Consider the following 288,358-nt stretch of genomic DNA (forward strand, 5'->3'; position numbering starts at 1 on the left):
CTTGGCAGAAATATACATACATATGCTACTGAAACAAGGTTTTGATGCTGTTTTTACAAATATATTTAATTCTAAATGAAATAAAGATTAGGTAATAAGGTTGAGAAAAAGAGGTGAAATTCTGAAGGGAGGGTTAAGTACTAAAATGCTGCCAATTTGATTTTAATCTATTTTCTTTTTGTATGAGATGAAAATTCACACTTACCTTTCTAGCAAAGATCACAAAGGGAAGAAATTTTGCCAATTATATGGTACAAAATGTCTGAAAAACTAAAATGCCAAAAATAAACTTAAATGAAGTAAATTGAGCTGTGGCTTAAGACTGGTGGCCATCTCTGCTCTCAGGCATCAAGAGAAAGCTGCTTCCCTTTGGCACTTATTGTTACCAACTATTTAGTGTCAGGAACGTTCTCAAAATATATGCATGAGACCCAAAATGAACATATGGTGGAATATTTCTCTTATTATGTATAATAATTTATTGGGAAAATCACATAGACTATATTTTCAGTAGTTTTCATGGCATGGGCAAGAAGTAGAGTTTAGAAATGACAGGTTTTGGCAGGCGCCACAGCTCAATAGGCTAATCCTCCACCTAGCGGCGCCGGCACACCGGGTTCTAGTTCCGGTTGGGCCGCCGATTCTTTCCCGGTTGCCCCTCTTTCAGGCCAGCTCTCTGCTGTGTCCCGGGAAGGCAGTGGAGGATGGCCCATGTCCTTGGGCCCTGCAACCCATGGGAGACCAGGAGAAGCACCTGGCTCCTGCCATCGGATCAGCGCGGTGCACCGGCCGCAGCGCACCGGCCATGGTGGCCATTGGAGGGTGAACCAACGGCAAAAGGAAGACCTTTCTCTCTGTCTCTCTCTCACTATCCACTCTGCCTTTCAAAAAAAAAAAATAGAAATGACAGGTTTTGTTTTCTGCTGCTTTCAATCATTGAAGTAAGGATGAGAAAATGGTTTACTTATTAGAGTTGTTCCTAGCATTACATGAAATAAACAACTTAAAATTTATCATATTATACAACAGATAAACATCAGTTAGCATTATAAATGAAAGGATTAATTTCTTCCTAAGAAATCATCAAAAATATTATTTGTTTCAGATTCTCTCATTATATCTTATATACCAGTTCTGTCTGATCACAAAGCCACAGGCCTTACCAAGTAGGCAGTTTAGTTGAGATAGGATTCAAACTTAATTATAAAAAATGGAAAGGCTGCTATGCCATGAGCTGCAGTAGAAAACCACATGTGTCTTTTCTTTTTTTTTTTTATTTTTTTAAAACTTTTATTTAGTAAATATAATTTTCCAAAGTACAATTTATGGATTACAATGGCTTTTTCTCCCCCATAATTTCCCTCTCACCCACACCCCTCCCATCTCCAACTCCCTCTCCCATTCCATTCACATCAAGATTCATTTTCAATTATCTTATATACAGAAGTATATATTAAGAAAGAGTTCATCAGTTTGCACCCACACAGAACACAAAGTGTAAAATACTGTTTCAGTACTAGTTATAGCATTAATTCACATTGGACAACATATTAAGGTCAGAGATCCCACATAAGGAGTAAGTACACAGTGACTCCTGTTGTTGACTTAACAATTTGACACTCTTGCTTATGGCATCAGAAATCTCCCTAGGCTCTTGTCATGAGTTTCTAACGCTATGGAAGCCTCTTGAATTCACTGACGTTGATCTTATTTAGACAAGGTCATAGTCAAAATCTAAATTGGAATTTCTCTCCTCCCTTCAGAAAATGGTACCTCCTTCTTTGATGGCCCCATTTTTTCCACTGGGATCTCACTTTCAGAGACCTTTCATTTAGGTCCTCTTTTTTTTTTTTTTTTTTTTTTTTGTTTTTGTTTTTGTTTTTGTTTTTGTTTTTGTTTTTGTTTTCCCCCAGAGTGTCTTGGCTTTCCATGCCTAAAATACTCTCATGGGCTCTTCAGCCAGATCCGAGTGCCTTAAGGGCTGATTCTGAGGCCAGAGTGCTGTTTAGGACATCTGCCATTCTATGAGTCTACTGTGTATCCCACTTCCCATGTTGGATCGTTCTCTCCCTTTTTGATTCTATCAGTTAGTATTCGCAGACACTAGTCTTGTTTGTGTGATCCCTTTGACTCTTAGACCTATCAGTGTGATCAGTTGTGAACTGAAATTGATCACTTGGACTAGTGAGATGGCATTGGTACATGCCATCTTTTTTTTTTATTTTTTTTTTATCTTTTATTTAATGAATATAAATTTCCAAAGTACGACTCATGTGTTACAATGGCTTCCCCCCCCATACCGTCCCTCCCACCCACAACCCTCCCCTTTCCCACTCCCTCTCCCCTTCCATTCACATCAAGATTCATTTTCGATTATCTTAATATACAGAAGATCAGCTTAGTATACATTAAGTAAGGATTTCAACAGTTTGCTCCCACACAGAAACATAAAGTGAAAAATAATAGATGATTTTTTTTAAATGATGATGAAATCAGATCAGACCTATTGTCATGTTTAATCCCAGTGAGAGTCAAGTTGGGAATTGATAATTTCTTTTTTTTTTTTTTTTACAGAAGATCAGTTTAGTGTACATTAAGTAAAGATTTCAACAGTTTGCACCCCCATAGAAACACAAAGTGAAATATACTGTTTGAGTACTCGTTATAGCATTAAGCCTCAGTGTACAGCACGTTAAGGACAGAGATCCTACATGAGGAGTAAGTGCACAGTGACTCCTGTTGTTGACTTTACCAATTGACACTCCTGTTTATGGCATCAGTAATCTCCCTATGCTCCAGTCATGAGTTTCCAAGGCTATGGAAGCCCCTTGAGTTCTCCGACTCTTATCTTGTTTAGACAAGGTCATAGTCAAAGTGGAGGTTCTCTCCTCCCTTCAGAGAAAGGCACCTCCCTCTTTGAAGACCTGTTCTTTCCACTGGGATCTCACTCACAGAGATCTTTTGCCAGAGTGTCTTGGCTTTCCATGCCTGAAATACTCTCATGGGCTTTTCAGCCAGATCCGAATGCCTTTAGGGCTGATTCTGAGGCCAGAGTGCTATTTAGGACATCCGCCATTCTATGAGTCTGCTGAGTATCTCACTTCCCATGTTGGATCACTCTCCCCTTTATTTATTCTATCGGTTGGTGTTAGCAGATACTAGACTTGTTTATGTGCTCCCTTTGACTCTTAGTCCTTTCATTATGATCAATGGTGAACTGAAATTGATCACTTGGAGTAGTGAGATGGCATTGGCACATGCCACCTTGATGGGATTGAATTGGAATCCCCTGGTATGTTTCCAACTCTACCAATTGGGGCAAGTCAGCCCGAGCATGCCCCAAATTATACATCTCTTCCCTCTCTTATTCCCACTCTTATGTTTAACCGGGATCACATTTCAGTTAATTTTCAACACTTAAGAATAACTGTGTGATAATTACAGAATTAAACCAGTCATATTAAGTAGAACAGACAAAAAAAATACTATGAGGGATAATGTATTAAGTTGTCCATTAGCAGTCAGGGCTATGCTGATCAAGTCACCATTTCTCATAGTGTCCATTTCACTTCAGGAGGTTTCCTTTTTGGTGTTGAGTCAGTTGTCACCGATCAGGGAGAACATATGGTATTTGTCCCTTTGGGACTGGCTTACTTCACTCAGCATGATGTGTTCCAGATTCCTCCATTTTGTTGCAAATGACTGGATTTCGTTGTTTCTTACTGCAGTATAGTATTCTAAAGAGTACATATCCCATAATTTCTTTATCCAGTCTACCGTTGATGGGCATTTAGGTTGGTTCCAGGTCTTGGCTATTGTGAATTGTGCTGCAATAAACATTAGGGTGCAGACCGCTTTTTTGTTTATCAATTTAAACTCCTTTGGGTAAATTCCAAGGAGTGGGATGGCTGGGTCGAATGGTAGGGTTATTTTCAGGTTTCTGAGGAATCTCCAGACTGATTTCCATAGTGGCTTGACCAGTTTGCATTCCCACCAACAGTGGGTTAGTGTCCCTTTTTCCCCACATCCTCGCCAGCATCTGTTGTTGGTAGATTTCTGTATGTGAGCCATTCTAACCGGGGTGAGGTGAAACCTCATTGTGCTTTTGATTTGCATTTCCCTGATTGCTAGTGACCTTGAACATTTTTTCATGTGCCTGTTGGCCATTTGGATTTCCTCTTTTGAAAAATGTCTATTGAAGTCCTTGGCCCATCTCTTAAGTGGGTTGTTGGTTTTGTTTTTGTGGAGTTTCTTGATCTCTTTGTAGATTCTGGTTATTAACCCTTTATCTGTTGCATAGTTTGCAAATATTTTTTCCCATTCTGTCGGTTGTCTCTTCACTCTCCTGACTGTTTCTTTTGCAGTACAGAAACTTCTCAATTTGATGCAATCCCAATAGTTGATTTTGGCTTTGACTGCCTGTGCCTCCCGGGTCTTTTCCAGAAATTCTTTGCCTGTGCCAATATCTTGAAGGGTTTCTCCAATGTTCTCTAATAACTTAATGGTGTCAGGACATAGATTTAGGTCTTTAATCCACGTTGAGTGGATTTTTGTGTAAGGTGAAAGGTAGGGGTCTTGCTTCATGATTCTGCACGTGGAAATCCAGTTTTCCCAGCACCATTTATTGAATAGACTGTCCTTGCTCCAGGAATTAGTTTTAGATCCTTGATCAAATATAAGTTGGCTGTAGATGTTTGGGTTGATTTCTGGTGTTTCAATTCTGTTCCATTGGTCTATCCATCTGTTTCTGTACCAGTACCATGCTGTTTTGATTACAACTGCCCTGTAGTATGTCCTGAAGTCTGGTATTGTGATGCCTCCGGCTTTGTTTTTGTTGTACAAGATTGCTTTAGCTATTCGAGGTCTCTTGTGCCTCCATATGAATTTCAGCATCATTTTTTCTAGATCTGTGAAGAATGTCTTTGGTATCTTGATTGGGATTGCATTGAATCTATAAATTGCTTTTGGGAGAATGGACATTTTGATGATGTTGATTCTTCCAATCCATGAGCATGGAAGATTTCTCCATTTTTTGGTATCCTCTTCTATTTCTTTCTTTAAGGTTTTGTAATTTTCATCGTAGAGATCTTTAACGTCCTTGGTTAAGTTTATTCCAAGGTATTTGATTGTTTTTGTAGCTATTGTGAATGAGATTGATCTTAGCAGCTCTTTCTCAGTCATGGCATTGCTTGTGTATACAAAGGCTGTTGATTTTTGTGCATTGATTTTATATCCTGCCACTTTGCCAAACTCCTCTATGAGTTCCAATAGTCTCTTAGTAGAGTTCTTTGGATCCTCTAAGTACAGAATCATATCGTCTGCAAAGAGGGATAGTTTGACTTCTTCCTTCTTGATTTGTATTCCTTTGATTTCTTTTTCTTGTCTGATGGCTCTGGCTAAAACTTCCAGAACTATGTTAAATAGCAGTGGTGAGAGTGGGCATCCCTGCCTGGTGCCAGATTTCAATGGAAATGCTTCCAACTTTTCCCCATTCAATAGGATGCTGACTGTGGGTTTTTTATAAATTGCTTTGATTATATTGAGGAATGTTCCTTCTATACCCAATTTGCTTAGAGTTTTCATCATGAAAGGGTGTTGAATTTTATCAAATGCTTTCTCTGCATCAATTGAGATAATCATATGGTTTTTCTTCTGCAGTCTGTTAATGTGGTGAATCACATTGATTGATTTGCGAATGTTGAACCATCCCTGCATACCAGGGATGAATCCCACTTGGTCTGGGTGGATGATTTTCCTGATGTGTTGTTGTATTCTATTGGCCAGAATTTTATTGAGGATTTTTGCGTCTATGTTCATCAGGGATATTGGTCTGTAATTTTCTTTCAGTGCTGCATCTTTCTCTGGCTTAGGGATTAAGGTGATGCTGGCTTCATAGAAAGAATTTGGGAGGATTCCCTCTTTTTCGATTGTTCTGAATAGTTTGAGAAGAAAGGGGATTAGTTCTTCTTTAAATGTCTGGTAGAATTCAGCAGTGAATCCATCTGGTCCTGGGCTTTTCTTTGTTGGGAGGGCCTTTATTACTGTTTCAATTTCTGTTTCAGTTATGGGTCTATTTAGGTTTTCGATGTCTTCATGGTTCAATTTTGGTAGATTGCATGTGTCCAGGAATCTATCCATTTCTGATAGGTTTCCCTGTTTGCTGGCATACAGGTCCTTGTAGTAATTTCTGATGATTCTTTTTATTTCTGTGGTGTCTGTTGTTACGTTTCCTTTTTCATCTCTGATTTTATTGATTTGGGTCTTTTCTCTTCTTTTTTTAGTTAGTTCGGCCAATGGGGTGTCAATTTTGTTTATTTTTTCAAAAAACCAACTTCTCGCTTGGCTGATTTTTTGTAATGTTTTTTTGGATTCAATCCTGTTAATTTCTTCTCTGGTTTTAATTATTTCTCTTCTCCTACTAGATTTGGGTTTGGTTTGCTGCAGTTTTTCTAGGTCCTTGAGGTGCGCTGAAAGCTCATTTATTTGGTACCTTTCCAATTTCTTGGTATAGGCACCTATTGCTATAAATTTGCCTCTCAATACTGCTTTTGCTGTATCCCATAAGTTTTGATATGTTGTGTTGTTGTCTTCATTTACTTCCAGAAAGTTTTTGATTTCTCTTTTGATTTCTTGAATGACCCAGTGTTCATTCAGGAGCATGTTGTTCAGTCTCCATGTGTTTGCATACTTTCTGGGGTTTCCTGAGTTGCTAATTTCCAGCTTCATCCCGCTGTGGTCTGAGAAGCTGCATGGTATGATTCTAATTCTTTTAAATTTGCTGAGACTTGCTTTATGGCCTAGTATGTGGTCAATCCTAGAGAAGGTTCCATGCGCTGCTGAGAAGAATGTGAAGTCTGTAGATGTAGGGTTGAAAGTTCTGTAGATATCTGTTAGATCCATTTGGGCAATAGTGTCAATTAAATCTGCTGTTTCCTTGTTGATCTTCTGTCCGGATGATCTGTCTATTTCTGAGAGTGGAGTATTGAAGTCCCCCAGTACTATTGTATTGGAATCTAAATCTCCCTTTAAGTCCCTTAACATATCTTTTAAATAGACCGGTGCCCTGTAATTAGGTGCATATACATTTATAATAGTTACATCTTCCTGTTGAATTGAACCCTTAATCATTATATAGTGTCCCTCTTTGTCTCTCTTGACAGTTTTTGTATTAAAGTTTATTTTGTCCGATATTAATATGGCTACACCTGCTTTTTTTTTGGTTTCTGTTGGCATGGAATATCTTTTTCCAACCTTTCACTTTCAGTCTGCATGCCTCTTTGTTAGAGAGATGTGTTTCTTGTAGGCAACAAATAGTTGGGTTGTGTTCTGTGAGCCAGTCAGCTAAACGGTGTCTTTTAACTGAAGAATTCAGACCATTAATGTTCAATGTGACTATTGATACGTAGTGACTTTGCCCTGCCATTTTCCCGGAAATATTTTCTAGTATATGCTTTGAGCTTCCCATGCTCTTTTACTGGTAGGTGTTCTTCCTTTCCCTTCTTTCATATTGATGGCCGTGTTTCTGTGTTTCTGAGTGTAGCACATCTTTAAGTATCTTTTGCAGGGCCGGAAGAGTGGCCACAAAGTCTTTCAATTTCTGTTTGCTATTAAAGGTCTTTATTTCACCTTCATTCACAAATGAGAGCTTGGCAGTATATAATATTCTGGGCTGGCAATTTTTCTCTCTTAGCACCTGTGCTATGTCTCGCCATTCCCTCCTAGCTTGTAGGGTTTCTGATGAGAAGTCAGCTGTGAGTCTGATTGGAGATCCTCTGAGAGTAATCTGACGTTTCTCTCTTGCACATTTTAGGATCTTTTCTTTATGTTTCACTGTGGTAAGTTTAATTACCACGTGTCGTGGTGAGGATCTCTTTTGGTCATGTTTATTGGGGGTTCTATGAACTTCCTGTACTAGGATATCTCTGTCCTTCTCCAAACCTGGAAAGTTCTCTGCTAGTATCTCACTAAAAAGGCCTTCCAATCCTTTCTCTCTCTCCATGCCTTCAGGAACTCCTAGAACTCAAATGTTGGTTTTTTTAATAGTATCCTGTAGATTCCCAACAATATTTTTTAGGTTTCTAATTTCCTCTTCTTTTCTTTGGTTTGACTGTATGTTTTCCTGTGCTCTATCTTCTAATCCGATATTCTCTCTTCTGCTTCACCCATTCTGTTTTTAAGGCTTTCTAATGTGTTTGTCATTTGATCTATTGAGCTCTTCATTTCATTTTGATTTCTCTTCACTATAACACTTTCCTGTTCTACTAGTTTCTGAGTTTCATTTTGACTCTTCCTTAAAATTTCATTTTCACGAGAGAGATTTTCAATCTTGTCCATTAAGGATTTCTGTAGTTCAAGGATTTGCTTTTGAAAACTTCTAAATGTTCTTATCATAAATTTTTTGAAATCCGTATCTTGCATTTCTTCTATCTCATCATCTTCATACTCTTGGCTTGGGGTGTTTTGCTTATTTGGAGGCATCATAGTGTCATCGTTGATCTTGCTCCCTCTATTTCTGTGTTTGTTACTCAGCATAGTTAATTCTTCTTGCGTCACTGTGCGTTTTTTTTTCTTTTTTTTTTTTTTATACTGTGTCCGTGTTAAGTGGACTGCCTGCTGTTGGAGGAGCCTTGGAGGCTTGAGATGGGTGCGGCCTGAGAGCTCTGCCTGGTTCTTCCAGGTTAAGGGTGTGCAAAGGTGACACCCTCAGGTTATGCGTGGTAAATCTCTCTCTTTTTATTTATTTATTTATTTTATTTATTCAGGGGGTAAGTAACACCGCAGGGCATGGCTGTGCAGAATTGATGGTATTTAGCTTCCAGTCTTTGGCTCCTCTGGACTCCCACTGGGTTGCCTAGGCTACTGAATTGTAGTGACTCAGTTCCTTAGCTCTCCCCCATTGATATGTAAATCCAGAGAGCAGGCCTGCTCTTTGTCTCTTGGGAATTCTTCTAGCCTTCCAGCCTTGTAACCTTTGCAAGGTTAGGGGGAAGAGAAACCCCGAAGCTTTTTTTTTTTTTTTCCTTCTTTCCGGTAGTGAGTTTGCTGCACTTTCCGGCCCCCCTCTAGATTCTGACCCCCGTTTCCCCACCAATGTCTCGGGTTATTGAGCTCACCTCCCCTTCCAGCGCCGATGTGTGGACTCGGAGCCCTGAGCGTCCCAAGTCTCCCCGCTGTTGTCTGTGTGGCATGCACTCCCCTTGGAGCACTGGGGCTTCTGCGGCTCGGTCCCGTGACTTGGCTTCCGCGTGGTGGGCGACCTTGTTCTCCCAGTAGGTCCTCCGATTCACGATTCCCGTGCAATTTTTTCCTGGTTCTTTTTTCTGCGGCTACCGTAACTCCCCTTTTATTAAACTAAATTTTCCCGGACTATCGGTGCGCGCCCTCACTATTCCGCCATCTTGGCTCCGCCCCCCCACATGTGTCTTCATAAGGAAGGTCTATGGAGCTTAGCTTAAGGTCCACAGTCCTTACCTAATGTGAAAAGAATTCTCTAAGAGCACACTCACAATATCATATAATAACATATATTATGGCATTTCAAAAATCTCATGGGAAATGAGATTAAAAAGCTAACTTATTTTAATGCAAAAAAATTTGAATCTGTTTAGATTTTCAACATATGCATTTTCCATACCTTTGTGAAAACCCATGTATGCATGGATTTCAAAAAAATTGCACCAAAATAAATTTCTTTTCCATTTCCATGTTCCATGATCATTTTGAAGTACCCTCATGGAAATAATAACCTATTCTCTAGGTTGTCCTGTGCCAGAAAACATGGTCAAATTACTTAAACATAGAAAAATTGAAACAAGCAAACTGAAACACTCAAATTTTTATGTATGAGATACTTTATCATGTCCATTTGGTCTAAGAAACTTTCGATGCTTCCTCCAACAGCCAAGAACTCTGAAAACAATCATTATGAATTATATGTTCTTCAAATTCTCAAATTCTCTTGAAGAAAATAAATAAAAATAAAGAGATGTGTATGATTGTAGGACCTAATGAAGAGTAGGCTGCAAAATGTTTTCTCATAGTGTTTCAGGTACAAAAATGGATTTTGGTAGCATGTTAAAATGCATTTTTAATAGGAAATTAGGCTTTAATTAAACTGTAAATTTTAACCAATCATGTGAGAGGTACCATTTGTGAATTAACATAAGGGAAAGCAAATAAGAATCCTCTGTTTTTCGCTTACTTTTATATACTCAAGTGCATGGATCTTTCTATTTTTAAGTAAGTAAACACTTGAACCACAGAAAAAAAGACATGAATAATATTACAAAGATATTTTGGATGAAGGATAATTCTAGTTGTAAATGTACAAGTGAACAAATAGGGTAAAAATTATCATATAGCTGATAGCAGCCTACAATCTGGTAAATATCCAATTAAATAAAAATCTGGGTTGATAATATAGGAATGGCCGCATTTTGTAAATTATTAAGAATTCCTTAGAAAAAGGATCTACTTTTAATAGTATCAAAAAAGTACTTGGTGTAAATATATATTTTTTCTGATAATTAACTAAATTTACTATTGAGTTCTTTGAAGTATTTTCATAAATATTTAGAAATTTTGCTAGTATGCTTTATAATTCACTTAATAGATGAGGTAAATATTTTTATATAAATAAATATGCATTTATGGGAGATGGTAATTTGCCAAGCAGCTAAAATGCATGTGTCTCACATTAGAGTCCTTGGATTTAATACTCAGCTCCTGCTCCTTACTCTTTCAACTGCTAACAAAAACCTGTAGGGCAGTAATGATGACTTCAGTAACCAGGCTCCTATCACCCACATGAAAGACCTGGATTGCAACACTAGCTCCTGGCTTAAAACCTAGCACAGCAACAGCCATTGTGTGTGTTTGTGAACAGATTCAGACTATAGGAGTTCTCTTTCTCTCTCTCGTTCTCCCTCCTTGATCAAACACATAATTTTTTTATTTTACAAAAGTATATTTTTAATTGAGGGAAAATAAAAATATTTTTAAATTTACATTTGTAATCACATAATTGTGAAAGCATCAATATATGCATCAAGAGTGAGCAATCAGGCCAGCTCTGTGGCACAGTAGGTTAATACTCTGCTTACCAAGCCAGCATTTCATATGGGCGCCAATTCTAGTCTCAGATGCTTCTCTTCTGATCCAGCTCTCTGCTGATAGCCTGGGAAAGCAGTAGAAGATTTCACAAATGCTTGGGCCCGTGCACCCGCATGGGAGACCCAGAGCAGGCTCCTGGCTTCAGATCGGCGCAGCTCCGGTCACTACAGCCATTTAGGGAGTGAACCAGTGGATGGAAGACCTTTCTCTCTGTCTCTCCCTCTCACTGTCTGTAACTCTACCTGTCAAATAAATAAATAAAATCTTATAAAAATGACTGAGCAATGAGCTTGCATAGTGGTCAGAGTTACAGAGAAAGATAATTCACAAACTGAGTCATTACGGATGGAGAAAGATGAGCTGGTTCAAGGTGGATGATCTGAGAACACAATGGGGAACAGCAAAGAATTTCACTTTCTAGATAGGGACATGATCTGTTTAGTCCAGCATATTATAACAGTTTGCATAAAAACATTTTTATCTAATATATTTACCTAAATATTTTATCTAAATATTTATATATTGCTGCTATTGTCACATATCAGTCATCTCACCAAGAACTGCACAACTATAGCAAAGAAATTCTTTTACAAAGACTGACAACTATAGGCATAATCGGAACAAATGCAAAGACTCACCAAGATGTGAGGGTATTTGCTGCTTTGTGTGGTCACCACATAATTTTTGGGTGTTGGTGTCATGAAAAAATATTAATGCACAAAAATAACAAGTTCAGAATTTTTACATGAAATATACAAATTATTCATTCTAATATAGAATTGTAACTGTTGTAGATGAGTATTAGTTGTTCAAATAACATTTGATTATTTTGATGAAAATAATCAAAACACAGCAATATCTTGTAGCACACCTGAAATGCATTTGCCACAGAAATATAAGTTTGCTGTTGAAACTATTGGACTCTAAAATATTAACTTCCTTATTTATTGCCCTTTGTTAAGGAATTAAAAAGCCCAAACACACTGAAACATTTTAAACATATTAAGTATATCTAAAATCTATTTTGTACTAAGCACAATTTTGTTTGTTGTTTATATATGATCCCAGTTTGATTATCACAATATGGGATAATGATTGACAAAATGCTCCCCAGGGCCAAATATAGCTTTCTGTCTTTCATTTATTTTAAACAGTTTAGACTACTACTTTGCCCATTAATTTGTATTTCTATGGCTGGTACCAGGTTATGAAGGCAGAATTGAATAGGTGCAATTGACCATATTGCTAGCAAATCTGAAAATATTTATTATTTAACACTCAATAAACATTTTGACAGTAACTAATGTAGGTAATATTTAATAAGATTTCAATATTCAAAGTAGTTTAATATCAGATTGAAGATGCAAATTGTCAATCCTGGAGTGGGAAAGGAAATCCCTTTTGGTTGACTCCAGTTTAAAAATTGTCTCTTATACTGGGCAATACAAAAGTTCAGAAAATCAGCTACCCAGGGGCTGGCACTGTGGCACAGCGGGTTAAAGCCTCCACAGGCAGTGCAGGCATCCCATATGCGTGCCAGTTCAAGTCCCGACTGCCTCACTTCCAATCCAGCTCTTTGCTATGGCCAGGGAAAGCAGTAGAAGATGGCCCAAGTCCTTGGGCCCCTGCACTTGCATGGGAGACGCTGAAGAAGCTCCTGGCTCCTGGCTTCGGATCGGCACAGCTCTGGCCATTGCGACCATCTGGGGAGTGAACCAGTAGATGGAAGAACTCTCTCTCTCTCTCTCTCTCTCTCTCTTTATCTGCCTCTGCCTCTCTAACTCTGCCTTTCAAATAAATAAATAAATCTTTAAGCAAATCAGCTACTCAAGTATAGGATAATGTATAATAATTTTTGGTATTTTTGTTTATTTTCTTTGTATTTTTGAGGTGTTCATGCAAAAACATGTTGGGGTTGTATCTGATTAAAGGTTAAGGACAAAGTTTATAGAATTATATGCTGAATTTATGCATTGATATAATCTATCCTATTGGCTTTACAACATATTCTACTTTTCAGGCATTGTTATCTTTAAATCTCAGTGCCTCATTCATTTGTTCTTTCTTCCTTCCTCTTAGAATAGAAGGAGTGCACTTTTTAACATCTAAAGCCATTTCAGCCACTGGACTTTGTGTTACATTTCCTCTTGCATTCCCAGCTCTTCCTATGTTAGTCACTCTCTTTGTAGTCAACTTTTTGAAATATTGCCTTTAATCACTGTGTCTATTTTTTTCACCTCCAATTTGCTAGAGTACTCATTATGGTCTGGCATTTGTCTTATCCAATCCACTGAAAAGGTTGTGGTCAAGGTCAGAGAGGCTATCCCTGCAGCTGAAATCATAGACACTTTTCAATCTTCATTTCAGATACCCTGTGGATATTAAGATTTTCCATTCTCTGTTCTGGTGAATTCACACTCTCATTGCTCTGCTATTTTTTCAGGGTATTATTCCTGTTCTCCTTTGAGATAATCTATCTATCTGCTCATGTCATAAATGTTAGTGTTCTTACTATTCCATGATAGAACTTGTTTTGTTCTTGTTCTGTGTACTCCCCTAGGTAATTTTCTTAATTATCATGTCTTAATACCTACACAATTAGTGGTGGCATATTCCAGTCCATGTCCTCTCCTAAACTCCAGAATTAGATATCTAAGTACATATTCTATATATTCACTTTCTACCCTGTAGGCATCTCAAAATTAACAAATTGCAGTCTAATGCCATTACAGCCCCTGTCAAATGTATCTTCTACTCTCATATTCCTCATTTTCTCTATCATAGTAAATGACATTTTTTTTCTTTGACCCAGGCTCAGGCTAGACAAAAATCTGAACAATGCACTCAAGGCTGCATAAAAATTTAATACCAAAGTATTACTCGAAATGATAAATATAACATTCAAGTAGGTTGGCATGTTCATGTTTGTTGATTGATTCTTGTATTCTAAAGCAAATTGAATTGGGAAAAAATACAAAAATTCAAACATTTTTCAGGAACATAAATGCAAAGCCAAGTTTATTTATGTGAGGTCTTCCTGTCATTGTATGAAACAAAACCATGGTTGAATATTTGTGAAAATAAACAACTTAAATATCAAAAATGATTGTAACAACTTACATATAAAAAATAAGCAACTTAAACATAAAAATTAAATTACACACATATTAGTAAATATTCTATAGCACTTTTCTTCACACATTTAACATCATCATCATCATCATCATCATCATCATATAAGAACACTCAATAAATTAAGGTTCCCAGACAGTATTTCTATAATAATGTAAAACAACATGTGAGAACCAGTGCTGAGGTGTGGCAAGCGGAGCCACCACCATCGGCACTTACATACCACATTGAAGACAGTTTAAGGCCTGGCTGCTCTACTTCCATTCCAGTTACCTGATAATGTGCCTGGGAACACAGTAGAAGATCGCCGAAGAGCTTGAGTCCCACATGGAGACCAACATGAAGCTCCTGGCTCCTGGCTTTGGTCTGACATAGCTGTTGCCATTGCAGTCATGTGCGGAGTAAACCGGCAGATGGAGGACTTCTCTCTCTCTGCCGCTTCTTCTCCCTCTCGGTACTCCATCTTTCAAATATATAATTTTTTAAAAAAAAATCACATGTAATTGTATTACTGTATTAATTACATTATGTCAAATGCCCATCAACAGCAGACTGGATAAAGAAATTATGGGACATGTCCTCTATAGAATACTATACAGCAGTCAAAAACAATGAAATCCAGTCATTCCCAACAAAATGGAGGAATCTGGAAAACATCATGCTGAGTGAATTAAGCCAGTCCCAAAGGGACAAATATCATGTTCTCCCTGATTGGTGACAACTAACCAAGCACCAAAAAGGAAACCTGTTGAAGTGAAATGGACACTATGAGAAACAGTGATTTGATCAGCCCTTGTCCTGACTGTTGATGTACAATTTAATACTTTATCCCTGTTAGCATTTTTTTTTTGTTCTGGTTAATACTGTTGGTTGAGCTCTATGGTTGACACACAATTATTCTTGGGTGTTTGGATTTGGCTGAGGAGTGGTCCCTGTTGGATATAGGGGTGGGAATAAGAGAGGAAGGAGATGTACAATTTGGGACATCCTCAATCGGAATTGCCCCAAATGGTGGAGTTAGAAATGTGCCAGGGGATTCCAATACAATCCCATCAAGGATGCATGTACCAATGTCATCTCACTAGTCCAAGTGATCAATTTCAGTTCACAATTGATCACACTGATAGGTCTAAGAGTCAAAGGGATCACACAAACAAAACTAGTGTCTGCGAATACTGATAGAATCAAAAAAGGAGAGAACGATCCAACATGGGAAGTGGGATACACAGCCGACTCAGAATGGCAGATGTCCTAAAGAGCACTCTGGCCTCAGAATCTGCCCTTAAGGCACTCGGAACTGGCTGAAGAGCCCATGAGAGTATTTTAGGCATGGAAAGCCAAGACACTGTGCCAAAAACAAACTATGACCTGTCTAAATAAGATCGAAGTCGGTGAACTCAAAAGGCTTCCATAGCCTTGGCAACTCATGACTAGAGCCTAGGGAGATTACTGATGCCATAAACAAGAGTGTCAAATTGTTAAGTCAACAACAGGAGTCACTGTGTACTTCCTCCTCATGTGGGATCTCTGTCCTTAATGTGTTGTCCAATGTGAATTAATGCTATGAACTAGTACTGAAACAGTATTTTACACTTTATGTTTTGTGTGGGTGCAAACTGATGAAATATTTACTTAATATATACTAAATTGATCTTCTGTATATAAAGATAATTGAAAATGAATATTGATGTGAATGGAATGGGAGAGGGAGCAGGAGTTGGGAGGGGTGCAAGTGGGAGGGAAGTTATTGGGTGGGGGAAACGCCATTGTAATCCATAAACGATACTTTGGAAATTTATATTTACTAAATAAATGTTAAAAAATAATTACATTATAATGTATATAATTATATTTTCACATATGCTATGGATATGTGTAGATATAGCACATATGTCTGTTTATATATTACAATGTAACAATAATATAGAGATATGTAGATGTGAGTATATTTTTAGATATACAAAAATGTTCATATAAGAGAACAAAATAACTAATATTCTTATGCTAAACATTCTAAACATTTTGCATGAGGGAGTTAATTTAGGCTTCATTTTCTTGATTATGTAAAGTGGTACCACTGCTGATTCATAGTGTTGTAATAACAATTGGTGTAAAAATAAGGTATACAAGCCCCAGTGTACTGCCCAACATTTGATAAACACTGAAATTGAAGCTGATTATTCCATTAGTTAATATTTCTATACAATAAAAATGTGTGTGTGTGTAAAATTCTTTCACCATAGAACTTACACTGTTTATGCAGGCAAAAATAAACAAAAACCTGCAATAGTTTCATGTTGAGATCAAATATAGCAATATTGGAAACAAGGTCTCTGAGAGGGCTTTGTTACACAGGCTGATGACTTCTCTGAAGGGTAGTCTTTGAGGTGGGTTATAAACTGGGGAGGGAGGCACTCAGAGGTCCCAGGGAGAGAACTTTTAAGCAACAGGGCAACAGTGGCAAATGCCCTCTCATTATAGGGATGGCGGAGCAGTTGTGGCTGCTGCATCACAAATAAAAAGAAACAATAAGAAATATAGTCAAAGGTGTGGGCAGGAAACAAAGCATCATGAACATTTTCCCGTTTATGTGTGGTCAGGGCTTTCTGAGCAAAGGACACTGACATCAGGTTTAAGGGTGAGTGAACAGCAACCTCAAAGACAAAGACATCCAAAAGCATATTAAATGTTCTCTGTTCTCAGAGGCAAGTGTTTCCTTTTCAGAAAGGAGACCACAGACCTTCCCTCCTCTCCCCGAGGAGGACTTGTTTACACGGCTGGCCAAGCAAAGTATCTCTTCTGGTCCCTGGGGGCAGGGGATGGAGGAGAGAGACTGCTGTGCTTCCGGTATCATTACTTTGGGATTCTTGTCCTGTGGAAACTCCAAGTGTATGTGGTATGTGGTATCACACCTTTCGGTAATTAGTGCCTAGGCAACTGCAGCGAAGATACTCTGCAAGAGAATAATTGATCTGTTTTTGATCCAGAAACCTCATGGTTTTTGCTAAATCAATTAATAAATAAAAAGAGACTTAACAGAGAAAGCATGTCCTCTTGAGTTTGCTAAGATATTTAATAAGAGATTAATGGTCATATTGACAAAGTTAGTGGGTATAGAGAGTTTGAGAAGAATAAGGGATGAACTTTGATATAAAGCTGATGAAGACATGTCTTTTGCACCACATGCCTAAACTAAACTCTCTACCTCCATCCTTGCTCATGTAATCTGTTTGGCATTTAGTAGAAAATATTCTTGAAAACCATAATTAAGTTCATAATACCTTTCTGCTCAAAACAATTCCTCATCTTTGTTTCAAACCCATATTAAAATCCAAAATTTGTTTTTTATTCAATTTATACAAGTTTCATATATACAGATTTAGGAGCAAAGTGATATTTCTCACTCTACTCTCCTTTCTGCTCACATTCCAACCCTTGTTCCTTCTCTCTCCCATTCCCACTCTTAATTTTTACAAAATCTATTTTCAGTTTACTTAATCATCATAAAATTAACCCTGTACTAATTAAAAGAGTTCAACAAATAGTGTGGAAAAAAAAAAAAACAACATTCCTCAACAGAGAAAACAAGGGCTGTAAACAATCATTAAATCTCAAGATGTCCAAAGTTTTTATATCTTATGGTAGCATAAAAAATTTTATGTGAATTAACTTCTTCACCTCACCTGACAATACCTTTCTCATTCCATTTCCTACTATGTTACCCTCCAACCACAAACTCTTCTGTTTTGGTAAGCGCCTCTGCACATTCTACCTCTGGAAAGTTCTTAACTCAGATATCTGAATGGCTTACTCCCTCACTGCATATAGGTCACAGTGGAAGTATTGTATCAGTGGACATGCCTGTTCTTATGACTAACAAAATCACATCTCAAGAATCTCCTTATATTCCAGTTTAACATATATTTACCATAGTGTTTATTAACACCAACTATTTTTTTGTATTCATATGTCTGTTTTCACCAAATATAAACCCAAAAACTATGTCATTTATTTTTACTTTTGTTGAACTCTGAAGATCCAGAAGAGTGCCTCGTACAAATGTATTTAATAAGTAATACATGAATACGTAAATGAATACATGAAGCTATTGGACTTCGGTTGTAGAAGAGATAAAATGAAGACACAGCTAAGTCATGCAGTAATCTATTTGGTGTATATATAATGCCACTTATTGAGTTGTAGAAGATGATGGCAGGAACAATTTTGGGGAAGCACATTGTCTGATAGACTATATAAACAAGTGCCATTATTTTTTGTTAAAATACAGGAATAATACCGCCCGGCACCAAGGCTCACTTGGCTAATCCTCCACCTGCGGCGCTAGCACCCCGGGGTTCTAGTCCCATTTGGGGCGCCAGATTCTATCCTGGGTGCTCCTCTTCCAGTCCAGCTCTCTGCTGTGGCCCGGGAAGGCAGTGGAGGATGGCCCAAGTGCTTGAGCCCTGCACTCCTATGGGAGACCGGGAGGAAGCACCTGGCTCCTGGCTTCAGATCGGCGCAGCGAGCCAGCCGCAGCGTGCCAGCCGTGGCTGCCATTTGGGGGATGAACCAACGGAAAAAGGAAGACCTTCCTCTCTCTCTCTCTCTCTCTCTCTCTCTCTTTCTCTCACTGTCTAACTTTGCCTGTCAAAAAAAAAAAAAAAAAAACACAAGAAGAAGAAGAAGAGAAGAAGAAGAAAAAAGAAAACACAGAAATAATACCATGATATTTTTATACACAATTCAGATAACAAATTTGTATGTGAGAACACGAATATCTGTGTATATAATTTCACCAATTCCCATGGCAATTTTCTAACCTTTCTTATCTGGATGTCCTCGTTTCCATACTTTTGGCTTTTACTCAAATTATTCCATTTTGCATAAGTTTATCAGGTAATGCTTATACTGTTTGGATCATTTATTTTGATCCCTTTCTGATAAAGTCTTTTGAGTATTCCTTTGGCTTCTTCAGAAGCAAACTCCCAGAACACAGCAACCATTCTCACAAAATGCTTCTGCTGTAATCTTTATAAGCACCATTGTTCTCTTGTTGTTTACTAAATGAGAACAGCTTTTGGAAAACTTATTTTCTGGATACATAATAATATTTAAAATAAAAAAGCTCAATATTGTAATTTCAGATCAAATGTTCTATGAAAACCATCTAATTGGAATAAATTTAAACAGTCAATCACCACTGTTGATGCCTCCAACAAGGGCTCAAATTAGTGCTAACATTGATTATGGTTCTTTTCTGACAACTGTTTTATGAGTATTAAATGAGTGCTTAATAATAATGAACTTGAGGGAATCCTGCTGCCTGTCCTTCAAACATAACTTACCACCATTTACTGTAACCCTCTGTAGCCACTCATCTTCTTTTGTAGCTTGTTACAGCATTGATTCAAAACTCCTGGATTTTTCTTTAGTTGCATCTCCCTTAACAATCTATCAAATGTCTCACTGAGATCTAGGTAAAGGACTCCCACTGTCTTTGCCTCATTTACTTCCTTATTTGCTGTGAACACTTGCTCAGATTTCTCAGCATTCTGTCTCTCTCTCTCTCTCCCCCTCTCTCTCACACACTCTCTCATCATACAATGTTAAACAGTATACTTGATGCTGTCCTTTTAAAGACATGTATTCTTGTTTATTATAATTGGAACATTTCCCAGTTATATCAGTTCCCGGGAGGTGTTTGTTACTTTTTTGCAGTTGTCATCATTGGTGTCTTTTTTGTTTTGTTTTATTTTGTTTCCAGTTAACACTGAAGTCATGTGTTTTAGTCACCCCTCAGAGGGATGCCTGCAGTAGTTAGAAGGCTTCAGGATGTTATACTCTTTTTGTCTCTTTTCCTCTCATGTTACTGACCTTTCTGTCTTTATGAAATGCTTTACTGGATCATTTTTTTACAACATTTGTTAGTGACCCTCTTCCAATTTCTGTTTGCTCTTTTCCGTCCTCACCTGTCTCTTCCTCCAACAGCCATCTGAGCATTGGTGTTCATCAGAGTCTCCATATTCAACCCATTTGTCTCCTCCTACATATATTTTCTGGATAATACCATTTATTCCTGTTATGCACCCTGTTCTTTCCCTTGAAATTGATATCGACATGTTTGTAGGACATTGCTAACTTGTTTTTCCACAGAAAGGTTAAATTCAACATTTGTATGATTGACCCCATTTTTCACTCCACAGAAAACTGGATCCCTCTCCAGTATTCCCTTTGCATTTAATATCTCCTGCTTTGTGGCCCAATCCAGATAATCAAGAATCATATTAAAACCTTTCCTTCCACTCACTCCAGATGAAATTAATCATATCCTCTGGATTTTTCTCTTTGTAAAGGTGTGTAAATTTGCCTTCTTCCTTTTCAAGGTACTCATATTACTGTGTCAGTGTTGTATTGAGAACTTCCCTGGCTTTCTAACTGATGGTGAGCCTTCTCAAAGGCATCTGTACACTGCCACTGTACATATAATTGTACAGTAACTGTACCTGTCAATTAACCTACATCATTAAAGGCTGATTTTTAAGTTCTTTAGCTTTGAGAATACATTTCCACAATGTTGCTCGCTGTTCACTTTGAAATCTAGCATCTGTCAATTTTTATCCAGCTATAGTTCCTTCAAGTGTTTGCCAACACTAGTCCATTTTTCTGGAGAATATTTTTTCTTCGTCTGAGTTACACTTTATCCTACCTCAGAGGTCATGACGGGCTTTTTCTTTGGTCTGGACCACATATCTCCTGCACTACCCTGGCACCCTATGAGTATACCCTTACTTCACTGGTCACCTATGCTAGAATTAAACATTTAGATGGAATTACTCCAATGAATTTATGAGGTAAGATTTCAATGTTTTTTATGTGTTTTTAAAAATATTTATTTATTTATTTCAAAAGTGAGATTTACACAGAAAGAGGAAGAGACAGAGAGAGCTCTTCCATCTGCTGGTGTATGCCCTCTCTGGCTGCGTAGGCAAGCGCTGAGCAAGGCTGAAGCCAGGAGACAGGAGCTTCATCCAGATCTCCCACATGCGCAGCAGGGGCACAAACACTCGTACCATCCTCCACTACTTTCCTCAGGCCATTGGCAGGCAGCTGGATCAGAAGTGGAACAACCAGGACTTGAACCAGTCAGCATTGCAGGTAGCAGTTTAACTGACTATGCCACAATGCCTGCCTCTCGTTTTATCTTGACTTTGCTCATGGCCTGTGGAACAGCAGCATTATCTTTCATGTACAACAGCAGCAGCCTCATGAGTAGTTATTCCATATCCATGTGCACACTGTCTTTCCTTCAATCCATTTAGACTGCAATCAGAAAGATGCCCACATCTGTATCAGTGGAACCCATTGATATATTAAATTTGTAAGTAGCTAACTTTAAAATATATGAATTATTCTGGCTTGTGTATCTAATCTCATGAGTCTTAAAGCGGAAGAGGTAATCAGAAAGGAGCACCAAAGAGATGGCAGAATGAGGAAGTCTAGGCATGTTTCTTGGTTTGAAGGTGAAGCAATGGGGTTATTTGTAGAAGGCAAAGAATTACCTGCAAGAGCTGAAAAAGACAAGGAATGGATTCTCTCCTAGAGCCTCCTGAAAGTAATGCAATCATGCCAACCTTGTTTTTAGTTCAATGAGTTCTGTGTCAGAATTATGATTTCCAAGACTATAAGATAATAAATCCGAACTGTTTTAAGCCAGTAAATTTGTGATCATTTTCACAGTGGCGATAGAAAACTAGCAAGCCACATAAGAGACCAGCATGTCCTGTAACATTTCTTTCCATAACCACATTTAATGTTCCCTAACTCCATATTTCCTATACTTCTGATAATGGATTCACTTTCATTTGCTGAACAAAGCCTTCTCTTATCCATATCTTTATTCTGTAGTTTTCTGATCTCCTAATCTAAGTTGTTTGACATCTAAACTAATGACTGGTATTGTTGGCCAAAAATTTATCATGTAATCAGATGTTGAGCCTTTTCTTCCTTAATTTGACTGTACGTGTAAGACAGTGACATACACTCTACTTATTTTTATGTCCAGAGACAGCATGGTTTCTAGTCTGTACTCAGTACTTAAGGGAGAGTCATTAAATGTGAATAAGGTATTGCATAAATCCACATTTAATATTATTTGTGTAGCATAAATGAAAAAAAAATCTACATTATTTCCTTTGAAGGGCCGGAGTAACTATGTCTCGAAAAAGTGCCTCCATTCGGAGAGGCAGTCCCTACTCCCTGTAAAAGCAGCCTTACTCTGGGGAAACCGAGGGTTGCAACGGAACAGCTTGCCTGCGTTCAGCATATAAGGAAATCCCCGGGGTCTGACCCAATCAGGAACAAGCACGTTCGATCAGGAAGTACCAGAGGTGACCTCAGCCAATCCACTGTTACCCCACAGCCCTCGATGACGTAACCCGGCTTTAAAAGAGCGTCCCAAGCACAGCTCAGGGCCTTCCTCTGCCCTCCGCTGCGCGGTTGAGTAGACGGGGTCCCTGCTGCTGCTTGTACTTCTGAAATAAAGCTTGCTCTTGCATTTCGGTGTGTTCAAGTCTCTGGCGGCGTTTGGGGATCCAACGATCTGGGCACAACACCTTGACTTTTCCAAACACCTCAGTGGTGAACCTGTTAGTTTATTTCGCAGAAATAAAGCCCATTAGAGCCCATTGTAACTAGAATTTTCTCTTAGGTCCATATGGCTGGTAAAGATACATCTAAAAGTCAAAACTGTGTGTACTTACTAACTCTTCATTTACTACAAGTCAGTCTCTTGAGAGATTTATAATGTTGATTAGCAAATATCAGGTCAACCACCCTTCTTGAATCTTGATGAAAAATGAAAGCATCTAGAAATATTAATATTCAGATGTAAAAACCTTTTTTGTCTCCTTTTTTAGAAAACTTTTATTTAATAAATATAAATTTTGAAAGTACAACTTTCGGTTATAGCAGTTTTTCCCCCAATAACCACCCTCTCATCTACAAACCATCCCATCTCCTACTCCCTCTCCCATCCCATTCTTCATTAAGGTTCATTTTTAATGATCTTTATATACAGAAGATCAACTTAGTATGTTCTAAGTAAAGAGTTCAACAGTTTGCACCCACATAGACACACAAAGTATAAAGTACTGTTTGAAGATTATTTTTACCATTAATTCTCATAGTCCAACATAATAAAGACAGAGATCCTACATGGGGAGTAAGTGCACACTGACTCCTGTTGTTGACTTAACAATTGACACTCTTGTTTATGGCATCAGTAATCACCAGAGACTCTTGTCATGAGTTTCCAAGGCTATGGAAGCCTTTTGAGTTCACAAACTCCAACCTTATTTTATAACCATCACCAGAGACAATGCAAAGTAGAGGAAACCACTTAAGAAGTATGCTTTCAATTAAAAAATGAAAGAGTAGAAGTGTTGATGAATGAGTGTAGAAATATTTGAGGTGCCTACTGGATTTTAATTGTAAAACCAATGCCTGGTTAGAGAAATCTTGAAATAAAAGAAAATCTTAGCAGATAGAGTGTTTGGTCAGTTTTCTTCTGCAACTAGCTCTGTAGTCTCTCCTTTTTCCTTGTAACTTTGGATATTTAAGGTCAGTAAAGAAAAAAAGATGTTTCTGTGTGAGGATACCGTATTTTCAACATTGTCCTAGACAATACGAGACAGGATACTAAGCAATCCAATAAAGTCCATCTAAATTAAGGTGACGCTACTTATATGTAACAGTGTGGAAAACAGAAGAGAGAAAGATGCAAATTTTATATGCAATATTTATATGTAATATAAAGAAATATTTATATGTAATCATTAATTAATATGAAAAAGAATAATGAGGAATGGGCATTTAGTCTGGAGGTTAGTATATTACACTGGTTAGGGCACTCACCAACCATATTGCAGAGCCTATGTTTGATACCCAGTTCTACTCCTGACAATAGCTTCCTGTCAGTGTAGACCCAGGGAGGCATTTATGATGGTTCAAGTAATCTGGTTCCTGCCACTCATGTGAGAGACTTGGATTGAATTCCTAACTCCTAGCTTCTGCCTAGCTCAGTTGTAGCTATTTTGGGTATTTAGAGAATACACCAGCAGATGGTAGGGCTTGGTTTCTCTTCTTCTTTCTCTCTCTCTCTTTCTCTCTATCTATCCCCTCCCCTGTGAGTCTCAAATAAAAATATTCTTAAAAATGAATTAAAATACATAAGCATAAGAAAAGGTGACAACAAAAGTATATACACCCAATCCAAAACAAATAAACTTGACATTAAATTAACATGTTCATTTTTCTTGAAATTCTCAAGAAATATAATGCACAATTCCATTATGATTGTTCTAGCAGTTTTACATTTGTGATAATACAACAAGTCTTATCATATCTGCCTGATTCAGCTAATTATTTTTGTAATGTACATAGCAGCTGAAGTCATTTAAAAGTTACAGGAAGAATATACTATCATATGATTTTTAAAAGTTAATCCAAATGTACCATTTATATAAGTCCACATATACCTCTTGGTTTATTTATGTTAATTTCCCCTAATTTCTTAAAAGAAAATGTCAATGCAGTATAGAACAGAAGGTAAAACCATGGGCTCCTTGTCAGAAAGAAGTCAAACACAATCCCAATTCTTTTTTTTTTTTTTTTTTTTTGTAGTCTGGATGTTGTATTCATTTTTTTTAACTTTTATTTAATGAATATAAATTTCCAAAGTACGATTTATGGATTACAATGGCTTCCCCCCCATACCGTCCCTCCCACCCACTACCCTCCCCTTTCCCACTCCCTCTCCCCTTCCATTCACATCAAGATTCATTTTCGATTATCTTAATATACAGAAGATCAGCTTAGTATACATTAAGTAAGGATTTCAACAGTTTGCTCTCACACAGAAACATAAAGTGAAAAATAATAGATGATTTTTTTTAAGTGATGATGAAATCAGATCAGACCTATTGTCATGTTTAATCCCAGTGAGAGTCAAGTTGGGAGTTGATAAATTTTTTTTTTTTTTTTTTACAGAGGATCAGTTTAGTATACATTAAGTAAAGATTTCAACAGTTTGCACCCCCATGAAAACACAAAGTGAAATATATTGTTTGAGTACTCGTTATAGCATTAAATCTCAATACACAGCACATTAAGGACAGAGATCCTACATGAGGAGTAAGTGCACAGTGACTCCTGTTGTTGACTTTACCAATTGACACTCCTGTCTATGGCATCAGTAGTCTCCCTATGCTCTGGTCATGAGTTTCCAAGGCTATGGAAGCCCTCTGAGTTCTACGATTCTTATCTTGTTTAGACAAGGTCATAGTCAAAGTGGAGGTTCTCTCCTCCCTTCAGAGAAAGGTACCTCCTTCTTTGAAGACCTGTTCTTTCCGCTGGGATCTCACTCGCAGAGATCTTTTGCCAGAGTGTCTTGGCTTTCCATGCCTGAAATACTCTCATGGGCTTTTCAGCCAGATTGGAATGCCTTTAGGGCTGATTCTGAGGCCAGAGTGCTATTTAGGACATCTGCCATTCTATGAGTCTGCTGAGTATCTCACTTCCCATGTTGGATCACTCTCCCCTTTATTTATTCCATCGGTTAGTGTTAGCAGGTACTAGACTTGTTTATGTGCTCCCTTTGACTCTTAGTCCTTTCATTATGATCAATTGTGAACTGAAATTGATCACTTGGACTAGTGAGATGGCATTGGTACATGCCACCTTGATGGGATTGAATTGGAATCCCCTGGTATGTTTTTAACTCTACCATTTGGGGCAAGTCAACTTGAGCATGTCCCAAATTATACATCTCTTCCCTCTCTTATTCCCACTCTTATGTTTAACAGGGATCACATTTCAGTTAATTTTTAACACTTAAGAATAACTGTGTATTAATTACAGAATTAAACCAGTCATATTAAGTAGAACAGACAAAAAAACTACTAAGAGGGATAAAATCCCAATTCTAACTCCTGGAAGCTCAGTCTAGGCTGTTGTGTGTGGATAATAGAAGAATCTGTTGTATAGAGTTTTTTGGGGGTGATGGATCATGACAATTGTAGAGCTCTGTGTAAAGCCTTGTATCTTAAGATCTCAATGCATTTCATATGAATTGCCACTATAATGTCATAATTAAAATTGCAATGATTTTATTTTTAACTTTACATATTTGTTATTTATTGGAACTCCTTATTAGGTCTTCAATATTTACTGTCCTGGACAGACTACAACTTTTGTATTAATCCTCAGTGATGTAGCAGATGTATAGCTATAACATTTTTTGAACATGTAAGTATTTCATGAGATATCCATTTTATTTTTTCCTATTTGTGATATAAAGGTTTGTTTTCTCATACTCTAAAGAATTCCAGTTTGTTTCAATTTCTCTATCTGAGAATTTTGAGGTGCCTGTGCTTCTTCTGATATTGGTCAAAAAAAAAAAATAAACCATGGAAGGTATTCTGCATTCAAATGGTAAAATAAATCAAATGAATTTTACTTGGCAAGTAGAGGATGAAATGGTCTCTATTGACTACATTCCTCCCCTACTATACAACAGTGCTTACACATAGAAAAACTTCTATTTCCTTTACTTGTGCTCTTTCGTCCTCCACAACTGAATTATCATTTTATTAGTGATTGTAAAATGTGAAATAACGAGAAATTAAGTCATAAAACCAATCCCTAACAAGAGGGATTGATATTTCAAAGATTCCAATTTTAGAGCCATTCAATCTTAATTATTTGGTCATTAATTCATTTATCAACAAAGGACTTAACTATCATGTTTGCTGTAGAGAAGTTGTTAAACTTGACAGACATAACACCTATGACTTGGATCTTGATTTCTGATTATTGTTAAATACAACAACTTTTTTTTTTTTTTTCAAACAAAAAAGACAACTATATCCATGATACAGCAGTTATAGCAAAATAAGTAAATAATATTGCTGAAATTAGGTTAAGTATGATGTTTCAAGTAATCAGTCCTTAATATTGTCTTAATATATTCTTAAGACATCTTGTCTAAATTCCACTGCTGTTTAATAACAAACATTCCGAATACGAGCACACATACATTCTACTTGTCATCAACTGTTATAAATTTTAACTTAATTTTGAGATTTTTAAACTACATACTTACAATAGTATATTCAAATAAGTTTTATTTATTTACTGTAAGGATGTCAGATATTGAAAAAGCAGAATTTAAAAAAATGGCTTGACCACAAAAACCTATTTCTAATATCTTTGTTTCCTTTCCACAAATTGTAGCTCAGAACAGTGAGTCAATTTACTATTAGTTTCATTGATCCTTGCCACTGATCTTACCTGACTGTAAAGAATTTTGTCAAAGGCTTTCCAAACATCTAAGTTTAAAACCCTCTTAAACTCCCTACCCGCATTTGTCTACCTGGAGTGAAATCCCTGAAGAATTTCACAAAAATAGTGAGTGATTCCTTTTATTCTCTAAATGCGTGTTGTCTGTTCTAATCAAGCTGAGCTTTTCAAAGTAGTCCTCATTTGATCTCTAAAATAGCTTCAGAAAGTTTTCAACATACCAGAAGTAAGGAAACTCTCTGAAATATCTAAGTGTGCTCCCACAACTGGCCTTCAGGTAGTAGTATTTTGTTTTGGTTATATATCTAACTGGATGTTTTCTCCATTGGAAAAACGTAAAATATTGTCATGCCTAAAGCTACATCCTTTTTTATTTAACACTTAAATTTGCTGAAAAAGATGTTGGGTATTTTCAATATCCTATTATTTGGTTATCATATTTTGCTACATTTTTGTAAGCTGTCAGAAAATAATAATTTTTCTGTCCTGTCACAATGATAAGCCTACTGGAGTATTCTGAACACTGACAGACATAACTAGAGGGTGAAGTACATCAATATCTGTCAGATTTATCTTAAGACTATTAAAATGCTACTATTGTTTCCTTGTAAATCATTGAATCTCTATTCAGTATTAAGTACACATCCCCAGAAATCCTATGTGTTATATAAGTAAGACTCTGATTGTTCAGGACAAAAATGCAACCACCAATGAAAAATTCAAATTATCTAAGCCTCAATTTCCTCCCCAGAAGTGGAGAGGCATCCAAGGAAACTTCAGAAAATAATAAGGGATAGAGATTTTAATAACATCTGAAATACATTCATGAAAACCACAGAGTGTTTTCCTTGTCCCATGTGCTCTACAACACTTAGAAGTCCTTTGCAGATTCGTAGTCTAACAGTACTTTGAGTTTTTACCTATCAGGAATTACTCTCATTCCACATAGATGTCACCAATTCCTAATCCTATCTACAACTGTCCAAACATTTTCTCCATATTTTTGGTGGGAAGGTGCTTCCAACAGATCTGCGTGTGCAAATTTTGTCATTAAAGTGACCCTCTGAGTCTCATACCATTCTAATGTTTACTTTTTGTTTACTAAAAACTTCCCTGCTAAGAAAGAATAGCAACCTTTGTTTTGTTGAATAATTTCTACCTCATTTTGTTGTCTTTTGGAAAAAAATAGGGCATAGAGTCTTAGGTTCATACCTTGACAGGAGAGTCAAGGTTTAAGCAGCCGTCTTTGACAAGGCAATGTATATTCTTAGAAAATAAAATGCTAAAATTTGTTTTCTAAGAAATAAATTGTTCTGTTCCACCAACACCATATAATTGTTCAAAAGTGGGATAAATAAAATAATTTTCTGGGACACAGATTACAGTTTTTGTGAGATTTATTAAGGTTCATGGGCCCACTGAAGTTCCACATGGTCCACAATGTTATTAAAATTGTACATAAAATCATGTGTACATGTATTACATGTTGCTCACCATGTATTACATCACAATACACACATCAACTATTAATTTATCTATAATGAAAATGATTTGTCTTTTTTTTAACTTTTATTTAATGAATATAAATTTCCAAAGTACAGCTTATAGATTACAATGCCTTCCCCCCCATAACGTCCCTCCCACCCGCAACCCTCCGCTTTCCCACTCCCTCTCCCCTTCCATTCACATCAAGATTCATTTTCAATTTTCTTCATATACAGAAGATCAGTTTAGCATACATTAAGTAAAGATTTCAACAGTTTGCTCCCACACAGAAACACAAAGTGAAAAATACTGTTTGAGTACTAGTTATAGTATTAAATCTCAATGTACAGCACACCAAGGACAAAGATCCTACATGAGGAGTAAGTGCACAGTGACTCCTGTTGTTGACTTAACAAATTGACACTCTTGTTTATGGCCTCAGTAATCACCCTAGGCTCTTGTCATGAGCTGCCAAGGCTATGGAAGCCCCCTGAGTTCACCGACTCTGATCATATTTAGACAAGGCCATGGTCAACGTGGAAGTTCTCTCCTCCCTTCAGAGAAAGGTACCTCCTTCTTTGATGACCCATTCTTTCCACTGGAATCTCACTCGTGGAGATCTTTCATTTAGTTTTTTTTTTTTTTTCCCAGAGTCTCTTGGCTTTCCATGCCTGAAATACTCTCATGGGCATTTCAGCCAGATCCACATGCCTTAAGGGCTGATTCTGAGGCCAGAGTGCTCTTTAGGACATCTGTCATTCTATGGGTCTGCTGTGTATCTCGCTTCCCATGTTGGATCATTCTCTCCCTTTTTGATTCTATCAGCTAGTATTTGCAGACACTATTCTTGTTTATGTGATTGCTTTGGTTTTTAGTCCTATCATTATGATCAATTGTGAACAGAAATTGATCACTGGGACTAGTGAGATGGCATTGGTACATGCCACCTTGATGGGATTGAATTGGAATCCCCTGGTATGTTTCTCACTCTACCATTTGAGGCAAGTCAGTTTGAGCATGTCCCGAATTGTACATCTCTTCCCTCTCTTATTCCCACTCTTATATTTAACAGTGTTCACTTTTCAGTTAAGTTTCAGCACTTAAGAAGAATTGTGTATTGATTACAGTATTCAACCAAAAGTATTAAGTAGAACAAACAAAAAAAAATACTAAGAGGGATAACATATTAAGTTGCTCATCAACAGTCAGGGTGAGGGCTGATCAAGTCACCGTTTCTCATAATATTCATTTCACTTTAACAGGTTTCCTTTTTGGTGCTCAGTTAGTTGTCACCTATCAGGGAGAACAAGTGGTATTTGTCCCTTTGGGATTGGCTTATTTCACTCAACATAATGTTTTCCAAATTCCTAACAGGGATCACTTTTCAGTTAAAATTTAAACACCTAAGAATAATTGTGTGTTAATTACAGAGTTCAATTTTTGTCTTTCATTTTTATAACAACCTGAGAGAAAAGTACAACGAACATGATTCTACATGCTTCATAGGTTTGAAAACTAACAAGGGTAAATTTCCTAAAATTTTTGAATAATGAATTTAAAAAATGTTGATTTTGATTAAAAAAAAATTGAAATCCATAAGTATACTTTGTATTAATAGAAATTTTCCAGGAAATTTTTAAGGAACCCCAAACTCATTTGCACACACACACAGTCACTCACATACACACACACACAAGTGCTGCTACTTCTTTCATTCGTCTAATCTAATCTATTATTTTTTTAGGTTATTGACATTTATTTAGACAGTTTTCAATCTGTTCTCAGCCATTGAATTTTCCCAGTTTTCAAATTCGAATTTTCTCCACCTATTCATTTCATTGTATTGTAGTTTCTTATGTATTGCCTTAGAATTCTGGGTAGCCAAGCAACGGAGACTAGACCAGCTATCAAATATACCCTCTCAAAGTTCAACTAGTGAGGTTGTCTCCCAAATTATAAGCCTATTTAACTATTTTTTCTCACTTTCTACTGCTGATATGTCACTGGATAAAAGTTATAGACAGAACAGATTTGCCATATAACTCAACAGAGTGAAATGCGCTCTTATTGATTAGAATACTTCCTATTATATTCTGAATAAATCATGATATGAAATGATAAGGGAAAATACAGCAAAAATTGCAAAAATGTCTCATACTATCTATTAAAGTTGGGAATGAGGAATTCATATGCATGAGTAGTTGTATGAATTCTAATTCTAATACTGAGGGCAGAGAGTTCAATATGCGAGAGACCTGCATTTGCTTGCTAACTATCTCACCCTTTTAATACATGTGCTACAAGGAACTGTTGTTCCTGTTTGAGAAAATTAACTTTGCTGAATTAGCAAATTCATGCATGAACATATGGGATAAGACCACAGTAATGCATCCTTTTTTTGACTACTGTGTGACTAGAAGCACAATGTTAATTGGCACAGTCATCACTGATAACACAAATTGTGAGAAAAATTTGCTTCACTTTGAATCTCAACCTCAATCACTGTGGTCTCTACTTTTTGGCTGTAGAATGTATATAACTTATGTCAAATTATGTGAGTTTAAACAGGCTCGATGCTTTTAGCTGATGAACAGCTGACATCATGTTCTGACAATTTTGGTCATTCTACCTGGTAGGCATTCTAATTTGTATATTTCTTTAAAATATATTTAATGACTAAATTTGAATATAGTACATGACATGTGATATATTTACATATATATAACATACATATATAAAACATCATTGTAATTCCAAATTAAATATTATTTTAAAATAGTTCAATATTTAATTATGTAAATAACCAAAATAAAACTGATTTGTTTTCAGCAGTTAAATGGAACTTTATTTCTTTTAACATTTCTAAACAAAAACATTTATTGCTTTCAAATGTTATCTACATATTTTATCTACTGTCTGTTACTGTTCATAAGATTTTAATCTATGACATAAACTGATTAATTAGAAAGCAATAAATGAATCCCTCTAATGAAAAATACTTTTAAATAGCAACAAAAGTTAACATTTGTTATGGACTCATCTGTATATATAAATAAGTTTCACAACAATCATTTATTGTTATTTAAAATATTGGGAAGGAGAAAAATTAAAAGAAACTGTTACCAAAAATTACATGACAATAAGTTGACAAACCTGGAGGTATTAGAAAATTCCTAGAAATCCATCAATGCTGAATCAATTAGATATAGAAAACCTAAATAGGACAATAAGGAACAGATATTGAAATAATAATAGTAGTAATCAAAATTCAAAAGAGAAGCACAGGACCAGATGGCTTCACATATAAAGTCTACAAAATATTCCAAAAAATTACCAATACTTTTCAACCATCTCCAAACACTAGAAATAGATGGAATATTTCCAAGCTCAGTTAATGAGGCCACCATCAAGGGGATACCCAGCAAGTCAAAGGAGCCACATAAAAAGAAAACTGCAGGCTGTGAAATCTGTGATGGACATAGATGTAAAATCTTCCCTAGAAACCCAGCAAACAAAAGTCAATATGACATCAAAAAGATTATGCACCATAACCACACAGGACCTACCCCTAAAATATAACATGTTTAATATATACATTCAATGTGATATCTCACATCTACTGAATGATTTCTTTTTTTTTTTTTTTTTTTTTTAGTTTTGTGAAACATTATCTGGAGCAGGCATTTTGCCCAGAGGTTAAGACACTGGTTAGGATGCCTGCATCTTACATTGCAGTACCTGTATTTGACCCCTGGCTCTGGCTTCTGACTCTGATCTCTTAGCTGGAGTAATTGGATTCCTGCTACTCATCTGGAGAGAACTGAATTGAGTTCCCAGTTTCTCCTTCCAGCCCCTGCCCAGTGTCAATCACTGGAGTATTTGAGAGTAAACCATTAGATTGGAGTCACCCTCCCTGTTTCCCCCCAAAACAAACAAATAAACAAAACTTAAATAAAATCATATAATCTTTTTTAAGGATTTATTTTATTTATTTGAAAGCCAGAGTTACACAGAGAGAGGAGAGGCAGAGAGAGAGAGAGAGAGAGAGAGAGAGGGAGAGAGAGAGAGAGAGAGAGAGAGAGAGAGATTTCCATCTGCTGGCTAACTCCCCAATTGGCTGCAATGGCAGGAGCTGTGTCTATCCGAAGCCAGGAGACAGGAGCTTCTTCCAGGTCTCCGCTGTGAGTGCAGGGGCCAAAGGGCTTGGGCCATCTTGTACTGCTTTCCCAGGCCATAGCTGAGAGCTGTATTGGATGTGGAGCAGGCAGGACTCAAACCGGTGCCCATGTGGGATGCCAGCACTGCAGGTGGCAGCTTTACCTGCTATGCCACAGGGTTAGCCCCATATAATAATTTTTAAACCATTCTGCACTTATTTAACCAGGCACTGAGTGACTTAACAAAAGCCTGCAACAGCTGGTAATGGGCAGGCCAATGTCAGGGGACCGAAATTTAATCTGAGTATTCCACATGGAATCAGCAGCCCAACTACTTGAGTCATCCTCTGATCATCCCAGGTTGCACATTAGCTGGAATCAGGAGCAGAACCAGAACTTGAACTTAGACACTCTGAAACAAAATCTTAATATGCAGGCATTTTAAGAAGTATCCTAAGTGCTCTGCGAAACACACATCCCTTCATGATCATATAAATGGATGCAGAAAAATCATATGTGAATGTTCATTTTATAATAAAAACTCTAAACAAAATAGCTGTGGAAAGAAATGTCCTCAACAAATGAAGCCACTTTGAAAACGCCACAGCTAACATAATGATCAATAGAGAAAATATGAAAACTTTTCCTTTAAGATTTTGTTCATGGCACGATGCTTATTCTATTACATTCAACAAATCTCTAGGAAGAGTAATCAGACAATGAAAGAATTCATCCAAATTAGAAAAGGAGAAGAAATATTATCCCTGGATGCAAAGACATGATCTGATATGTAGAAAACCCTAGAGACTCCACAACCAACTTTTACACAAATGACTTAATGATGTAGAATGGTGGACTACAGAATTAACATACAAAAATGATTCTATTTCTCATACTTGTAATAATACATCCAAAAAAGTCAAGTATATAATTCAATGTTCAAGAAAACAATCAAAAATTATAAGCAACTAAGGGATAATGCAACCAGAAATTGAGCATGATCTGTACATTGAAAATAATCAAGCATTGAAAGCAATTGAAGGCTGGCGCCGTGGCTCACTTGGCTAATCCTCCACCTGCGGCACCGGCACCCCAGGTTCTAGTCCCAGTTGGGGCACTGGATTCTGTCCTGGTTGCTCCTCTTCCAGTCCAGCTCCCTGCTGTGGCCCGAGAGGGCAGTGGAGGATGGCCAGGTGCCTGGGCCCTGCACCTGCATGGGAAACCAGGAGAAAGCACCTGGCTCCTGGCTTCAGATCTGCGCAGCGTGCCGGCCATGCAGCCATTTGGGGGGGTGAACCAAAGGAAAGGAAGACCTTTCTCTCATCTCTCTCTCTCTCTCTATCACTGTCTAACTCTGCCTGTCAAAAAAAAGAAAGAAAGAAAGAAAAAAAGCAATTGAAGAAGAAACAAATAAATCAAAAGATACGAAATGTTCACAGATTAGAGGAATGAGGAGCTGGTATTGTGGCACAGTGAGTTAAGCCAGAGGTAGAGATGCTGGCAGCCCATATTGGAATCCAGTTTAAATCCTAGTTTCTCCACTTCAGATCACATTTCCTGTTAATACACTTGGGTAGGCAAGATTTATGTGATCCCTTTGACTCTTAGACCCATAAGTATGATCAATTCTGAACTGAAATTGATCATTTGGACTAGTGAGATGGCATGCGACCTTGATGCCACCTTGATGGGATTGAATTGGAATCCCCTGGCACATTGCTAACCATTTGGGGCAAGTCAGCTTGAGCATGTCCCATTACTTTTAAAGAAATATTAAGTGCTTGAAAATAAATATATTTAATGTGATTGGATATTGCCAGGTCAATCTACGTGTGACCTTCAGCAGGTCACTTAACCTAAGTGTAATTTTTTATCTCTTTGATGGGGTGGATATTGATGATATCTACTTTATAAATCTGTCATTAAGTTTAACGAGGTAATATCTATATAGCATGTGCTCAATAAATGGCAGTTGTGCCTACTGAAAAAAAAAAAAAAAACAACCTTGAGAGGTTTATTAGTACTTGCTAGGACCACTTATACAAATATTTATGCTTTGCTTCACAGACTATTCTGAGTTTCTACGTGGTTTTATAATCCTGAAAATTTACCTTTCTGGCTCAATAGTATTATAACAAAGAACATTGCAATCTAAATTGTAAATTAGACAACACTAATATAATTGTTAGAATAAAGTTTACAGGCAAGGAGAAAAGATAAAGTTAACTAATTTGAAACTCATTAACATTAAACTGATCCAATTACAATTCTATTTTTGATAATTCTTGTTTCTTTCTATGTCCAGGGACACTCTCATAGGTCCATAGCAATTAACAAGTGTTCAGTCTAGGGAGAATCAAAATCACTCATACATACAAGTAAGATAACTCAATTTTACAATTTCACAAATAACTTGCTTTTGGAGGTCAACATTCAACAGTTTTATCATTTTCCATAGTCCTATTTTAGGTCCTAATTATCAAAGGAAAGCTAATTATTTAAGAGGTGGTCCTTCTGAAACAACACGTAAGTCATTATGTAGGTTTCAATACACACCAAAATTGTCTTTTGACTGTTACTTGGGAAATCATTCAAAATATCCTCCCCTTCCAAAATCGCTAGATACAGCAATGTCACATGTATAGATAATTACAGATAAAATTAATAGAATTTAGAATGGGCCTGGCGTTATGGCATAGTGTTGCTTGCAATGTTGGCATCCCAGGTGGGCACTGGTTCGTGATCTGGCTGCTCCCCGGGTCTCCCTGGGTCTTGAAAATTCAGCAAAAGATCAACAAGGGTTGGGCCTCAGCTACCCACCTGTGAGACCTGAGGAAGCTGCTGGCTCCTGGCTTTGGTTTGACTCTGCCATGGAGTGAACAGCAAGAGAACAGCAAATGGAAGATCTCTGTCTCTCCCTCTATCTCTGTAACTCTGACTTTCAAATAAATAACATTGTTTTGAACTACTTCACAAAAGTTAACAAATCATGTGAATTTTTCTCACATACTTATTGGCATGTGTAATTTCCACTTTTAAGTATACAAACTGTAATTTTACATATAATTTTATAAGATATACTCACATATAAAATATTTTAAAGATTTATTTTATTTATTTGAAAGACAGAGTTACAGAGAGAGGTAGAGACAGAAAGAGTGGTTTTCCATCCGCTGGTTCACTCCTCAGATGGCTGCAACACCTGGGGCTGCACCCATCCAAAGCCAGGAGCCAGGAGCTTCTTCTGGGTATCCCACGTGGGTGCAGGGGCCCAAGGACTTGGGCTATCTTCCACTGTTTTCCTAGCCAATGCAGACAGTTCTATTGGAAGAGGAGCAGCTGTGACTAGAACTGGCACCCATATCAGATGCTGGCACTTCAGGCCAGGGTTTAACCTTCTGTGCCATAGCGCCGGCCCCACATATAAAAATTATAAACCCATTATTAATATTTCTATACTCATTCATAATTTGCTGTATTAGAATATTGTGATGGAGTGGTTTTATAGTGAAGCAATTTCATTCTTGCTTACAACTAAATATGAAAATACCTATTATGTATATATAATTGTGAAATGATTATGTATCACGAGATCCAATGTATACATTGCTTATGCAGTTGGTTGGAGGCTACTGTAACTTGATGTGTTTGTGTTCATAGTAACCTTCATCTAACATTTAGCATAGGATCAATGCATACCAAACCTTCAGAGGACGTGGTGACAATTGATGATTTTAAAGGGACATTTCTAGAGGTTCAGCTTTAGCAAATCACACAAGAGGAAACATCTTTACAATGTGTCAATAGAGGCCGGTGCAGCGGCTCACTAGGCTAATCCTCTGCCTGTGGCACTGGCACCCTGGGTTCTAGTTCTGGTTGGGGCACCGGATTCTGTCCCAGTGGCCCAGGAAGGCAGTGGAGGATGGCTCAAGTGCTTGGGCCCTGCACCCACATGGGAGACCAGGAAGAAGCACCTGGTTCCTGGCTTCGGAATAGCGCAGCACATGGGCCGTAGCGGCCACTTGGTGGTGAACCAACAGAAAAAAAAGGAAGACCTTTCTCTCTGTCTCTCTCTCTCTCTCACTGTTTAACTCTGCATGTCAAAAAAAAATGTGTCAATAGAATAAAGCCATAAAGAACACTTTCCATTGTGAATCACATTTATTCTGGTTTCTGTGGCACTGTGTGTTTTTTTTTTTTTTTTTTTTTTTAGATTTATTTATTTGAAAGTCAGAGTTACACAGAGAGGCAGAGAGAGAGAAAAAGAGACAGGTCTTTCTTTCGTTGGTTCACTCCCTAGATGGCCTCAACAGCCGGAACTGTGCAGATCCAAAGCCAGGAGCCAGGAGCTTCTTCCAAGTCTCCCATGTGGGTATGTGGGTGCAGGGGCCCAAGGACTTGGGCCATCTTGTAATGCTTTCTCAAGCCATAGCAGAGAGCTGGATTGGACATGGAGAAGCCAGACCTCGAACTGGTGCCCATGTGGGATGCTGCCACTGCAGGCAGCGGCTTTACCCAGTAAGCCACAGCGCTGGCCCCAAGTGCAACCGTTTTCAAAGTGGGCTTTAACAGATGTTTCTTTCAAGCTGTCAGTCTGAAGTATTTGTTTCAGATTATTCATCTGTGCTTCTAGTCTGCTATCAATTTGCCTAATCACTAAATAAGCTATCATTTTCTTTGGCCTCTTCATTTGGGGAATTAATCACTCGTATTATTTATATGCCTACAGTATTGGTTCTACTCAACATGAACCGGAATCGTAAAAACTCCAAAGTAGTGTGAATAATCTTTCTCTATTTTATATTTTGTATAGTTTGATTTCACCCTACTGAATAATAAGCAATAATGATAGTTTTATATCTTTCTTATATATTCAATTTATTATTTTCTTATTATATTTCATTATTTTGGCAATTTGGATTAATGCTGAAGTAAACAATCTATGTTACAATTATTAAACAAATCATTATTAGCATTATTAAATGAGTTGAATATTTAAAAGAATATTATTGGGGAGGGTGCTGTGGTACAGTAGGTGATGTCACTGTCCGTAGTGTCTGCATCCTACATGGAAGTCATTTCACATCCTGGATGTTCTACTTCCAATTCAGCTCCCTGCTAATGGCTTGGAAAAAAACAGTGGAAGATGTTTCAACCCTGAACCCACGTGGAGACCTGGATGTCGTTACTGGCTCCAGGCTTGGGCCTGACCCAGACCTGGTCATTGTGGCCAATTGTGGAGTGAACAAGCAGATGGAAGATCTCTCTCTCTCTCTCTCTCCATCTCCTTATGTCCATCCCTCACTTTCTCTGTGGCCCTGACTTAAAAAATATTTTTATATAAAGATATATAATGGTAAACCAATGAGGCCAGCACCGCAGCTCACTAGGCTAATCCTTCACCTGTGGTGCAGGCACCTCGAGTTCTAGTCCCGGTTGAGGCGCCGGATTCTGTCCTGGTTGCTCCTCTTCAAGGCCAGCTCTCTGCTGTGGCCCGGGAGGGCAGTGGAGGATGGCCCAAGTGCTTGGGCCCTGCACTCGCATGGGAAACCAGGAGGAAGCATCTGGCTCCTGGCTTCGGATCAGCGCAGCGCACCGGCCGTGGCAGCCATTTGGGGGGTAAACCAACAGAAAGGAAGACCTTTCTCTCTGTCTCTCTCTCTCTCACTCTCTAACTCTGCCTGTCAAAAAAAAGTGTTTAAGACATATATATTGTTTAAAATGGATTAAAATTTTAAATTGCAGCATTTAATCATTAAAACTCTTAAGAGATAACAGGGGAAAAGATCATTTTCAAATAATATATTTATTTGGGAGGGAGTGAAACAACACAGAGAGAGATTGAAATTCATATAAACATTCAGAGAGAAAGAGACAAATTCCACAGCACTCCCAAAATGCCCTTAATGATGTGATTAAGAGTTGGAGACTGGAAGAAATTGGAAATCACCCATGTCTCCCACTTGGGTATCAGGGACCCAAATACTTGAGCCATCATCTTTTGCCACTCTTTAGCAGGAAGCTGGCAAAAGCCATATCCAGGATTGAAATCGAGGAACTCTACTCTTTGATGCTGGTGTCCAAACCACCATATTAATTTCCACGTCAAATGCTCATCACACTGAAAATGTAAGTCTGTGCCATAAATTTTGTTATGACATCAACAGCATAGGAAATATCAAAAACAGACAATTAGAATTGCATCAAACTAAAAAGCTTGGGTACTACAAAAATCAAAAATATAAACAAAAATACAAGTTACTAAATGAAAGAAAATATTTATAAGCCACATAAGAGGTCAATATTCAATTTATATGAGGCCCTTACACAACTGAAAGGAAAAAAAAAATAACCAATTAAAAGATGGGCAAAGGGGGCCCAATGGCAGTGGCAGCTGCTATACTTCTGATCCAGCCTCTGCTGACATGCCTGGGGAAGCAGCAGAAGATAGCCCAAGCACTTGGACCCCTGCACCCACATGGGAGCCCCAGAAGAAGCTCCTAGCTCCTGGCTTTGGATTGGTCCAGCTCAGGCTGTTGCAGCTGTTTGGGGAATGAACCAATGGATTGAAGAGTCTCTCTCTCTTCTCTCTCTCTCGCTCTCTCACTCTCACGCACGCTCTCTCTCTTTCTTCCTCTCCTCTGTAACTCTGTCTTTCAAATGAGCAAATACATCTTAAAAAAATTGACAAAGGGACAGAATAGACTTTTCTCAAAGAAGACACAAGTGGTCAACCAATATATAAAATAGGACTCACCATGAATCATCAGATAAGTTAAAATGGAAACCGTAGTGCAATTTTACCTCATACCTGTGAGAATGGTTAATACGGAAAAAGTCAAATGATAGCAAGTATTGCCAAGGATGTAGAGAACACAAAGCCCTGTCCATCATTGACTGGGGAATTTATTGTCTGCTGTGACAGCACGAAAAGGGAAACAGCCCAGATTCAGCAAGACAAATACTGGGTAATCTCATTTATATGCAGAATCCAAAATAACCAAATTCTAGAAACAGAGAGAATCTCTTGGGAGAGAAGAGTGAAATGGGAAGATGTTGAAAAAGTGGTACAAAGTGTCAGAGATGCAGGATGGATAGTTTCAGGAGATCTAACACACAACAGAGGAACCATAATTGTACTTAACAGTATCGTGCTCTATACTTAAAATCTGTTATTAGAATAGATCTTAAGTGTTCTCACAACAAAAAAAAAAAAGAAGAAAAATAAAAATAAAGGAATAATAATGTGGTGGGCTTTTACATGAGTTTGATCACAGTGATTGCTTTACAACATACAATGTAAGTATAGGAAATTATCATTGTTTTGCCAATTATGCCTCAGTAATGATGGAGAAAAATGGTGTGCCTTTTTTCTAGTGGTGGGTGTCGCTACTTGGGGTGTCCACATCCCTTGTTTAAGTGCTAGGATTTGAGTTTTGACTCCTGTTCGATTTTAGGTTCCTGATCATATACATCCTTGAAGACAGCAGATGATGGATCAAGAAGGCTGGTTTGAGGACCAGTGTTGTGGCACAGTGGATTAATCTGTCATTTGTGACATCCATACCCCATATCAGAGTGCTTGTTCAAGTACCAGCTGCCGTGCTTTTGATCTAGCTTCCTGATTTTTTGCCTGGGGACAGAGCAGCTGATGGCCCATTTGTTTGGGATTCTGCTGTCATGTGGCATACCCAGATGAAATAACTGGCCTCTGGCTTTGACCTGTCCCAGACGTAGCTGTTGCAGCCTTGTGGTGAGTGAACCAAGGGATCACAGATAACTCTTTCTGTCTCTCTCCCACATTGTTTGCCCCCCTCTGTTTGCCTTTCAAACAAATATTTTTTTCTAAAGAAGTTGCATCCTTCCCACACACATGGGAGACTAGATTCAGTGCCCAGATTCTGGCTTAAGAGTAACCCAACTTTAGCCATTGTGAGCCTCTGGATAGTGAAACAACTGATGTAAAATCTCTCTCTCTCTCTCTCTCTCTCTCTCTCTCTCTCTTTCTCTCTCTCTCTCTCTCTCTTTCTCTTCTCTCTCTCTCGACTGCTCTCTCCTCTCCCTCACCCTCTCCCTCTCTCCCTCCCTCCCTTGCTTCCTCCATCCCTCCTTCTCACCCTCTTTTTCTCACCCTACCTTTCCCACCTTCCCTCTATCTCTTTCTTCCTCTCCTTCTCTACCTTTGACCTAAATGAATGCACACACATATTTTTCTAATATAGAAGGAAAATAAATCCATAGTACCAAGTTAAAAATGGATGCATTACTGCAAATATGGCTGAAGCTACTAAGGGACAAGTTTGTAGAAAATAAAAACAATATTGTATCCTAGATAGTTACAAGATGGAATATCCCAGAGAAGCTATAGATGTATGTTGTAATTTATAACAGTAGGAGCTGCACATAAGGATTTGCAGTGGAACTTACAGAGAATAAATCTTTTACAAGACTTTTATCTCCTATGGAGATCAAGGGAGTTCAGAAACTTTTATTTACTTTCATCATCAATATTATTTTTAAGTGCTTGTTACCAATTCATCATTTTGGTAAGCACTTGCCTTAGATTATCACAGTTAATTTTCTAAGGACACTTAGGAAGCAAATGCTGACATTTTGGTTATTTCAGAGAGAAACAGGCAAGTTTCTTAGTGAAGGACACACGACTAGTAATTTCAGAGAGTATATATATTAAGTATGGACTCTTATTTCTGTCTCTTGAGTAATAATTCAAAAGACACATTTTGGTGATTTTAGCCAGATCATTCACAAACTTCAACAGGGTCCATCCTGTGTATATAGTGGTAAGAAACATAGTTATAACTTTACACTTACTAATCATTTTATATCAGTGTATTTTAGTACTGTATTTAGAATTGCTGATTTAAACTGATGATGAATTTTATTTTAATCATTCAAAAAGAGTAACTTTAAAGAATAGCTGTTTAGCCTAGCAGTTAGCATACTCAAATCCCTTATCAGAGTACCTGAAAAAAAAAATTGCAGTTCTATATCTCCTGACTCTAGATTTCGGCTAATGCAGATGCAATGAGGCAGAGGTGATGGCTCAAGTTAATAGGTTCCTGACACCCATATAGGAGACCCATACTGAATATCCATCTCTAGGATTAAGCCACTGCAGGCATGTGGGGAGTGAACAGTGGATGGGAACTTTCTGGCTATCTCTCTCTGCTTCTCAAATGAAAAAAAATGAAAAATAGATATTTACAATAACTACTACTATCAAAAGCATATGGATTATTGGGCTTTGAATGTGGCACATTTTTAAAATATGTCTAATATTCTAGTGATAGAAAGTTTTATGGTATTGGTGGTGATAATGCTTCTATAGATTTACATGTATCCACACATTCATTCAGGTATATTCAGTTACTGTATATTCAGTAAGTATGTGCAGCTTTTCATATGCTGCTTGTACCTCAGTAAAATGGTTATAAATTATCAAGACAATAAAACCCCTTACAAATGAAAAAACTTTCCCATCTAAACCTTTAGCAGAATATACAGGTGTATGGATCAGTAACTTGGAGATAGGAAGACAACCAGTATAAGAGACACATGTGTGATTATCATATTGAATGTAATTAACATCATGATGCATAATTTTATATATCAACTTGACTGGGTTACCAGATGTCCAGATAGGTGATAAGGCATTATTTTTGCTTGTTTCTGTGAAGATGTTTTAATAAGAACTGCTTTCAGTAGACTGAGAAAGACCTGCCTAACTAATGTGAAAGGGCATCATTCAATTCACCGAGAGTTTGGATAGAACCACAAGTCAGAGTAATGGAAAAATTCTATTTGAGCTGGTTAATTCATCTTTGTCTGCTCTCAGATATGAAGATTCAGCCTTCAAATGAGAGGTGTACCTTTGACTCCCTCGGTTCTCAGACCCTGAGACTCATTGCATTACACCAAAAGCTTCCCTGATTCTCCTTCTTGCAGATGGTATAGCATGGGAATTCTTAGGCTTCATATAACTGCATGAGACAATTTGCATAATACATTTCCATTTATCTATCATCTATATATGTAATTACCTGACTATATAATGAATCTATTCTATTCATTCCAGTTCTCCATAGAATCCTAATATAAATACACATATTCTCTCTTTTTAAAGATATATTCACTTATTTGAAAGGTAGAATTACAGAGAGTAAGAGGCAGAGTGGGAGAGAGAGAGAGAGAGAGAGGAGGTCTTCCATCCGCTAGTTCACTCCCCAGGTGGCCGCAGTTGCCGGAGTTGTGCTGATCTGAAGACAGGAGATTCTTCCTGGTCTTCCATGAAGGTTCAGGGGCACAAGGACTTGGACCATCTTCCACTGCTTTCCTAGGCCATAACAGAGAGCTAGATCAGAAGTGGAGTAGCCAGGACTCAAACCGGTGCCCATATGGGATGCTGGCACTGTAGATTGTGGCTTTACCTGCTACACCACTGTACCAGCCCCTACGTATTCTCTTGTTATCCCACAACCTGCTAGAAAATTTCTCTAAAGATTAAGAATAATATTGTGCAGTGTCTACATTTACATTCACTCATTAGAGAGCATTTTTATCAAATTGAAGCTCTTTAAACTAGATGAAGAAGCCCTAATTTCTGAATTATATACTCTGGTTTATGCACACAGAGTCTCCCTTCTCTCTCTACTATTTGTTTCCACGTCCCCTCAATGTTTTGTTCCAACAGAACCATACTGTTTCTGAACAACTTCATCCAGTTCAGGTTAGCATTTTTCTCTTTATGTTTCATCTATGAGCTTCTTCCGGGAAAAGGAATTGCAATTTGGGTGTTCTTTTTCACCCCTGGGAATTTAGGTTGATTGATCTGTTATTTTTCAATTTACTAATATCTTATCTTTTTATTTCAGCATTTGAATGAATACTTTGTATACAATACATTTTCTTCATGCTGAATTTTTTGTAATTTCCCTGAAATTTGTAGTCTTTTAACTTAAATTCAATGTGATTCATTTTATTATTTTTCACAAAGATTTACACTGCCACTGTCTTGCTCTGTTGAAAATATAAAAATGTCTCTTTCTTTTTCATCAATGAAATATGTATGTGACATTCCTAATTCAAGCAGCAATATAGATATTCTTGGGGTTGTCTTGAATACTTAATAGTCTATGATTCACCATAAAAACAATCTGCTTCCCCAAAAGCACTGTAACTGACTCAAAGCTCTCTAAGCAAGAAATAAACGTTTGTTGCTGGAAGACATTCAGATTTTGAAGCTGTTTTTAAACAGCATCATAATGGCTGAATATAAATAGTATGTCCTAGAGAATAAAAGATCTAGGTATCCCAGGATTGAGTCCCAAGAGCTACTATTACAGTTGTGAGAACATAAGATAAGTTACTAGGAAGTTCTTTGAACAAGAAACTTTTTGGTGAGAAGTAACTCATGGATCTAATACTGTAATTTATACTTTTCGTCAAATGATGCTTAATGGAATGTTTTATGGTCTATGATTTTATGCCAGAGGTTATCAACTATATAACATGTAAATTAAGGTTTCCAATCTAAAATGTCATTTTTATCTTCTGTTAGTATAATATTTAGACTTTACTTCTATATAGACAGACTACTAACTATAAAAATACTTTTCTCTTTGCAAGTATATCTTTCCTCCACAAGCTACTTTAGGTAAAAATTGACACAGAGATATAAAAAGTATGAAAAGAAAATAATAAAACATTCCAAAAGGAACCCAATAATACTTTAATATATGATTCCACAGAAATGAGATATACCAAGTATCTGATACAAAATTCAGAATGTAATTATAAGAACATTCAAGGAGGGCTATGGATACATTTAAATAAATTTAGGAAATTAATGCATGAGTTGAAGGAAAGTTCAATTAATAGATAGAAATCTTGAAAAAGATTAAATATGAAATCACATAGATGAAGACCTCAAAAAGGCAAATAAAAATATAGTTTAAAACTTTAATGACATAGTAGATCAAGTAGAAGAAAAAACATCCAAGCTTTAATACCAGTCTTTTTTTACCTTTTAGGTTATACAAGTTTCATGTATTTCATATGTACAGATGTAGGAACATAGTGATACTTTCCACCCTACCCTCCCTCTTGCCCAAAATCCAACTCTTCTTCCTCCGCCCTCTCTTATTCCCATTCTTAATTTTTACAAAGTCCTATTTTCAACTTATTTTAAACTCATAAGTTTAACCCTACACTAAGTAAAGAGTTCAACAAATAGTATGAATAAAAAAACACCATTCATCAATGGAAGAGACAAAAGCTGTAAACAATCATCAAGTCTCAAAATTTCCATTTCTCTTCAATACATTAAATTTTAAGTACTCTGTTAGTTACTTCAGATCAGAGAAAACATATGGTATCTTTCTTTTTGTGACTGGTTTGTTTCACTTAGTAAAATGCTTTCCAGTTGACTCCATTTTGTTGCAAAAGACAAGATTTCTTTCTTTCTATTTTTTTTTTTTTAACAGGCAGAGTGGACAGTGAGAGAGAGAGACAGAGAGAAAGGTCTTCCTTTTTCCGTTGGTTCACTCGCCAATGGCTGCTGCGACCGGTGCACTGCAGCCGGCCCACCGTGCTGATCTGAAGCCAGGAGCCAGGTGCTTCTCCTGATCTCCCATGCAGGTGCAGGGCCCAAGCACTTGGTCCATCCTCCACTGCCTTCCTGTGACACAGCAGAGAGCTGGACAGGAAGAAGAGCCACCGGGACAGAATCCGGCGCCCCAACCAGGACTAGAACATGGGGTGCTGGCACCGTAGGCAGAGGATTAGCCTATTGAGCTGAGGCGTGGCCGAGATTTCATTTTTTTACAGTTATGTAGTATTCTTCTCTTGAAAAATTATTTTTCAAGTCCTTTGCTCATTGTTTGTATTGTTGAGCTGTTTATATATTCTGGATGTTAACCCTTTATCAGTTGCTTAGTTTGCAAATATTTTCTCTCATTCTGTTAGTTTCCTCTTCAGTTTGCCGAGTGTTTTTTTGCAGTGCAGAAGCTTCTCTGTGCCTGATCACTTACTTGATAACTCATTCATTCACTGAAAAACAAATTTGTTATGCAAGAAAAAATTGAGCAAAAAACTTAAACTCCATGTGAATTCTGGATAAAGCCTACATGTGGATATGGAAGACTCTCCAGCAATAGTAGCAACTAGATTGTGAAATTAACATGCATAAGTCAAGTAATAAATATAATAATAATATATTTTATTTAAAATAACATTTATTTACTATTTATATTCTATGCATAAAAATTATATATTTGTAAGCCTGTGTTTAATATTTATTTAATTAATAATGTTAATAATATAACAATATTAATAACATTTATTTAAAATATGTTATAATAAAATGTACTATTGGAATTTGAGAAGCATAGAATACATTTACTTCCATAAATACATGGAATTCCAGTTATATAGCTATGTGTCCTGTCTCCCTTCAAAGATTAAGACAATAACAATTACATTTTAAGATGTGATCCTAACAACAGATGGAAAGATCTATAGGACATACAGGAAACTCTGCTGAAAGGACTATTGCAGACTTTTTTAAAAATGTTGGTAGGCCAGAATTAATAGCTGTCCTTATGCCTGTCTTCCCTCTTAAATAATATCAGAAAGCATTTATGGGGAGAGATTGAAAGAATAAGTTGATGCAATGATAACAAGAAAATAATAAAATTAAACAAATCCAAACAAGATCCCAAACCAATTTTTAATGAACATTAAAAACCAATAATAATTCTGATGGAGTAAATAAAGGGGACAGTGATCCAACATGGGAAGTGAGATACTCAGCAGACTCATAGAATGGCAGATGTCCTAAATAGCACTCTGGCCTCAGAATCAGCCCTAAAGGCATTCGGAGCTGGCTGAAAAGCTCATGAGAGTATTTCAGGCATGGAAAGCCAAGACACTCTGGCAAAAGATCTCTGCGAGTGAGATCCCAGTGGAAAGAACAGGTCTTCAAAGAAGGAGGTACCTTTCTCTGAAGGGAGGAGAGAACCTCCACTTTGACTATGACCTTGTCTAAACAAGATAAGAGTCGGAGAACTCAGAGGGCTTCCATAGCCTTGGAAACTCATGACTGGAGCATAGGGAGATTACTGATGCCATAGACAGGAGTGTCAATTGGTAAAGTCAACAACAGGAGTCACTGTGCACTTACTCCTCATGTAGGATCTCTATCCTTAATGTGCTGTACATTGAGATTTAATGCTATAACGAGTACTCAAACAATATATTTCACTTTGTGTTTCTATGGGGGTGCAAACTGTTGAAATCCTTACTTAATGCATACTAAACTGATCCTCTGTAAAAAAAAAAAAAAAGAAATTATCAATTCCCAACTTGACTCTCACTGGGATTAAACATGACAATAGGTCTGCTCTGATTTCATCATCATTTAAAAAAATCATCTATTATTTTTCACTTTATGTTTCTGTGTGGGAGCAAACTGTTGAAATCCATACTTAATGTATACTAAGCTGATCTTCTGTATATTAAGATAATCGAAAATGAATCTTGATGTGAATGGAAGGGGAGAGGGAGTGGGAAAGGGGAGGGTTGTGGGTGGGAGGGACGGTATGGGGGGGAAGCCATTGTAATCCATAAGTCGTACTTTGGAAATTTATATGCATTAAATAAAAGTTTTTAAAAAAAAATCAAAAAAAAAAACAATAATAATTCTGAATTTAATAGACCTTTCAAAATACCTAAAAGTAGGATTTTAAGATATTTATCATAAACAATAATTTAAACAAGATTTTGAAAATTAAATTATTAAAACAAGTTAAATAAAGCTTCTAGATATACTGTTAAAACATTCAAGGTTTATTCGAGCAAAAACTGATAGCGTGGTCTTGTGCAGAGCCCTAAATGCAAGATCTCCATTCTGTGAAGTGAGAATTAAGAGCCAATATAATGAAACCATTCAGCTTGCACCTCTGGGCACTTTTTAACTTTGTGGGGAAATGAGCACCAATCTGTTTCCAGGCATGCACAGCTGTTCACTTCTGTGAAGTCCAAAGCATTTCCATTAAACAAAACTCCACTTTATTTCTTTTCCAAAGCAGAACTGTAATGAACACTTCAGAGTTACTAAGAATTGGTGAAATAAGGTAATCATTATCAGCAGTGATAAGTTAATAATTTTTTTTAACTTTTATTTAATGAATATAAATTTCCAAAGTACAGCTTATGGATTACAATGGCTTCACCCCCAATAACATCCCTCCAATCCGAAACCCTCCCCTAATCCACTCCCTCTCCCCTTCCATTCACATCAAGATTCATTTTTGATTCTCATTATATACAGAAGATCAGTTTAGCATACATTAAGTAAAGATTTCAACAGTTTGCTCCCACACAGAAACATACAGTGAAAAATACTGTTTGAGTACTAGTTATAGCATTAAATCTCAATGTACAGCACACTAAGGACATGAGGAGTAAGTGCACAGTGACTCCTGTTGTTGACTTAACAAATTGACACTCTTGTTTATGGCCTCAGTAATCACCCTAGGCTCTTGTCATGAGCTGCCAGGGCTATGGAAGCCCCCTGAGTTAACTGACTCTGATCATATTTAGACAAGGACATGGTCAAAGTGGAAGTTCTCTCCTCCCTTCAGAGAAAGGTACCTCCTTCTTTGATGACCCATTCTTTCCACTGGGATCTCACTCATAGAGATCTTTCATTTAGGTTTTTATTCTTTTTTTTTTCCCCAGAGTGTCTTGGCTTTCCATGCCTGAAATAGTCTCATGGGCTTTTCAGCCGGATCCACATGCCTTAAGGGCTGATTCTGAGGCCAGAGTGCTATTAGGACATTTGCCATTCTATGGTTCTGCTGTGTATCTCACTTCCCACGTTGGATCATTCTCTCCCTTTTTGATTCTATCAGCTAGTATTTGCAGACACTATTCTTGTTTCTGTGATCCCTTTGGTTCTTAGTCATTACGATCAATTGTGAACAGAAATTGATCACTGGGACTAGTGAGATGGCATTGGTACATGCCACCTTGATGGGATTGAATTGGAATCCCCTGGTATGTTTCTAACTCTACCATTTGAGGTAAGTCAGCTTGAGCATGTCCCGAATTGCACATCTCTTCCTTCTCTTATTCCCACTCTTATATTTAACAGCAATCACTTTTCAGTTAAGTTTCAGCACTTAAGAAGAATTGTGTATTGATTACAGTATTCAACCAAAAGTATTAAGTAGACAAACAAAAAAAATACTAAGAGGGATAACATATTAAGCTGCTCATCAACAGTCAGGGTGAGGGCTGATCAAGTCACCGTTTCTCATAGTGTTCATTTCACTTTAACAGGTTTCCTTTTTGGTGCTCAGTTAGTTGTCACCTATCAAGGAGAACAAGTGGTGTTTGTCCCTTTGGGATTGGCTTATTTCACTCAACATAATGTTTTCCAAATTCCTAACAGGGATCACTTTTCAGTTAAAATTTGAACACCTAAGAATAATTGTGTGTTAATTACAGAGTTCAACCAACGGTACTAGAACAAAAAAAAAATACTAAAATGGATAAAGTATTACAATGTACAATAGCTAAGACCTGGAACCAACCCAAATGCCCATCAACAGTAGACTGGATAAAGAAATTATGGGACATGTACTCTATAGAATACCATACAGCAGTCAAAAACAACAAAACCCAGTCATTTGCAACAAGATGGAGGAATTTGGAAAACATCATGCTGAGTGAATTAAGCCAGTCCCAAAGGGACAAATATCATATGTTCTCCCTGACTGGCGACAACTAACTGAACACCAAAGGGGAAACTTGTTGAAGTGAAATGGACACTATGAGAAACAATGACTTGCTCAGCTCCTGTCCTGACGGTTGATGTACAATGTAATACTTTATCCATTTTAGTTAATAAATTATTTTACATTATTTACAATCATTCTATATCTTGTGATTCACTAAATGTAATATTCTTTTTAAAAAGATATTTATTTACTTATTTGAAAAGAACATTCACAAAGAGAAAGAGATAGGAATATGGAGATTGAGAGAGTGAAAGATTTCTTCCATCTGCATATTCACTTCCCAATGGTCAACAACAGCTGGGGCTGGGCCAGGTCAAAGCCAAAAGCCAGGAACTCTATCCAGGTCTCCCACAACAGTTGCAGGTGCTCATGTATTCAGGCCAGCCTCCACTACCTTCCCAGGCACATTAGTAAGGCGCTAAATCAGAAGTGGAACAGCTACGACTTCAACAGGGGCTAATATAGAATTTCTGTGTCACAAATTTCAATCAGAATTTATTTTTAGTACACACATCATGCATAGAGTTGAAGGGACAACTTTAGATAAATTAACTTTAGCAGATAAGTGAGAAGAGAATTATTTGTGAATTGAGCTATACCCACAAATGACAGATTCAAAGCACTTAGAGGATGGAAAGTTGTTAGACAGTATTTATAGAGGACAAAGTGGAAATGACATATACGGAGACGGACGTGAGGTATAGGGGCAGCACAATTGTTTACAACTCAGAATTTGCCCTATTGAACAAAGTTTAAACATTTGGTAATCAGGGTTTGACTTAATTTTTGCTTTCTGAATGGCTAAGACTTAGCTATTGTTACAAAGCATACTCCTAAGTTATCCTTTCAGAAAGTTTTCATGAAGTAATAATTCATTGTGTAAGAGCTCAGAGTGGGGCCTCTTCAGGTTAAATTTGGCTTGATTCAATAATTGAAATGTTATCTTCTTTCTATTTGTATGAAAGTATATATAAAAGAAAGTGAACACTAAAGAGATCTTTATCTAATATCTACTCTGGCAGAGCTCAAGTGGATAAAATTGTTTTGTCTTGATAGTTACTTTGTGGGACTTAGCACTGATAACTGAACATCTAAAACAGTAGTAGTGTCAATATTGATTTTTTTTTTAATTTTTGATAGGCAGAGTGGACAGTGAGAGAGAGAGACAGAGAGAGAAAGGTCTTCCTTTGCCGTTGGTTCACCCTCCAATGGCTGCCGCTGCAGCCGGCGCACCGCGCTGATCCGATGGCAGGAGCCAGGATCCAGGTGCTTTTCCTGGTCTCCCATGGGGTGCAGGGCCCAAGCACCTGGGCCATCCTCCACTGCACTCCCTGGCCATAGCAGAGAGCTGGCCTGGAAGAGGGGCAACCGGGACAGAATCCGGCGCCCCGACCGGGACTAGAACCCGGTGTGCCGGCGCCGCAAGGTGGAGGATTAGCCTATTGAGCCACGGCGCCGGCTTCAATATTGATTTTAAAAGAATATACCCACATACCATTGGAGATGGATCAAAAACTCTCTTTTCCTTTTTCTGTGAATGAAATAAAGTGGGTACAATGAGTAGTACAGGTTATCATTTGATTTTATGCTTACTTGGCCTTTAATATTAAACTTGTACTAAACTTATGAGTAAGTAAATAAATCATTTCTCTTCTAATGTAAAGATAATTTAGAATGCTCATCTGCAGTCAACTTATTAAGACTCAACAACAAAAAATCACTACCACTGAGAACTTCAGAAGTCTGCTCACTGAGAATCAGTCTAATTTGATGGGAACATACTCTAACGGCACCACTCTACTCTGTAAGAAGCTAATGAGAAAACAGCCTAATTGTGCTAAGTTCAAATATTTGCATGGCATAGCTTCACATCATTTACCAAAGTTATGCCTTTCCTGGACTATTTGATCATTAATAGTTGTCAGAATTAAAAGAGATGGTTTTACAAAAGTTACATTATTTTTACTGTGACTATATTTCTAGATTCAAAAGATAAAATTGAAATTGAATAAAAAGCTATAATTCGGACAGAGTAGAAAAGGTCAAGATAAGTTAAACAATTTGAGCTTAAAATGCAGATGTCTTCAGTTAAAACTGAAAGACTTTGAAAATATGAGACATTATCGTAGGGCTTAAAATTTGGTTCCTTTCATCTCTAATTCGCAACAAATTTAATTTAAATGTCATAATGACTAAATCAAATTAGATACAATTGTGGATTTATTATCACAAACAGGGACGAACGAAAGTGAGTCATATATACTTGCACTTGACTCTGTGGGTGACTAGCTCTGAAGCCATATTGATAAATTAAATGAGAAATTATTGGAGAGCTTGAAGAATTTATAGAGATTGTCCATGCAGAAAAGTCCTATGCAAACTATCATCATTTTGGTAGCTAGAAAGAGTAATTATTTTCTCTGTATTGTCTTAAATTGCCTTTTTTAAAGATGTTATTTATTTATTTGAGAGGTAGAGTTACAGAGAGAGAGGGAGAGATAGAGAGAAAGTTCTTCCATTTGCTTCCGTCCCCAAATGGCCTTAACAATTGGAACTGAGCTGAACCAATCCGAAGCCAGGAGCCAGGATCTTCTTCTGGGTCTCCCACATGGGTGCAGGGGGCCAAGCACTTGGGCAATACTCAACTGCTTTCCCAGGACCCAGCAGAGAGCTGCATTGGAATAGAAGCAGCTGGGATTATAATTGGCACCCCTATGGGATGCTGGTGCCACAGGCACTGGCACCTTAAATTGCCTTTTAACCTTAAATATCAGCATATTGCATATTTCTGTAAACTTTACTAACCTTGATATTTTTGGATGAGGCTATGTATATAGTGAACATTCTTGACATTGGCTATACAATGGATAAACGTTTCTTTTTGAATGTCACATTTATATATACATACATTATATATATATACATATATATATATAATTTTTATTTTTGAAAGAGTTGGGGGAGGAAAAGAAAGAAAGAATGAGAGAAAGAGAGATCTTCCAACCTCTGGTTAATGCAGATGGCTGCAATGGCCAAGGCAGGACCAGGCAGAAGCTAGGAGCCAGGAGATTCTTCCAGATCTTCCAGGTGGGTAGCAATGGCCCAAACACTTGGGCTATTTTTCACTGCTTTTCCCAGACAATTAGCAGGAAGCTTGATGGGAAGTGCAGCAGCCAATACATGGATTAACAACCACACAGCATGTTGGTATTACTGGCTGCAACGTTACCTGCTACACCACAACAATGACCTCTCACATAATACTTGAGCCCTAACTCTCGCCCACACAGCTCCCATCCTCATAAAAGTTATATAACAGTGTATTGAAGTTAGGGCAGGTATTACTATAGTCCTTTCCTGGGGACTTCTGTTATTATGTTTTCCCAATTTTGCTAAATCTTTTCTTTGTCCTGCTTCATCTTATCTCATACAGTTATGCCCTGGGGTTTTTGCCTTCTCATTTCAATACTTTCATTATTCTTTGAAATTATCCTGAAAATGTATGCTATCAAATTCTAACATTCCATTATAAATATAGTATTATTTAGGGTTTACTATCATTTCATACACTCTGAAATATTATGTATGACTGCTTCACTAGTTAAAAGGAATATTTATATGCTACTTTAGCTCTCTAACTCCAAATTGGATATGAGTTCTCTCTCCAAAAAATTTAAAAATAACTCAATAGTTTGCACATTCCACTTGACACAAATTTGTTCATAGCAGAGCAAAAGGATTCACGATAGGAGTAGAAAGCACTGCGAAAATAAAGAGGGCTCAAGGAATTAGAGAATAGAATTGATGATAATTGCTAATGATTCAGTGTTCACCATGTGCTTATTATAAAATTATGAACCTCTCTGGTATTACTTGTTATATTCCCATAAAACTAATGAGATCATCATCAATGATATTCCCACCCACATCTAAAGCAAATGAGGATAAATATCTTTACAAAGACTATGTATCTGGATATGTTGGGATTTAAATTTAGAAATGTCTCAAAAACCCTACAAATGCACTAATAGTATATTTACTCCTGAACACTTTGCATTATCTGCTTATGAATATTTCTGTCCAAAATAAAGGAAATAAAAAAGGCTAACATTTACATTCTTCTAATACACCTTGGAACCTCTGCTAAGAACTCTAACTCCAGTTCATCAAATCCAGTATAGAATGAGCTATTTTAAATAAATAAGTAGAATATTTTCTGTGGGTGGCCAGCCTGTGAGTCTGAGGTTAAAAGGCAAATAAAAACCACCAAGGAAGGGACCAATGTGTGATTTCATCTTGTTGAAAACACAAAACACACACCAAGCTCCGTTACTATGAGGCTTACATGCAAGGAGAGGGCGTACATGTGCTGAGTTAGCCCATCTATGCCGAGGAGATTCACGGGCAGGTAATGTAGGCCCCACCCACTTCCTGTTTCAGTGCATGGATTCTGACACCTCCCATATGGAGCCTGAGATACAGAAACTTAAGGGCATGCCTGAGAGCCTTAGATACAGGAACCCAGGAGGAGGAGTACAGCAAGCCAGACTGGAAGGAGAAATGCCTCAACAAAAAGAGAAAAAGGAAGGTCCAAGGTTAGTGTGATAGTGAGGAAGTGGCTGCTTTTCCATTGTGTAATTCCTAATTACACATTGATTGAGCATTCCTAATCTGAAAATCCAAAACTAGAAATGCTCACAAACCAGAAAGTTTTTTTTGATATTTTTTATTTTATTTTATTTTTTATTTTATTTATTTTTTATTTAGTAAATATAAATTTTCAAAGTACAGTTAATGGATTACAATGGCTTCCCCCCCATAATTTCCCTCCCACTCACATCCCTCGCAGCTCCCGCTCCCTCTCCCATTCCATTCACATCAACATTCATTTTCATTTATCTTTATATGCAGAAGATCAATTCAGTATATATTAAGTAAAGATTTCATCAGTTCACACCCACACAGAAAGACAAAGTGTAAAATACTGTTTCAGTACTAGTTATAGCATTACTTCACATTGGACAACACATTAAGGACAGATCTGACATGAGGAGTAGGTACACAGTGACTCCTGTTGTTGACTTAACAATTTGACACTCTTGTTTATGGCATCAGTAATCTCCCTAGGCTCTAGTCATGAGTTGCCAAGGCTATGGAAGCCTTTTGAGTTCTCCGACTTCGATCTTATTCTAACAGGGTCATAGTCAAAGTGGAAGTTCTCTCCTCTCTTCAGAGAAAGGTACCTCCTTCTTTGATGGCCCCTTCTATCCACTGGGATCTCACTCACAGAGATCTTCCATTTAGGTCTTCTTTTTATTTTTTTTTCCTGGGTGTCTTGGCTTTTGATGCCTAAAATATTCTCGTGGGCTCTTCAGCCAGATCCGAATGCCTTAAGGGCTGATTCTGAGGCCAGAGTGCTATTTAGGACATCTGCCATTCTATGAATCTGCTGTGTATCCCGCTTCTCATGATGGATCATTCACTCCCTTTTTGATTCTATCAGCTAGTATTAGCAGACACTAGTCTTGTTTATGTGATCCCTTTGATTCTTAGACCTATCAGTGTGATCAATTGTGAACTGAAATTGATCACATGGACCAGTGAGATGGCATTGGTACATGCCACCTAATGGGGTTGTATTGGGATCCCCTGACTTGATTCTAACTCACCATTTGGGGCAAGTCCGATTGAGCATGTCCCAAAATAGACATCCCCTCCCTCTCTTATTCCCACTCTTATATTTAACAGGGATCACTTTTCAGTTAAAATTTAAACACCTAAGAATAATTGTGTGTTAATCACAGAGTGCAACCAATAGTACTAGAACAAAAGAAAGAGAAAATACTGAAATGGATAAAGTATTACATTGTACATCAACAGTCAGGACAAGAGCTGATCAAGTCACTGTTTCTCATAGTGTCCATTTCACTTCAACAGGTTTCCCCTTTGGTGCTCAGTTAGTTGTTGCCAATCAGGGAAAATATATGATATTTGTCCCTTTGGGACTGGCTTAATTCACTCAGCATAATGTTTTCCAGATTCCTCCATTTTGTTGGAAATGACCATATTTCGTTGTTTTTGACTGCTGTATAGTATTCTATAGAGTACATGTCCCATAATTTCTTTATCCAGTCTACTGTTGGTGGGCATTTGGGTTGGTTCCAGGTCTTAGCTATTGTGAATTGAGCTGCAATAAACATTAAGGTGCAGACAGCTTTTTTGTTTGCCAATTTAATTTGCTTTGGGTAAATTCCAAGGAGTGGGATGGCTGGGTTTAATGGTATGGTTAAATTCAGGATTCTGAGGAATCTCCAGACAGACTTCCATAGTGGCTTAACCAGTTTGCATTCCCACCAACAGTGGGTTAGTGTCCCTTTTTCCCCACATCCTCGCCAGCATCTGCTGTTTGTACATTTCTGAATGTGAGCCATTCTAACTGGGGTGAGGTGAAACCTCATTGTGGAAATGCTTCCAACTTTTCCCCATTCAATAGGATGTTGGCCGTGGGTTTTTCATAAATTGCTTTGATTGTATTGAGGAATGTTCCTTCCACACCCACTTTGCTTACAGTTTTCATCATGAAAGGGTGTTGTATTTTATCTAATGCTTTCTCTGAATCTATTGAAATAATCATATGGTTTTTCTTCTGCAGTCTGTTAATATGGTGTATCATGTTGATTGTTTTGCGGACATTGAACCATCCCTGCATGCCAGGGATAAATCCCACTTGGTCTGGATGGATGATCTTTCTGATGTGTTGTTGCATTCTATTGGCCAGAATTTTATTGAGGATTTTTGCATCTATGTGCATTAGGGAGATTGGTCTGTAATTCTCTTTCAATGCTGCATCTTTTTCCACCGTAGGAATTAAGGTGATGCTGGCTTCATATAAAGAATTTGGGAGGATTCCCTCTTTTTCGATTGTTCTGAATAGTTTGAGAAGAATTGGAGTTAGTTCTTCTTTAATGTCTGGTAGAATTCTGCAGTGTTTCCATCTGGTCCTGGGCTTTTCTTTGTTGGGAGGGCCTTTATTACTGTTTCAATTTCTGTCTCAGTTATGGATCTGTTTAAGTTTTCTATGTCTTCCTGGTTCAATTTAAGTAGGTTTCATGTGTCCAGGAATCTATCCATTTCTGATAGGTTTCCCTGTTTGCTGGCATACAAGTCCTTGTAGTAATTTCTGATGAATCTTTTTATTTCTGTGGTGTCTGTTGTTAATGTTTCCTTTTTCATCTCTGATTTTATTGATTTGGGTCTTTTCTCTTCTTTTTTAGTTAGTTGGGCCAATGGGGTGTCAATTTTGTTTATTTTAACTTTTTATTTGAGGGTAGTTTTAAATATTAATAAATAAATACACACACAAAATGTAGGTTCACTAAAAATGTTGTATAAATCACCTTCAGGTATGTGCATAAGGTATATAGAAACAGAGTTCATGTTTAGAATTAGATACCATGCCCAAGATATCTCAAAATGTGTATGAAAATATTTGGAAAACTCCGAAACTGTTCTAGTACCAAAACTTTGGATACAGGCTACTCAATCTGTGTAATAGTATATTATTTCTATTTCTTCATTTTGTATTATGTTATATAATATCACATGATAGCATATTTTATTAGCTACTAGCTTTCTTGGGAGAATAGTTAGAATACATACTCAAAGATCTTTTTGTGCAATGCTTTACTTATTTGAAAAAATGTGACAATCAAAAAATACCATAATGGTAGATACATCCTATTATATATTTGTTTAAATTCATAGACTAAACATCAAGAGTGAATTTTAATGTACACTGTGAACTTTGGGAAACAATGATGTGTCAACATGGGTGCATCAGTTGTCACAAATGGACTACTATGAATAGTGTTGGGGCTGGGACATATTGTGTATCTCCAAACCTTTCTTTTGTTTTACTATGAACCACAAACCTGCCCCAAAAAGGAATCTCAAAAAATCACTACAACTGGAACTGGCATTGTAGCCTGGTGCCTAAAGCCACCACCTGGGAAATTGGCATCCCATATAGGTGCCAGTTTAAGTCCTGACTACTCCACTTTCCATCCAAGTCACTGGTAATGTGCCCATAAAAAGTAGTGGAAGGTGGTCCAAGTGGTCCTGTCATCTACTTAGGAGACCTGAAAGAAGATCCAGGCTCCTGGCTTTGGTCTGGCCGAGCCCTGGCCATTGCATCCATCTGGGAAGTGAATCAACAGATTGAAAATCTCTATCTTTTCCTCTCTCTCTGTAACTCTGACTTTAAAATAAATAAGTAAGTCATCTTAAAAAAGACTACCACCTTAAAAGAAAAGAAAAAAAATTAAATGTGCACTCACATGCTAGGTATAACCTTTTTGATGACATTTCTATTTCACATCAAATGGTTGTGTTCATCATCTATGGACCTTTAAAAAAAGCTGAAATCTGGGTATACAGAGTCATATTTCCTTGACACTAATCATCTTATAGAGTTAGCTATTTTAAACATAAATAACTGAAACAGAAGACTAAAATTAATGTTTCTGCATCTGTAATAATAGAGTAAAAACCTCTTAAAGTCTGACCCTCCATGAAAACAAGATAACTGGCAAAAACTGTCTAATTCAAAATTTTTCAAATTTACTCTAGAGTACCACCAAAACAAGCAAAGTATTTTTAATATTGTTATTTTAAGAAAAAATTACTGCATTTCGAGTGTTCTCCACTAAGTATAGTTACCTGAAGACACTATCAAATTGTATTTGCTTTTGTATTTCCACCATCCAACACTTACGTGCAACACAGTTCATGTTTTGCAAAGATTTCTGGATTGATGATGGCCCATGCAAGCCTCTTGCAGAGTCTTCTTCCATTCATGCAAATTAGTGATAGTTGGCTCCAGCATTTGTAGCATTCACCAACCCTTTGTGGAATGTTCACAGGAAAATCTCTGTTGGCACATACCTGTGGTCCTCCTCCTGTGCCTTTTTCACTTTGTCCCATAACTGATCTACTTCCCTACCCACCAATGCCATCATCAATCTAGCTATAAAATAAATGTGGCCATGGGGCTGGCGCTGTGGCACAGAGGATTAACGCCCTGACCTGAAGTGCCGGCACCCTATATAGGCACCGGTTCTACCACCAGCTGCTCCACTGCCAATCCAACACTCTGCTATGGCCTGGGAAAGCAGTGGAGGATGGATCAAGTCCTTGGGCCCCTGTACCCACATGGGAGACTCAAAAGAAGCTCCTGGCTCCTGGCTTCAGATCGGATGGAAGACTTCTCTCTCTCTCTCTCTCTCTCTCTCTCTCTCTGTAACTCTTTTCAAAAAATAAATAAATCTTTAAAAATAAATAAAAATAAATGAATAAATAAATAAATGTGGTCACGTCATAGCTTGTTGTTAAAGAACAAAAGAAACATACAAACATACATACACACACACCCAGAACATCTTGGTTAATGCATATCTTAGTAAGCTATGGTTGCTACAGCAGAACAGGGTAGCTTCTGCAATTGATTTATTTCTTGCAATTCTGAAGATAAGAAAGCCCAGAATCAGGGTGTTGGCATATATAATGTTTACTGAGGGCCCCTCTTCTTGGGTCACAAATGACAGACTTTTCAATATATTCGCATACTTCTCTCTGGTCTTTTCTTATCCAGTTACTAATTCTATTCAAGAGCCTGTATCCTTATTATGTAATTAGGGCCTCAATGCCTTGCCTACAAGTACCATCACATCAAGGAGAAGGATATCAACATAGCAAATATTGAGTCCATGATAGTACTTAATTTTTCTTGCTTTTTTTTGCACTAGCTTCTAAAAATGGCAAGACCACAGTGAAATGAGGATAATACTCTTCTCCTTGGCAATATCAGGTTGAGTTGGTCATGCAACTCACAGTAATCTAACATAAAATGTAAACAGCTATATGAAATAAAAATAATAACAACAAAAGAATAAGCAAGTAATATGTGTGTAACAACTGAATTTTATTCTGAGATTGTAGCAGCCTCATCTGGAGTTTTGAAGGTGATATATATAGATATATAGATGTATATCTATATAGTTATAGATATAGATATAGATATTTCATGTGACAGGTAGAGTTGTAGACAGTTAGAGAGAGAGACAGAAAGGTCTTCCTTCAGCTGGTTCACTCCCCAAATGGCCGCCACGGCCAGCGCGCTACGCCGATCTGAAGCCAGGAGCCAGGTGCTTCCTCCTGATCTCCCATGCAGGAACAAGGCCCAGGCACTTGGGCCATCCTCCACTGCCCTCCCGGGCCACAGCAGAGAGCTGGACTGGAAGAGGAGCAACCGGGACTAGAACCTGGTGCCCATATGGGATGCTGGCGCCACAGGCAGAGAATCAACCAAGTGAGCCATGGTGCCGGCCCCGAATGTGATAAATTATATACTACAGAGGTTGGGAAAAGGACACATATTCTCTAAGTTTTCTCCCTTATTCTAGTAGGATCTTATAATAAGACAAATATGGAAGTTTTGATAATAGTAACTCAGGATCTTTAAAGAAAAAATGCAAGCCAGAATAAATAGAATTATCAAGTTTGTAGTGGATCTAACAGCTAATGGTATTTTGCTTTACTGAATTCCTGAAATTAGATGCAGTAGACATTTCCTTTGGAAATATCACTTTCTTTCTTTCTTATTTGCTGAGGGGGGAAATCTCCTTGCTTCCTTTTGACTGACCTTGTTTGTGATATTTACTGCTATAAACTGAATTTTATATTTGGCTTCTAAGCAAACTATTCCTGAGATTTTCTGTCTTCCTGTTAATTATGTTTAGAGTCTTTCTTTATAAATCTCCACTTTAAACCATACATATTCTGTTCAATTTGACTTTTTTATCCATCTTCCTTTAACAACATTATTCCTTTAATTACGTTTTATGTCATTTTTAGGATTGGTTTACAATGAAAAATTCTTACTGGTATTATATTTTAATATCATTCTACATGCGTACTATCTACAAAAATGATCAAGTGCTATACACAATAATATGCTCACGTTTATATGTGATAATTCTAAAATCAGGTTAAAAAACACATACTAAAATTTCTATGGCTTTGTCCTGTGAGATATATTGAAGTACTAAGCTAAGCAGCATCACTACATACAATGTCTCACTGATACTCTTTCTTGTATTTAAATCTTCTTCAATTTCTACACAGATTGTCCATTAAAAATGCTAAAAATGAACACTCAGGAAAACCCTTGAAATGTTTTAATTATTGAAAACTACTTCAAATGTTCACATGCCTTGTTGTTTCACCTATAGGTCTTTGAAGAGACTAATTAGTCACACAGTGCTCTCTCTTTTCTGTTTAGATGGCAAAAATTCTTATATGCTCTAGGCTACACCAAATTGTCTTCCTGATCAGAGACTTTCCCCAATCCACATTCCAATGAATTTCTTCTCTCTGTCATGGTTGCTACATAGTGATTTTGATTCAGTATTTTTTTTCTAAAAACATGTCACTCATTTTATTGTACTATTTATTATATAATGACTTATACTGGCCTTATGATAGTACTTCACTTCGGTGGCTACCATAGTTCATTCTATTTACACTTAACCATACCTAATTAATTATAATCTGTCTCTCCCACTCTCTCAGTCTTACTATCTCTCTCTCTCTCTCTCTCTCTCTCATTTTTTTTAAGTTTGAGCAGAAGCAATTACCACATTGTCTCTTGTGCTGTCAAGATATTTAACCATCTTCTCTTTTCTGAGTGATGACTCATAGAACATTGTGGTTAGCAATAGAAGAGAGACTGATTAGCATACAGAGAAAGATGGATATCTGGAAAAGAATAAATAAAAAAACTCAGAGACATCAAAGAAATTGTTTGAGGTATAGCTAGACTGTACTCTAATCTGTTCTCCATGATTATGTAAACCATTAATCCTCACTTAGGCTAATGCTAATTTCAAATGGGTTAAGGTTACCTGCAACTATAACATTACTGACGAACATAAATATTTATGCCAAGATTTAATATTTAGGGGCCGGCGCTGTGGTGCAGTAGGTTAATCCTCCACATGTGGTGCCGGCATCCCATATGGGTGCCAGTTCTTGTCCTGGCTGCTCTTCGATTTAGCTCCCTGCTATGGCCTGGGAAAGCAGTACAAGATGGTACAATCACCTGGACCCTTGCACCTGCCTGGAAGACCCAGAAGAAGCTCCTGGCTCCTGGCTTCAGGTAGGCTTACCTCCGGCCATCGTGGTCATTTGAGGAGTGAACCAGCAGATGGAAGACCTCTCTCTGTCTCTCCCTTTCACTGTCTGTAGCTCTACCTCTTAAATAATGTATAAAATCTTTATTTAAAAAAGATTTAATATTTAGCTTCACTAGCACAAAATTCTGTTCCTCAAGTTAACAGTTAATTAAAAACATGCTAATCACATTTTTGTATGATAATGTTCCTTTTTTTAAAGATGTATTTATTTATTTGAAAGTCAAGCTACACAGGGAGAGAAGGAGAGGCAGAGAGAGAGAGAGGTCTGCTGATTCACTCCCCAGATGGCTGCAATGCCTGGAGCTGCGCTGATCCGAAGCCAGGAGCCAGAATCTTCTTTTGGTTTTCCCACATGCTTGCAGGGGCCCAGGTGCTTGTACCATCTTCTACTACTTGCCCAGGTCATAACAGAGAGCTGGATTGGAAGAGGAGCAGCTGGGACTTGAACTGGCACCCATATGGAATGCCGGCACTGCAGGCTGTGGCACTGCAGGTGGTGGCTTTTCCCGCTATGCCACAGCCCTGGCCCATTTATGATTATGTTCTAAGGCGCTAAAGCAGAGGATGTTCTCTTTTGGATGTCTTTGAATGTTGAATAGAACAATAAATGCATTCAACTATCTGTGAAATAAAGAGGCTAGACAGAAATATATAGTACAAAACTTAACAATTAGGAGTTCAAATTTTGGAGACTAAAAATCCAAAAGAAAAACATTAAGAAGAAGGAAAAGAGAGAAATCTTCATGGTCCTTTGGTGCACTCCACTTCCCTCTGTAATTTTGTACATAATTGGAAAGTCACATTAAAAGCCAAAATGCCAACAAAGAATATATTGAAGTTGTTGGTGTTTTTAAAATGTTAATTAAAATATCCCAATTATTGTTGTAGTGAGAAAGGCATTTTCAATTTCTTATTTAATAATAGTAGGTAGGGAGTCACACATGGTGAAAATCAATTACACTTGGTTTTACCATATGGAGAGCTAAGTGTTTCAGATTCATTTTTTCTGGCAAATGCACCTTTTATTTTATTTATTTATTTTATTTATTTTAATTTATTTTATTTATATTTATTTTATTTATTTATAGGAGACACTGCTTAACAAAGAAACGAGGGCAAGAGAGGTGCTTTGTCATCTCATCCCCTAATGTCTACACAGTGTGAATTTGTTTAGAATTTTCCTTTAGAATAGTTAACTGTAAATGCATTTTTAGAAAATAGGGTGATATCACTAAAGAGCTAATTTCAGTGTTAATTTTCAATTAATTTTTGGGTTGAACCTTTTACTTTTTTGTAAAGCTTAATTTGCATTTTCCAGTGATTGTACTGTAAGCATTATTCCTGACACCCAAAGGAGACAGCAAAGCAGATACTTCGTATATTAATGTTTGGAAGAAGGAAACCAAGGAGATATAGACCCTTAGAAACGCAATCACATTGTTGCACACACAAGCTAAGACATTCTGTAACAGATTTGGCACACTGTTGATGTCTGGAAAACAGAAGACAACAGAATTTCCAAATTCATAGTAGCAGATGAACTGTGAATTACAATAAATCTGCTGAGTAAATCTGCAATAGCATGAATTTGACATCTACATAAGAATGTCTTTCTCTTTCACTTGACACTTCTAATTGGTCAGCCTAGTTCTAAATATATTGCTCTGTGATCTGCCTCTCAGACCCTCTGAGAATGTCTTCATTTGTAAAGAGATTGGGTACAGGGAGTTCAGATGAAAAATTTATAAGATTACCTTGATATCTTCTGCCTGCTGTATGTAGTGTGTGTGTGGCAGTTTCCAATGATCCTCAAACAGTACCTTCTATTATCTATTATCTGTTAGGATCATATGAAGCCAATCTTTTGTATGTAATGGAGAAAGCATGTGTGCTTGTCCAGTTTGCACTTCTATAATGAAATAACTAGATGGATTTTGTAAAGGAAACAGTTTTATTCAGTGTATAGTCTTGGAGCTAAAATTCCAAGCAGCATGATCCAGGCTCTTGCATCTGCCCCATAACAGGTGGCAGACAGCATACAGAAGAAAGGATCAAGCTTTGAAATAGGAACTTAGAAAAATGCTAGGATCAGGTTTTTTTTTTTTTTTAAGATTTATTTGTTTATTTGGAAGGGAGAATGGCACAGAGGGGAGAGACAGAGACAGAGAAAGGAACCATCTTCTGGTCCATGCCTCAAATGCCCACAATGGCCAGGGTTGGGGCATGCTGAAACCAGAATCTGGGAACTCTATCTTGAACTTCCTTGTGAGTGACATGAGCCCAAATACCTGGGCCATTCACCACTGCCTTCACAGGTGAATTAACAGGGAGCTGCAATAAAACAAGGTAGTCAGGATTCAGACTAGTGTTCCAACATGGGATGCAGGCACAGCAGGCAGTGGCCTAACCATTGGTCACATAAGCTGCCACCCAGACTCAAGCTTTTCTAACAACCCTCTGGTGAGGCCTAACAAGGGTCCCATGGAACATCCCTTAATTCCATCCAAGGCCAGTGACCACAATAACCTCAGGCCCTCCTATCCGGTCTCACTTTATAAAGATCCACACTATCTCTCTGCGCTGACACCTTGAGGGCCAGCCTTCCAACACATGAGCTCATTGGCACAAAGCAGCATCAGAACCACAGCAGCATTTAAGTAGTTTCTGTAGTTCACATTTATCCAAGAACACTGTTTAGAGGAAAATCCATTGTTGTCATTCTCAGTATCATTAATGTTTTGATAAACTATACCACAGCATTAGGATTGGGATATTTGCAACACTTGTTGACCTCAGGTTGCTGAAATCCACTGTAATTTTAAAAAGAAAAGAAATCTGATAATTTATAATTGAATATATTCAGACATTTTCTAGCATTTTTTTTATTCACAAGAGAAAAGATGGCTGTTTTAAGAGCCAGAGTTAGTTTGTAACAGTTAAAAACTTTACAGTTCAGGTTCTGTGACTGAGATGTAATGATTATAACATCTGAATCAGCCATTACATTTTCAAGAGGTTCAAGTTTGAGGTCCTGATACCTTTTCAGTGTTGACAGAATTTTTCCTGTAGAACAACTTGAAGCTGCATAAGACAGGATGAAATATCGATGCAGGATTCTGTAGTTTACTTTGTGTATATTTGCCAAGATTGCTAAAAGTTAAGTTCTTAAACAATAGCAAACTTTTGCCTTGTGTTTTTCTTTTGATAAGTGTTAACACAAACACCCCATTTTCATCCACAGCTTCTATGAACCTTCATACAAAAGTACCTATTATAAATTACTCCTCTGACACTTTTGTATAGAATATGATAAAGAAAACTAGCTCTGAGAATTTTTACAATCTGCACCATATTGTGCATGCATTCATAGTGAAATTCAAAAAGGAAGCATCCTCCAAGGAAGTGAATTTTCTACTTCAAATAATCTCTTATAAGCATAGTTTTGGTTGGAATAATTTTGGTTTGCTACTCATGATGCAATTGTATCCATATGAGTAGCTAGTTAATGGAATACTAGATTAATTGACATGAATAACATGACATTAATTCAAAATTTCATGGAAAATGGAATTCAAACATGAAGATGTATATGTTTGGTATACAAATTTAAATCCATCTATTGCTTTTTCATAATATGCATTGTCCGTGAACTTTTGGGACTCCGTGCCTGTTCAACTTTAACATGCCCGTTTTTTTCCTAAGAGGGTTTGATGGTTGGCTAGGTTCTTTCTGCCCTTTGTTCTGCTGCTGTAAGTGAATTGGATTGTGTGACATGAGCTGGGGGCAGTATGTGGAGACAGCATTTTATTGGCTTGTAAACGGAATCATAAAATGTACTGGAATTCTACCCTTGTCCTCCTCATATTATACTGTCTGAAGCAAGTCTAAACACTGAAATTTTCCAGGACAATCTAACATACACATTCCTCTCATTTTATCTAGTCCATTGCAAACTCCGTTTCTTAGGGTTGGCACTGAGGCCTAGTGGGTTAAATTGCTGCCTGCATCCCCTATGGGTTCCAGTTGGTGTCCTGGTTGCTCCTCATCTGGTTCAGTTCTCTAATAATGGGAAAAGTTGGAGAAGGTGGCCCAAGTGCTTGGGCCCCTGCACCCACAATGGAGATTCAGAAGCAACTCCAGGCTCTTAGCCTCAGGCTGGCCCAGGCTGACTGTCACAGCCTTTGGAGAGTGAACCAGCAAATAGAAGATCTCTTTCTCTCCCTATCTGTAATTCTGACCTTCAGATAAAATAAATAATTGTTAAAAAATCAAGAAAACAAGAAATAAATATTGCTACTATCCCATTTATTTATGCATTTGATTACTTATTTATATCAATATGAACTTATGGTGTACATTTCATTATGTTGATTAAATCCAATCTTTTTCTTTTTCCTCATATTCTTTTAATTGTTTTGAAAAAGTTACACTCATAGAGCTTCTGTTTCTTATATGATTATAACTTGAAGTATATTTCTAAAACATGAAAATGAAAAATATTATTATTAGAGAGTGGCATTATTCTGCTTTCAGTCACAGAAAAAAAAAATAACTGAAGACTGGGTAATTTATAATGGAAAAAGATTTATTTGACCCACAGTTCTGGCACCTGAAAGTTCAAATGCCTGGTGCCAGTAAGTGCTTATTCTACTTCTTGGCAGAAGCAGACGAGCAAGCAAACTCAAGGTAGAGAACATGCAAGAGGCAGCTTTAAGAACTACTCTGCTGAGAAGTCCACTCCTTGAGAAAGCTTTAATCCCTTTTCAGACCCAATCACCTCTTTAAAGCCCCTTCTGACAAAGCTGTCAGAATGATATTCAAATTTCAGTGGAAGTGTGATAGGTTACAAACCACAGCAAACTATAATAGTAGGACAACAGAGTATGGTCATTATCTGGGATTCCATAAATAGTATACTATAATATTTGGGTACAATTTATTTGAACAATTTGAGTGATAATGATAAACTCATAATGGCAAACACAATAATTACCATTCAAGGGACATTTGAGACCACATATAGGAGGGAACAGAGGGCACAAAGACACAGAGATGAAAATTAACCATTTCAGTATCAGTGATAGTGAAAGCCATGGGTTTGATTGGGGTGGAGACACCTAGATTCATTTATCAAATAGAAAATACAAAGTGCCTATTATATTGTAGACACTTTAATAGATTGTCAGATAAGAAATATAATGCCTACCTAAATTTGAAATAAATCACAAACATGATTTTTAGATTATGTACAGCCCATGCAATATTTGATATGTGCTTATGTAAGAACTTATATTTTGTTTAATGGAAAATCAAATTTAAATAGATGTTATGTATTTTATATTTTCTAAATCTGGTAACACTAACTATATATGGAGAAAGAGTGATAAAATACAATATTTGATATCCCAGAAGTTAGAATAATAGAGATGTAAGAAAACAATGTATTAAATGCCAAAGAGTATACACCTAAAATTTTAACAGAATAAGGCATGAATATTTTAGATAACTAAGTGGATTAACTCATTACCCCAAATTTTATTTAAGCCTTTAAAAAAACTTATTTCTCATTTTTGCAATCACAGTCCCCTTTTGTCACCTGGAAGAAGCTGTCTGTCTCAGATATAATCCATTCAGCAAATCCACAAAAATAGCTCTTTAATGAACATTTTGGTATTTACTGTGAGAAACATATTAATGATGAATATCCTAACTGCCTCCCTTGACATCTGCATTCAATATTCTGCATATATATGTCTATTTTAATATGAATAATGATTTAAATTTGTGTTAGTAAGCAGATACATTTTCTAGGTAATTAAAAATGTTGTCATGATACTTATTACATAAATTTACAATGCCTTTATTAATATATTACATTATTACATTTGGTTGTCAATAACAGAATAATTCTTAAGTGTTTTACATACTAAATTTGGTTTCTTGTTCTATCTCCCATTCTCTATTTCTTAATATAGCTTATATGTACTAGATATACAATATATATCTTAGAATATATACATATGTATATATGTGTATTTAACATAAGCACAATAAAACAAAGAGATTCTCTCTGCCCTCATTTCTTCAGTGTTTGCTTTGGTCTCAAAACAATTACTTCATCTCCTGGCATTGCATATGGATTCTGGGAGGAGTTAATCACTTCTTCTTAAGACACTAATGTTATTCTTATTTAAAGTTGTTACTTTTTAACTGCAGAAAATTCATAGGACAAAAAACTGGCATTTTAGTATACTATTCAGTACAATTCAGTGCATTCATAGTCATGTGGTCATCTCTAGGTAGTTCCTAGTCATTTTTATCACCAGAAATGAAGCCCTAAATCCACTAATCAGCTATTCCCCACCTCTTGGTAATCTATAGTCTGTTTTCTATCTCTATGGATTTCTTGTTCTGGATATTCCATACTTACGCAATCATATGATTTGTGGCATCTTTCATATCTGACATAGATTTATCATATTTTCAAGGTAAATCCACATTGCAGTATGTATCAGTATGTCATTCTTTTCTTATGACTAAAATTCATTTGTACAGATATACTGCATTGTTTCTTAAATCAATTGGTAGACATTGGAGTTGTTTACATTTGTTGAATAATGAATATATATTGCAATGTACATTGTCATGCAAATTTTTATTATGTTTTGTATTTGTTTCCTCTTTTTTTTACTTTTGACTTTTTGTTTTAAAGATAATAGCTTTTTAAATTTACATTATAGTCAAAGGCTTAATGCTCTATTAAATAAAGAGTGCACAAATAAAAAGTAAGAAGACTATAGGTTAGAAGGCATATAGCAGGGGCTATAAACAATAATAAAAAAAAGATGTCAGTTCCTCTCATAGATAGTAACCTTACAGTCACGGATCATATATTTAGGTTGGGGGTGGTAGATACTTACTTAGTACATAGTACTAGGAATTCTGCCTTACGTGAGAATTCCATGTTTAAATTCTGGAATAATTTTCAAACTATTTCAACAGAAACTCATATTTTACTTGCCAATCAGCACTTAACATAGATTTCAGTTTCCCCAAATGTTTGCCAATAATTATTTTTCTTTTATTTATAGCCACTCTAATAGATCTGAAATCATATTTCATAGTGGCTTCAATAATCAAATTCAATTGACTAATGATGTTGACCATCTTTTCACTCACATGTATTGGCATAGTTTCTTTTTTTAACTTTTATTTAATAAACGTAAATTTCCAAAGTACAGCTTTTGTATTACAGTGGCTTCCCCTCCCATAACTTCCCTTCCACCCGCAACCCTCCCATCTCCCTCTCCCTCTCCCATTCCATTCACATCAAGATTCATTTTCAATTATCTTTATATACAGAAGATCAACTTAGTATATATTAAGAAAAGATTTCAACAGTTTGTAACCACAAAGAAACACAAAGTGAAAGTACTGTCTGAGTACTAGTTATAGCATTAATTCACATTGTACAACACATTAAGGACAGAGATCCTACATGAGGAGTAAGTGCACAGTGACTCCTGTTGTTGACTTAACAATTGACATTCTCAGCCGGCTCAATAGGGTAATCCTCCACCTGCGGCGTTGGCACCCTGGGTTCTAGTCCAGGTTGGGGTGCCGGATTCTGTCCCGGTTGCTCCTCTTCCATTCCAGCTCTCTGCTATGGCCCAAGTGCTTTGGCCATGCACCTGCAAGGGAGACCAGGGGAAACACCTGGCTCCTGGCTACGGATCAGCGCGGTGTGCTGGCCGCAGTGCGCCAGCTGCAGTGGCCATTGGGGGGTGAACCAACGGAAAAAGGAAGTCTCTCACTGTTCACTCTGCCTGTCAAAAAAAATTAAAAAAAAAAAAAATGACATTCTTTTGTTTATGGCGTCAGTAATCACCCTAGGCTCTTGTCATGAGTTGCCAAGGCTATGGAAGACTTTTGAGTTCACCAACTCCGATCTTATTTAGACAAGGTCATAGTCAAAGTGGAAGTTCTCTCCTCCCATCAGAGAAAGGTACCACGCTCTTTGATGGCCCCTTCTATCCACTGGGATCTTACTCACAGAGATCTTTCATTTAGGTTTTGTTTTTTTTTTTTTTTTTTTTTGCCAAAGTGTCTTGGCTTTCCATGCCTAAAATACTCTCTTGGGCTCTTCAGCCAGATCCGAATGCCCTAAGGGCTGATTCTGAGGAAAAGTGATCCCTGTTAAATATAAGATTGGGAATAAGAGAGGGAGGAGATGTACAATGGGACATGTTCAATCGGACTTGTCCCAAATGGTGGAGTTAGAAAAGTGCCAGGGGATTCCAATTCAATCCCATCAAGGTGGCACGTGCCAATGCCATCTCACTAGTCAAAGTGATCAGTTTCAGTTCACAATTCAGCATACTGATAGGTCTAAGAGTCAAAGGGGTCACATAAACAGGGCTAGTGTCTGCTAATACCAACTGATAGAATTAAAAAGGAGAGAATGATCCAACATAGGAAGCGGGATACACAGCAGACTCATAGAATGGCAGATGTCCTAAACTGCATAGTTTCTTTAAAAAAAAAAACCTTTTATTTAATAAATATAAATTTTGAAAGTACAACTTTTGGATTATAGCAGTTTTTCCCCCCATAATTATCCTCCCACCCATAAACCATTCCATCTCCTATTACCTTTCCCATATCATTCTTCATCAAGATTCAATTTAATTTTCTTTACATACAGAAGATCAACTCAGTATACACTAAGTAGATTTCAACAGTTTGCACCCAGGCAGAAACACAAAGTGTAAAGTACTATTTGAATACTGGTTTTACCGTTAATTCACATAGTACAACACATTAAGGACAGAGATCCTACATGAGGAGTAAGTGCACAGTGACTCCTGTTGTTGATTTAACAATTGACACTCTTATTTATTATGTCAGTAATTACGCGAGGCTCTTGTCATGAGTTGCCAAGGCTATGGAAGCCTCTTGATTTCACAAACTCCGATCTTATTTAGACAAGGCCATAATCAAAGTGGAAGTTCTCTCCTCCCTTCAGAGAAAGATACCTCCTTTTTGATGGCCCATTCTTTCCACTGGGATCTCACTCACAGAGATCTTTCATTTAGGTCAATTTTGTGCCACAGTGTCTTGGCTTTCCATGCCTGATAAACTCTCATGGGCTTTTTAGCCAGATCTGAATGCCTTAAGGGCTGACTCTGAGGTCAGAGTGCTGTTTAGGGCAACTTGCATAGTTTCTTTGGAGAAATGATTTTTTTTTTTTTTTGACAGATGGTGAGAGAGACAGAGAGAAAGATCTTCCTTCCATTGGTTCACCCCCCAAGTGGCCGCTACAGCCAGAACTACACCGATCCAAAGCCCGAAGCCAGGTGTCTCCTCCTGGTCTCCCATGCAGGTGCAGGAACCCAATCACTTGGCATCCTCCACTGCACTGCCGGGCCACAGCAGAGAGCTGGACTGGAAGAGGAGCATCCAGGACTAGAACCGGCACCCATATGGGATGCTGGCTCCGCAGGCGGAGGATTAACCAAGTGAGGCACAGCGCCGGCCCCATGGAGAAATGATTTAAATCATTTACACACTTTGAGATCACTTTGCCTGCTTATTTATTTATTTATTTATTTATTTTTAAGAGTCCTTTACGTACTCCATATACTAGATAATTGTCAGTTACATGATTCGTAAAATTTTCTTCCATGATTTTGAATAATCATCATCTGACTTATATCTTTAATATAACACCCCTTTATTAGGCTGGTAAAATTGAACTCCTGTCATGAAATTAATCTTCCATAGTCTCTTACACTGGAGAAGACAATGAAGAGTACACAACAATTTTTGTTTTTTATTTACAGAGAAAGACTTTTCTCAAATTCTAGCTCCTGACAGTTTATATTCTGAAATGTGAAAAAGGGAGTCCTTAAAGAAAAATGATTCATCACAACCCACTGTTGCTGCCCCCTTTTAGAAGGCCTGCAAGCTCAAATTTGAGACCAGTATTCTGTTTTCTTGATGAATGAGTTGAAACTGAGTTGTAAATTGTTCCAATAATTTAATTGATACATTTATTTTAGTTAATCATATAATAACACAATGCTCTGTATTTTAATGATAAGGGTTGTTATTTAAAGAAATTAAAAACATAAGGAGACTGTCATAGAGCACTATGTGAAAACAAAAAATGTGGCTATCTGAGAATTGTCTGTATGCTAATATCTCTGCTTTGAGCACAGAGGGAATATTTTCTTTTTTATCTTTTTCTGTAGTGTTTGTGAAGCTTTAGCATTGGCCACAGGGGCTGATCCACAAATAAAGCTAGATGCATTTTTGATCTAATGTGAATGCCATTGGCTTCAATAATCAGCACAACAATGAATTTATTAGCTCTTGTTGAGATTATAGCTATGTTTCTTCCCGGCCTTGGGGTATGTGCTTAGTTTGATTTTAGATTAATTTTCTTTTTAATATTACAATTAGTCAGAGAGCCAAGCTATTTTGAGTAATTTGCTAGGGAGCTGAGGTGATATTGAGAAGATCTGTGTACAGGTGAATGTTGAGGAAATTATCCAGTTCACTCTCAGACTGATAATGCATCATATCAAGACATGATGATGGCTACTTGAGCATATCACAGATGATTTAAATTCAAATGCCAGTGATCTATCTTACATATACCATCTTTTTAAACTCCCCTATAAAACTATATTAGAACAGGTTTAGTCAGGAAAGCAGAATAAAAGGCTATAACATAGCAATGAAGACTTTCATGATGGAAATGAGACAGAGAGAAAACAAAGATCGGCTGTCTCCAACAGAGGCCAAGATAGCTTCAGGCAGAAGTCAAGTTGAGACTAAGTACTTTAATGTGAACTACTGGTGCCAGTAATTCTAAAGGAACCTGCTGTCATCTCCATGCATCTCCCGCTTGTCTCTGCTACCAGCATCAAGGCAGGTGGCAGTGGTTGACCAATTCTGGTTGTTGTGGATCACATTTGTCTATAATTCTGAATGCCACTGCCTCTCAGGAATCATGTAATTTATTCATATTCCTCTCACTGAATTTTAACCTGACTTCATCTCACTGGCATTCTAATTAGGTATTACACATGGAAGTAGATTCTGATAAATATTATTCTTTATTTATTCTTTGCATTGTTGAGGGTAGCTTTGAGAGTAATGTAAATCTGACCAAAATCTAGAACAACTTCTTTTTTTTTTAAACTTTTATTTAATGCATATAAATTTCCAAAGTACGACTTATGGATTACAATGGCTTCCCCCCCATACCGTCCCTCCCACCCACAACCCTCCCCTTTCCCACTCCCTCTCCCCTTCCATTCACATCAAGATTCATTTTCGATTATCTTAATATACAGAAGATCAGCTTAGTATACATTAAGTATGGATTTCAACAGTTTGCTCCCACACAGAAACATAAAGTGAAAAATAATAGATGATTTTTTTTAAATGATGATGAAATCAGAGCAGACCTATTGTCATGTTTAATCCCAGTGAGAGTCAAGTTGGGAATTGATAATTTCTTTTTTTTTTTTTTTTTTTTTTACAGAGGATCAGTTTAGTATGCATTAAGTAAGGATTTCAACAGTTTGCACCCCCATAGAAACACAAAGTGAAATATATTGTTTGAGTACTCGTTATAGCATTAAATCTCAATGTACAGCACATTAAGGACAGAGATCCTACATGAGGAGTAAGTGCACAGTGACTCCTGTTGTTGACTTTACCAATTGACACTCCTGTCTATGGCATCAAAGAAGGAGGTACCTTTCTATGAAGGGAGGAGAGAACCTCCACTTTGACTATGACCTTGTCTAAACAAGATAAGAGTCGGAGAACTCAAGGGGCTTCCATAGCCTTGGAAACTCATGACTGGAGCATAGGGAGATTACTGATGCCATAGAACAACTTCTGAAGGGTAGAAATTGCCATTATGTATTTAATAGAGAAAAATTAAAGTTAATGGAGTTTAGATGACTTGTCCAGAAATGCAGGATAACAATGCAAGAGAAAATATTCAAATTCAGGGTGGTTTTACAAAAGGATGGTGCTATTTTGTTGTTACTGGTGGTTGATTTCTTTTGCCTCTGTATCATCAGTAATGAAAGTAATGAAAGAAGAAAGGAAAAAGTAACTAATAGTAACAAAAATTCATCTAAATGAAAAATATGACTAAAGGATATACCATGGCTCTGATTAGGTAACCTTACACATAAAGATAAATTTCAAGGGAAAATATTGAAAGAATTAAAATGATTATCCCTTGGAAATAATTCTAGAATGAGAAGGAGTAGTTGAGAAACCCAATCTTCATTTTAAATCCATCATTAGCAGTAGATACTTATTCTAAACATGGATCACTTAACCAGTATTCAAACACTTGTGAAAAACTTTTCACACCATATCTCTATATTTGTATAAGGATATTAGTGACGTAGTGATACTTGTCAAGTGTCTGATACTCCACTGTGTAGTAAGGAGTACAATCTTGTTTATTGACCCTACCCACACCAAAGGTGGAAATCAAAAGTCCAGGTTATTGAAGAAAACTATTTGTTTATACAGGATATTTTAGAGATTATTTCAGGATTCTTGGTTGTGTTTTCTTCTTTTAAGGGAGAAGTCAGCAAATTATGGTTGCAGATCAAGTCTGACATTATGTATATTTTTTGGAAATAATATTTTTATTTGAGAAAAGATTCACATTCAGTTAATTATTGAGTACTGTAATGGCACAGTTAACTGACTGTGATATAATTTTGTGGCCCCCAAGTGTAAGATATTTATTCTTTTATTTTTTTAAAAAAAGATTTATTTATTTATTTATTTTAACGGGCCAGTGAGAAAGAAAGAGAGAGAGACAGAGAGAGAGAGAGAGAGTCTTCTATCTGCTGGTTCACTCCCCAAATGGTTACAATGGCCAGAGATGAGCCAGTCTGAAGCCAGGAGCTTCTTCTGGGTCTTCCACACGGGACTTGGGTCATCTTCTACTGCTTTCTCAGGTCATGGCACAGAGCTTGATTGGAAGTGGAGCAGCCTGGTCTTGAACCAGCGTCCATATGGGATGCCAGCACTGCAGGCAGTGGCCTTACCTGCTACACCACAGTGCCGGCCTCAAGCTATTTATTCTTTGGCTCTTTACAGAAGTTTGTCAATCTCTGCTTTCATGAATTGTCCTGGAATGTTATTAAATTATCATCCTATGAAGGTAAGTTTTATATTTGTTATATTTCAGTCTTATGCTTAGTCTCAGATCCTTGGCCTTGAGATATTGTTCTTATCTCCTAATTAGCTTTAATTGAATTTTCACTGAATATTTGAAAATATATGATGATATTTCTTTATCCTAAGCAGGCTGTCACGGAATCACCTTTCTGAAAATACAGTACCTACTGGAAACTTGCCTACTAGGATGAGTCCCATCCTCAATCAAGCTCCCATGCAGACTTTTGGGACTGCCCTCTGTGTGGTCATTTTCTTTTAAACCCCTGCCCACAAATTCCAGCCACTGTAGGAGCCTAAAATCCGATATGTGCCATCGTAGCCCACCAAAACTTACTGCACCATGATTAGTTTCCAACTTCCTTTACCGTAACCAAAAAATGACCACAAAAGGAAGCTGTTGCAACAGTAGACATGTGTGTTTCTTTCTTTGAATGATCACTGTTCTTGTGGTCTGAAGTCCTTCTATCACATACTGAGCCCAGGGTCATAGTTATGTAGACAGAGGAATTCATCTAGTATCAGCATCTCTGTCATGACTGGAATGGAAGAATTCAGACAACAAAAATTTCTGCCTAAATTTAATTGTGGTTATTGGCGATGATACAATTCCAGTCTTTTGTACAAATGAAAGCTTAGGAAATTTAATAATCATTAACTCATGTACTGTCTTAATTCTGTAGAATCTGTTGTCAAACCTATATACCAGAACATGTGCTACTCATAATCTTATAGGAATACAACTCTGAACCTCAGATAAGGCTGCACGACAGCCCTAAGACACAGGTTCAAAAGGAAGAAAGCCTTTGATATTTCCTTGATGTTTCTTGCCCCATAGTGTATGGGCTAACCAGCTCAGACTCCTACTCCCTGACTTCTGGCTATGCAGATTAGCTACTGACTTCAGTTCTCTCTGATGCCTTTTGCATTTTATTAAAGTCTTCTCTATCTTTCTCTGACTTCCAGTTTACTTTGGCCTTATCCAAAGTAGATGACTAACATAATTAATTCTTAAATCTGGGTCAATATTAAATAATGCTAATATTAATGTAATAAAATGATGATGAAGATAACAACCTTACTGATACAAGATAACATCTCTGACTATAGGAAACATATCTTTGTTAACAAAAGATAATGGGTACATTTGTAAAACAACAAGAGTTACCTCTAAATGTTAAATCTGTATGGAGAGTGGAAAATTACACTTGATCTTAGCCGAAAGGCCAAGAAGCAAGGAAAGTGGAAAATTCATCCATGAATCTGGAATGTATTGTGAAGTTGTCATCAAACATGTAGAATTTCTTTGAAATTCCCTAATTTAATTAAAAAATCAATGCTTCTTTCTACTCTACAACAAGATTTAAGATAATATAAAATGGTTTAAATTACATGTTAAATCAACTTTCCCAGGGTACCAATCAGGAGTATTTCAATTACAGGTAACTAATGTTAATAATGATATAACTGAATAAGTGTACAAACATGTTTTCCTCTTACAAAAGGAAATTTAAAGAAAAGTGATCCATGAATAGGGTAGAGTCTCATTGATTTCATAAAGAAAATGATTATCCTTATTTTGTAGGTTTCATATCTTATACTAGCAAAGCAGCTTATTAAAGTTCTGTGTATGCTTCTGCCCAAGGCAAGAAAAAGGTAAAATGTTGACACTGACCAGTTTGTCCCCAGGAAGTCCCTTAAGATGTCATTTTGCATTCTCTTGATCTGAGGTATTTCACAGAGCTGCTCACCTGTGCTCTCTAATATATGTCTGCAAATGGGAATGGAATTGGGATTAGGTGTTTTGCTCCTTAGTCACCACCAATGTCAGGAAAAACTGATTTTCCTGAATGACGTACAGTTTTTTTGTGTCATCTTGAATCCCCTGGCTTATCTCTGAGTCATATTTCAGTATGAAATTGGGAACATCACACATGAAAATGTATTACTTTTTGTCTACTAGCACATATTCTGCCTATGCCACAAACCAGGGTCACATTTTCATAGCATCTATCCTGATAATTCCTGTTTCTCTTCCCCTGTCAGCTCCTCTACTCTTACACACACACACACGCGCGTGCGCGCGCACCATGCATACAAGTTCACACTAATTGTCTATAGAAAAAGACATTTAGATAACTAGAGATAGTATTCAATCTTGTAACTTAATTGGTACTTTAAACTGATTGTTGATAATTTCTTTTTTTCCCCTATAGTGATTAAAATGGCTGATAATCTTCAGTTTACATATCTACAGCATCCCAGCTTGCTTGGATTAAAAATATATGTAGACAAAATGAATTGATATAATTATCAGCACATCTTTTCCTTCTCATGGAAATATATATGCATATAATTAACTTCTATTTATATTTTAAGTCGGAGACACACACAGAAAGAGATAGAGAAGCAGAGAGGCAGAAGGAGATCTGTCTGCTGATTTATACCACAAATACCTGCAACAGCCATGAGTTAGTCAGATGGATGCCAGGACACTGCTACGATATCTGGGTCTCCCATGTGGGTGACAGAGACCCAAGTATTTGTATCATCACCTATTTGCCTCTGAGGATACATATTACTAGGAAGCTAGAATTAGAAGTGGAAGTATTGGGAGTCAAACCAGGTACTCCTGTTTGGGATGCAGATGTACCATGTGAAGACTTAACCACTGTGCCACACACTGGTCAGTCTATTGATATTGAAGTGAGTATGAATGTTTTTGGTACTGTGTATGTTTTAACCTGATTTTTTTATTTTTAACTAAGTCAATTCACTTAATGACTAGAACTTGTTTAAAAATAAAGCAAACAGAATTATTACTAGAAATATTCACTCACAAATCTTATATCAATTATTGTAACACAACCATGAGAAGTTGTCCTGTTCTATATTATAAGTTTTATGGAACACTTTTTTTCTTTTGTTATATATTTGTTGGAATAATCATTCCACTTATTTGTTTCTGTCTTTGGTTATCAGTTCATAATGTAAGAAAATCATTATAGGAGTAATTGCAGCATATGTCAATTATGTCTTCATAAGTTAATATGAAGAGTGAATTCTTAGAAAATTAACTTTAGTATTAGCAATATGATAGCATTAAATCTTGCTATATGTTCTGATAATGAGTAGCTTAGCATATGAACTTTACATAGCAATCCATTATGAAGTGATAGTGCAAAACAAGTAACATACTGAAATATGATTTCTAAAGCCATTAAATTTTTAAAATCATTACATTAAATTTACTTCCATTCCCTTCTCAAATTTGCAATTCTGTTACTAAGGGAAGGTTCTCCATGTTAATGACCACTATTCCTTGATATTGGGTAATAAAATCCCTATGGGAAGCAACACATTTACTTAATGCCAACACACTCTTGGCACCTAAAGCTTTGGCATGATAAATGTTGCAACTAAAAGTATTGAGTGGTACATAAAATAACCTTATTTAATCTTTCTTCAAGTTTATTTGAAAACTATTAAAATAATAGAAAGATATGAAGTAGCTTTGAGGAAAAGAAAGTTTATGTTTTATATAATTCATAGTTTATTAATATTAATAACAGCCATAATATTTTAAATGAATATAAAACACTTTTTACAAACAGTAGAAGGCTTCTTAGTGAAATTTTAAAACTAGAGGAAATAAAAGATTCTCTAGAATAATTTCATTTTGTTATTGATGAAGCTATTACATTTTTAAATGCATAATTTTTACAGAATGGCATTTATTTCAGCTATTTTATATTAGTGTAGACTACATCTTGCTGTTCTGGAAGGAGATAAAATGTCACCAAAACATTACTTAAAATTAAATAAAATTATTTCAATTATAATTAAATAAATAAACAAAATTTTCATCTTACATGTATACGTACACATAATCTAATCATATACATTCTTTAAGTGCTTTCAATATTTTCATTCATATTTAGGTTTGCTTTGCTGTTTCTGTGTTCTCCTTTATTAATCCCAATCAACTCCCATCCATAATATTATTCATTTATCACCTTAGGGTTATTTTCAACTTTTACTGGTATCTAGATAATATTGTACAAATGTGTATGTACCTGTACACATACACATTTACGTTGAGAAGAAGGATGTATTAGTGTACCCTTTACAGAAAGTTTAATCCTATTATACTAATTATTTTTCAATTCCATTTAATAATGTTTTTGGAAATGCCTACTTTTCACTGTCATTTTTCAATTCTTTTAAAAGATGGACACAATATTCCATAGTCCAAATTCACTATAATAAATGACACTATTCCACTAAAAATAATACATGAGATTCTGTATGTGGATATGCCATAATATATTCATTCATCATGTGATATTTTATTCCTTTTTTAAAAGGTTTATTTAGTTATTTGAAAGCCAGAATTACACACAGAGAAAAGGAGAGGCAGAGAAAGAGAGAGGTCTTCCATTAGCTGGTTCACTCCCCAACTTGCCGCAATGGACAGAGCTGCGCTGATCATAAGCCAGGAGCCAGGAACCAGGAGCCAGGAGCTTCTTCCCAGTCTCCCATGTGAGTGCAGGAGCCCAAGCACTTGGGCCATCTTATAGTGCTTTCCCAGGTTATAGCAGAGAGCTGGATCAGAAGTGGAGCAGCCAGACCTCAAACTGGCACCCATATGGAATGCCAGCACTGCAGGCGGTGGCTTTAGCAACTATGCCACAGCACCTCCCCTTTGCTCTATCTTAACTACTACAGACAATGCTGTAATCAGTATCCTTGTGCGTTCAGTAAGAACATTTTGAAGCAGATATTTGGCTTCTGCTAAATGCATTTCTAAGAATAGCACGAATGCATTTAACTGTCTTAACTTAATGGTATTGCTACATTTTGCAAAAGTTTTACAATGCATTTTATTACTCTGTAATATTAATGTATTTTTATCAGCTATACAGAACACATCGTTCACCTTCTTCTCTCTTTAAAGTTTGCCTACTTGATAAATGTGAAATAGTATTTTATTATCTTGAAAGTTCGTTTTGCATTTGCTAGCCATTTTGAAGAGTATGTTTGTGAACATATCTCCTAGACTAAGATCTTTGTTTATTTTTCCCATTTAAAAATATTTAAAAACCAATTAAGGCCGGCTCTGCAGCTCAATAGGCTAATCCTCTGCCTGCAGCGCCGGCATACAGGGTTCTAGTCCCTGTCAGGGTGCCGGATTCTGTCCTGGTTGCCCCTCTTCCAGGCCAGCTCTCTGCTGTGGCCAGGGAGTGCAGAGGAGGATGGCCCAAGTCCCTGGGCCCTGCACCCACATGGGAGACCAGGAGAAGAACCTGGTTCCTGCCTTCGGATCAGTGTCGTGTGCCGGCTGCACTGCGCCGGCCACGGTGGCCATTGGAGGGTGAACCAACGGCAAAAAGGAAGACCTTTCTCTCTGACTCTCTCTCTCTCTCACTGTCTACTCTGCCTGTCAAAAATAAAATAAAATAAAATAAAATAAAATAAAATAAAATAAACAAGTAAGATATTTGTCTAATAAGTCTGTGCCAATATCTTGAAGGGTTTCTCCAACGTTCTCTAGTAACTTGATGGTGTCAGGTCGTAGATTTAGGTCTTTAATCCATGTTGAGTGGATTTTTGTGTAAGGTGAAAGGTAGGGGTCTTGCTTCATGATTCTGCACGTGGAAATCCAGTTTTCCCAGCACCATTTATTGAATAGACTGTCCTTGCTCCAGGAATTAGTTTTAGATCCTTGATCAAATATAAGTTGGCTGCAGATGTTTGGGTTGATTTCTGGTGTTTCTATTCTGTTCCATTGGTCTATCCATCTGTTTCTGTACCAGTACCATGCTGTTTTGATTACAACTGCCCTGTAGTATGTCCTGAAATCTGCTATTGTGATGTCTCCGGCTTTGTTTTTGTTGTACAAGATTGCTTTAGCTATTCGAGGTCTCTTGCGCCTCCATATAAATTTCAGCACCATTTTTTCCAGATCTGAGAACAAGGTCTTCGGTATCTTGATTGGTATTGCATTGAATCTATAAATTGCTTTTGTGAGAATGGACATTTTGATGATATTGATTCTTCCAATCCATGAGCATGGAAGATTTTTCCATTTCTTGGTATCCTCTTCTATTTCTTTCTTTAAGGTTTTGTAATTTTCATTGTAGAGATCTTTAACGTCCTTGGTTAAGTTTATTCCAAGGTATTTGATTGTTTTTGTAGCTATTGTGAATGGGATTGATCTTAGAAGTTCTTCCTCAGCCATGGCATTGTCTGTGTATACAAAGGCTGTTGATTTTTTTGCATTGATTTTATACCCTGCTACTTTGCCAAACTCTTCTATGAGTTCCAATAGTCTCTTAGTAGAGTTCTTTGGGTCCCCTAAGTAAAGAATCATATCATCTGCAAAGAGGGATAGTTTGAGTTTTTCCTTCCCAATTTGTATCCCTTTAATTTCTTTTTCTTGCCTAATAGCTCTGGCTAGAACCTCCAGAACTATATTGAATAGCAGTGGTGAGAGTGGACATCCCTGTCTGGTACCAGATCTCAGTGGAAATGCTTCCAACTTTTCCCCATTCAATAGGATGTTGGCTGTGGGTTTTTCATAGATTGCTTTGATTGTATTGAGGAATGTTCCTTCCATACCCAGTTTGCTTACAGTTTTCATCATGAACGGGTGTTGTATTTTATCAAATGCTTTCTCTATGTCTATTGAGATAATCATATGGTTTTTCTTCTGCAGTCTGTTAATGTGGTATATCACATTGATTGTTTTGCGCACATTAAACCATCCCTGCATACCAGGGATAAATCCCACTTGGTCTGGGTGGATGATCTTTCTAATGTGTTGTTGCATTCTATTGGTGAGAATTTTATTGAGGATTTTTGCATCTACGTTCATTAGGGAGATTGGTCTGTAATTCTCTTTCAGTGCTGCATCTTTTTCCGGCTTAGGAATTAAGGTGATGCTGGCTTCATAGAAAGAATTTGGGAGGATTCCCTCTTCTTCGATTGTTCTGAATAGTTTGAGAAGAATTGGAGTTAGTTCTTCTTTAATGTCTGGTAGAATTCAGCAGTGGGCTTTTCTTTGTTGGGAGGGCCTTTATTACTGTTTCAATTTCTGTCTCAGTTATGGGTCTGTTTAGGTTTTCCATGTCTTCCTGGTTCAATTTAGGTAGGTTGCATGTGTCCAGGAATCTATCCATTTCTGATAGGTTTCCCTGTTTGCTGGCATACAAGTCCTTGTAGTAATTTCTGATGATTCTTTTTATTTCTGTGGTTTCCGTTGTTACATTTCCTTTTTCATCTCTGATTTTATTGATTTGGGTCTTTTCTCTTCTTTTTTTAGTTAGTTCGGCCAATGGGGTGTCAATGTTGTTTATTTTTTCAAAAAACCAGCTCCTCGTTTGGCTGATTTTTTGTAATTTTTTTTGATTCAATCCTGTTGGTTTCTTCTCTGATTTTAATTATTTCTCTTCTACTAGATTTGGGTCTGGAGAACATTGGATAAACCCTTCAAGATATTGGCACAGGCAAAGAATTTCTGGAAAAGACCCGGGAGGCACAGGCAGTCAAAGCCAAAATCAACTATTGGGATTGCATCAAATTGAGAAGTTTCTGTACTGCAAAAGAAACAGTCAGGAGAGTGCAGAGACAACCGAAAGAATGGGAAAAAATATTTGCAAACTATGCAACAGATAAAGGGTTAATAACCAGAATCTACAAAGAGATCAAGAAACTCCACAAAAACAAAACCAACAACCCAATTAAGAGATGGGCCAAGGACCTCAATAGACATTTTTCAAAAGAGGAAATCCAAATGGCCAACAGGCACATGAAAAAATGTTCAAGGTCATTAGCAATCAGGGAAATGCAAATCAAAACCACAATGAGGTTTCACCTCACCCCGGTTAGAATGGCTCACATGCAGAAATCTACCAACAACAGATGCTGGCGAGGATGTGGGGAAAAAGGGACACTAACCCACTGTTGGTGGGAATGCAAACTGGTCAAGCCACTATGGAAGTCAGTCTGGAGATCCCTCAGAAACCTGAAGATAACCCTACCGTTCGACCCAGCCATCCCACTCCTTGGAATTTACCCAAAGGAGTTTAAATTGGCAAACAAAAAAGAGGTCTGCACCCTAATGTTTATTGCAGCTCAATTCACAATAGCTAAGACCTGGAACCAACCTAAATGCCCATCAACGGTAGACTGGATAAAGAAATTATGGGATATGTACTCTTTAGAATACTATACCACAGTAAGAAACAACGAAATCCAGTCATTTGCAACAAAATGGAGGAATCTGGAACACATCATGCTGAGTGAAATAAGCCAGTCCCAAAGGGACAAATACCATATGTTCTCCCTGATCGGTGACAACTGACTGAACACCAAGAAGGAAACCTGTTGAAGTAAAATGGACACTATGGGAAACGGTGACTTGATCAGCATAGCCCTGACTGTTAATGAACAACTTAATACATTATCCCTCTTAGTAGTTTTTTTGTCTGTTCTACTTAATATGACTGGTTTAATTCTGTAATTAATACAGAGTTATTCTTAAGTGTTGAAATTTAACTGAAATGTGATCCCTGTTAAACATAAGAGTGGGAATAAGAGAGGGAAGAGATGTACAATTTGGGACATGCTCAAGCTGACTTGCCCCAAATGGTAGAGTTAGAAACATACCAGGGGACTCCAATTTAATCCCATCAAGGTGGCATGTACCAATGCCATCTCACCAGTCCAAGTGATCAATTTCAGTTCACAATTGATCATAATGAAAGGACTAAGAGTCAAAGGGAGCACATAAACAAGTCTACTACCTGCTAATACTAACTGATAGAATAAATAAAGGGGAGAGTGATCCAACATGGGAAGCGAGATACTAAGCAGACTCATAGAATGGTGGATGTCCTAAACAGCACTCTGGCCTCAGAATCAGCCCTAAAGGCATTCCGATCTGGCTGACAAGCCCATGAGAGTATTTCAGGCATGGAAAGCCAAGACACTCTGGCAAAAAAAAAAAAAAAAAAGAAAAAACAACAAAAAAAAAACCCTAAATGAAAGATCTCTGTGAGTGAGATCCCAGTGGAAAGAACAGGTCTTCAATGAAGGAGGTAACTTTCTCGGAAGGGAGGAGAGAACCTCCACTTTGAATATGACCTTGTCTAAACAAGATAAGAGTCGGTGAACTTAAAAGGCTTCCATAGCCTTGGAAACTCATGACTGGTGCATAGGGAGATTACTAATGCCATAAACAGGAGTGTCAATTTGTAAAGTCAACAACAGGAGTCACTGTGCACTTACTCCTCATGTAGGATCTCTGTCCTTAATGTGCTGTACATTGAGACTTAATGCTATAATGAGTACTCAAACAGTATATTTCACTTTGTGTTTCTATGGGCGTGCAAACTGTTGAAATCTTTACTTAATATATACTAAACTGATCTTCTTAAAAAAAAAAAAAAAAAAAGAAGGAATTATCAATTCCCAACTTGACTTTCACTGGGATTAAACATGACAATAGACTGATCTGATTTCATCATCATTTAAAAAATCATCTATTATTTTTCACTTTATGTTTTTGTGGGAACAAACTGTTGAAATCTTTACTTAATATATACTAAACTGATCTTCTGTAAAAAAAAAAAAAAAGAAGAAATTATCAATTCCCAACTTGACTCTCACTGGGATTAAACATGACAATAGGTCTGATCTGATTTCATCATCATTTAAAAAATCATCTATTATTTTTCACTTTATGTTTGTGTGGGAGCAAACTGTTGAAATCTTTACTTAATGTATGCTAAACTGATCTTCTGTATATAAAGAGAATCGAAAATGAATCCTCATGTGAATGGAAGGGGAGAGGGAGTGGGAAAGGGGAGGGATACGGGTGGGAGAGACGATATGGGGGGGAAGCCATTGTAATCCATAAGCCGTACTTTGGAAATTTATATTCATTAAATAAAAGTTTAAAAAAAAGATATTTGTCTAATAAGTCTACTTTGGGCAATCAAATAAGTTAATGTGTAAAAGAGCATGGTAAACTTTGAAGCACACTCACACACTCACACACACACATATCTCAGCCACACAAGTAATATAAAGACTCGGTTTCAAATTGGAATTTGTACCATTTTCTCTTTTTGTTTTCTAGCCTTTGTGCATGGACTGCAACAGCCCTACTGTTCTCTGAGTCTACAGCTTCTCAAACAAAGATCTTGATTTTTCTCAACCTCCATCATCATGTGAGCTAAATTCTTAATAAAATAAATATCTCAACACACACACAGTCATACTAGTGGTTCTGTTTCTCTGAAGAAGTAGAATATTTGATAATGAGATTTTGAATATTTGATATTCAGATTCAGTTTCCCTGGAGAACCTTTGATACTGAAGAGTAAAGTGCTGTTATAAAAAGTATGTTACCAGGCTCAATCACTTTGGCAACTAGGTTGTGAGAAGAGGCTTGGGAGAGTTTTGAAGTGCATGTTAGACATCTGGGGGCACATTGTAATGCAAAGGGTTGAGTTGATGGCTGTTATCCTAGCATCACATATGAGCGCCAGTTCAAGTATCAGCTGTTCTGCTTCTGATCCAGTTGCCTGTTGATTTACCTAGAAGTTCGAGGGAGGCTGACCCAATACTTGGGTCCTTGCCAATCACATGGGAGGTCCCGATGGAGTTCTGGGATCCTGGCTTCAGCCTGGCCCAGCCTCAGTCATTGCAACCATTTGGGAAGTGAACCAGCAAATGGAAGCGCTCTTGGTTTCTCTCTTTCTCTTTATCCCCCTCCCCTCCACCCTCTCCATCTGTGGCTTTGCCTTTTAAATAATTAATTAATTAATTAATTAAAATGAAATTTGTAAAAGGTGGTTTTTATTAAGGCTCAAAAAAAAAAAGAACTAGATATGAAACTTCCTTCTTAATTAATAATGAACAGGATATTAGTAGATACATGGACATTAAAGATCATTCTGGTGAGGTCTCAGATAGAAATGAAGAATGCACCATTGGAAACTGGAAGAAAGTTCAGCCTTGTTTAAAGTGGCAAAAAAAAAAAAAAAAAGCCTGGCTAAATAATGCCTTATTATTTTGTAGAAGGCAGAACTTGTGAGAGATAAAAATTAATAATTTAAACATCTCTAAGCAAAATATTGAAGGTGTGGGTTGGTTCTCCTGCCTGTGAATAATAACATGCAAAAGGAGATAGCCGAATTTAAGAAGGAAATGTTGAGAAAATGCACTCAGAACTTAGAGATTCAAAAAATTCTCAGCTGGTCTCATATGGTAAGAAATGAGGGAAATTGTTCGGCAGAAAACACAAGGCTAGGTGGACTATCACTGGGCAAAATGATTATGGGATTTTATGAGCAGGCACACTGCCAATTTGAGCTAAATGGAACAGGACAGAACGAAGGAAGGCTGTCAGAGATATTAGATTCCACAGGACAAAACACAGAAATGTGGCTGCAAATGTGTGCCATCTTTCAGGAAAAAAGAAAGCTCCAAAGGTCATTCAGAGGACCTCAGGGCTGCTGTTTCCACCACAAGCTCAGAGGACAAGGTTAGTGTACTGCATTGACACACAGATGAGGACCTCATAGAGACTGCTGTGCTGTGGGATGGGGCTATCGCACTGAGCATGGAGTTGATTCTGCCACACTAACTGACCTGGAAGGTGGCATATAAATCCAAATTCTCAAACCTTAAAGACTAATTTTATTTGAATTGCTGTGCCTTAGACTTGCTTGGGATCTTTCACTGCTTTTTATCCAATTTTTCCCTTTTGAAGTGGGACTGTGCCTATTTCAACATTTTATCTTGGAAACACACAGTCTGATTTCACAGATTCACAATTAGAAAGGAATTATCCCTTGGGGTGAATCAGACCTTGAATCTCACCCATTTCTGATTTAGATAATGTTCAGACAAGACTTGAGATTTTAAACTTCAAAGCTGATGTTGGAAGGAGTTCAGACTTTGGAGTTCTGGAGTTGGAATTAATGTCTCTAAATGTGAGAAGTACATACATTTGGGGCAGGAGACCAAGGGTAGCATACAGTGGATTGAATTGTTTCCTGCCAAAGTTAATATGTTGAAACCCTAACTTCTAATATGTACATGGAGAATTTGAAAAATGTTTAGATAAAGTTATGAGGTTAGGGTCCATATGACGGGATTAGCACCTTAATAAGAGATACAATAGTGGATCTATCTATCTATCATTATTGTCTACGTATCTTTGTATCATCTGTCATCTATCATCTTTCATTCTATCTACCCGTCATGTGAGGGCACAGTGAGAGGGCAGTAGTAGTCTCTAGCCAAGATGAGGACTGTTATCAGAGCTGTCGCTCTACTCAGATTTCCAGCCTTCAGAATAGTGAGAAAATGAAGTTCTGGTTTTCTAAGATCCTCAGTGTATGTCATTATTTAAGGCTAAGCTGATTCATATACCTCAGTAGCAATTTCTCAGCAATGACAGAACTGCTGGAACACAGCCCCTGCCCAGCAGTCACTGAGGCTATCAGCATTGACACATACACCCTACGTGTTCTTCAAGATCCAGCTATGGAAGACAAATGTCCTTTAGGAAGCTGTGGTGCAGGAATTACGGGCAAACAAGGAGTTTCCTACTCTTGCTCTTACAGTTAGTTTTACCATTCTGTTGCTATCTTCTTCCAGCCCACTTCCATCTTTAGGTCTTAACTTTCTGAGGAACTCAAATGCCTTTGCCAAAATAAGCAATGTGATACATGTCTTCAGGATAAAATGTGACAAATCTTTCCCAAAGTACATTTTCCCACTAAGTCTCTGGGGGAGATGCCATACATATCTAAATTCCTTGTCTTTGCTGTTAATTCTCTGACTCTGTGTAATGAGTACTGAGACCTCTTAAGTTGCCAGAAATGGGATTTTTCTTTTCACCTTAGATCTCAATCAATGTAAGTACAAAACAAAGGTAACAAATGGCCCAAATTATTAATAAATTCAAGTTAGAAAAAGAAGCATGCATTTTTCCCAATGCTGAACCCACAGACATACCTGGATTTTTTCACACACAGTGAAGTGTGTGTGGTATCCACTTTTTAAGACTTATAATATAAGCAAACAAGATAGAAAGTCCATGGGAAAGAATAGACTGGACTATGCTAAATTTCATTTTTAAAACTTGCTGCTTGTTAAAGGAACAATTTCCCTCAACATGACATAGGTAAAGAAAAAGGATATTAAGAGTGTGACAAAAAACAGTCCTTAACCATGTGAGGAAATGACAGGGAGATAAACAACATCAAAGAGGACAAAGAGGAAATATTATCAACTCCCAACTTGACTCTCACTGGGATTAAACATGACAATAGGTCTGATCTGATTTCATCATCATTTAAAAAAAATCATCTATTATTTTTCACTTTATGTTTCTGTGTGGGAGCAAACTGTTGAAATCCTTACTTAATGTATACTAAGCTGATCTTCTGTATATTAAGATAATCGAAAATGAATCTTGATGTGAATGGAAGGGGAGAGGGAGTGGGAAAGGGGAGGGTTGTGGGTGGGAGGGACGGTATGGGGGGGAAGCCATTGTAATCCATAAATCGTACTTTGGAAATTTATATTCATTAAATAAAAGATAAAAAAAAGAGGAAATGTTAATTTTCATTTATAAACACAAGTATATAGAATAAATAAAAATGAAAAAATATACTTTTTTCAGAAAGTTGATATTCCAAAGTATGTATACATACATATATGTTTTTATTCTTACTTATATTTTACATATATAATATGTGTATATATACATGTTTGTGTATGTGTAGTGTATGTGTATGTGTGCATGTGTGTATATATTATATAGTTATATACACTTCTCAATTTTCAGGCAGGGAGTAGTAACATTAACCTATGGTTCCATGCTGTCCTTATGACATATTAAGTCATAAGATTTTAAAATGATGCCACTAGCTCAATCTGGCCAATCTTGTATTTCATAAATAACTTTTTTTGGAAGACAACCAGGTGCACTTATTTGAACTGTCATAGAAGAGTAAAGCAGTTACTACATATATAATTTGACCCACAAGGGTTAAAATATTTACTATGTGGTCCATTTTACAAAATGTGAGCCAATCCCTTTCAAAATAACAATTTTATTATTAATCTTGTTTTTGAAATATCAGCTTTTCATTAAAAAAGCACAAATATTCTTCACTTAAGTTGCTTGTATAAAAGTGTGAGGATTTTTGACTCAGAGATTTATTAAAATGCCCTTCAATGTTTCTAACTTGGCTTTTTTTTTTTCATGTGAGGAGCCAGTGTTGTGGCACACTGGGTTGGGACAGCACCTGTGATGCTGGCTTGCAATATGGGTGCTGTTTTGAGTTCAGGATGCTTCACTTTGGATCCTGCTCCCTACTAATGCTCCTGTACCCACAAAGTAGACCCAGGTGAATTGTCTGGCCCTTGGCTTGGGTCTGGCCCAGATCTGGCTGTTGCTGGTAGTGAACCAGTGGATTGAAGATTCTCTCTCTGTCTCTCTCTTTCTTTCCCTCTCTTTCTCTGTAACTCTGCCTTTCAAATAAATAAATAGATCTTTAAAACATTTAATAATGAAAAGATAAGACATACATAAATTAGAATACAATGTATTTCCACTACCTGCACTTTTACATTATTATAGAAAAACTGGATTCATCATACTATAAAGTATGTTATTTCAGTATGCATCTGTAAAAGATAAGGGCTTTTTTTCTAAAAAGGAACCTTAATACTGTTACCAGTCTTAAAAATATTGATAATAGTTTCATGGCTTACAAAATCCAGCCTGTGTTCATTTCCCTATATATCTTTGAATTAGAATAAAAACTGGCATTTATCATTTTTATTTGATTCTTACATATATTTTAATTTATTGATTCTTCGGCTATCATTTCATTTTTCTAAATTTTTGTTGTTGCATATGAACTTTCATCTTTGCTGAATTTTACTGTTTTCCAACAATGCTATTAGTGTCTCTTTTCATTGTATTCCATGAAACTCATTAATTGGATTTAGAGGTTTGATTAAATATATCTATATGTATAACAATAACTTCACAAATGGAGTTGTGTACTCATGTCATGGACTTCCAATGCCTACTTATCTACTGTCGGGCAATGTTAGAAGCCAGTGATATTTTATTCAGGTAGAAAAATAGAAATATTACAATTCAGTTTTTCCTTTATTATCTATAAATTTCATTTTATTAATTTTATTTTTAAATTTGTGGCCATAATCTGTGTACTAAAAGCAGGATAATTCCCAATATTTTTTTCTTTATTTACCTTTTTAAATCATAGATTTAAAGTTTTGCTACATGTTTCAGTACATATAAGTTACTGTTTAGAGGATTTTCTAGTCATCCATGATTTGTTTCAAGGAAGACTTTCAAGTATGCTTTTCAGTTCTTTTGATTTAAGCCAAGCAGCTTTTGTTATTGCGCTGCCCCACACATGAAGCAGCTCTTGCTCTCAGTAGCAATGTATTTTTAGAGACAAAATGGTGCTCAAGAGGTGTGTTTGGAGGTACCTATTGAGTCATTATTTCTTGGTGTTTTTAGCCAACCGAGCTAGGACACAAGTACTTTTCAAAGTTAAACACATAGGACTGGCATTATGGTACAGGGGGTTAAGCTGCCAGTTGGGAAACTGGCATCCCTTATCATAGTACTGGTTTAAGTTCCTGCTTCTGATCCAGCTTGGGTATGGCTAAAGCGCTTAGACTCCTGCCACGCTTTTGGGAGACAAGGATGGAGTTCCTGGATCTTGGCTTTGTTTTGGAACAGATCTGATTGTTGTAGACATTTTGCAAGTGAATCAAGGATCCCTCTCTGTCTCTCCCTTCTTGCTTTGTTGCTCTGCTTTTCAAATAAATAAATATATCTTAAAAAGTAGATTAAACTTTACATAATTTTTAATTAAATATTTTTTATATTTCTTTCTTCCTCCATTAGTCATTTAATTGTTTTAATACAAACACAGTTAATTAGCTTCTTTTATGTGATACTCTGTACAGTCTCACAACAATGACATGGAAGACAATATAACTAGTCAAAAACAAATTGGATTAATGTGAACATGGTTTTGAATGCCATTTTAAGCTTAGAGTATATTGTAGTATTATGTACCATACAGATTCCAAGATGGCAGATTAGGGAGTGACATGCTGCATTGGGCTAAGGATAAATAGTGAAGTGAAAAGTATGGGACATGCACTCTTACTGAGGAGAAAACCACACTGGAGGTCTTATGGGAGGAGGAGGTGTACTTGTGCAATGTGTACTTGTGTGGAGAGTGTGCACACACAGCCCAAGCACCGGCAAAGCTTTAGCGGCAGACAGCCAGAGTGGGTGGCCATTTGGAGATGGAGGTGAGACCAGACTGCAGCAACCCACGGTGATCTAGCTGGGGAAAAGCGTGGTGTGGTCTGGACTGCAGTCCTGGGGGCCGGTGGTTGCTGGTGCTTGTCTAGTGGTAATAGAGTCCCAACTTCCCCACAACAGTACCCGCTGCCTGGCTGAAAAAGGACGGGTGTCATTCTGACTTAAGGTGGCAGCTATGGAAGCCTTTGTGTATGCACACAGCAGCTGACTGAGATGGGACACCTAATCGACAGAGCTGGCAGCAGTAGTGAGCAGGAGGCAATACTCAGCCAGTGGCTTTTGTGTGTGAGTGTGTCAATTAGAGATTCTAGTGGAGGGAATGGTCTCCAATCCCCTCACTGACTTTGAGCCTGGATAGAGGTGGCTGGGCAACCATGTGGAACGGTGGGATGCCCTCAGTCTACCAGGGTCAAGATGTGTAGGTGGAGCTGTCTCGGGGAACATCTGCTTCTCTGTTGAGTGGACAGGCTGGCAGGGTGGACAGAAACTTCTGGTCACAATGACTGCTGGATCCTTGCGTGCTGAGATCCTGAGGACTCAGTGGTTACATGAGTTGGTGCAAGGTGTAGCTGGGTATTGAGACCTAATATGCCCAACTTGGGTGTTACCCTGGATTCTCAAGCCAACCCAGAGCACTGACCAGAACTCCCTGGCCATATCCACCACACACCTCTTGGTATTTGCTGATGGTGCAGATATTCTGCTAAGACACAGAGGCATAGCTCAAAGAAAACAGCAATAAGAGAAAACAAAATCAACTCCACAAGTGCCTGAAAACAAACTCAGAAATTCAAGAAATAATAATATGAAAGTCACTCTGACCCCTATCAAAGGAATGCAACAATATTATTAGAATTTAAATATGAAGATATTGAAGAAATGTTGGAAACAGAATTAAAAAATCAATAATAGGATTACTCAAAAGCAAATCCATGAACTAAAGAAAACCGTACATGACCATGAGTTAAAAATTTTCCCATGTAATTGAGATTTTAAAGAGAAATCAAAATCAATTATTAGAAATGAAGAATTTAATAGATCAAATAAAAAGGGCAATGTAAGGCCCTTAACAGCAGACTTGGTGAGACAGAAGAAAGAATATCAGAAATAGAAGAAAATCTGTGGAAATTTTATAGTCGAACAAAAAATCAAGAAGAAAATAGAAAACTTAAAAACAGTGTTGAAGATTTATAGGATACTAACACATGATCCAACAAACGGATCTTAGGAGTTCCCAAAGATGTGGAAACAGAGAATGGACTAGAAGGTTTATTGAGTGAAATAATTACAGAAAATTTCCCCAATTGAGAAAGAAAGGGACATCCAAGTAGAAGCAACACACAGAACTCCTAACAGTCATGACCAAAAAAGATCTAAACCAGGACATATTGTAGTCAAACTCTGCACAGTAAAACATAAAGAAAAGTCTTTAAAATTTGGCCGGCGCCGTGGCTCAATAGGCTAATCCTCCACTTTGCGGCGCCGGCACACCGGGTTCTAGTCCCGGTTGGGGCGCCGGATTCTATCCCGGTTGCCCCTCTTCCAGGCCAGCTCTCTGCTATGGCCAGGGAGTGCAGTGGAGGATGGCCCAGGTGCTTGGGCCCTGCACCCCATGGGAGACCAGGAAAAGCACCTGGATCCTGGCTCCTGCCATCGGATCAGCGCGGTGCGCCGGCTGCAGCGGCGGCCATTGGAGGGTGAACCAACGGCAAAGGAAGACCTTTCTCTCTGTCTCTCTCTCACTGTCCACTCTGCCTGTCCAAAAAAAAAAAAAAAAAAAAGTCTTTAAAATGTACAGGAGAGAAATACCAGATTACTTTCAGAGGATCTCCAATTACACAACAGCTGACTTCTTACCAGAAGCCCTTTAATGAGAAGGGAATGGCAATATATAGTCCAAGTCTTCAAAGAAAAAAACCGACAACCCAGAATACTGTACCCTACAAAGCTTACATTTATGGATGAAGGTGAAATAAAGACCTTCCATAGCAAACAGAAATTGAAATAAGTTGTCTCTACTCCTCCAGTCTCACAAAAGAAGTTTAAGGATGTGCTACACACAGAAACAAAGAAATATATCCATCATGAAAGAGTGAGAATGCAGAAAATCCCCCAGTAGAATACAAAGAAATCGAAAGTATATAATAGGAATATTTATGGGAAAATGGCAGGGACAACTTGTTACTTATCTATCAATAGTCACCTTAAATGCAAAAGATACAGACTAGCTCAATGAATTAAAAAACAAGACCCATCTAGTTGCTGCCTGCAAGAAACACATCTCTCCAACAAATATATATGTGGACTGAAAGCAAAAGGATGGAAAAAGATATTCCATGTTACCAGAAACCAAATAAGATCTGGTGTTGGCATCCTAGTATCAGACAAAATAGACTTTAACATAAAAATTGTTAGAAATGATGAAGAAGGGCACTATGTAATGATTAAGGAGTAAATTTAACAGGAAGATATGACTATAATAAGTGTATATGCACCCAATAACAGGATGCCTGCTATTTAAAAGAAATGTTAATGCACCTAAAGGGAGACATATAGTCCAATAAAATAGTAATGGGAGACTTCAATTCTCCACTTTCAGCAATGGACAGATCAACCAGACAGGAAATCATCAAGAAAACAAGAGTTAATTGACACTGTAGACCAAATGGACCTAACAGATGTCTACAGAACTTTTCACCCCAGAGTGGTAGAGTACACATTCTTCTCATCGGTGCAGTAATGTGTGCCATAAAATTGCTGTGCTTTAATGTCACTTATAATACTTTCACTTCAAGCAGTCATGTAGGAAAATGAAATTAAAAGATAAGCTAATTTTGATGCAAAAATTTTTGAAATGCATGCACAGTTCTTTCATAACTCACATGTTTCATGAACCTTTTGAAGACTTCTTGCATAGGAAAAAATTCATTACAGGAATTTACTTTCTTAACAGCGGAGGCCATGAAGTCTCATGATATGCCATTTGCAAGCTGAGTAGGAAAATGAGTAGTATAATTCAGCTTCATTTGTATGACTGAGAATCAGGGGGTTGGTAGGGTAACTCTCAGTGAAGAATGAATGGCTGAGAAATTGCACTGCAGGGGAGGATGGAGCCTGAGACCTGAAAACCTGTAGCACCAATGCAGAATGGCAACAGAAACAGTCCCAAATTAAGGTGAAAGGGGATATATATATATATATATATGCATATATATGCACATACAGATATATATGCATATACAGATATACACATATATGCATATACAGATACATATCTATATATACACACAGAGAGAGAATTCAACATTTCTGTACCTTTTTTTTAATTTTACAGGTAGAGTTACAGACAGTGAGAGAGAGACAGAGAAAGGTCTTCCTTTCGTTGGTGCACTCCCCAAATGGCCACCACGACTGGTGCTGCGCCAATCTGAAGCCAGGAGCCATGCAAGATTTGTAAAACTGTCAATTAATGGGATATTTTAAGTGAAAGTGAAGACCAAGTCATAGATTCAGAGTTTCTGATTTCAGATCAAATAGCTGGTGTTGGTGTTGAGATTCTCCAATATAGGGGAAAATATAGGAAGGATCTATGAGAAGGGGAAGAAGGAAGAATGTAAGTAGTTTTAAAGGGATAGGTAATCCGTTAGTATTTGCAGACACTAGTCTTGTTTATTTGATCCCTTTGGCTCTTGTCCTATCATTATGATCAATTGTGAACAGAAATTGATCACTTGGACTAGTGAGATGGCATTGGTACATGCAACCTTTATGGGATTGTATTGGAATCCCCTGGCACATTTCTAATTATCCATAGTATTTTAATTTATATATTCCCATTGTATCTTTTTTTAAAGATTTATTTTATTTAGATGAAAGACAGAGTTACAGAGAGAGGTAGAGACACAGAGAGAGAGGTCTTCCATCCACTGGTTCACTCACCAGATGGCCTAAATGGCCAGAGCTGCGTCAGGAGCCAGGAGCTCCTTACAGGTCTCCCACATGAGTACAGGGGCCCAAGGACTTGGGCCATCTTCTACTGCTATCCCAGGCCATAGCAGAGAGCTGCATGGGAAGAGGAGCAGTCGGGACTAGAACCAGCGCCCATATGGGATGCAGTTGCTTCAGGCCAGGGCTTTAACCTGCTGTGTCACAGCACCGGCCCTATTCCCTCTGTATCTTATCTACACCTAACTTCACATATCTCTCCGTCTTCCTCTTTATGAGTGCAACCTTCATGGAATACTTTGTTACAGCAGCAGTTCTATCTTTTAAAAAATACTCTTATCCTTTGATTTCTGTGCAATGTAAACCCAGAATTTTTTACTGTTTCTGTCTTACTGTTTCATCTGGGCTCCAATAAAAAAGGGAGAGAACAATCCAACATGGGAAGCGAGATACACAGCAGACTCATAGAATGGCGGATATCCTAAACAGTACTCTGGTCTCAGAATCAGCCCTTAAGGTATGCGGATCCAGCTGAAAAGCCCATGAGAGTATTACAGGCATGGAAAGCCAAGACACTCTGGAAAAAGAAAAAAAAAAAAAAAACCTACATGAAAGATCTCTGCGAGTGAGATCCCAGTGGAAAAAACAGGTCATCAAAGAAGGAGGTACCTTTCTCTGAAGGGAGGAGAGAACTTCCACTCTGGCTACGACCTTGTCTAAATATGATCAGAGTCAGTGAAATCAAAAGGCTTCCATAGCCTTGACAACTCATGACAAGAGCCTAGGGTGATTACTGATGCCATAAACAAGAGTGTCAGTTGTTAAGTCAACAACAGGAGTCACTGTGCACTTACTCCTCATGTAGGATCTCTGTCCTTAATGTGCTGTACATTGTGATTTAATGCTATAACTAGTACTCAAACAGTATTTTTCACTTTGTGTTTCTATATGGGTGCAAACTGTTGAAATATTTACTTAATATATGCTAAACTGATCTTCTGTATATAAAGAGAATTGAAAATGAATCTTGATGTGAATGGAAGGGGAGAGGGAGCAGGAAAGGGGAGGGTTGTGGGTGGGAGGGAAGTTATGGGGGGGAAGCCATTGTAATCCATAAGCTGTATTTTGGAAATTTATATTCATTAAATAAAGGTTAAAAAAAGGGATAGGTAATCCATATTTGAATGCACTGATTTTAAGATACATTGCATCATCTTGGGCCAGACAGAGTGGCGCAGTGTCCTCAGTACTTAGTGATAAATTTAATATCAAAAAGTGGCAAATTCTTTAGCTTTTAATCAACCAACTTTAGCTTTTAATCAATAAACCAAGTGAACACAGACAGTTCCTGAATTAATGGTTTTATTGCAAGGTATTTAAAAGTAGAATAGGCATAAAAAAAGATGGAATTTATAAAAGGACAGGAAAAACAGGCAAAAGAAAATTAGTCAAGTACAGAGCACTAGTAATGAGTAAAGCATTGCACTCACAGAGGGAATATTCCAAATGGCCCGTGGAGACCTTGCCCATTCCAGTGACACTGCCCAGCAAGCAGAGAGCAATGGAGTAAAGAGCATTTCACTCCAGCAGAACCTCTGGTGACTCCTCCATGTGAGTTCTTACACGGAAAATGGAGCCACCATAAGCTGTGTCTCAAATGGCAATCTGAAATCGCTAGAATTTATTGCTCTGAAATGTGCATTATCTTAGCTTGCAGATTTCCAATTTGAGAGGGAAGTCTGTGATCCAATTTATCTCATTTGCATATGGGTGCACAGTTGTCAATGTGACTCTCAGGCAGTTAATGTGAAGATGCCTTGTTGCTCTCAGCCAACAGTTGTCAATGTGGCTATCAGTCAACCAGTGTGAATTGCCAGTTTCTTTTCTATCAGTCAGCCACTTGGCTCAAATACAGCTTGCGTTATAAGAGAAAATTCAAAATGGAGTTAGTACTATCAAAATATATTCATATAAATCACAATTAAAATTTACTTAGATTCACAAGAATCACAATATAATAAAACACATAACATAACCCAATTGAAACATTCAAGAACTTATTAGATAATTGAATGCTGGGAATTGGAGCCCAGACGAAACAGTAAGACAGAGAAAGTAAAAAATTCTGGGTTTACATTGCACAGAAATCAAAGGATAAGAGTATTTTTTAAAAGATAGAACTGCTGCTGTAACAAAGTATTCCATGAAGGTTGCACTCATAAAGAGGAAGACGGAGAGATATGTGAAGTTAGGTGTAGATAAGATACAGAGGGAATAGGGCCGGTGCTGTGGCACAGCAGGTTAAAGCCCTGGCCTGAAGCAACTGCATCCCATATGGGCGCTGGTTCTAGTCCCGACTGCTCCTCTTCCCATGCAGCTCTCTGCTATGGCCTGGGATAGCAGTAGAAGATGGCCCAAGTCCTTGGGTCCCTGTACCCACATGGGAGACCTGTAAGGAGCTCCTGGCTCCTGACGCAGCTCTGGCCATTTAGGCCATCTGGTGAGTGAACCAGTGGATGGAAGACCTCTCTCTCTGTGTCTCTACCTCTCTCTGTAACTCTGTCTTTCATCTAAATAAAATAAATCTTTAAAAAAAAGATACACTGGGAATATATAAATTAAAATACTATGGAGAATTATGATGTTTAAATGTTGGTTAGTGATTTTTTTTCATTGCATTTCTGGGAAGTTGGCTTGAAAACAAAGGGGAAACTAAAATGTAAATGAAAGTTTTTCTATCTTAACCCCTTATAACTTTATAACACAGAGAGTAAGTCAAGGAAAATGAAAAAAATGTAAAATGTTTTGGAGAACTTTAGCCATGATATGAAGAAATTACATTACACAGGTTCTTAATTGTATACACCTGAAAGGAATTAGATAGTAAACTTACTAATGATATTTCATTCCTTGTGTATCCTCCAAGAATGCTTTAGAGTACAGATGAATAAACTGTCCAGGCACAAAAAGCACATAGAACAGTATAAGGATTGCCTCAAGAGAAAAAAACCAAAAACCTGCTGCCATTCTGCACTGAGTAGCTCATAAACTGCATTGTGGATATTAAAGGTGAGTCATGGAACTGAATAGCAGAAGCTGAGAAACTGCTGTATCCCTGAAGTTTAATTCCCAATGCCTCGGGAAATTCTGTTTCTCTACATTCTCACTTCTGGATCACTGACCTGTATATCTCTAATTATAAGTGTAAAAATGAAACTTTTGGCTTCTACACTAATAGGTGTGAACCATAACAGGAGAAATGTCCTAAGCCAAAGAAAGGAGTTCAAAAACACTCTTGATGAGAACTGTAGAACAAATTTCTATTCTACATGTTTATTACTACATAATTCTCTGAATTTGCTTTCTTTTCTTCCCAGCAATCAATAGCAAACGTTACATTCAGAGTAATGAATTCAGACTTTTCACCATTCACCAGGACTTGTCACACTAATCTTTGCTAGCACGAGTGTCTGGGAGACACACTTTGAATCCTTTGTTAGTAGAAAGATGCACAGAAGCTGTTATGTTGACTCAGCTGTTTAAATACACATTTTTGAACAAAATATTTGCAGCACCGGTGCCATGTTCTTACTGACATTCAAAATAAAATTGAATTTGACTCAACCAAACAAGTGTAACAATATCTGGAATAAGAGTTTCATCTGGGTTTTATCTGGTTTATTGCTCTCCTAAAGTTTTTAAGTCTCTTTTGGTTTTCAGTTTGAAAAATTATTCAAGCAAGTATTGGTGATTGAAGTTGTACAGTCATTAAATTCAAAAGGCATGCTACTACTATTTAAAGCATATTTTAGCTTAATGCTAAATTGTCCTTAAAATAGTTCTAGTTTAATCCTACAAAAAGCTTTACAATGTGTTCAGTCTCTGTAGAACATTTTTCTTGAAGGTTGAAACTAAATTACTATGACAATGTCTTCAATATTATTTAAATAAAAATCTTGAATCTCATAGAATTTCTATGTGTACATGTAATTCTTGTATCTCTGCTACAAAATTACATTTAAATAAAAGTGGGCTTTTTAAAAAAATTATAGACTTGGTTCAAAGTAATTATTTTAAGTAAACATGCAAAACATATTCTAAAAAGTAGATTCTAATGAAACCTAATTTCATCCTACTGGTAGATAAATATTAATGTTTTTAGAGAATAATGTATCACAGTTTGTTTCATGATGGTGTCTTTCCAACTGATAGTCTGAGTCCCTTGATTATGTCTGTCTTTGTACTTGTGTTTCCTATTACCTAGTAATGTATCTCATATTCATACTTAGTAGAGATTTCTGAATGTGAAGGAAGAGAAACAAAGAGGAGAATTCAATGAAAAGAAAGCAAAAAGGAAGAACTCAAGCAAGCAATCTGAGGACAAATGCATGTTTTAAGATTTTACCCCTAGTACCATTTATATAGTTAAGCATGTTAGTCATCCATGACAAGCACCAGTTCCACAGTGTTACTATGCTACTGGGAATGAGCAAGTGTCTACAAAAGATATAAACCTATGACACATATTACCATATTTGTACATTCAAATTAAAACTTAGATGTGATACATGAATGTACTTTAATTTGGGGGACAGTCTGCAATTATGAACTCTACTTGTAGTCTAAAGAACGTGATTAGAGTGAGGAGAAAGTAGAAAACATATGAGGAATCAGGACATTTAGAACAGAGATAAGAAATAAAATGTAAAACATGATATTGATTCCTTGTCTGAAATTCAAGGAATAAAGTTTGATATACTTCATCTCAACCAGTAGTTACACTGCTTCTGATTGTATGACCTTGCTACTTAATTTTTCAAAAAGTACACAAACACAATCTCCAAATTAGTATAAGGTCTAAATTTTAAAAAGAGAGTAACTGCTAAACTGCTAATTAATATTTGATGTAAAAACTGACAATTTTAAGATATTTTTCTTTCTATTTCTGATCTCACTCAGTTTAGATCTGATGATTTTTGTGACACTAGAATAGGATGAAACGGAAAAAAATAATATGTTTAAATTTCAAACAAATATGCCCCTAGGAAATTTATGCCAATGTAATTGAATTTATTCATAAATCCTTTAACTTAGTAAATACTTAATTTTCACTTACTATTTCCAGATTCTATTCTTGTTATTTAGAATATATCACTGAACAAAGTAGCACAATTTTCTTCCATACATAGAGCTATCAACACATAGATAAAAGAAAAAATTTACCAAGATTTAAAGGAGGTGATGGGGGAAAGGGCAGAGATAATGATCTAATCAGAGAAAATGCACAAAAATCAGACTATTGCTTGCATATTTTAGTTACAGGAAGACAGTGTATCCAGAAGTAAGCAATGGATGAAAAGTGCGTGGTGAATTCTGAGAAAATGGACAATTGATCTTTTGCCTTCCTAGTTAATGAGAGGATTGTAGAAAGTCTTGTCAATCATTTCCATAACTTTGTAATTTGTAATTTGTGAACCAAGGAGTCATTGTGAGATATTGTGCAGAAGAGTGAATGATTCACCTAACTCTGGATAAATAGTCAAGAATGGATGACAGAGGGTAATGTATGGAAATGGGGAATGCTGTGAGAAGACCACTGTACTAATCTAAGGAAGCAACAGTGGTGCTTAGGCCAGAATTTTTAAAACACTGATAATTTAATAGTGAGGATTTAATAGTGATATAGTGAGTAATATATAGTGATATAGCAAAAAGAAATGTTTTGGATGTATTTTGAATGTTGAGAAAATAATTTTCCTGTTATTTTCAACATATTAGAAAAAGAGATAAATCAGAAAAATTTCAAAATATTTATTTCTAGGAACTGACTTTCAATCAATTGCAGAAAAAATATCAGTAGTGCAAGTTTTGGGAGAAACAGCAAAATTTCTCTCCTGGCTATATCGAGTTGTGTGATGCACACACACACACACACACAGATATCCATGTAGAAATGTCTTGACTGGTGGAATATCAGTGATAGAAGTATTTGAAAGTTGTCAGTATAGAGATGGTATGAAAAACATGAAACTGCATTGCATTTCTAAAGAAGTAATATCTATTTTATTGTTAAGTTGTTGGAGATGTGCAAAAATAGATTCTACATGGTGTCCAGGTATGGAATATGATGTGGAAATAAAGGGATGGTTTGTATATATAATTATAGACATCTAGGTACAAAGTGTATGTTTACAGGGGCAGGCTTTTGCTATAGCCCTTATGTCTCCAATTGGGGGGTTCACATTCCATATAACATAGTTGCTTTTGAGTAATAGCTCTGCTCCCAATTCCAACTTATCCTTATAAGTATTACATATTTATGTCAAACATATAAATAAAATAAACAATAATATATGTTTACATATATATTACATTCCACATGTTGTTAAAATATGAATATTAAAGTTAATAATAATTAAATATTTTAGTACATAATTATGCTTATAATGACTATTTTATTATTCTCCAAAATTCAAACTTATAAAATGTTGTTACTCTTGGTGAACATACTAAAATTTACTTAAAATTCAGTAGTTAGGAAGTCACAAATTAATGTCATGTTTAAACCTTCTTTCTAATTCAAATGTCCTATCCAATCAATCGCTTTTCACTGGTTTCTTCCTTATGGCTTTTAAAACATTCCAATTCTCTGTAATATTCTAATCTTTAAGTAACTCAAGAAAACTATCATTTTCAAAGGCAATTGCTGCAGCATTTAAATTGGTTTCTCTTCCTTCAATTTAATACAATATTCTTTTCAATTTTTTCTCAACACCAAAACAGGAATGGCATTTTAAAATTAATATTTGATCATGTCTTTTCATTTCAAAAGTCAATGAAATCCTATCATTCAGGAAAATATTCTAGATCCCATTGGTTTTATAACAAGAACCCTCTTTGTTAATCCTATGGCTTTGTATTTTGTTAGGTTCTCCCTGGTCCTCAAACTTTTAGCTAAATCGAATTATTGACTAATTCCGAAATAAGACGTCTGTTCTCTTTGCTCTAAGATACAGCAGGGAATGTTCCTCTGTCAAGACCAGGTACCTGACACCAGGTCTTCTCAGACATACTCTAGTTAGATAAATTCTGTGAAGTGCTGAAAGCCTAGCTATATCTTGTGTTAATAATTTTTCTGACCTTTGTGTTTGTTCACCATCAGCCTGATTTATTATTTGTTCAGAGACAGAAAAATAATTCTTTGCAAGAAAAATCACTGATTTTAGGGAAGAAAATATTAACTAGTATTAACAATATTAATCAGAAGCATCTGTCATAAGGTTGTATTAAAGATATTTTGCCCTTATGGTTTTTGGACAGATGTGTCTACTTATGCAAAGAAAAATAAATGGGCTCAGGGGCCGGCTCTGTAGAGTAGCAAGTAAAGTCACTGCCTGCAGTGCTGGCATCCCATATGGATGCCAGTTTGAGTTCTGCTGCTCCACTTCTGATCCAGCTCTCTGCTATGGCCTGGGAAAGCAGTAGAAGATGTCCCAAGTCCCTGGGCCCCTGTAGTCGTATGGGAGACCTAGAAGAAGCTCCTGGCTCCTGGCTTCAGATCCGCACAGCTCTGGCCATTGTGGCCAATTGGGGATGAACCAGTGGATGCAAAACCTCTCTTTTTCTCTCTCTCTGACTCTCCTTTTCTCTCTGTGTAACACTGACTTTCAAATAAATAAATGAAGATTAAAAAAAATTAAAAAATTGGGCTCAAAGACAATCCCCAGTTAGGAAATCATTGGACAAACATAAGATTATCTTGCCATAAGCTATACAATGAAGTGTGAAAATTATTAGGAAGAAAATATTGAAAGTGAAGTGGTCTTTTTGAAACTTGATTTCAATGACAATATTTTCAGTGCTTTTGAATTTAAAAAAATATATTCATCAATTTTGATTGCTCTTATTTTAATTGTCTGACTTTGTTTTCCTGTAACAGAATCAAATGGGTAATTTCAAACTAAAAATGACACACAGTACTGATCTGAGGCTAGAAATGTAGCTCAATCAATTTCTCCCTATGCTTTCCGAAGCTCAGTGAGCCATCTTAATATTGTTCTTTCTAAATCAGATAAGAAGAATGGATTGTTTTCCTAATGTGTGAACCAAATGAAGAACTAACGATTTAGTCATAGATTTTTTTCTGTATTGATACAAATTTATGAATAAATGGACAACACTTCAAAATGAGTTCCTTGCCCATAGCAGTTTCAACAAATTGTTCCATTGTGAATAATACAATTGTAGATATTTTGTGGCCATCTTATTTTATTTAATAAGATATATTTGAGATAGGTATCCTGGAATAGCTATTATCTAAGAATGCATGCCAGTAATTTGCCAGTTTCTGCTTAAGTATATTTTTCCTTTCACTTTACATAGGGTTGTGAGAACAACCTTACATAAACCCTTTGCTCTCTGGTCAATGAGAGAAACTGGAAGAATAGAGGTCAAGAATTTAAAAGAAGCAAGATTATTTTCATGATCTCTTTTCTGTTTGTTTCAAGTGGACTCTCTGACATCAGCGAGTTCTTCTCCTTGCTTCTTCCTCCTATAAAATATCCTTTTCTTCCGCACTTCCAGATCCTGCTGAGATCTAGCCTCTGCTACAGCATAGCTTCAGGGATCTCACAATAACACTTCTTTCAAGCATCTCTCTAGTCCTAGGAGAGGCAGTGCTTCCTGCTGCTCCTAATCTCTTGCTTACTTTTTCATACATTGTGGCCTTTTAGTCTTCAGTCACCAATGTAACCAATTCTTTGTGTTAATTTTTCTCTGAAACACTTAGAAGATTTTCAGTTTCCCTGCATATGGATAGATTGTTGTTTATTTTTCAAGAATAAGAAAATAAAGGCTAGAGAAATTTTAAAATGATTATTTATGTTCATGAGAGTAAATTTCTTGGATAAAGCAGTATTCCTAATTCAACTCAAAAAAGAAAATTCCCAGATTCAGGGGATAAAAAACATTGCTGCTTCATGTTAAGTATTAATAAATCTACAAAGAAAATCTCATTAGGATGCTCCTGAATAGCACTTGTGTATTTTTTTTTTCCTGTAGATGCTTAAAACTTAATGTCATACAATTATTAGTAGTCTCAACCAGCATTGTGCCAGTGCCTTTTCTGTACTCCATGCCCATCATGCCAAGTACCCAGAATCCAAAGATTTATAAGACACAGTCTCTGCCCTTAAACACATAGAAATTTGGGAAAAAAAGACTAATGTGTAGGATGGATAAATCCGTTTGTAGCATAAGATATGAAAACCTGCCAGAAGAGGTTTATGGAAAATTTTGCAAAAGTTTTGTATTATTTTAAATACAATTTTGTACTAACTATAATCTAAACACTCACACTTGTGATTACCCAGAATACATTAAAATATGTTCATTTCATTGGAGTCTCATAGTCATTCATTCATTTACTTTAATCTCAACCAATGGCCCAGCCCGCACCCTCAATGACAAATATACTGCAGATTCAATATTTTGACATAAATTTCCATAATATCCCTTAGTTTGATATTCTCTTCCCATCAGCAAAATTTGTCCATGTGTTCAAGATGATTTCTATGTTCCTTCCAATTTCACCTGACTATAACATCACAGTTGCTTCCCTCTCACAAACGTTTTCCATGAAGCCCTTTCACATAAAGATTGGATTTTCTCCCCCAAGAAGAATTCCTCCATCTGATGGTTCACTCCCCATATGGCTGCAACAGCTGGAACTGAGCCAATCTAAAGCCAGGATCCAGGACCTTCTTTTGGGTCTCCCATATGGGTGCATGGGCCCAAGCACTTGGGCCATGCTCCACTGCTTTTCAGGCCATAGCAGAGAGCTGGATTGGAAGTGGAACAGCTGCAATTGAACCGGTGGCCAAATGGGATGCTGCTCCATTATTTTTAAATCGAGAAATATTCTCTTTATGTATTTACTCATGTTTACCACTCCATACTGCCAATCCACTTCATAGCAGTATGAATTATCAATTACGTGAGAGCAAACATTTTTTTCCTATATACACACATATTTGTTAAAAATAAATGTAGGTTTACTACACAAACAATTTAATGAGAAATTAGGATGGTATTTTTGCCCAGAATTATAAAATGAAGCTACAAATAAAAGTTGATGATATTATAATAGATATGTAGGTGTTGCCAGTATATTTAAGAAGAAAATATAGTTAATGATTTTGCAGTGGTATAAAGTGAGAACTGTGCACATGAAGACTTAATTATATGATGGACTTGGGTTTACTATGAAGCCACTGACTTTCTTATTTTGTTTTATTATTTAAATATTCTGAATCATTGAGTCAATAATTGAGAATTATGGATTACTTACTGAATCAGTATAAAATTGAAGCCAGTTTGATGGTCAATATTGTCCTAATATATTTCAGATTGTTTGGTATAAATTGGGGGGTGACATTTAGTCTTTCCTAGATGAGACATAGAGAGACACTGTAATTGAAGTCACAACAAAGTCAATGGTGTCAGTGAGCTTCTGAATTCAGGCTTAGATTTCAATCATTGCATCAGGGTTTCCAAGATAGAAAATAAATATGCCCTATTTTCAACTCAGATTGGGAGTGCAACTTTTGCATTTATCCCCTGATGTTGTCAATTAGTAGCTGGATACCTAGATTAGAAATTTGCCTGAGGGCTTCCAAGCCTTTCTAAAGATTCATTCATATCTGCAACCCTACCTACTGCAGCAGCAAACAGCTTCAGCAAGAAGAAATACAGAATCACACTATAGGAAATTGAAAAATTTCAAAAATAAGTCTCTTATTTGGGCTGTCTATTCAGTAAGATGTTGAGCAGGCAATTGAAGAAAGTGACAACCAAAACTCACTACTAAAAACAGTGTTCACATTAAATAATCGGAAAGAAATCACTGCTTTGTAGAAGTCCTGAGGTGGAAGGGATGTTGAATGGAGAGTTATTTTTCCATATACAACTGTGCAAAGGCATTGATTAGCATTAAAATAACTCAAATTCTACAAATAGTATACAAAATTTGTGGGACATCCAGTATGTTGTAAATCAAGACTTTGTAGCACTCCTTTTTGTTTTTTCATTCTGTAATAATAAAATGCCCAAATTGGGCAATTTGTGAATAATAGAAATTTTTGCACAATGTCGTGTAGCCTGGGAAGTCCAAGATTAAGAAACTGACTGATCCAGTGTTCTGAGGGCCAATCTGTGCAAGGTTGTGCCCTTTTACTGTGTCCTCAAGAGAGGATCAACACTGTCCTTCCATGGCAGAAATGGAAGGCAACTGAGGACTACCTGATTCCTGCTACCCTTTAATAATACACTAATTCCATCGGTGAAAGTGGGCCTTTCACAACCGAATCATGTACTAAATTTCCCATACTTAATACTGCTGCAATGGGGTCTGAGTTTCAACATTACTTTCAAAGAGGACACAGACATCTAAAACAAACAGCCCTAAATACCAATATAAGAAAAGGATCAAGGTCTCAAATAGTGACCTCAACTTTCACCTTAAGAAACATTGAAGTAGGTCAAATTATTATTATTAAGGTATATTGAAAGAAAAAGGAAATAATAACATTCAAATTAAAACTCTATGGACATCAGTTTTCAGTCCAGAAATGATACATATAGATATTTTACTCAAGTCTTTTCTCCAATAAGTAAAATTATAAACCCTGAGTGCCAGCACTGTGGTGTAGTGAGTAAAGCTGCTGCCTGCAGTCTGGCATCCCATATGGGTGGCAGTTCGAGTCCTGGCTGCTTCACTTCCCATCCAGCTCTCTGCTATGGCCTGGGAAGCAATAGAAGGTGGCCCAACCAGCCCTCTGCTGTGTCCTGGGAGTGCAGTGGAGGATGGCCCAAGTGCTTGGGCCCTGCACCCCATGGGAGACCAGGAGAAGCACCTGGCTCCTGCCTTTGGATCAGCACGGTGCGCCAGCTGCAGCGCGCCAGCCGCGGCGGCCATTGGAGGGTGAACCAACGGCAAAAGGAAGACCTTTCTCTCTGTCTCTCTCTCTCTCTCACTGTCCACTGTCTGCCAAAAAAAAAAAAAAAAAAAAAAAGGTGGCCCAAGTGCTTGAGCCAGTGGATGGAAGACCTCTCTCTCTCTCTCATTCTCTCTCTCTCTCTGCCTCTCCCTCTCCCTCTTTCTCTGTGTAACTCTGACTCTCAAATAAATAAATAAAACTTTAAAAAAATTATAAGCCCTGGAAATAAAGTGGCAGTCAATATAGAACGCTAAAGATAATTGGAAGAAAATGAACAGGCTTGAGACTCTGTAAACAGAAGAACAACACAGCTCCAGGAAATTTTGTGTCTTCTCAGTAAGTAGAAATGGATCTCAGGCTGATGTTTCTCAACTCCAAACCTATCAAGAAAAGGGCAGTAGTCTCATGGGTAGTGACTATCAATGAGTAGTACTGGTACTGCGTATCTCCAATAGACTTTTCCCCTACAACAATGTCTCACCCAGAAAATGTCCTCCATAATCCAGAGAGAAGATTCTGCAACAAATGACTTTGCCCTCGAAGCCTCTCTGTCTCGATAGGCATGATACACACTCTATATATTACAAAAGCTTGACAGTAGTTGGGAATTCTAGTAGTGGGCAGTCTAGCTACAGCAAACACCCAAAGAAGAGCTATTCTCAGCCTTGGGATTCTACAAAAACAAGCACTGAGTCAGAGAGCTCTCTTTCTCCCTCTGAGACTAAGAACCCCCTTCCCTACTGACAGACTTTGAATGACCTGGCCTAGGGGAAAGCTGTCTGCTCCATCAGCCTGCAACAGTAAAAAGCAGCGCAATAACAGCACCATCACATACAACAAAGTGACTGAAGTAACGTTGTAAAAACCTCGAAAACTGAATGTTTTGGAGCCAAAGCCGGCAAAAGTTGCATAGGACGTGTATTCTAAATATAAGCAGAGTGGTTTATAGCTAAAATAAAATACCCAGAATCTTCTAACGTTAAAGGTATATTGTTCACAATACAATTGGAAATCACTTTTCACGACAAGCAGCAAGAAAAATCAAAATATGAAGCAGAGGGAAATTATGGGGGGAAGCCATTGTAATCCATAAATTGTACTTTGGAAATTTATATTTACTAAATAAAAGTTTTAAAAAAATAAAAAAATTAAAAGTTAAAAAAAAAAACAAAATATGAAGCAGAGAAAAGCAGTGAGTCACAAGAAGAAATGGTGAGTGGTGCTACTGATCATCAGCTCCCGAATTCTGGCTATGGTAATAATAAGTGCCAGATTTATATACTGGATGCCGATTCTGAGAATACACAGCCTTCTGCATAACCCTGGCCCATTCCTACAAGGCATTTCCTAGGTGCTTCATATGGGGACGCTTAGTGAGATCAGCATATTTCATGAGTATACACCAACTTCAGTACCTCTATTCATGTATAGTGAATTCCTTTCATAGAATCAATACAGTGTAGACTATCACAATGGTGCATAAGGCACTGTGTAATTTCACAAATGATAGTTTAGGCAGAAGCAACATATGTAGAGAGACAAGAGTTCCATGTCTACTCCACTAAGGACAAAATACTGTCCCTTTCATGTCATGGATGCCGTCCAACCAGGGAACTAAATACACCAGGTGTCATCCTGAGGGCTCAGGGTTGGTCTCTGTTGCTAACAAATTGAATGCATGGTGAATGGAAGTTCATATGATTTAGGCTATGCATAACTGCTGTTCTGCCACCATAGCCATGTGGTTCATGAACCCATTGGAAAATGACAGATATGGCTGGTGAACAAAATTTAATCCATGAAATCAGGCATCAGTTGTATCTACCTGAATATTTTTAAAAAATATTTTATTAACAATAATTGTACATATTTATGGGATTTGCTGTGCTATTTCAACACATGTTTAAAATGCATATTGAGGGGCCGGCACCATGGCTCACTTGGTTAATCCTCCACCTGCAGAACTGGCATCCCTTATGGGCACTGGTTCCATTCCCGGTTGCTCCTCTTCCAGTCCAGCTCTCTACTGTGGCCTGGGAAGGCAATGGAGGATGGCCCAAGTGTTTGGGCTCCTGCTCCCGCATGGGAGACCAGGAGGAAGCCTCTGGCTCCAGGCTTCAGATCGGCGCAGCACCGGCCTTTGCGGCCATTTGGGGAGTGAACCAACAGAAGGAAGACTTTTTCTCTGTCTCTCTCTATCACTGTAACTCTACCTGTCATATAAATCAATAAAATCTTTTTAAAAAGTTAAATAAATAAAATAAAATGAATATCGATGAAAATGGGGCAATAAATATTTGCCCTACTTTGATATTACTTTATGCTTACAGAGTTTTGGATTCCCTCTTAGATTTATATATACAATTCATACCAGGTTATCCTCAACTAAATTCTTCCAAATACGCTGCATAGCACTAGAAACTTACTCCTTCTTTTTTTTTTTTTTTTTTTTTTTTTTTTTTGGACAGGCAGAGTAGACAGTGAGAGAGAGAGACAGAGAGAAAGGTCTTCCTTTTGCCATTGGTTCACCCTCCAATGGCAGCCGCGGCCGGCGCGCTGTGGCCGGGGCACCGCACTGATCCAATGGCAGGAGCCAGGTGCTTCTCCTGGTCTCTCATGGGGTGCAGGGCCCAAGCACTTGGGCCATCCTCCACTGCACTCCTGGCCACAGCAGAGAGCTGGCCTGGAAGAGGGGCAACCGGGACAAAATCCGGCACCCCGACCGGGACTAGAACCCGGTGTGCTGGTGCCGCAAGGCGGAGGATTAGCCTAGTGAGCCGCGGCGCTGGCCCAACTCCTTCATTCTAACTCTGATTTGGAACCTGTTACATAAACTCACTCTTTCACTCCTCTGTCCTCTAGTAATCACCATTATGTGTTCAGACTGAGTTGTTTTTTAGTCCCCACATATGTAGGATTACCAAGTATCTAGCTTATTATTTTAGCTTATCCATTTTAGTGCAAATGGTAAGATTTTATTCTTTTTATGGCTGAATAGTATTCCACATAAAATATATACCACATTATCTTTATCCACTTATCTAATGAAGAACCCCTTTGCTTAATGCTATATCTTGGCTACAGCGGACACAACTGTCAAAAACAGCTCTTTGATACAAAATTATTTTATAACATTTAGGGGTGTATCCAGTATGGAATTGCTGAGTGATATAGAAGTTCTAATTCCAGTTTTTTTGAAGAAAAAATTCTCATACTGGTTTTTATAGTGGCTGTGCAAATTTACATTTTCACTAACAGTGTAAAGAGTTCCCCTCTCTCCACATTTCCACCAACATTTGTTACTCTCTTTATTTTTTGACAACAGCCATTCTGACAGTGATGATATATCATTTTTGTTTTGATTTGTATTTCCCTGACAACTAGTGATATTGAATATTCTTTCATAGATTTGTCTGTTACTTTGTTATTTCTTCCTTCGAGAACTGTCTATTCAGAATCCTTGACCATTTCTTTTCAGCAGTGTTTCTTACCTTTTATGGCAAGAACATAGGAGGAGGAAAGTGCATGAGACTTCTGGGAGTACAAGAATAAGGAGAGTTGGGCAGGCAAACCAAATTGAAGGTGCCCAAGAATATTATTAATAATTCCTGTAATTAAAATGATATGGCATATATACATCATAGCACATGGTGTCGAATAAAAATGTCAGTTGTCTGTGCTAGCTGGGATATCCAAAAGCTAGGTTACGCCTGAAGATCATCATCTTTTTCCCTAGTGACTTCATTGTTTCAAGTCTTGTCTTTGATGCATCTTGAATTAATTTCTGTATATGGTGAAGGTAAAGATTAATTTCTTTTTTTCTATGTATGTTCAGTTTGATCAGAATAATTTTTTGAAAAGACTATCCTGTCTACAATCATACTTTTGTCAAAAATCTTTTTGCTGTAGACATTTGGATAAATTTCTGTGTTCTCTATTCTGTTCCTTTTTGAAAAAGTTTTACTTATTATTTATTTATTTGGAAAGTAGAGCAGGATTGAGAGAAAGAGGATGAGGGAGAGAGAGAAAAATCTTACATTCACCTCTTTCACTCCCCAAATGGTCTGAGCCAGGCTGCAACCAGAAATTAGGAACTCCTGGTCTCCCATATGAGTGACAAAGCCCAACTACTTTGACCATCTTCTATTGCTTTCCCAGGTGTAATTAGCAGGAAAGTTAGATTGAAAGCAGATTAGTTGGGACTCTTAATGGTGCTCCAAAACTGGATGCTGATATCACAACTGGCAACCTTACCTGCTGCATTTCCATGGAAGCTTTTTTTCTGTTCCATTGATTTATGTAATTTTTTTTTTTGCCAGTACCTTAATTCTTCCAACATTATCTTAAATAGTGATAGTTCTAGATCTGAAGAATGTGCTTGCATTTTTAAAAAATTTATTCCTGGGCCGGTGCTGTGGTGTAGTGGGTAAAGCTGTCGCCTGCAGTGCCTGCATCCCATGTGGGTGCTGGTTCAAATCCTGACTGCTCCACTTCCAATCCAGCTCTTTGGTATGGCCTGGGAAAGCAGTAGAAGATGGCCCAAGTTCTTGAGTCCTTGTACTCACGTGGGAGACTCTGAAGAAGCTCCTGTTTCCTGCCTTTGGATTGGTTCAACTCCAACCAGTGTAGCCATTTGGGGAGTGAACCAGCAGATGAAAGATCTCTCTCTCTCTGCCTCTGCCATTCTGTAATTCTGTCTTTACAATAATATATAAATAAACCTAATAATTTAAAAAATAAAATTTATTGCTATTCTAATCCTTATTATTTTTTGCTTTCCACTAATTTTGAGTTTGGCTGCTTCCTTTCTCTTGGTCTTTGAGATGCATCATTGTATTGTTTATTTAAAATCTATAATATGCACTTATTGCTACAAATACCATTGTTAATACTGTTTTTTGCTGTATCCCACAGATTTAAATATGTTGTACTTTCCTCCTTTTTAATTTCTTCATTGATTCCTTGGTCATTCAGTATCATGCCGTTTAATTTCTATGTGTTTGCAAATGTTCTATGTTCTTTTTGTTGTTGATTTCTAGTTCTACTCCTTGTGGACTAAGAAGATGCATGCCATGATTTTAATTTTGAAAATGTACTGTAACTTGATTTGTGGCTTAATATAAAGTCTATCTTACAAAATGTTCCATGTACTGAATGGAAGAATGTGTGTTCTGTAGCTGTTGGATGAAATGCTCTGCAAATGTCTGTTAGATCCATTTACTCTACAGTATGTTTTAATTCATGATGTATCTTTATTGATTTTATATACAGATTGTCTATTGATGAGAGTGTGGTTTTAAAATCCCCCATTATTATTGCATTGGGATTTATTTCTTTCTTTACAACTGCTACTTGCTTGATATATTTGGGTGGTCTTACGTTGGCTGCATACATATTTATGATTATTATATCTGGCTGAATCTATTTTCTTGTCAATATTTAATGTCTTTATTTGTTTTTAGAACGTTTCATTTAAAGTCTGTTTTATCTGATATGAGTTTACTCCCTCTTCTCTTTGTTTTCTATTTACATATGCTACATTTTTCCAGCCCTTCATTTTCAGTGTATGTGTATCTTTACTTGTGAAGAAATTTTCTTGTAGGCAACATACAATTGGAATTTTTCTTTAAATATTTATTTGAAAAAGTAACAGAGAGAGAAGGAGAGGCAGAGAGAGAGAGAGAGAGAGAGAGAGTGAGACTCTTCCATCTGCTGATTCATTCTCCAGTTGGCAGCAAAGGCCTGAGTTGTGGCTATCCAAAGCCAGGAGCCAGAAGCTTCTTCAGGGTCTCCCACACAGGTGCAGGGGCCCAAGGACTTGGGCCATCTGCTATTGTTTTCTCAGGCCATAGCAGAGTGCTGGATTGAATGTGGAGCTGCCGGGACTCGAACTGCCACCCATATGGGTTGCCAGCACAGCTGGTGGTGGCTTTACCCACTATACCACAGTGCTAGCCCCACAATTGGGTATATTTTTAATCCAGTCAGTCAACCCATATCTTTTCAATGGGGAACTTGAATCATGTACAATCAAGGTTAATCTTGTTAGATAAGAATCATTTTGGTGATTGCTGATTATTTATGTATTCTTTCTTTTTGTTTGCTTCTGTTATTATTTATCTTTATGTTTTTGTGGATTTCTATCTGATGAAGTTGGATAATAATGTTGGATTTTCTTTCCCTTTCATGTAAATTCTGATAGTAAATTTATGCTACCACATGTTTTTACGATGGTTGTTATTATCTTTTACCTCTAATATAGGACTCCCTTCCAAACTTTTGTGGGGCCGGCTTTTGTGGGAAATATTTTATAGTTCATTCATTTCTAAAGAATATCTTAGCTAGTTGTAATATTCTTGTTGGAACTAGTTATTTTCTTTCCTCCAAGGCCTTGAATATATCATCTCATTCTCTTCAGATCTTTAGGAATCTCTCCTTGTCCTTCACTTTGCATAATTTGGCTTTAGCTTGGATTAGCTTTTGTTTTGATCACTTGATTATTAAATTACCCTCTGACAAGATAATCTTTTATTGAAAATTTGCATGGGAAATAAATATATTCAAGCTCTGTGTCCATTTAGGGAGAATTATCCACAAACATCTCCCTGAAAATTCTTGCCATCAATCGTCCAATCATGTTCCTTCCATGTCCCTGACCATCCATCCAAGTCATTGGTTCCAGCCCATAAATCAGTATGTAATCACAGGTCTTGTCATTTTTGTTTCTAAGAAAAATGTACCGCTAGGTTAATTGTCTGAAATTTTGCCCACTCGGAGGATTTTCCTTCATTACTGTCCTTCAGGAATATCTTACTGTGAGGCATAGAACTGCTGTTCCTTTCTCAGCATTGCGTGTATATTATGCACATCATCTGTAAGTCAGGCCTAGCTCTCATCCTTTGTCAGATTATTATATACAACTCTCCATGATGCTACAGTTGCAGGCTGAATTGAGAAGGCGGTATAGAGTGAACACCATGGACTTTGGGCAACTTTGCATAATTTACATATGTCTTCAGGGCCTGCTCATCCCCAGTGATGTATGTACTACTTCTACTTGATGACTGATTGTTATTGTGCAACATAATTTTATGACTTTTTTGGTCAGATAACACCCAGTCCATGGTTGTCAACTCAATTTGTATGGTAACTTGGTGGTCCATGAACAAACATGCGGTTTCTATAGATTCTATTATGATCCAGTAACAGGCCATATGCTGGCTCTTGGAAGGAGTGTGATTATCTGCAGAGGATGGAAGGGTCCAGCTCCAAAATCAGATCAAGTACCACACTCAAATGAAGTATGTTACCTCCAAAATCCAAACTAATCCACTAGGTATTGAAGTATTGAATGTCTTTTGCAATTGTATGAGGAGCAGATGCAACAACTTAAACTTACCTCAGAAGAAATATCTTAAAATGACCTCACACTAATGCATCTTTTGAAACTATACTTTGAAACTACTTATACTATATGTGTATACTTAAAATTATACTTAAAACTCCATCCTTTAAAATGTCATCCTCAGCAATAGAAAACAATTTTAGTCATATTTATTTCCTATTTCTGACAAGCGAATATATTCAAAATATATAATATATACCAAGCTTCTCTTACTAGTATAATCAGCATAGTGTCATCAAGGTAATGGACTAATAAATATTTTGCAGATATTAAAGGAAATCAAGATCCTTGTGAACTATGTTATGACAACAGAGAGGATGAGTTAATACAACCCTATGCTAGGACAATTCATCTATTTTTCTGGACTTGCCAACTGAAAGAAAACTTCTCATGGATCTTGTGGATAGGGATGAAAAAAGGCACTTGCCAGATCAATAATGACACAGCAGTTGCCAGTGGATATGTTGATTTGCTCAAGCAATGCAACCACATGTGGTACAACAGCTGCAGTTGGTTTCGCCACTTGGATAAGCTTACAATAACACACTATAATTATCCCAGATTCAGCTTCTGCACATGCAAAATCTGAGAGTTGAATGTAGAAGTGGCAGGAATCTCCACCCCTACATCTCTCAATGAATTGATGGTGGAACTAAGTTCTGTAATCTCTCCATGAATGAAGCGTTGCTTTTGATGAACTATTTTCCTATACATAGACAGTTTAATGGCTTTGTTTGGCATTTTCCCCAGGAGTACCCTCACTTCAAAGGTCAGGGAACCAATGTGAAGGTTTTTCCAGCTATTAATTATGTCCGCTCCAAATCTGAGTTCTGGAACTAGGGAAATAACAACAGAATGGGTTCACAGACCTACTGGTCATATCTGAGATCGACTGGAGCTAACATTTCATTCACGGTCTGACCTCCTTGAGCCTCTACTCTGATTGTAGCGGTGTGGTGGCATTTTAGCTCTCCGTGAATCAACAGTAGTTCAGAGTCAGTATCCTGGTAGTTTCCAAAATTCTGAGTATTTATCTTTACAGACACAGTGTTACTCTGGTAAGAGCCATAATTCCTTTTGGGGAAGGGCTAAAGAATGAGTAACAGTGTCAGTGTTTGATAGTGTCCTGGGATGGGGGTGGGCTCCCTGCTCCAGGGGACTGTCCTCCTTTTCTTCATTGTATTCTGGTTCTGTAAACGGACTTGTTTATTGAATTAACTGAGGGGGTGTGACTCTCATTTTTATGATTTGAGTTATACTTTTTCACTTGACCTGGATATTATTCTGCATATATATCAAATAAAGATGTGATAATCTTCCTCTCTATTTCTCTCCTGGGAATATGTTAGACAAAACAATAAGTCTGTGGGAGTTAAATTAATCAGATTACTGCTTTAATTCTGATGTGCATTATGGTAACTATATCTGACTTTTTTAGGTGGTTGCTGCTATTTTTGCTTCTATATTCCAAGATCCATTTACTTCTTTTTCATTTACATTTTCCTTTTGGGTTGTGATGGTTTCAACTATATAATTTTGGCATTTTCAAGAATTTCTGAGCCTCCCTTAAACTTTGTTTTTCAAGATAGTAATATGATTTGTAAATACAATTCTAAGAACACAATGTTATTTTGTTCCATCCACTCTCCTTTCCATTGTGGTACAGTGGGTAGAGAACTCTCTAAATAGTTTATGCCCAGACTAGCATTGTCTCTTTACTACTGGAAATTGAGTCGTTAATGCCTTTAAATCTAATAATATTAATGAATCAATTCAAAAATCTTTCGAAAGAATTCAGGAAACTTATGCTTAAAATTTTGTTTCTCTAGAACTTTTCTAGGTACCAAAATTTGAATATAGTTTAAACAGAAAAACAGAATCAATAGGATATATACAGATAGAAAGAAATGTATTGGTAGAGCCTGGATTACATGATTGTGAAAACTTACAAATATCACCATTAACTGTTTACAAGTTGGATGCCCGTGAATACAGATGTTTAAGGAAAAAATGAAATGATGCCCAGCTCATACAGCAGAGGGAGCAAATTAACACTTCATCTGCTTTTTGTTTTACCTGGGGCTCTCAGTGTATTGGAAGATACTTTTCCACATTGGTGAGGGTGATCTTCACTCATTGTACTCACTGCAATGCTAACCTTTTCTAGGCATACCTCAAAGACACACCAAAAAATAATGTTTTTTTTCAGGTCTCTAGACATTATGTACTGAATCAAGTTGATACAAAATTAACCATAGCATCAGAGGATTTGATTGAACTAAGGTACCCATTTTCTCATATCCTCAGTCATTAACCCTTCTGTTTTCCAAACCTTTGTATTCAGAATGGGACTTATATCTATGGCAACCCTGGATCTCTGGGTTTCAAATTTCCACTTGAACTATAATGTTCAGCTTGCAGATGGCAGTTGAGAGGACTTCGCAGCCTCAGTAATTATGTGAGTCAAATAACTCATAATAAATCTCCTTCGGTTTTATATACATATATATTTATATATATATATATACATACACACATATTTATACCTTCATCTACCTATGTATTTACATAGCCATGTATATATGTATGTATGCATATATGTGTGCATGTGTGTACCTATAAACCATCTTTTTTTTTTACTTTTATTTAATAAATATAAATTTCCAAAGTACAGCTTTTGGATTACAATGGTCCCCCCTCCCCAAAACCTCCCTCCCACGCACAACCTTCCCATCTCCCACTCCCTCTCCCATCCTATTCAATCAAGATTTATTTTCAATTATCTTTATATACAGAAGATCAATTTAGAATATACTAAAAATATGTCAACAGTTTGTATCCACACAGAAACACAAAGTGAAAAGTACAGTTTGAGTATTAGTTATACAATTAATTCACATAGTACAACACATTAAGGATAGCGATCCTACATGGGGAGTAAGTGCACAGTGAAACCTGTTGTTGATTTAACAATTGACACTCTTGTTTATGGCGTCAGTAATCACTCGAGGCTCTTGTCATGAGTTGCCAAGGCTATGGAGGCCTTTTGAGTTTGCCAACTCCGATCTTATTTAGACAAGGTCATGGGAAAAGTGAAAGTTCTCTACTCCCCTCAGAGAAAGTTACCTCCTTCTTTGATGGCCCGTTCTTTCCACTGCGATCTCAATCACAAAGATCTTTCATTTAAGTTTTTTGTTGTTGTTGTTATTGCCAGATTGTCTTGGCTTTCCAAGCCTGAAATACTCTCATGGGCTTTTTAGCAGGATCTGAATGCCTTAAGGGCTGATTGTGAAGCCAGAGTGCTGTTTAGGACATCGGACATTCTATGAGTCTGCTGTGTATCCCACTTCCCATGTTGGATCGTTCTCTACTTTTTAATTCTATCAGTAGTATTAGCAGACACTAGTCTTTTTTATGTGATCCCTTTGACTCTTATTCCTATCATTATGGTCAATTATGAACCGAAACTGATCACTTTGACTAGTGAGAAGGCATTGGTACATGCCATCTTGATGGGATTGAATGGGAATCCCCTGGCACGATTCAAAAAATGGTGCTGGGAAAACTGGATTTCCACAAGTAGAAGAATGAAGCAAGACCCCTACCTAGCACCTTACACAAAAATCCACTCAACATGGATTAAAGACTTAAATCTATGACCTGACACCATCAAATTATTAGAGGACATTGGAGAAACCCTTTAAGATAAAGACACAGGCAAAGACTTTTTGAAAAAGATCCCGGAGGAGAGGCAGTCAAAGCCAAAATTAACAACTGGGAATGCAACAAATTGAGAAGTTTCTGTACTGCAAATGAAACAGTCAGGAAAGTGAAGAGGCAACAGACAGGATGGGAAAAAATATTTGCAAACTATGCAACAGATAAAGGGTTAATAACCAGAATCTACAAAGAGATCAAGAAACTCCACAAGATCAAAACAAACAACACACTTAAGAGATGGGTGAAGGACTCAATAGACATTTTTCAAAAGAGGGAATCCAAATGGCCAACAGACACATGAAAAAATGCTCAGGATCACTAGCAATCAGGGAAATGCAAATCAAAACCACAGTGAGGTTTCACCTCACCCCGTTGACAATGGCTCACATTCAGAAATCTACCGACAACAGATGCTGGCGAGGATGTGGGGAAAAAGGACACTAACCCACTGTTGGTGGGAATGCAAACTGGTAAAGCCACTATGGAAGTCAGTGTGGAGATTCCTCAGAAACCTGAATATAACCCTACCATACAACCCAGCCATTCCACTCCTTGGAATTTACCAAAAGCTAGTTAAATTGGCAAACAAAAATGCGGTCTGCACCTTAATGTTTATTGCAGCTAAATTCACAATAGCTAAGACCTGGAATCAGTCCACATGCCCATCAACAGTAGACTGGATAAAGAAATTATGGGACATGTACTCTATAGAATACTATACAGCAGTCAAAAACAATGAAATCCGGTCATTTCCAACAAAATGGAGGAATCTGGAAAACATCATGCTGAGTGAATTAAGCCATTCCAAAAGGGACAAATATTATATGTTCTCCCTTATCAGTGACAACTAACCAAGCACCAAAAAGGAAACCTGTTGAAGTGAAATGAACACTATGAGAAACAGTGCCTTGATCAGCCCTTGTCCTGACTGTCGAGGAACAACTTAATACTTTATCCGGTTAGTATTTTTTGTTCTACTTAATACCATTGGTTGAACTCTGTAATTAAAACACAATTATTCTATTAACTGAAAAGTGATCCTTGTTAAATATAAGAGTGGAAATAAGAGAGGGAGGAGATGCACATTTCATCACATGCTCTATCTACCATCTATTATATTGGTAGTTTTGTTATGAATAACCCAAGTATAAATAGCATGTACCCTAATTCAGTTGGCTTTATAAAAGAAATCAGAATATTTATTGAGAGAAAAATGTATTACATGTGCAATGATAATAGTTTGCAAAGCCTCTAAGTGTATCTGCTCTAGGACAGGGAGAATTAAGATAAGTTCCATTATCGGGTAATTTCTGACAGGAACTCATTGCCTGTTACTCCTTTACTTAGAGTACTCCCAAGAAATGTGAGGGTGCTCTTAATGTAATCCTCTCGGTGGTTTATCAATATATATTTATTTTATTTATTTATTTTTCATTTTCAATTATCTTTATATACAGAAGATTGATTTAGTATATATTAAGTAAATATTTCATCAGTTTGCACCCACACAGAACATAAAGTGTAAAATACTGCTTCAGTACTAGTTATAACATTAATTCACATTGTACAACACATTAAAGACAGAGATCCTATATGAGGAGTAAGTGCACAGTGATTCCTGTTGTTGACTTAACAAATTGACACTCTTGTTTATGGCTATGGTCATGAGTTGCCAAGGCTATGGAAGCCTCTTGAGTTCGCCAGCTTTGATCTTATTCAGACAAGGTCATAGTCAAAGTGGAAGTTCTCTCCTCCCTTCAGAGAAAGGTACCTCCTTCTTTGATGGCCTGTTCTTTATACTCGGATCTCACTCGCAGAGATCTTTCATTTAGGTGTTTTTTTTTTTGTTTGTTTGTTTGTTTTTTTTTTTTTTTCCTGCAACAGTGTCTTGGCTTTCCATGCCTAAAATACTCTCATGAGCTCATCAGCCATATCCGAATGCCTTAAGGGCTGATTCTGAGGCCAGAGTGCTGTTTAGGACTTCTGCCATTCTATGAGTCTGCTGTGTATACCACTTCCCATTTTGGATCGTTCTCTCCCTTTTTTATTCCATCAGTTAGTATTAGTAGACACTAGTCTTGTTTGTGTGATCCCTTTGACTCTTAGACCTATCAGTGTGATCAATTGTGAACTGAAATTGATCACTTGAACTAGTGAGATGTCATTAGTACATGCAACCTTGATGGGATTGTATTGGAATCCCCTGGCACATTTCTAACTCCACCATTTGGGGCAAGTCCGATTGAACAAGTCCCAAATTGTACATCTCCTCCTTCTCTTATCCCCACTCTTATATTTAACAAGGATCACTTTTCAGTTAAATTTAAACACCTAAGAATAATTGTGTGTTAATTACAGAGTTCAACCAATATTATTAACTAGAACAAAAAAATACTAAAATGGATAAAGTATTAAATTGTACATCAACAGTCAGGACAAAGGCTGATCAAGGCACTGTTTCTCATAGTGTTCATTTCACTTCAACAGGTTTCCTTTTTGGTGCTTGGTTAGTTGTCACTGATAAGGGAGAACATATAATATTTGTCCCTTTTGGAATGGCTTAATTCACTCAGCATGATGTTTTCCAGATTCCTCCATTTTGTTGGAAATGACCGGATTTCATTGTTTTTGACTGCTGTATAGTATTCTATAGAGTACATGTCCCATAATTTCTTTATCCAGTCTACTGTTGATGGGCATGTGGACTGATTCCAGGTCTTAGCTATTGTGAATTTAGCTGCAATAAACATTAAGGTGCAGACCGCATTTTTGTTTGCCAATTTAACTTGCTTTTGGTAAATTCCAAGGAGTGGAATGGCTGGGTTGTATGGTAGGGTTATATTCAGGTTTCTGAGGAATCTCCACACTGACTTCCATAGTGGCTTTACCAGTTTGCAGTCTAAACATTAGATAAATTTGAAGATACCAAACTTTGCAGGCTACAGTATAATAATCTGTTTTGTCAACTCTAAATCTTACGTTTTGTCAATCTTCTTACACTCCAGAAGAACTCACCTCTGACTTCAAATATCTGCATATGAATGACTGTATAAGTAAATTTCAAGATTATGTTTGTCATTTTTCAATATAAGTGCATACAGAATTATCAAGAATATAAAGAAATTTGATAATTTTTTATTCACCTAGTTGAATTACTTTTATGATCATATGAGAATATTTATAGCTTACATAGAAGTCTCCTTTTGTGTAAGTAGTTATCATAACAAATGGTTCATCCTCTATCAACCTGATGCCCTGAGGATGAAAGGACTTTTGCATAGGTTCTCCCTTGTGAGTGCCATGGCTGAAACCTCAGTTTGTAGCTGAGCCACAGTAATCCCTGGTCACCAAGCTTTCAGTAGTTGGTATCAGAAAAAATGGATAAAATAAATTTAAGAAAAGATTAAATATTCGTATAATTCTCATCACAATCACCATCTAGCTATGCAACCATGGGCCTTATAAAACAAAAACTGGGATAATTTCCATCTCTAGAATATCAAAATATTTAGTTAAATATTTGCCTGACTAATACTGGAATGCCTAGGGGAGCATGTAGAGATAGATTACATTTGCACAACCATTCTATTTGTGTTGCCATAATAACTGCTGTGCATATAGGAGTGCAGCTAAATATAGTTTAATATTTAGAAATGGCCCAACTATTAGCTTGTAAAAGGTAGTTTGAACAATTTTATATCTTTATTCTTCTTGCCACTAGATTCTGTGTTTTTTTAAATAGAACTAACATGTTTATTTTTGCCTCAACCCTAGTTTTCAATGCACATAAAGCTAGTGATCTAACTCTGAAAGAAGGAATATGCTTATTCTATTTCTCTTATTATTCTAATATTTCTGTTCCTCATTAAAGAGTGCATATGCTACTCTGCCTCAATGAAACAGTAAGAAAAAATATAGCCACAGTGTCCTCCCCTGTTTTCTTTTGCATTGTCAGCAATTAATTTTAAATTTACAATCTAATTTATCTTGAATTTTCCAACATGATCTGGTCTAAGTGATTAATTAGAATGGTTTTACTGGTTTTATGATATAGACACATTTATTAAGTGTGGAGAGATGACTTTTACAGTCTACATTGCAAAGAAATCACAGAGAAGGTGGAGGGTGAAAACTCATGGGCCTTGTGTTGCTAATCTATTTTTAGCCACAAACCAAGAATGGTTTCCCAAAATTGCTGGTACTCTTTCTTATATTAAAGCAGCTAAAGTCTAAAAAGTCCTTGTCTTTAATGTGTATTTTGAATTTATTTCTAATCCCGTGACCTCAGGAAACAAGAATAGGTGGTTTGGGATAGAACTTAAAATTTCAGTGATACTTGCAGTATTTGGCATATTACAAAATAGTGACCTTACTACAAAGCATATAAAATTAAAGACTTAATTCATGTAGCTCAAAATTTTGGAAGAGTAGCTTCAGAAAAAAATCAATATGGTATTTTGTTGTTGGGAACATAACTCCAAGAGGTAGGTAAATATAATTATAGAATGATAGAAAAGACATCTGTACATCAACATGACTATTTTTTCTTTTAATGTAAATATAACTGAATATTCATTTTTATAATTTTGATTTTTTAAGCTATGAAGCATTTCATGGGTATTCAGTCTAGCAGTTAAGACACCTTTGTCCCATAGCAGAGTGCCTGGAAAATCTGCTGATCCAGGTTTTCCCACAATGCAGACCCTGGAGACCAGGGTGATGGCTCACAAAATTGAGTTCCTATCACACATGTTTGAAATCTGGATTCAGTTCCTGGATCCTGGCTTTAGTCTCGCCCAGCTTGATCTATATAGATTTTAGGAAGTGAACCAGCATATGGGGCTTGTTTCTTTCTATGAGAGCCTCTTTGCTTCTTAAATGAATAAGTAAAATACTTTTTAAAAATTTGTGGAAAATTGGAATTAAAAGATTATTTTATTTTTTAAAATATATCTTTATTTTTTTACGAATTTGTTAATATATTATATTCTCAGAAGTGTGCAGGAATTACTACAACACAATTTTTAAATTATTGTGACATTAACTCAAAATGGGATTAGTGTATTAATCCTTGAAGTAGTTTACTACTTGGTGAGAAATGTATAATGTCAACAAAAAGTAACATTTTAAACTCTAGTATACTAATAATGTCACTAATTTAAAATCATCTAATACAATATCCTTTGAGGCAGTTATTATAACCTCATTCCACAGGAGAGATGTTATGCAATTTACCTCATTTTATACTATTTGGAATGGGCTATTTAGACACAAAATCATGTTTAGTTTTATTCTAGAACTTGGAGAATCTGAACTATAATATAGCATGACTTTTATGAGTCTCCAAATATTAAATTTAAAAAAGACAAGTATACACAGGAATCCCAAGTATACTATGTATATAAATGCAACACTATGTAAAACCATATATATATATTAAAACTAGTATACAAATAAATTGACAGTCATTCAACTTTATATAAATACCAAATATTATGAAAGTGCAACAAATTAATCTGAGCTAATGAGAAACAGAATGAGATTGTTTGAAGAGACTAGTCATGAGAACAGTTAAACTGTAAGAGGAGATTGGGTGAATTTGAGTAAACAGAGTATAATGAGAACAGTATCCTAAGAAATGAGTCTCAATTTCTAATGCTCATTATCTGCATAATCTTGGACAAATCATAAAAAAATGAAACGAAAGTTGTTAAAAGACAGTTTAGAGTTTAGCCCAAGTACACTCAACGGATTGAAATACTCATGTCTGTGAAAGTTCAATGACATCTCCATTTCCTGAATTTTTTTCCTCTAGATACAGAGGTACTTGCTGAGTTTACATATCTATAAAAGAGGAGCAAAGTGCTCATCTTTTCCTACCCCCAAGTTAAGCCTTCTGAAGAGGAAATGTCTCTTCTGTTTTTCCCTTTTAGTGATTGAATTGTGTGAATGAATGAATGTCATTAATGAGAATTAAGTAAAATGACCTTCAATGGTAAAGCTGTAATAGATACCAGGTTTTGAAAATTCTATTTTTCAATATAATGAGGGGCCATTAATCATCCTGTACCTTACTCTACTGAGAAAATTTGAAACTTCTTCAGTAATATCAAATCTACTTTCTTATAAAAACTTTGGACAATTAAGACCAGCATTCATATAAAATATATTTTACCTTCAAAACAGTAATATTTTTGTTTGTATTTTTACACAAAATAACAAGTATTTAGAACATATAAATGCAATCATAAACAAAAATTTACCCAAACATTCACAAGTATTTAATTCACCAAGTTTGGATCTGGAATTAGTTTATTTAATGAATATTATTTGGCAACTTTTTGTTCAATTATTTTGTCTCATATTTTAGCTATATATATATAGGAATAATATATATAGGAATAACTTAATATATATATAGGAATAACGTAATATATATATAGGAATATGTATATATATGAATAAACTGCTTTATGCCATCATGTCTGATGTGGTTTTATTATTTCCTATTAACACAGACTAGCAGTTTTCTTTTGATGCTAGAATTTAGAAGCAACGTCTTGAACCCTATTCTCCTAAAAGGATAAAAAGGAGTAAAGAGTACTTAACAGTGATTGAACCAGACAGTTTTGTACAAAATCATGGGAAATGTGCACTCTAAAGTGGAAGATAATTGTACAGGCATATTGCACAGAATACATAAGTGGAGCCCTGGAGGTCAAAAAGTAGAAGCAAACCAATTAAGCTAAGTATTCACTAAATTTATTCACTAAATTGTTTTTCATTGTCTAATTGAAAAGTGATCACAAGGAATCAGAAAGGTTTAAATTGAAAGAGCTTTTAGTTTAAATCTGACCTTAAGCCAATGTTATTTAAATATGGAATAATGTATTCTGGAAGGATCTCTTCCAGACATTGAAAGTACCACTTTTATATATAATCTCAGTTAATATTAGGCTGGGCTATGTGACTCTGGAAAGCCAATTCACCAGGCACAAGAGTTAATGCAAGAAAATAGTTTAATTCAAGAGAATACTTGGGAGTAGAGTGGACCTTGCAAGGACAGTCTATTCAACAAATAATGCTGAGAAAACTGGACTTCCCCATGCAGAAGTATGAAGCAAGACCCCTACATTACACCTTACACAAAAACCCATTCAATGTGTATTAAAGATCTACATATATGACCCAACACCTTGCTAATCCAAAAAGCTCTCTTCCCAATATTCAGGTTAGCAGGGGGACTTTGAAAAGGAGACATGGTAAAAGCAGGCATCAGAATTAGAGATAAGGCAAGAGGCATGTTGGCTTCTGGCCAAGCAGTAAGGCTTTGGTTTGAGTCACGGTGGTTACCTGTATGCTGCAGTCATAAATCCAGTGCTCCAGGCATGCTGACCCGGGTGTACCAGTTTTCTTGACAAATTCAGATTGCTTTCTCAATGCCAGTTTTTGGAATTTTCAAGCTAGTATTATTTATCTTTTGAACTGAGCAGACACTTTAATTAGTTATAAGCTGAACAGTTAGCTTTTATTAATCAGACTGTGAAAAGGAAGGAAGATCTATTTAATATGGTTACGTATACATTTGGCTCCTTCCTGAGTTTCTCTCACTGTTATTCAAACATATTTCACAGCTATTAGTTAATGAAAAGAGCATATTTATCTACATCAAAATGTGAACATTAGAAGTTGATTTGGAAATGTTATCTTAATCTTTATATGTTTCCAGTGAAATAAATTCATCTATCCATTCATCACTTTTCGTGAATAATTTAGAACATTTAAGGAAAACATGAAACATTGGCCTACATAATTTCATCCATTCATTCATTTCTTTTGGTGAATAATTGAGAGCATTTAAGGAAAACTGAGTATCTGCTTCATTTATGCAGATTAATCACTCCCTTGGCTAAAAGACATCACTAGCAATCAATGTTACTTATCATTTCATATTCTTGACAAAACTTGATTCCTCTGTTGATCTTGATTAATCACGTTAGAGTGTAGATACTGCTAAAATACAATATGGCTTAAAAAAAGGGAAGGGCTCTGTCCTTTCAAGGACCTATTCCGGGACCAAGCCCATGCTTTGCCCTCTGCCAACCACTCTTTTCAGGCACCAGAACAGCTCTTAAAATACAGACCTAGAAGATCAAGGGGCACCATGCATGGCTTCATCAAAAGCAGCATGTGTTTAAACTCAGGTTCACTCTAGGCCTTAATGCATTCCCTTTATGAGAGCACAACTTTCAAAAAGGCTTTAAAAGAACTATTCTGTCTTTGGATAAATGGAATAGGGCAGAAAAGAGTGGTTTCTGCTGCTCCAGTTCTTACAGCTCCTAATTCTTTGCAAGTTTGAGATTAGACCAGAAAACGCAGGAGTGTGAAGTGTCTGGCTACAGATAGAAGATGAGCCTCCAAGGCCCTAAGCAATGAACCTCCCATTGCATGCACACACCCTACACAGATTGTGCTCTCTCAGTGTTTCTGGAATAATTCCATGAGGCCCTATTAAGAGTTTGCTTAATCAGAGAAAATATCAAAGCGTTTAATTGTTTGCAATTCTTCTGAAGTTGCAGAAACCAACAGCCAATTAGTACTCAAACTTCTCTTTTCAGATGGGAAACTAATCTCTTTTTAATAGAAACTTTTCCTGCGCATTTTTTTTTCCTGGAAACATACTTTGCAACCCAGATCACATTTAGAATACAATGAAACAGAATATGAAATGATATTTTTCTGCAAACTATCATCTTTTCTGGTTCATTTTCAAGATCTTTGATATTTACATATGACCTTTCCATTTTTATTAACAGTTTATTGGATTTTTGCATTCCAGCCAGCAGAAGAGAAAGGTAATTTACAGAAAGATTTGACAGTTATACACACAGCTATAAACTTCAGTCCATTAACTTATTTCTCATGTAACCTTTAGTCAATTCTACCAAAACATCCGTGTAAGCATATGCCTTCTTTCCTTTATGCTAAAAAGCTATCATTATAGAGTCTTATTTATAGAATGTCAAATGAAAGCAAAAACATTGTATCATTTCTCTTTATGGTTTACAGATGTTTATGACCTGTGCTTTTTAAGACAATGTAAGTAAAAGTCAAATTTAATTAGGTGGTTCTGAGATTTCTATGCTATATCAATTTACACACATTTGTCATCCTTTATTCACTTGGTTAATTTATAATTATATAGTTAACAATGACAATACTATTTTAAATATTTAACTTTAAATAATGGTTTAAAATATTCCATAAAATTTATTACATTGTCTGAAGCAACACATGATGTTGTTTCCATACAAATCATAGGAAAATGATTGCAAAAGTTTCTGTTAAAAATGATATTTGAGTCATTAACTTTGTTAAGACTTGTAATAAAAAAATAGTCAGTGTGGTAGCTCCCAGAGACACTGAACTTCATGGACTCTTGAAAACTATGAAGAGAAAATTGAATTATAGAAAAATGGAAATGTTGCATGTTATTTGTTGTTTGCATAGGAATGTATGTTTGTAATTAAATATTAATATTTAAATGCATGACATAGCAATACAAATGGATTTTTATACTACTACATCCCTAGTAATTTCTTTCTGGAAAAAATATCAAAAGAAGCTGTAAAATTATAGAAAAATAGTGTAGAGGAATCAGAACAGAGAAAATATATGCTTTTTATAGAGATCTTTTCTTATCATTTAAAAAATACCACATCTTGGAGTGCTATCAAAAATAGACTTGAAAATCAAATACTTTATAATCATCTCACCTTCACTGCAGAAAAATTTAAAAATATAAAATACATTAAATTATATAAGACAAGGAAATGGAATGAATAGTCAGAATGTACAGTCAACTGTCTTAATTTGTCTCTGTACTCTTTGTGAGTAAGAAGGAAATAATAAGTGAAATATACTGATGAAATTGAGGGTAGTAAGTAGTCAAACTAAAGCCAGTTGAACTATAAGCATTGTAATAGGGCAGTGTATAGTAAGAAATTATTAGTTATTGTCCATTTTGATAGATTTTTACAGGATACCTAAGACAGTTATAAAACCCATAAGATAAAAATTATTTCCATAAAGTAAGTGAAATTTAAACTATTCTAGAATTATTAAGGAAGCATTCCCATACACACACACACACACACACACACACGTATACTTAATATAGTTGTAAAGAGGAAGCAAATTAGATTGACATTTCCTGTGTTGTGTATTAAACAATAATGTCAACTGACCTTAGGAAACAAAATAAGAGACAAATTTACTCAACAACAGTTTTTTACTGTGCTTCATCTCTTATTTCTGCTCTGCCTCCTAAGAAAATGGAAAAGTTCCAGAGTGCCATCTGCTGTCCTTTAGCAGAACAATTCCCATTAAGCAGTGTCTGCTAGACTATTCCTCTAGGCAGTGAGCTCACATTGCTGATCTTAGAAGCTGAAAAGGACTTATGTGTGAATTTGCAATATACTTTATATATTTATCCTATTATCTATCTTCATCCTAAGATAAAATTGTAAGAATCTGTATGTGTATTAGTTTAAGTTTGTTTTTACATAAGTGAATATTATTTTAAAATTTATAGACATATATAATAGTGTGGAAATATCTTTGTATATGTATGTGTGTATATGCTTTTATTTATATATATATATCAGATAACTTATTGGTCTATTAGCAAAACTTCTATAAAGACATGATTTCAGAATTCATTCCTTCAACTCTAATATTTTCATACTAATTTTCATTACTGCTATACTGATTTGAAAATCCATAATTAATTGACAGTGGACTGGATTATTTTTCTCTGAAGTTTAGCATAGTATATGTCTGTGTATGTTTCTATTTTAATTGCAAAACCAGATGCAGTCTTACATAAAATGACAGTTTGGATATTAGGCTTTCTCCATCACATATCTTCATTTATTTTTATTTCAACACACCATATGTGTTAAACCATATACCTATTATCTATGTGTATGATTCCATTGAAAACTGGTGAATTTTTCTTCCCTAACTTCATATTGGACTGAAGTTTTCTTTCACTTCTAATCCATTACTATTCTATATTTATGCATTATGCAAGCCTTTCTGTTTTTGCTTGTCTTCCCCTGGCTTCCTTTGTCATTTATTTGAAGATAAATGTTTTGTCCATCAAATATTCTGTTACATTCTTCTATTGCATACACAAATGTCACACACTAAATACTGAAAATCTCTTAGGCAATGTCTAGAAGATCCTTTTAAGACTGTCGTCCTGATTTTAATTACATTTTTTGAAGTACCCTACTATCTTGATGGATAACTAGAATGTCCCTTTAAACCCAGTAAGGTAGATTTTTTAAAAAAATATGTGCTCTTAAAAATTATGTCAGAATAGTTTTAAAACTACTAAATAAAAGTGTGAGGTAATAATACAAAGAATTCCTGTATACCTTTCATCACAATTCTCTTATTAACATCTCATATTAGTATCTTTTGTCACGTTTAATGAACCAATTCAACTTCCCCTAATTTTTAATCCAAATTTCTATTATTTCTACCATCTTCCCAGACTCTAGAAATCAATATTCTTTGTTTTGATAGAATTTTTCTTTTCCTTTTATTTATTTATTTGTTTTAATTTTAGCTGCATAGGGGCCGGCACTGTGGCATAGCAGGTAAGGCCGCCACCTTCAGTGCCAACATCCCATATGGGCACCGGTTTGAGTCCTGACAGCTCCACTTCCAATCCAGCTCTCTGCTATGACCTGGGAAAGCAGTAGAGGATGACCCAAGTCATTGAGCCCCAGCACCCATGTGAGGGATCCTGAGGAAGTTCCTGGGGGTCCTTGCTCCTGGCTGCAGATTGCCCAGCTCTGGCCATTGCGGCCAATTGGGGAGTGAACAGGCAATGGAGGACCTCTCTGTCTCTTCCTCTCCTTCTCCTTTCAAATAAATAAATATTTTTTTTTAAATTAGCTGCACATATAAGGGTGAACATGTAGTATTTTTCTTTCTATGTCTGGCTTATTTCACTCACTATCATGTCCTCCACTTTGATCTATTTTGCTGCATATATAGAATTTCACTGCATGTATCTACCACATATTTTATCCATTCATCTGATGATGGACATTTTGGATGATAGTCCCTACTGTTTTAAAAACATTTAAATAAACAATATTTCCTTCAAATATCATACTGAGTATTTCTTTGGTATGTAAATTATCTAAATTTCATTACTGTTAGAGAAACTAAACCATGGTTAATTATTATTTATAGTACATTAATGTGTTTTTGCTATATTTCTAAGAAAAAATATTTTTCAAACAAGTAAGAAGAGGAAGGCAATCACTTTTTTATAGTGTCAACACATTTTCACAATCAGCAGTTCTCTCTGGAAAGACTTTGCCTACTCACTCTATAAAAATGGGCTGAATGCAACACTAATCATCATTTTCACCTTTCTCTAAATATATAAGGAAACCACAATGTCTCATTTCAACACTGCTTATGTAAATATCTGAGGTTGGAGGCATAATTGAAAGCTTCTAAAAATATTGACTTTCCCAATCCATATATTTCTTCTATTCGTATTTTATAGAAACCATATACCACCATGCCTTGCTGAATAATAAGTCAATAGATAATGATTGACATGAGGAGATACAGAAAAGGCATAACACTTGTTTTCTTTTCTAAACCTCCATGGATTCATAATGCAAATTCCCAAAAACTAGTAAATTACTCATAATGAATGTACAAATATAATTATTTGTGACATATTCATAGATAATTTTTTAAAATATCAGTAAAATGAAACAGTGTGAGTGGAAGAAGAGACCAATTTCCTTTTTCTTTAAATTTTTATGAATATAAATGAGAAAATTTCATTGATTCATATACATAGTTTTAAGAACATAATGATACTTCCCTCTTTTCCTCCCTCATTCCCAGTCTTCTTCCTCCTTCCTTCCTTATTTTTCTTTCATTTTTTAATGACATACATTCAATTTACTTTATAATCACAAGCTTGATTTCTAAATTTTGTCTTGTATACAGAGTTGAACTATGAGACATTAGAAGGAAATCATCAAAACTTGTTAAGGACGGAGCACATCGTCAAAGCTATGTTCTCTAGATGTGAGTGCATATTGAATGTTCAGGAAGTCGGAGGAGAACTACTACTCATAGACCAAAGTTAACTTCAGCAGAATAACAAATGTGCTCATATGGTATTTCTTGTTGGAACACTAAAGTGATTTGGAAAGAGAAGTAACCAATACTCCATATTTAAAAACGTTTTCTTTACTTTTAGTAAGGCAGCAAACCTGGTTGAAATCTTTCCATCACCAAAGCACTCTTGCAGGTATGTGCTGCAAAGGCTCATACATTGCACTGACTAGTAACAGGGAAAACACCTGACAGAGCACTTGTCACAGAGGAGAAGTGAGAGGAAGTTGAGTCTGGACTCTTGCAAGTAGAGCTATTTTTACTGGCATGGGGACTTGAACTTTGGGAGAAATGGATCATTACAGAAGATCCGCAATAACGATGATTAGCCCTTGCTACCAAGTACAGTTCTAGAGAGGTTTTTGATGGACAAAGTCGTTTTAGACCCGGTCTTAGAAAACAGAGCTGGGGAGTAGTTATTTCAAGATGCTATTTGACCCATCAATTATTATGTATATTATTACTCAATGAAGAAAATCAAGATTCTCAAGATGCAAGTCCTTGCCAAAGATGCTACTGAGGAAATTAATAATATGTATTCAATTGCATGAGTAATTGTCAGTGATATTTTTTTGCTGAAGTTAGCTGTAAAATAATGTTTCACACACTGTGCCAATACTATTTCTGGGGAAGAGGTAATAAAATGGAAGATAGAAAGCACTGGTTCAAGAAAAGGCTTTGAGACATTTACATGTTGATACTAAGACTCAAAAATTAAAACTGCATGCTAATGCAGAAGGATGTACCATAACTCACTTTCTTTTTTTTTTTAATTTTTTTTTTTTTTGACAGGCAGAGTGGACAGTGAGAGAGACAGAGACAGAGACAGAGAGAAAGGTCTTCCTTTTGCCGTTGGTTCACCCTCCAGTGGCCGCCGCGGCCGGCGCGCTGCGGCCTGCGCACTGCGCTGATCCGAAGGCAGGAGCCAGGTGCTTCTCCTGGTCTCCCATGCGGGTGCAGGGCCCAAGCACTTGGGCCATCCTCCACTGCACTCCCGGGCCACAGCAGAGAGCTGGCCTGGAAGAGGGGCAACCGGGATAGAATCCGGTGCCCAAACCGGGACTAGAACCCGGTGTGCCGGTGCTGCAAGGCGGAGGATTAGCCTAGTGTGCCGCGGCGCTGGCCCATAACTCACTTTCATGCAGACTATACTGTAAAACTTTGTTTCCATTCACAGAGCATACTGAATAATGAGGAACCAGGTCTGACGATGATGTTGGCTGTATATTCATCATAGGACTCAAGAATGAAATGATGAAACCTTGTTTGCAACAAGGGTCTGAGTTGATTTCAAGATACCCATACAACAGTACAAAATACATGAATTTGTATATTAAAAAACAGAATCTTATTCTTTTTGTCTTCTTTGATGATAAAATAATTGTCAAAGGAAAGGTAATTCAAATATTTGTGATGAAGTGCTATGTTTTTCTGCAGTTCCTTCCTGACTGGAAATATAAAGGTGACAGGTAGCAACTCCTGATTCCTACAGTGTATTTGGAATGGTGGAGAAAGTCAGGAAATATTTTAAATAAGCTTGAAAAGTTAATGCAGCAGAATTCAGTTCAAATCCCCATTATTGCAAGAATGTAAACTGAAATGACAGCTGCCTATACAGGTTGGCAGTTTTTAAACTTTTTATCACTCTTCTCTGTTCTATTCTTTCTAAAATAATTCAACCTGGAGTTAGCCACCCAAGCAATCATTTACATTCTTGGACTCACTCAGCAAATGCTCATGTATAATCAACCTAATTCCTAAGAACATTTTAAAGGCACCATTGTACTGAATATTTTAAGCTAGATCATAATACTGTACTGTGTTGCACTGCTATAGCACTTTTTGTATTGGATTCATGGGTCACTAAAATTCATTATTTAAAGATTAGAAGTCTGTCACAGATCAGTGTTTTGTAGATGAGGATATGCTATCAATCTAGACAAAGAGCTTACTTAAAATTACAGAATGCTACAAATCAAGGGTATCAGTACTTTCAGAAATTATATCTGTCCTTTAAAATGTGTACAGAATGGCTTATCGATTAACTGTTTTCTTCCAAAATAGTGATTTCTCACACATTTGTAACCAGCAACTACACCTGCCATCCTCAACATGATTAGCCAGCCCTAACCTCTCAAGACTCATCTTTTGCAATGACTCCTGTATTACTCTTGTCCTAGTTATTGTAGATATCTCTATGTCCCTTGACCACACCACAGCTTGTCATCTTGGTTTTCTCCTGGAAAAGCAGCTACTAAATTTTTGCTTTCTTACATACGTCTTGATTCACATTCGTTATCATTAGGCAAACCTGTTTTGACATATCTTAAACTAGGTTATAAACATCCCTGCCCCCTCTACAAAAAGAACTATTATTTCAAACTGCCACTTTGAATATACACATACTCAGGATGGGTATATTAAAATTCCTTGGGTCATTGCAATGAAGCAGAAATTAAACTTTATTAATACTAGATATAGAAAGACATTATAGAGAGGAAAGCTATAATCAAGACCAACCACAAAACATCTTTTAGTTGTCATTTCTCTACTGCTTAGATTTTGTTGCATGCTGGTGGTCTAAAAGAGAGCTCACTTCTGGGGAAATGATAGCTATGCCAGGATTAATTATCTGTTTTATTCTTTGAAGCAGAACACACAGAGCCTTTCAGTTATACTTGAGAGCCCCGTGGACTCACTGAAGCTGTTGAAATTCCAAGAGTTTACTTTACAAGCTCTTCCATTAAGGAAGGTGAAGGCACACCTTAGCTGGGCTGCTACCAAGTAACATCCCTTTTCCCTGATTGATGTTGAAATAGTTGAAGATAGTTCCAGAAATTAGATAAATAGAGTTAAATACATTGCTTTCTTTGTTCATAAAGTTGTTTTGTAAGTGAAGCTTTCTGGCCCATGAATATGACATAGTCACTAAGACGAGGACAAATGGACAATTTTAAGGATAGCCACAAAGCCTAAGCTTGTCCTGCTAAGCTTAACAATGGTCAAGAGCTAATGGAAGTGCAGAAATGATATCCACCTCCAACTCTTGACTCTTTCTGCTAATTCAGACCCAGGGAGACAGTGGTGATGGCACCTGCTTGGAAGATATGGACCGAGCGCCCAGTTCCTGGATGCTGTTTTGTTCCACTTCTAGTTTATTTGTTTTTTGTTCATTTGATTTACTCCACCATAGTATGAGCCCTATGAGTTCATAGTTTAGTCAATCCTATTGGTTTCTTTGCACTTAACCTGTGAAAACAGTATTAATTGTGAAAGGACATTAAAAAAAACATTATACTACCACCACCAAATTTTATACAAGAGCATAGAGAATTAAGCCCAGGCTATACATATATATATATATATATATATATATATATAAATATATATAAATTTAATCAGAGATTACAGCTTATTTCCATATCTCAACTTAAAAACTAAATAAAAAGAATTGTTTCTCTTGGTATACACCAAGAAATGTTCAAATAAGGGTGATTCTTTCATTTTTTAGAATATACATGTATATAAATACATCTTAACTTTTTAGGATGTATGTTTTGTTTATATGGATTCCTGCACTTATGCTTTACATAAATTTATAGAAAATTTTTATTTTGTTTAATCATTTTATTATTGTTTTTAATCACTATTCAGCCTTTTGGCTAAGATAAAGTGTAGTGTTTATTGTTTTAAAATTTTTATTTTTATTTTTAATTGTTTGAAAGATAGTGAGAGAGAAAAAAAGGGGAGACAGAAACAATCTTCCATCTGCTGATTCATTCCTCAAATATCTGCAATGAGTAGAAATGGTCAGGCTGAAGCCAGCAGCCCAGAACTCCATCTTGTTAATCTACATGGATGACAGGGAGTCAAGAACTTGAACCATCACCTGCTACTGCACAGGATGTGCATAAGTGGCAACCTAGAAATGGAGGCACAGCCGAAACTCTACCCCAGCACTCTAATGTGGGATTCAGGATCTCAAAGCACTGGGTTAAGAATGGCACAAAATGCCTGCCCCTACTGATCCTTTTCAAAGAAAGATGCTTTTTTTCCTGCTATTTTGGTGGCATTCTTTGTGAGATTTTCAATTCTGTTGAGGTAATCAGGTGTATAGAAAGATAAAATAGATGAAAATACTGAACTATAATTGTATCATTAGAGTGATAAGCAGCAAAATTAAAGAACAATGGACCATGTTAGACATTCAGTATTTTTCATACATTACATAATAAGTTATTTTATTTTACTAGCATTTTATTTCAACTCTAATTCAAAATTAAAATCGAAATTGAAATTTCTTCCATATGATTTAACAACAAAAGCTCAGAGAGCTGTGCATGTATAAAACTATAGAGGGAGGTAGTGTAAATAAGACTTAAAAAATCTTAACCAAAGTACTGCTAAATATCTTAATAAGCCATCTCAAATAACATAACATCAAAAATTGAAAAAGGAAGGGGAAGCCCACATTAATTCATTGCCATTCATTACATACTTATTTAATACATAGTATGTGTCAGGCACTTTCCTTTGTACTTAGAATTGCAATGAATAAACTAGAACAAAGAACCCAGCCCAACACAGCATGCAGTGAACTGAGAAAGGTGAAAGTGATTACCAGAAGAAAGCAACATTTGGAAGGACAGTTGAAAGAGGCTAAACACAAAGTACATGTGTGGCAAGAAATCTGCTGAACAAAACAAATTACACAACACTTCCCAAATGACTCACTACCTTGGGGAAGTACAAAGCAGAACACAAAGAAGAGGGAAAATCACTGCAAACGGCAATCATAACAACTAGCAGAAAGCTGATACTGAAAAAGAGAATCTCCGTATACTGTAATCAAATCAATTCCACAGAGCCCAGATACTAGACTTCCTAAGAAGCCAGACAAGAGTAGCCACATAGCAACAAGGAAAATGATAGGCAAAAATCAATCATTTATTTTAAGCAAAAGACATTTCTTTAGCTTTTAAAAATCACAGTATTCAAATGATTACAATTATGTATGCAAACTAAAATTCAACTAGTCATCCCAAATATACATAGATGCACACAAACTTGTACACAGAAAGAAATCCACCAGGAAATGAAATCAGTGGACCTGTTTTTGGTACTCCAAGGAATTTTATAAGAAAATAATTCATAATGATTTCCCTTAAAGTCTCATGTGTAATACACATAGAAGAAGGCATGCATTTGTCATAGAACAGTATGTTGCCCGAAAGTAAAACTATCTTCCCAAAAACTTCAGGGTACATTGTAAATGGTAATGCATTCTTTTCCCTTTCATGGTTGCACGTGTTATGGAGTTACAAATATCATCAAGTTTAAAATCATATCTAACTCGGAGGTCTAAGATGGCTAGATAAGATATAGCCATGGTAATAATTTCAGCTGCCTTGGAATAAAAAAGAATCGTGTTTCCAGTGTTTTCACTGATGGAAATTTTCATTGGAGAAATGAGAAAACAGTGACAATTCTGTGGGACAAGAGGAAGGAGGACAGAGACACTTCTGCAGCTGACAGCACAATACAGCCAGCTTGCTGACTGGGAACTACCGTCTTACCAACTCAAGGTAAGAAAAAGTTATTGCATGCTCCACTACCCACAGCTTTAACTGAGAGAATTCCACAGTCACTCAGAGACTTACTCTAGCTTGAGGATCTGACCAAGGTCTTAGGAACTGCCAGGCTCAGAGAAAGGAAACCACTTTGGCTCCCCTCTCCCCTCCTGCTCCCTTGCAAAGCACCAGACAGGACTTTGAAAAGTCACACAGCACATGTATACTCCACTGACACTATAAGTGATCAGAGCCAGAGTCAGGGCAACTTGTGGAGCAAATGACTGATGCAACTGTGGGAGTTTGGGATATTACCCCCAAAGCTACACTCACGCTGTGAGACAGAAGGGTTCCCCTAAGGTTTGATGGCTAGCACCAGCAGCAGCAAATAAAAAGTGTGTTCCCATCCTGGAAGATCTGGGTGATGATCCCAATGTGCCCTGCAACATTACTGTAACAACTCATTTAACTTCCTCACTCTCACTGGAATCTACATGGTGAACCTAGGGAAAAATTTACCAGCATTCCACCACTCTGGGCTCATATCTGCCAGAGCAAAATTGCCTGTATGCCTTGTAGTCTCTCTGTAGGACTGGAAGAGCGTTCAGTTCACATCTCCTGGTCCCAAGATGAGGGATATTGGTTTTATAAGCCACAGTACTAGTTGGGCTCTCCTAATAGCTCCTGAGGAAGGGCCCATCCACATAACATAGTCCTAGAGCCACAGTAATTGGTGCCACATCCCCGCATCACTCAGGCTTGCAAGTGGGACATGGGGATAGCCAATATCATCTCCTTTAGCACTAAGAATACAACCCTGTCTGTCATAATCCCTAGAGAAACTGTCACTGAACTCACTGTGAATCCAAGATGCATACTATAGAAAACCCACATTCGTCTCAAAGGGACAATTTTATCCTTATGAATTGTAGCAAACTAGAACAATATGTCAATTATAGACATAACAAATTTTAATAAAAATAAAATAAATCACTTAGAGACTACACTCCTGGACTCACTCAGAACCAAAACCAAAAGAACAATCAAGTGATACTTGCATTCCAGCTAAACCATAAATTCTTTCCCAATAAAACCTACTCCATGAGGAAGATGGGGAGATTACAGTAGAAATGCAGACATCAACGTAGGGGCACAGGAGACAAGAAGAAGCAAGCTACCATGATACCTTCCAAAGAACATAAAAGTCTTACAGAACTGGATCCTGAACTGAAGGAAATCTATGAAATACCAGAGACAGAATTCAAAATAATGACTGTGAGGAAACAATGGAATACAGATTAAAGAAGTGATGAAGTCATTGAATGACATGAATGAAAATATTACAAAGGAGAGAGAAATCAAGAAGAACCAAATGAAAATCTTGGAGATGAAATCTTTTCAGCGAAATAAAAAAATACGATTGAGATCTTTAACACCATAATAGACTAAGTGGAGGAAAGAACTTATGACCTCAAGGGAAAGACTTTTTGAAATAAATGAATCAGACAAAAATAAAGAGAAAATCATTTAAAAGAATGAAGAAAGTCTATGCAAAATATAGGATACCACTAAAGGACCAAATAGTCATATTATAGGTATCCCTAGAGGAGAAGAGAAGGAAAAAGGCATTGAGAACCTGCTACATGAAATAATAGTTAACAGTTTCCCAGGTCTTGAAAGAGACTTGGACATCCAGACATAAGAAGCTCAAAGGACCCCAAGCAGACTCAACCAAAAAAAGATTTTTCCAAAGCATACTGTAATTAAATCTTCAAAAGTTAAGGATAAGTAGAGAAACCTTAAGGCAGTAAGAGGAAAGTGTCAAGCTACATATAATAGAAAACTAATTAGATTAACATCAGACTTCTCAGCAGAAACTCTACAGGCCAGAAGAGACTGGGATGATATATTTAAGGTCTTATAAGAAAAATACTTCCGCTTCCTCTCCACAGTTTGTGCACCAGAAGAATTGTACTCAGATTGCAATGTTAATAATTATACATTATAATTTTGTGCTCTATTAGTTACCACAAATCAAAGAGAACATATGGAACCGAAATATTTAGATGTTATATTGTCATTGGTTCTATTTCACTGAATGAAATTGTGAGTGAATAATTCGAAAAAATCTTGTATATGGGTGAAATTGTCATTTATGCGTTCAATTATTATTTGTATATATTCTCACAAAACTAGGGTTTTTTTTGCTTGTTAAACTTCTTATTTAGTGAATTATTGAGTTTTTTTACTGTGATGTAAATTCAAAACATATTACCTTAATAAGTAAAAAAAAGAAAGTCTGGACAAAGGTAGAAGGAAGGAGGGAGAGAGGAAGGGCAGGTAAAAGTGCCAGCTGAGACACCGGTATCCCTTATGGGCACTGGTTCTTATTCTGGCTGCTCTATTTCTAATCCAGATGCCAGCTAATTGTTTGAGAAAAGCAGTGGAGGAGCTTTTCCATGTGTTTGGGCCCCATGCAGGAGATTTCAATGAAGTTCCTTTCTCCTGGTTTCAGCCTGGGCCAGCACTGGTCATTGTAGCCATCTAGAGAGTAAATCAGCAGGTAGAAGATCTCTCTCTCTTCTCTCTCTCTCTCTCTCTGATGTTCAAAATAAATCAATAAATATTTTTAAAAATAAAAATGAAGGAAAATTATCTTTGAGATAAACAAAAATTGAGAGAATTCACCACCAGACAAACCTTACAAGAAATCCTTAAGGGAGTCCTGCATTAGGAGTAAACATAATGAAAACACATGACGCCACCAAATTCGCTAAATGAGCAGATAAAATCAGCATCCCAACAAGCAAATCACGTGTTGGTTCTTACCTCTCAATACTAACCTGGAATGTAAATGGATTAACTTCAACAATCAAAGACTTAGGTTGGTTGAATGGATAAAACATCAAGACCCCAATATATAACACCTACAAGAAACTCACTTCACAAACAAAGATACCCACAGACTTAAAGTGTAGAGCGATCAAAAATATATATTGGGCAAATGGAAAGCAGAAACCAGTAGGAACAGCTATACTTACAACAGATAAAACGGACAAGGTAACAGGTAGTGAAGCATGGAAAATATCATTATGTTCCTAAATCTGTGTATGTGAAATACATGAAATTTGTTCACAAAATATAAATAAAAATTGTTTAAAGAATAAAAATCTGGAAAAGGAAGGAAAAGAAAGCAAAGAAATTTATTTTGATAAAAGTTTTGATTCAGCAAAACATAAAAAACAATCATAGATACATATGCACCCAAAAGAACATCCAGATTTACACAGCAAATAATATTAGACCTAAAAGGAAAGCTGAACTTCAACAAGAGTTGGTGACAGGCTGGCACTGTTTACTAGCAGGTAAAGCTGCCACGTGTGTGCCAGCATCCGATAAAGGTGCTGGTTCAAGTCCTGGCTGCTCAGTTTTGATCCAGCTGTCTGTCATGGCCTGGTAAAGCAGTAGAAAAAGGCCCAAGTTCTTGGGTCCCTACACCCTCCTGGGAGAACTGGGAAAGCTCCTGGCTCCTGGCTTCAGATAAGTGCAGCTCTGGCCATTGTAGGCCATCTGGGGAGTGAACCAGTGGATGGAAGACCTTTCTTTCAATCTCTGCCTCTGCCTGTCTGTAATTCTGCCTTTCAAATAAGTAAATAAATATTTAAACAAAAACAGTGGGTGACTTCAATACCCCACTATTGTTGATGGACAAATCATTCAGCCAGAAAGTAAAGACACATTGGAATTGAAACATAATACTAGGGAGCAAATGATCCTAACAGACATTTGCAGAGCATTTCATCTAACACCTACAGAATATACATTATTCTCATCAGCACACAGGATATTTTCTAGGATAGACAATATACTAGGTCACAAATCAAGTCTCAGGCAATATAGAAATATTAAAAACATGCTATGTATCTTCTCAGACAACAAAGGAATAAAACTAGAAATAACAAAAACAATAGAACACAGAATAGAACATGCAAATCAAACAACATGCTACTGAATGATAAATGGATCATTGAAGAAAATAAAAAGGATATGAAAAACTTTCTCAAAATAAATGAAAGTGAAAATAATTTATCACAACTTGTGGGATACAGCAAAAGCAGTATTAAGATCAAAGTTTAACAGCAAATGCCCTAAACAGCACTTTGGCCTCTGAGTCAGCCCTTAAGGCATTCAGATATGGCTAAAAAGCCCATGAGAGTTTCTCAGGCATGGAAAGCCAAGACACTGTGGCAAAAAATGACCTAAATGAACAATCTCTTTGAGCGAGATCCCAGAGGAAAGAAAGGGCCAGCAAAGAAGGAGGTACCTTTCTCTGAAGGGAGGAGAGAACTTCCACTTTGATTATGGCCTTGTCTAAATAAGGTCGGAGTTGGTGAACTCAAGAGGCTTCCATAGCCTTGGCAGCTCCATGACAAGAGCCTCGCGTGATTACTGAGGTAATAAATAAGAGTGTCAATTGTTAAAACAACAACAGGAGTCACTGTGCACTTACTCCCCATGTAAGACCTCTGTCAGTAATGTGTTGTACTATGCGAATTAACAGTAAAACTAGTATTCAAACAGTACTTTATACTTTGTGTGTCTGTGTGAGTGCAATCTGTTGAAATTTTTACTTAGTATGTACTAAGTTGATCTTCTGTATATAAAGATAATTAAAAAGTGAATCTTAATGAAGAATGGGATGGGAGAGGGAGTAGGAAATGGGATGATTTGGGGGTGGGAGGGTGTTTATGGGGGAAAACTGCCATAATACAAAAGTTGTACTTTCAAAATTCATATTTATTAAATAAAAGTTTTCTAAAACAAAAAAAGAAATTGAAAAACAAGAGCAAAGTTTATAGAATTAAGTGCTTACATTAAAAAAGAAACATTTCGCATAAAAGATGTAATGATACATCTAGAAGACTTAAAAGAAAAATCAAACCACAAATCAAAAAGTGGTGAGAAATAATAGAATCAGAGCAGAAATAATGAAACAGAATATATATATATATATATATATATATATATATATATATATATATATAAAAGACCAACAAAACAAAAAGCTATTTCTTCCAGAAGATAAACAAGACAGGTAAACCTCTAGCTAGAGAAATGAACAAAAACAGAGAAAAACCTCAAATAAATAAAAGTAGAGTTGAAAAATGAGACATTACAACCAACAACACTGAAATATGAAGTATCCTAAGAAACTATTATGAAAAACTAAATGCTAACAAATGGGAAAAAATTGATGAAATTGATAAATTCCCAGATACATTTAACCTATCAAGGTTAAATCAAGAAAATACAGACAATCTAAATTGCCAAATAATAAGCAATGAGCTTGAAACAATAACCAAAATTCCTTCATCAAAGAAAAGCCCAGGACCTAATGACTTTATTGAATTCTATAAACACTTAAATAGGAACTCATTCCAACATTTTACAAACTATTACAAAATATTGAACACGATGACACTCTGTCGAACTCTTTTTATGAGGCCAGCATCACTTTGATACCCAAAATGGACAAAGACACAATACAGGAGAAAACTAAGGACCTATATCTTTAGTGAAATGGTGCATTCTTTTCTGGGCTCTCTATGCTGTTCCAATGATTTATGTATGAATTTTTATGTCAGTATCATGCTATTTTAATTACTGTAATCTCTAGTATGCTTTGCAGTCAGGAACTGTGATGCCTCTAGTCTGTTTTTTGTTTTGTTTTGTTTTGTTTTGTTGCTCAGTATCTTTTTGCTATTTAGGGACTTTGTGGTACCATATGAACTTCTGAAATTTTTTTTCTAATTTTGTCAAGGATGCTATTGGTATTTTGATCAGAATTGCATTGAATTTGTATATTGCTTTAGGTTGTATAGACCTTTTAATGATATTGATTCTTTCAATCCATGAAATCTATTGGGCTATAAAAATGTCATTTGCAGCAAAATGGAACTGGAGGAAGTCATGTTGAGTAAAATAAGCAGACAAAAAATGAATATTGCGTGTTCTCCCTTACATGGTGCAGCTAAAACATCATAAAAAAAGTTATCTAATCAAAGAAAGTTGATTACTAGAGTCTGGGCAGGTTGAGAGAGATAAAAAAAAAATTGGATTAAAAATTAGGGGTATCTGAATGTCATTAATAGTGACAAAGATATGTTAATAAGGGAAACTGGGTAAAAGGGTATGGAAAGTCTAGTGTCACTATTGCACAATTTTTGGTTTGTTAATTTAATAATTTTCAGAAATAAAATGTTAAACATATGTGTGTATGTGCACCTTATATGTGTAAATGTTTGAATAATAATAAGAAACAGTATTATGTATATAATAGTAAAATAGTCTGAAAAACAAGACAAGTTCTTGTACTGGAGGACAGCTATCATGTGTTGCTCTATTTGACTATATAGCAGTCATTGTTACTATGTGTGTTAAAATTCCACATTAATTTAAAATAGATTGAAATCTAAAGACAGTTCTGCTAATGTTCTTAATGCAGTTTACATAAAACGTATAATTAAACTCAGTAGGAAAAGGTTGATTGTCTAAGGATATCAACCCTTAATATTTGTATAGATTTTTAGAATTCTGACTACCACTTGACAAGTCATGGAAAACCTATTGTTTCATTTCTTCCATCTAAAGGAGTAAAAAAAATAAAGATCTTATTTGGTAGCAATATGTATTAGACACAGATAGCAAAAAAAAAAACGGTATGCATAAGTAATGAACACATTTATAGTCTGAGGAAAGTTCATGAAATGATACAGTCCATGCAATGTACCATGAGAAAAACATGGCTGGATAAAAAGTAAAATCAATTGTTAGGGACAGGTGTTATGGTACGGCAGGTTAAGTCACCACTTGTAGAGCCTGTAATCCCATTATCAGGGTGCCAGCTCAAGTCCCAACCACTATGTTTCAAACCCAGATTCCTGCAAATGTCCGTGGGAAGGTACTGGATAATAGACTAAGCACTTTAGTTCTTGCCATCCATTTGAGAGAACTGGATGCAGTTTCTCTTGCTTGTCTGGCTCAGTACAGCTACAGTGGCCATTTAGGAAGGGACCAGCAAATGGGAGATCTGAATCTCTCTCTGTCACTCTTTCAAATGAATAGATAAATCTTTATAAAGAAGACTTCAATAATTAAACATATATTCTAAAGCAACACATAAGTAATCAAAAAGAATACAAAATATGTTATAAAATAAAGACCTGCTGACTATATTGTTAACTTACAGTTTATTCCTGGATCAGCTATTCCCTTAAACATAGACCCATTGTCTACCTGTTACTAGAAATATTTTGGAATTATGTTGGTATAGCCACAAACTTGTTGTATTTGTTGTGCTTAAAATGCAGATAAATATAATCTCAAGTCCAGATTTCCATCACTTTTTCAGCAGATCTTCAAAGATCATTACAATCATTTAAAACCCACCTAGTATCACCACAGCCTATTATGAAACATAGTCATGCAGATCTTCTCAAGAGATTGCCTACTTGAAACCATCAGAGATCTATTAGGTCTGATACCAAAAGTGAAAATTGAAACAAGCTGAAGTTTTTTCATTTTTTTTTTAAAAGACTTTACTTATTTATTTAAGAGGTAGAATTACAGACAGGGGAGAGACAGAGAAAAAGGTCTTCCATTTGCTGGTTCACTGGTTCACTCCCCAAATGGCTGCAACAGCTGGATGCTGTGCTGATCTGAAGCCAGGAGCCAGGTGCTTCTTCCTGGTCTCCTGTGTTGGTACAGGGGCTTAAGCACTTGGGCCATCTTCTCCTGCTTTCACAGGCCACAGCAGAGAGCTGGACTGGAAGAGGAGCATCCGGGACAAGAACCGGCACCCATATGGAATGCTGGCACTGCAGGCGGAGGATTAACCTACTGTGCCATGGCACCTGCCCCAGTTTTTTGATTCTTAAATCACTTTGTCAATTTATTTTTCAGACGAAATCATTCACTCAGCGCTGTGTCAAAATATTTCTAATGAGATTAAAAAGTATTCATTTCTTGCTGGAGGAATAGATGGGTATAAATAATGAATTTTATTTCTAAGTGTGTCACTCGAGGGAAGCACTGACTATGGACTATGTGTTTTTCATTATTTCTTGAATTCAAAAAGACAGCTAGGAGCCAGCATTGTGGTGTAGAGGGTTACGCTGTCTCTTAGGACACCAGCATCCCTTAAGGTAGCCGGTGTGATTCCACAGTGTTCCACTTCCACAGTGTTCCACTTCTGATCCTTCTGATCTAACTCCCTGCTAAAGATCTGGGAAAAGTAGCAGAGAATAGCCCAAGCCTTTGGGCCCCTGCACCCATAGGGAACACCTGGAGGTATCTCCTGGCTCCTGGTCCACCCAGGCTATTGTGGCAATTTGGGATTGAACCAGCAGATGAAGTTCCCTCTTGTGTGTATATCTCTCTAACTCTGCCATTCAAATAAATAAATAATATACCATTTTAAAAATAAAAAAGAAAGTGCAACTATAAGAGTTGAATTTTCTATATACAAAATAAGTGTCAGCACTGATTTAAAAAGATAATCCTTTAAATAATTAAAGGTACTAGGTTATTTTTATATAACACAAGATAATTATGAATTTCCATGTAAAACACATCAAATAAATGGAAGAAAAACCAAAACACATTTGATATATGTTCCCAAATAAAGGTTCAATATGCAATGATTAAATCCAGTAAGATTCAATATGCAGTGATTAAAAGTGGTAAATCATCAGCATGATTAATTACATTCATCATAAAGTAGCCTGAAATAGTTCAACAAATAATAGAAACTTCTCTCAAATGAAATAAACAGCAATTTTAAGAGTTCATTTTCTGTGCTAATAAAGATTCACCTATACTAATAATCTTACTAAGAATTGCAGATTTAATAGGAAAACAAGAATTCATAGTCATGGACTAAATTTATCCGAAGAAACTATATAAAGTAGCATAATACCCTGAAAATGTATCTAAGACTTTATATTATAGCACAATAACTAATCACTGAAAATTGTATTTTAAGTATTGTCTTTTCATACACATATATCTCAAGTGCTTTCTGTTATTATCATATACTTAGAAATGGGAAGAAAGATAAAAGCTCATTTATGCATGGTCTAGAAGGTCATTTTTCCTACTTTTTTCCATGAAGTAAAAGCAAAGTTTCTGGATTTCCTTGTAGAATGAACCACATTTTCTATTGTTTCTCTCTCTTACCCTACTTAAGACATCATTCATATTCTCCTCTAGATATACTGTGATATATTAAAAGTAAATTCATATGATTAGCTAAAAGATCCTGCACTACTGGAAAACAAAATGAAGAATCAACAAAATTCCACAAAAATGTATGGACTTCAAGAAATTCATGGAAAACAAAATTCAAAGTTTAGTTTGTTTTGGTGCACATATTTTTAAAATCTATTACAAGAGATCTCCAAAAAGTTGATTAAAAATGTGTAATACATAAAAAGCTTCCATTTAAAAATAATTTGCATTTAAATAAGCTTATTTTATATTTCTACTTTTTTACAAATTTTAAACATACTCAGATATAAACTTCAGTCATTCATTCCAAAAATGCTTTTATAGATAATTTTCATGGTGAAAAACTAGACAAAGAACCCAAACGCTGGAGTTACATCTAACTTAGAATTTCCAATATTACAAATGACAATCATTAATTAGATCAGTAAATTAATATGTGATGCTAAACATGAAAAACTGCATGAAGAAAAACTGCAATATACTGTCTACCAGGAACTTTCTGATTTGAACTGAAGGGACAAACTAACTGCATGCATACAGAAGATAAGAAGTACAGAGAGTGATGGAGCTCCTGGAAATATTTCAGAGTGTTTAGAATCTGTAGGAAACTGTGAAGAGCTGAGTCCATATAGTTGGGCAGTGGGTGTGTCCCATAGGCCCTGTGGGGTTTTGCTCTGTTTTAAGAACCATGAAAAGCTGCCGACAGGAATTATACACATCAGGGGAATGGAGGTGAAAAGATGAGGTTTCCTTTTTGCAAGTACTGGTATGGATGTGTCTGCAGGGACATAAGGCCTCAGGTATTAATGATTGACGTTAGTTTGGCATATGTTTGTGACTATAAAAATAATTCAGAACAGTGGATAGACTGCAGAGATTTTAAAGAATTAAAATGCATTTTCAATGAGTAAAATATAAAATATTGGGAAGTAAGGATCTATCAAAAAGACATTAGTGTCTCCCAGAAGAAGCTTAAATGAATTTGGCTGCATACATAGATACCTGAAAGAAGAGACAGTCAGAAGTGGGGAGATGGTAAATTTGCCTTTTTTTCATATTAAATATGAAACCCTCTAATCACCCAATAGAAATTTCAAGTAGTTAACTATATGGACTGTGAAGCGATGAAGTATCGATTATCTTCTGTAAACTATGAAGAAACTATTGTCTGATGTCCTCAGGAGCCAACAAACTATGACCTGTAACTATGAGGCATTTCTTCCTGCTCATGGGATGAAACATCAGGCATTTGAATTGTTAAGTAATTGTGCGAGACGTTTATTTAGATATTTCTGAGCACATTACATGATTGTTGACATTTTTCAAAGTTTCCATAATCTATGTTGATTTTAAAGGTGATGAGGAATCTAATTAAAAAGTTACGTATCGGGGGTCTTGCATATGGGAACCAGTACAAGTTCCAGCTGCTCTGCTTCCAGTCTAGCTCCCTCATAGTGGCCTGGGAAAAGCAGCGGAAATGGCTCAAGCGTTTGGGCTCCTGCCACCCACTTGGGAGACCCAGATGAAGCTCCTGGTCCCTGGTTTCAGCCAGGCCCAATCTTGGGGGAGTGAACCAGCAATGGCAGAGCTCTCTCTCTACCTCTTCCTCTTCTCTGTAACTCTGACTTTATAAATAAATCTTAGAAAAAGAAAAGGAACTTAAACTTAGATACTGTTTTTCAGTATCTGAATTTCAAAAACTTAACCTGGCAGGCCTCACAGGGGAAAGCTGTGCTCCTCACACCAGGGGAGGTGCACAACCAGGACAGAACAGGCCCTGAAGGGGGTTGCAGATAAGAAGTTGGGGTCCCTGTGATCACGCTCATGCATACTTATCTTCCTAACCCAGACACTTGTATTCCTTGTTCTCAATCTGGGGTTTTCGTCAGAAATCATCTTCAGTAGGGCCCAGTTACATAAACGCCCTCTACTCCTCTCCCTCTGCACTTCCCAGAATCCAGTGATCACTCTTTTACATTCACACTTGCTTTGTTTGTTATCTTCCACATATGATGGCGTAAATACAGTATTTGTCTTTCGGTGTTTTTCTTATTTCACTTAACATAGTCTCCTCCAGCTCCAATCTTTTTGCTATAATTAATAAGATTCCATTATTTTTTTTTAACTTTTATTTAATGAATATAAATTTCCAAAGTACGGCTTATGGATTACAATGGCTTCCCCCCCATAACGTCCCTCCCACCTGCAACCCTCCCCTTTCCCACTCCCTCTCCCCTTCCATTCACATCAAGATTCATTTTCGATTCTCTTTATATACAGAAGATCAGTTTAGCATACTTTAAGTGAAGATTTCAACAGTTTGGTCCCACACAGAAACATAAAGTGAAAAATAATAGATGATTTTTTAAATGATGATAAAATCAGATCAGACCTATTGTCATGTATAATCCCAGTCAGAGTCAAGTTGGGAATTGATAATTTCTTCTTCTTCCTCTTCTTTTTTTTTTTTTAACAGAAGATCAGTTTAGTATACATTAAGTAAAGATTTCAACAGTTTGCACCACCATAGAAACACAAAGTGAAATATACTGTTTGAGTACTCGTTATAGCATTAAGTCTCAATGTACAGCACATTAAGGACAGAGATCCTACATGAGGAGTAAGTGCACAGTGACTCCTGTTGTTGACTTAACAAATTGACACTCCTGTCTATGGCATCAGTAATCTCCCTATGCACCAGTCATGAGTTTCCAAGGCTATGGAAGCCCCTTGAATTCTCCGACTCTTATCTTGTTTAGACAAGGTCATAGTCAAAGTGGAGGTTCTCTCCTCCCTTCAGAGAAAGGTACCTCCTTCTTTGAAGACCTGTTCTTTCCACTGGGATCTCACTCACAGAGATCTTTCATTTAGGTTTTTTTTTTTTTTTTTTTTTTTTTTTTTTGCCAGAGTGTCTTGGCTTTCCATGCCTGAAATACTCTCATGGGCTTGTCACCCAGATCGGAATGCCTTTAGGGCTGATTCTGAGGCCAGAGTGCTGTTTAGGACATCCGCCATTCTATGAGTCTGCTGAGTATCTCGCTTCCCATGTTGGATCACTCTCCCCTTTATTTATTCTATCAGTTAGTATTAGCAGGTACTAGACTTGTTTATGTGCTCCCTTTGACTCTTAGTCCTTTCATTATGATCAATTGTGAACTGAAATTGATCACTTGGACTAGTGAGATGGCATTGGTACATGCCCCCTTGATGGGATTAAATTGGAGTCCCCTGGTATGTTTCTAACTCTACCATTTGGGGCAAGTCACCTTGAGCATGTCCCAAATTGTACATCTCTTCCCTCTCTTATTCCCACTCTTATGTTTAACAGGGATCACATTTCAGTTAAATTTCAACACTTAAGAATACCTGTGTATTAATTACAGAATTAAACCAGTCATATTAAGTAGAACAGACAAAAAAAAACTACTAAGAGGGATAATGTATTAAGTTGTTCATTAACATTCAGGGCTATGCTGATCAAGTCACCATTTCTCATAGTGTCCATTTCACTTCAACAGGTTTCCTTTTTGGTGTTCAGTCAGTTGTCACCGATCAGGGAGAACATATGGTATTTGTCCCTTTGGGACTGGCTTATTTCACTCACCATGATGTGTTCTAGATTCCTCCATTTTGTGGCAAATGACTGGATTTCGTTGTTTCTTACTGCGGTATAGTATTCTAAAGAGTACATATCCCATAATTTCTTTATCCAGTCTACCGTTGATGGGCATTTAGGTTGGTTCCAGGTCTTGGCTATTGTGAATTGTGCTGGGATAAACATTAGGGTGCAGACCGCTTTTTTGTTTGCCAATTTAAATTCCCTTGGGTAAATTCCAAGGAGTGGGATGGCTGGGTCAAATGGTATTTTTTACAACTGAATAGTATTCCCTTGCATATAGGCATATAATGTGTACATTTTCTTTATCTGTTCATCTGTTGAGGATCAACATGGTTGATTGCATATCTTGACCATTGTGTATAGTGATGCAATAAACATGGTAGTACAAGCATCTGCTTGATAAAATGATTTCATTTCTTTTGGAAACCATAGGACATGTCTATTTCTCATTTTTCTTTTTTGAAGTAATTTCCACACTGTCTTCCTTACTAACTGTATTAATTTATATTCCCTCCAATAGTGTATAAAAATTTCAGATTCTCTGTCTCTTCTATATTTGTCATATTTTGTTTTTTTAAAGCATCCTTTCTAATAGAGGTGAGTTGATATACATTTCCATGGTAGCTAGGGATATTTCAGGCATTTCTTGGCCAATTGTATGACTTCATATGAGAACTGCACATTCAAACACTTTGCACATTTATTATCTGGATTTTTTATTATTACTATATTTTTATTATTACTATATTTGAGGTTTTTGAGTTGCTTATATATTCTGGATATTGATCATAAATTGGATGATTAATTTGCAAATATTTTCCCATTTTATTGACTCATTTATTACTCTCTTGATTCATTTCTTTATTCAGCAAAAACTCGTTAAATTGATGTAATCTCATTTGTGTAATTTTGATTTAGTTGCCTGTAATTTGACAATCTTATTTATTCACCTGATTTATTTTTTAGAATACTTATTATATTATTTTTTATTTGAAAGGCAGAGTGACAGAGAGAGCATGAAAGACAGATGGAAGTGGGGATAGGAAGGGGTCATCCATCCCCTGGTTCACTTCCCAAATGAGGACAAATGTTAGGGCTGGTCCAAGCTAAATTCAGGTGACAGAAACTCCAACTGGATCTCCAGAGTGGTGGTATGGGTTCACCAACCTATACCATCTTCTGCTGCTTTCCCAGGTGCATTAGTAGGGAGTTAAATCGGAAGCCGAGCAGCCAGATCTAGAACCAGTACTCTGATGTGGGATGCCAGCATAGCGACAGCTTAACCTGCTGTGCCACAACTCCAATCTTGTTATTTATTCCCATAGATGAGAGGCAAGAGCTATCAGCTTAACTCAGCTTTACTTACATATTGCACTTGCAACATTTTTCTTTAAAGTTTTCCATCCTAGGGCTGGCACAGTGGGATAGCAAGTAAAGCCACTGCCTGCAGTGCCGGCATCCCATGTGCACGCCGGTTCGAGTCCCAGCTGCTCCACTTCTGTTCCAGCCCAAGTCCTTGGGCCCCTGCACCCGTTTGGTAGACCCAGAAGAAGCTCCTGGCTTCCTATCGGTTCACCTCCAGGCATTGTGGCCATTTGGGGAGTGAACTAGAGGAAGGAAGACCTCGCTCTCTCTCTCTGCCTCTGCCCCTTTGTAACTCTGCCTTTCAAATAAACAAATAAATCTTTTCTAAAAATGTTTTCATTCTTTAGTAAATGTACTAACTAATTCCAGTGTACAGTTTAAGGTTGGCACTCCAGACTTATAAACAGGGCTTTAGTTATTAATTTGTATGGCACAGTATTCTTGAAATGTAATGGCCTATAAATCCATTTATCAATAATGCCATCAGCATTTTCCACACACTGAAGGGAATAGGTACCTCCTATTGTAATATTTCCTCATAGTAACTGAAGATCTCAGTGAAATGAAGATAGGAAGATCAAAGCTTCAGATGAAATATTTGACAGGAAGAGGCTGTGGTCATTGGCTGAATTACACTGCAGTTGTGTAGGAAGGGTGGATATGGCAGTTCTTTGAAAAGAATTAATGTTCCTCTATGAATACCTTTTCTAAATCAAAAACTGACATAAAGACTAAGGGGACTAGAGTTAAAAATTATGAGTAGAAAGACCAATCTATGATGCAGTCAATATTTATTACAAGCAGAACATACTATAAGATTGATTTCTACAACATTGCCCTCAAGGCTTAAACTACCATTTTAACTTACTGCTTCATGAACAACATAAGGCTGTTTTATGGGTGGTATCAGCCATTCTGCATTTCTGCTATAGATGTCCACTTTGGGGGAATAGGGCACCTCTCTGAAAATTGGCTTCTGATGCTATTAATGAAAACTAAAAATATCATCCAAGTGAAAAAAATTTCTCAAATGATCAGTCACTGATAATAGATTTCAGAATACCATTATTAAAATCACATTATTTGGTGAAACATGCTATGAAATAGAGATGTTACTAAGGCATGTGTCCCAATTTGACTTTGTTAGAACAATTCTTTGACAAATAAAAAAACTAAAACCACAAGTATATTGTACTAATCTACTTTGCTTGGGAAATTAAACAGGCTTTATACTGTTTAATCGTAATAATTATGAGTTGGGGCAAATTTATTATTTGAGGAAATCAGAAACAATATTCTAAAATTTAAATAATAAATTTATAACTCTACTTTGAAGCTCCATTTAAAAGCCACTTTTCTTGTACCTTTAATATTCAGACATATTTCTTTGAAAATTTTCAAATTGAAACATGATGTACTTTTTAAGGTGATTGAGTGTTTCATAATTCAAAAATATTAACTGAGTTAACTATAAAAATATTAACCAAATTGCTGTATATTTAATACTATTATTCTAAACACAGTGATATAAATGATACCTTAATTTAAAATATAAGATCCATTATATAAATTGCTAAGGAATATGTAATTACATACGATATATTTTTAAATAAGATTTATTTATTCGAGAGGCAGAGTTAAAGACAGAGAGAGGCAGAGACAGAGAGAAAGGTCTTCTATTTTCTGGTTCACTCCCCAAATGGGTGCAACAACTAGACAGGGCCAATCCAAAGCCAGGATTCATATTTCAGGTACAAGTGAAAGTTCTTACATATAAGATGAAGAACTAGTCCATCAGTATAACAATCAATACAAAATTATAATACTTCTGTAAAACAAATTGAGAAGAGATACAGTAATGTATGAATGTATGACAGTTGTCCTCTGCCATTTATTGACATAATCAAATATTTCCCATAGAATACTTATTAAAAAGCATGTCATCATTATAATAACACAAATATTACAAGATTCTGAGGTTATACAAATCAATATAATTTTTAAAATTTAAAAATTTTGCTACATATTTCCACAGATATTGTGACAATTAGCTAACAAGATATACAATACTATTTCAAATTGATGGTAAATGACAAAATAGATATTTGTTTCCTACTGAAATTTAAAACATAAGATGGTCATGAAAATTTTATTCACTTTTCCATTCCTCCTACCTACCCCATCATGATATGAGGGCACAAAATATATTTCCATTATCAGAGCCTAAGAAATCTTCCTATAGTACTATTTTATACCTACAGTTATTTAAAAAGTGTGAATTGTAGACATATTATATAGAATAGATGCTGTTTCTTTTTCATTTCTGATTTTGTATAATTATTATTTTAATTGAACACATTTATTGCTTATAGTATAGTAATTCAATATGTGTATTCAATGTGTGATGATCAAGTCAGGTTAGTTATTTTCATCTCTTTAAACTTTTAATTTTTATACTAAATAATTATACATATTTATGGAGTACAGTGTCATATTTCAGTAAATGTATACATAGCATACTGGTAAAATCAGAATAACTGAACGTTTCCTCTAGTCACTAATTTGCTTGGAGTCTTTGTCTTCCTCTTAAATGTGTTTATGAAATATATATACTGGGTTACTGTAAATTGCTTCTATTGCCCTGTGCTGTGGAACACTAGAACTTATTCCTCCTTTCCAATTGTGTTTTGATCTCCATTGTCCAATTTCTCTCTGTCAGGAATAGGAAACATTTTTCTATTAAGAGCCATTTGGGTATTTATAACAGCATTTGCAGATCCTACAAAATTCTCTATGTAAAAATTAGCCTTCTATAGATTTATTAAATTTCTAGTCCTTTCTGTTGTCTTGTCAGGGCCAGAACAAATTATTTTTTTAAAGATTTTGTTACATATTTGAAAGTCAGAGTTACATAAAGAGAGGAGAGGCGCGGGGGGTGGGGGGTGTCTTCCATCTGCTGGTTCACTCCTCAAATGGCTGCAATGGCTGGGCTGCGCCATCCAAAGCCAGGAGCCAGGAGATTCCTCTGGGTCTTCCCATGTGGGTGCAGGGGTCCAAGGACTTGGGCCATCTTCCACTGCTTTCCCAGGCCACAGCAGAGAGCTGGATGGGAAGAGGAGCAGCTGGGTCTCTAACCGGTACCCATATAGGTTGCTGGCACTCCAGGCAGCGGCTCTACATGCCAGGCCATAGCACTGGCCCTAGACCAAATGCTTTTATGCACCTTCCATGGCCTGCAGGAACTATGTTCTCCATCCCTGCATCTTTACTGCTCCCCTTCTAATCCTCTAGTATTTGCATTCTGCAATTTGTAATGTGGGGATATTGTCAAATATTCATAATAATATTATCAATTAGAATAAATATAACCCTCAAAACTACCTTTGAATTCTAAAAGTGAAAATTTGAGTAACGTATCAGTTTAAAACCTGATTTTGATCCAGGTTTTCTTATCTAAATACTTTTGTAGACTTTGTTGCTGCTTGTTTTGCTTTGTCTCAGTTTTTGATGACATTCTGTATTAGAGTTGTCATTTCATTTGGTAATATCCTTTCATGGTCTTCCATCACTCTCATCATACTAAATATTTTTGTTCCTATAAATGCTAAATTTTAGTTTTGAATTCCTCATCAAGAGATAAATTGTGATTTGAAGGTGTTGTGTTATATAGTTGGAGCTGCTCTGAGTTTATATAAACAAATGAGGTAAATTGCATCTCCAATTTTTCACATTTTTTTAAAATTCTGCATTTTTATTTTTTATTTTATTAATATAAAAAACAGATTTCATGTATTTCATAGGTACAATTCTAAAAAGGCAGCCATTATCCCCTTCCTGCTTCCCTCAAACCCTCATCCTTCTTTTTTTTAGTTACACTTAATTTTTACAATAACATTTTTTCAGTTTACCTTATAATCACAGTTTCAAGGCTCCACTAACCATATGTTCAACAAGAAAAAAGGGAAAGATCACTGTTCTAAAGGCATATATACAAGAGCTATAAACAGTAGTCAAACCTTAAGTTTTAAGTTTCTTATATGCTGTTTTTGTATTTTATATTAACTATCACATATCAGAGAAAACATGTTACTTATCATTTTGAAACTGGCCTAGTTCACTAAGCGTAATGGTCTCCAGTTGCATCCATTTTGTTGCAAAAGACAGGATCACATTTTTTTTATGTCTGAGTAGTAGTCCATCATGTATATATACCACATTTTGTCTATTCAGTTGATTGGTATATGGGTTGATTCCCTATCTTAACTTTTCTGCATTTTAAAATGTGGAAGTTACTTACTTTTATCTTATTGTCCAAGAGTTGACCATTTCACATCTACTAAATTATGTGCAATTTATTGTATTTTTTCTCAAATTTGGTTGGCATTGTTCATCCCTTCTTCACTTGTCTTTGGTCCGTGTTTATAAATTCCTTTACAACAGTTTTAATAAAATGTTGGAGTGTAGTGAAACTAAATCATTATTATAATTCATTCTTTTGATACAAAAATATTATATTTGGCATGCTGAAAATGTATATAAATAACCATTTAATTTGGAGCTTTGTTCTGGATCCAGTGTATACTTTTATCTTGAGGATTTGTGTCTTTCTAAAATCTAGAAAATAATTGCCAATGGTATGTTCAAATGATTCATTACCACCATTGTTTTTGTTTTAACCCTCTCTAACATTAGCAGTCATCCAGAGACTAAAAATCATCCATGTCAATAGTTGCTCTTCCTTAACTTATTTTTTACTCTTCTATCATGTATACTAAGATTCTCAATTTTGTCATAAAATTCACAGAATTGATTTTTCCTGTTTTCCAGTGTTCATTATTTGTATTTTAAGTCCATTTTGTATTTTTGGATCAGGGAAAACAGAATATACTGAAAAAAGTCTTTGAAGCAATGAAATATCAATCTCTTTGATATATGTATTATTAGAAAATAAAATCTTCACAGGCCCTTAAAATATTGCTAAAATTGTCATTGTTCAATGGGAAGGAATAACCAGATGGTAATAACTGATCCCTTCATAGGAGAGAAGCAGCCTTATATATGTCAATGTAGAAGAAAGCTTACAAGTTGCTGAAGTCACCACCTATGTGAAAATTAAGAAAAAACAATTCTTGTCAAAATATCTCCTGGATATTTTGCAAAAATTTACAAGCCTATTTGAAAATCCATATGGAAATAAAAGGGAATCAAATAGCCAAAAATGGTCATTTAAAAGAACAGTGAAGTAATCACATTTTCCAATTTCAAATTTACTACCAGTCCACAGCAATCAAAAAACATCCATTCTAACATAAGCATAGACATATATATCAACATAGACAAAATTAAGAGTCCAGAAATGAACTCACTTATGATCAGTCTGTTTTCCACAAGTGTGCTTGGAAAATGCAGTGATGAAAGAATAGTCATTTCATGAAAGAGTGCTTAGATGACTCCATGAAAAAATGTGCATTTCAATTCCTGCTTAAAATCATATACAAAAATAATTCAATATGAACATAAATATTTTCTGAAAACTAAAAAGAGGGAAATTATAAATATTTTTAAATAAATTAGAACAGTCTATCTCCATGATTTTGGAGTAGGCTAACATTTATTGGATATAAAATAGAAAGTACATATGGCAAAAGAAAGATATACATAAAATAGACTGCCACAAAATTAAAAACATTATTTTTAGGAAATTATCAAGAAATTAAAAATTAATGTATAGCACGAGAAAAACATTTGCAAATATGCTAAGAAACATGCATTCCAGAACACTAGCAGATGAATAAATAAAAGACAATTGATTAAATTTATAAAATAGGCAAAGTATTTTAATAGATATTACTCAAAAATAAATAAATAAAAGAATTCCCAATAACTATATGAAGGGATATTCAATATCATTATTTGTTAGGGAAATGCAACTCAAAACTATAATGAGATGCTTCTTTAAGTTCACTGGGACAGCTATAAACAATATGAAAGATAATAATGAATGCTGGGAAGGATTGAAGAAATTGGAACAGTTACACATTAGTGATAAGATCATAAAATAATGCCGTCACTTTGGAAAACATTTTGGAAATTTCTGAAAATGTTAAAGTTAGAGTTATTATATAGCCTAGAATTCTGACCCCTTTGTATATACACAAGAGAAAAATTACATCCACAAAATACTGTAAATGGATATTCATTGTACCATTATTCATAATAGTCCATCAGTGTAGTAACCCAAGTTTCCATCAACGGACTAATGAATGAACAAACTGTGATATATTCATAAATTAAGTTTTTTTCAATAAAATAATGACACGTTCTACAAAGTGAATAAATCCTAAAAACATTTTAAACGAAAAATGTCATATATTGTATGCTTTACTTATGTATTATATAATTCTAGTTATATGCAATACCTCAAATAGGCAAATTTAAATAGCAGAAAGTAGAGTTATGATTGTCAGGGGCTTGGCAGATTCAGGAATTTGAGTAGGAAGTGAGTATTTGCGTGAGATTTCCTCTTGAGGTGATGAAACATTCTAAAATTGACTGGTATAATCATTGTACAACTACTAACATAATTGAAATGTATACTCTGAATTAATTATAAGATATGAATTATGTCTCTGTAAAGTTGTTTAAAATATTAGAAGGCATTGCCATAAAATTATATTGGAAGGGTCAGCAAAATCTTCTAACTTTAAATAAGGGATTTTTTTTCTAGATACATACAAACCTAGGAATGACTCAACATAAGAAAAAAATAAAGGTATTTTTGGAATATTCTTATTGTCTAATAATTAAATGATTGTAATATTAACAGCTACAACAAAACTTGTAGAGAAAGCTGATAGTTATTAGCATTTTTAACATCAATAACAGTGTTTAATAAGTTCTATTTCAAGTGATTTCTAAGTATTATTTCTTCAATTCTCACTTTAACATTGAAAACGTAGGACCATTATTTCCTCTTCTTACAAGTAAGGACAGAAAAATTAAATACATTGCCTAAGGTTCAGAGAACAAATATAGTCTTGTAATTTTGGCAGTCTGACTTCAGGGTTTGTGCTCTTAATCGTTAGGCTTTTCACAGCAACATGATTGGTTGGTTGTAAAATGACTAAGAAACCAATGGATCATCCAGCATTGAAGCCAACAAGCAAACCAGCACTAGAATGATCAATTTCAGTAAATTAATAGACATTATATTATGATGATTAATATAAAAATAAGAATATTATAAATTATAAATAAGATATAAGCCAATAAAATATTTATATTATTGCTGTAATGATTAATAAAGTATTGTTTTATCAGTTTACTATTATATTTCTTTGTTTCAAGTTTCAAATATGTATCTTAACAGAAGTATAGGTTTAGGGCTGGCTCCACAGCTCAATAGGCTAATCCTCTGCCTGTGGCGCCGACACATTGGGTTCTAGTCCTGGTCAGAGCGCCGGATTCTGTCCCGGTTGTTCCTCATTCAGTCCAGCTCTCTGCTGTGGCCTGGGAGTGCAGTGGAGGATGGCCCAAGTGCTTGGGCCCTGCACCCCCATGGGAGACCAGGGGAAGCACCTGGCTTCTGGATTCGGATCAGAGTGGTGCGCCAGATGCAGCGGCCATCGGAGGGTGAATCAACGGAAAAGGAAGACCTTTCTCTTTGTCTCTCTCTCTCACTGTCCACTCTGCCTGCCAAAAAAAGAAAAAGTATAGGTTTAAATCAGTTACAACATATAGAATCATGAAGAAGTGAACAAAAACTTACAGGTTATTAAAACAGTCTTTCAAATGTCAGGAAACAAACAGAAGGAAGTACTCATTTGCAATAAGAAGGTGGAAGGAGAGTCTACCATCTGACTTACATTGTTAGACATTACACAAAATTGATTAAGTAGCAAAACATTTTATTTGATAAATTAGAGTAAAATTCTAAAAGATGAGAATAAAATATTCTGATATAGTTCCTTGTCTCATAGGAAATTAAACTGCCTTTAATTATAATAGCTCTCTCTAATTATAAAATACTAATGAGAATAATATACATTTTTTTAAATGCTAATAAATTATCTTTCTTTATAATCATCATAGGACAATATGTTAGGCATCACAGGTTGTACAGAAGTTAAGATACACTTGAATTATTGAAATTTAATTCTCTGTGTAAGTCAGCTACCGAAGGTTGCTGTAATGTAACATGTAGTTTATGTTGTGTGAGGGGGCTCAGCATAGTAAGAATTGAGTGAAGATAGACCATATCACAAGGTCTAGAGCTCAAAAGACCAAAGTAATGATAAAAATGACATCTATCAAATGTAAGTAAACCTATGAGACTATAAAATTTGCAATTACGATAAAGCATATTAGGAATAAGAAAAAATAGTTAACAATTTATAGGCATTAATATTGATTTTGATTTAAAATATTAATGTTTTAATATTTGGTTTACATATATCTGAAAAGTCTATTTCAATTTTTACTTTTTAGTTCACAGTGTCAATTTTATTAATCAATTTTTATCATATAAGTAAATTTTCAAATACTCCAGTTGTCAGTTATTTGATTGGACGTGTTTTGATAGTATAGAAGTAATGCTCATAAAAGTTTTCCTCTAATTAATAAATTATCTCTGAATGCAAAGAATGCAGCAGTAGTGTAAGTAGCAGCATCACTATAAGCTGAGAATGTTGGAAATTATTAATATATTATGGAGATGCAGACTAATTCATATAAAGTTGGAATTATTTAGGAAAAAAGGTAGATTATATCTTACATCTATTTTATATATGATTGTATATTTAAACTAAGCTTATTCTACATGAAATTTTTTTTAACTTTTATGTAACAAATATAAATTTCCAAAGTACAGCTTTTGGATTACAGTGGCATTTTCCCCCCTATAACTTCCCTCCCAACTGCAACCCTCCCATCTCCCACTCCCTCTCCCATTACATTCACATCAAGATTCATTTTCAATTATTGTTATATACAGAAGATCAATTTAGTATATACTAAGTAAAGATTTCAACAGTTTTCACCCACACAGAAACACAAAGTGTAAAGTACTGTTTCAGTACTAGTTCTAGCAGTCACACCTGTTGTTGACTTAACAGTTGATACTCTTGTTTATGGTGTCAGTAATCACCCTAGGCTCTTGTCATGAGTTGTCAAGGCTATGGAAGCCTTTTGAGTTCGCCAACTCCTATCTTATTTAGACAAGGTCATAGTCAAAGTGGAAGTTCTCTCCTCCATTCAGAGAAAGGTACCTCCTCCATTGATGGCCCATTCTTTCCACTGGGTTCTCACTTGCAGAGATCTTTCATTTAGGTCTTTTTGCTTTTCATTGGCTAAAATTGAATTTTTTCATAGTTGTGCATTTGTACTTTTGCAAGGAGATAGGTTGAAGTTAGATACATAGTTTTAGCTGTAATGTAAAGTCTCTTGGAACCAATTTGGTCTCTATAAATGTAAACACAAACTTTACAACATGAATATAGAGTTTAGGAATAATCATATATTATTAGCACACAACAAATATTGTATAAGATTGCAATGATGACATGGCTATTATATCATCTGAGATGTATATTTAGTGGTCTATTGCTATTAAAAAGGTCAAATTAAACAACAGAGAACCTATAACATCATTACACAAAATTACAGCTGATAAAAAACAACAAAGATTATAAGCATCCTTGTTGGCAGTGTATAATGTTTAATGATAAGTTATTCATTTTTTAAAATTACAATGACAAAAACTTTTATATAAATAATAAATAATATACAATTTCTGAATGTACTAAATTCATAACTTTTCAAATGGCAGGTCTGAAAAGAGCAAAACGTAAAAATACTATTTCTGGATAGGGGTTATAATGGTTAATAAAGTTAATATATGCATTCGTTAAATTTTTAGGAATGATCCAAGAATACAGCATTTTAAACAGAAGCACTAGCATTTGCAAGAATAGAATTATTGTGCAATGACTTAAAAATGTAGTCCTCATTTACTATTTATATACATCTTTTTCTGGGCCAAGTAACTTAGATTTCAAGGTTATGATTACCACATTAAAATAAGAAACTTGGACTAGATTACTTACAGTCTTGACTTATTACACTCTCCCATATTCTTTTGTAGTAAATAAAATCCGAAAAACAGTTACACTCTGTGCCCAAAACAGAAGTTGTTATTTTATTTTAAAACTTTATTTTCCTAATTCATTCTTTGTGCTGTGTGTCTTTGTGTTATTACCATTAACATTCTCCAACTCATGCTGTCTCAAGCCTGGGAGACTCAGAATTCCATTGACTGCCATGGATAATATATTTATATTGTCTTTCCAGTAAAATTATATTCCTTCATTTGCACTAATGAAAATGTAAATGAAGCTTTACAAAGGTTCAAAAGGTTCATGAAAAAATGGAATTAAAAGATATTTTTAATTTGGTTCAAAAATTTGCAAAATTCATGCATCATTTTTCCATAAATTCATTTCCATCAGATTTTTGAAAACCACAATGTATGAACTTCATATGAAAGCTGTGTGAAGACAGTTATTTTATAGCAAGTTCAAGTATTCCTGGAACAAATAATCTTTCCAGCGTAAGAGGAAAAGATCTGTGCTGGAGGTAATAACATATTTGAAAAAAGAATCCCCTTTAATGAATGGGTGGAATCCTTGATTGTTTTACTTGCTTCTCACTTAAATGCTATAACAAATTTCCACAAGCTTAGTGACTCAGAAGAACATTTATTATCTTATGGATCTGGAAATAAGAAGCTGTTTATTCTTATGTAAATTAAGAGATTTACAGGTTCTATGGGAGACACCTGTCCATCTTACATAAAAAACACATTCACCAAACATTTACAGGTTGAGGAATCCAATCAAGTTTGGACAAAATAAAATAGCATAGGGGTTACAAATTTGAGAGAAATCACAATATTTAATTCAAATTTTCTTGAAGACACCACTCATTGAACACTATTGAGTGAGAGGTCACAAATAAATGAAACTGTGTAAAAGTAGATTCTAAGTGTTCATCTCCTTGACTTAAATCTCTTCTACCTATAACAACGACAATTTTAATAACCTTTTTTCAGTCTTCCTGTGTCTTGCTAGAAGCCCTATAAACCATTCTCTTCATGACTGACAAATATTCTTTCTGTAACATCCCTTTAATTATAGAATTAGGGATTTTACCAATCATAAAAATCATTTCCTTCTTTCTTCACTATAATGCTTTTGGAATTGTGGCTTCCAGAGGACAAGAAGTTGACAGAATAAAAAAAAAAAAAAGTCACCATAAGATTTAAAGCAGCATTCATTTAATTCTACCTCCTCATCTTGAACATATTTCATTTTTTTAACTTAAACTTAGAAGTTGGAAAAAACAATTTTGAACATAGAATTCCATATTCTGTCTTTCCAAGATAATATACATATATATATTTAAGCATTCAAAAAGTCAACTTTCACTATCAGTTCATTGGATTTCAATAAAATAATGAAGTAACAATTAAATGTTAAATGGAAAATATTTAAGGTAGGACAAGTTATGACAAAAGAGAAATAAAAATTAAAGAAACTGTAAGTTAAATAATTTTTAGACTCTAAGGTGAATTAACAGTAACAGTAAATGTTAAGTAGTGATTCACAAAGTATAATATATAAATATTCTTTTAAACCTTTATTTAATGAATATAAATTTCCAAAGTACAGAATATTGATTACAATGGCTTCCCCCCCCATAACATCCCTCCAACCCGCAACCCTCCCCTTTCCCACTCCCTCTCCCCTTCCATTTACATCAAGATTCATTTTCGATTCTCTTTATATACAGAAAATCAGTTTAGCATTCATTAGGTAAAGATTTCAACAGTTTGCTCCCACACAGAAATAAAGTGAAAAATACTGTTTGAGTACTAGTTATAGCATTAGATCTCAATGTACAGCACACTAAGGACAAAGATCCTACATGAGGAGTAAGTGCACAGTGACTCCTGTTGTTGACTTAACATATTGACACTCTTGTTTATGGCATCAGTAATCAACCTAGGCTCTTGTCATGAGCAGCCAAGGCTATGGAAGCCCCCTGAGTTAACTGACTCTGATCATATTTAGACAAGGCCATGGTCAAAGTGGAAGTTCTCTCCTCCCTTCAGAGAAAGGTACCTCCTTCTTTGATGACCCGTTCTTTCCACTGGGATCTCACTCGCAGAGATCTTTCATTTAGGGTTTTTTTTTTTTTTTTTTTTTTTTTTTTCCCCAGAGTGTCTTGGCTTTCCATGCCTGAAATACTCTCATGGGCTTTTCAGCTGGATCCGCATGCCTTAAGGGCTGATTCTGAGGCCAGAGTGCTGTTTAGGACATCTGCCATTCTATGAGTCTGCTGAGTATCTCACTTCCCATGTTGGATCATTCTCTCCCTTTTTGATTCTATCAGCTAGTATTTGCAGACACTATTCTTATTTATGTGATCCCTTTGGTTCTTAGTCCTATCATTATGATCAATTGTGAACAGAAATTGATCACTGGGACTAGTGAGATGGCATTGGTACATGCCACCTTGATGGGATTGAATTGGAATCCCCTGGTATGTTTCTAACTCTACCGTTTGAGGTAAGTCAGCTTGAGGTTGTCCCGAATTGCACATCTCTTCCCTCTCTTATTCCCACTCTTATATTTAACAGCGATCACTTTTCAGTTAAGTTTCAGCACTTAAGAAGAATTGTGTATTGATTACAGTATTCAACCAAAAGTATTAAGTAGAACAAACAAAAAAAAAAATACTAAGAGGGATAACATATCAAGTTGCTCTGTAATTAACACACAATTATTCTTAGGTGTTTAAATTTTAACTGAAAAGTGATCCCTGTTAGGAATTTGGAAAACATTATGCTGAGTGAAATAAGCCAATCCCAAAGGGACAAATATCACTTGTTCTCCTTAATAGGTGACAACTAAATGAGCACCAAAAAGGAAACCTGTTAAAGTGAAATGAACACTATGAGAAACGGTGACTTGATCAGCCCTCACCCTGACTGTTTATGAGCAATATATAAATATTTCGATAATTATTCCAGATTCAGTTGTTCAACCACTATTTATAGATTCTGATGTTTAGAAAAACACAGACAAAAACTATATCCTCAAAAAGTTTCATTCTATAAGGGAGAAAAACTAATATAAATATGAATGAAGTATTTTATGTACTTTAAGAAAAAAATAAAACAAAATGGACTAGAAAATATTTAGAAGAGTTAGGAAAGATTGCAAATGTAGACAGCAAAAACATGAAAGAACTTGCTGATAATGTCTGACGCAAATGCTAGGGAAGTGAGGGCAATGATCTGGGAGAACATCTCAAGCAGAAAGAATAGCAGCTGTTAAGTTACTGAAGCACATCCAGAAACAATGAGGTGGCAGGATGGCTGGAGTAAGTAGGATAAAGAACACAACGGAAGATGATGTCAGATGAATAACATGAGCTGGGATTAGGAAAAAGGGGACCAGGTCATGTAGAAATTTAAAACATTTTCAAACTTTTGGCCATTACATGAGAGAAGACTGAAAAAAGGAATAGCCTTCAGTGATTTTGTTTAATATTTTAACATTTTTTCTGTCTAGTGGTTGCAAACAGAAAATAGATACAGGGCCCAGGTAGGTAGATGCGTGAGGAAGCTACTCAAAGCAAAATGCGATGATGGCTTCATTTAGATAACAGGATCATTTGTTTATATTCTGAAGATATAGCAAATGATACTTTCGATGGATTGAACTGCTTTGTGAGAAATAATTTTAAAATCACTCCAAGTTTTTGGGTCAGGCAACTGGGAGAAAGAAATTGCCAGTTACACAATGGGAATGACTCTGAGAGAAAGAAATGTATAAGTAATGCAGAGATTTGTTCACAGGATCATTTAATATCCCAATTATACATCCAATTGAATGTTAGTGTTCAAGAGAATAGTTGAGGAAGAAGCCACAAATTTTAGCATCAGCAGGATTTATGTTTCTTTAAAAAGTTCAATGACATTGTTCTCATTGCAATGGTAGGAATAGAATGGATTACTTAGAAAAAAGAGTTATCAGAAGACTAGGCACAGAGCTCATTTATTTATTCATTCTATTTTTCTCCTTTGTTTCTTTTCAACACCTACAGGAATATCCAAGCAGATATATTGAAGATTATTCAAGAAAAAAATTTATTCTTCCACTACAAATGTACTTCATTTATAATACACTATAACAACTCTTAAATCAAGGGTGTCACCATTATTCAAAGTGGTATTGGACTCTGTTTAAGAATTAGCATGAAAGACACAAAGAGAAAAGGAGACATAATGCTTTTAATTTTGTCTAGAGTAGGAAACTGAATGTCATCCCTGAGCATTTGAGGTAATGGAAAAAAAGTTACTAATTAGTCTTTTATTCTACTTCTACATTCAAAGTATTTGTTGAATTTGACTTCTCATTTCTATAACTCAATGCTACTAATAGTAGAGGTCTAAGTTTTTCTAACACAAATTTATTTTTTCTGATTATCCCATCCCTTACCTCTCATTATCAGTTCTCTTATTTAGTACTTTATATGTCCAAATAAATATACAGAATTTCATTGGCTTGAGGTAGTCTCTATACTTTGAGCTCCTACATAATGAACTGCAGCCTAACAGCACATAAATGAACCAAAATCTAACACAAGGAGCTATATATATATAATATATAATATATATAATATATAATATATAATATATATAATATATAATATATATAATATATAATATATAATATATATATAATATATAATATATAATATATATAATATAATATATAATATATATAATGTATATATATATTATATATAATATATATATACATTATATATATATATATGATTTGAAAAAGAGAGAGAAGTTCTCATCTACTGGCTCACTTCCCCAGTGTTCAAAACAACACAGGCTTGACTACTTCAAAGCTGGGAGCCAAGAAACCAATCTATGTCACCTACATGGGTGGTAGAGACTTAACTTTTGGGTCATCTGCTGCTACCTCCTAGGGTGTACAGAAGCAGAAAGCTGGAATCAGAAGCAGAGGCAAGACTCAAAACTCCAATATGAAATGTGGGCCTTCCAAACCAGAGTCTTAACTCTTAGGTTAAACACTGGCCCCTTAAAGTATAGATTTTTATGACAGGTAGCAAAGTCTCAGACAGTCACAAGCAGTCACAGTTCAGCCAATCACTGACTAACCAGACCCTGTATATAACTATAGTTAATTCAGTGTGCTGTCTAGACATACTCACTGAATTTCTTCTGGTTGCAGGTACTGTTGCCCAATTCATGAAATGTTCAAATAAATTTAAATTGCCTAAAATTCTAACTGCCTAACATACTCAAGAATGTCAGGATATAAAGGAATAATGAAGGATATAAAGGAATCATGAAAAATGTTGAGGATAAGCAGGTGAATAAGAGAATTCTAGGGGTTTTCAAGACATCAATTTGAAGGACAAGCAAAAGTAAAAAAAAATGCAGTCTATACTGTAACAATAGGTTGTTTTTGTTTTTATTTTTAGGTATATAAACATATTTCTCAGGAACTTCACCTAGGTCTCCCATATGTAAGGCTTCAACAATAAAGTGGAACTGGGGACACTCCCAATTCTCCTTACCTTTTAATAAACAATATGGTGATAGAATGTTGCTGGTGTGTATGTGCATGTGTGTGTGTGTGTGTGTGTGTTGTATATAGAACAACACACTCTTTTCCCTCTGAACTATATGACTTTGATGATTAAAAGAGGAAAACAGAAATTTTCCATCAACTGACTTCTAATGAAGGTGTTTCTGCCAGATAGAGAAAGAAGATCCTATCCAAAGAAAAAAGAATTTAGTGTTTTTCTGAGATACTACTCTGTGAAAGTTTCTCCTTGGAGATATTAATCCCTATCTATTCCCAATAGAATAGACTTGAATGCAAAGTGGTTAAGCCACTATGGAAGTCAGTCTGGAGATTCCTCAGAAACCTGAAGATAACCCTACCGTTCGACCCAGCCATCCCACTCCTTGGAATTTACCCAAAGGAAATTAAATTGGCAAACAAAAAAGCAGTCTGCACATTAATGTTTATTGTAGCTCAATTCACAATAGCTAAGACCTGGAACCAACCCAAATGCCCATCAACAGTAGACTGGATAAAGAAATTATGGGACATGTACTCTATAGAATACTATACAGCAGACAAAAACAACGAAACCCAGTCATTTGCAACAAGATGGAGGAATTTGGAAAACATCATGCTGAGTGAATTGAGCCAGTCCCAAAGGGACAAATATCATATGTTCTCCCTGATTGACGACAACTAACTGAGCACCAAAGGGGAAACTTGTTGAAGTGAAATGGACACTATGAGAAACAGTGACTTCATCAGCTCTTGTCCTGATGGTTGATGTACAATGTAATACTTTATCCATTTTAGTATTTTTTTTTCTAGTACCATTGGTTGAACTCTGTAATTAACACACAATTATTCTTAGGTGTTTAAATTTTAACTGAAAAGTGATCCCTGTTAGGAATTTGGAAAACATTATGCTGAGTGAAATAAGCCAATCCCAAAGGGACAAATACCACTTGTTCTCCTTGATAGGTGACAACTAACTGAGCACCAAAAAGGAAACCTGTTAAAGTGAAATGAATATTATGAGAAACGGTGACTTGATCAGCCCTCACCCTGACTGTTGATGAGCAGCTTAATATGTTATCCCTCTTAGTATTTTTTTTTGTTTGTTCTACTTAATACTTTTGGTTGAATACTGTAATCAATACACAATTCTTCTTAAGTGCTGAAACTTAACTGAAAAGTGATTGCTGTTAAATATAAGAGTGGGAATAAGAGAGGGAAGAGATGTGCAATTCGGGACATGCTCAAGCTGACTTACCTCAAACAGTAGAGTTAGAAACATACCAGGGGATTCCAATTCAATCCCATCAAGGTGGCATGTACCAATGCCATCTCACTAGTCCCAGTGATCAATTTCTGTTCACAATTGATCATAATGATAGGACTAAGAACCAAAGGGACCACATAAATAAGAATAGTGTCTGCAAATATTAGCTGATAGAATCAAAAAGGGAGAGAATGATCCAACATGGGAAGTGAGATACATAGCAGACCCATAGAATGGCAGATGTCCTAAACAGCACTCTGGCCTCATAATCAGCGCTTAAGGCATGCAGATCCGGCTGAAAAGCCCATGAGAGTATTTCAGGCATGGAAAGCCAAGACACTCTGGGGAAAAAAAAAAAAAAAACCTAAATGAAAGATCTCTGCGAGTGAGATCCCAGTGGAAAGAATGGGTCATCAAAGAAGGAAGTACCTTTCTCTGAAGGGAGGAGAGAACTTCCACTTTGACCATGGCCTTGTCTAAAAATGATCAGAGTCAGTGAACTCAGGGGGCTTCCATAGCCGTGGCTGCTCATGACAAGAGCCTAGGGTGATTACTGATGCCATAAACAAGAGTGTCAATTTGTTAAGTCAACAACAGGAGTCACTGTGCACTTACTCCTCATGTAGGATCTTTGTCCTTAGTGTGCTGTACATTGAGATCTAATGCTATAACTAGTACTCAAACAGTATTTTTCACTTTATGTTTCTGTGTGGGAGCAAACTGTTGAAATCTTTACCTAATATATGCTAAACTGATCTTCTGTATATAAAGAGAATCGAAAATGAATCTTGATATGAATGGAAGGGGAGAGGGAGTGGGAAAGGGGAGGGTTGCGGGTTGGAGGGATGTTATGGGGGGGGAAGCCATTGTAATCAATATTCTGTACTTTGGAAATTTATATTCATTAAATAAAAGTTAAAAAATGCAAAAAAAAATAAAGTGAAATAAATGTGTGCTTTCCTTTTACCTTAAGATAAGACAATTAAATAGGAATGTGCATTACTTTTTGAGGACTCAAACAAATTTTGAGCAATGACTAAGCACATTTCTTTCTTTACAATAATGTGATAATCAAGAATTTAAATACTTCATACTAAACACGGAATAAAAGATACTCCAATGAGAATATTCATAGAAATTAAAGCAAAATCATAACAAATGACAGAGTTTAGTATTTACCCCTCTGTGTTTTATTCTTTTTTCAAAAAAAAAATTATTTATTTGATAGGCAGAGTTACTGAGTAAGAAGAAGCAGCTGAGAGAGATTTTCCATCCTCTTGTTCACAACCCGAATGACTACAATGTCCATGTCTGGACAAAGGCCAAAGCCAAAAGACGGAAGCTTCATCCACATCTCCCATGTGAGTGCCAAGGACCCAGAAACTTGGACCATGTTCTGCTGTTTTTCCGGGCATATCAGCAGTTATGAGTATTGGCAGTGGAGCATCCAGGACACAATCTAGTTCTGATATGGGATGTCAGGGTCAGGCAATGCCTGTCTGTGACTTGTATCCTTAACACCAGTCAAGATTCCCTAAAAACCTTAAAACTACAAAGAGTGATCACGAAAAGGGAAAACAAGCTGTCAAAAATTGATTTGATAAGAAAAAATTGATTATAGATTCTAAAGTTACCCAATAAATGCAAGGATGATGAAAGTATTGCATACACACATATATACACACACATGCACAAAGATAAAGAATTCATTCTGGTAATAGAACACAGGTAATTTGGACCAAATTTCCTAGAAAAAGAAAATTTAGGTTATATAAAACATAACTATTATAAAAATTCTTCACAAAGCTGCAACTGTGAATATACTCTGTGTAAAGATGAGCGAGAGTATATGATCCATTGTATTATTCCTGGAGTTTGTAAATCTGAAACAGGACACTGGGAGGCTAAATTGTATTCTTGCTAATATCCTGTGGCCTCACATGCTAATTCCCTTTATCAATTATAGGTTAATTAAAGATATAAGTATTACATGTAAAATCACATGATTTTCAGAAACTAACGTGGAAGATTTTCATCACTCCTGAATAGGATCAAAAAGCACAAATCATTAGGAACAAGTCTGATGAACTTGCACATTGGTGATATTAGGAACTTCTGTTTGTTCATGATGCTAATAAGAGTTCAAAAAGGCAAGTTATGTACCAAAATATTTTCTAAGAAGCACTAGTACAATGTGTAATTGGCAAGTACATTTCAAAAAAAAAAGGATTTACAAAAGAATAAGAGAAGTTTCTCAATGCCTGTATTTATCAAGGAAATAGAAAATAAAAGCACAGTCAAAAATTATTATCCACTATTTTAATAATTGAAACAAAAAAACAAAGCGATAACAATTCCAAATGCTCCTGAGTTCATGGAATAAACAATATTTTGTAGACTGATTATGGAATGTAAATTGCTACAAGAATTTTGGGAATATTATCTATCAAGCAATCAAATTCTATTATCTATTACTTCACTTTTCTTATTATTTAATCTGCAAAATTTGTACAAATGTGGCCTAAAGGACATATGCCAAAGTGTTCATAACAGTTTTGGTTAAAAGAGACACAAATTGAAAAATGATCCAAACAGGCAGTAAAATGGAAATTAATTTGGTAAAATTCTAAGATGAAATACTATATAGCATTGAAAATTAATTACTTATGGCTGTATACTACATGAACAGATCTCAAAAGGCATTTCCAGTGAAATAAGAATGATTTAAAATAGTAATTCTATATTATTTCATTTATCCAGATAAAAATTAGCAAAACTGTACCATAAGGTTTAAAATCAGGGCCGTGGTGGCCAATGTTGTGGCATAGCACACTGAGTATAAGCACACTGCCTGTAACACTAGCACCCCTTTCAGTCACTGTTTCCTGTCCCAGCTGCTCCACTTTCCATTCAGCTCCCTGCTAATGGCCTAGGAAAAGCAATGGAAGATGGCCCAAGTGTTTGTGCCCCTGCCATCCCATGGGAGACACTGAAGAAACTCCCGGATCTTGGCTTTGGCCTAATGCAGCCCTGGCTGTTGTGGCTATCTGGGGAGTGAACCAGTAAATGGAAGATCTCTCTCTCTCGATCTCTCTCTCTTTCTCTCCCCCTTTTAGAACTCTATAACTTTCAAATAAATTAATAAATCTTTTTAAAAAAAATCAAAACTGTTTAATTTTACTGAGCAAAGTATTGGAGGCTTCCTGAATGAATCCTCTATATTTTAGATAATGGTTCACTTACATTTGTTGATCTAGGTGGTAGATACCCCAATGTGTTTACTATGTGCTCGCCAATAAATTAACCTATTATCTCATCATCTACCAATTTTCTTTATGTGTATGGATATATACAAAAGCAAGTATAGTTATCCTTATATTTGACTATATTTTATAATATTGAAAAAATGGAAATAATGTCTCAATAGAGGATATACAGTCAATATGAATATAATGAATTTATGTTCATAGTTACATCATATATGAATATTTAATAATATGAAGAAAATATATAGATGAAGGAAAATTAAGGACTAAATATATTATATTTACATATTTAAATACATACATATATTTTCTATTTATTAGTCCCCATGTTGACATCAGTTTAGTTCAAATCTATTCCTATCTGAAATTTCTCTTAATTGTATTTGCATACATGTGTAGACCAATTTTTTTCACAGTGTAATGAGTATGATCATAATGACTATACACTGTTTGTTGATGAGAATTGGATGGGTGTTTGTATTGTCCACTTTCTTCCACTGAATGATGTTCACTCTGCATACTATCATTGCTCTCAGCCAGTGACCATTGCTTTGCACTCGCCTGACTTCACTCTGCTCTGAATTCTGTGAGTCATTCCTCTGACATCTCTCCTTCTTAGTTTTTATAAGCTTTCAAAAAGTTCATTGGTAATGCTTACTAAGAAAAGAGAAAACTATTCATGGATTTAAAACATTATATATTTTAATTCCATTTCCCCTGAACTTTTTAAAATACTCCACATTCAGGGAAATATATTTCACCTATAATGCTTTTTGAATGATTGGGAAGTGGTTTTTTTTGTTTGTTTGTTTTTGTTTTAAATCACTTCCAAAAACACAAAGGGCTCTTTTAAATATATATTCCTTGGAGGGAGCAGTTGCGCAAACAGGTAAAAATTCAGTAGAAAATCCTTAAGTGTTAAAAATCCAATGTACTTCAGAAAAACATTCATAAACATCACTTCTGCTGGGAAGCACTGGATCCCAATTGTATCACACTGACTGAAAATGATGCAGGAAATACATGGTGACTTATCAGGAATCACCTCTATGGGACCTGGGAGAAAACACCATTGTTCAGGAAATCATCTCATTTCTACCAACAAATTGCTCATCATAAACAGAATATAAAGGAAATCTATCTATCTATTTATCTGTAAGCATATTAAAGAAGGCTATCTCAAAGGGATGTAAGCATAATCATACTTATTGCTATATTTTATAAATTATCTGTAGATAAAAATCATGGTGGGCAGGCTCTGCGGCATAGAGGGTAAAGCTGTGCCTGCAGTGCCTGCATCTTATATGGGTGCCAGTTCAAGTCCCAGCTGTTCCACTTTCAATCCAGCTCTCTGTGATGGCCTGGGAAAGCAGTGGAAGATGGCCCAAGTCCTTGGACCCCCTGCACCTGCGTGGGAGACCTGAAAGAAGCTCCCAGCTCCTGGCTTCAGATCAGTGCAGCTCCAGCCGTTGCAACCAACTGGGGAGTGAACGAGCAGATGGAAGACCTCTCTCTCTCTCTCTCTCTCTCTGCCTCTGCCTCTCTCTCTGTGTAACTTTAAAATAAATAAATAAATCTTAAAAAAAAATGTTGACAATATTGAAGCTAACAAGATCCTAGTTTTCTTTCAAGCTTGTAATTTTAATGCAATTATGCTTCTTTACATCGACATTAAAAGTAAAACCTATTGTCTTGAAGTCCAACATTTGGAATTTTATTTCCCAACTGTAATTTAAAATCAATATGTACTAAAAATAAATATATATTTAAAATATTTAAATGAATCAAAACTTAATTTTGAAGATCTAAAATCTATTGCTCCATCACAAATGCAGTTATATAGATTTAATATATTCTGCATTAACAATATAACCTAAAAATTGTACTGCGATATGTGAAAGCTTATATGTTCAAATGTGCTTTCTCTTATTAAACTCTGTAATGTCATTCAGAGTACTATTATGGGTGCAAAACAAAATTCCATTATTGATTAGAATACATGTTTAAAGGTCAGCTCTAGCTAAACATTTAAAAGCTTGATTAGATTATGCTTGTTAAAGTTTCTGCGCACTTTTGATATTCAGAGTAATTATATTTAAACAATAAATTGGCAGGAAAAATTATAGTTATGTTGCAAATTGTGATGTTATTAGGTCAAAATAAGCATTTTAAAAACTCATGGCATTTAAAAGTTTTCCATAATTAAAAAAAAATCAGACTTACATTTGTTTTAACTTATTCAGATTCTACATGCTTATTTCCTTTAATATTCAAGATACATATAATATTTATATAATTTAGAGCACTTCCAGACATTGACATTTTTAAAGTGCTACAAAGTAAATTAGGTAATTATTCCTTACAAAATATTTCAAAATCATTAATTTCATCTAGTCTACTTTCCATAAAATATATTATTTATGTAATTTCTTGTTTTTTAAAACTGTTGAAATGATTCTACTAAATGTTGTTTATTATTGCAAACTTTGGTTTGACTCATACAGATACACTATCTTCCAAAATACTTCTAGGGGCTGGCATTGTAGCATAGTGAGTAAAGCCACCATGTGCAACGCTTCCATCCTGTGTGCGAGCTGGTCCTGACGGCTGCACTTCTAAACCACCTAGCTGCTAAGGGCCTGGGAAAAGCAACAGAAGATGGTTCAAGTGTTTGGACCCCTCCCATCCATGAGGGAGACCTGAAAAAAGTTCCTGAATACTGGTTTTGGCCTGGCCGATTACTGGCCACTGTGGCCATCTAGGAAGTGAACCAGCAGACAGGAAATCCCTGTCTCTGTGTGTCTCCCTTTCTCGGTCTGAACTATGACTTTCAAAATAAGTAGATAATCTTTAAAAAGTCTGATATCATTTGCTATATAGACAACAATTGATTTATAATTGGAGATTACACTTATAATGTGGTATTCCAGAGGCACTTTTTAAAAGATTTATTTATTTGTTTGAAAGTCAGTTACAGAGACGAAAGGAGAGAGAGAGAGAGAGAGAGAGAGAGAGAGAGTTCCATCTGGTGATTCATTTTCCAGATGGCCACAGCACCTGCATCTGGGCCAAGCTGAAGCCAGAATCCAAGAGCTTCTTTTGGATCACCCACGTGGGCAGAAGAGGCCCAAACACTTAGGCATCTTATACTGCTTTTCCCAGGCCATCATCAGGGAACTAGCTTGGAAGTGGCGCAGCCAGGACACTAACTGTGCCCATATGGAATGCCATTGTTGCAGGCAGTTGCTTTACCTGCTACCATGCTGGCCCCCAATTAACTCATTTTTAAAAAAAGATTTATTTCTGTATTTGAAAATCAAAGTTAGAGAGAGACAGACAGACAGATCCTCCACCCACTGATTCACTCCACAAATGGCCATAAAGGCCAGGGATGGGCCAGGCCCAAGCCAGGGCCAGGAGCTTCATCTGGGTCTTCCATGTTGGTAGCAGGGCCCCGAATGCTTAGACCATCTCACACTGCTTTTCTCAGGCCATTAACAGGGAGCTGGACCAGAAGTGGGGTAGCTAGGACACTAACTGGTACCAATTTGGGATGCCGCAGATAGCATTTTAACCCATTATGCCACAAGTCCACCTCCCATCACAGCACACTTTAAACATTTCTGTTGCATTCTGCATAACTGAATGGCATAAACTTTCTTAGCAATTTGTTTTTGCATTTGATGACTGCTGAGCTATTTTAATCAATTGCCCTGATTATCTCATCAATCTCTGACAATAACACTGAAAGTTAAATGGTTAACTGTTTAAACATTTATAAACAATCATTGCATCATACCATGGTACTACATTACATTTTAAATATTCGAATATTTTTTAAATTTACTTTTAGATTATTCATTGTGCCAATATTATTTTAAGCATAAAATTAATTTAACTTTACCATCTCATATATAATTCTCCCTTTTTCAATCTGCAATATAAGTTGCCCTTTCAATTACTAAATCAATTTATATACACTATTAGAGACTGACACAAAGCTACATATTAAGAAGTACTTTCAATAATTACTAAAATTCATAGTTTTGAGAGAGAAAATGACGTCCAGAGTGTGCTGAATGAACTGATTGGATTTAGTTTTTGATGTCTTAAATCATCTCTAATGTCTGACTGAGGAAAGAAATGGAGTTAATATAGTCCCAGGAGATAGATGTCCATAATAAAATAATCAAATGAATCATATTCAGCAAGATTGGCAGATTATCCTTTTTAAGACATTCTCAGGAATATAGCAAGGAGAATAAAGTTTACATGAGTGATTCTTTTAATCATGTTCAAATACCAATATCTCCTGGAAATGACAAATGGAACCAGAATCCTTCTTAAATGGTTAAAAACCCATATAATTATTGTATTGTACACAATTTTTATGGTTTGGTTTGTGGAATAAACACAAAAACTACCTCCTATTCAAAGTCTCCATATACAACTTTCTCTTATTTTGCCTAATAAGTTCACCAAAAAAGCTCACCAAAAATGTTCTCCATTTATACATAACAGAATGATAAAATACTGTTAGAAAGGCAAAAATTAAGCATGGAAAAGACAGGATCAATAGACTTATTTTATATATATATATATATTTTTTTTTTTTGGACAGGCAAAGTGGACAGTGAGAGAGAGAGACAGAAAGAAAGGTCTTCCTTTGCCATTGGTTCACTCCCCAATGGCCACTGTGGCTGGCGCGCTGCAGCCGGCACACGGCACTGATCAGAAGCCAGGAGCCAGGTGCTTCCCCTGGTCTCCCATGCGGATGCAGGGATCAAGCACTTGGGCCATCCTCCACTGTACTCCTGGGCCATAGCAGAGGGCTGGATTGGAAGAGGAGCAACCGGGACTAGAACCCTGAGTGCTGGTGCCGCAGGTGGAGGATTAGTCTATTGAGTCGCAGCGCCAGATCAATAGACTTATTGATAAGATATTGCACAGGTTTTGCTTCAGATATACACTATACACCAAAATACTTTGATAAGAGATGTCTCAGCTTACTTATGTAAGGGAACATTACCAGGAATATCAACCACAAAAAAGTCGTTAGATTAGAGATAAGCTTCCATGGAATTTTGAGACCACATTGTTTGTTACTCCTTTTTTTTTTTTTTTTTTTTTTTTTTTTTTTTTTTTGACATGCAGAGTGGACAGTGAGAGAGAGAGACAGAGAGAAAGGTCTTCCTTTGCCGTTGGTTCACCCCACAATGGCTGCCACGGCAGGCGCACTGCGGCCGGCACACCGCGCTGATCCGATGGCAGGAGCCAGGTACTTATCCTGGTCTCCCATGGGGTGCAGGGCCCAAGCACCTGGGCCATCCTCCACTGCACTCCCTGGCCACGGCAGAGAGCTGGCCTGGAAGAGGGGCAACCGGGACAGAATCCGGCGCCCCGACCGGGACTAGAAGCTGGTGTGCTGGCCGCGGCACAGGCCACATTGTTACTCTTAATCTAATGCATGTTTTTGCCAATAGAGAAACAAAAATCAAGGCAATATTTCTGAAGGATTTAGTTGAATGACTATGTTATAGAGAAACAGAGAGATGGAGATCTTCCACGTACTGGTTTACTCACCGCATGTCCACAAAAGTCAGGTCTGGGCAGGTTGAAGCCAGGACCCAGGAGCTATCTAGTATTTCAGAATGGGTGGCAGAGGCGCAAGCAGTTGGAACAACTACAACTGCCTCCCCCGGTGTATTTTAAGGAAGCAGGAGCAGAAGCTGAGCAGCCTGGACTCAAACTTGCACTGATACAGGATGCCGTCATTGTAAGTGGTTTAACCCACTGCACCACTGTGCCAGTTCTCATTATAATTCAGTGCATCAGCTAACATTTCAAAGAAATTATGCTTACCCAGAGAAATAAAGTGTGAAAAATTAAGCAAATAAGTTTGAAATTTATATAAACTTGTTAGAGCAATAATTTTATTATCTCCACAGCCTTTACTATGTACACTTCTTTTTTTAATGTTTTTTCTTTATTTGAAAAACATTTTTAAAAATGTGTGACATTTTGTATTTTTCAAAGACATGCAGAAAAATAATGTTGGAAGAAAAACATAACCAGCTGTTGCTTTTAAAAATGAATTTTAAAACTTCTAATAGATCCCGAAAAACATTATGTTGTAGATGACCATGTCTCTTATTCAGCAAACTTAAAAACTCTATTAGTTTTAACTGAGTGTTTACCTCTTTCCAGTTTGCAGCTGTATATAACATACTATACTATATATTTACTATAACCAGAACAGTGGGTGCAGAAATAAGTTAACCTTCATGAAATTGTACTATATACATTCTTTGGACTTTACTTCCCATCTTCATGTGGCTAGCTAGCATGGGAAGCTATCAAGGTTTTTTTTTAATTTAATTTAAAGAACACAAAGTTCATGCATTTCATATATACAAACTTCGGAACGTAGTGATTCTTCTCACCCTACCCTACCTCTCGTCCATAACCCCACCCTTCTTCTTCCTCCCTCTCCTACTACAATTCTTATTTTTTACAAAGATCTATTTTCAGTGTACTTCATACTTATAAAATTAACCCTACACTAAGTAAAGAGTTCAATAAATATTATGAAGAAAAAAAAATCTGTTCATCAACAGTCAAGACAAGCGCTGTTCAAAATCATCACTTCTCAAAAGTATCAATTTCACTCCTATAGATTACCTTTTAGGTTCTCTATTAGTTACCACGGATTAGGGAAAACATATGGTATTTATCTTCTGGGACTGCTATCAAGCTTTAAGTTCTCTTGTCTTGCAGGAATGACCCACCTTAATTTGCTTACACTGTTCAGTGATTGATTTGAACAAGCCACAGTAAGAGAGACTTAGGTGTCAACATCCGTGCCAGTCAACTTTGCTCTGAAGCAGAACCTCTGAGAAGCATGTTCTTCATGACCATGCATATACATTTCTTTAACAAAATAATAACAAAGCAAAAAATAAAATAATAAAATGTTTAATAATTCAAATCAAGAAAAAAATAAATGAAATCAATCCCAAAAGCAGTATTTGACTACTATAGCCACAATGCAGCAGTATATATAATTCTTGAAGCTATAGTCATGATCTACTTGGTCTAAATCTTGACTTTCCAAATGTTATCATATGTGTTATTAGCAAATTAGTTATTTGACTTAGGCTTTGATGAGTTAATCTGCAAAATAGAGATGATATTAATTCTTAACTCACATTTTTGTTAAATTTAAGTGTGTCCATCTATGTGAAATACAATGATGTCTGACATACAGCAAATTGGTATGCTCTGCATTTGACATTTGTCTTATCCATTATAATGTAAGCTTCAAAAAAGTTAAGGATATTTGTGTTTTGTTCATAGCTGTATCTTTAGGACTCAGACAAACAACAGGGAGACAGTGGATGGTTGATAAACGTATTATTTGAGAGGAAATTAAAAAAAAGGAAATTGTAGGGGAGGATATGGTGTGCCATCTGGAGCCTTTTTTGGACATTGTAGATCTCCCTGCCCAACACTGTGAGAGTCAGTGGTTAAACGCTTTCAAAAATTGCCTCAAATAGGAAAAATATGTCTCCATGATGGTTGCTAACTTAGAGCTACCCACATTGATAGGTCAATGCTGAGTAACATAGGCCTAGCCACCTTGCACCAAAGGACAGGACTGAAGGGAAATTACACCACAAATTATTTGGAAATCATAAGATCAGTCAACGTTGGACTTGCATTTTGTCTCAACTTCTCATTTTGCCTTATCTTACTTTCTCCTCACTCTTCCAATAGTGTCTATCACACCACAACAATCTCCTGAATCCAAATCTCCATGTTGTAGATTTTAAAAGAGAATCATCACAAATATGGCCTTTTGGCTGTTTAATGTAATTATTTAAACTACATATATGTATTTGCTAAAATACAATGATAACATAATAATTTAGTATTAAACAAATTTAAAAAGAGACAGTAAATAAATATTAACAAAAGATCTAAAAATGTTCTATTCTTTATTTATTCCAAATGGCAAATAACAGGCAAAAAGAGATAAGCTAGCTATCTCATAACTTCTTCCTTACTCCAAGGAAACCATCTTAAAGTGGTTTTATAACCACGTGCAGCACCAGTTTCCCATATGGTGCCAGTTTTATCCCAGCTGCTCCACTTCTGATTCAACTCCTTACTAATTATCTGAGAAAGCAGAAGATGTTCCAGGTACTTTGGCACCTGTACCCACACGGGAGAACCAGATGATATTCGTGGTTCCAGGCTTTGGCCTGGCCTAGTCCTGGCCATTGCGGCAATCTGGAGAGTGAATCAGCGAATGAAAGAAATTTCTCTCTCTATCTCTCTTTCCCTCAATCTCTTTAAAAAACAAATAAATAAATAAATAAATAAAGCATACTCATCAAAATTTAAATGTGGCAATGTAGTATTTGAACTAAACATCAAATCAACAATGGCATACTGAGTGAATAACATGCTCAGATAACTAAAGAAGAGGACTATCACATTTCATCTTGATAAGAATTTGTTAAATTTCAAGTCATTAATGATAAAACAGAAAACTTCAATGACACTATGCAAATTTATTTTCTAAATTAGCCAAAGAATATCTATTTGATATTAACTCCAAATCTATCAAAAATATAAGAATTTCTAGTAAAGTCATAAAAAGGATAAATATAATCAACATGAAAGTTATGTAAATTTGTTCAGGAAATTATTTCAAATATGTTTCAAAAAAATAGGAAATGGATTTTGAAAAAGTCAAGAAGTATCATTTTTAGTTGATGTAGTCATCCAATCAAAACAAATAAACTAACCAGTTAAATCTGTAAGAATATTTAATTAACTTCAACACAATGGCTAGGAAAAGTAGTTTATTAATGGTTATCACTCAATTGGATAGCAATATCAGAAAACAAAAACAAAACATTCCTCTGTCCTTTAAAGTATAACAAAATAAATTTAAGAAAGGCTAATTTTTGATAAAAATGCAAAAAGTTAAAACAAAGTATATTATTATTTTGAATTTAAATAATATGGTTTATGTTTATACTATTTATGGGGTGCTAGTTAAGTTTACACATTTTTTCATTATATTTCCTTTTCCTTGTTGCAGACACTGAGCAAGCCATTTAATTTGCTCAATGAACCCAATAAGATTAAATAGTATCTCATATATAAAATTGTCTGCATAGATCCTAGCCCAGAGCAATTATCAAAAAAATTAGCTCAAACATTTAACAGATATGTTGCTATTGAGTTTATATTAATAACATATTTCTGCAACAGTGTCTTTTATTTCCTTTTTCTAAAACTAGATCAGTTTATCCAAAGTTGTTAACAGGACATGGTGCACACGCACACAATCCACTAATGAAGATAGCTATGAAACCCTTGCAAATGGATGGTAATTATTTTGTAATTCCACAGAAGGTAGAGTAATCATGCATTAGCACAATACATACTCGTTATATGAATAAACAATATAGAATAAATTAATGAACAATAATAAACTATTGAACATTTTTTCTGATACAATTTTGAAATACTTGCACATAGGAAGTTGTATAAGGAAAATGTTTCTCTAAGCAGTTTTAGGCTCAAAGTAATATGGCTTTTACATTTAGTTTTCTTACCTGACTTCAAGTGCAGAAATAAGTTCAAACAAATGCTTTGCACCTGCACAGAAAAAGAGGCCAAAAACGGAGCTGAAATATCATGGCAAAAGGGACAAGGGTTATGTAGGACAATCCTAACTCGTAGGCTCTCCATGTGTGCCAGAATAGATTAAATGCTTGAAAAGAAAGAATATGTTTTGGCAGCATTGCTAGATCTATATCCCCAGGGCAAAATTGAAGACATAGTTCCATTCAATACAGACATAGATCTTCAGAGAGATATTTTCATAAGCAAGCATTGCAGTCATTCAGCTGTGCGTGCCAAGAATATCTCATGAAACAGAGTGCAGGCCTGGAATGAACATACTGGAGAACAGAGAAGACTGTTGAGACAGTAACTGCTTCAGTGACACCCAGAGCAGCAGGAGATGACAACAATGGTAGTATCAGCAGCAAAAAAAAGGGCTATTTTTCCATTTATAAATGCAATTGAACATATGGCTAGCTTAATTAGGACTTTTCTCATTAACTCAGGAAAGGCAGTCTCTATTGAAGCACCCTCAATAGAAAATTTGCATGAATAACGATCTATAGGTTTGCAGAAAGACCATTTAATAAGTTGGAAACCAAGAAGTCAGCTTGGAGCATCTGTGCAACATTTGCTTATTTTTACCATATTTAGTCTCTCTCTGCTGTGTACCAAGAGTCCTTTAACCACATTCAAAACTCCCATTGATAAGAATGGCTCATTTAATGCCACCTTAGCAGAATCTACCTATAGTTAGAAGTTGGAGCACCATTAAAAGAAAACACCAGCAAAGCAGCAGAGTTGTATGAAAGAAAAGCAAACCTTTGCATGTTGTGACTATGCTCGTGTTCTGAGTGAAATATGAAAAATAAATGTGTAACTATCCAGTGAGGCACCATATATGCCCAGAGTGCATTCTCTTTCCTTGAACATAAATAAAGTGAATGTGAATATACTTAGTGTTCAACCTCTTACCGTACAGATGCATGTTATAATGATATCCACATATCTAGGTATAGAACACACCATTTTTTTCTATATATCTAAAATTTGGCATTTGGAGTGAGGTGTAAATGGAAGACTAGACAAAGAGCAGTTCTTTACAATTATAACAATTTGGTTGAATTGGACAACAAAGGTGAATGAAGTTGCTGTTAGAGATTCAGAGCTTCAGATACATAGTTAAGGCATGAAGTAAAGAGCACTGACTCCAGACTTAGAAAACTTTGTTTCAAACATCCATCTCTCAACTTTCACCTTACACAGATTAGTTACCTACGCGGAATTCATTTTACAATCTATAAGATCACTATAACATGACCCTGCTTCATAGAGTCAGCCTGAGCGGCACACATGACAGTGCATTGAAAGTACTTAACAGAAAGCCTGGAGAGAAGCAAGTTTAATAGATGTGAGTTGTTATGATACCAAACACTTTGATTCAGTGTTTAAATTAGAGGATTGAGACCAATCCTACTCTTATTCAGTCCTATATTTGGAGCCACAGACTCAGTGGCTCTGTACCAGAATTTCCCAACTTCTGATTATCATAACCAGCTCATATACTTGCTGAAAACCCAGATCTCCAAGTCCTTTCCTTGGTTACTTTGATTTAATAGGAATGAAGAAGGGCACGTAAACCTCCAAGATTTGGAAAGTTCTATATGGAGAGAATTTAAGCACATACTACAAAAAATAGATGATAACTTAGAAATTAAATAGAAAGTCATTTTGTTTCCTCATATTTATTGAATGTTTAAGTAAAACATAATACTAAAACTAAATACTTACATAGTTCTCTGCAATGATGAATTTGTAAAGAAGAAATAAATACATAAACTAAATGCGAAATACTTACATAGTTCTCTCGATGATGAATTTTTAAAGAAATAAATACCTAAATCGTTCCTGAGGATAAATTGACTGCTATAAATTGCATTCACAGCAGCAACAACAAACTAGTTTTAACCCTTCCTGTTATATTATTTCAAAATAACTGAAAAATCTTGAAAATCAACTTAATTCTAGACTTTCCAGTTTTAGGAAACATCCACTGAATGATTTAGACGTTATACGCTGATTGTCTTAAGATAAAGTTATTTTGTTATTGACATTATAAATCATTGTTCTCCCTTTCTTCTAAGAAAACAAAGGTCTTTGTTAACAAAACAAAGCATAGAACATCTGAGTTTGACATTAGGAGGTTAAATTCCTGCTAATAACTTAATGGAACTTCTGAGTACCTCTAATTTTCTCATTCTTAATAAATATTTAAAAATTATTTATCTGAATCTTGATGTGAATGGAAGGGGAGAGGGAGTGGGAAAGGGGAGGGTTGTGGGTGGGAGGGACGGTATGGGGGGGAAGCCATTGTAATCCATAAGTCGTACTTTGGAAATTTATATTCATTAAATAAAAGTTAAAAAAATAAAATAAAATAAAAATAAAAATTATTTATCTACTTGCTTGTTTATTTTTATTTTAAAGTCAGAGTGATTTGTTGGCAGACTCCCCATAACGCTTGAGACTAGGCCATATGGAAACCAGGAAATAAACTCTGTCAGTGTCTCCCACACAGGTGCCAAAGATGTAACTACTTGAACCATCACTTGTTGCCTCACAAGGCATCCATCAGGTGGAAGCTCAGTAAGAACCAGAAGCTGGACTGGAACCCAAGCTCTGATGTGGGAAGTGGGCATCCCAGGCAGTGGCCCCATGTACTGCACCACAATGCTTGCCCCATAATTATATTCTAATCATCTGATATGCTAGTTATTTGTTATTGTAACCTCATCAGAGTCAAAATTCATTATCTTCATTCTTCTTCAAATAAATAATACAATGGAGTATTTTAAATACCTTGTGAAGTTTCAAACACAGCAAAAATACTGTCTTATTAATGCAAGGTTCATTCTTATATTGCATAAAGATTTTGCTTTCCAGGGTCTCCTTTTATTTTTATTCTCTCTGGACTTTCAGTGAGTTTCTTAAGGACATTCATTTCAGCTTGTGCACTTATTTTTTCAGAAATCTAATAGTCTATCAGTTGTACTTTGAGGGGAGACTTTTCTGATTTACACATCTTTCAAGATAAAACAAAACAACAAAAATTTCTCTCTAGCCTACACACTTCTTACTTTGGGGGTCCAACTTTTAGTCTAAATACCATGCTTTAAATCTAAAATTTGCATCAGAAATGATCTAATTATTAATCTATTGGCTGTCGTTTTATATGACACTATAATTGTTATAATAGTGCTGATGGCTAATTCTTCCTCTTACTTTCACCCACATGAATACACATGAAAACACACACATACACACACACACACATTCACACACCCGGAATTACTGAGATCTATCATGCCATAAGGATATTTTTACAAATAAGATTCCGTCTGCTTGGCTCTGGAAGGCTTCAAATCTACCTGTGCCTCCTTTTGATTCTAATCAGATATAATTGCTCTCAGGGGAAAACCTTGCTTTTTTTGGACAGAGTCATTATTTCTATATAAACCTCAAGCAAGTAGCAATTCTAAGTCACAAATTGGATTGCAAAGCTGATGAAGAGTTACGAGTTCAGGTTATAAAATGTTTTAAGAGCAGAGAATCCAAGATTTGATAGTGGAGGGAAGAAAGAGGAATTGATGATTTCCAAGTTTAGTCAGAAAGCCAATCGCTTTCACGAAGCAGGCAGCACAGAGTTTATGGCCCAAAGATGAAAACAAATGGCGTGAGGGAGAAGATCGTTAGTGAGAGAGAGAATATCTCATGTTTCAGATGACAGGACGTTACTGCAACTGTCATCATTTCATTTGATTTATTTTTCAATATTACATAAAATTTCCTATACTGACTTTTCACATTTTATATATGCCTTTTTTCCCTACTTTTGAGTTATCACTACCTCCTACCCTACCTTGATGCTCTGTATTTTTTAATCCTTTGAGCAAACCAACTGTTGCATTGACCAGAGAAAATTAAACACAACTTCTTGAATTGATAGGAGCCATTCAAACTCATCTTTTCCACTTCTCAAAATAGTATCTGCACTCTGCATGTATGTATTTTTACCTTTTCCTTAGCATCTGCAATCTGAATGTGGCTTATAAAGTTTTCCTTCATTTCTGATCTGTTCCTAAACTCAGAGCCAGTAGAACAAATGATAGCTGATTCTTTTGGATCCTCTTCCAGTTGACGGTGTTAAGAGATTTTATAGGAGGGTGCCTTCGTAGACAACTTCCCTTATTGTTGTATCATTTCTGAAAGATGCCACTTGAGAAACATGTGATGGCTTTGGTCATATTTTTAATTAAATCTGATTATTTAAATTATTTATGTCATTAAAATTAGAAACAATTTTCATCTATCCAGGAAGGAGACACATGAAGTAGTGGCATTTTTGCTTAACACTATCAATCAATTTTTCCAACACCTTGGAATTGATTTCAGGAAGAATTAACATGTAGCTCAATATTATCCCCCATGGGAAGAAAGCCAACAAAATGTGTGACTTGCCAAAGTTCTGGAACCTTTTTTATTTGAACATGGTCTTTCATTGTCATTTGTTATACTTTACAGTGAAGATAATAAAATATGTATAAAAATAAATAGCCACTTGCAAATAAACATGGAGATTTAAAAGAAAAACAATGGAAAACCTAAGTTGGAGTACTTGTATATTTTGTTCCACATCACTTAAAATTCTCTTCTGGCTTTCACAATTTCTGTAATATGTTTGGAAACAAATTGACAATACAAATCAATTTACTAGGTTGAATTTACAATAAAAGGTGAAACCAGTGCTATTCTATACTCGGCTTATACTTGCAAGAGCCAATATTTGCATTTATTGTAAACTTCATGTTCAATGACAGCATTTGGTAGATTGTAATTGGCTGTTTTGAGGGAATTTATAGCACAAAAATTGGAAAATTCTATATTTGGGCTTTTGAAATATATTTATTTTTTCTGGTCAGCTGATTTTCTGAGAAGATATAAATATAGAATCACGGATGTTAAGAAACATGTGCTAAATCTTTCCAAAATGCTCATCTTCTAATCAAGTTCAAGGAAGTCTACAGAGACCTATCGAAAAATGAGGTCAGTGAGGATAACAAATGCTCACATGTCTGGGTCAGGCTGAAACCAGAGGCCAGCAATTTCATCCAAATTTCCCATGTGGTTGGCAAGGGTACAAGTCTGTGGTCCATCTCCCACTGTCTTTCCAGATACATTAGCAGTAGCTGGACTGAGGGTGGAGCAGCTGGTACTTGAAAGTGCATTCTGATATGAGATGCAGACCCCAAGCAATGGTTTCATGCTCTGCTTCACAAAGCCCTCCCCAGTCAACAATTCTTATTATATAATCTTATCATTATAATTATTATATAATTATTATTATATATACTAATATATAATAATGTATATTATAATTCTTATTATATAATTCTTATTATATATTATATAATTCTTATTATATAATCTGGCCTACCCAGATTATTGTCAAATAATAAATATATTAAAAAATCTTGACTTGATTATAGTCTTCTATAGAAGTTCCATTTTCTATTTAAATTGGAAATATATGACAGCAAGGGGCTTGGAAACCACTTTATTCTTATCTTTTTACACTTTATCTTCTTAAAATTCTTCAGTTTGATTTGAAAGATGACACTAGAACAAAATACTACAATGTGTTCTTTTTTTTTTTTTTTTTAAAGATTTTACTTATTTATCTGACAGGTAGAGTTACAGACATTGAGAGAGAGAGAGACAGAGAGAAACGTTTTCCTTCCATTGGTTCACTCCCCAAATGGCCGCATGGGCAGGAGCTACGCCGATCTGAAGCCAGGAGCCAGGTGCTTCCTTCTGGTCTCCCATGCGGGTGCAGGGGCCCAAGCACCTGGGCCATCCTCGACTGCTTTCCCAGGCCGCAGCAGAGAGCTGGACTGGAAGAGGAGCAACCGGGACTAGAACCCAGCACCCATATGGGATGCTGGCACTGCAGCCAGAGGATTAACCTAGTGCACCATGGTGCCAGCCCCAAGTGTTCTTTTTTAAAGAATATTTTCAGGGGCCTATGTTGTGGCACAGTGGGCTAGGGTGCCACTTCAGACATTGATACTGCACAATCAGAGTACCAGTTCAAGTTCCACATTTTCTGCTTCTGATCCAGCTCTCTGTTTATGCATCTGGGAAAGCAAAGGATGACAGCCCTGATAGCCACATGACGGAATGTGAAGTAAGTCCTGGTTCCTGGCTTCCGTCTGATCAGATGTGGTTTTTGGGTCATTCGTGGAATTAACTCTCATTTTCTGTCTTTTCCTCTCTGTCTCTGATGTTCTTTCTTTCAAATAAAAAAAGTAAGTAAATATTTTTAAAAGGATATCTTCAGATACATAAGACAACTTATGAAAGTACCTCTAAATTTCATCAGCAGTTTATATCCAAAGGTGTAATTGATACCTTATTATAAAGTCTGTAAAGTTCCAGATGCATTTCCCTGTAGCATGTATATCAGTTTATAACAGTATATTAATGAATTTTGGTTAATGTTTTTCTTTCAGAGAATGGAGTAATCTAATTTTGCTTATTCTTGTATCTCAAGAACTAAGTACCTGGTAATTTTGTCACAACAATTGAATAAATCAAAGAAAAAGTGAATATCTTTAATACAACCTTTGAATATCTCTTCCTCCAAAATAATAATTTATCCCTAATAGAACAACTTGATGATTTCCAAAACCTTATAGTTTTTATAAGCTTAATGCTACCCTTAATACACTGTACAATATTTACCTTCAAACTATATTACCTGGTGAATGCCATTCATTTCTTAAAGTATTAGTTTTTAATGCACTACTTGATTAGATAAATCAAGGCGATGTTCATTCCTTTATTATTTGTTTAGTTGGACCTCATTGCCAAAAAAGCTTAAGAATAATAAGTGAAGGCTAGATTAAGCTAAGTGTATTCAACAGAAGAAAAAGGGAATTCTGCGTATTTTTATCGGTATTTTTGCATGTATCTTTGCCTACTTTAATTAACAACTTAAAATTGGATTGAGTTACCAAATCTTTCTGTTTTCTAGCCTGTTTTTCTAGTGTGTTAGCTACTTTAATTATTGCTGATCACTGACCTGAAGCAAAGAAGCAATTTTCTTGTAAAAGTACTAATTACCAACTAAGTGCTTGGTATTTAGGGCATAGAAATCAAGGAAGAAGAGCAAGAGTTAAGATGCTAATAAAAGGAGCTTCCATTTGTTGGGATTCCTAACTTCAGAGCCCAGACATCATTTTCACTTTGTGAATTTCATGAAGAATCCCTATGTACTTTATATATCCTATCAAAATTATGCAAAAAATAACCTGAATCATACTTTTAAATGTTATAATAAAATAGAATAACAATTAGCTTCCAATTTATTACTGATCCTATGGAAGCTATGTTTAAGAGTAATAATAATGGGGGCCAGCGCTGTGGCTCACTTGGCTAATCCTCCACCTGAGGCACCAGAATCCCATATGGGCACCGGATTCTAGTCCTGGCTGCTCCTCTTCCAGTCCAGCTCTCTGCTGTGGCCCAGGAGTGCAGTGGAGGATGGTCCAAGTGCTTGGGCCCTGCACCTGCATGGGAGACCAGGAGGAAGCACCTGGCTCCTGGCTTTGGATCGGCGTAGCTCCAGCCGTAGTGGCCATTTGGAGGGTGAACCAACAGAAGGAAGACCTTTCTCTCTGTCTCTCCCTCTCACTGTCTGTAACTCTACCTGTCAAATAAATAAATAATCTTTAAAAAAAAGAGTAATAATAATGAAGGCAAGAAAAAGATTTTAAATAATTATTTATTTATTTGAAAGTCAAGCTACACTCAGAGAGAAAGAGAGGCAGAGAGAAAGAGAGAGAGAGACGTCTTCCATCTGCTGGTTCACTCCCCAACTGGCTGCAGTGGTTGGAGTTGAGCCCATCCAAAGCCAGAAACCAGGAGCTTCCTCCGGGTCTTCCGACATGGTACAGGGGCCCAAGGACTTGGGCCATCTTCTACTACTTTCTCAGGCTGTAGCAGAGAACTGGATCAGAATTTTTTGGACAGGCTGGGACTCTAACCTGTGCCCATATAGTATGCCAGCATTACAGGCAGTGGCTCTACCTGCTACGCCACAGTGCTGGCCCCAAGCAAGAAAATTAAAGTTTTTAACTCATTAAATGTAAAAATTCAAAATATTTGTTTTAGTCTCATACTGTGGAATTTTTCTGACTTGATTATATTGTTGTAACAAAATTAAAACATACTATCTGAAAAAAAGATTAACATTTTCACTGAATACATACACAGACTATATGAAAAGAATTAATGTTTAATATATGTTTGCAGTCAGATGTTTAAAAAAAATCCCAAAACAGCCTTCTTTGATTAAAGAACACTAGTAGTCATCTAATGTTAACCAAAATATTTTAAATGCAAGCAGAATGACAAAGAGGAAAAGGAAAGACAGAGAAACATGACAGAAATCTTATATCTGCTGGTTCTCTCTCCAAGTGTCTCCCAGGGCTGGGCCAAGTTGAAGCCAGGAGCCAGGAGCTTTATCCAGGTCTTACACATGGGTGACCAAGGTCAAGCACTGCCCATCTTCCAGTGCTTTTTGCAGGTCATTAGCAGGGAGCCGGATTGGAAGTGGAGCAGAGAGGACACACACCAGCTCCCATATGGGACACTAGCATCGTAGGCAGCAGCTTTACCACAACTCCAACCCCAGAGTCTCTACTTTTAATGCTGTTCATTTTTTTTCTTTTTAAACATTTGTGTCCTAGTTATGAAATCTTTTCTATTCCAAATTTGTGATGGCATCCTTATATAGTATCTTCTAAAACCTTTATGACTATCTTTTGCATTGGTTTGAAAGGTTTGAAAGGGGACAAACTTATTAAAACAAGTGTGAAATATTTAAATAGAAAAGAATGTAAGATATAAAATAAAAATTATAAGTAGGAAAGGCCTTTATACACTGCAAAGGTAGAAATCTGAAAGAAAAATTGATGGGGAGGAAGCCAGCAGCTTAATGGGTTAATTCTCCACTTAGGATGCCTGCAACTCATATCAGAGTGCCTGGTGGATTCCCAGGTACTCCGTTTCTGATCCAGATTCTTGTTACTGAGCACTCGCTGAAGCAACAGATAATCACTCAGGTACGAGAAGCGCTGCCACCCATAAGAGACTTGAATAGAGTTCCAGGCTCTTGGCTTTAGCCTGATCCACTGCAGGCTGTTGTGGGTATTAATAGATTGTAGACCCTCTGTTGCTCCCCCTCTTCGTGGAGGAACGACACAGGACCCTGCGCTGTTCTTTTGTCTGCTCGGCCCTCCCCGGGTCTGCTGCTGGTTCTTCCCGGGTTGGCTACCGTCCCTTCCACCTCCGTGGAAGGGCGGTTCCCCCGCCACTTTCCCCACTTCCACAGGGGAGCGGCACACCGCCGGCCGGCTCTCTTGGCGGCTGCACAGGTGTTCCTCTTAGATGTTCCTGGTGCATGTTGTCTCTCTCCTCCTTTATAGTCCTTTTCCACCAATCCCAACTCTGCTACCCACACGCCGAGTATGCTGCTCTCCTCCAATCAGGAGCAGGTCCTGCAGCTTGTCAAGTTGGTGAGAGGCAGCTGGGTAGAAGCTGTTTCCTCCTCTCCCAGCGCCATATTGTGGGAGAGCAGATGCATAGAATAAGTCTTAATTCCAGTAACTTAGTCAAGTCCGAGTTGCTCCCAGTTGCTCTCCACAGATCCCCCTTTCTTTTTATTTTTGGCATTGATACGCGCCTGTCTTCGGTGCCCCGCGACACACATTCTGCTCTGCTTGCTAGAGTTGCCCACAGGTGCTTACAAGTCCTATCAATCAGGCAAACCGAATCCAGGTCCTCTCTTCGCCATGTTGTGAGGAGGTTTTTAGGCGCTGATGCGTGCCTGAGTTCGGTGCCCTGCAGCTCATGCTCTGCTCTGCTAGAACTGCCTGCAGGTGCTAACAAGCCCTAGCAATCAGGCAAACCGAATCCAAGCCTTCTCCTTGCCGTATTGTGGGGAGACTTATTGGTGTTGATAACGTGCCTGTCTTCGGTGACCTGCAGCCGCCTACAGGTGCTTATTGTCTTACTAATCAGGCAGACCGAATCCAAGCTCTCTCATTGCCGTGTTGTGGGGAGGCCTTATTTTTCCCTATTTCTCTACCTCTGGGCATTCCTATTTCTCCTATTTTACTTCTATCTGCCAGCATTCCTATTTCTCTCATTTTACTTCTTTTTTTTTTTTCTGCCATTGAATTCTTTTTTTTTTAACTTTTATTTAATGAATATAAATTTCCAAAGTACGACTTATGGATTACAATGGCTTCCCCCCCATACCGTCCTTCCCACCCACAACCCTCCCCTTTCCCACTCCCTCTCCCTTCCATTCACATCAAGATTCATTTTCGATTATCTTAATATACAGAAGATCAGCTTAATATACATTAAATATGGATTTCAACAGTTTGCTCCCACACAGAAACATAAAGTGAAAAATAATAGATGATTTTTTTTAAATGATGATTAAATCAGATCAGACCTATTGTCATGTTTAATCCCAGTGAGAGTCAAGTTGGGAATTGATAATTTCTTTTTTTTTTTTTTCTTTTACAGAGGATCAGTTTAGTATGCATTAAGTAAGGATTTCAACAGTTTGCACCCCCATAGAAACACAAAGTGAAATATATTGTTTGAGTACTCGTTATAGCATTAAATCTCAATGTACAGCACATTAAGGATAGAGATCCTAGATGAGGAGTAAGTGCACAGTGACTCCTGTTGTTGACTTTACCAATTGACACTCCTGTCTATGGCATCAGTAATCTCCCTATGCTCCAGTCATGAGTTTCCAAGGCTGTGGAAGCCCTCTGAGTTCTCCGACTCTTATCTTGTTTAGACAAGGTCATAGTCAAAGTGGAGGTTCTCTCCTCCCTTCAGAGAAAGGTACCTCCTTCTTTGAGGACCTGTTCTTTCCACTGGGATCTCACTCGCAGAGATCTTTTGCCAGAGTGTCTTGGCTTTCCATGCCTGAAATACTCTCATGGGCTTTTCAGCCAGATCCGAATGCCTTTAGGGCTGATTCTGAGGCCAGAGTGCTATTTAGGACATCTGCCATTCTATGAGTCTGCTGAGTATCTCACTTCCCATGTTGGATCACTCTCCCCTTTATTTACTCCATCGGTTAGCGTTAGCAGGTACTAGACTTGTCTATGTGCTCCCTTTGACTCCCAGTCCCTCCACCATGACCAATTGTGAACTGAAATTGATCACCTGGAACAGTGAGATGGCATTGGTACATGCCACCTCGATGGGATTGAATTGGAATCCCCTGGTATGCTTCCAACTCCACCACTTGGGGCAAGTCAGCCTGAGCATGTCCCAAATTATACATCTCTTCCCTCTCCCATTCCCACTCCCATGTTCAACAGGGATCACATTTCAGTTAATTTTCAACACTTAAGAATAACTGTGCATCAATTACAGAACTAAACCAGTCATATTAAGTAGAACAGATAAAAAAACTACTAAGAGGGATACTGTATTAAGTTGTTCATTAACTGTCAGGGCTATGCTGATCAAGCCACCGTTTCCCATAGTGTCCACCTCACTCCAACAGGTTTCCCTCTTGGTGTTCAGTCTCATTTTACTTCTAAACTTCCTGGGGCTTCCCGGCGCCCGCCCTGCGGCAGCTTCCCGGCTCTGCGCGGCTTACCTACTTCTATTCACGCCCCGTGCGCGCTCCCCGTTCGTGCCCCACGCGCTCTCTCTGCGCGCTCTCTCTGCGCGCGGCAGCTTCCGCGAATCACACAGCCTAGCTCACGTTTCCTCCACCGGTATTCAGTCTAAGTTCCCCGGGCTAACCTGGCGAATTCAACCTAGCTCACGTTTCCACCTTACGGTTTGGCTTCCCGTCTTTTGCTCCCCGGGCTAATCTGACGGATTCCAACCTGGCGGCCCACGTCTCTGCCTCTGGTTCCAGATTTTTGCCTTTTGCTCCCCGGGCTGACTTGAAGAATTCCAAGCTAGCTTACGTCTCCGCCTCGGCCTGCCCCCGCGGCTTCATCCTCCCTAACATATTTTTCTCTACCTGGTATGTTTCCTAACTTTTCTTCCAACAATATTCCCCTCTCACTTCTCCTGGCTTCTCCCCACAGTCCGTATCCGAGTCTAAGTTTCTTCTAGGTTTCACTTTCACGTTCAACCTGCAGTCCGTATCTGAGTATAAGTTTCTTCTTGCTTTCACTTTAAATCCTAACTTCTTTCCCACAGTCCGTATCCGAGTCTATGCCTAGGCTTTCAATAGCTTCTTCCGCATCTTTTCCGTCCGGCTTTTCCCTAGGCTCTTTGCTAGTCTCTCTCTCCGGTATTTTCCCACTTCTTCCCGTTTCTTCCCTTCTAGGTTTCCTATCTGAGTCACGGCACCATTATGTTGCTCCCCCTCTTCGTGGAGGAACGACACAGGACCCTGCGTTGTTCTTTCATCTGCTCGGCCCTTCCCGGGTCTGCTGCTGGTTCTTCCTGGGTTGGCTACCGTCCCTTCCACCTCCGTGGAAGGGCGGTTCCCCTGCCACTTTCCCCACTTCCACAGGGGAGCGGCACACCACCGGCCAGCTCTCTCGGGGGCTACACAGCTGTTCCTCTTAGATGTTCCTGGTGCATGTTGTCTCTCTCCTCCTTTATAGTCCTTTTCCACCAATCCCAACTCTGCTACCCACACGCCGAGTATGCTGCTCTCCTCCAATCAGGAGCAGGTCCTGCAGCTTGTCAAGTTGGTGAGAGGCAGCTGGGTAGAAGCTGTTTCCTCCTCTCCCAGCGCCATATTGTGGGAGAGCAGATGCATAGAATAAGTCTTAATTCCAGTAACTTAGTCAAGTCCGAGTTGCTCCCAGTTGCTCCCCACACCCTCTCTCCCTCTTTTTTTCTTTCTCTCTCTCTCTCCTTCTCTCTGTTTGCATTTCAGATAAATAAAAATAAATACATACAAATTTAAAACAAATAAGGCCAAGACATGTGTTGACTGAAATCCAAATTCAAAAGTTAACTGCATATATTTAGTAACATTACATATAACTATTATTAAGGCTAGAAAGCTTTAAAAAGCTCAAAATCTAAACATGTTTTAGCAAATAAACCAGCTGATTATCCAACCAACCAAAAAACTTTACTTAAAAAAACGGTCTATTTCTATTATTATAGTTCTTTTCCATAAGCAAAAAAACTGGAGCAAAATTAGTTTTATATAGATCCATGGTTTACAAGATGAGATACAAGATATTTTACAAAATATTTTTAAAGAAATTCTCCAAACTATTTGGGTTACTTATACAGATTTACAGAATTAAGGAGGCCTATGGTCACAGATTTTTTGTGTGCAACTTAATAAAATTAGTTTAATTCTTATATCAAGGAAGAGTTATACTAAATGATCTATAGTCTCTTCTAGTACTAAAGTTTTTATTACATTGTTCTTCTAAAAAAAAAAAAAAACAGCTAAGATTGTATCTCAAACAACATTATCTAACTAGGCAATATCAGTCCTGAATTAAACACATTTTTATCCTTTTCTGGCTTACTCCCTCCTAGTCAGGTATTAATGGAATACAAATATCACACATTTTATGCTGCTCGTCACGGGGCAGCAGGTCCGATAGCGCTCCTCAGGGCCAGCCTGGGGAGTTCAGGGGCCGAGCGGGATGATGAGTGTTGGCAGCAAAGGAGCCTCACCAGAGCCAGGAGATCAGTCAACGTCCAGGGCGCAGCCGGGTTCTCAACTTTATTGGGAGGGGAAGAGCTTTTATAGACACAGAAAGGGGGCTGTCCAGGGCACAAGGGAACCGAGCCAACCAGCAGAAAGGTAAGGCAGGACACGAGCCTATCATAGCCAAGGACACATACTGTTCACGAATACGGAAGTCTCCTGTCAGGCTAGGTACCTCCCCCGGGGTCCATCTTGGATTGTTGGAAACACTGAGTCACTAGGATGCGAAAGTGCAGCAAACTCGAGCAAAGGCTCAGCAGCCTTGTCCAGCGAAGGCTTAGCAACTTTGTTTCCTTTCCGATTGGAGCCTCCCCGCAATTTTACTCAATTCATTCTTAAGTTGCAGCTTTTGTTAGGGTCTGAAAACGCCCACTGCCTGAGGAACGACTCCAAGAGACCGCTCTCATGCAACCAGCAAAGGGTTAAAGATTTATTGATCCAACATGTTGGGGCTCTCTGAACATACAAGAACAGAGGAGCAGCGAGGAACTACAGCATAAGGTTTATAAAGGCAAAAACCGCAAATTCTGGAGGGGGGAGAGAATACACGGTTGCTAAGCAGTTGCTAAAGTCTTACAATCAGCAATTATGATCTTAAGACATAGACAAATCACATCTTCATTATTAGCCCAGGTAACCCAGGTGTAACATTTCTACTTTTAAGCTTGAGCAATAATGCTAGGGGGTTTTTGTGCTCTGCCAAGGGTGATGTAGTGCACTGCTATTGTCCGACTATTTGAGATCATAGTTTCAGACCAGAGTCTCACGGTGGGGGGGTTGCTTTCCCAGAATGGAGTCTCAAGTGCTCCAAAATGGAGTCCCTACTGTCAAGGTGCTACTTTACTTTGTCTTATTTTCACAGTTGTACCAAGAAGGTTTAAACATGTAAGCTTAAGCTTAACTTTTTACACCCACACATATACAATTTTAACTCTTCACTTTGTGTCCCCTCTCTCCAGAATCCAAAGTGCCCATTACATGGTTAATGCAAAACACTGAATATTCTCGAGGAAGTAGCAATATACTAAGGATGCACCAAGAATTAAAAAGAATCTGGAGGTGACAGTAGTTGCTTTTATAAAATCACTAAATAGTAATTTCTGATTTCCTTGGTTTGTTTTTATAACTAATAGGAATAGAAATTCTGGCACAACAATACATGATTAAATCATTAAGCTATAAACAAGAACACACAAAAATTAAGTTGTCATTCATGTATTGAAGAATGAACTTTATTTACACGAATAGTAGATCCCAGCTACTCCAGTTACTCTGAGATATAATTACTCATTATAAGAAAAATATCTTTTAATACTTCAGTTTTAACAACTGTAATTAAATTGCTTAGTTATACTATAGAGTGAGAACCAATGAATTACTTTGGAAATTAAAAAAAAATGTATATACATTACCCTGATGCCTAGGCCAAAAATATACATAACAACAAATGTTCCTGATTTCTAATAATCATAAAAATAAAGGAAAATATATATTGCAAGTATTTTCTTTATAGGCAATTTCAGCAAGAAAACAATAGTTTCGTGAAAACAAAACAGTGGTTCATGTGATGGACTGATGCTGAGGCAACAGAAGTATTCAAAACATGACAGAGAACATACTGTCAAACATAACTGAAGATCTGCCTCAGGGACATGGTGTAGAGACAGTAACCAGATTTTTACACATCTCTATTTTATCTTATAGTCAAGGGAAAGACAGATTAGTGGGTTTGATCCCAAGTCATAGTTAAAAGAGTCCCTCCTTTTAGCTTGTAAAATGAAGCCTTTGGGTTTGATACTTCCTCTGCATTTCACAATGACCAAATAGTGTAGCAGCCACGGTGGCACCCAATCCTGTGCTCAAATGCCAGAGATACTTTCCAAGAGCCTCTTGGAAACTTGCTTGAGAAAGTAGTTCTTTTGGATCATTATGAGTCAACAGCTGTATATCAAATTGTTTAGCAAAAGCAGTCGGATCAGGTGGCATCACACAGCAGGAGGCAAGGTTGACTTGGTTAATGTTGATAGAGCTGCTCCAACTGCCTTCTGTCCAGATCAGAGGTCTCTATGGCAACAATGTTTTTTGCTTCCTACTAGGCTTTCTCATTCCTCCCAGTAGAGCAGTAAATGTTCCAAGGAGAGATTAACTCCATAATCAATAAGAGGTGAAGTAAGGATTACAGAACACAGCTGTGCAACTCCAAGGATGGACGGAACAGGCCATGTCAACTGCATTTCTAGTTGACGATGAAGAGTTTGATCCAACAAGGAGCGGTTTTACAGAAACTTTCATTTCTTCTATTTTTCTGTTGGGATTTATCTTCTCTGCTGCATGAGACACAGTGCAGTCCAAGACACCTAGAAACTCCCTCATCAAATCTGGGCTGATTTGGGAACTGCATTCGTTCAAGGTCTTCTGGATACAATCTCGAAGCTCCTCGCTGTGCATGGACCGGCACTTCTTCCCGCAAGCGGCCCCAGTCCAATAGGCTCCCCATCTGCAGGTGCAAGGTGCAGGCCAGCGCCAGGAGTGCCTGGCCAAGGCTGAGCAGCTGACCATGCCCATGGTAGCAGTTGCCATATGGGGCCCAGCAGCCACAGGGCTGCAGGTAGCTGGATGGGTGTCTGGGTGGGCAGCTGAGGCAGCGCTCCCGCAGGATGTGGCGTGGAGGGCTGGAGAAGGGAGCACGAGGCTGCCACCCCCTCGCCAATGCCTGGTCTGTGCTCCACTCAGCAGATTGAGGCCAAAGTGGCTGAAAGGCCAGCCGGGCAGGAGCCCATGATGGCTGTGGCTGTGGCTGTGGCTGTGGCTGTGGCTGTGGCTGTGGCTGTGGCTGTGGCTGTGGCTGCGGCTGAGGTTTCAACTACCGCAGCAGCTGCAGAGAGTTGACTCCAAGTTTAGGGAGCTGTTTCCGGGAAGATAATCACCATAATTTCTTTATCCAGTCTTCAGCTGATGGGCATCTGCTTGATTCCATATCTTAGCTGTTGTAAATTGAGCTGAAATATTGAAAAAGGCCACCTTCAGTTTCTAGAAGCCACTCCAAATTCCTTGAAGCTATCCATGTTTCCTTGAGAAATGACCTAGCCACAGCATAGCCATTTAATTCAACAAATGTGCAACCAGGTTCTCTAACTCCACAGCTTAGGGAGGAGGCTTATGTGTTGTTGATAGTGACATTCCAATGCTTTCCTACACACAGCAGCCTGTTCGTGAAAATGACATAGAGTGACTTTTGCCTTGTTCTATTAGGAATAAGAGGCGAGTCACTTTCATAGTCAAAGATAAGGCAAACATAAGTGGTGAACTTTAGTTGGTGAGAATAATTGGAGGCTATCCTAGTCTAATCTCCACAATAAGAAATGTTACATCTTACCATCTGAAACAGACTCAATGGAAAGGTTTTTTCAACTTTATGTACTTTAACATTTTTTTTCAACTTTATGTACTTTAACATGTTTTCTATTGACTTGAAATACCAAAAGTTTTGAAATATTTATTAAATTGCAGCTATTTTTATGTTTTATTTTTGATCTCTGAAAACTAGTCAATCAGATCATTACTGTATCTTCCATAACTTCTCACACTGATACTCATTTTCTTGTGCCTCTCCTCTTGCTCAATATGAATAGAATTTGTTTCTTTTCTAATTTAAAGTTATTAAGAAAGTAATTCGATGTACATACATCCATAACATATTTTCCTGGTGACAGTCCTGTGTTGAAAAGAATGCTTGGAGCCAGTGCTGTGGTGTAGTAGGCATCCCATATGGGCACCATTTCAAGTCCCAGGTGCTCCACTTCCAGCTCCCTGCTGATGGCCTGGGAAAGCAGAAGATGGCCCAAGGGCTTGGGACCCTGCACCTGTGTGGGAGACCTGCATTAAGTTTCAGATCAACTCTGGTCATTTGCAGCCATCTAGGGAGTGAACCAGCGGATGGAATACCTTTATCTCGGTCTCTCCCTCTCCTGAAGCCAGTAACCAGGAGCCTCCTCCATGTCTCTCATCCTGATGCAGGGGCTCAAGGACTTGGGCCATCCTCCACTGCCTTCCCAGGCCACAGCAAAAGTGGGATCAGAAGTGGAACAGCTGGAACTCGAACCAGCACCCACATGGGATGCAGGCACTGTAGGTGACAACTTTACCCAATACACCACAGCGCTGGCCCTGAAGAAACTATTTTTAACTGTTAGTAATTGTTGACAGATAATTGCAACTTTTCAACACCTAATTAGAGGTGTTGTCACAACTAAAAATATGTTTTTCTCATAACTACAAAATATATCTTGCATTATAGTGGGCTTTGTGCTGTTAGCACTATTATGATTAGTCTATAGGTTAAAGAAGCAGCTATCCAGAAAACCTAATCATGAATTAAGTTTACATAAATTAAAAAAGATTTTGATATAAGCTTGTATTTGAAATTTAATTTTTTCTCTTAAGTATATTATCCTTTTTAAATGACTAAAATATTAAGATTACATATTTGTTGACAGTCAATTTTAGCAAAGCTCACAAGAATTTCCACCCTACCCTCCTCCCTGCCCATGCTCCAACCCTTTCTTCCTCCTCCCTCTCTCATTCAACTAATCCGTCATCTAACTAAGCTGTCCATCTGTCCATCATGGTTAGTGCTCCAATCATAAAAAGAATAACACAATCAGTAAATGTAATGATTGAAAAAGGTAAACAAAGAGAAGACAGTCATAGCTCTGTTTTCAAAGTTTTTTGTCATGCAATTAACTATCCAAATCTACTTTTCCTTCAAAACTCACATTAGCTCTAAAATGCAACTAAACTAAAGACAATAAGCTTAAAATTACCATTTTTAAAAAGATTTACTTTATTTACTGAAATGCAGTTATAGACAGAGAGGAGAGACAGAGAGAGTTAGATATTCCATCTTCTGCACTCCCTAATGGTCACAAGAGCCAGGATTGGCCAGGCTGAAGCCAGGAGGCAGTTGACAGGGTCTGCCATGCGGGTGCAGGGCCCCAAGGACTTGGGTCTTCCTCTGCTGCTTTCCCAGGTACATTACAGGGAGCTGGATTGGAGAAGTTACGACTTCAACAGGTCCCCATATGGGATACTGGCAGTGCAGGCGTCAGCTTAACCTGTTATGCCACGATGACGGTCTGTAAAATTATCATTTTTTTTTAAGTCAGTTTCACCTAAAAAGGATGTTTTCAGAAAACAGTTTGCATGTTTTATAAAGCAGAGAAGAGGCATATCAATGGATATTCTCGAATACAGCATTGACAACTTGAACTTGTAAGCATATTTTAAAACATTTATTTATTTATTTGAAAGGCACAGCTACACGGAGAGATGACTGGAAAGAGAGAAGAGATAAAAAGAGAATAAAGAATCTTCCACCCACTGGTTCATTCCCCAGATGGCTGGAAGAGCTGTGACTGGACCAGCCTGAAGCCAGGAACCAGGAACTCCAAGCAGGCCTCCTACATGGGTTCAGGGGCCATGCACTTTTGCCTTCTTCTGCTGCTTCCCCAGGCACATTAGTAGGAAACTGGATCAGAAACAGAGCAGCTGGGGCTTGAACATACTCACAGGTGACAGCTTAACCTGCAGTGCCACAACGCCGGCCCCTCTAAGCATATTTTAAAAACATTTTACTTTCAATTTCTAAAATAAATTTTAAATGGTTATTTTTTTTAACTTTTATTTAACAAATATAAATTTCCAAAGTACAGCTTTTGGATTACAGGGGCTTTTTCCCCCCATAAGTTCCCTCCCAACCACAAGCAACTCTCCCATCTCCCACTCCCTCTCCCATTCCATTCACATCAAGATTCATTTTCAATTACCTATATGTACAGAAGATCAATTTAGTGTATATTAAGTAAAGATTTCAAAAGTTTACACCCACACAGAAACACAAAGTGTAAAGTACTGTTCGAGTACTAGTTATAGTATTTTTTAATTTAATTTTATTTATTTATTTATTTATTTATTTTGGCAGGCAGAGTGGACACTGAGAGAGAGAGACAGAGAGAAAAGTCTTCCTTTGCCATTGGTTCACCCTCTAATGGCTGCACTGTGGCCGGCGCACCATGCTGATTTGATGGCAGGAGCCAAGTACTTATCCTGGTCTCCCATGGGGTGCAGGGCCCAAGTACTTGAGCCATCCTCCACCGCACTCCCTGGACACAGCAGAGAGCTGGCCGGGAAGAGGGGCAACTGGGACGGAATCCCTGCCCCAACCGGGACTAGAACCTGGTGTGCCAGTGCTGCAAGGCGGAGGATTACCCTAGTGAGCCGCGGCGCTGGCTAGTTATAATATTAATTCACATTGGACAACACATTAAGGACAGAGATCCTATATGAGGAGTAAGCGCACAGTGATTCCTGTTGTTGACTTAACAATTGACACTCTTGTTTATGGCATCAGTAATCACCCTAGGCTCTTATCATGAGTTGCCAAGGCTATGCAAGCCTTTCGAGTTTGCCAACTCCTATCTTATTTAGACAACGTCATAGTCAAAGTGGAAGTTCTCTCCTCCCTTCAGAAAAAGGTACCTCGTTCTCTGATGGCCCATTCTTTCTTTCCACTGGGATCTCATTCATAGAGATCTTCCATTAGGATTTTTTTTTTTTTTTTTTTTTTTTTGCCAGAGTTTCTTGGCTTTCCATGCCTAAAATACTCTCATGGGCTCTTCAGCCAGATCCGAATGCCTTAAGGGCTGATTCTGAGGCCAGAGTGCTCTTTAGGACATCTGCCATTCTATGTGTATCCCACTTCCCATGTTGGGTAATTTTCTTCTTTTTTATTCTATCAGTTAGTATTAGCAGACACTAGTCTTGTTTATATGATCTATTTGATTTAATCCTATCATTATGATCAGTTATGAACTGAAACTGATCACTTTGACTAGTGAGATGACATTGGTACATGCCACTTTGAGGGGACTGAATTGGAATCCCCTGTCACGTTTCTAACTCTACCATTTGGGGCAAGTCATCTTCAGCTTGTCCCAAATTGTACGTCTCCTCCCTCTCTTATTTCCACTCTTATATTTAACAGGGATCACTTTTCAGTTAAATTTAAACACCTAAGAATAATTGTGTGTTAATTACAGAGTTCAACCAATAGTATTAAGTAGAACCAAAAAAACTAAAAAGGATAAAGTATTAAGTTGTTCATCAATAGTCAAGACAAGGGCTGATCAAGTCATTGTTTCTCATAGTGTCCATTTCACTTTACAGGCTTCCTTTTTGGTGCTTGGTTAGTTGTCACCGATCAGGGAAAACATATGATATTTGTCCCTTTGAGACTGGCTTGTTTCACTCAGCATAACGTTTCCCAGATTGCTCCATTTTGTTGCAAATGACTGGGTTTCATTGTTTTTTACTGCTGTATAGTATTCTATAGAGTACATGTCCCCTAATTTCTTTATCCAGTTTACTGTTGATGGGCAATTAGCTTGATTCCAGGTCTTAGCTATTGTGAATTGAGCTGCAATAAACATTAATGTACAGACAGCTTTTTTGTTTGCCAAGCCTGCTGGTCCTAGTTTACTTGCACTTAATAAATAACATGACTTCTGATGGAAAAATAGATTTGTTTTAGATATTCTTGGCATATTGTACCTGATTGGTTTTCCTTTAAAAAGTGTTTTAAATTCATTAGTGTCAGGATTATTTTGTTATCAAACTTGAATTATTACACTACACACAGGGTTAGTGAGCCAAACTATTTTCTTTTTTAAAATATTTATTTATTTATTTGAAATTCAGAGCTACACAGAGAGGAGAGGCAGAGAGAGAGAGAGAGAGGTCTTCCATTCGCTGGTTCATCCCCCAACTGGCTGCAACTGCTGGAGCTGTGCCGATCTGAAGCCCGGAGCTAGAAGCTTATTCTGGGTCTCTCATGTAGGTGCAAGGGCCCAAAGACTTGGGACATCTTCTACTGCTTTCCCAGAACATAGCAGAGAGCTCGATCAGAAGTAGAACAGCCGGGTCTCAAACCAGTGCCCATATGGGATACTGGCACTTCAGTCCAAGGTGTTAACCCACTGCACCATAGTGCTGGCCCCAGAACCAAACTATTTTCCTTGCAGTGAAACCCCAGGGGAAAACTCAGGAGTCCACACTGTATTAACACTAAGAGTAAAATTATATTGAACTTGTATCAGCTCATAAACTGCCAAGCCATACCGCAAATGATGCTGTTTGTATGTCTAGGCTTTTAAGAGCAGTTGTGTGTCACATGTAACAAGAAAACATTTTTTTTTTCAGGGAAATATCTTCCCTATTAACCAAAGAAGTTTTAGTTTTTGTTTTTGTTTTTGTTTTTTAATCCTCCGTTGCTGTGTTATTCCTGACAAAATAAATTGGAAGATTCACAGTAAATTAAAACCAGTGAAAATTTAGGACAAATCTTTACATTTGAAATCCATTAGGCCAGCGCTGTGGCTCAATAGGTTAATCCTCTGCCTTGCAGCACCGTCACACCAGGTTCTAGTCCCGGTCGGGGCGCCGGATTCTGTCCCGGTTGCTCCTCTTCCAGGCCAGCTCTCTGCTATGGCCCGGGAGTGCAGTGGAGGATGGCCCAAGTGCTTGGGCCCTGCACCCGTAAGGGAGACCAGGAGAAGCACCTGGCTCCTGGCTTCGGATCAGCACGATGCGCCAGCCGTAGCACGCCAGCCATGCCGGCCATTAGAGGGTGAACCAAAGGCAAAAAAAGACCTTTCTCTCTGTCTCTCTCTCTCACTGTTCCACTCTGCCTGTAAAAAAAAAAAAAAAAAAAAAAAAAAAAAAGAAAAGAAAAGAAAAAAAATCCATTGAATATAAAAACCTGACTATCTCATGCACCTACATAGACACATGCATACACACACAAGAAGAAAACTGGTTGACCTGAAAAATATGGAGAAGGATTTTGTCACTTTGGATTTACATGCATGTGATAATACTTCACAAAAATTAGGAAAATTATTTTGTTCAAATGTTTGCATAACGTGAATATCCTAGGAAAGTGATTACTTTTGGAGAAAACTGAGAGACAAGGGCTGCAACAATGATACAGCAGGTTAAGCTACCACTGATAATGTCATAATTGCATATTGGAGATCAGTTTCTGTGCTACTTAACCAACTTCTGATCTAGCTTCATGTTAATGTACCTGAGAAGCTAGTAAAAGATGCTTAACAAGCCTGAGCCACTGATACCCATGTGGGAGATGACGAAGGAATTCCTGACTTCTAATTTATACCTGATCTAGACCAGATTGTTGCCGCCATTTGTGGAGTGAATCAATGAAAGGAAGATCTCTCTTTGAGAGTCCCAATGTCCTTAGCTTAGTTTTCTGCCTTTAAAATAATAATATATAGAGAAAGTAACTTTATAAATATTTCGATATAATTTTCATATGGAAACAGATGAAAACATACTAGGAAATTGAGGATAAGATATGATTGGCAAATGAAACATATACAATTCGAATGTCCTAAGAAGATAATATATGTATTTATTTATAGATTAGAAAGATCTGTGGAGAAAAACTCTGAAATAGAAGCTAAGAAGATGACATTTACACAGAAACACTTCAACATAAAAAAGTTTGCAATACATAGTTTAACACATCTAACATATGTGTAGTTATAATTAAAAGGGAGAAAAAATTGTGGAAACAATTTTTGAAAAAATAGTGAATTTTAAAACTCCCCAATTAATTGAAGTCTGTTTCAATTATGCAATGAACATGAATTATGCAAAGGTTTATCATTAAATGAAAACTAGATGTAGAAATATCAAACTAAAACTGGTGAAAACCACAGATAATAAAGAACAAATCTTAAACACAGTCACAGAAAAAACACAGCAAGAATAACATTGACAGCAGATTTCTCACAGGAACAATGGTATAAAAAAGTATGGAATAGCCATAATATGAGAAGTGAAAATGGAAAATTTATATTTCTATTAGCAATGGAACATCTTTCAACATAGTGACATTAGAAGGTCCTGATGATTTCCAGGATGGAGAAAAAAGGTGGCAGATGCTTGTTTGGGAATTCCGAAAACAAAGAACAAATGAAAAGTATAATGTGAGTCAATATTAAAATTATCAAGGAAAAGAAGAGTTAATAGACTTTTATCTGTAATTTTTTCAAAATTCAGGCATAGTTTTTTTTAATAATACACATTTTCCTTGTACTTTCTAAAAATATTTCACAGACTGGAACATCTCAACTACTAATGACTAGCTAGAAAATAAAATATTTGGAATATGACATTTAAAAAGTTGTTAAAATGAGACCATTAGGATTGGCTCTGATTCAATACAAATGCTGTTTTTATTAAAAGAGAAAATTTGGACAAAGAGACCTGGAGTTTTATGTGTACAAATAAAACAATTTTGTTAAGTCACAAGTAGAAGACAGTGTTCTGCAAAGCAAGAAAGAGGTCTCAGGAAAAATAAATAATAAATAAATTAATTAATTAATAAAAAACAGAGTGTTGACACCTTGACCTTGTATTTCTATAGTCTGTGTTCCTTTGTTATGGAAGCCCTACCCTAGCAAATTAATACAGAATAACTTCTAGAAAATTGACTTTCAAAATCATTTATTTGATGGTGGAATGAGAAGAGTAACAAAGGACTGAAGCTGAGAAATTAATATAGAAAGAAGAGTCTTTAAACAAAACAAATTATCCTGAGAAATGAGATGCAACTCAAACATTAAATGTCATTTTTACTCCACCAAAGTTGAAAATTTTTCACTGAGAAAATTCAAAATATGTGTGATAAAGAGACCTGCGACTGACACTTCTGGTTTGCCCTTTGTTTTTGTTTCATTTTAGTTTTAATTTCATTTTTCCTCTTCTGTTCTCTTTCCAAAATAAGGAATTGACTCACTGAGGCGTGTCACTGAGGGTTCTGTGATGGCTTTTGGCTTACAAAAAGGCTCCAGAGTCCTTAAGAGTGTTTTCCAGTCCTCATTTCATCCCAATTTCTGATCCATCTAACTTGAAGCCTGCATGTATACTCCAGGTGAGTTTCTTGCAGATTTACAAAGAAACATAATTGAATAAAAGAACATTAGTAAAAAAATCTAAGAAGCAATTCTTGACCTTACACAAGTAGTCTTCTTCTCAGACAACCACAGTCCTCATTCATTTCACACATAAATCGTATGAGAAAACTACTCTTGATACAGACCCTCGCCTTTATTTAAAGTGCATCATGAAAAGTCACTTGTATTAAGCACCTAAAGAGATTATTTTAAAAGATGGAAAAGGGGAACAATGGATCTTTTGTGAAAAGGAGAAAGCTCTCTTATTGTCTAACATTTTGAAAAAAAAAAAAATGTCCAATCCGTTTTGAATTTCTATTGTACCTCCTTTCTGGGTAAAATAGTTATGAGTAGATTTTCCTAATAAGATCATGCCTCATGTTGAATAATTACTAGGTTCTTTTTGTCAGTTTGAAGAAATCTGGAAAATCAGAACATCACTTTGGGTATGCTCCAACTTCCCTATGTTATACTCTCAAAACTCACAATTTCATCTCCCTTGCGTACCTGTCAGTTGCAATCTTGTATAATTAAATGAGGGTACAGAGATACAAAACAGAAGAGTAGGACAAAGCATCTCATAGGCTGTGTGTAAATTTAGGGGGAACATGCATCTTGTCATAGATAAGGAGGGAATGCTCATCGTCACAATGTGCAGTTTCTGGAAACATGCTCTATCTACGTAAGGGTCCCTCAGACTAAAGGCCATAAGTTGTTACCATTGGCCATCTGACTCAGGTGAACTCAGTGAAACACCTAATTTTGCCTCTATAATTGGTACACGAAACTAAATATCAATCTGGAAGCTAAACACATGTTTCCTGGACTCCTGTGGTTTTAGTTGGAGAAATTTATCCATCCTGTTTTGTGTCACAGACACAAATGATAGAACCAGGCCGAATGATCTCTGAAGGTTTTCCCAGATCTAACATTCTGAATTGTTCCCACTTGTTTCATCTTTCCATCTAAAATCACTTTTTATAGATCAACATCATCCTCCCTGAATTAAGGAAAATATGCATATCGAATTCTAGTGCCTATGTGGAGATTCCTGCGCTTCTGAGAATAGAGAATTCTCCTTCAAAAGTAAACTATTACTCCTCCCTCACAGGTTTGGTGCCCTGGGATTGTGCTCTGGCTCCTCCAATCAGGTCATCTGTTGAAGTTGTCTCTTTCATGTAAGTAGTTCAAAAAAAAAAAAAAGGGGGGAAAGTGGAGCAGCTGTTCCCAGAGAAGAGGGCACTGCAGACATCATTCAAATTGATTCTAATTCCTCCTGAGTGATCCATTGAAGTGCTAATGATGCATGTTCCTTGCCTCTGGCCTAAATGTTCTGAACTTTGCTTCCTCTTTTAGTATTGCTCTACCTCAACAGTGCTAAATAAAAATAATAGCTGTGGCCCTTCCACAAAGTAGTTTTGCCATTCTTCACATGGCAATTACTGTAGGAAATTAAAATAAAAGAAATCCTACAATGCAAAAAGTTATTTTTCTTATTTTAATAGCAAAGATAAGAAACACTCCCCACAACTACAACCCCACAACATTGACATTATTGACAGAAGCTTTTTGTTTTCCTCAAGAGTGATTTTTGAGTGTATAAAAGTCAATTCAGGAATTTCATCAATTAGAATCCTATTTATAAAAGTTATAGTTTCAAATTTGACCTTTTTCATGGGCTTTTAAATTTAGTTTGTGAATCTTAGGTGGTACATGAACTTAGCATATTTTAAGAAAATTTGATATTGATTCATTTTGTGCTCACCAAAAACCAGTTTTAAACTTCTAAACAGAATTTATATAGTTGATTTCTTTTTCAACAGTTTTCTGATTTATAAATAATCTAATTATCAAAATAAATTTATGGATGTGAAAATTGAATGTATAAATGCAATAAGCCTAAAATTCTTGATTATTAAGAACCACAGATACATTTAAAAATATGTTTAGTGTCAAGTGAATTACTCACTTCCATATTTTAAACTTGTATTATTAGGCAGTTAGTCTAAAAGGCTAAGTTCTCCTAAAGATCTTAAAGTGTATAATTAAACAGTTGTTGTCTGGTTTGCATTTGCTTCTTTGTAGTTTCCAATTATGCATATGTTGGCTCCTCTTTGCTTATTATGTAGTTACGAGTTTCTTAAAATAATTGTCATCACATTTGAAATTTGTCCAATATTTGTCCTCACTTTTCCAACCTGTATTTTGATAAAGCAATCTCTATTGTTTTAATTATTCTTACATTCCTCATAATTTAATCTGAAATCTTTCACTTTTGGTATTTTAATTCATTTTTAGATTTATTTATTTATTTGAAAGCCACAGTTACAGAAAGGCAGAGGCAGAGGCAGAGAGAGAGAGAGAGAGAGAGAGAGAGAGAGATCCTCCATCTGATGGTTCACTCTCCAGCTGGCTGCAATGGCCAAACTGGGCCCATCCAAAGCCAGGAGCCAGAAGCCAGGAGCTTCTTCCAGGTCTCCCACATGGGTGTAGGGACCGAAGCATTTGGGCTATCTTCCACTGCTTTCCCAGGCCATGGCAGAGAGCTGGACTGGAAGTGGAGCAGCCAGGCCTTGAACCAGCACCCATATGGGATACTAGCACTACAGGCAGTGGCCCCATCCACTAAACCAAAATGCCAGCCTCCTGATATTTTCTTGTCCTCTATTCTCTTTTTGTATGTTTGTGTGCATGTCCAACCATTTCATCTAGAGCTTCAATAATAATGTATAGATATGTTTTTTTTTTTTTTTCTTTGCCACGCAGGAGCGCGCTTTATTGGGGCTACTTCAGCGGGATGAAGCGGGAGGAGTGCGTGGCGACGATGCCCGGCCGGCCGTGCTTCACGGGCTTGTAGGTGATGGAGAACTCGCCCAGGTAGTGGCTGATCATCTCGGGCTTGATCTCCACCTGGTTGAAGGTCTTGCCGTTGTACACGCCCACCATCTCGGGCAGGATGATCATGTCGCGCAGGTGCGTCTTCACCACCTCGGGCTTCTCCATGGGCGTCGCCTCCTTCTTGGCCTTGCGCAGCTGCTTGAGCAGCGAGTGCTGCTTCCGCCGCAGGCCCCGGCTCAGCCGCCGCCGCTGCCGCGCGCTGTACAGCTGCATCAGCTGCTCGTAGGACATGTCCGGCAGCTGGCCCAGGTCCACGCCGCGGTAGGTGAACTTGCGGAACGTCTGCTTCTTCTTCTGCTCCACTTCCGCCATCTTGTCGGCTTCCCGGAAGAGGACGCGCAGCTCGCGCACGCGCAGTTATCGCGAGGCCGCCTGCGTTGATATGTTTTATTCTTAAAAGAATTTAGAACCATTTAAGAATATTAATTTATAATTGTTATCTCTTGTGGGTACATATTTTCCCTGTGGATATTTCTCTGGAGAGAAATTGTTCAGCTTTTTGTGATTCCTTTTCTCTTTTCTTTTTTTATATTTTGTGTATCATCTTCTCATAAACTTTTGCAAATGTATTACTACTTTCTCATTCTTCTACACTTAAATGTATTTATTAGTCATTAGCAGAGCGAGAGAGAGAGACAGCGAGAGACACAGAGACACAGAATCTGCCATGTGCTGGTTCATTTCCCAAATGACTGCAGTAACACAGTAACTGGATGTGGGTCAGGCCAAACCCAGGAACCAGGTACTCCTTCTGGTTCTCCCACCTGGATAGCAGGGGACCAAGGCCATCTTTCTCTGTCTTCCCAGCAAGCATTATCTGGACGCTGGATCAGAGCATGGTATCCAGGACTCAATCATCCCTCTGATATGGGATGCAGGAGTTATATGCAGTAGACTTTCTGTACCACATCCTAGCACCTATCATTATTTTTCACTCAATCATTTAAAATAGTTATAATCCATTATGTAAACATTCTAGTCTATTACTGCTGTACTTATTCAATAAATGCTTATGGTAGCAAGAATTTGCAAGGTATTATTTAGGAAATGATTAACATGAAAACTGAGGTGTCTGCTCTTTTGAAATGGTTGTAATTAAGGTAAATTAGTTCGATCTGGTACAGATTGGATTGGAAAACTGAGTAAATCTAATTGGATCCAAAATACTCTTGAATGTGTTCTTTGCTAATTTTTTTCTGTTTAAAAAAATCTTAAATGCAGAGAGAAAGAGAAAGAAGAGAGACAATGGGAAATAAAGAAATCTTACATCAGCTTTTTACTCCCCACATGTAAACAGCTGCCAGGACTTGGCCAAACTGAAGCCAGAAACTCAAATGCAATCTGTGTCTCCCATATGGATTGCAAGGACGCAACTGCTGAGCCAAGCCATCACCTGCTGCCTCCCTGGTATGCATTAGCAGAGAGCTGGAATCACAAGCAAAGCTTAACCTGAACCCAGGCACTCTGGCTGGGGCAGCTCCAGGCCAAAGCCAGGAGATAAGTACATGGATAGTAGGGTCCAGGAACCTGGGCATTCTGCTGTTCCCTGGCCATTATTGCTGGCTTAACCCACTTTCTACTAGTAAAAGGACATACTTTCATGCTCTTTTTAAGTCAATCTTTAGTTGTTATTGATAATTATATTATTTATTTCCCATTGGTGAAAGGTAACTTTGTTAAAACATGGTTAAAGATGGCTAAATGATTTTTTTGCTGGCATTCTTTAGGATACATTGAATGTGTTTTATGAAATTTGTTTGCTAGTTTCTGCCTAAAAGAATTTTGAACAACTCTGTGTTTTTGAACCATAGGAATTATTGTTTTAGCAGTCTCATTCCTTCCCCTTCCTTGCCACCCATCCCCAGACTGGGTTTTTTGTGAATTTCATGCATTTTTGATTTATGTATGTACAGATTGGTATTTAGTTAATGACTCAAAGGTAACCCTATACAAATATGTGGAACTCTGTCTACAGTGAGTTCTTCCCCTCCTCAATAAATTCCAGTGGGTTCAGTCCTTTGGAATTCAGATCGCAGTCTCACACTCAGAGAACATGACAGGATCCAGTACCCAAATCATATACTGAAAATTGCAATTTTAGTGCTCAACTCTCATGTACTATTTATCTTAGGAATTGTTCTTGTGCTGTTTGTTGCCTGATATGTGCAAATCGGTTGCCTTCTAACTTTAAAAAAATTATTTATTTGAAAAGCAGAATAACAGAAAGAGAAGAAATACACACACACACAGAGAGAGAGAGAGAGAGAGAGCTTACATTGCTTGTTCACTCTCCAAATGGCTGTGACAGCCAGAGCTGAGCCAAGCTAAAGCCAGGACCAAGGAGTTCTATCTGTGTCTACCTTATGGGTAGCTGGAGACTAAGTACTTGGACCATTTCTCATTGCTTTCCCAGGTGCATTAACAGGGTACTGGATCAGAAGTGGAGTAATGGAGACTCAAACTGCATCTCCTTTGTGGTATGCTGCCATCAAAAATCAGTGGCTTAACCTGCTGCACCACAACGCTGGCCCTTCTAAAATTTTTCAAATAAAAATTAGATACAGTGATGATGTACAGCATTATGTTTTCCATATGTGTATACTGTGGAATGGCAAAAATAAGCTAATTCACATATGTGTGAATTCATATATTGTTTTGTTGTGGAGAGAACATTCAAAAACTACTTACTTAGTATATATGGCTTTTCACACATTTTGCCATTTTTTTATTTAGTTACATTAGAAAAGGAATTCTAGGCCTTGATACTTTCTTATGATCAGAGTGGAAGTGCTGTACATCACTTTAGTATAGTTTTTAGTTTTACAATTTTATTCCTAAGACTCAAATATGACAACTCCCAATTGGCACTACAATGGTTATCTAATATCTGTGTAAGAAGATCTGAATTTATTAGTTGAGTTTACAATGTCCTTCAAAATCTAGTTTATGCTTGTATCTTTAGATTTTATTCTTGTTAAAACTAAATTTACCTAGATGGAATCACCTGAGGTTTAGCAAATGAATCTGGGGCCTTTTCTCTGTAAGCCCATTTAACTCTATTTAACGTTGCATCACTCACCATCTTCCAAAATCTCTTCTGATTTCCTTTTTTAAACATCTTCAGGATACAAATTTAATATATAATATACATTTAGTGTTTACAATAGTGGCCTTTACCTAACACTACAATGGAAGTTGAATTCAAATTTTAGGAACTGATAACTTGCAATGTTGAAACTGATGAATCCTTCCAGGATGTACATCCAGAAGACTTTCTCAGCTATTGTTATATTAAAAAAAAAAAAAAACTCACAGAATCATGTGCAAAAACCATTAGTAATTGCAGCATTTTTCACGATTCTCTGTGCTGCAGCCAACTGACTTGGCCGTAGCATCCACGAGGGTTCATTCCTCTGGTGGGGGTTTGGTATAGACTGTCAGAGAGCATCTCAGACGGGGCTGTCAAAGGAAACACTTTTATTCTTAACTGCTTGGACTCTGTATGTGGCTTGAGCTTTTCACACGGTAGTGGCTGAGTTCTAAGAAGCATGTGATAAAAACTGGCAGACCTTTCAAGACTGGATTTGAAAGTCCCAAAATGTTTCTTCTAACACATTTCTTTGTCAAGGGCAGTCACAAGGCCTACATGGATTGAAGGACAGATAAAATAATCTTCACTTGTTGCTGTGAGGAACGGAATAGAGGCACACAGAGGGAAGAAATTGTTGGGGGTCATAGTTTGAGACAAGTAACCACAGGAAACTAGAAGTCATATTCTCTGATATTTCTTTGCACAGTTCTAACAATGTAGTTTCCTCTCTCTCTCTCTCTCTCTCTCTCTCCCTCACTCCCCTCTCTTTCTCTCTCCCCCCTCCTTCCCTCCCCTGTCCCTCCTTCCTTCCCTCCCTGCCTCCCTCTCTTCCTAGCTACCTCCTTCTCTCTCTCTGTCTCTATCTCCAGCTATGTGTTTGGAATGTGAAAAACCAAGGATTAAGGATGTTGACTGACTGTACCAACCTTTACTCCTGGTGTGGCAGCCCATATCCATTCTTATCTGTTTGAAGCACTTTCCTGCTCTCTCTTTTAATTTTTTAAATTTTTATTTTTTTGACAGGCAGAGTTAGACAGTGAGAGAGAGAGAGAGAGAGAGAGAGAGAAAGGTCTTCCTTTTTCCATTGGTTCACCCCCCAAGTGGCAGCTATGGTTGGCGCATTGCGGCCAGCGCGCTGCGCTGATCCGAAGCCAGGAGCCAGGTACTTCCTCCTGGTCTCCCATGCGGGTACAGGGCCCAAGGACCTGGGCCATCCTCCACCGCACTCCCGGGCCACAGCAGAGAGCTGGACTGGAAGAGGAGCAACCAGGACAGAATCTGGAGCCCTGACCGGGATTAGAACCCGGGGTGCTGGTGCCGCAGGTAGAGGATTAGCCTGGTGAGCCAAGGCGCCAGCCTCTCTCTCTCTCTCTTTTAAATTAAAGTATGCAATTCATGTATTTCCTATTTCAAGAGCATAGTGATACTTCCCACCCTACCTTCCCTCCCACCCATGTTCCCACCCATCTTTGTCCTCCTATTCCCACTCTTAATTTTTACAGAGATCAACATTCAGTTTACTTTATACTTACAAGATTAACCCTACATTAAGTAAAGAGTTGAACAAATAGCATGATGGAAAAAAACCACTGCTCTGCAACAGTCCAGACAAGGGCTGTAAACAATCACAGAATCTCAGTGTCAGTTTCACTCCTATGGGTTACCTTTTATGTACTCTGTTAGTTACCAAAGATGGGGAGAACATATGGTATCTGTCTTTTTGGGGCTGGCTTATTTCACTAAGTATAATGGTTCCCAGTTGCAACCATTTTGTTGTCTCTCTCTCTCTCTCTTTTTTTTTTAGATTAGTGTCTGGTTAAACTTTATATTCTCAGATGTTATTACAGATCTCTATCTGTGAAATGATTTTTCTCTCCATTTGTTCAGCTTCCGTCTTTGCTCTAATCTTACAGTTTTCAAGAGTATTATTTACCATTCTTTATCACAAGGAAAAACATTATCAGAAGATATCAAAATGAACTGACACTAAAATAAACAGTTTCAAAAGCATATTTGACCTAGTGACAAAACTATAAATAAAATGGTTTAAAATTTGTTATCTGATCCCTTCCAGGATCTCTTGGTATCAGCTATAAAAGAAAACTACTATTCACGTTTTTCTTTCTTTTTTAACCATAACTATAGAAAATGGCAAATCGCAGACCTCTGATATTATTTGTCTTGAGTATACAAGAGTATTTAAATATAATGGGAGGGTGGGCATTTGGTGTAGCGGTTATGGCACGTGTTAGGATGCCTGTTGCCACACTGGAGTAGCTATGTTCAAGTCATGGCTCTTATTCCTAATTCCAGGTTTCTGTCAGTTCAGACCCAGGCGAGAAGCAGAGATGAATCAAATAGGTTAATTCCTGCCGCCCATGTGAAAGATCAGCACTGAGTTCCTGGTCCAGTTGCTGCAGTCATTTAGGAAATGACCCAGAATATGAGAACTCTTTTTGCCTCTATCTATTTATCTTTTTGCCTCTACAATTATGTGTATGTGTGTATGAAAGCAAATGATTTAACATATAATATGTATATGTAAGCATTATATATGTATGTATTATATTTATATATAAACAAGTGATTTAAAAATAAATATAGTGGGAAATCAGTTATTACATTCACAATTCAGGAAAATGTTAAAAATATGCTTTTATATGAAACAGACACATGGTTTTCTTCACTTTAATTGTGATCTCACTGTACATGTATGGTTATTTATAATTATATGCCACCTTATACAATGAAAGAGAGTGATGTGCTACCCAAAGGAACTTTTTCCAGATAGCATAAATTATTATACTTCTTGTATCTACCCATTTTTAAATCAGATTTATCTTACTTTCCTAAACTACCGGTTTTATCTTGCTGCTCAAGTAAACACAAATATTAGTTAGGCTGTTCAGGTACAGACCCACATTTATATCAGGTGGAATATTGTCTAGCAAGATTATAGAAAAGTAAGTTAAATATGACTTTACATTATACAGAGTATATTTACATTATACAGGGTATATTTCTTTCCCGTATTTCTATTTTTGGAGAAGGAAATTTTCTCAGCTGTCATATAACAGATATTTCCTCAGTGGTTCAAAATGGGTCAAGTTATATTCCAGAGAAGATGTCATTGAAATGGTTGATATTGACTTAGACTATTTAAACTTGTCCATATCTATATTGTTTTATCAACTTCCAGGAAGTCAGTTACTATTATCTAAAATTATTATCCAAAAGTCCATATTTCACTATTTGCTAGCTATACTTGTCACTGATTAGACTCTTACTCACTACTAATTCCAACTAAAAGTGAAAATATACATTTATCAACTAAATTTGCAGTTTGTTAGCCAGCAAGGGGTTGAATTTGACATGGAATTTGGTTGTTGCAATTAATGAATTGAAAGTGTGTGAGTCAGCTAAAACACTGGTTAGAAATGCCTTGATATAAACTATAGAATCAAAAAATACCACCATGGGAAGTAGAAAGGTGACATGGAAAGTGGTGACAAATGGGTGTAGACTTCTAGTCACTGAAGAATATCTCAATTAGTAAAATGGCCATCTAAAATTGTTAAGAATTTCACAGTCTATAAAAATATAATGTATTCTAATATTGATATGTGAAAATGTTTGAACACAAATTTTCTTAAAATATATAAGAAACATTCACTCAAATATATTATATAAAAATCCATGTGAAATTACACGTTCTTAGTTAAAATTGTGCATGTTTCTAAACAACAATTTTAAAGATTTGTATAACATCTAAAATGAATATAAGTGAAATATTGAAAACAATTTCTTTCAAATATACTTCAGAATTTTAATCAAAGACTGCTGAAGAATTTGCAGAGCTAATATTCATTTGGGTGTTGAAAAGGGAATAGCCCAACAGTAAAGCAGATTTTGAGGTTAACTGATGACCTACATAAAAATATCCAGGAACTTTTAATGAATATCCAGGCACTGTTCCTCTCTCTGAGCTTTGGAGATTTTAGAAGTGCCTTAAAGATTAATATACAATCAAACAATGAATGTGACATGGAAAGAAAAAAAAGTTAAATGAAAAGAAGTGGTGACAAATGGGCATTGATTTCAGGTCACTGAAGTATACTACTGGTATATATATATGCACATATATTAAAAAGTTATATATATTAAAAGTTAGCTTGATTATATCTGTATCTACATAATGTACATAAGTATTTACATTTATATGTGAAAGTTGGAATTGTTTCCTGACATTTTCCTTTAAGATTCAGAAATTGTTCTCCATAGCAGTGATATGTTGCAAAGGGGCCATTAAACCATCAGTGCATAATGCCAGCCTCAAGATCATTTTGTCACTCTTGATGTCTACTAACAAGAACCATGCTGGAACCTCAGAACATTACAGGTTTCTGGATAGACCACCCACTCCACTCTGACCTCCAACATCCTTAACTCACTACCATTCTTTGTCTTAGGAACATGAAACATAATCTCATTATGCCATCTATATAATTTTCTGTCATTTACCTCAAGAATTTCAGTTCTCCAGGCTTACTTTTGTCCGAATATACATTGAATTTCTTGACTGTATATCCCATCCTCCACAAACCTATGAAATGCTTGCACTGAACTAGCTGTAATTTAGAGTCATTCCCTAATGAAACTTATTATACGTTGCTCCTCTTTGAATAATCGTATCAATGTTTAAGGTTTATTTTATTTATTTGAAATAAAGAGTGACAGACAGCGTGGGGAAAACAGAGAGTGAAACCACACATCCACTGGTTTAGTCCCCAAATTACCACAATGGCTGGAGCCCAAAACCATCTGGTTCCTCCATGTGAGTGCTGGAGCCCACATACTTGGACCATCATCTGCTTCTTTCACAAGCACATTAATAGGTTCTGGATCAGAAGCAGAGCAACCAGGCCGGCGCCACGGCTCAATAGGCTAATCCTCCACCTGAGACGCTGGCACCCCAGGTTCTAGTCCCAGTCGGGGTGCTGGATTCTGTCCCGGTTGCTCCCCTTCCAGGCCAGCTCTTTGCTGTGGCCCAGGAGTGCAGTGGAGAATGGCCCAGGTCCTTGGGCTCTGCATCCGCACAGGAGACCAGGAGGAAGCACCTGGCTCCTGGCTTCGGATCAGCAGGGTGCGCTGGCCATAGTGAACCAGCCGCAGCGGCCATTGGAGGGTGAACCAACGGAAAAAGAAAGACCTTCCTCTCTGTCTCTCCCTCTCTCATTGTCCACTCTGCCTGTCAAAAAAAAAAAAAAAATTTAAAAAGACAAAAAAAAAAAAAAAAAAGAAGCAGAGCAACCAGACTCAAACTGGTGCTCTCATATGGGATTATCATTTTACAGACTGTGGCTTTTTTTAACCCACTGCACCACAATATCCTCTTTCCCCTATCCTGATTTTTTCTTAAAAAGAAGTATTTAGTTTATTTACTTGAAAGGTGGAAGGGAGGGAGAGAGAGAGAGAGAAGAGAGAGACTTTCAATCTTTTTGTCCCCAAACTAGGATCAGCCTCAAGTTGCCTAATTTAATGAAGAATCAACAGTGTTTTGTTCTCTCCATACCTCTTGTTTTAGTGAAACTTGAAGTAGGATAGTTTTCCTCTTTGTCCTCCGTGTCTCTTGGAAATTGATCTTTCTCTTCCCACCAGAGAAATTCAATCAACTGTAAAATCAAACTCCACCACCAACTTTTCTTGCTTTTTGACATTATCTGTTGATCCTTGGGTCACTTTCTATCACGATCTGGGGAATTTATCTTGCTACAGTGATATTCTCTCCAATATGACCTTTATTAAATTTCTTTTTGAATTCAATTTCCAGCTGAATAACCCTTTGCTAACATTTCTTCTCAGTTCCTCAATGTTATATATTTCATTTATCAGGTTCTCAACCCAATTTCAGCCATTCACAGTCAAGATTATGTCTTAGATGTACTATTATCAGTAAAACCAACTATTATATTAACTTAATGTCAAGCAGCAGACTTCTCAGCTACAATATCCCTGTTTGTAATTTTCTTCATCATATATGCTTTCAAATTTATTGGGATTTGCAAATGATAAATTCCATGAATACCTTTTTCATTCTTCTGAACTTTCTTTATGTATTTGATCTCATGCTCAGTCATCATTATGACCACTCTTTTTTTTCTTTGCTTTTTATATGGCACTTTTATAATCCTGAATAAATTAAAATCCTACCCACATAACATCAGCAACCACAAAGAGGAATGTAAATCACTCAATCATTGTGGTAATTCTCAAGTTAAATTTATGATTCTTTTTTGCAAGTGATCCTCTCAGAGATGACAGGTAATCCTGAAATATTTCCTTAGGTCTTTCAATTCCTGAGTGTCTTTTATGATCGTTCTAATGCTTCTCCTTTTCTATATTCTACACCTTTTTCCTTATCTTCAATTTCACAATATCATTTGAGAAAGATGAATGAATCACAGGAAAAAATTCTAAAGCTCTTCTACCTTCCTGTACCAGTGACTTCCCGGAATCTTCTGCTTTTTCTAAAAGAAATGAACAATCTTTCCTCCCAGTGAAGGAATGCTTTGGACACTAAGGACACAGAAGTTTCCCAAGTAATCTTACTGTCTTCTTATGGGATTTTCAATCTCCTTTCTATAGAAAAACTCTCAGCATCATACAGAGCAAATGTTATTCTCCTAACATAAATAAGCATTTTAATACTTAACTTTCATGCCAGCATTTCCTTTTCTTTAAGTTAAAACCTATTAAAGAAATTCTTTATGCTTGATCTCTATAATTAATCTTCCAACATTCTTCAACTCACTTCTCTCATTTTAATTTCCTGAATTTATTTTAAATATTTGCAGTAAGGTCACCAGTGTCCTCCAATTGCTACATATAAAGAGCAGTTTTCAGCACTCTTTTCACTTAATGTCTATATGTCTTTGGTATATTTGACTATGTTTAATATTTTAAGCATTTTGTCTTCCAGAACAGATATGTCTTGTGTTATTTTTTTTTCTGCCTCTCTGAGCACTTCACAGTTTGCTAGTTCTTTAATTCTTTGTTAGATGTCCAAAATCAATCTTTGGTCATTTTTTTTTTGTACCTATATTTCCTTACTTTGTGATTTCATTCAATATTCTATCTGCAATATTCTATCAGCATGACCTCTACATGCTAAGATATGCCATATTTATTATGCCAAACATACCTCTTTATTAAATTCAAATTGATAAATTACATGGCTATTCACTGTCTCACAGATATCCAAATTCAACTTGTATAGCAATGGGCCTGATGTTATGGCATAATACCTAAAGCTACAACCTTTGACGCTGGCATCCCAATGGGTGCTGGTTCATATCGCAAATGCTCCAATATTAATTCATCTCCCTGTTTATGACCTGGGAAAATCAGCAAAAAATGACCCAAGTGTTTGTGCCCTTGCCCCCCTAATGGGAGACCTAGATTAAGCTCCCGACTCCTGGCTGTGGACTGGCTCAGCCTTGGCCATTTCTGCCATCAAGGGAGTGAGCCAGCCGATGGAAGAACTCTTTCCTCACACCCTTCTCCCATCTCCCTCTTTCTCTGTAACCATGACTGTCAAATAAATAAGTAAATTTTTAAAAAATATGTGCTGTACATTGAGGCTTAATGCTATAATGAGTACTCAAACAGTATATTTCACTTTGTGTTTCTATGGGGGTGCAAACTGTTGAAATCTTTACTTAATGTATACTAAACTGATCTTCTGTTAAAAAAAAAAAGAAGAAATTAGCAATTCCCAACTTGACTCTCGCTGGGATTAAACATGACAATAGGTCTGATCTGATTTCATCATCATTTAAAAAATCATCTATTATTTTTCACTTTATATTTCTGTGTGGGAGCAAACTGTTGAAATCTTTACTTAATGTATGCTAAACTGATCTTCTGTATATAAAGAGAATTGAAAATGAATCCTCATGTGAATGGAAGGGGAGAGGGAATGGGAAAGGGGAGGGTTGCGGGTGGGAGGGACGTTATGGGGGGGAAGCCATTGCAATCCATAAGCTGTACTTTGGAAATTTATATTCATTAAATAAAAGTTAAAAAAAAGTCTGCAGCAATGACCTCCTACTATATATGCTGTATTCCTAAAATTTTTCCATATTAATAAAAGAAAGCTCAAAAACAAATCTTAGCATCTTCCCTGACTACTACTAGTACTTCTCTTCCTCTTCCTCTTCTTCGTCCTCCCCTTCCCCTTTTTCTTTTTCCTTTCCGTCTCTCCCTTTCTCTCTCTCTCTCTCCTCTTCACTACACAACATATACAATGTATCAATAAACCTATTTGGCTATAATTTCTGAGTATATTCAGATCTGATCATTATTATTTTTTGCCTCCTTTGTGCTAGTACTGCTATCTCCTACTGGCTTATTGCAATAACTCCCCAGTTTTCCTAACTATTGATGCTATTGAATTCTTTCCATGTATTTTCTGCAGAGATCAGTATTTTGTTAAATATATTAACCAGAAAATACATCATGTCACGAATTTGTTGAAAACCCTTAAATGTGTTCCCATTTCACTTGATAAAAGAAAAGCACTTGTAATTCTCAAAGCAAAGCTGTACCAAGGTTACATAGGCAAAAAGACTGTACTCAAGGTTATTGCAATAGAAGAGAACTAAACTCCCTCCCTTGAAATAAAGAGCAAGAAAGATGTTAAGTATTATGGTGAGCTAGTAGAAAAGGGATTGAGGATGTTAAGCCACCTGTATTTGCTAATTGGCTTCATTTAAAGGAATAATAAAGTTCTCATTTCTTTTTGACAGAAAGTTAGTTTGCAACTTGGAAAAGAGTACTCACCAAAGTTGGACCCTTACCACCCCAAAGAAATGGGGTCGTAAGTGTGTCCTCTTCCCTGTTGATTACATTTCAAAAGAAGTGCTCCCGGGTCCTTGAAAAATATATTCCTGGGTTAAAGCAGAAAAAAAAAAAAAAAAAGGTGACTGTAAAAAGGGCTCACATCTCTAAGGATCCGGAGAGAATTTCTAGTTTTCTAAAGTAAATGATGTAAGGAGATATAATTCAAGGATGTAAAATCAGGTAAAGCTTGTCCATAGTTTAATTCAACTGAGGAAATTTTCTGTCTGTCTTACCTACAGTGATTTATAAAACATACAGTGGTAGTTCTCCATTGGCCCTGACCTAATATCTTACTGCATTTTCTTTAACTCTTGATGCTTTGGCTTTCCTGGCTTGTTTACTGTCTCTTGAATATCCCAAATGCGTAATTCTCCAGAGTTGTTGCACTCACTGTCCCATCTGCCAAAAGTGCTCATGGCCTGATAGTTACGTAGGTTGCTGTCCTTCATTTGTTTGTTCTTGCCTCAAATTTTATTTCCTCTTTGATATATTTTCAAGTTTAAGCTACCTAAAATTCCATTTTTGATTCTTTTTAGCATGTTTCCTGCATTTATTTTGCAATAATTTTCTGAAATACCATCTATTCTAATTATTTGCTTTTCACTCTCTTTCTATACAAATAAAATGTAGTTTTGATAATACTGGGCATGCAGTAGATATTTAATGAATGAATGAAAGAGGTAGATATTGAAATGGGAACTCTGATTCAAAGTTCTAATACTTTTAGTAACAATGTGATTGTAAGAAAACTTCTATAGTTGGCAGATTTACTTTACCCATTTAAAGAAAAGAATCATGACCTAGAGACTCCTAAGTGAACTACCAGTTCTATGATAGTTAATCATTGATAAACTTTAATCAGTGTTGCACATGAAATGTTTTAAAATGAAGTTAAAGAAAAAGCAAAATTAGTTTTATTTGGGTGCAGAATGAATTTCCAGATGGGGACAAGTCCAGTTAGACAGAGCCATTGTTCCACTAAGGGAAGATGATCTTGGGGTCATCTTCAAGGATCTATATATTGGCACTATAATATCACTATTTTAACAAAGTTGGGAGAAAATAATATGTGACTGTAATAATATATCTAGTAAACAGTGGAGACCTTGTTTGAAATTAACCTTTCTGGCTCCAAATCCTATGCCAAGTCATGATTATATAAAACAGTATATTAACCGACTTTGATAATTTGTTTCTTGAGCTGAATACTATATTTTATTTACTATTATTATTACTGTGAAAAGAAGTAGGTATTTATTCAGTCTTCTAAAATACATGATTTTGTATATATATATATGTTTTATAAATTATTGATTTATTGCATATATATGTGTGTACATATATATGGATATATACTTATACAGGAAGATACATATATATATGTATATAAACGTATACAGGAGGATCCTGTAGTTTCCACTTATATCTCTGAGTTTGAATCTTAAGTATGGTCTGGGATGGCACCTGGGCATGTGTAGATCAAGTTCCATAGAAAGACACCCTAAAATAAAGATTCATGCACAAATAGGTTATTAAGAAAATACTCCTACAATACAGTGAAAGACTATGCGAAAGTAGGATAATAAACAATGGAGAACAAAACAAGGAGTTCATTTCTAAGAAAATCTATGTCAAAAATGAGCTCCAGAGTGAAAATTCACCTCAGGGAATATGAATCCTAGAAGCAAGTGAAATGGGTTACATAGCCCTACTCTGAAAATCACTGAATGTAATAAGTAAAGTAAATGTAAATTCTCTTGCACTTGGGGATCTGTGTACATGCAAATGAAATAGCTCTAGTGGCTCGAACAGTTCCTCATACAGTGACATGCGGCCATCCCCCTGAAGTTGAGGAATAGACACCCAGAAATGCAAAAGGGATCCATGGGAATAGTTTCCTGGAAATATCCCAAAGGAGAAGCTATGCCATAGAGTCTAAAAGTTTCTGTGCATTATAGAATATAGCAAATAGTTTATTTATTTATGTATTTGACAGGCAGAGTGGACAGTGAGAGAGAGAGACAGAGAGAAAGGTCTTCCTTTGCCATTGGGTCACCCTCCAATGGCCGCTGCGGCCGGTACGCTGTGGCCGGCACACCGCGCTGATCCGATGGCAGGAGCCAGGTGCTTCTCCTGGTCTCCCATGGGGTGCAGGGCCCAAGCACTTGGGCCATCCTCCACTGCACTCCCTGGCCACAGCAGAGAGCTGGCCTGGAAGAGGGGCAACCAGGACAGAATCCGGCGCCGCGACCGGGACTAGAACCCGGTGTGCCGGCGCCGCAAGGCGGAGGATTAGCCTAGTGAGCTGCGGCGCCGGCCGCGAATAGTTTATTGATATTATAGTGAGCTCTCGAAAGTTTTCATTAAGTAAGCATGGTGCTGCTTCCACAATACTGCACATATTTGCAGATTAGACTCAATATTTCTGAATATGACACTTCACATTTTCATAAACTATTGTTCTAGTTTGTAAACAGAAACAAGAGAATGACAGGCACTTAGTAACTCTATATTGGATTACTTTTCTCAATACAAAGAGAAATATCTTTAACATTTCCATTTTTAGGTGTTTACCTGCTATATTTTCTCAACCAGCTTAATAGAAAAGGATTTTTTTTAGATATGGTCCAAGTGAGAATGACAAATTTTATTTCTTTTTCATAAACCTGATGAAATCAAATGCCAGTAATTTATCCATGATCATTCCCTATTTCAATTTTCCAGCTATATTCAATTAAAACAACTTATACTTCTGATGGTAAAGTGATTTACAGTTATTTAATCATTTGGAATCCATGTTCTGATAATATTAAATGGCAAAAATTGTTTTCCCACCATTGTGCAATAGGTTTAATTTTTATAAGTAATGTTGCATCTTTACCTTGGTTTTCCTCCCTAAAATACAAATATTTGATGGTATAATATTCAATTTTGTAAGTCATAAATATAATCAACCTAACTAAAGTAACAGATGAAACATAATGAAAATCAAAATATGTAGTTACAAACTATAATTAGGTAGAATGAACATACAATTATTTTATTTTAGTTTCTATTGAGTGCAAGCAAATCTAATTAAATAAATATTTCTGCAGTTTAAATAAAATTTTCATACTGTAATTTATGATAATGATAATTACATTTTTATGTATATGATGATAATCATAATAAAGACTAACGTATCACCTTTTTATTGACTTTTAGGGCAGTGTTAGGTTTATAGAAAGTTAATTTCCATATAATCTTTCCTTCCCAGAGTTTCCCTATTACTAACACCTTCAACTGATATAGTAAATTGGTTTGAACTGATGAACCAATTTTGATACATTATTACCAAAGTCACTACTTTGTCATCACTCTATGTGACATACACTTCCTTTTTTTAAAATTTATTTAAAGTATACATATTTCATGTATATTATATATACAGGGTTAGGAACATGGTGATACTTCCCTCCCAACCCTTCCTCCTGCCCGTGCTCCACATACACTTCTCTCTGTGATATAACTGCTACACTATTACACTCTTCAGATGAATAGTTTTACTCCCTGAAAATGTTCTGTGTTCCACCTGTTCATCATTTCTTTCATCTCCCTGAACCCCTGGCAAGCATTTATACTTTTACCGTCTCCATAGTTTTGCCTTTAATTTTTTTCTTTTTTATATAAAGAGAACAAATTCATGTATTTCATATATACAGTTTTAAGAACATAATGATACTTTGCACTTCACCCTCCCTTTCTCCCATCCTCCCTCCTCCTTCTTTTCTTATTCTTTTTTTCACGTTTTACAAAGGCTTACTTTCTATTTACTTTATAGCCACAAGCTTAATCCTCCACTAAATAGAGAATTCAAAAGTAGTATGTAGAAAAACCATTGATCTTCAAGAGTGTAGACAAGAACTATAAACTTGAATCAAATCTCAAAATATCAGTTTTGCTCATATACATTGTAGGACCCCAAAAGCGGTGTCCTTTTGTGATGACCCCAGAAACACAGACTCCAGACCAGATGATGCAAAAGAACAGGAGGCAATTTTATTTCATTTGCGCAAATGGGCTCTCTACTGCCGCAAGCAGCGAGCAAGAGAGAGGAGCCCCGAGCAGCTATCTCACACAGCTTTTAAGGGGCAAAACCACAAAATAGGGTGGCATAAGTTTATTGGGCAACTACAAGGGGAGGAGGTCGTCGAGGAGGAGGAGAAACGGGGGGCTACGTGCCCTACATGTCTAAGCTTGGACAAGGGGAGGGGGTCATTGAAGAGCAGAAAGGGGTGGCTACGTGCCCTATGTGCCTCGCGGTTTTTTTGTTAAGCTTGAACAAGCACAGGGGAGGGGGCTTATGTGCGTACCAGGATGTTCTGTCGCCCTTATCTCTGGGTAGTAGCTATCTGCTTTCTCTGTGAACTTAGTTTACTCCCCATTTCCCAGGACTGTTTTATTAAGGCCATTTTTATGGCGGCTCTTGGCCGCTCCTTTCAACATTACATTTTTTGTACTCTGTATATTAGTTACTATAATTCATTGGCATTTGGTATGGAAATAAAGCATTCTGCCCAAGCCTACAAATAAAGTTTACCAAGGAAAATATTGGCCTTTTGTTTAGAAAGGCTAATTATGTTTCCGAGTAAAATATTCTCCTGGTTTGAAAATAATACTTACTTTTGCTTCTTTTGTCTCCTAGTGTCAAGAATCTTGGGCATACATCAGGTATTTAGGTGGAGATAACATCATAGAAAAGGAAATAAAAGATACAAAAAATATTTAAAGAAACAATGGGAGGGCCAGCACCAGGGCTCACTAGGCTAATCCTCCGCCTGCGGTGCCAACACACCAGGTTCTAGTCCCGGTCAGGGTGCTGGATTCTGTCCTGGCCACTCCTCTTCCAGTCCAGCTCTCTGCTGTGGCCCTGGAGTGCAGTGGAGGATGGCCCAAGTGCTTGGGCCCTGCACCCTCATGGGAGACCAGGAGAAGCACTTGGCTCCTGGCTTCGGATCAGTGCAATGTGCAGGCCGCAACAGCGGCCATTGCAGGGTGAACCAATGGTAAAAGGAAGACCTTTCTCTCTGTCTCTCTCTCACTGTCACTCTGCCCGTCCAAAAAAAAAAAAAAAAAAAAAAAAAAAGAAACAATGGGAAACAAGACAATATTTCTAGGAAACAGATAAACAGTGGAGATTCTCCAATACTTTTAATCATCTCCCTAATGAAATGCAGCAAAAATGTAGTGATGAAGAAAACAAAACCATGGGGGTGGGTGGAGAGGAAATAGGACATTCAACTTCTCTAATTTAAAGCACTTTTGGGAAATATTTTATTTGAGGAACAGTTGTCTTCTATATAGAGCTCTCATCTGACAAGTTGAACAGAAAGCAGTGATAATTTGATTTTGGTTACTGTATTACTTTTTCTCTTAAGAAAAATTACATGATCTGAAAATTGAATATTATGTAAGCAGATAACTTCATATGTTCTCTGAAATCTTGTGGGACAAATAGATTCTATTTGTATGTTACTAAAATATGTAATGAAAATAATATAAATGGTAAATATAGTAATTTTATTTTTTCTTTCCATTATACACATAAATAAATCCAATTATATACATATAACTAGTTAACTCTATAAATGTATTGATTTAACTGATCATTTTGACATTTGTGTATTAACAGAGATATCAGATTATGATAGTTTAATTAGAGCAGACGTTAAAAATTGGAAAATAATAAAAAATCAACTCAATACATACTGTGTTTCTGTGTGTAGCACATCCTTACGCATGTTTTGTAAGGCTGGAAGAGTGCTGACAAATTCTTTCAATTTCTGATTGTTATGGAAGGTCTTTATTTTTCCTTCCTTTACAAGGTACAGTATTCTGGCTTCATGGTTTTTGTTCTCTTTAGACTTGGAATACATCTTAGCATTTTCTTCTAGCCTGGAAGGTTTCTGATGAGAAGTCAGCTGTAAGTCAAATTGGAAATCCTCTAAAAGTAATCTGGCATTTCTCTTGTGCACATTTTAGAATCTTTTCTTTTGTTTTACTGTGCAGAGTTTGACTACAATGTGTTCTGGTGATGATCTTTTCTGGTCATGCCTATCAGGAGTTCTATGTGCTTCTCGTACTTGGAAGTCTCTTACTTTCTCCAAATTAGGGAATTGTTCTGTAATTATTTCACTAAAAAGGTCTTCTAATCCATTCTCCCTTTCCACGCCTTCAGGAACTCCTAAGACCCATATGTAGGTCTACAGTGTCCCTCTACTTTGCATGGAGTTTCCTCTTACTTTTCCCTTAGACTGCACTCTCTCCACTTTTTTTAAACTCTTTCCCTCAACTAGAGCAATAAGCACCCTCCTTATTCCACCATCCTAGTGCCTCTCCAACAGGGAGTTTTAAACACAGCCCGTTGACAACTGAATTTCAAGGAATTCTTCGGTCTAAGTAACCCACCTTATGCTTCCTGAGACCTTGTGTTCCATGGAACCATCCCTAGCCCATTCCAGAACGGGACTCCGCCAATTTTTGTGGAAGCCTGGTACATAGATGAATCCAGCTGATGACATCCTGCACAGTGGACTGTGGTAGTCTTTAACCAAGACAATTTTGTGAAAATAACCAAATTTGATACTCACTAATTTAGTGAATGGGCCAAGTTATGAGACACTTCTACTGGGGGATTTCCTGCCTTCTCATTCTTTCATGATAGCTACCTTTCTGTGTCTCTTGGGAATGTAGCAGAAGAATGTCCAAGTGCTTGGGGCCTTGTCATCTGCAAGAGAGACCCAGATGGAGTGCAAGGATCCTGCTTTGGCCTGGCCCAACCCTGTTGCAGCCATTTAGGAATTGAACCAGGAAGTGGAATATCCCCTCTCTCTCTCCTTCTCAATTTTGCCTTTCAAATAAATAAGTACATAAGAAAATAGAAGAAGATGATTTTTTCCGCTCAAGTATCCAGGTGAGAGCACAGCCAGGCTAAAACCTTTATTTCAGACTATGAATACACTGAGCAGAGAATCTAGGTAAGTTAATATCATGTTTTATTTACAAGAAGAAGCCATAAGTGAGTTTTGCTTTAATCCACTAATTTGTGGTGATTTCTTATGCAAAAATACAAGTAATATAGAGAGGCATTTACTTCCATATCATTTAATAGATGATTGATACACACTTCAATTTAAAGAGCATTGACATGAAGATATTGGATTAAAATTAAAAATGCATGGTTGTGGCAAAGTAGACATTCTAAGTAATAACTAACATTGTGATTAACTATGCAGTGCTGAAATTGCCCAATATCATCAGGCACAACACTTAAATGTTCCTGATCAATTTAAGAAAATTAGAACTATTTCATAAGATTTTTAATCAGTGTATCTCCCACAGTTAACAAAAGAATTAGGAACATTAAAGCCATTAATAAATTTCCAGGGATGACTTATAAAGCATGTAATTTATGAAATATTTTGATTGATAACACTTCATCTATAAAATTTAACATAGACAAGACTGAATAATTCTTCTCATTAAGCAAGTCTCCCTATGCTACGTTTGTAACAGTAACACATCAAACATAGGTGATTATTTCTAACATTTCTTTTTACAGGGTGCAAGAACAAATCTTTTCCAGTGCTTCTAAAGGAAATCCCAAAGACAGTTTTAGATATAAAAGGTATCCTGAAAGTTCATTCCATTTCCTTTGTTTTCTTTTAATCTGATTTTTAGAAGGCTATAAAAATTTTTAAAGAATTATGTGTGGGGATCAGGCACTTAATATCTTGGGTGCCTGGAACATCATATTTGGACTATTTTTATATATAGTCAAATGTTAATAGAACATTTAAAAACAAATGTTTACAATGACACTGTAGTAAAAATCTTAAATCTTTCAAAAAAATCCTTGCTCTTTGTGTGGGTTTTCGTTAAATACCCAAGGATGTAATTAAGTTATCATAAGTAATAAAAATTATACTGTTGAAACAGAGGAATTCTGCTATCAAGAGGAATTAAACAAAAAGACCAGAATAACTTTCCTGATATAGTTAGGGGCATTTATTAGAAAACCAAGGAGACACAACTAAGTGAAGTTTTCTAAGATTTTAGAACATCTTATAGCTTCTTTTCAGACTTTGTAATATAAATAAATATAATTTTCTTCATTTTTCCTTTACTATGCTTTTGTATATTCTGCAACACACTGGTACCATATGTAGGGATCGCAGTTTTCTCTTATATGAGGGTAAAATGTTGTTCTTGTTAATACCACAAAGTCACATACAATCTTCCAAAATTGAGCCATGAAGACATAGAAACCTAAATAGACCAATAACAAAGACACAGATTGAATCAGTAATAAAGACTCTCTCAACAAAGAAAAGCCCAGGACAGGATGGCATCACTGCTGAACTCTACCAGTGTTTTAAAGAAGAACTAGTTCCAGTTCTTCCCAAACTAATCAAAACAATTGAAATGGAGGGAATCCTCCCAATCTCATTCTATAAGACCAGCATCACCTTAAGTCTAAAACCAGAGAAAGACACAACACATAGAACTATAGACCAATATCACTGATGAACAGAGATGCAAAAATCCTCAACAATATACTAGCTAATAGAATCCGTCAAAAAGATCACTCACCCAGACAAAGTGGGATTTATCCCTGGTATGTAGGGATGATTGAGCCTATTCCAATCATTAAATGTGATACACAACATTAACAAATTGAAAATTAAAAAGCATGTGATTATCTCAATAGATGCAGAGCATGCATTTGATAAAATACAACATCCTTTCAACCTTGAGCAAATTGGGTATAGTAGGAACATTCCTCAGCACAGTCAAGGCAATATATGCAGACTCACAGCCAGTATACTGAATGGGGAAAAATTGGAAGCATTTCCACTAAGATTTGGAACTAGAAAAGGATGGTCTCTTTCACCATTGCTATTCAATGCAGTACTGGAAGTTTTAGCCTGAGTCATTAGGCAAGAAAAATAAATCAAAATGATGCAATTTGGGAAGGGGGAATTCAAATTATCCCTATCTGCAGATCACAAGAGCCTATATATAGGCAAACTAAAAGACTCCAGTAAAATACTATTTGAACTCATAAGAGAATTTGGTAAAGTTGCAAAATATGAACTCAACCCACCAAAATCTTTGTATACAAAACGATCTTTTCATACACAGTGTTGTGGCTGAGAAAGAATTCATTACCATTCACAATAGCTACAAAGAATTTAAATGTCTTGGAATAAATTTAACCAAGCATGTGAAAGAACTATACAATGAGAATTGCAAAACATTGAAGAAAGAAAAAGAAGAAAGTACCAAAAAATACAAAAATCATACATGATCATGGATCAGAAGAATTAACATAATCAAAATGTCTAAACTCTCTAAAACAATTTGCAGATTCAATGCTATCCCAATTAAAATACTAGAGACAGTCTTCTTAGATCTAGAAAAGAAAACTAAAATTCATATTGGAACACAAGAGACCCCGAATTACTAAACCATTCTTAAACAACAAAAACAAAGTCAGGGGCATCATAATACCAGATTTCAAGACATACTACAGGGAAGTTATAATGAAAACAGCCTGGTACTGGCAAAAATAAAAAAAATGGACATGTAGACCAGTGTAACAGAACAGAAATTCCAGAAATTAATCCTCTCATCTGCAACCAACTATTCTTTGAAAAATGAGCTATATCAATTCTTGGAGAAAGGATAGTCTCTTCAACAGATGGTGTTGAGAAAATCGGATCTATGAATGCAGAAGTATAAAACAAGACCTTATCTTACACTTTATACAAAAATCCACTCACAATGGATCAAGCATTTAAAGTTATTATATTAACATACAATTTTTTTACCTTTATAATATTCAAATTAAGGAACATTTAAAACTCTTTCCTAGTTATGTTCTTATTGGTAAATATTAATAATGAGACCAATATAAGTGAAAATTCTTTCATATTTTAATAAATATCTTATGTGTTACAATTGATGAATATAAAGAATATAAAAATTGTTGAAAATATCCATTTAGGACAATATTATTTTTCTTTGGTAAATAGTAGACATACATAAAGACATTTCTCTTGTCATTACTACTCCCAGACCACTTTAATTACCTCAAGAATAAATAACTTATAGTTAATAGAAGTGAGAATTGGATGTGACTGCATAACTTGGATTTGTCTATGTTATACAAACTTTTAGTAGATTAACAAAGTTCATAAACCTACATGAAACATCCAATATATTGTTTTATCATATTTTATGTTGCAAGGATACTGTGAAGTTTCAAGCTAAATAGGCTCATATTTATAAGAATTTAGAAAATATTATGTCATAGTAGGATTATGGAAATAGATTTACATAAAGAAAAAAATGAGTAGTGCTGAGCCAGTAAATAAATAGGCATCATAGATACCATAAAATATAGTGGTTTGTTTTTCTGGTTCATTCATTAGCACATAAGTATAATTAAAAATTAAATAAAACTTTAAGATATAATGTAACTGTAGGGGCTGGTACCATGGCACACTAAGTTAATCCTCTGCCTGCAGTGCCAGCATCCCATATGGGTGCCAGTTCTAGTCCCCTTGGCTCCTCTTCCAATCCAGCTCTCTGCTGTGGCCTGGGATAGCAGTGGAAGATGGCCCAAGTCCTTGGGTCCCTGCACCCGCATAGGAGACCAGGAAGAAGCACCTGGCTCCTGGCTTTGGATTGGCACAGCTCCGGCCATTGCGGCCATTGGGGGGGTGAACCAATGGAAGGAAGACCTTTCCCACTGTCTCTCTCTCTCTCACTGTCTATAAATCTACCTGTCAAATAAATCAAAAATCTTTAAAAAGATATAATGTAACTGTAACTTCCAATAATTTACTGGAATATTTTAAAATGATTACATATTATGGAAGTAAAATTTATTTGAGAATAACAGATTTCATATAGTGAATAAAGGTGATTACCAAACAATGCATCACTTTCATCTTTATTATTGTTGATAATATTAACTCAATATCAGAGAAATAACATATTGTGAAATGACTCTCCAAATAGTATATTAAAGGAATAAAGATATTCAGATGGATTAGAATTGAATTTAAAGCTCTAAATAATTATCATTGTAATAACACTAAAATCACCCAATTTTAAAATAACTTGTTCTGGATACTAAATATACAAATTCGTTAGTTCAGACATGCATGTTTCTTTATGTTTAAACTTATCTACTTGCCTCAGTGACTACTGAAGTAATCGTTTTCCTATAAATATCGCCCTTAAGGCAAAAAGTAAAAGCAAGCAAAAATCTAATTTATAGGGTCAGTTTAAAAAAGAAGGCAAACTGCCCAAAAATTAGTTGTTTAAGGCTATATCAAGTCTCAAATGAATGAGTTTTTGTGTAGGTCATGACATGATGGCAAGACAGATTGAAACTGGCTACCCAAAAGTGTTTTTACAAGGTGGTGGTAAGGGAGTGACTTTTATTAACTAACAATTGCATTTTTAACAATTTATGTTATTTGTGAAAATCCAGCTGCAGGGAAGACTTATTCTCCCAGGCTATATTGACAAATATTCTAGAGCAGAATGTTTCATGTTCCTCTTAACAATGTTTTAAAAAATGAAATATCAAAGGCTACAAACATGACTATCAAATTTAATCATATTTTATAGATTTTATTGCAAATGTTTTAGAAGCATTTTGAAAGGGCTTTAAACAGTTCTCAGAATAATGAATTAAATTATTGTATAAGATGCATTGTTGAAAAATATTAGTATATTTCTGAATATTTCATTTTCTAATGAAATACTCTTGTGGTTGCGTTTTAATAAAGTTTTATTTCCTCATGCATTCAAAGTTGCCAAAAATTAATTTCAAATATATAATTTAGCTCAAAAATATATGATAGTGTACCTAAATATGACTAAGTCATTGTTTTGGACTTCTTGGATATTATAATACCTCACCAAGAAAAAAATATCGAAACTCTAAAAGTGCTCATTGATGATGGCAATACTGGGAATATAATATTCCATTATTGATTAAAGAAAAGAATTTGCTTAGATCTCACACATTTACAACAAATAGTATTAAAGGTGAAATAACATGGGAATTAAATAAATCCTTAATGTTTTCCTAAAAGAATGTTAAATAAAGTTCAAATATTTTAGGCCACATTTCTCATTTTTGTTGCATTTAATTTTGTTCCTGTTGAAAAATCTGATATTATTCTAAAGATGTTTCCCTGTGCGTTGTAAATTTTCTCTTGCAGTTTTAAAATTGTCTTTGTGTTGTGATTTTCGATTTTGATTAAAGGTGTCATGATAAAAATCCATTTTAGTCATTTCTGTTTGCAGACCCATGACCCTCTGTGCTTAGATTTCCATGTCATTCTCCATAGCATTGAATGCATTTTCAATGTCAATACTCTTCTGTCTCAGGTATAATTCTCATATTTATTCATTAATAGTGTCCCCAAGTCTTAGAAGAAGCTGTCTTCATTCCTTTTCCCCATTTTTTTTTTTGACAGGCAAAGTGGACAGTGAGAGAGAAAGAGACAGAGAGAGAGGTCTTCCTTTTTGCCGTTGGTTCACCCTCCAGTGGCTGCTGCAGCGGGCGCACTGCAGCCGGCTCACCATGCTGATTCGAAGCCAGGAGCCAGGTGCCCCCCTGGTCTCCTGTGGGGTGCAGGGCCCAAGGACTTGGGCCATTCTCCACTGCACTCCTGGGCCATAGCAGACAGCTGGCCTGGAAGAGGGGCAACCAGGACAGAATCTGGCGCCCCAACCGGGACTAGAACCCGGTGTGCCGGCGCAGCAAGGCAGAGGATTAGCCTATTGAGCCATGGTGCCGGCCCTATTTTCCTTCTTTTTTTGGTCTTCTTTTTTGTGTTACTGAGCTATTTCATGTGACTTGTCTTCAAATTTGGATATTTCTTTCTTCTATTTGGTTGAGCCCATGGTTAAGGATTTCAACTACATGTATTTTAATGATTGATTGATTTATCTCAAAGTTGAAGTTCCAAAGAATGGGGGAGAGATAAATTTTTCCATCCACTTGTTTCCCAAAGTGGCTGCAATGACTAAGCTTGGGTCAGACTGAAATCAGGAGCCAGGAGATTCACACAGTTCTCCCACATGGTTGGCAGAGACCCAAAGAACTGGGCAATCTTCCACTGCTTTTTCCAACCCATTAACATGGACCTGGAGTGGAAGTGGAGCACCTGGTGTCACAGGTGACAGTTTTACCCACTATATACAACATCAGCCCCTCAAATGCATTTTTTTAAGATCTATTTATTCACTTGAGAGGGAGACATAGAGATAGAGACAGGGAGATAGAGAGAGAGGTCTTCCATCCACTGGTTCACTCCCCAGATGGCAGAAAATGGCCACAATGGTCTGAGCTGGGCCGATCCAAATCAAGGAACCAAGAGCTTCCTCCAGTCTCCCACTTAGGTGCAGGGGCTCCAGCACTTGAACCATCTTCCACTGCTTTATCAGGCATTCAACGGGGAGCTGGATCAGAAGTGGAGCAATTGGTACACAAACTGACCCCCTTGTAGAATGCTGGTGCTGCAGGCAGATGATTAACCTATTATTCCACAGTGTGGACCCCTCAAATGTATTTTTAATATCACTATTAAGTTTTTTATTTCTAAGATATCAGTTTGATTCTTTTCTAAGATTTTTTATCTCTCTGCTGAATTTCCTATCATATTATGCATTGTTTTCTGATTTCATCTGTCTGCTATGTGTTTTCTTATGCATTTTTATAATCATTATTTTGAACTCTTTATCAGATATTTTATCAATCATTTTTTTCTTTGGAATTTGTTTCCAGAAATATAACATGTTCCTTTGGAAGTGTAATGTTGCCTTGTATTTTCATATCACTTGTAGCCCCCAAGGGTACCTATGATGGGTCAATCATGCTTTTTTATTGGATGGCTTTCATGTTAATCTACTTTCTTCTGAAGATGTGACCAGTGGGTCTCAGTTTGATAAGCAATGTTAAAACAGCATTTCCCCTTGGATTCTGTAATGTATTCTCTATATCATTTTCCCATTTCAATCCATGCATTCACAGAGAACCTTGTTGCCAGGACTCATGGAATGTTGGGAGAGTCTAACCACCCAGACTGGTATGATATAAACAGCAGTGAAGGGAGGGGTATCTCTTATGAGGGCACTGTGGTAGTGAGCGTGGCAGCACTTGGATCAGGATGGATTTTTCTCTTGATTCTGCTGGAATATGATCTTCTATCAGAGGGGTTCCCCTGGACTGCTGGCCCAGTGGGAGGGAGGCATTTGTAGCACAAACACACTGTTCCATGAGCAGAGGGGTAAAGAAGGAGGTGGTATGAGGTTTAAGGAGGGCTGTGGGGAACAGCTCTTGATCTCAACTGTAGCATGCATTCAGGTCCACAAACATCTGGTTGCAGGGGCCTGGCAAAGTGTATCCGCAACTTTCCTACACCCACTTCACATCTCTAGCACTGTCAGAAGAAAAGCAGTCAGCTGAAAGGGAAGTGGTGGGTGAAATCAAAGCATTCACTCTCATCAGCTGCTCTCCGTCCTCTTCAGAGATCATGGAAATAACACCAGCTAAGGGAGGAAGGGTGAGTGAGTAGCAGCGCTCCCTTCTCAGCAATGGGACAGTCCCTGACAGAGGCTGCTGACATGCGCCAAGGTGAGGCAGAAGAGGTTGGAGAGATTGCTGTTCTGTTTCTGGTCACTTGCTTTTAGTCAATGGCAGAGGCTAGGGACAAGGTGTTGTTGTTGTTGTTGTTGTTGTTTTGGTTTTTTTTTTTTTTTTTGCAAGATGGAATCTGGGGTTTGAGGGAGACAGAGTGGGATTTTTGTATGAAGTAAAGTTATTGTGCACACACCAGTCAGCTGTCACAGTGTAGCTGCAAGCCTACAAGTCACCATAGAGCTTTTCCACACCTAGATTTGCCAGTATCCACTGTGATTTGGTCTGTTGGGATTCCCTGTGACCCTTTCCTCTGCACTGACAAATGCTCCCATCTAGGGAGTGGGGATTACACCACCAGTGTGCCCTGTTCCCATTTCTGTGCTGTCATTCCTGGCTTCTGTGTCCCACAGAGTCCATTCTCTCCTTTGCTAAGACACACACTTCAAGGTGCACTTATCCAGCTACTGGTTTGGTTCTTTTTTTGTCTTTCCAAAACAAAATGAGTAGAGAGCATCTTTATTTGGCCATCTTGGCTCCTCCTTTTTATCCATTTTAATAAATAGCCCTCACAGTATGAGCTGAATAAATGAATATCCAGAATAAATATGCATTTTATGATTTCATTTGAGTCACAGTGTTAATAAGTTCAAACTAATTATACAAATATAAGTACTGATTAAAGCTTTAAGTTTTAAAAATATGGTACATACAGTATTATCGTTCAAACCTTTCTGCTTAATGATACATGAAAGTTTAAATTAGATCATCACATGTTCAAAGCAGCCTCTATCCAGTGAAAGATCAATGTGGTAGAAATATCCAGCTCTGGAAGCAGCGGAGGATGACTCAAGTCTTTGGGCCCCTGCACCCACGTGGGAGACCCAGAAGAAGCTCCTGGCTCCTGGCTTCAGATCAGCCCAGCTCCTCCGTTGCAGCCATGTGGGGAGTGAACCAACCGATGAAAGACTGCTTTCTCTCTCTCTCTCTCTCTCTCTCTCTCTCTCTCTCTCTCTCCCTCTCCCCCCTCTGCCTCTCTGTAACTCTGCCTTTCAAACAAATAAATAAATCTTTTGGTCAAACTTTGAATGACTCTTTAGGCCATCACAAACTCAAAGCTCTCAGTCATGTCTGATGAGTTCTAGCAAAAAGCATCATAGTCCCACTTACACTCTGAATAGAACTGAAAAGTAATCGCTAATAAATTTGTGGAATAGAACATATGACCACTGAGTTGACTCTTGAGATAGCCTGCTGATAAGTTTCATAATAAGGTAAGCATCATAATGATGTCATCCTTCAGACTAAAGAAAAAAGCCTTGAGTTGCTAAGGACTTTAGAGAGCAGAAACATCACAGCATCACAGTAGTCTTGGAAAAATAAAATTGATCTTATTTATATCTTTGTTATTATAATACTCTACTCTTCAGCAGAAACATAACTCTCAAACAATAATCATCCAAGAGATTTTATTTGGAAGAACTGATACTGTTAATTTCAACAATACAGTATTTGTGATACAGATATTTTTCAATAAAAGTTCCCAGTTTGTCTGTATATCTCTTGCTGCATCATTATACACTGAATGATATTTTCAATATTGATTGTACCATTTCTAATTTTAGAATACACTTCAATAGATATTGATTATTTATTTGGGATCATGAATTCCAGTTATACATGTTGTTCAGTTATAAACATGTATTAAATATAGTTATGTAATTATTTATAAAATTTATAAGAAACAACTGATTTTGAAATGAGAAAGGGAATATAAAAAATCTGAACTGCAATTTCAGATAACTTAATTTTAAAGAATAATTCTGTGTCTTGTGAACGAGTACTTCTGGTCTATCAGCCAGAGTATGAATTTTCATTTCTTTAACTAAATGAGAAAAACAATTACTTGCCATTAAAAATTTTCTACAGCTACATATACATTCTTGCATTTATATACACTCAAATATAGGCATACATTTCCACATGCTCCCTTGCTTGTATATTCATTAGGTTCTTGGAATATATATACATCCTTCCAAATAACAAAAATCTTAGCCAGGCTTGGAAAAGGAAGAATGTGAAAGTGCCACATTGTTATCACTGCTGTTTTCTTTAAGTGTGGTTCTTTATAAAAATTATTAGTATCCCAATAACTACACCTACATGAATTAATCCCCACCTTTTCATCTACCGTGGAACATCTTAGAGAGAAATGAGAAAGCAGTAATTCAATTATTTTCTGTGCCACAGATTCAGATGAGAAAGTCTGGCTAGAGACTGAAAGAGTATGAGAAGAATATTTAAATTGCACTAGATTCACTTTGATGCTGACTTTTTGTCGTTAGTAATGAGATGTATTTATTTTTGAGTATGATTATTTTATGATTTAAATTTTATGTTATTGGACAAAGAAGTTATTTTATATCCACGGAATAGCTGATCTGACCTGAAGATATCTTCATAGATGTTCCGACATGGCTTAATGCCTCTTATCGGATCCACTCAACCAATTTATTAGATACACAATCAACTAGGTCATGGATATAAAGGAATTCTGGTTTTAGATCCTGTTTTTTTGATGGGCAGTTGAATGATGGATGTGTCATAGACTTTGTTTTTGCACATGGTTTCTGAGTATGACAAAGCAATCATTTCCCTTCTTGCTGCTTCTCTTTAAATCTGAGTGTAACTAGCATTTCCAGTTTAAATTCTAAAGTTGAAATAATGTTGAATTAAATCAGTGACAAACAGTGATTCACAGCTCGAATATATGTCTCTTGTGATTTTATGTTTTTGTTTGTTCACTTGTGATCTTTCTTCTTTGTTCTTTAAATCTTGAAGATGTTACAATACTTGACCTAGTATTAATGGTGGTTCACAGTTCTTCAGTAAAACACTAGATTTGTTTTATTGATAAGAGTAATACTTTGATGATTTCTTTTGGAGAATATTTAGATAAATCAGAAAATAAAGCAGCATTACATTTTGGAAGCAAAATGTAACCAATGTTTCTTCTCCCTACTATTTTGTTTCCAATGAAAATTTTTCCTATTATAATGATTATTACCTTGATAAAGAAACCAATAGTATACATAAAAGCATTTCATGTCTTACCATAATTTATATGAAGGCCTTATAATAAGTTATCCCCTTTTTCCTAATAAGTAAGTCTTAAAGCATTTGATACAATTTGCACGCATAATTCTGCCATCACTGTATGCAGCTATTTAACATGCTGCACCACAGCACAGGCCCCGATTCTTATTTTCTTTTTTTTTTTTTTTTTTTTTTTTGACAGGCAGAGTGGACAGTGAGAGAGAGAGACAGAGAGAGAAAGGTCTTCCTTTGCCGTTGTTTCACCCTCCAATGGCCGCCGCTACAGCCGGCGCACCGCGCTGATCCGATGGCAGGAGCCAGGATCCAGGTGCTTTTCCTGGTCTCCCATGGGGTGCAGGGCCCAAGCACCTGGGCCATCCTCCACTGCACTCCCTGGCCATAGCAGAGAGCTGGCCTGGAAGAGGGGCAACCGGGACAGAATCCGGCGCCCTGACCGGGACTAGAACCCGGTGTGCCGGCGCCGCAAGGTGGAGGATTAGCCTAGTGAGCCACGGCGCCGGCCCCGATTCTTATTTTCTTAAAAGGCTTTTTATCTCAGGTTTAAATGCTTAAATACTGAACAATTTGTAATGAATAGCAATATGTGCATACATTTTCAAAATTAAGTGACCATCTCTTTCGATAAATATTGCTTTTTCTCAAACAAAATAATCAAATGTAACCCAATTTTGGAAATAGTGTTACATTTAGCATAATTCATCCAAATTATAAAATAAGACAGCACTTCAAATCACGTACATTTTTCTTATAAGTACAAAATTATTTACAAATAGCATTTGATACTGTAGTTATATTTAAATAGTATAAATGTTAATTATAAACACTGCTGTTTTTTGGTGCCTATAAATTATTTTGTTCAGATAATTCATGTATACAAGAGAACTTCAAAAAAATTTGTGGAGAAATGCAATCAAAAATAATCAAATTGCTACAAAATGTTTTGAAATCCAAGCATATGCAGGGTTTCCCAAATGTTCATGAAAAATGTAGCTAGGAAAGAAGTAAATACAGATTTCAAAGTTATTTTAAGCAAAAATAAACAACTTTCAATTAAATTTTTTCATGAATGTTTTGAAGTCCTATGGTTTAGTGTCTACATAAATATCAAAACTTTTGTTTCAATCTCTCACAATTTGGGGAAGCATCATATTCTTGTGTGTGTGATAAATTTAAGACAAGGTACTTGCTACAATCGTGTGCTATGCTTTCATTGAATATATGATCCACATGTGTTAGTTCTCAATAATAGTTGAATATTATTGTTTTGATTCCTACCATGTGTGTCTATATGTTATTTCAACTTTATTGACAGTTATGGATTTGCCTCTAGACACTGCTTTTCCTGCATCTAAAATTTTGATAAGATGAATAATAACTTTCATTCACTTACAGATAAATATTAGTTTATCTTGAGTCTTCTTTTTGCCTAATATGTTAACTAGAAGTGTATTGTTTAGGACTTCCCCCCAAATTTTAGGTATTTTTCAGCTATTATTTTGTTGCTCATTTCTCATTTATTTTATTTATTTATTGCAGTTTGAAAACATATTTTATAAGATATCAATTCTCACCTATTTGTTAAGATGAATTTTATGGTCTAAAACATAATTCATCTTTGTAAACATTTCACGTGAGCTTGCAAAGAATATACATTCTGCAGTTGCTGGACAGAATATTCTATAAGTCTGAATTAGAGCAAGTTGATTTCCAGTATTTTTCAGGTCATCTCAGTCCTTCCTTACTATTTCCTGCCAATGTGGTGTCTCAGTTATTGAAAGGTGTGTGTTGTCTGCATCTATGCACAATTCTATCAGATTTAGCTTCATATATTTTAATGCTGGATTTTTAGGTAAATATACATTAAGGATTACCATGCCATTTTGAGAAATGGCCTCTATATTATTAATTAGAACTCATTTTTTCATGGCTAATTTTATTATTTCTGAAATTTGCTTCAACTGAAGTTAATATAGCAGCTTTCATTTTCTTTAAATTATGCTACTTCAGTTTTTGTTGGATTAAGGATCTCACGCATATCTACACATTTATTTACTTTTTTTAAAGATTTATTTATTTATCTGGGAGTCTGAGATACAGAGAGAGAGGGAAAGAGGGAGAGAGGGAGATCTTCCATCCACTGGTTCACTTCTCAGAGGGCAACTACGACGGGTCCAGGCCAGGCCAAAGCCAGGAGCCAGGAGCTTCTTCCAGGTTTTCTATGTGGAGAGCAGGGGCCAAGGCACTTGGGCCATCTTTTGCTGCTTTTCCCAAGCTGTTAGCAGGAGTTGAATCAGAAGTGGAGCAGCGGGGACATGAATTGGCACCCACATGAGATGCCGCTGGTGCAGGTGGCACCTTTACATGTTACACACAACACCAGCCATCCATCCTTACTTTTAATCCTCTTGAATAATTGTATGTAAAATGTTTTATTTTATAAATAATATATAGTTCAGACTTTAAAAAATTCTTCTCTAAGTTTCTCAGGCACGGAAAGCCAAGACACTGTTGCAAAAAAAAAATGACCTAAATGAAAGATCTCTGTGAGTGTGATCCCAGCGGAAAGAACGGGCCACCAAAGAAGCAGGTAGCTTTCTCTGAAGGGAGGAGAGAACTTCCACTTTGAATATGGCCTTGTCTAAATAAGATTGGAGTTGGCGAACTCAAAAGGGTTCCATAGCCTTGGCAGCTCATGACAAGAGCCTAGGGAGATTACTGACATCAAAAATAAGAGTGTCAATTGTTAAATCAACAATAGGAGTCACTGTGCACCTGCTCCCCATGTAGGATCTCTGTCCTTAATGTGTTATACTAGGCGAATTAACAGTAAAACTACTACTCAAACAGTACTCTATACTTTGTGTGTTTGTGTGAGTGCAGTCTGTTGAAATCTTTACTTAGTATATACTAAACTGATCTTCTGTATATAAAGATAATTGAAAATGAATCTTGATGAAGAATGGGATGGGAGAGGGAGCGGGAGATGGGATGGCTGTGGGTGGAAGGGTGGTTATTGGGGGAAAAAGCCGCTATAATCCAAAAGTTGTACCTTGGAAATTTATATTTATTAAATAAAAGTTGAAAAAAATTTCTTCCATAATAACATTTTAAACATTGAATATAGAGCATTAACGTTTTACTATTATTCATCAGAACTGAATATCTATTATGTTTATAGCTATTTTATATTCACTTTAATTTTCAATTAAATTTTTCCTTTCTCTAGTTTTAATTGAACACTTAATATGATTCCATTTTATTTCCTCCACCAAAACATCAATTATATTTTGAAAGAATTCATGTTTACCCTAGAATTGCAGTACACATTTTTATTACACTAAAATAACTTTCAATTAACATTGTACTTATTTATAAATAACGAAGTTACGTAACACAGTGGATTTCCAATTATTCTTTCCCATCTCACAGCAGTGTCTGTCATTGGTATTTTAATTTATCATTGTTTAAGGTCTGTTTATTTAAAAGGCAGAGTGGCGGAGAAAAGACAGAGACCAAGACAGAGCCACACAGCAGCTTACTCTAAAATACCCACAAGACTCAGATTTAGGACAGGCCAAAGCCTATAGCTATGAATTCCACACTGATCTCCTACATAAGTGGAAGGACCCCAGTTCTAAGGCCATCAGTTGTTGCCACCCAGGTGCATTTGCAATAAGCTGGAACAGAAGTGGAGCAGCCAGGACTCAAACCAGCACTCTAATGTACAATGGCGGCATACTAAGTGGCAGCTTAACCTGGTGCACCTCAATGCCAACCTTTGTCGGTTGTTCTATTTATACACTCTGATTATCTCATACTTTGAGGCTAGTATTAGTTTATATGAATATCTTTAGCTGAGGCTGACTCAGAATAAGTAAAGTTGACTTAGTTTTATTTTACTTTTACTGATTCTTCCTTTACTGATTCTTTACTTTACTGATTCTTTACTGATTCTTTACTTTACTGATTCTTCCTTTAATGCAGATCTGATTGTCTGACCCATGTAATTTTCCTTCTTTCTGAAAAATTTGTTTCATACTGAAATAAACATTTCTGGATGTGCTGGTAATACATTTTCTTAGTTTTTATTTTTCTAAGAAAGTCTGTTTCTACTTCACTTTAGAAAAATATACCACCAGCTGGCCGGCGCCGCGGCTCACTAGGCTAATCCTCCGCCTTGCAGCGCCGGCACATCGGGTTCTAGTCCCGGTCGGGGCGCCGGATTCTGTCCCGGTTGCCCCTCTTCCAGGCCAGCTCTCTGCTGTGGCCAGGGAGTGCAGTGGAGGATGGCCCAGGTGCTTGGGCCCTGCACCCCATGGGAGACCAGGATAAGTACCTGGCTCCTGCCATTGGATCAGCGCAGTGCACTGGCCGCAGCGTGCTGGCCGCGGCGGCCATTGGAGGGTGAACCAATGGCAAAGGAAGACCTTTCTCTCTGTCACTCTCTCTCACTGTCCACTCTGCCTGTCAAAAAAAAAAAAAAATATATATATATATATATATATACCACCAGATGGTAAATTCTAGTTTATATTTTTGCTTTTATTTTAAAATATTTTATTCCATTCTCTTATTACTTGCATAGTTCCAGGCAAGAAGTTTATTTTAATTCCTTTATTTTATTATAATTAATGTTTTTTAAAAGATTTATTTTATTTATTTGAAAGACAGAGTTACAGAGAGAGGTAGAGACAGAGAGGTCTTCCTCCTGCTGGTTCACTCCCCAGATGGACTGATCTGAAGCCAGGAGCCAGGAGCTTCCTCCAGGTCTCCTATGCAGATGCAGGGGCCCAAGGACTTGAACCATCTTCTACTGCTATCCCAGGCCACAGCAGAGAGCTGGATAGGAAGAGGAGCAGCTGGGACTAGAACCGGTGCCCACATGGGATGCCGGTGCTTCAGGCCAGGGCCTTAACCTGCCGCGCCACAGCTGGCCCCAATTAGGGTATTTTTTTCTTCATCTTATCCAGATACTTTCTTCTTTTTTTGTTTCTACAGTTTCACTATTATAGGAGCAAGTCTAAGTTTTTGTTGCTTGCCTTGTTCATTATTATCTCAACTTGCTGGATCTATGGGGTATTTTTGTTTGTTTTTCTAATATTTTATTTATTTATTTGAGAGGTAGAGTTACAGACATGAGAGGGAGAGACAGAGAGAATGGTCTTTCATCTGATTGTTCACTCCCTAAATGGCTGCAACGGCTGGAGCTGAGCTTATTAGAAGCCAGGAGCCAGGAGTTTCTTCCAGGTCTCTCATGAGGGGTGCAGAGACCCAAGTGCTTGGGCCATCTTCTACTGCTTTCCCAGGCCATAGCAGAGAGCTGGATGAGAAGAGGAGCTGCCAGGACTTGAACTGGTGCCCATATGGGATGTCGGCACAGCAGGCGGAGGATTAACCTATTGTACCATGGCGCAGGCCCCTAGATCTATGATTTTTATGTGCCATTACTTTTGAAAATTCTCACCCATTGTTACTCCAATTGTTTCTTTTGCCACTCCCAGGATCTCTGTATGTCAGAGAAAACAAACAAACAAACAGGAGGTCCACATAAGACACTTATGGCTCTGGTATTACTGTTAGCTCATAATCAGATCCTTAATGTTTTTTTCTTTAATTCATTACACTACAGAAAATAAATGAAATCTTAATTTCTAGCCATAAAATTAAGTTTCCTGTGTTAACAATTTGATTTTACATTATGATTAAATGATACAAGAGGTTTCTGAATATATCTCCACTGAAATTCTCAAGTTCATAATCTAATAAGTTCAAAAAAGGAAACATGCTTTGTTTGAAAGATTCTTGTATATTAGTGCTCTTTACGCTTTACTTCTATGGACTGATGAAAGAAATTTTGCTTTAGAAGCACAGTTTTAATTATGCTTCAGTGCCCAACATTGCCATTATATTTTCTTTATTCTAATATTATGCAGACACAGAATGTGTTAAATTCAATGAATTCACTAATGCCCTAATGTTTTTAGGGAAGTAAATCAGAAAACCAACCTGCAGAAACAATTTACACAGAAAAACTATTTTCTCTTTGTTTCCTGGCTGATGGCTATATCATTAGCATATATAAGCACATTAAAATTGGAAATTGTTTATATACTCATTTTTCTTTAGGTTTTTTGATAAAAGTAAGTTTTTACTAATGAGTCTAACTTAAAAAAGTCAATATATGGCATTAGAAGTTTCGTTGTACAATCTGTTCATTATTTATAGGTGGACAAATCTACTCTTCTCTCTCTGATCTCTCTTCAAGAGAAAGGTAAATAATTATTCCCACTTTTTTTGCATTTATTTTTCATGTCCTTACTGATACAATGGTAGAGAAGGCAAATGTATTCGCAGACAATCAAAGCAATTTCATCTATTATGAAGCCACTTACCTACTGGATAATATCAAAATAGACATTTTACTATTCTCCTTTAGATATAGAATATTTGCATTTAAAATTACCATCTGTCAAGTACATATTTTACAGCAAAAATAAATTTACAATTGATTAAAATCATTACTAAAAAGGAAAATCTCAATGGTGTTTTTAGTTTTGGAATTCGCATTCCTTAGGCTTTTCTGCTAATTATTGTGGCATATCCAAATACATTTAACTTTATGTCATAATCTTTATTTTTCATATGGCATTCTTTTACCCTGACAACACTCTTCCTAGGATTATAAGGAGTGAAAATTGAATCTAATTTATTTAAGTATAGATTTTTAACCTGTTGATTTAAAAAGACACTTCTTTGCATTAGTCTATTATCATGAGTAGTACAGAGGTTCTACAATGAAAAAATATAAATGCGTTCTTTAAGCAAAGCATCTGATGATATGTGGTATGTCATGTTGTTCCCCTTACTAAGTTCAAAGCTAGTTGCCAGCATTGTGCTGTATCACCAGCATCCCATATGGGCACTGTTTTGCGTTCCAGCTGTACATCTTCCAGCAAGTTTAACCACTAAGCCACAGAACGGGCCCTGAATGATTCTTTTTTAAAGATTTATTTATTTTTATTTCGAAAGTCAGAGTTACACAGAGAGAGGAAAGGCAGAGAGAGAGAGAGGAGAGAGAGAGAGAGAGAGAGGAGAGAGAGAGAGAGAGAGTTTTCCATCTGATGATTCACTCCCCAATTGGCTGCAACAGCCAGAGCTGTGCCCATCTGAAGCCAGGAGCCAGGAGATTCCTCCAGGTCTCCCATGCGGGTACAGGGGCCTAAGCACTTGGGCTATCTTCTACTACTTTCCCAGGCCATAGCAGAGAGCTGGATCAGAAGTAAAGCAGCCAGGTCTTGAACCAGTGCCCACATGGGATGCCGGCGCTTCAAGCCAGGGCAGCGCCGGCCCCCCCGGATGATTTTTAGACTGGGAATACGTAGACACATCAGCTTAAAGCCTATTCAGTAAACTTTTCAAAATGAGATAGTGCACTATTGTTTTAGAATTGATAATTGTGTATGTGCTTTTCATTTTTTAAAGTCAGATTCATTGAGTTACACTATACAGACAGTAAAATTTCCTGTTTAACTGTTCAATTTCACTGGTTTAAATGTGTGTGTATATTACATATGTAGAGCACCTAAAATTTATCCTTCGGATTTTTTTGGTGTCAATTCCCTCCCCAGGTAACCTCTGGTCCCTGCAACCACTATTGTCATTCCTATGCATTTAATTTTTTCTTTGGCACATTACAATACAAATATAATCACTCAGAGTAATGTTCTTTTTATCTTACTTCTTTTACTTTCCATTGTGCTTTTGGGATAATCCCATTTTGCTGGACACAAGTTTTTATTCTTATGCTATTGTATGGCTGTATTATAATATATTCACTTATTCATCATTTCTGGAAATTTGCACTGTATCTTCTTCAAGGTAATTATCGGTAAAGCTGTTAAAAGTGATGGAAGCTGTTTTTGTGAAGATACATATTATCTTTGGATAAATACAATGAGTTGAGATTGTGGAGTAGTAATTTTGTAATTTTGTAAAATCAGCTTCATCATTTTACATTCCTACCCCAATATATAAAATCTAAAGTATTTTAAAATCTCATAAGCAATTGGTAATGAATTTTAAAAATTTTGGCCATTCGAATAGGCTTATGTTACTCAGTTTGATGATAATTTTATAAATTATATTCCAGTCATCACATTAGCAGATCTCTTTTACTGTGAAAATACTCAATTGTGATTTAGAAGTCCAAGGTTTTTAAATCACTTCAATCAAAGTTAAATACTGTTTTAAACTGGAGAGACTATGTAATAAATACATTGCCTTCATTTCTTGCAACTCAGAAAGGTTATGTTGACTATTTAAGTTTAAACTCCTTAACACTCCCTGTAGGAAACAGAGAAATGTGTAAAAAGCTCAAACAAGAAAAACTACTGGAGATGTGGCATAGCTTGTAAAGCCACCGCTTGCAACATTGGCATCCTGTATGGGCACTGGTTCATTTCCTGGCTGTTCTACCTCTAATCCAGCTCCCTGCTAATCACCAGGGAAAATCAATGGGAGATGGCACATTAACTTGGTCCCCTGCCACCCCAGTGGGAGACCGAGATGAAGATCCTGGCTCCTGGCTTCAGCCTGGCTCAATACTGGCTGTTGTGCACATTTTGGGAGTGAAACAGTGGATGGAAGTCCTCTCTCACTCTCTGTCTCTCCCTCTCTCTGTCGGTAATTGTTTCAAATAAATAAATATTTTTTTTTTACTTTTTAAAATTTTTACTAATATTAAAGAGAACAGATTTCATGTATTTCATAGTTACAATTCCAAGAAGATAATTATAGTTCCCTCCTTTCCTGAATTTCCCCTCATTCCTTCTTTCTTTTTTTCCTTTAGTTTTTGTAATAACATACTTTCAATTTATCTTATAATGACAAGCTTAATGCATCACTAACCTTAGTCTTCAACAAGTAAAATTTAGAGAGACCACTATTCCACATCTTTAAAAAGCAAGAGAGAAACATTACTTTTAAAAAAGTAGGTTTACAAACATGGTAGTAAGCGTTCTGCAAGATTTTGATATTCTTAACTTTGTTTTAACATATATATGTAGAAGTAGTTTAGTTAATGAATTTGTGTCAATATACATTTTTAACAAATAGAAAGTTCTTCACCTTAATATACCAAGTAGAAATGTATGTTTCCAATCACTTTAAGAAAGGTCAAAGTACCTGTGCCAACGAGAGCCAGGGTGAGACTTACTGGTGAGTCTAAGTATCTGTGGGTCCTTCAGGCTCTAGCAGATGTCTTGTGCCTACTTTCTCTCTATCTCTCTCTCTCACTGTCCACTCTGCCTGTCAAAAAATAATAATAATAAAAAATCCAAGATGGAAGAACATTTGTTATTGCCATATGACCAAATAACAATAAAAGATTCATATAGTTGACATTTCTATTTCTCTCTGTTTCCTCATTTTTTAAGGAAAATTAATTCATAGGTTGGTTTTATAATGATGCATCTAAATACCATCGTGAAAATACTAACATATAATTAACTAGTAGCTGTTTGTATTATGTAATATATTAGAAACCATCATGCACTTATATGGGCTTATCAGGAAATCTAACTCTTTAAAGTTCATTGGTAGATCATGGTAAAATGAAATTCAGGCTCCATATGCCTGAGTGTTTGGAGTGGGACCTGAGAATTGGCACTGCTGCTCAACTCTTAGGTGGCATCACACCTGCTAGGCCAAGGGCTGTGCTTTTTGTAGGGAGGAACTAGCTCAAATCCTTTCTACTTAAAGATACCTTTCCATAATTTTCTTTGTTTACTCTTAGTACTCATTTTTCACTGATGGATGACTCTTGTAAACACAGAAGCATGCTGTTATCTCTTACACTTTAATCAGAATTTTATGTCTTAAATGCCACCTAAATTGTTCTTTTCAAAAGCATCAGTGGTAGTCATTTCTTCAAACCAGTTGTCCAGTGTTCTTGCCTCATCTGACTTTGCCTTTCACATGTGTTTTATTAATTTAGAGATGCTTTCTCCTAAAAACATTTCTGCCATTTGACTTCAAGCAGCCTTCTGGTTTTCTTCCTCTTTCCTTGGTTGCTTCTCAGTTTTCTTTGCTTATTTTTATTTCACTCCCCAACCACTAAGTACTGGAAGGTTCCAGAGCTTAGTCACTGTAACTGGTGTTTAACCACACTTACACATTCAGTTTCATTGATTTATATTTTCCATCTATCTTCAACCTGTACATCTCCAGGCAACATTTCTCTGATATCATGACTTCAATATCTGATATTGGGGCTATCATGGCATAGTGTAAAAAGCTGCCACTTACGACACTGACATCCCATACAGGCACTAGTTTGAGTCCTGACTGCTCCATTTCTTATGCAGCTCCCTGCTGATGGCCTGGGAAAAGCAGCAGATGATGGCCCAAGTGTTTGAGTCCCTGCTGCCCAAGGGGAGGTCTGGTTCCCTTGCTCCTAGCTTCAGCTTGTCTCATCCCTGGCCATTACATCCATCTGGGGAGTGAACCAATGAATAGAAGATCTCTCTCTCTCTCTCTCTCTCTCTCTCTCTCTGTGTGTGTGTGTGTGTGTATGTGTGTGTGTGTGTGTGTGTGAGACAGAGAGAGAGAGAGAGAGAGTGCCTTTCTTCCTCTCTGTAACTCTGAATTTCAAATAAATAATTTTTAAAAAATCAGATACCATCTATCAGACAACTCAAAAAAGACATAGTGATCACTAACCTTGAATTTTACTTCTTTTGCACAAGCTCTCCATTTTCCATCCTAATAAATGACAATTTTAAGTTTGCATTTGCTCATCCTGAACAAGGAGTGCAATCCCTGACTTTTTCCACATTTTTTGCTTTATATTTGCTTCAAACAACATCAATTTTAGGAAGCTCTGCCTTCATTATATATCTAGAATGTAAATAATTGTACTTTGTGTCTAACATCTACAAAAACACAATTAGCTGATATTGTTCTCTTTATTTGTGATCTAATTTCTATGATCTGTATTCTATACACTAGTCAATGTGAACATTTAATCATATATTGCATGCTGTTAATTCCCTAATCAATATCTTTCAAAGGCATGACTTTTCATATGGCACTTAAAAATCAAGATTCTCATGACTGTCTGATAGTATATATGGGGTCCCATTTTTGCAACCTATTTAGTCTCACCACCTTCAGCACTACTGCTACCTCAATCATTACTTCTTCTCACCCTGGCAACCTGGTATCTCATATCAGGAGAATGGCTTGAATCAGAGACACTCAACTTCCAGTCCAACTTCCTACTAATGTGCATTGGAAGTCAGTGCATTATGGCGGCCAAGTTTTTGGACCTCTGACATCTACCTGGGAGCACTTGTTGTAATCTTTGGCTCCTGACTTCAGACTGGCCCAGCCCTGGCTGTTGTGCTATTGTGACTATCTGGGGACTGAACCAGTGGATGGGAGATTTATTCATTCTCTCTCTCTCTCTCCTTTCTAACTCTCCTATCTCCTCTCTCCCTTTCTCTACTTTCTCTAATATTTGACCTTAAAAAATCATATGCAAGGTTAAAAAGGAATAGTAATTGTTATAGAACTACGACAGAATGTCCACAAGTGAGATCCCAGTGGAAAGAACGGGTCATTAAAGAAGGAGGTACCTTTCTCTGAAGGGAGGAGAGAACTTCCACTTTGACCATGGCCTTGTCTAAATACGATCAGAGTCAGTGAACTCAGGGGGCTTCCATAGCCTTGGCAGCTCATGACAAGAGCCTAGGGTGATTACTGAGGCCATAAACAAGAGTGTCAATTTGTTAAGTCAACAACAGGAGTCACTGTGTACTTACTCCTTATGAGGGATCTCTGTCCTTAGTGTGCTGTACATTGAGATTTAATGCTATAACTAGTACTCAAACAGTATTTTTCACTTTATGTTTCTGTGTGGGAGCAAACTGTTGAAATCTTTACTTAATGTATGCTAAACTGATCTTCTGTATATAAAGAGAAACGAAAATGAATCTTGATGTGAATGGAAGGGGAGAGGGAGTGGGAAAGGGGAGGGTTTCGGGTGGGAGGGACGTTATGGGAGGGAAGCCATTGTAATCCATAAGCTGTACTTTGGAAATTTATATTCATTAAATAAAAGTTAAAAAAAAAAAGAACTATGACAGAATTTCATTCACTGTGGACATTAAGTACTACTATGGCAAGAAATACATAATACTGTGAAACATATTATAGAGAAATGTTCTCATAGAACTTGATCTTCAAATAATTGATGCCAATCATAATTCCAAAAGATACAATCCTGAATGCCATAATCTCAGATGTTAAAAATGTCCCTAAATTATAAATCCCAACATTCTAAAATAAAACAAAAATTACAATCCCAAAAGATTAAAATACTTAATGCTGAAAGTCTGAAAGCTGAACTTCAAAAACCTTAATTCCCATGGGGTAGAAATGGCTGTGGAAGGGGAACAGAAAGTCAAATTCGGGGAAATGGAGTGAGCATGTGATATTGCAAAGGTAAAAGCTTCAGTTATAAGCTCATCTTCATGGATTAATGCATCATGGATTAATGGGTTAAGTCGCTGCCTGTGATGCAAGCATCCCCTGTTGGTACCTATTCAGGTGCTCCACTTCTGCTCCATCTCCCTGCTAATAAGTCTGAGAAAGCAGCAGAAGATTGTCCAAGTACTTGGGGCCCTGCACCCACATGGGGGACAAGGAAAAGTATTCCTGGCTCCTGGCCCAGCCCTAGCCATTGTAGTCATTTAGGGAGTGAGAGTGGGATGGAAGATCTCTTCCTCTCACTGTGTAACTCTGTCTTTCAAATAAATAAATAAATAAATCTTTTTTTTAAAGTTTATCATTTGTCTATGTTGGAATTTCTTCCAGCTGATGAAATTCTTATAGATTTTTATGGATTGAAGTTGTGTTTTTAAGAAATCAACTAAGTTAGCAAGCTTCTCAAATATAATTATATACATGATTGGATGAGAAGATACTTAGAAAATGATGTTATTCAATCACCATTATTGTTTTCATCAAATTTATGATCTGTTAGTGATCGTGTGCAAAACAGATTTCCATGTACCATTGCAGTGTTAGTACACAGACTAACATTGATGCGTAGCACAAAAGATGAGAGAGAATTCTCCCATCAGTGTTCATTGAGTCATAGAAGGATTCCAAAGACAGACATGAACATGAGTATGAAAATACCCTCCACTGAGAGCCATGCCATAAAAAACAGCGCTTCATTACTGGGCAAGACTTCAAAACAGTTAGTCATCTTGTAAGTTGGTTGACTCGTATGGGGTTCTGCCTCTGTGTAGTTACCCATAATACATCATTGTAATATCCTTTTTTGCATAGTTAGATATATATTTTTTTTTTGACAGGCAGAGTGGACAGTGAGAGAGAGAGAGACAGAGAGAAAGGTCTTCCTTTGCTGTTGGTTCACCCTCCAATGGCCGCCGCAGCCGGTGCACTGCGGCCGACGCACCGCGCTGATCTGAAGGCAGGAGCCAGGTACTTATCCTGGTCTCCCAAGTGCTTGGGCCATCCTCCACTGCACTCCCTGGCCACAGCAGAGAGCTGGCCTGGAAGAGGGGCAACCGGGACTAGAACCTGGTGTGCCGGCGCCGCAAGGTGGAGGATTAGCCTAGTGAGCCGCGGCGCCGGCTAGATTTTCACTTTCATGTATTTGTTATCTTTATTATATTCAATTTTTATCCTGTTCTAGTTTTTCCTACTATTTTTAAATTTTCAGCATTATTTTTTACTGTTTTATATGTCATTTATTTCATCCTCACATCATTTCCAATACTGGAGTTCTAATTTTGCAAATTTGACCCCATAAACATGCATTAAAATAGTGACCATTTTGGAAGTATTTTGCCTGTGCATAAAATGTTGAAAACTTCCTCCAATAAATGAAGAGATGCTTATATTTGTGAAAGATGAAATTTCTTAATCTATCAGATCTAATAATTACTGTATATGTGGGATGAAATGCAATAGTTTTTAAATTTTTATCTATTTGTTCAATTATTTATTATTATTTATTTATATTTATTTGGAATACATACACACATGGAATAAGGAAAGGAGGCAGGGAGAGATAGAGGAAAAGGGAGAGAGAGAAGAGAGATAGATGGTTGGATAGATAGATGGATAGATAGATAGATAGTAGATAATCTTCCATGTGATAGTTCAATTGTTGACGAAAGCTGGGGCTAGACCAGACCAAGCTAACACAAAGACCCAAGAACTCAGTCAGGAATTCAACCGCTAAGGAAGCTGGAATTGTGAGTGGAGCTGGGACGCAAAGCCAGTCACTCTGACTTTTGCATAGTTTTTCATAAATATCACAAAAGATTTAGATTACCTTATTTTAATGGTATTTAAGATGACCACAATTATAAAGCTACATGCACAGAATTACCAACCATAGTGATATGAATTCATACTTTTAACTTTTTGACATATTTGCATATAAATATGACATTCATAGATGTTATACCCATGTGCCTCCTTTTATTTTGACTGCTTATGATTGCAATATGTATATTAGTCCCGTCTAGTTATTATGTAAAGCACACTATGAAATGGGCCGGCACCACGGCTCAATCCCCAATCCTCCGCTGCGGTGTCAGCACACCGGGTTCTAGTCCCGGTCGGGGTGCCGGATTCTGTCCCTGTTGCCCCTCTTCCAGGCCAGCCCTCTGCTATGGACCGGGAGTGCAGTAGAGAATGGCCCAAGTCCTTGGGCCCTGTACCCGCATGGGAGACCAGGAGAAGCACTTGGCTCCTGCCATCGAATCAGCGCTGTGCGCTAGCCACAGCGCGCCAGGCCGTGGCGGCCATTGGAGGGTGAACCAATGGCAAAGGAAGCAAAGGAAGACCTTTCTCTCTGTCTCTCTCTCTCACTATCCACTCTGCCTGTCAAAAATAAAAAAAAAAAAATAAAAATTTAAAAAAGGGTCTGTCTTCTTATCTTTCTTAAATAATTTTTAAAGTAAAAATTAAAAACAATTAAAAATTGATTTTAAATAATGTTTGAAAATTATTTTTCCTGAACATTATTTTTAGGATTTTTTATCTTTTGAAATTTTAGATGTTGGGAATGTTATCTTCAGAGATATCACTACTTGGGATTTAGTGTTTGGAATTGTGTCTTTTGGGATTATGGCCTAAAATCTAGGATGCATATTGTATCCATTATTCTATGATATGAAGTTCAGTCATTTGGAAATAAATTAACCATTCCTGAAATGGAAATGAGAAAATAATTTATAATATGTGTGTACTATGAATACGATGCTAGTCATTAAAAGAAACAAGAATGCCTGCATGTGCTAAAAGGGTGAATCCATTAAATAGTTACATAGAAAAGACCCGCTAAATCTACAGAAAATTATAGGGCATTCTAATACACACATAAATGAAATATCTGTGTAATGCCTGTGTCCGTGTGTATGGCTCCAAAATGAGAACCATATTTCTGTCTGTGGGGAGGTTAGAGATGTGACACTAGACCATAAAAGATTTTAAAATTTTATTCCATACAGTTATGTAATGCATGAATCTTTTACAATAAGATTGCATTCATGTACTACTTTTACATTTCTTTTTAGAAAAAGCAGAAAATGTTAGGGCAGGTTCAATATGTCAGAGAGATTTAAATATCAGTAAAAGTAAAGAATAACGACTGTATCCACAGAGAGCATTAAGTTGCTACGACATGGAAAGAGATACCTGTTCAGTCCTAGAAGCTTTTTGTTTTTCATACGAATGCCTGGAATTTAAAGAAAAAATGTAGAAAATAAGCAAAATGTTGTCATTATCCCATTCAGAATTCTTACCCTGTCACAATGTCTCTATGACTCTTACATTTATATAGCCCTGTTTAACTTAGCCATTTCTTAATCTGCATCCTTCTGCTTGTCTTCAGTGATATAGATATTCCCTTTCTGTTTAATCAATCCCTTTCTCTGTAGCAATCATAATGAAACAATCCCAACAGCAAATAAGCGAGAGGTGTTAATGAACTGAAAACAACACTTATATGACTCCCCAAAGAGGCCAATACTATCACTATGCTAACCTCATTCCCTAAAAAAACTTATGCCACAGACTGCGAGAACATTTCGAACTGTCATGAGTTTCCTAGTTTCTAACATAATGGCTTCCAGATGGTTTCCTATTAGAACACACTGACCAGAGAGGTGAAATTTGCAATTCAATTTAGAGTTTGTGAAATTCTGTGAATATTAATGCATATTGGTGACAATTTAATATTTAAAGGTAATTCTTTTTTCTCATTATCAATAATGCATGGTTTTTTAACTGAATTACATTTCCCTCAAGAAAATGTTTATGCATATTTGAAAAAAAACTATGATAATGAACATCAGCAAAATTATGGAACAAGAATTTATAGTGCCTTACAGTGCCCCAGACATACAAACACCAAAATCACATCCATTCGAAAACTATCTACACACACGAAATATAACTTCACAGGATCTAAGGATACCAGATGAGATATTAGTACCTGGAATAACACAGAAATAATGTAAGTACATTGAAGAGTGCAGTAAGGAGAATTTTCCACTACCCACAAGCCCCACTTGCAACCTCAGGGTAGCAATCTAAGGAGAGAAGTCACCTACAAGTCGGGGAAGGAGAAGAAAGTAAACACCACACTTTTACTCAAACACCAACACTAATCCCATCCTAATAAAATGCAGCACTACTGACCAAGGTCCCCAAGGCCCCTTGATCCAATTCAGGACACAGACTAACCCCTTAGCCAGGATGGATTCTGTAGTTCTAAGCTCTAGACTTGTCCAGCACACTTCATCTCTGGGATTGCCCACCACAAGTATGGCCCACGCAGCCTGGGTTTGGTTATACCTAAGTGACATGCCAATCATGACAGACTCAGATGCCCAGTCACCCCAGGTCCACAGTGGCCAACACAGCTATAGACCTCAGGCCAGCAGCAGCAAAACAAAACTCCAGGATATCCACTATGGTTCATGGCTTCTGCTATGCTGAGCTCCAGGCCAGCTCCCATGGTACCAGGTTCTAGGTTCATCCCATATTCCAGACCAGCCCACAGCCATGTGGGTTAATATTGTATTTGGTTTCAGGTCTTCCCCAGTACCAGATCGACATCCCTAGCCTCAAACAGTAAGTCTGTATCCCTAGTCACAGGCTCCAGGCCTTCATGAATGCCAGTGTAATTCCAATAGTCCCACCCTGTAGTTTACTCTCAAAATTCCATGCTATGGAAGATCCCAGGTGTAGATCTGTCCCAGAATTACCACACACCTACACAGGTTTATGCTGACAAGACTACCTGTTGTTTCAGGTCAGCATTTGAGGGCTTATTCTTCAGGCCAGTACTGTATAAACCTAGCCACTGGTCTGGCTTCATCACCCAAGACTTTAGGCTAACCCCCACAGATATACACTCTAGGCCACCTTCATACTCTACTGCAGTGGATCCAAGTTCCAGTCCCAACTCTGCACACCTAGGGACCAGACCAACCACACGCTAATGCTAGAAATGAACTGATTCATGCAAGCACTCCAGTAGCAAATTCTCCCATATTTGAGTGAAATCAGTTAACAGAGCTGTGATGTGTTATCCACATATGGAATATAATTTCTATAAACTATACAACCCTGAATGTCACTTCCATCTTTACAATTATAAATTCCTAAATAACAGGTCAAGATAGCATCAAAATAGAAGCCTCATGACTTTGTTCTATTGATACAATGGATCACATGCCTTTTGCCAAGTAATAAGTTTCTTCAAATAAATTATTTTATTTTGAAATATGAATTCTTTAGTTCACTCTTATATTCATTCTACCAAAATCATATACAACAAATTACATATTAGTATGCATGCCAACATAAAATTCAAAATAGTAAATGTATTATGTCCTAAGCCATTTACTCTAAGAATGAAAAGGTGAATGCATCATAGACTTAATAGAAAAAGTTCCTTCAAAGGGCTTTAAGGGCTTAAGGTATCATCTTCCATGCTCATCACCTGTGTATTCAGACACACACTCAATAATGTTGACAAACTTAATTTTCTAAAAGGCTTGAGGTTGTTTTCTGGTACAATGATGATAGGAAGATATGCCCGTGGATGTCTGTGTCCAGTAAGTCTTGTTTTTTTGTTGTTGTTGTGGTTTGTTTGTTTATTTTTTTGTTTTTGACAGGCAGAGTGGACAGTGAGAGAGAGGGACAGAGAGAAAGGTCTTCCTTTGCTGTTGGTTCACCCTCCAATGGCCGCCGCGGCTTGCGCGCTGTGCTGATCCGAAGGCAGGAGCCAGGTACTTCTCCTGGTCTCCCATGGGTGCAGGGCCCAAGCACTTGGGCCATCCTCCACTGCACTTCCTGGCCACAGCAGAGAGCTGGCCTGGAAGAGGGGCAACAGGGACAGAATCCGGCGCCCCGACCGGGACTAGAACCCGGTGTGCCGGCGCCGCAAGGCGGAGGATTAGCCTAGTGAGCCACAGCGCCGGCTGTGTCCAGTAAGTCTTGTATTATTGCAATGAGGTAGCAGACAGAATAAAATACATTTTTGCCAAATGATTATCTGTTATGCCTTTAATAATGTTTATAGTCAGTGTGATCTTTTATTGATTTGCCAACTTATATATTAAATGTAAACTTCACGTTCAGCCTGGCTTGGAGTAACTGGAAGTAAGCAGAATCATAATGAGTGGTAATTACAAATAATGGAATTAGAAAAATGTTGGTTAGTAGAAACTTCATTTAAAATCTGAAATCATTAAAAAAAGTTTATACAAGTTCACATATCTAGCTTCATGGTTTGAAACAAAAGTGGTCCTTACTTAAATGTTATTCACAGAAATATATAGAAATAGATATTTAAAATGTGATCTAACATTTACTAGGAAACTAACATTTCAAAAGATTGCTACAGGATCATCTGTCTTCCTCAGATTTTAAAACAGGCAGCTTCTTTTTCAGAATACCATGAATTCATATACTTTTGAGTATTATCCCAGTCATGTTACCATCTGAGAATAGCTGCATTAGTTAGTCAATTAAATAGCCAACATATTAATTTGAGTTACTTTTTTATTTTTATGGATTTTTATACATCTGTATCATAATTTATGATCTAAATTCAACAAAAATGCTAAAACAATATATAATCTAAGAAAGGAGATGTTTACACAATTGAAATTTTAATGAAATTGTTTTTAAAGAAGTATTTTATTTATTTGAAAGGCAGAGTGACAGAAGGAGAAAGAGAAAGGGAGACAGAGAAAGAGATCCTCCATCCTCTGTTCTTTCTCCAAAAGGGTGCAACAGCCATGTCCGGACCAGGCCGAAGCCAGGAGCCTAGGACTTCACTTGAGCGGGAGGGGCTCAAGCTTTTGGTTGTCTTCTGTTACTTTCCTACGCAGTGGCCAAGCGGCACATCAACTCACTGAGTCACAGCATACACCGCGATTTTTTTTTTTTTTGTAATTTTAAAAAATAGCCCAAGAGAAAATGTTTTAAGTTTTCGTTTACCAAAATAGAAGTAAAGAAAGCAATATTTATCAAAACAGGATAAAATGTAAGATATGTGCTTAAATGAATAGATATATAAATGGATAGATTAAGGCAGAAATGGATGAATGAAAGAACTGATGATCTGAAGTGGCATGCAAGTTATTCCAGAAACAAGCACTATATTTGTGTACAGTATGTAAGTTCCATTAATTCAACCATGACTGAGTATCCAGAATGTTAAATAATGAAATGACTTGCTTAATAGTACTCCATTTTTATGAAAACAAATTCTATATTTTTGTGTTTGTGCCAGTGGTGTGTGTGTGTGTGTATTCATTCTCTCTTTAATTACTTATAAAAGCTTAGAGAATTTCAGAATTGTCCTTGAGACTCATGTTTTCAGGTGGAAGTCAATTCTTTCGATCTCTGTGCCTCTCATTTAAATAAAATATTTAAAACCCACTTTTTACAGTAACACATATTTTCATTCCATTATATTACATTTTATTAATTTATCTACCTTTTCTAATTCAAAAGCCTTAGAGGCAACTACTCCGTCTTGTAAATGGTTGGCTTCTTACCACTAGATATTAAAATATATGTGATAAATATATTTCTATGAATAAATGATGTAATTCAATTACAGAACAAACTGGTATGCTAATTTTCTCTCAAATCAATTAATTAATTCATCAATGTATTTATTTATTGTTTATGCTTTTGCAAGTGGTTTGTAAAGTATAGACGATGTGCCACAGCAGATAGTGTTGAACATAAATTAGAAGAAAGGCCACTGCTCCAGCTCCGAACCATTAGCAACTTACAGAAGGATGAAAAATTAGAAACATTTTATTGTTATTAACAACAAAAATAAAATCAGAATTAAAAAAAAATCTTCTCAACCCATAACTCTGAGATTAAAATAATAATCAGTGCTGTGAGAATCTATAGCACAGGACATTGGTGAAACTATTTTTAAAACAAAGACTTTTGCCTAGCTAATCAAGCTAGTTAAATATTTTTTTCTCTTATGACCATGTTCTATTTATCTCAATTTCCCAGATGTCAGTACATGCCTTTTTCTATCTAGTTGGGAAGTGACAAAGAGGAGGAACAAGTTCTGCACAGGAAACTAGCTGTAGACATTCAGCTGACAACCCTTGGTTTCACCCTGGATGTGAGAGAATGCCCATGTTCTGAGTCTACCATGTAATTCTACATATTCCTGGAGAGACAAATAGCACTATACCAGGGAAATGCTGGTTCAGCATATCTTCAAATTGCCATTTTTAAGGAATCATCTATTTTAATTTTTGAATTGAAACAAAACTAGTTTTCAGAGATCCTGATTATCTCACACGTGTAAAGGCTGAGATTTCAGGTTTAGGAAGCATCAAAACATCTACCTTGAAGGCCACAGAAGTCATGAAAGAACATGCTGAAATAAGAAATACTTAAACTTCACAGATAGGTGCCCTCTGGACCCATGAATATCATTTCAGTTTGTGCAACGATGGCTCAGTGTTAGACAAATATTTATGTAAGCTCATTTGGATCCATTATGTTATTCTTTTTATTTGCTTTTTAAACTCATATCCCAAAAAGCATCATGAACTTAAAAAATGTTCTTGTATATCATAGATACAAGATGGAATATCATTTTCCAATATGTTATAACCATCTGCACTCTTCTAACTAAACAGTTTGCTTACTCTTTCCTGGAAAAAAAAAGTTATTTTAAACAACTACAACAACTGTTTCATGTTCTGGTTTCCTTTAGCCCCTCAAGAAAGCAATATCTGAAAGTTTAAGAGAAGGTTTTGGGGCCCAAGGAAGCTCTGCAGGGCATGTCGACAGAGGAACAAAGTGACTCCTTTCAGTTCTTCACATGTAGGCATGCCCTATGTAGTCACAGAGGGGCCTATTAGTACAAAGTCATAGTCAGGGCTTGGAATTCCTACTGATGTCCAAAGCTGAGATACTGAGAGGCTATGAAGTTATCTGCTTGAAAAAAAAAAAAAAAAACTATTTGTCTCACATACTCATATAATGTTGTCATTTTTTAAGGAAAACTCCATTATAATTTTTCTTATCCAATCAATCATTTGTAACATTCTATACAGAGCTGTCCAGACTTGAAGGTAGCCTCCATGGGTGACACTTGTTTGTATTTATGGAAAGCATAGTCCAAGGTCCAGTTCTACATCATATTCCTTTTTACCTCTGTAAAGCATAGGATTTAATGTTAGGAAATATAATTACATTCAAGACTGCTTTGAAGAGAGAGAGAATAAAATATATTTGTGTTTTGATACAAAAATTTTGAAATCCATGTATCTGTGGCATCTTCAAAACATTTACAAAAAATGAATATTGTAAAGACCTTATGCATAACTTTCAAAATGTTTCATATCAAAATAAATCACTTGAAGTTCATTGTCCAGACCCTGCCTTTTATTCTTAGGAAGACAGGAAGATGGGGAGTCCTTTTCTAACAAAGGAATTATTATATGGTCACCTTAGTTTTTAAATGAGTTCACCACCATGTGTGACTAGCAAGCGATGCTAGTCAGCTACCTCTTATAGCAATGGTGGTACCAAACGGTTGGCCTGAATAGACGTGGTAGCTGTGGAGCTGGAGAAAATAACGCATTTCAGGATGCATTTCTAGTCAGAGTCAACATACTGGTTGAAGTATATTTTAAGATTTAATATAATGGGGCCGGTGCTATGGCGTAGCGGGTAAAGCTGCCGCCTATAGTGCCGGCATCCCATACGGGCACCGGTTTGATTCCTGGCTGCTCCGCTTCTGATCCAGCTCTCTGCTTTGATCTGGGAATGTAGTAGAAGATGGCCCAAGTCCTCGGGCCTCTGCACCCATGTGGGAGACCTGGAAGAAGCTCCTGGCTCCTGGCTTCAGATCAGTGCAGCTTCAGCCACTGCGGCCATCTGGGAAATGAACCAGCAGATGGAAGATCCCCCCACTTCTCTGTAACTGTCTTTCAAATAAATAAATAATATTTTTAAAAAGATTTAATATAGCATGAAAAACTCCGGTCTCGAATGCTTTTTGCATATAATACTTTGCTGGAGTTTGAAATTTAAACTATGCAGAGAATATAACATTGCTTTACTCTGTTTTTCCCTTTCTGATGAAAACAACTTTGCTAAATCTTTATAGTGTCTCAGAATCTCCTCAGAAAGCTCTTTCCACCATACTATTCCAAGGAGCCCTATCCATCATTCTCTCATTTCCTCTTAATCTGCCTTTTATTCCTTTATCCGGTCTGCATTAATATATAGCATCTTTGATTCTTTTCGTTCTTTTCATTTATTTACCAATATAATGCAATAATAATGACAACGGATTATTTTTACATATATTGTTCTTGCTTTCTTCAACTACCAAATCACCAGTGCTGAAAATAGTGTCTGCTGTATTTGAATGCTTAATTAATATATTAAACAAATATATTTTAAAACTTTTATATCAAATCACATATCCTTGCCATTTGATTTAAAAATGTTTTTATTGTTGTTCAAAATTACATTTTCCTTTTAACTAGTACTAACATTATAAATGAAATGATCAAATAGAGTAAATTGTTGTATTCATGCTTTCTGAATATTTTGCATGTAAGTTCTGAATTTGTACCCACATTCAAAGTCATTATATAACACCTAGTTAAATAATTTAAGGAGAAAAATAATCTTAATATCTTCCATAAAAATTTAACTTAACAAGTAATCGTACAGTGTTGTCATTTTTTTCAAAGATTTATTTATTTACTTGAAAGTCAGAGTTATACAGAGAGAGAAGCAGAGGCAGAGAAAGAGAGAGGTCTTCCGTCCACTCATTTACTCCCCCAATTGGCTGCAATGGCCAGAGCTGCACTGATCCAAAGACAGGAGCCAGGAGCCTTCTCTGGTTCTCCCATGCAGGTGTAGGAGCCCAAGGATTAGGGCCACTTTTACTGCTTTCCCAGGCCACAGCAGAGAGCTAGATGAGAAGAGGAGCAGCCCAGACTCAAACCAGCACTCATATGGGATGCCAGCACTGTTGGCGGCAGCTTTACCTGCTATGTCACTGTGCCCCAGTGTTATACAGTGTTAATAGTATTTTTTAATTGTAATATTAGCATCATGTTATGCCATGGCTTTCTAAGTGTTACACAGCACTTTTAGGGTACTCATCTTTTAAAAAATATTTATTTATTTATTGAAAGACATTTATGAGAGAGGTAGAGACAGAGAGAGAGGTCTTCCATCTGCTGATTCACTCCCCAAATGACCGCAATGGCTGGAGCTGTGCCGATCTGAAGCCAGGAGCTTCTTCCGGGTCTCCCACATGGGTGCGGGGGCCCAAGGACTTGAGCCATCTTCTACTGCTTTCCCAGGTCATAGCAGAGAGACGGATGGGAAGAGGAGCAGCCAGGAGTAGAACCGGCACCCATATGGGATGCCAGCGCTTCAGGCCAGGTTGTTAACTCGCGGCGCCACAGCGCCAGCCCTGTAGGATAACCATTTTTAAAATATACAAGTAATAGCATCTGTCAGTCAATCTTTTGAGTGACAGATATCTACTACAAAAAATGTTTTTGAAAAATTTATTTATTTATTTGAAATTCAGAGTAACAGGGAGAGAGGGAGAGAGGGAGAGAGGGAGAGAGGGAGGGAGAGAGAGAGAGAGAGAGAGAGATATCTTCCACCTCCTGGTTCATTCCACAGATGGCAGCAAGACCAGGGCTGGGCCAGGTGGAAGTCAGGAGCCAGGAGCTTCTTCCATGTCTCCCATGTGGGCGGCAAGGGTACAAGCGCTTGGGCCATCTTTCCTCACTTTTCCCAGGCCATAAGCAGCAAGTTGGATCTGAAGTAAAGCAGCCAGGTCTTGAACAGCCATCTGTTGCAGGTGGCAGGTATACCTGCTATACCTACAAAAATATTTTTTAATCCTGAGAAAAAGAAACCTAACAATATATTATAATGTTTTAGATCTTTGATTCAAAGAAATAATAAAAATATATCAAATTTTTTAATATTTTTAGATAAAATTTACATAGTATGGAATGTAGATTTTGCTTATGCTGTTTGCTTTGTTTTGAGAATGCCAACTGCTATAGAAATCTTACCACTGTTATATAATTAGGTAGTTAAATATTTGTCATAATGAATTTTTTGCCAAACTATAATCATGAGTATATCATGGACAATCTCCAGTTAAATACCTATGCTATCAATTCCTTTTGTGGAAGGTCTTGCTATAATTTGTGTAACATCTACTGATTGTTCATGTGGAAGACGGTGAATATTTTAAGAAGAATAATAGCTTCAGCTGTGAAGTCAGAATGATAAATAATATTAGAAAGCTTGACTTCTTCTGAACCAAAAATTTTGTATGTATATAGAAAATTATGGTACTGAAATTTTCCTTTAGTAATACCAGTTTTCACTATTTTTATTTCTTCTTTGATACACTTCAGCTTCTTATATAAAAGGCAATTAAAACTGTTGTGAACCATGGAGATATTGGAACTGTAATACATCTATAGACTTAAATGGGGTGAAGTTGAGAAAGATGTTAGTCATCATCTTTTACGGGAGCCTCCTGAACATTCCACAGTTTTCACAGCACTTTTGATGTAACAGGATGTGGGTCATCAAACGTGTACATAAATAAGGCAAGCAATGAGAATCAATGTCAAGATAAGGACACAGAAAATAAACCTCTTGAGAAATCAGTGAAGATATTGAAGACTTTGGTGAACTAGATTTTATTTTTATATCTGTGGATCAAATAAATTTTGATAGTTTTAAATTAATTATTTCAAAATAAAACAAGAGAATAACCTCTTCTTGTTTCATAGAAAATACGATAAAGTAATGTTATCTTATTGAAAATATAGGTAACTTAAAATAAAACATAGTTTTCAAATACTTAAAAAGGGAAATAATAAAGAGTCAGAGGAAATAGTAGGGAAAGAATCTCATGGACAAACAACCATGGAAGAGAAAATTTAAATAATAAAAGTACATAAAGAGGATTGAAAACGAAAGTTAATACTTTTATATTCTCTTTTTTGGCTGTCTGCAAGTATCTCGAATATCCTGCTGAAGCTTAAAACGTCACATGTCTATAACCAAGTTCATTATTTTCTCTACCTTCACTGTATTCCCGCCACTGTCAATATCATTATACTCCTGGCTCAGCAGGTATTAAATATATAGTCATCTTTGATTTCTTCTTGTACTTAGTCAGCCATATCCCATCTATCAAAAATCTTCTTCCGAAGCATTTTTCAAATTTAGGGCCTATATCAGTTATTAAATTCAGAACCATTTTCCATGTCAAAACCACTCTTCTAAAATAACCTTATAAAATGCCTTTGCTGTCAAACAATATATTCTTTCACTTGTTAAAATAATTGAGCAAAATCACTTTAATATGATACTTTTGAAGTTCAAATGTGACCCCAATGCATGCCTTTAATTATATTAAAACCATACTTATTCTATACCAACTGAAAACCATGGCAAAAATATCCAGGCCTCACTTCCTTCTCTTTCTTTTTATCTTTGCATAATTCTAAGTACTTCCAAGTACTCAACTGACTTTCTGCATATAATGATATCAGTACCTATGTCTCCTTTTCATATACTGAATTTCCTGAATTCTAGACTCACAATTAAAAGTTAACATCTGATTTTCATTTTAATATGCACTTCAACCTTATTTTGAAAAAAATGGCAAATGATGTATATATACATATATATCATTATTGCTGTAATATAGAAATGAGGAATTAAAGCTTACACTGACTTAGCTAAGAAATGGTGAAGCCTGGATATAGATTCAGGTTGACTACTTCAAAAGCTCACTTGCTTTTAAAAACTGTGTTCTGATGCCTTTCCTTCATTCAAATGAACTGAATACTAAGCTATCTGCAGATCGTCTGCATCTGTTTATTTCCTCCTACCTCCACACAACTCATCCAGATACAATCTACTATTTACACAGACATGCTGTCCAGAAGACTTCTTTTTTCTGTCTTGCTGAGACCCTGAGACTGGAATAAAATTCACTGGCCTCGCCTTAAAGCTCAAGAACATGACAGCTCCTTTGATTTACATTTGTTTGCTAGTTCTCTAAACCTCTAATTCTTCAATAGCATGAGTTTTTAATAGGAAAGTCACTAAACTAAATGTCTTGTAAAAAAGTAAACAGCAAATGAAAACAAACAAGTTTAAAAAGCAAACAAAAGAGAACAAGCCTTAGATTTAATGTTCTCAATGTAATTTCTTTTTTTCTTCATTCCTTTATCCATCCCAACATTCTTCCCTCTTTCCTCCCTTCTCTCTTTGTATAATAGTTCTATTTTTTTCTGTTGAAATACATGGATCTATATATAGATAGACTTGCAATAGTAATTCTAAATTTAACATTTTATTCTGAACTGTCTGATATCTCAGTGAACTGTTTTGCAAAATGGACATATCAGTCTACATTCTCACAGTTTATGAAGGTTTCAGGCTCTCCACATTCTCATCACACTGGTTATTATTTGCTGTTTTTACTCTAGTCAATCTAGTGGGTCTGAGGTGACATTATATTGTGATTGTGTTTGCCTTTTCCCAAAGACCAATGATATTGAAAGCATGTGTAGCTGTCTTTTTTGGAGAAATATCTATGTAATCCTTTGCAATTGTTCAGATTATTCTTTCTTTCATCACTATATATTTCAGATAAATGTTTCTTAGCATACATAAAATTTGAAAATGGTTTTCTATTTTGTGTGATACCTTTTCACTTTCTTATTTGTATCTATTGTAGTAACAAATCTTCAACTATTTAAAAATTTGCGTTCATTTGTTTTCATTTTATTTGAAAGAAACACTGCAAAAGAGAAGGGAGAAAGAGGGAAAGAGAGGTAGAGGGAAGGAGTGAGTTTGGGAGAGAGAGAGAGAGAGAGGTCTTTCACTTCCTGATTAACTCCCCAAATGCCTGCTGTCAATATCATTATAGTTGGGCTAGACCTGGCCAAGGTCTGGAGCTCAGAAATCAATCTAGGATGCTCACAGGGACCCACAAACTTGGGCTAACCTCTGATGCATCAGAGGATACACATTAGCAGGCAGTAGGATTGGAAGTGGAGTAATCAGGTTTCGAAACAGGTTCTCCAATATGGAATGTGGTCATCCAAAGTAGCAACTTAAGGTGCTGTACCCAAATGTTTGCCCCCAAATGTTTAACTTTGAAGTCCAATTTCATTTATTTTTGTCATATCTGGGAAACTATTGACTAATTCCCAGTAACACTGACTTCATTTTTTATTATTTTATTGATGGTATTTTTAATTGATTAAATTTATTTGAAAGCCAGCTACCTATAGAGCAAGAGACAGTGCATTATCTCTTAAATTTGGTTGACTCTTCAAATGTTCACAACAGCCTGAGCTGGACCAGGTCAAAACCATAGCCAGGAACACAATCTAGGTTTTCCACATGGATGGCAGAGACCAAAGCACTTGAGTCATCACCTGCTGCCTCTGAGGGTGCTCATTATCAGGAAGATAAAATCAGAAGTGGAGCCAGGGCTTGAACCCATATAATCTCATCTTGAATGGGAGTGTCCCAAGCACTGTACCAAATGCTCGACCTAATAGATGTATTGTTATATTTTCTGAGAGTTTTATAGCTTTAATTTTTCTTATTTAGGCATATAATTATTCTTTTTTTTTCTGTAATGTGTTTGGTAAGAGTTAAAATTTATTGTTTTGGAAGTATATAGAGTTATCTGAGCACCATTTTGAAAAGATTATTCTAGGACCACTGATTGTCTTGATATCCTTATTGAAAATCAATTTCCCTAAAACATAAGGATCTTTTTCTAATCTTTTAGAATTCTGCCAATAAAAATATATCCAATTTATGACAATAGCATATGTGATTACTGCATCATTGTGGTCAGTGTTGAAATCAGGATGTATAAGTCTTCTCATTTTTTCTTCTATTTTTACATTGCTTCATTTATTCTAATTATTTTGTCTTTCCATATAAATTTTAGATCAGATTATCAATTCAACAAAAATGACAACAGAGGTTAGAGTAGGGATTGTATTGAACTTTAACACTAATTTAGGACTATTGCCATCTTATAAAAGTAAGTCTTTGAATTCACGAACATGGGCCATGTCTCCCTTTATTAGATCTTCATTAATTTCTCTCACTGATTTTCTGTAGTTTACAGTGTAAAGTCCTTACAAATGTTTAGTTACATTTATCCCTAAGTATATTTTTCTTTTTGTTTTCTTTTTTTTTAAAAAAATACTTTTTATTTATTTGAAAGCCAGAGTTACATAAAGAGATAGAGCTAGAGAAAGAGAGGTTTTCCATCGCTGATTTACTCCCCAAATGGCCACAAGGACCAGAGCTGAGCTGATCTGAAGCCAGGAGCCAGGAGTTCTTCCAAGTCTCCCATGTCGGTGCAGAGGCCCAAGGACTTGGCCATCTTCCACTGCTTTCTCAGGTCATAGCAGAGAGCTGGATCAGTATTGGAGCAGCCAGGACTTGGACTGGCACCCATAGGAATGACAGGCTCAGGGCTTTAACCCTCTGTGCCTTAGTGCTAGGCCCCACTAAGAACATTTTTCTATATGTTTACATTTTGATGCTCCTGCAAATGGAATTATTTTTATTAATTTAACTTTGATTAATTATCATTAGGTAAAGAAATACAACTAGTACTTGGAGATGAATCTTGTATCTTTCAAACTCATTTACTTACTATGCTAGATTTGTGGAAATTCCTTAAAATTTTCTATATAGAAAATCATGTCACCTGAAAAAGAAAAAGACATAGTTTAACTTCATCCTTTCCAGTTTGGATTAAAAAAAAAAAAAAACTGTATTTGTCTTTTCTAACAACTTTGTCTAGAACCTCCAGGACAAAGTTAGATAGAAACGATGAGAACACACATCCTTGCCTTGTTTCTTAAATTATTGGAAAGCATCCAGTAATTCCCATTTTGTATGATGTTGGAGGATACTTTTCCATGTATGTCCTCTTTATTGGATATTTTCATAATGGAAGCATGCTGAATATCTATGTACAGTTTTTCTGCCTCAAAATAATCATATCATTAAATCAATATACTATTTTCAATACATTGATTTTCTTACATTAAACTGAACATGCATGCTTTAAAAACATAAAAGTCAAGGTATATAATCCTATTTATATATTGCTTTGCTAATATTTTAAAGAGAAGTTCTGCATCCATATCCATAAAGGATATCTTTCTGCAATTGTCTCTTTTGAGTTATCTTTGTCTAGTTTTATTAAAGGGTAATGCTGTCCTCATAAAAATAATTTAGGAATTGCTCTCGTATCTTTGATTTTTTTAAAATTAGTTTTTGAAGCTGCTATATTAACTCTTCATACATTTGCCAGAATTTGCAACTAAACACATCTGGACCACAGCTTTATTTCTTTTTGAGTAAAATTTGTTGACTAATTCAATCTGCTTTCTCATTGTAGCTTTTTTCATATTTTAAATTTCTCCTTGAGTCAATTTTGGCAGTTTGTATATCTTAAGAATGTATTCATCTCATAAATTTTTAAAACTTTTTTGATGTACAATTTTTCATGCTATTAGCTCATAATCTTGTTTTGTTTTCCTGGAATGTCAGTAGTGGTATCCTTCTCCACTTTTTATGAAAGGAGTCTTCCTTATTTACTTTGTGATTCCAACTAAATGCCATCAACCTTTTTTATAATATCAAAAAATAAATTTTGTTAAATTAACAACAGGAGTCACTGTACACTAACTTCCCATGCAAGATCTCTGTCCTCAATGAATTGTATTATGAGAGTTAATTGTAAAACTTTTTCTCAAACTGTTTGTGTGTGTGCATTTGTGTGCAAATTGTTACTATCTTTACTTAGTAATACAGTTGGTCTTTTGTGTAGAAAGTTTATTGAAAATGAATCTTAATGGAGAATGGGACTAGAAATGGGAGAGGGAGGAGCCTTAGCCTTAATTTTTACTTTCACAAAGATTTAACATCAGCAGCGGTGAGAGATCAGAAATTTCCAAAGACCTCTCTACACATGTATGGACTTCTAAATTCCTAAGAATATGATGAGAATTTGCGAATATCCCTATATATATCTCATTATTCACTTTTTCCTCTTAAGTTTTTCAATCTGTCTCTTGTCCTCAACTAGTCTTATCACTTTAGGCAAAATCAAGGTTAAACTCCGCCACTTCTTTACAACAAGCACACGAGGGAGAGGGTGATCTGTACAAAGTGAGCTCTGAATCGGGTCAAATAAAGGCAAGTCCTGTGAACGGAGCTCTTAGGGAATTTCCAGACAGCTAAAATAATAGCTATTCTTGGGGATGAGGATTTGTTTGTGCTCCAGAACTGTCTCTCACCTTCCGTTGTCAACCGGCCTACTGCTTTTCAGAGCTCCTGAAGTTATAAGGCTGCTGGTTTTCAAAGTTACTAGAGGGAGGAACTCTCAACCAGTATGCTATGAAGTATGCAAGGGCAGATTTTAAATATTCATTTTTTCCTTCATTTAACACATGGCAATGATTTGTTTCACATGAATGAGAAATTGTGTAACATCCAAGTAACAGAAAAGAATGTTTCACTTTACTTGTTCCTCAGGATGACATTACATCAGTTTACATCAGTTCCACTCTATAAAATTATCAACTCAGACTGTAGGAAAAAAGAAATATGAAACTACTGATGTTGGACAGAGAGAAGATCTAATACATGCTGTGTATTGGTTGTTTCTCAGAAATTGATTGCACACACTTCAAGAGTGCAGTCATCATGGCTATCTGTGTGTTTTTGTGTACATGGTGAAGCCTGTAGGTAAAGCCTTAATCAACACCAGTGTTTTAGAAAAGATTCTTTGAAACTATAGCAGCAAAGATTCTATACTGTCACTTTTCTGATATGGGACTAGAAGGTGAATGATTTTGTTTTGTATCTTGGAGGAGAGTGATCATGTGGGAGTACACACTGGAATCTGAAGAATTATTCTATGAATAATATTATTATTGCAAAACATCAATTCATGATGCTAAGTATATTATAATGGCCTGGAGCCACATGAAATCACATCCCTTATTAAATGATGAAATTGACTTCAGTGTAAGTTGTTATAGGTTCTCTGTAATATATAGTATTGTAATATATTCTCAGTACCTTATTTTCTTTCTTTTGAAATTCATTTTACCAGTCTTTCAAATGATACCCAGTTCAAACAAAGAGCAAGAGAAAAATTCACAAGACGTTTTAATCACAGTGAGTTTTTCTACCAAATTTGTAGAAATTTCCTTCTTAGCCTTGAAATCACCATGCTGATACTTTTATTTTTAAGAGGATTTTGGAAGATAGAAAGGCTAGGCATGAGATAAGTAAACAGAGGCTCAAAAATAGAAAAAAAAATGTACTAACCTCTGGGGCATCCAATTATTTTCACTGTGGGATAACCTTTTGGCATTCATCTGTGGACCCTTCAAAACAGTTTTGTGCTGTACAGTTCTAAAATGAGTGCTTTTAATTTTTTTTTCAGTTTGTGAATCAGTAAGAATAAGGAGGGCATATGGCCTCAAATAAACTTCATTCTTTCACATTTTACAGAATAAACTGCCCCTGGGAAATGTTTTCTACGTTGTAATAACTGAAAACTTTTTTCCCTTACCTACACTTTAGGTGTAAGTGGAGTTTATTGTAATGCTCCTTGACAGTGAATAATTTATCACTTAGCACTATGGTTTATAAAGGACAAAAACATACATTATTTTGATTCTTTGGTGCACTTCAGGGCAAGTTATTTCAATCTGTGACTATCTTTTTCTTAAAAAAAAAAAGAAATGTACATTTATTCTGGAAATTCACATACCAACGTTTTCTTATAGCTACAGATGGATTATAAAATATGGAACCCCAAAAGTAGGTCAAAATACATCAACTAGCAAAATCTTGAAAAGACAAAATGCAATATTATGTAATTGATTTGTCTACATTGATATTACAGAATAATCATATACTCTGACACTCTAGGAACTTATAACTAAATGTTATTTTCACTCATTGTTGTTTAAAGGGTTCAGCAATATTTGATGTAATGAAGAGTTTTGCTTTCTAGAACACTTCTGTTTGGCTTCCTGTCCAATATCTTTTGCTTTCCTTCTTCACTCTCAGCTTTCCAATGTACCTTGTGTGTTTTTCTCATTATAAAGCTAACCTAACCCGTGATTACTATTCACTGTGAGGCTCAGTTCCAGATTTTTATCTTTCTCTCTAGAATTTAATCTTAGGAGATGTATATAGTTCCAGAAGACTTGATATCAACTTTGTTTTAATATATCTGAAACACATATCTTTAGGTTATTTTTATCCTCAGAGCATCGTGTCTACGTATCTACCAACTGGTTAAGCATATCCACTCAACATTATTCAAGCTATGCACAAACTATATTTTTTAGCAACATCTGTTCATATTCTTGTGTTCTCCTTCAGTCTTTGCATATCCAAATGTGAGAAACATGAAACTTGCTTTTCTTTCCCTTCACCTCTACTACTAAGTGCTTTTTTATTCATTTTTGTAGCCTAATAAAAATTTTAATGTTTTAAGTATGTGAAAGAATTTAGTTATTCACCAATGTTATTTTCTATTTTTAGGTAGGTAGAAAAGTGTTAGTCAGTCTCCTCTACTGATTAAGCAATATATTTGGTTGATATCTGCTCAATGAATTTTTTTGATAAAACGATGTACCTAACTTCTAGATTTGACCATACAACTACTAGATAGGAATACTGTTTTTCTGTATTTTCTGATTGAATAGAAGATTAGAAATGATTTTTATTTGAAGATACCCAATAGGGGATTTTAGAAAACTTTAGAGAAGCTGCAAATCAGAAATTAATTCAGTAAAGGAAATATTCTCTATTTGAATTGTTCGACACAATAACTGCTAGCTATAAATGATTACCGAGTTCTTTAGATATTTGTAAGACAGAGGATTGAAGAGTTAGCTTATTATTTTAATCTTATTTTAAAATTTTTTATTAATACAAAAAGAACAGATTTTATGTGTTCCTATGTATAGCTCCAAGGAGACAACCACACTTCCCTCACTCTCCTGCTCCCCACACATCCCCCTCCTTCCCTTCCCTCTCTCCATCAGATTTTGCAAAAGTATAATTTCAATCTATGATACATTCACAGGCTTAATTCACCACTAATTAAAATATGCAACATGTAAAATGTAGGAAGACTGGGGCTGGCACTGTGGCCTAGCAGGTAAAGCTTCTACCTGCAGTGCTGGCATCTCATATGGGCACCGGTTCGAGTACCGATTGGTCTACTTCCAGTCCAGCTCTCTGCTATGGCCTGAGAAAGTAGTAGAAGATGGCCCAAATCCTTGGGCCCCTTTGGTCATGTGGGAGACCTGGAAAAAACTCCAGGCTCCTAGTTTTGGATCGGCCCAGCTCGGGCCACTGGTCATTTGGGGAGTGAACCAGCAGATGGAAGATTCACCTCTCTCTGTCTTTCTCTTCCTCTCTCTCTCTCTCTCTCTGCTCTGCTTTTCAGTGGCTGCCTTTCAAATAAAGAAAGAAATCTTAAAAAATGTTGCAAGAACATAGGAATATAAACAAGAGCTAAAAATGATATTCATGTACTAAAATGTCCATTTTACTTTTATACCTTTTTTGTATTTTTTTGCTAACTGACCTATATCACAGAAAACATAAAAATCCAATTAATGCACATTAGCTGCATGTGGCTGGTGTCTATTGTATAGCCAATACAGTTCTAGAGATTGATATGTCGGAAGATGAGAAACAAAGAAACCCAAAACCAGAATCTCTGATTCACCAATTAAAGGAGTTCTCCCTGTAAAAATATCCTATCCATTTCAAAATCATATTAGAAATAAATAGAACTAAATCATAGACCAGCGCCGCGGCTCAATAGGCTAATCCTCCGCCTAGCAGCGCTGGCACACCGGGTTCTAGTCCCGGTCGGGGCGCCGGATTCTGTCCCGGTTGCCCCTCTTCCAGGCCAGCTCTCTGCTGTGGCCAGGGAGTGCAGTGGAGGATGGCCCAAGTGCTTGGGGCCTGCACCCCATGGGAGACCAGGAGAAACACCTGGCTTCTGCCTTCGGATCAGCGCGGTGCGCTGACTGCAGCATGCTGGCCGCGGCGGCCATTGTAGGGTGAACCAACGGCAAAAGGAAGACCTTTCTCTCTGTCTCTCTCTCTCTCTCACTGTCCACTCTGCCTGTCAAAAAAAAGAAAAAAAAAAAAAAGAAAAAGAACTAAATCATAAAAAACCCACAATCATTATTTCATTTTTGAGCAGCAGAGAGAGAGAGAGAGAAAAAAAAATCCATCTTCTGGTTCACTCTGAAAATGTGCAATGGCCAGGGCTGGGCCAGACCAAATCTGGGAGATGTGAACTCAAGATAAGTCTCCCAACTTAGTGGTAAAATCTCAATTATTTGAGCCATTACCACTCCCACTCAGGGCAGGAAGCTTTCTAGAAATCACCAGAGCATTATTAGTAATCGTGGATAATGTTGGCTCTTTTTAGCTGATTCCAAGACAGAGCATGAGAATTAGCTAGTTTACAAGCAGGAATGAAAGATAAAAACTGAAAGCCTCGGGGCCAGCACTGTGGCATAGTGGATGAGGCGGCTGCCTGCAGTGTTGGAATCCTATGTGGGCGCCAGTTCCAGTCCTGGCTGTTCCACTTCTGATCCAGCTCTATGCGATGGCCTGGGAGAACAGTGGAGGATGGCCCAAGTCCTTGGGCCCCTGCACCCACATGGGAGACCCAGAAGAAACTCCTGGCTCCTGGCTTTGGATCCACACAGCTTCAGCCATTGCCACCATTTGGGAAGTGAACCAGTGAACCAGTGGATAGAAGATCTCTGTCTCTCCTTCTCTCACTCTGTAGCTCTGCATTTTAAGTAAATAAATATTCTTTAAAAATGAAAGCATGAATTCAAAGAATAAAAAATGCTATATTAAATATAGTAATGTTTTTACAGCAAACTATGATAGGATAAGTTGCATTAGACTATGTATTACAGTAATTAAATCCATAAAAGCAAAACAAATACGCAAACAAAAGCAGGTAATTGACAAGATTGGACAACATCCAATATCTAAGATTCCAATGCCTAAGAGTTAAGAAAAAGGAAATACTTTGAGATGATCCTTAATATTTCTTCCACATTCTCTCTCAAACCATTTACCAGTGATAATTCACAATGAATCATAATAAAAGCTAAGAGGTTGAAGCAGGTATCAGGGAGCAAGGGAGTCAAAAATTTCAAAAGAATACTACCACACTTAGATAAATGGAGGAGCCATGAACCTGGAAAACCAAGAGCTAAAGAAGGGAAGTTATTCTAACATTCTGTATGTAATTTCCCCTTGAAGCTCTTATCAACTCTGACCTGTTCATGTGCAAGAACAGACATTGAGAAAAAATCAAGGAAAAGCCAATTGCTAACAAGCTAGAAGCCTAAGTACGTATTTCAATAGTCTAAAGTTACAGAGAGATTAAAACTAGAGTAAAAAAGACCACCATAAAACAGTGCCATCAAGAAATATGCCCTTATTATAAGTGAAAATCAGTATAGATCATTCTATGTTGTCTAGTTCCTTGTTGGGATCAAATTAAACTACCATACTGTAAATTTCTCCTGGAGGAAAACTCTGTCCTGTTTATAGGAATAAAACATCAGTCAGATTATACTAAGAAGTTTTTACACATTGTCAGATACTGATTAAGCAATTTTTATGAAAGTTAAGAGACAAGGACAAATGACTAAAATATTAGAGAAAAAAGAAACAGATAGGAATCTACCAGCAGAAGAGCCAAACTTTGCAGACTAGTGACTATGATCATTAAAATAACTCTACTTATTAATTACAAGAAAATATAGAACATATTAATTCACCAAAACTGAATAATTAAAAAAAATGACAATATTAAAATGAATATTTGTTCCATTATTTTGTTCTTTTCAACTTAATATTTATTTCATATATTCAGATTTGATTTTGAAGAGTAATTTAATGATAGTTAATGAAGTTTTCACTTCTAGCAATAACAGTTCAAGATTTTACCAGAGTATATCCTAAGGCAAATAATAGCAAATAGCGAATAACAGCAAAGTGATCTCAACTTTTTCATGTCCAAACAGAATTTCTGATCTTATAGGGATCCTTGTCTTATGAAATTCACACCAACACATGCATACTCACACCAGAATCTTATGTTAAATACATGCATTTTATTCCATCCCATATTAGTAATTTGCAGAGGGCAACTGTTTTTCTTTCAACAAACATCATATGGACAATTTCCTAATTTCCTTAATATTTTATTTTAGGGCTCTCAAGTTAAAAATGAGCTTTTCTACTTTTAATTTCTTCAATACCAATTGAATACAGCATATGCATATTTTATTTCTCAGTTTATGTTCAGAATCTACTAAAAAGAAGTCATGTCATTTACTATTGCCACACTTGGAATTATTATTGTTTTAAAAATTCTATCTTAAATGTTAAAAATTATTTATTTATTGTTTTGAAAGATTTGAGAGGCAGAAAGACAGAGAGAATAGACAGATAGCTCCCATCCTTTGGTTCAGTCCCCCAGTGGGCCACAGTGAAACTAAAAGCAGGGAGTTCAATTGGTTTCCCACAAGATTGTCAGGGACTAAGCATCTGAGTTACTGATATCATTGATGTCTCCCAGATCAAGCATAGACAGCAAGCCAGAATCCAATGCCAATTTGGGACTCAAACCTCAGCATTGTCATAGGATATGTAGGCACATCAGCATATGTTTAATTTCATTACATGTTTAATAATTTCTCATTAAAATGTATTGTTTTAAACTTTAATAGCTTAAGTTAGGATACTTTATAGCAAGAGTGTTTTGTGTATTTAGGCATAAATTAAAATGATAATATACTCCAAATGTTAAACTTCATTACAATTTCTAAACAATTTTCACCTTACTTTTTTAGGAATTTCTTTACAATTTATTTATTTAGTTACTTAGTTAGTTGAAAGACACAGTGACACAGAGAGCGGTATAGACACAGAAAGAGAGTTCTTATGTCCACTAGTTTTCTCCCCAAATGCATACAACTGCCAGGGCTATGCTAGGCAAAAGCCTGGATCCCAGCACTCCTTCCTGATCCGCCAATTAGGTACCTACGATACAACCACTTGAACCATTACCTGCTGCATCCCAGGATGCATAAAAATATGAGATGCCCACATGGCAAGCAGTTGTTTAACTGCTGTGCAAAAAATTTCTCCCACTTGATATTTATGCTCAAAGATTTGTTATACATATGAGTATGATCACGAATTTAAAAGGATAACAAAAATTTTCAGCTTAAAAGGACAATCTGATCATTTCCCTCAGATTCTATTTTATTCAGAGAAAGTCTTTTGTCCTTAATCTCAATCTTTTTTTGCTAAATAAATGAATACATATGAAATGAAATAATTAGCTGAATAAAATGTTTGTCACTGGAGCTAATTTTTGAATAAGAAAATGAGAGATTGATGTGCTCAATAATTTTTAATTTGTATTTGTGTGATTCCCAGTGCAATTCATTGCAAAATGTCTACAACAATGAAATGCAGTTTTTGTTATGTTAGCTCATGCTTATCCTGCCCAGAGGCCAGGAAAGAATATGAAACTTCCTTCACAGTTTTTCCTAATTAAATAAAACAAATCTTGTTAGAAGTAAATTTCTACTCTTGGGTGCTACTTAATGCAGCAACATATACAAAGCTCAAATAGTCTTTTGTGAAGCTAAGGTATTTTCATCTATAAATCACTTTGGATTTATCATTAATTAGGAAAGTTCATGATAATTTACTGTGAAAAAATTCTAAATGTAGACTGTAATTTTTTTTGAAAATACAATGAAATAGCAACTAAATGTAGAAATCATATATTGTTTATCTTTGGTCTCTCACATTGATTTTACAACCATTGAATTTATCAGCCAAGCTTCTGGAAGGAATGAATGATCAGATAATTTTTGAAATGAATGGATGAATATGGAATATTGATTTTCACTTATTTTCACTTTTACTATAGACTGTATATATTTATGAGATATAAACTAATGCTATAGTTTTTAAATAGAATGTGGAATGATCAAATTAAGCTGGCGTATCCATCACCTCAAACATTTAGCAGTTTTGGTTTGAAGCATGACTTTTATCAATATTGAAATATGCAGTATTCATCATTAGCTATAGTGACCTTTAGAGCAATTAATCTATGAAGAAAGAATTATTCTTCTATCTGAGGCTAAATAAAATTTGGAATATAACAATAGAATACTGTTCAGCTTTTTCTTTCTTTTAATGTTTATTTATTTTGAATTTCAGAGTTATAGAGAGAGGGAGTCAGAGAGAGAGAGAGAGAGAGAGAGAGAGAAATCTTCCATCCATTGGTTTAACCCCCAGAAGGCCACAACAGCCAGTGTCAGGTCTGCTAAAGCCAGGAGCTAGGAGCCTCATTCAGGTTTCATTGCTGCTTTTCCTAGACCATTATCAAGGAGCTAGATCATAAGTGGAATAGCCTGGACACAAACTGGCACCCATATGGGATGCCGGCATCACAAGCAGTGGCTTCAAATGGTACGCCACAATGCCAGGTCCTGTTCAGCCTTAAAAAAAGGAAGAAATATGATCATTCATAACAACCTACATGGAATGGAGAACATTCTGATGAGTGAAATAAATCAAACACAAAAAATCAGATACCACACTTGAACTTGCATGTGAAATCCAAAACTACTGAACTCATTGAAACGGAATAGAATTAAAACTATCAGGGCCTTTGGGGTATATTTTTATTATTTATTTCAATGAATTCTTTATATATTTTGCATATGTATTATTTCTAGTACGGATACTGTAAAAGTATTTTCTCTCAGTTGCTGCCTTGTGCCCTTTTTTATAACTAGGTTTTTAATTAAAAATATATACGTGAGTGACCAGCACTGTGGTGCAGTGGGAGCCTGCAAGTGCCAGCACCCATCTGAGTGCCGATTCAAGTCCCAGTTGGTCCTCTCCTGATCCAGCTCTCTGCTATGTCCTGGAAAGCAGTAGAAAATGGCCCAGCTTCTTGGGCCCCTGCATCCACTTGGGAAACCCAGAAGAAGCTCCTGGCTCCTGGCTTTGGATCTGCCTTGCTCCATTGGGGCCAAATGGGGAGTGAGCCCTCTCTCTCTGCTTTTCTCTGCCTCTCCGTAACTCTGCCTTTCAAATAAATAAATAAATCTTTAAAAAAAATATATATATATACATGAAATGAATTTAATTTATAATTAGTACTTTTGTGTCTTGTATAAAAAATCATCACATCTAGATGAAGAAAACCGGTTTTTCAAAATTTTATTTACTTTTTGTGTTATTTGAAAAAGCAGAGAGAACACAGATAGAGAAACAAATAAAAAACTTTGATCCTCTGGTTCACTCTCCAAACTCCCTCACCAGTAGGCCAGGGCCAGGGCAAAGTCAGGAGGTTGGAACTCAATTAGGATTTCACTTAGGTATTAGGGATCCAAGTACTTAAGCTACCATTGCTACTTCCCATAGTGCACATCGGCAGGAAGCTGGATTAGAAGTTGAGTAGCTAGACTCGAAGGAGGCATTCTGATATATGATGCTAGTGCCCTGAGTGGCAACTGAAATACTATACTAAGCACACACAACAACACAGACACACAGGCACACTCATACACACACTCTGGCCAGTGGGCAGCCTAAGTTGTTAGTTATTGGAGCACCATCTTGGATTGGTCACAGGTTAATACTTGTTAGGAAGCCACTAGGCATCTGGTATGAGACTATCCCAAGGTAAAATGAGTTTTAAACAAGCAGATTTCTAGGAATTAGTAGAAAACAGAGTACAAAGAATCTCAATCTTTTTTTATTAATTAAATGTTGAATTGTTAACATGTTAAATATATTGTTTTGAATAAAATCTATTGTTAAAGTTAATTTTCTTTTAATTGTGTTTTCATTTATTGTGGCTCCTAGGGTATTTAAAATACAGCATTTGTTGCCATTATAATTATACTGGTCAGTGCTGCTATAGACTTCACTTAGGAGAGGCTTTTCAAACTCATGCTCATTGTTATAGGATTTATTTTTTTTCTCAGCATTTATGATGAAAATTATTGCATGGCAACACATGTTTAATATTTTTAACATTTTTTTTTATGATTAGCCCAGAGATGACTGATGGGCACTTCTGTTTACTTATTTCATGGTTTCTATCTTAAGGCTAACACACAAACTTATCATGCTATTTTTTTCCTTACTTTTTTTAAATATTCTTACTAAAATAAAGTATCACAAAAGACACTGAAGTGTTTGGGGACGAAGTTTAGTTGAAAGAGAGAATTTAGTGGCTAAGTACAATTAAGAATCAAGTAATTTTTCAAGTTTTTTACATTATAAATATCAATAAAGTTCTAGGTAGCAAGTACCAAAAAACAAGTATGAATTACTATAAGAACAACTCTTTCATTTTTAGGAACAGGAAAATAGAATAAGAAAGAAAAAGCAATAGGTCAATATTTTAATTTGATAAGGGTATAAAATGCAGTGGATAAACTATCATAATTTATTACTTTTCTTCAGGAATACTTTTATCTTAAATACGTATTTTCTGTTGATAGAGAAACTCATAATGCATTTTGTTCAGATACAAAGGCTATTTTTCAACATTGTTCAATCTGAAAAGAAGGACAATCAATACCACTAAAATAGGGACAATTAATATTTATGTCATTTAGAATATAAAGTAAAAACGGAAGCATATATTTATCATTGCCTTTGCTTTAATCTCAAAACCTAGATAGTTTTAGCACAATAATATTTATTTGTATTTATTCATACCAACATTATGCCAATATCAGTGAAAGAAATTCACCTTCACCAATGGGAATGCATTGGGCTAACTATTTTTCAGAAATGTCCATAATATTCTGAAAAGTTCACACATAATTAACCCTCAAAGAGAACAGGATTATATTCATAGAATTGTAGCTATTTACTACATGAAATTATTTTCTCTATATTAATAAAGATAAATAAAAATTCAGAGGATATGATGCATATTTTGTAGTGTGAAGTGCTTTATGGAACCTAGCATTAGACTTTTAATCCCTATGCTTCATATATTATACCAAATCTAGTTTTTAAGTAATAGATGAACATATGTTTTTACTAAAGTAGCTAAAAAGTAAATGGAACATAAATTCTTAAATGTTAAAGACTTTTTGTATTATGACTTTAATTCAATCACATTATTATTTTCAGTGAAGCATCTAGTCAAATTTTTTTATGAGATCCTAATTTCCCTGTTTGATATATCATAATGGTCATATGGTTGTGTCAATGTTGGAACAGATCTCAACATTCTGATAATATTATCTGTTCACATTCTTTTTTAAAAAAATTTTAAGGATTTTATTCAGTGAATGAAATGCACAGGAAAGTGAGGGCTTTAATTAGGGGGAAGAGAGAAATCTAGAAGCTAAGTTAGGTCAATACTAGGCAGAGAGCAGTCTAGGAGCCACATGGAGCAAGCATGCAGACAGGAAAGCAGAGAGTGGGCGGTCAGTAGGCCACATGCCAACGAGGCAACAAGGGAAGGGACCACCGTGTTCCAGGCCTTTTATTTACTCCTGAAGGGGAAGTGGTTATGTAGTCTGATTGGCAGGTGGTGTTCAGGTGAGATCAGGTAGGGGTGTGAAATCACAGACGGGGCATGGTCTCCAGCTTACAAATATAATCAGTGTCATCCTCTCTGCCTATCTATATCATCCCCACCCCCAGACATTCCAGAACTTAAAAGATGTTGAAGGGAATAGAATCATAATCTTTTTTATAGCTGCTTCCTGCTTATTAGGGGTGTAGTGGAGGCCCTGACTGTCCTGGGTCTGGAAGTCTCCACCTATCTCATCTAGCAAATTTGTTTTATGAGCTGGAGACTTTTCAGTCACCACCAATGGCTGTGTCCCCTGCATGGTCAGTTATTCTTAGAAGTTGCTGAGTTATGAAACATATGTTTGCTAATTAGCATAAGCAAAACTGGAACAAAATCAATTGCAAGTGGTGTGCCCCCTAAGATGGAAAGAACATATCTTACAGACTCCCAGATGGTGGGGGGTGGTAGGCTACCCCTGTGTAGATTATAAAGCCATTTAGCTCCAGTGTAGAGAATTATAACAGAAGAATCTGATAAGGGTTTTATTGTCAATAACAGTTCCCAGAGAGAATCAAAAGAGGAGGCAGGTACAGCATGTCTGCCTTAAGGTGCAGCAGTCTTGATATGATGAAAGCAAAATATGTACTTATTTTTTGCCTTTTGAAGAGGTACTTAAAATCTCTGATTGGCTTACAGGAATAATCAGGCATGTCTTTTGAGGTCACCCAGGAAGACTTAACAGGTAGACATTTAATCTGAATTTCACTGAAGTCGTGCTCAGTAGCACCTGGTATGGTAGCTTCCATTAAACTGCAACTGGTCTGAAGAAGATCTTTCTATGATGACTTGCTCAGGAATTCCTAATGTTGGAGCTTCTGTTAAAAGCTCAGTAATTCCTTGGAACACCTTGTGTAGCTCCCCTGTCCAGCACAGTGTGTCTGTGTCAGGGCCTTTTAAAGCCTGGAATCCAAATCCTGGACTGTGGGGAGCAACTGAGACTAGACTAAGTTACCGGAATTAAGACTTATTCTATGCATCTGCTCTCCCACAATATGGCACTGAGAGAGAGACCAAACAACCTCTACGCAGCTGCCTCATCAGTCTGATAACCTGCAGGAGCTGATCCTGCTCCTGATTGGAGGAGAGCAGCGTGCTCGGCGTGTGGGCAGCAGAGTTGGGATTGGTGGAAGAGGACTATAAAGGAGGAGAGAGACAACATGCACCAGGAACATCTGAGGAACATCTGAGAGGAACATCTGAGAGGAACATCTGAGCAGCCCCCGAGAGAGCCGGCTGGCGGTGTGCCGCCTCCGCGAGTGAGGGACCGGCAGCTAACCAGGGAAGAGCCGGGCAAAAAGAACAGCGCAGGGTCCAGTGTCGTTCCTCCGCGAATGGGGGAGCGACACTGGACTCCATAGTCTACAGAATCCTGTGAGTCCTGGAATTGTCCTTAGCTGTTTTTCAGTCTGTGGTGATCCTACACACAGAATAGCTTCCTTTCCTGTTCGCATTCTAACACATGAGACTAAAAAACAGCGCACCCTTGTCACACCAAGACATCTTTAATTTCTCACTCAAAAATATATTTATTTTATATAGTAGATTATTTTGGGAGAATCGCTTCTGAATTCTTATAAATAAACAATATACAAAAAATGTTCACAAATCCTCACAAACTTATACAAAATGGGCCCTAATATTTGCCTGAGAGAAAGTAAGCCCCAAAATATGTACAGAAACTTTTTTATCAATATTTTATTATGGACACATCTTCACTGAGGAATGAAAAGGTCAGTATGAGCTGATACATGAAGGGAACAGACCAGGTGCCACATGTGTGGTCAGCACTCCACAGGCATGTGTCAGATTTCATCTTTTCACAATAGGACTGAGAGATGGATAATGTCATCCAATTGTATAAATGAGGCACAAAGTTAAAGGCAATAGGAATGTTATCCTGGATCAATGTCTAGCATTTGAATCCCTATCCTCACTGTTTCCCAGGGCCTGCAATAGCAGGCTTCTACAGTCAGGATCAGGAGTTGGTTATTGATCCCAGGTACAAAATATGGGACACAGGCATCTTAACTAGATTATTAACCACTAGGAAAAATATCCGTTTCCAAATTACTTTTTTATACTAACCCTTTGCAAAAAATATAACTATAAAATTATTTTCTTCGTCTTTTAACTGATAGAAGAAAAATCTTTCTTACAATTAATTAGCAAATTAATGACAAAGAGAGTATTTCAATTTTAAATCTACCAAATACTTTCAAAATGTATCAAATCTACCAAATAATTTCAAAATGTGTCAAAAGATACGTGCTTGTTTAAAAATAAGAATCACCTATAGAGTATACCTCAAGAAGAAATTCCATTTTTAATGAAATAGAAATGTTGTATCCCTTTAAAATACCACTTATAAAAGAATAGCTTAAGCATTCTATTGGTGCTTGTTTCAAATTTAGCTCTCATTTTTGTTACATTTTAGATTTTCATAAATAAAATTTTCAGTTGATTTCTAAACAGTTTAGCTTACAAAAATGCTGACTTCATTGTCTACTAGAAGGCATACACTGATATAATTTATCTTTATTTTTATTTTTACTTTTTTATTTACTACTGTAGTCATTTCAACTAACTGTAGCTGAAGGATATTTCCAGTGAATCAGTGGTTGTAAGCCCTGAGGGTTAATCACTTTTAGAGTCAAGAAAATGAAGTGGACATAAATGAACAGAATATTAAATGTATATTTAATTTTAATATTAAATGTAAGTAGCAGTAATATCTCAGAGAACTTTAGAATACTTCACACAGTGTTAAAACTTTTCAAATATAGATGTATTTGTATAAATCTATTTATAAATATAGTGATATAAATGTGATAAATTTAAAATAAATATTTAAGTGGAGTGAATTGAATATTGTCGTATTATTTGAACATTACTGAGACTTTATTTTCTGTATATATATATATATAGTAATTAGATCTTATTTTAAATTATTCTTATTCATTGTTAGTTACTTAAAGAGAAAAAAAAGAGGCAGATAGATGAATGATATTCCATCCACTGATTCAGTCTCCAAAGGCTCACATCTGAAACCCAGAAACTCATGGGCCTCCCATATGAGTGGCAATGACCCAGCTACTCAATTGTCGCTTCCCAGGGTACACATTAGCAGGGTGCTTAATTGGAAATGGAGCCAAGGACTCAAACTCCAGAAAGAGTCTACCTTGCACATTGTCCTGCGTCTGAGGGGCGGCTGATGGCATTACTCTGCACTACAGCCATTTGCCCCAATTTAAGTTTAGAAATTACCAGCTTCAGTAATAGCTGAATCTGTTCAAAATATTAATAAACATTTTGTTGCATGATAAAAAAGTGATTTTATTTTCAATTAGTATATGTAAGGCCTTTTCATCAATAGAAAATTGAAGTGATTCATTCAGAACTAATGCTTTGCTGACTTTTATATAGTCTTTATAATCATTTGCTATTCCCTGTATGCCTGGTGTTAATAGATATAATCCATCAAACATTACTCAGAATACCAAATGATGAGACTTTCTAAGTGTCTAAAGAAATCCTGGGGCTGGTGCTGTGGCTTAGCAGGCTTTACCGCTGCTTGCAGTCTCAGCTGCTCCATTTCCAGTCCAGCTCTCTGCTATGGCCTTAGAAAACAGTAGAAGACGGCCCAAGTCCTTGGGCCCCTGCACCCATGTGGGAGACTCAGAAGAAGTTCTTCTTCTCTGGCTTTGGATGGGAACAGCTCCGGCGGTTGCGGCCAACTGGGGAGTGAACCAGTGATGGAAGACCTCTCTGCCTCTCTCTCTTTGTAACTCTGACTTTCAAATAAATAAAAAAATCCTAAAGCAAAAAAAGAAAAAAAAAATCCTGAGAACAAGTAATATACATAGGTAAAAAGTCAAGTTTAAGAACACTGACATTTGAATTAATTTGTTTTTGTGTTAAACTTAATAAGGAAACTACTAACATTTGAGTAACATTATGCTTAGGACCACATATACCTGATTTTTAGATGGTCAGAACTTAATTTTGATTGTACTATTTATTATTAATGAGATCACATATTTTTTGGAGGCAGAGATGTCAGGTTCATTGAGTTAAAACCCCATGGAACATTTTATACTATTGATCATGATAAAATACAAGGGAGTTGATTTACTCAGCTGCTTCAAACAACTCAAATATGTACGCCTGCATATTTAGTTGAAAGAGAACTTGGCACTTTGATCTTCAGGGAGCGTAGGGTAGTGATCCCTAAGAAATGAGCAACAAGTAAGGTCAGATCTACAATTGCCTCAATTTAGTTTTCTAAGATAATTTGTGAGCTACATAACTGATTAGGAAAAGTCCCCAAAGATCCTGGCAATCTCCATGAATTGGGGGAAAACTGAAGACCAAAAGTCTAAAAGTTTCAGATGCATGACTGGAGAGGAAATCACAAGAAGAGAGTTGATGTGCAGACAGTACTTTGCTTGGACAAAAAGCCTAACAGCACAGATACAATTTTTAAGGTAATTTTTAAGGTAATGAAAATTCCAGTAAATAACTTTAACTTGTGTGTATAAGAATAGAATAAGGCTGGCGCCGTGGCTCACTTAGTTAATCCTCTGCCTGCTGTGCCAGCATCCCATATGGGCGCTGGGTTCTAGTCCCAGTTGCTCCTCTTCCAGTCCAGCTCTCTGTTGTGGCCCAGGAGAGCAGTGGAGGATGGCCCAAGTGTTTGGGCACTACACCTGCATGGGAGACCAGAAAGAAGCTTCTCGCTCCTGGCTTCAGATCGGCGCAGCTCCGGCCATTGTGGCCACTTGGGGAGTGAACCAATGGGAGGAAGACCTCTCTCTCTCTCTCTCTCTCTCTCTCTCTGTCTCTGTCTCACTGTCTATAACTCTACCTGTCAAATAAAGAAAAGACAAGACAAGACAAGAAAAGGACTAGAAAAAGGAATGTGCAAGACAAGACAAGACAAGACAAGAAAAGGACTAGAAAAAGGAATGTGCATTATGGCTGTCCATATTCAAGTAAAAATTTTTTGCTTCTAAAATTTACATTACTTACAAAATGATTTATTTAGTTATTTGAGAGCTAGAGTAACAGAGAGAGACAAAGAGAGATAGAGAGAAGTCTTTCATCTGCTGGTTCACTCCCAAATTGGCCCCAATGTCTGGATCCGAGCCAGTCCAAAGTCAGATGCCAGGAGCTTCTTCCTGGTCTCTCATGTGGGTGCAGGGGCCCAAACACTTGGGCCATCCTCCACTGCTTTCCAAGTCCATAAGCAGAGTGCTGGATCAGAAGAGAAGCAGCCATCCTTATGGGATGCTGACACCACAGGCTGAGACTTAGCCTACTAAGTGACAGCACTGGAATCTACATACTACTTTTGACTTATGAAATTAATTTCATCGGTAAAAAATGAATACTCAGATTTGATATTTGAATTCAAAATTTCTAGCATTACAATGCTGTTTTATGTTCTTTTTGTCATTTCCTGGTGATGTCCCCTCACTGATGCTTAAAGTGACTGTAGCTAGTCTTTCCTTACCTTTCATAAGCTTTTCTTTTTAGGCCAGTTGAAGTGCAGTGAGTAATTTCTTTCAGTTTATATCACATTAAAGTGTGAAGTTTCCTCATAGGATTTAAAAAAACCATACAACTTTATAAACATAAGAATTATTTCTGCATTAAAAGGACTAAACACAGCAGGATAGTACTGCAGACACTGGGGATGACTTAGTTGTTGAATTGAAATGGAATACTCCCCCTAGGTGATTGAGAAAATGTCATAATCTTTTCAATATGATGAACTGAACAGGCTTATGGAGATCAAGGTAAAAGCCAGTTTTGAGGCTAAAAGGTGCAATCATCACAATTGGAACTTTTAATCTGAAAGACCTACAATTTCCTCTCCCATTGGCTTCCTTGGGATGGCTTAACTATAGGATTCACCTAATTCCATTTGAAGGTACCTTGAAAGCATTATGAAGAGTAAGGAATCAAGCAAGAAGCTAAGAGATTTGGGGCTTTCTAAGTCTCCCAAGGCTAGCATCACAGATTTGTAACTTTTATGTATCTTCATGTTTCAGATGTGAGAAAAGACTCTTTAAGATTATGGCCAATAAAGACAAATGTTAAAATCTGTTAGAGATTTATATGCTCACAATAGTTGATGGGCTGTGGATATGGTTCACAGGCAGAGGTTTGAAGCTAGAGTGTAGCTTTGTGTTCTTTGGATGGCAGTGTGCAACTGCTGAAACTGTAACCCAGAATCCTTTAATTGGAACCGCAATCTTATCAAGTCAAATGAAATAGTGAAACATAGCAGCTTGCTGGAGACAAAGATTAGGGATCAATGGGCCCGTCTTTAGAAAGCACAATAGGCTGCAGTGACTGACAGGGATGCCCCATTTCAAAGCAAGAGTGAGAGCCTCCTCTGAAGCTTAGAACCAGCACACAAAGACATAAAGGGATTTCACCAAATTGTCAG

At 36.5% G+C, this 288,358-nt stretch overlaps 2 pseudogenes across 1 annotated transcript; both read right to left on the minus strand.

Annotated features, from left to right (window-relative positions):
* Positions 1 to 22,615: 22,615 nt before the first annotated feature.
* LOC100349058 (glutamate--cysteine ligase regulatory subunit pseudogene) lies at positions 22,616 to 205,011 on the minus strand (annotated as a pseudogene).
* Positions 205,012 to 209,527: 4,516 nt separating this feature from the next.
* LOC149127711 (small ribosomal subunit protein uS19 pseudogene) lies at positions 209,528 to 210,048 on the minus strand (annotated as a pseudogene). Its single transcript, XR_016229583.1, has one exon. The product of XR_016229583.1 is annotated as a small ribosomal subunit protein uS19 pseudogene (transcript).
* Between the last annotated feature and the right edge of the window lie 78,310 nt (positions 210,049 to 288,358).

The sequence above is a fragment of the Oryctolagus cuniculus genome, chromosome 2 (assembly GCF_051225735.1).
Source record: "Oryctolagus cuniculus isolate XC-2025 breed Fujian yellow rabbit chromosome 2, ASM5122573v1, whole genome shotgun sequence".
NCBI classification, from domain to species: domain Eukaryota; kingdom Metazoa; phylum Chordata; class Mammalia; order Lagomorpha; family Leporidae; genus Oryctolagus; species Oryctolagus cuniculus.